This window comes from Xenopus laevis, chromosome 3S (genome assembly GCF_017654675.1).
Source record: "Xenopus laevis strain J_2021 chromosome 3S, Xenopus_laevis_v10.1, whole genome shotgun sequence".
Lineage (NCBI taxonomy): Eukaryota > Metazoa > Chordata > Amphibia > Anura > Pipidae > Xenopus > Xenopus laevis.
Window position 1 is genome coordinate 114,942,905 of NC_054376.1, and position 288,358 is coordinate 115,231,262.

A 288,358-nucleotide genomic window follows, 5' to 3' on the forward strand; every position below is an offset into this window, starting at 1 on the left:
AAAACCAATGAAAATGAAAGAAACTTCTGCATAATAAAAGAAGTTGTCATTTTAAACGTCTTACCAACATGAAAATAAAAGAAACTTCTGCATAATAAAGAAATTGTAAGGGCAGAGGCAGATAAGAAGATTCGGGGAGATTTAGTCGCCGGGCGACAAATCGCCTCTTCTTTGGGCGACTCATCTCCCCAAACTGCCTCCCTGCCGGCTAGAATCTAAATCGCTGGCAGGATGGCCCTTCGTTTTTGTGTCGCCCGAAATTGCCTCACGAGGAAACTTCTGGCGACTTCGAAAAACAAAGCGCTCTGAGTGCCATCCCGCAAGCGATTTAGATTCTAGCCGACGGGAGGCAGTTCGGGCGATTAGTTGCACCACAGAAGAGGCAATTTATCACTGGCCGAGTAAATCTCCCTCGAATCTGAAGGTGTGTCTTTGCCCTTACTAAGCATTAATTTATGCTTGTTTTAAATGTATTTGTGAATGCATGTGCTATCAGCAGCAGTATCTGTCTGTCTGTTCATTTTCTTGGCACTGCTGGTTCTGACCACTAAAAGTAGCAGAAGTCGACTGATTACCTGGACTGACTTCTGATGCATATTGTAGCTTCTAGAGTTAAAACTTATGTTTTCAAACACAATGATATTTACTAAGAATAACTGAACTTTGGCCGAATTTTAATGACATTAAAAGGTGCTTAGAATTAGATTTTCTTTTATTATGCATAAAAATGTTGGGTAGGTAGGTTATGTTTTGGGGTAATGTTTTGTGCTCATTTATAAAATAATATTGATCAGTGCTTTAGCTGCAATGAGCTGCCTGTTTTTTTGCTGCCTTTATAATCAATAATCAGGCCTTACTTAGAGCTTATGTACGGTAAAATATTTCATCCCTCGCTATGCTTGGTAAAAAGGGATTCATGCTGTTTTTCTGTATTCACACCCATTTTGCACAAAGAATGGATTGATGTGAATCCATTGCTCTGTTTGGCAAAAAAAAAAAAAATGCCCCCCATAACTTTGGAAAAGATCGGGTATATGGGGCCAATTCACCAAGCTCGAGTGAAGGATTCGAAGTAAAAAAACTTCGAATTTCGAAGTGTTTTTTGGGCTACTTCGACCATCGAATGGGCTACTTCGACCTTCGACTACGACTTTGACTTCGAATTGAAGGATTCGAACTAAAAATCGTTCGACTATTCGATAGTCGAAGTACTGTCTCTTTAAGAAAAAACTTCGACCCCCTAGGTCGCCACTTAAAAGCTTCTGAACCCAATGTTAGCCTATGGGGAAGGTCCCCATAGACTTGGCTAAGTTTTTTTGGTCGAAGGATAATCCTTCGATCGTTGGATAAAATCCTTCGAACGTTTATTCCTTCGATCGTTCGAAGTATTTTGCACAAAATCCTTCGACTTCGATATTCGAAGTCGAAGGATTTTAATACCCAGTCGAATATCGAGGGTTAATTAACCCTCGATATTCGACCCTTGGTGAATTTGCCCCCAAGTGTTGCTTTGGTTTAGTATTGTTTAAAGTATTAAAATTATTTTTCATGCACAATAACTGTCAATATTTCTTTCCCCAGCTACATCTGTCTAATCGTAGTTCATATAAACCGTTCCAGTAATCTGGATCCATCAGTCTTTTTTTAGGTCCCTGGTGTTTTAGTTTGTCTTGTTTCCATTTCTGAATTTCTGCCTTCTCTTTTTCTCTTAATTGTTTCCTTTTAATCCAATCTCTATTCTGCTGATCATTGTTCTGTCAATCTGTTTCCCAGCACAGAATTCTCTTCTGCTTTGTTCTACTGCCAATATATTACAACCCGGCTTGTCTTTGGCTGCAATCAGAACTTTCCCCCCATTTTATATTTAGTCTTGTGTATCCTTGTCTGCATGAATGTCACTTTATCATTGTACTATTCCTAAGCAATTACACTTCAGTTGCGACTGCTAGCAATCCAATGGGTGCCAATAATTCAGTATCATTTCAATTTTACAGTTGTAGTCTAAGTTTATAAATAAAACTGACATTTTATTGGTAGAATGTTAATTTGCCCTTTAGGCAGTAAAAGTTGTTAGAATATGGGGTAAAAAGGAGACTAGAAGAATTGGATCTGTTATCCAAAAACCCCTTATCAAGAAAGCCATTTTAATGAAATAATTAAAATTTTTAGAAATGATTTGCTGCTTCTCTGTAACAATAAAACAGTACTTTCTATTGAACCCAACTAAGATATAGTTGATCTTTTTCGGAGGTAAAAAGATCTCATTGGGTTTCATTAATGTTTACATGATTTTTTTTAGTAGACTTAACATAGGAAATGCTCCTTATTTGTAAAAACCCAAGTCCTGAACATTCTGGATAACAGGTCTTGTGACGAGTGAAACATTTTGCCATATAGAGATTCACTGCGATGTAATGGGTTTCACAGCTGGCAAACATTTTGGTTAAACTGGGTCTAAAAATGCGACAAACGCAGATGTAATTTTATCCTTCCCTTCTCCTTTCACATCAACCAAAGGCATCTGAGCCGTCCCACTGTCTCTATAGGGACATACACATAACTATATGGTTCATTTATTTTAATTTTCTAGTAGACTTAGGGGCCGATTCACTAACTTCGAGTGAAGGATTCAAAGTAAAAAAACTTTGAATTTCAACGTTTTTTTGGGCTACTTCGACCATCGAACGGGCTACTTCGACCTTCGACTACAACTTCGAATCGAAGGATTCGAAGTAGAAATCGTTCGACTATTCGATAGTCGAAGTACTGTCTCTTTAAAAAAAAACTTCGACCCCCTAGTTCGGCATCTAAAAGCTACCGAAGTCAATGTTAGCCTATGGGGAAGGTCCCCGTAGGCTTGGCTATCTTTTTTTGATCGAAGGATATTCCTTCGATCGTTGGATTTAAATCCTTCGAATCGTTCGATTCGAAGGATTTAATCGTTCGATCGAAGGAATAATCCTTCCATCGTTCGATCGTACTATCTGCGCTAAATCCTTCGACTTCGATATTCGAAGTCGAAGGATTTTAGTTCCTAGTCGAATATCAAGGGTTAATTAACCCTCGATATTCGACCCTTAGTGAATCAGCCCCTTAAGGTACAAAGATCCAAATTACAGAAAGATTCGTTATCTGGAAGACCCCAGGTCCCAAGCATTCTGGATAATAGGTCCCGTACCTGTATACTAATATTTATGACTATATTTATAATTTGTGTAATTCCTTATACTAGCATGCATACCATTAGCAGTTTGTGTCAAATTAACATTATACGGTAATGCTTAGAATTCTTTCAGCTGTATTCTTTCACTTATATGGTACCTTCTGAAGAGTATTTTGAATAGTCACATTTAAATATTGTAACCAATATCAATTATAAATAAGAACCCTGGGTAGAAAAAACACACCATTACATTCACCTTAATATACAAATCTTACGTGGAAATAACCCAGATATAACATGCTGAGAAGTTGATTTCCCTGTTGAATTTTCCATGTATTATTAAGGTTTTGCGTTCGCTTATGTTTGTATCTGTAATTGTGCAACATTTTGTTAACCATGGCGTGCAAATGTATTTCATTTCACAAATTAATTACACAAATTCGCTGCTGAATAAGCATTTTACTGAACTACTGTATTATTAAATAAAATGCTGAGCCAAGGAAGCAAGTGTCCAGATATGCTGTGCTGCTTGGATAAGGGCTACCTAGCAGATAGAATTCAGGTGAGGTTTAAAACCCTGAAGTTGCCCCAATGCATTTGGATTACGTGTTAAGGTTCTCCATTAAAATCAGTTTTAGCACAGCTGCATTACACTGTGTTTCTTTATTTACAAGATTTTTAGCCAGTCAATGTGTATTCAAAATACTGTATATACTCAAGTATAAGCCGTCCCGAGTATAAGCCGAGGTACCTAATTTTACCTCCAAAAACTGGGAAAGCTTATTGACTCAAGTATAAGCCTAGGGTGAGAAATGCAGCAGCTTCTGGTAAGTTTCAATCAAAAAATTGAGGGTTTCTGCTCCCATTGGAGGTGCCGGCGTCTCGTTTTTGGATGCCGGTGTCCATTCTTGGACGGTGGCGAATATTCTTGGAGACTACTCTTGGCGACCGTTTTTGCGCTTGAGCCGAGTATAAACCGAGGTAGAGTTTTTCAGCATATTTTGGGGGCTGAAAAACTCGGCTTATACTCGAGTATATACGGTATGCATTTTGACGCATTACCAATACAAAAAGCATATACAAAAAGCAGAACACACCTTCAAAGAATAAAAGGAATTAAGATAAGGAACCTAAAAAATTTTCACAGCCTGGCAGGGAATAGTATTCACAAATCGCAACACCACAATTGGCCCACAGCTCAATATTCCGAATCCAGAGTAATTGGCAATAAAGATTTCACCTGCTGCTGTGTCACTCGCTATGTGAAACAAACAACGAATAAATCAAACGCAACAGTGCAGTATTGTTATATAGGCAGATTTTGACAAGCAGAAGGATTGATAGACAGAAAAATGTCTTTAACCCTCTAGGTCAAATATGTTTTTTATACAAGTATGTAAATATATATGACTGTAGTACAGGTATAGGATATGTTATCTGGAAAACCATTATCCAGAAAGCTCCGAATTACAGAAATGCCTTCTCCAATAGACTCCATTTTATCCAAATAATCCAAATATTTAAAAACAATTTCCTTTTTCTCTGTAATAATAAAACAGTACCTTGTACCTGATTCCATCTAAGATACAAAACCAGCCTATTGGGTCTATTTCTGATCATACAGAGTCAAAATTATCTTAAAATAAATCTGCTCTATAATGCTTTAGTGTATGGGCTTGATGACCTTCACGTGTTCCTGTTTCTCCTGTCTATGTTGCAGCAACTCCTCTTGTTAAATGAGACATATTTCTTCCAGACACTTGCTTTCCCTGATTTTTATAGGCCTTCTGCCAAGACTATCCATCTTTTTAAAGTGGGTAACGTTGCTATTATTTCTCTCTGTAACATGTTGGGATAACAAAAAGTCTATTTGTTTAACATGTAGAACCTGTCTTGTTAATATGGATTTGAAGACGTCTCTGCACTTCCATTGTGTGCATAGGTTCTCAATATCCTATCTCTGAGTCTGAAGTGCAAAGAATAAAAAATATATTTAGCAGTATAGATACATATGGGTATAGAAACAGTTGCCATTTATGGGGAAAGAGCAGTTAAGGAGGTTATTAAAACAGGATAAAATGTAAAGTAGGACAATGAGAATCAATGAGCAAGAAACTGTTTCATCTGGGCAAAAAGTGTGAACTATTATATACAGGTATGGGACCGGTTATCCAGAATGCTCTGGACCTGGGGTTTTCTGGATAATAGATCTTTCCATAATTTGCGTCTTCATGCCTTAAGTCTACTAGAAATTCATGTAAACATTAAATAAACCCAATAGGCTGGTTTTGCTTCCAATAAGGATTAATTATATCTTAGTTGGGATCAAGTACAAGGTACTGTTTTATTATTACAGAGAAAAAGGAAATCATTTTTAAACATTTGGATTATTTGGATAAAATGGAGTCTATGGGAGACAGCCATTCCGTAATTCGGAGCATTCTGGATAGCGGGTTTCCGGGTAAGGGATCCTATACCTGTACTATATATATATTATATACTGTGTACAAATAATAGGAAACAAAGAGGAGCTCAAATTAGTACAAAATAAAAGTGAGCGTAGACCAATACAAAATGAGCAATTGTAGCACTCCTGGGGTTACCACAAGCAGGATGCAAAGTGCAGAATATGGTTTGCAGAACAATTACAGCCTATTCAACCCATTCCGTTTCCTTCTCTATTATTAGTATTATTATTATTAACATGTATTTATATAGCACCAGCATATTTCACAGCGCTGCGGCCTCCATCTTGGCAAGATTCTTCAATACTACTTCATAAATTCCTTCTGGCATTTTCATTGCTGCAATTGGAGCAGCAGATCACTTAAATGGGTCTTGGAGGGTCAGCGTTAACATTCGGGCACGCCATGTGACCTGTACAAGCTGGTGGCGATGTGCATGATCTTGCCCAGGATAGGTAGATGGGTGCAATAAAAGGAAGTATACAGATATCATCCAGCAACAAAGGAGCTGAGGCAGTGAGCTGAGATTCCCTACAAAGAGACCATAGTAAAGCATGGCAGACCTTGTAGAGGAAATATAATGATTTTCTACCTTTTCTTGTCCTTTAAAGGAGAAGCAATACCATTTTACACTTGGTGGTACCAACAGTTAGGCACACCCAAGTGATTACTTTTACTGTCCTGACACCCCAGGCCTTTGCTCCTATCAGCAGAAAACCGCAGTGGGCTGGAGTTCTTCTAGCGAGCACCACAGAGTGATCCTCTTGTTTGGTTCTCAAATAAATTTTCCGGAGCAGACGCATGCACACTTTGTATGTGCAGCCGCAAGAAGAAGATCACTCCATGGTTGGAGAACTGGCCCGAGGTGTCAGGTAAGTAAAAGTAATCACTCGGGGGTGCCTAACTTTTGGCACCCGCAAGTGTAAAATGATATTCCTTCTCCTTTAAATAAAAATGATTTGGTTGCTTCATTCAGCCTATGAGTACATGCAAGATACAATTATAGACCAGCGCCACCAGCTATGGAAAAAAGAAATAACAAAACCTAGTGCAATATTGTTAATATTCAGTGCAGTCACTAAAGTGTTACAACATTAATCTGTGTGTGTCTTGAACCATAGAAAGTCTATGCACAGATTTTTCGTGTGTGTTTTAAAGTGCTATAGTGATTTCTACAAGGTGCTATCTCCAAAATAAAAATATAATTAAGTCAAACAAAGTGCTTTGAGTGTTTGCTTCAGAAGGTAAAATAAATTAAGGTGCAATGGTGTTTTTTTCAATCAGTAAAAATCAGCATGTGGCTTCTCCACTCTCTGGTGGGATTGGCAATTTACAAGATTCCTGATTTCAAAACAGCATACTGTAGCAATGTCAACTCCAGGGTATTCCCTTTTCTGTAAAGACATTAAAAAGCAGGGACAGCACCCATAATATAATTTGCCTTTATTTTTTAAAAGGTTTTAAAACTCATTGCACTTACATAAGGCCCACTTCTGAGCACATATCAGACAATCCAGTCTTATAGTGCAGATCATGGAGGTGAACTTTTACAATACAAAGAGATGGGTTCTGCCAGCGTCTCCCTCTCCCGTATGTTCCACCTGTACATCCACTCACTGCTGAGACCAGAAGTGATGTCACACCTGATGCGTTTCCTTTCCCTGCTATTTTCCATATATTGCCTGCGTTGCCATGGTTACACTTCACATTTCTTTTGCAAGTCCATTCGGTGATCTGGTAAACCCCTCCCCCATAAAGTCCATATAGGCACCAGGTTAAAAAATCTGTTTATACTACAAAAGTACTAGATTTGCCTTTAGAGCACAGGTTCAATTTCAATCAACGAGTAAATAAATACAATACATAAATACCTTATACAAATATAACAGTATAGCAATATAAAATATCCTATAAAAAATCTCTATGAGTAAGTGCCCCTGTAGGCAAGAATCTTACATTTGAGTTTTTGGCGCCTAACTTTTGGCACCCCCGAAATGTAAAATGGTATTCCTTCTCCTTTAGAAAAAAATATTTGGTTGCTTCATTCAGTGCCAGGACATACAGTTCAACAGCAATTTTTTGGGAAATAAACATTTATTCAGTGGAGTTACTGACATTGCTGAAGGGTGCAAGTAGTCTTAAATTAAGTTAGTTACGTTAGTAAAGGCCTTGCAATCTTATACTCATTATTAGCAAGAACAGATGAAAGCACTGATCCTCTTATATTAACTTACATAATATGTGATCCTTAAGGGACACCTAATTCCTATAATAGGAAAACAAAAAAAACCATTACATAAGCACTTACAAAGATCACACCTGCCAATATCAGCTCCCGTAGTAAGGACCTGCATACATTCTTTTCTCCTTGTTGTTTTTCTAATAATAGTTATTTATGGAAAAACGATGACGTGACAATGGGAAGCTTATCTCTTTGACAAGTTGCAATATCTTTACAAGAAATTAGAGCACAAAGCTATTTTAAATGAATAATTTAATTAATTTAATTTAATAATGATTTTTCTGACTTGACCAGAATTTAAATTACTGTATTGACTTTCAAGGGAGACAAACAAAAAAAAAAACAATGTTTTCAGCTTGCTATCAATAAATGATTGGGGGGGGGGGAATTGATGTTAAAAGTATAAGCCATCCACACTAAAGACTTGAACACAAAGTCATTTTTATATGAACACATGACTTCAAAACATAATCAGGTTGATAGGTCAATGGAACACAAAGGAAAATAACAAAATGTCTGGAAAGCTGGAAGCCCAAAAGCTGTTCTTCAGTGTGAAGTAAAAGGAAGAGCTAAGGAATGAGCACAGAAGGCATCAGGTGCAAAAACATAGGAGGAAAAAAAACCTAAAGAATGAGAAGCTGAACCAATTTCATTATTTTTAGAACAAAATTATTTCAATTGAAGAAAAAAATATGAATGTTGATGAATAACCCCTTGAGTGTAGAATAATAACCACTTGAAGAGAATGGCAAGAATTGCACTAAAAGATAAGCCTATAAAAATATTACAGCATATAAATTCCAGTTAGTAAAAGATGGGGGCTGACCCATTACTATAGTTACAGATTGGGTGTACAGTACATACCTTACTGAATATACTATCTGCACATAGGAACAACCACTACTCTAAACTGTTCATTAGTTTTTTCAAATTGCTTCTATATATCACAATATCATATCTTTACATTTGGGGGGGGTTCACTATTTTTTTCACTATTTTATATTTTTTCACATGTGTGATTGGTAGCAGTGAGCAGTTCCTATTAATGATTTTGTGTCTAAAAAGTTGACACTTCTTTTAATTTTTAATGTGCCTGGTATTTCTTCTTTTTTATTGGTTATGAATAATATGAATATGTATTGTCTGCTGATTCACAGCACATGCTTTTTGCTATGTGTTGCTTAGGGACTGACTCACAATAAACTGTATATGTATATATATATATATATATATATATATATATATATATATATATATATATATATATATATATATATATATATCTACCGTATATCTTATATATATATATATATATATATATAGATATATATCTATATCTTATATATAATAAGTCACATTACAAGGAAGATTAATAAAGAATTCAGAACCTTATTACTTGGCAGCTCAGAAACCAGTGCAATGTGCATTATAATTCACTTATCAGTCCTGTGGCATCAGCTTCTATGATAACGAAACCTCATGATGATCTGTGACAAGCCCTAAGCTTAGCTTCTCAACATCTACCCAGAACGCGCAGAGCATGTGCATTGTCACCGACACTCCTAACTAGAAAAATGATGAACTCTTGTGCTCATCTTTAAGGCCTTACTCATTAATGGAATAGATTTGTGAGGACCTTTAAGTGGTTAAAACTGGCCATACAGGATTAAGATCTGTTTTGTTGGAAAGGCAAAAGAAACAGATATTTTACTGATGTGCTCCTTTTAGGTAGGGATATCAGGCTGCTGATCCAACTGATCCAACTTTCTGGTGCAAAAGCCAAAATATCATAACACAATACAGTACAAGCCAGCCACCAGGGTGAGGGGGCGCATCAACAAGGCAATTCGTTCCTTGCCCTGATGGGGGTTTCAGTGATATATTGTTGGGGGGGGCACAGAAGGTCCAAATCACAGGCCAATAAGCTGCCAAAATGGATTGAACAGGTTTCATTTTCCCATTGGATTGAATACTCAGATCATCCTGATATTGCCCACCTCATGGTGGGCATATTAGTTAAAGTGGACCTGTCACCCAGACACAAAAATCTGTATAATAAAAGTCCTTTTCAAATTAAACATGAAATCCAATTTCTATTTTTTATTAAAGCATTCATAGCTGTTGTAAGCTCATTTAAAAATCTCGAATGTCAATCAAATATTGTCTGCCCCAACTCTATGCCAATGGCATAGAGGCGGGGCAGACAATTACTTTCACTTTCCATTCAGCACTTCTTAGATGTCACTGCTCTCCATATATTCCCCCCGTTCTTTTTACCATTTAATTGTGTAGCCAGTACATGGAGATGGACATCGAGTCCCCCATTCTGGTGCACAAACTAGATTCTGAGATGATGGAAGGCTTGTCTTAATAACAGTGTCCACAAAATGGCTCCTGCCTGCTTGCTATAATTTTGAAATCCCAGACTGAAGGAAGCAAGATTCAAATAATTGATATAGTGTAATTAAAGTTCATTTTGCTTGACTAATGTGATAAAATAGGATTATGAATAAATTTTTTTGGGTGACGGGTCTCCTTTAAACATTCTTTCATGACCTCTTCACATGTATGGCCAAAGTGATACTGATACAAAAAAACTGCTTTTTAAAATATGAATGTACATTAAAAGTTACCTATAGTAAAATTGTTTTTTGCTGTTTTTGTAAGTTATTGTTAGTTGAAGTTTTAACCTGACTGTTTTGCCAACTTGACTGTCACATCTCAGCCTGTCAGTTAGAGTTTCCATTGCTCTAAAAGTAGACAGCTATAAGATAGGCTAATTATATTATCCCTTTAACACTAGCAATTCACATACAGTAAACAGGTTCTGCAATGACCCATTAAAATACTTGTTTTATTTTAACAGTAGTGAGTTTTCTTTTATGGTGATAGTAACAGCGGTGCAGAGGGGTAAATACATAATGCGTTATGGAATAAACATATATACATATGTAGGGGACCAAAGAAATCTTTACCATGTTTTTCTGTCTGTGACATCATCAAGTCCAGTTACAGGCTGGAAAGCCATCCAATTGGCTGGACACCCCAGTGCATCCTTGGGAGAGAGGGTGTGCCTGACTTTGGAGACAAATGTATGGAGTCTCCAACAGAGCTTAACAGATGTTGTGTGGTGAAAGATCCAGCCAGAACCAAGTCTTGTGAAACTGTCCAAGCTGTTGAATCTGTGGAAATACAGAAAGAGCCCATGCTGTTCCCTGCCAAGCTGCTAGAGACTCAGAAGGACAACGGTGCTACCGGTGAGATTGATCCTGCTGCCGAGCTGCCTGTGATCTCTAGTGTGACTGCCTCTAAGTGCACCCCGGTGAATGAGCCACCCAAGGGAGGATACTGGCAAGAATACAAGCGTGGGGCCCCAACTTCAAGACAGGTCTTGTGCATTTACCTGCTACGTGGGAGCGGCTGCTAAGTTCCAAAGGAAGAGGTACTTTTGGGAAAGGTAGTGCTACCTGGGATATAAGAGCTCTGGGGAAGGGACATTCTATTTGAACTGAATTGTGTGGTTATTAACCCCTTCCAGATTATTGGGACTTTGATAATAAAAAGGACTGTGTTGAAGAAAAAGTAAGGTACCTAATAGCGAGTTAGGTAGTGTCCCACGTGTCCCCAGTGCAGGAGTGCATTGTGTATTAGATTGCCCAGGTTCACTGTTGTGTTTATATATAACGTTTATATCTGTTTCATTTACAAACTGTGTGTTTTATTTGTCCTAGTGGAAGGTGTGCTCCTCAGTGTTCCCTAGGTGGAGGCATTGCACTGTAAATCTCAGTTCCCAAGTACTTTTCATACGCAAAAGGGACTCAGGGCCCCTGATTGCCAAGGGTTAATTGCGATTTAAAGAGACAGTAAACAAATCAGGGTTACACATATTTTGCACAGTTTATGTGTTGCACTCCTTTTGCATGACATAAAAAGTTGCTTGACTGAAAAGAAAGGTCCATGGACAGATGCAATAGCAGTAGTTTTGCTAAAATTTTGCTGATGTTTATGGAACACCATATTAAATTGAAAGCAAACTTAAAAGGGAACAAATGCAGTATGTATGTATATGTTGGCTTTAGATTTAGTCCTGTTTCTTAGAGATAAGTTAATCGTTTTATAAGTAATGATAAGAGAATTTATTTGCCAGGCATGGATTTGCAGCAAAGTTCCGCACTTGCAAAACTGTAGCCAAAAAAAATTTGCTGCGGAAAATTTTGCCACCACAAAAAAGTCTCCGCAACAAAATTGTTGCAGAGACTAAAAAGTCGCCATAACAAAAAATGCCCATTGACTTTCATACATTTGGATTGATAAAAAAAATGTTGAGAGTGTAAAAAATTGCAAGAGCGTAAAAAATTAATGAACGCGTAAAAAATTGTGAGCGTAAAAAATTGTTGAGCGTAAAAAAATGTTGACTTCAATGCATTTCATGAATTTTTTGCTGTTTTACTAATTTTATCGGAGTTTCACATATTTTTTTTCACATATTTTTTGGCGAAGCAAAACTGGACAGATTGCTCATCACTATTAACAAGTCATGAGGTAATAGCAAGGGAGTTTTTTGTATTTTTAGAAAGTTAAGGCTGTTTCCTATTTTTAATACACTGAGAGAATATATTCTAGTTTTGTGTATTTGTCATTATTTTAAGAATTTAACCAAGGGGCGCATATTTTCCCAAACTATTGAGGCATCACTTTCATATGTAGGTGAGTTTGTATGGGGGGAGGATTTATCTGGGTTTGCCAGATACTGTATCTAAGCAAGGTGGATGCTGGGCCTTCCAGTGCAAAATGATATACTTAGCTACATATTATATAGGAATTGCAATTAAAATTTTTGTTGCTCAGGTTGGGGGTAGATTCACAAATTGATTAAGAACCATCGTTACAGGGACTATCTATAACAGTATATTTGTTATATTGGTAAGGTGATTAGAGATAGAAGCCCACCATTTCTGAATCATATGGCATGGCCAAGCCATATTCATGTAGTCTACAGGAGCTTGGTGGCATCTAGGACCAGGGCTGCCATCAGGGGGGCACAGGGCTGTGCTGCACTCTTCGAAATAGCCGGGCCCCCCTTGGCAGCACCGAAGCTGTGCCGCCTCTTCAGAAGTCCTGAACCACCAAAGTCCCGAACTGGCGAAGTCTCGAAGTCACGAAAAGAGCCGAACTGCTGAAGTCCCAAACCCACGAAAAGAGCCGAAGTCAAGAAAAGAGCCAGACTTCAAGCCCCAAAGCAGCGAAAAGACCAGAAGTCACAAAAAGAGCCGAAAAAATGCTGTGTTGTTGTTTAATAATGAGATCAGACTTGCTTTAAACTATATGACCATGTCTTCGGCAGCTCTGGGCTCAAATCCATTTAATTCTCCACATTTTTACATATTAAAAATACAAATGAAGAAATATCACATTACAATGTATTGCATCATTATTTAAAGTTGTATAGGAATGTTGCAATGTAGATATAATCTACCAACAATAAAAAGGGTAATGACCCATGTTATTGGAAATCATCATTTCACACGTCATTTAAAAGTAACTGATAGGCAGTATTAACTCTTTAATCTTATGGCAATGTTTCAGTTCTATTGTATAATACTATTTGTGAAGGCATGAGGCAGGATATTTATTATTAAGGAAGCTAGCGAGGTTATAGTCTCATTCAGCCCTTAGACCCGAGAGTTTATAGTATGCAGAGCCAGTAGCATTTTTACTCTCAGTAATAAAAACTTTGTCTGCAAAACACTTTTAAGGATCACCCATCCTAATGGCATTACCCTGTGGCCCTCCTTAAATTGCTTTTTTACTCATTTTATCTATTGGTGTTGCCTGCTCAGGAGTTTGTTTGTTGGCTGAAACAATGACAACAAATCAGTGTACTGAATAACTATAACAACAGAATTAACTGTATTTTAAAAAATTTTTGGAGAGGGTGGCAGTTTCAAGTCAAATTTCTTTCAGGGCTAAAAATGCCAAACTAATCATCGTGAGGCAACTTCGGGCGATTTCGGAAAACGAATCGCCGCGTGTGATTAGCGCAGGTGATTTTTCATTTTAGCCAGGCGCAGAGCGAGGGGAGGCATTCGGGGAGAAAAGTCGCGGCGATTAGTCGCCAGGCGACTAAAACTCCCCAAATCGCCCAGTGTGTCCCTACCCTAAGACTGGAGCTGAGCATAGTAAAATTCCCCCGCTCTCTATTCATTCCTAAGCGATATTTAAAGGCTTATTTATCAGTGGGTGAAAGTTAGAGCTCACCATTTGAGAAAAACGCCCAAACAAATCCCATAGGAATGAATAGAGAGTGGAGGAAATTTACTGAGCTCAGATCTAATCTTACACTTTGTAAAATCTGCCCATGAGTGGGAGGAGCATTTTGTTGCAGCTTCAATTGACTAAAGGGGTATTGAGTTGACCTAAATTGTGTCGTGATTTATAGATTATTGACTAAACTGCCTGTCTGGAAAAAATATTGATATACTAATTCAACATTTGAACATAGGGACTTGTTAACAACAGTTTAACCCATTAAGCTCTCTCTCTCTCTCTCTCTCTCTCTCTCTCTCTCTCTCTCTCTCTCTCTATGCACATACACACAGGTATGGGACCTGGGGTTTTCCAGATAATGGATATTTCCATAATTTGGATCTTAAAGTCTTAAGTCTACTATAAAACCACATAAACATTAAAGGGAATTTCGGGCTTCCAAGTCATAATTTGATAAAGAGGCCCACATGACACAGAAACCCCTAATATACCCATCACAGTTACCTGTTTCTTCAAAAAGTATGAATAAATACCATTTTCTATGCTGAAGTCCAGCTTTTTATCAGTTCTTCTCTTTCTTCATCATTTGAAATCTTGGCAGGGAAGGAGGGACTAAACACTGATGTTACTAATTGTAACAACTTCTCCACAGCTTACAGACCGCGTGCAGGAACTACATTACCCACAATGCATTGCACTGGGATGTTCCTTTCCTTATTGAAATCCCGTTTGCAGGGAATTGTGGGATTTGGAGGATGCAGGCTGAGGACAGATGGCTGTTGATACAAAGTAACAGTAGTCAGCCAGCTCAGCAAAATAGTCAGTCAGATCAGCAGGAGAGCAGGGGGCCTGGCATCCCAATCCGACACTGAAGATGATAGATAGATGATAGAGGTTGACTTGGATGGACTGATGTTTTTTTATCAACACAAATTAAGTATGTAATAGGGACGGACAAATTTTTTCGATGCAGAAATGACGCCCATAGACTTGTATGGTGTTGCACGTCAAAAAAAAATAATAAAATGTTGATGCCCGTAGACTTTAATGGGCATCGGCGACATTTGCAACGGGTCAATGAAACGGGTCAAATTCGCCCAAGCCTAGTATGTAATTATGCAGATAGTTACTTTTATATCTTTTATATTGTTTTATTATAATAGTCTTGCCCAGATCAGATTATTATTTTGGACTCAAACATGAAAGCATCTCACATAACAATATATTTAAGTTATTTAAGATAACTTAACATTATAGTTATATGAAGATTCTATACAACTAAATATAATAAAGATGAAAATAGTATTATTGAATAATGTGGCAGCATATAGAGGGATATTGGCAAAAAGACAGCAATCAGGAGCATAACTACAGAGGAAGCAGACCCAGTGGCTGCAGGGGGGCCCAGGAGGTATAGGAACCCCATTGAGGCACTAAAACAAACAAATAAACAGCTAGAAATTTTGGGGGTCTGAAAAATAATTGGCTGTGGGACGCAGTAATATCTAGTTACGCCACTGGACATCATTCTCAAATATTAGTGATTTGAAGACATTCTTCCCATAGAGCTAAGCAGAGCACAATGGTTCAAGCTCATCTCGATCCCAATACAGTGCAGAAGGAGTTGATTCTGTTGATGACTTACTTTGAAGATTTATGAGTAAATGTAAAGATTTATGAGTAAACTTAAAGATTTATGAGTAAATAGTAATAACAATGGACAAGGGTCAACAAAGGTCCCAGGAAGAGAATAGAAATATTTAACAACCAAAGGTAACCTTTCCAGTAATATCTGTAGTGGGAAATAGCTAATATTTAGTCCTATGGATTTTATATTCACAGAGGATTCAGGTTTGACAGGCAGTTTTGTCATATTTATTCCAACTGGTATCAAGTGGAAGGAGACCAATAAAGATGCCTCTGCTCTACTGCTGGGATAAGATAATTACTAGCCTGAACACTTATGGCTGAAGGCAGCAAGAGGCGATTGCTTTCATTGAGGGCTCCCCGTTATAATACAGCTTTGTGGTACCACTCGAGGATCAAGCAGCTCTATATACTCTGGATCTCAGATCTAGTTGCAACTCCTGTTCCTGCGTATCTAATCTAAGGTTGAATGGTGGGATATAAGAAGGCAGCCCAAGATTGGAGGCAAACAAAAATCAATACTTAGCCCATTTTATCAAAGTGATTGTAGAAGGCAGAACACATTTTATTAAACGGAGTGGATTCCCTTGGTGAGATTTTCTTAAAGTGTGAGGTCAGCTGAATGGACTTATTCCCTCCAGGCAGCTGAAGCCAACACAGAGCCTGATGTGTCAAAACACTGCATTTCATCTGGATATAGAAGTAAATACAAATTGTATACAAAAAGTATTTGTAGTTATATGCAATATTATAGTTATTTGTTACAGTAAAGGCAGGGGACGCATGTTGGCTACACAAAGCTTGTAAAGCATAGGGAAAAGCAGTCTAGATTAGAGAATCAAGCCCACTCTTATTCCAAGCTCCCACGCCCACCTCCAGGGCCCAGGAATGAAGGCATTTCAGCAATCTCTTATGTGTACCTATGTCACAATGTTTTCTGCAGTACAGAGGAGAGATACAGAAGAAACATGTCCCTTGAGATTTGAAGAGAGGAGGTTTCATTATTCATTGGAATTTATTTATTTATACTTAACAGATAGAACAATAAAGCTGTGGAATTTTCCCCCTAATGTAATTGTACTGACAGGTGCAATAGTTTAAACACTTATGTAGCCTCTGGCAAAGTTACCGGTATTAGTACAATGTCAGCCACACGTTGTTTCCACTTTAAAAGGGTCTTTGCGGGGGTAGGTGTTTATTTCAGTGAAGGGTCGAGCTTGAGGGACATGAGTATGTGTGTTATTACATTTTTATAATACAGGGCTATAACCTGAGAGAACCGAGGGCAAGACAGTATATAGGGTTATAGTACCAGGACCTGATGAAAAAGACTCACAGAAGAAAACTTTACATGGCAGCGATATAACACAGGCCACATTTAATTGAAACGTAAGTGCTCCTTACTGTGGCTGGATGCCCTTTGCAAAACAAGCATAGCATACAAAACAGCAAACTAAGTTAATATGAGGAGACAGATAATAGACAATATTACTGTTACAGTATATGCAGGAAGCGGGTGTAATTGTATCTATGACATTTCATTTATATCACAATACATCCAGAAAGGAATTCTTCATCCTGAGCTGCGTCCCTTCAGATGATGGATAGACAGATATATAGATGATAGATAGATAATAGACAGATAGACAGACAGACATATTGATGATAGATAGATAATAGACAGATAGACAGATAGATGATAGATAATAGACAGATAGACAGACAGACAGACAGATAGATAGATAGATAGATAGATAGATAGATAGATAGATAGATAGATAGATAGATAGATAGATAGATAGATACGATAGATAGATACTGTAGATAGATACTGTAGATAGATAATAGACAGATAGACAGACAGACATATTGATGATAGATAGATAATAGACAGATAGACAGACAGACATATTGATGATAGATAGATAATAGACAGATAGACAGACAGACATATTGATGATAGATAGATAATAGACAGATAGACAGACAGACATATTGATGATAGATAGATAATAGACAGATAGACATATGGATGATAGATAGATAGATAGATAGATAGATAGATAGATAGATAGATAGATAGATAGATAGATAGATAGATGCTGTAGATAGATAATAGACAGATAGACAGACAGACATATTGATGATAGATAGATAGATAGATAGATAGATAATAGATAAATGAGAGACAGACATATAGATGATAGATAATAGATAGATAGATAGATAGATAGATAGATAGATAGATAGATAGATAGATAGATAGATAGATAGATAGACATATTGATGATAGATAATAGACAGACAGACAGATCTATAGATGATAGATAATAGACAGACAGATAGATGATAGATAATAGACAGATAGATGATGGATAGACAATCATATAGATGATAGATAGATAATAGACAGATAGATAGATAAAGGTTTGGACTGAGATTCAAAATAGGCCCTGGCATTTCAGCAACACAGTAGCCCAAACAGGCCACACAGCAGCGCAAACAACACCCCACCAGCTGAATAAATAGTGCCGGTCTATGGCAACTTACAGCAGCCCCTCTGGCATTTGCCAGAACCCACAGATTGCCAGTCCGGGCCTGGATAGATAGATGACAAAAGTGCATAAATCCTTCATCTGCAGACTAGAATACCATACAGGGAATAAATAAATTGTAGGTAAGGAATAAATAATAATAATTATCATAATAATACTGTCCTAATAGCCTCCAAGAGACAGGGAATAATAAGGAGTTAATAGAGAGTGCAGTCATCCCCCCAGGCCATAGAAGAGGTTATCAAACGATTCACTGAGAGTTTCCTTGTGCCAGGGAGAGTGTTGCAGCTCAGTGCTGAATAGAGCGAGTATCAGGCGAGCAGAATAGTACCAGCAACGCACTGTCGCACAGAGTAGCAGCTAGTAGCACAGGCAGCACTCAGCCTATCACCGCAGCTTTTGCAGTCATAAAACTCGTGTCAGATAAATCCACTCCGTGCCCTGCAGTGAGCGCCACACTTGCACTGAAAGGTAATTAAAGCGCAGGGGACGCTCAGTGGTTCTGCTTCACACACGCTCACTTCTGCAGTCGTTAGCAACAGCCCCATGGACTCTGCGTCTATTGCACAATTCCTACAGCTCCCGCGCCTCCTCCTTCCTAACAGCTCCTGCCCGCTCTCTGCTGCTTCTCCCGGGGACCCAGCGTCTTTCAACCACTTCTCCTGCAATTCGCCAGCGCTTCTGCTGTTAGGAGCTGTTCTCCAGCGCTTTTCCCGGGGAGCCGGCAGCTTCTAACAAGTTTAGCAAAGCAAAGCTGCAACTCACTGAGCCTTCAGGGACAAAGAGGCTCAGAGGGGACCCCCTAATTAAAGAAAGACCATCACTCCCCTGGCTGCAGCTTCTCTCTCTGTCTCTGCGCTGTGACTTCTTCATTTGCGTCTGACGCACCTCACTCATTCCATAAACTTCATCGACTTTGTGGGATTTTGTCTGTGGACTTTAGAGGCGATGAGCGGCTGCTCCAGGAGATGTAAGCGCGGGATATTCCGCTGTTTCCAGACGTTGTTCAAGCTGCTGACAGGTTCCCTGCACAAAGGTAAGCGCAGCGTTTGGGCGACTTGTAGCTGGCTGGGACCTGGGAGCGCTTCTTCGCAGGTATGGGACAGGCTCTGTGCAAAGGCATCGCTACCGGACTCTTTTGTCTTGTCCAGGACTGTTGTATCATGATGCAAACCAAAATGTTTAGTATCAATAAAATGTAGGGGAGACCCGCTTGTGAAAGAAGTGTATTGCGATTGTCGCGCTTTGCTGCATCTGGTGCAGTGCTTCTTCATGTGTTGGAGAAATTATTGTCAGGAAGGGACTGTGGGCTGTTTCTTTTATATATATATAAATGTATATGTAGCTTTATTATTCTGCTCACATGATGCAATGCGCTGTGTCGCTGGGTTTAGTCGCATGAGTAAACCATATAAATTGTCTGAGCATATGTGCAGCAATCAGTGGCACTTGTTTTATACTTTACTCTGCTTCTCAGTTATCTCCTGTCTTTGGGGGATGTGTGTGGGTCCATTTAATAACCAACATTAAGCTGATCCTCTATTATGGTTAAAGTTGTACATATAGGCTTTATTATAAATAATATGCCTGAACCTTATGTGTGAGTATAAGAGAAATGGCAGCAGAATATGCATTTATTCAGCTACAATGCTGTGAACTTCCATTAATGTCAATGGAGAAACCCTGGCAGCTCCTGGAAGTAACCTGTGCAGCTGCCCATATACCATTGACTAAAGGTTTGACCTTCTGATTTCCTCTGATCGCTGCTATGTACTGTACTGTATGTGATACCTGCACCAAATGTTTTGTGTCTCTGTCTATGTGCAGTTACATAATGGTTTGATGATTGGGTGGAGGAAGTCTATGGGTATGGATTTGGGATATTAATTGTATATAAAGGGATGCATGTGAAATATGCAGAGGTGTTCTTCTATAATATTTCTGAATACCATATATAAATACAAATATATATATATATATATATATATATATATATATATATATATATATATACTGCATATACATATTTTTGCATATATATATTTCTATATATATATATATATATATATATATATATATATATATATATATATATATATATATATATATATATAGCATCATCTAAAACTGCACTCACTGGTCTTTCAAAGTGAAAAAAATGGTACAGGTATGGGACCTGTTATCCAGAATGCTCGGGACCTGGGGCTTTCTGGATGATGGATCTTTCTGTAATTTGGATCTCAATACCTTAAATCTACTAGAAGATTATATAAACATGAAATAAATCCAATAGGCTGATTTTGCTTCCAATAAGGATTAATTATATCTTAGTTGGGATCAAGTACAAGGTGCTGTTTTATTATCAACGAGAAAAAGGGAATCGTTTTTAAAAATTTGGATAAAATGGAGCATATGCACTTTGGCAAAAATAATATAAATGCAAGTTATACACTTAATGGCAGTGTTTTGGGAGTTTCCTTAAATGAGAAGGATCTAGGGGTCTTTGTAGATAACAAGTTGTCTAATTCTGGGCAGTGTCATTCTGTGGCTACTAAAGCAAATAAAGTTCTGTCTTGCATAAAAAAGGGCATTAACTCAAGGGATGAAAACATAATTATGCCTCTTTATAGGTCCCTGGTGAGGCTGGAGAGAGTGCAGAGACTAAGTGCAACTAAACTGGTTAGAGGGATGGAAGACTTAAATCATGAGGGTAGACTGTCAAGGTTGGGGTTGTTTTCTCTGGAAAAAAGGCTCTTGCGAGGGGACATGATTACACTTTACAAGTACATTAAAGGACATTATAGACAAATATCAGGGGACCTTTTTACCCATAAAGTGGATCACCGTACCAGAGGCCTCCCCTTTAGACTAGAAGAAAAGAACTTTCATTGTAAGCAACGTAGGGGGTTCTTCACAGTCAGGACAGTGAGGTTGTGGAATGCACTGCCGGGTGATGTTGTGATGCTGATTCAGTTAATGCCTTTAAGAATGGCTTGGATGATTTTTTGGACAGACATAATATCAAAGGCTATTGTGATACTAAGCTCTATAGTTAGTGTAGGTATGGGTATATAGAATTTAATTAAAAGTAGGGAGGGGTGTGTGTATGGATGCTGGGTTTTCATTTGGAGGGGTTGAACTTGATGGACTTTATCTTTTTTCAACCCAATTTAACTATGTAACTATGTAACTATGTAACTATATGGGAGACAGCCTTTCTTTAATTCTAAGCTTTCTGGATAGCAAATTTCCGGATAACATATCCCATACCTGTAATATATTTATCTGACATTTCGGTCTCAGCAGAGACATTTCTCAGGAGGTGCTCTGTAAAGAGTCCAGGTATGTTTAGGAGCAACAGTTCTTATTACAACAGTTCATTAATCAGTAGAGCAGGGTGTCCTGCATGTAGTAATTGACCTTCATGATGTTGCCTCAAGCATACATTTCAAGCATATTATATATGTCTTCATACTTCAATATGTCTCGTTGGGCTTGTATGATCACCTTTCCTACAGTATTGTTTCCGCTGCATTTAGGAATCCACAGACAAAAGGGATTTAGCCTACCTTACACTGGTGTAGAACAGTTACCTGAAGCTGCTGTCAGCTGACAATTAGTGTGAATCTGCTAAGTGTATGACTCACTGAAACAAGGGTTGTCTGCCAAATGCTGAAGCATGGGATGCAGTTGTTGGTGATTATTGGTTCTTTGATTAGTGTCAGTTTAGCACTTCTGATCAAAAACACCTTGTGTGACATTTCTTAAAGATATCAATACATGTCAGTATTGTACTAGTCCAACAAGTGTTGGAAATATTCAATATAAACTAAATGATTATGTTTTGCACATGAGGAGTCATTTATGAAAGGTCGTAAGCAAAGGTCAGTTTCAAGCAACAATCTGCATTTTTTCCCACAATGCAACTGTTCCAGGGTCTTGTTCTCACAGGGGGAGTTGTGCCTGATGCAATTGTGGCCAATTCATCAAAATGCGTTGCACTCAGTCTTCTGTGTAAATCAGACGCAATTGATGAAGGAGGAACTGAGTGGCGCCAGGTGCAAAGAGCACTGCAAAGATCAGCCACCCTTTCATGCAATTACCTGCTTGGGGTTTTACAGACAATTTACTGGAGGGAAATTAGCACAAATGCAACTGTGCCTGTCGTCATACTGACTTTAAGGCCACCAAAATATAAGACAGGCTTTTTGTGTTAAAGGGATACAGTCATGGGAAAAAAAATTTTTCTCAAAATGAATCAGTTAATAGTGCTGCTCCAGCAGAATTCTGCACTGAAATCCATTTCTCAAAAGAGCAAAAAGATTTTTTTATATTCAATTTTGAAATCTGACATGGGGCTAGACATATTGTCAATTTCCCAGCTGCCCCAAGTCATGTGACTTGTGCTCTGATAAACTTCAATCACTCTTTACTGCTGTACTGCAAGTTGGAGTGATATCAACCCCCTCCATTTTCCCCCCAGTAGCCTAACAACAGAACAATGGGAAGGTAACCAGATAACAGCTCCCTAACACAAGATAACAGCTGCCTGGTAGATCTAAGAACAACACTCAATAGTAAAAACCCATGTCCCACTGAGACACATTCAGTTACATTGAGAAGGAAAAACAGCAGCCTGCCAGAAAGCATTTCTCTCCTAAAGTGCAGGCATAAGTCACATGACCAGGGTCAGCTGGGAAATTGACAAAATGTCTAGCCCCATGTCAGATTTCAAAATTGAATATAAAAAAATCTGTTTTCTCTTTTGAGAAATGGATTTCAGTGCAGAATTCTGCTGGAGCAGCACTATTAACTGATGCGTTTTTAAAAATACATGTTTTCCGATGACAGGATCCCTTTAAGGAAATAAAATTAAAATACCTAATATGTGGCAAAAAAAAACCCAGTACTCATTCAACAGAGGTTTAAAGTAAAAATATATTAAAAAGAGGGAGTCAGTTATTGCCCATTGGTTAGCCTAGTTCGCTGCCTCTAAACAAAGTGGTTGTTGTATAATACCAAAGGAAACTTAGAGAAAAGTGAGTTTATAGGTGGCTGTAAAATAGCGTTATGCTCTAAATCTGGGGTCCCCAATCTTTTTAAACCGTGAGCCACATTAAAATGTAAAAAGAGTTGGGGAGCAACACAAGCATGGACCTTGGCAACCCCAAACCATATGTTGCAGGAACGATTACTCTCAACCCTGAAAAACTTTAATTTTTATTCAATATTAGAATTAGGTGTTTAGTTTTTTTTTAAAAAAAGCTATGGTTGTCAGATCATTCCTTTAATAATGGATGACTATGAAATATACCTGCGGCATTGCTGTTTCATCAACTAAATCTTAGATGACATTATAACTCTAATACTAACTAATACAGGCTTTATGACAGGAACTATGACTAAGGGATTTACTCCCGAAACGCGAATCAGCAACCCCAATAAACCTATTCCAGAAGTGCCGTCTGTCTGTTGAGTCTTGTAACTTTTTGGGTTATAAGCAACAAAGTTGCAGAACTAATTACTAATCATCTAGCATGTGTTTTACAATGGTACAACTTTAAGGCACCTAACAATGGTTTAAAATGTAGAGCTATTTGAACTAGCTAGCAATCAACACATTTGTTTAGATTTCTGTATAAAAGACAATAGCTTCATAAGAGCTGTAATCATCATGGGTAGTAGTCAGGAGGTAGGTAGGCATCCCTACTTCAAATCCCTATATGAGTTATTCAGTGTGCAAGTTAGGGAGCAGCAATGGACACAGACTGAAATGGGGCCATGTACTAACCTCCAACTATATGACACAATGGTAAAATTAGGGTTGACCTTCACCCACCAACACTCTGGCTCTGCACCTCATGCTTGATTTTATATCTGCCACAAGATGCAGAGCACAGCGAGACCTGGGGAAGAAGTGCTCTCTCTAAGAGGTGCATTCCTGTAGGTTTTTGTCTCTTAATCCTCCCTGAAGTAATGTTTTTTTTGTTTTTTTAGACTAATGTCTAGACCAGTGATCCCCAATCAGTAGCTCAGGAGCAATATGTTGCTCACCAACCCCTTGGATGTTACTCCTGGTGGCCTCAAAGCAGGTGATTATTTTTGAATTCCAGGCTTGGAGACATGTTTTAGTTGCATAAAAACCAGGTGTCCTGCCAAATAGAGGCTCCTATAGGCTACCAGCCGTTATTTTTCACCCCCAGGTATTTTTTCATGCTTGTGTTGCTCCCCAGCTTTTGTTGTATGGCTCACAGGTAAAAAAAAAGTTGGGGACCTCTGATCTAGACTAATTCATTCTCTGCCAACAGAAAAAATATCATTCTGTCTTGGTCCACCCCAAAATACATCCCTATAATTTAAGACAATGTATTTGTCTGATCTGGATATTGTGTGAGGTTTCCAAAGTCTACAGCAGTTTTCTGATGTTTTCAGGTCGGTTCCACTTTTAGGCCATGGGTTCCTTTAAGTGATATTAACATTACAAATATATAAAAATACTACATTATCAACCATTAGGTGTTCTCCCTATAACTTCAGTTTGGGACCCCTGGAGACATTGCGTTGGGGCTCTACAGGTCTAGATGTAGCAGAATGGAGGACTAGATGATGCTTTTACTTTTTTCTTTAATTCATGCAGAACTACTCATATTTTAACTCACTCATGAGTTGCTATTACTCGTTCTTAAGCATCTTACTGCAAAACAACTGTTTTATGTTTAGAACCATTATTCTGATCCAGTTGTAGAAGAGTTCTAATTAAAGGTGCTGAGATGGGTTAGCTGAGAGCTCTACATGGGCCACTAACTGACCATCTCTGTTCCCAACAACCATTAGATATAGTGTTTTTTGAGATCACTAAACCAAGGCTGTTATAAGTATGTCAGCAGCAGGCAGAGAGGGGCACTTTCATTCCCAATGACACTATTGTGTTAGCTAATAGAGAAACCCCGCTGCTGCTTTCCAAAGAGCTGTCTATTTCTTATCACAACATAACCCATGGCTACTTAAATAAACCAATAATAGGACTCTAAAGATGCATTATATAGGTTTCATCCGGGAATACATATCCTTAACATCCAGCAGAGAAGAGAATATGGCATACATTATCATACATTAGGAAATGGCAATTTAATGGCAATGAGTTAATGCAATGAGTTAATGTAATTGGTTAAGGAGTAATTTCTTTGCTGGTTGCGCTGTATCAAGTTAATTTTATAGAACATAGTAATGTTCACAAATGACACAGACATGTACCCAGCATGCATGTATGGTTCCATACGATGTATAAAAGTAATGAATTGTAGAATCATGTTGAGGAGACATGGCCTGGAATTGTGAGTACCAGAAATGCCTTAGCTATGGGCCAGCTTTCATCAGCTTCAGCTTTACCTCTGATGTATGGAAACACTGCAGTAAGCTGTTCCTGCAGATATTTTTGCAATGATCTGTGTTGGTTGGCAAGGACTCACACATGTGGGGACTAAGAGTGAGAGGGTGTAGTTACCTATAGGTTTTCCACCTTGAATTAACATAGCTGGTGACCAAACCCACAAGGCTGCTTCCTCTATAGCTGGAAATCAGTGATCCCCAACCAGTGGCCCACAACCCCTTGTATATTGTTATCAGTGGCCTGACTTACGTATGACTCAATGTCGGCCCCAACACCCACCTACTCCCAAAAATTACTCAGACAACCGTTATGGGTGAAAAGGCCGCAGCTTATTTTATTGCTTAACCTTATTTAAGATTATGTAAAATATCTCCCAAACAAAACGTCATTATTATTATCCAAATAATCGCTGCATATATCAAAATAAATAACATGTTGATGCGTGTAACTATTAGCCACTGAAGGCTGCATATAACATTTCACAATAACTTGTAATAACTTACAGTATTCCTGTTAACAACCCTTTTTCTCTAGCCCAAGGCTAAGCCTCGATCACTTCCTCCAAGCCTGCTGTGCCTAAGCCTAGCCCCAGGTCAATCTCACTTTAGCACTACAACGCCCTTTCGGCTGCCCATTAGGGGAGCCCCACTACGCCTGAACTGCGACTGATCTCCAAACCCTCCTTGTCGGGCGGGCGGGAGGGAAACACTCTTCTTCCTGCTGTTCCCCAGGTAAGACTGGTTTCCCGCTTCTTGTTCCTCTCTTTATAGCCTAAGTCCAACCCCTTTTCCAGCCCTGTCTCTATTCCACAATCCCCATAGTACTTAGCGTTAAGACCCCATTCTTTTTGGCCTCTCGTCCCTCAGTCGTGCCCCACTCCGCTTCACCTGTCCCAGGGGCGCTTTATGGGCTTCTTTAAAGCAGGTGCTTATTATCCTGGTATGGAGGTAAATTTTGGTTGCATAAAACCAGGTGTACTGCCAAACAGAATCTTCTATAGGCTGCCAGTCAATATAGGGACAACCAAATAACCAAACGCAGCCCTTATTTAGCACCGCCTAGGAACATTATTCATGCTTGTGTTGCTCCCCAACTTTTTTTTATATATGTGGCTCATGGGTAAAAAATTTGGGGGACTCTGCCTGGTAAATATACCCCCCCCAGCCTGCAAGCAGGGAACGGTAGATGTAGATGGGGATGCTGAGTGGGCGGCTGAGGGTCAGGGTCAGAGTCTGTGTGTTGGGGCCCTAGGTAGTGATGTCAATGTCTCAACGCGCTGCTTCCTACAAAACATGCGCCACAGTGTTTTAAGAAGAAGCACTGGTGACTCCGATGCCAGCAAGTAATAGGGATTGCTGCTGGAGCCAGACCACTTGCGCGAACCCATAGTGCATGCAGGCCTGGATTTGTGGAGAGGCCACCAAGGCCTGAGCCTAGGGCAGCAGGAATTTATGCTGCCCAACCACAACCACATTGGTTCAGAAACACTGGGGATGCACAGGAGATATGATAGTTTTTAAAATTTCCAGTGCGTCAATCCCCATTGCTCCTGTCCCGATGATGAAATTTGAGTGAATAAAAGGGAGGGGGCAAATGACAGCGGGCCTAGAGGCGCCCTTCTATGCCCTGAGTGCATGGTGCAGTCACTTACAAATCACACACTTGGGTCAGGCAACATAAACCAAGATTTATAAAGAAAAAAAAGCAACAAAAAAATAGATCCCATTAAAAGTGCGCCCCCCTCTGATTGTCCCCTAGGCAGGCGCCTACTCTTCCTACCCTTAGTTCCGGCCCTGGGCAGAGCACACCGCCTGTAATTGCTAGTGAATTTATACCCTCTCCCCCACTTGTTACATTTACAGCCCACCTAGTTATGACCCCAATCTGCCCATTCCCCCTGCTCCTGGTTAATCCCCCATTAAACCCAATCCTGGCTACTTTTACAGCAGTATTCCCTGACTTGCCCTCAATCCTCCAATGTCACTGCCCATGACCTAATGCTGTCACCTTTACATTTTATAGAATAGTTGTCAACTCTAGTTAACTAGTGGGGTTTGTGAATTGCTATCCTTATTCTTAGCATCTTTCCAATTGGCCTCATTTTTGTACCCCAGTAGCCAAAAAAAAAATTGCTCTGCAAGATTTCAGTTTTATTGTTAGTGTTACTTTGTATTCCTTATCTTTCTGGTTGCGATGGTAATCTGTACCCTAGCAACCAGATAGCTGCTGAAATTCCAAACTGGATATCTTCTGCACAAAAAGTTAAATAATTCAAAGGACACCAAAAAGAGCAATTGCACATTGACTCAGAACATCTACCATAATAAAAGTTAATTCAAGGGTGTACTGCCCCTTGGGAATATTCTGGCAGAAGCAATGGTATTTTACAAATATTTCAACAAAAGGAAATAAAACATGCTGTGGGTAGTTGTTTTATGTAATGATAATTTATGTACCTGTGCCTAGAGAGCATTCAATAATCCCAAACATAGTGTATCAGTCATCATGATCTACACATACAAATGACTCCCAGTATTGGAACAATACATTTGGGACCTACTCTGAAATGCTTTTTTGTTATTTTGGTTGTTTTTCACAAAGCTTTACAGTGCAATTTTGGCTTTGCATTGAAGAGTAAAGATGGATCTGCCGTATTGACCAAGACACTAATTAACCCGACAGATCCCCAAACCCTAAAATCCTGCCTAGCTGACTTGGAAAGACGTAAACACATTGCTAGGTACAAATAATGATGTGCTACACTAGAGACAGTTTGCGCATAAGAAACTAAATGTATTTATATATATATTTATATATATATATATATATTATATATATATATTTATATATATATATATATATATATATATATATATATATATATATATATATATATATATATATATATATGAAGCGCTATAGTAAATGGACACTACTGTGGTCAGTTTTAGCTACTTTCATGTGGTGTGGAATCACAAATGAGACTCTCTTTACACAGGGGAAAGCCCTCACTGTGGGGTGGAGGCAGGGTGTAGTGTAACTGTAACGGTGTGCCAAGGCACAAGAATTGGGTGCCAGAGGTTCTTTTATGCTTAACCAAGAACTGTATTTATTTACAACAACACAGATCCACAAAGGAGCTTAGAACACAGATAGCATAAAGGAAGCATATACTCACAGTACCAGTATAATCTGAATCCCTGTAGACCAGGGACACATCAGCAGAGAGAGTTGCAGCTTGTGAGGGGTATTGCCCAGTTTTCAGGATCTCTTTAAGTGGCAGCTAGGGGAATTCCTATCATCCCTAGTCTCAACACTTTGTCCCTACTCTGGGTCAGTGGCTTGTGATCTGTTTCAACAATAAATTTTGTCCCATACACAAAGTTGTGAAATGCTTCACATCCAAAAGCAATTCATGTTTAAGTCTTTCTCTCAGTGCCACACACACGCAAAAGCTGGGCATGGGTGTTGCCACAATTATTGCAGACTTTGTATTTGGTGAATCTTGCATCAATTTTCCCTTTGCCTTTCTTAAAGTCCGATTTACTTATGTGAGCCATTGGTGTAACTGAGGATGTGGCCACTCTACTCACTTGTCAAACCTTCTCTTCACTTCTTATCCCTGTTAACACTTTGAGCTGCTGTTTTGTGAGTTCAGCTGCTTGACAGATTCGTATAGCTTTTTCCAATGTAAGATCCTGTTCCTTTAACAATCTTTCTTGCACTTTTTGATCATTACATCCAATTACAAGTCTGTCTCTGATTAATGAATCTCTCAGCTGACAAAAGTTACATGTTCTGCTTTTCAGCTTGAGGTCTGTTATGTATTCCTCTTTGCTTTCTATTGGAGACTGCACTTTCATATGTCTCATTCACCTTAGGGGTGCAGTAATCTTCAAAATTTTCCATAACCACTTCAAAATTATCACTGTATGTTCATCAAGTTGAAATGAATTGAATATCTGCAAGGCTTCTTCCCCTGCTATTGTTAGGAAAAGGGCCTCTTTCGGAGCCCTGGCCATTGTTATAGTGTTAGTAGCTTTCATGTATAGTAACAGTCTCTGCTTAAAGATTTTCCATGCTTCCCCAACATTTCCCACAAACTTAACTGGAGTAGGTGGATGTAGACTGCCTGTCCTTATCTGCACAGGGACTGCTACAGTCACAGGCTGGGATGGGTCTGCTGCATCCTCTGTACCTCTTGCAGGTTCTGACATTGTTCAAGCTTTGTCTGCTGAGTGGATCCACTTCTGGTACCATGTGTTGTATGCTTTAATAGCCAGATTCTGAGTTTGCAACAGCAACTTATTTATTCAAATACAGTGCATGAAGGAAACATGCTGGCCCCACATCTCTGCTTCCTTGTTATGACAAACTTTATTAACATCAACAATTATCAACACAGTAACCTCTTTTGCCGCAATGCATTTTGGAAACCATGTGCATAAAAAATTGGTATAATGAGAATTATAACAGACAAGGGAAAGTTGTGCTCACTACTAATTTAAAACCATTAGGCAGTGGTGCAATCAGGCTGTGACCACAAAATAGTCTAAACTAGACCATCATCCTTATGTTTACCTAATGGTTGTCCTCTAATGCACACATGTTATATTTTTCTCATTTTCAAGAAGTATCAGCTGTCTGGTATTAACAAGGAAATTGGATTAACTATTGGTATAAGCCGTCCTGAGTATAAGCCGAGGTACCTAATTTTACCTCCAAAAACTGGGAAAGCTTATTGACTCGAGTATAAGCCTAGGGTGAGAAATGCAGCAGCTTCTGATAAGTTTCAATCAAAAAATTGAGGGTTTCTGCTCCCATTGGAGGTGCCAGTGTCTCGTTTTTGGATGCCGACGACCATTCTTGGACGCCAGAGAATATTCTTGAAGACTATTCTTGGACGCCGGCGACTATTCTTGGGCGCCGGCGACTATTCTTGGGCGCCGGTGACTATTCTTGGGCGCAGGCGACTATTCATGGGCGCCGGCGACCGTTTTTGCGCTTGACCCGAGTATAAGCCGAGGTAGAGTTTTTCAGCATATTTTGGGGGCTGAAAAACTCGGTTTATACTCCAGTATGTATTCCCAGGAAACTAAGGGGTAGATTTACTAAAGAGCGAAGTGGCTTACGCTAGTGATTTTTTGCCAGCATTGCCACCCGGCAGGACATCGTCAATTTACTAACAGGCGCAGGTGACAATTCGCTAGAGAAACAGACCGTCGCTAGTGGTGATTCGCACTCTAAAGCCAGGCGACTTTTCACCCTGGCGAACGGACGTTACTCTGCAAATTCACTAAAATGCGGATTTTACTGAACTCTTTCGCAAGTCTTGCCTTAGCCAGCTCAGACCAGACAAAGTGCAATGGAGTAAACAGATCTCCCTCAATCTTCTGTTACTTACATCATATTCTGTGAGTGGAAAATGCATCAACGTTCAAAAAATGCTGGCGACTTTTCCTTTTTTCAGAGTGATAGGCTGCAAAAGTGCTTAAAATTTAATTCTTTTTAACCAGTTTTCCCCATACATTTTCTAACATATGGAACATTAATTTTACAGTGGGCTCATGTGTAGTGCATTATAACAACTCTATACCACTATAAGGTACTAGATTACGTTTTACATCCACCACGCCTTGCTTATAAGTTGGGTACTTACAAACGTTTTAAGGCTTCATTCAAATATTACCAGGATGAAGTACTCTGTGGCCATTCCGTGCTGTCAGAAAATGTAGATAGTGTAAAACCTTTTTATTATGTGTATATAAAAAACAAATATTCCACTTACATTTGAGAAGTTTTTTAGGGCCCATCAAATCTCCACTCTGTTGTAAAAGTTACTGTGCATGTTGTTATGCCGCTTTCAGCTCCGACCCGCGTTGCTTCCACCTGCCGTAACACCACTGGGCGCCTGGAGATGATGTCACCGCCCTTGCCAAATTTTCACTAGGCAGAAATTAAAGCTAGCGTGTCTTTGCTTTGAAATGCTCGCATTATCGAAGTATCAATATCAAAAAGTCGCCAGCGTTTGGCACCCAGTACAAAACTCTGCATGTTAGTGAATTGGCATTGTCTGAGCGAATTTTCACCTGGTGAGGTGTTGCGCTGGGTGTGAAGTGGTTTACCACCCGCATTTGGGATGTTCTGCTTTGTAGGTTACAGTATATATGAAAAATGATTAGGCAGTGGTGTAACTATAGAGAAAGCAGACCCTGGGTTTGTGGAGGGACTCAGGAAACAGGGGGGCCTGGACCATGGGATTTGCTTCATCTTAAGGTAGAAATCTCCCCTCCCCAGCTGCTCATCAATATGGGCACATGTATGCATTTATTCTACATAGACTATTATTGACAGTGATCATGTTAAAGAATATCAAAACAAACAAGAAAAGTTTGATTGAAATTCAAATTGTGTGGAATTTGGTAAATATTAATTATATTTACAGTGCATGCAACTCACACACAGTATCTAACTTAATTATCCCCCTGCTCTCTTAATTATAAACCCATTATTTCTTCTAACCGTAATGAAGTATTGATTCTAACAAGGCTATTCCCAATCACATTATCACTTGGCTGATAGACAGTGTGTTACCTTGTTTGAGAAATATTATAACTTTGTTTTTTCACTATGTATATTTTTCTATAAATTACCTAAAACTCTTTTTACAGTGCTAGAATCCTTGTTCTAAATGTGGCTGCAAAAGGTAATCATGACTTGTCATTGGGTCATGGTACACATAATGACTAATGATACAGCTGCACCCGACCCTAACCTGCCCGCTCCCTACCCGCATCCGACCTGGCCCGCTGCTCCCCTTTATTTATAGACCTGCGACCGCCCCGCAGTGACATCACAAAAGGGGCGGGGCAGGCGGAAGTCTATAAATTCCGGCACCGGAAACCGGCAGTACTAGGTCGCACCCGCCCGCGACCCACGCATTTTGTCCCGAACCCGTTCGACCCACGGGTAGAACCGTGGGCTCCTGCGGGTAGAACCGCGGGTAGAACCGCGGGTCCTGTGGGTAGAACCATGGGTCCCGCGGGCCTCAGGGTCGGCCCGCACATCACTAACACCCGGTGTTGTTTGGGTAGAGTCAGCAGCCATTGACTTTATCATGTCTTATCACGTCACCCATAACCTTGTTCTAGCTCTGCATCTGTGTAATAAAGAACCTGCCTTCAAATATCTCTCTGCTTGTCATGGAATCGTGTGATGGTTTCCAATTCAGATGGTGGTAATTAAATCATTATTGTCCTTTATATTGGGCAAGATTATGCCTCAGAACTTTATAGAGATTATTCTTCATCATGTGTCTTAGAGGCCCATTTATCAAAGATCAAATTTCGAATTCATGTGAATTCTTTTTAATTCGAATATACAGTACTCACAATTTAAGAAATATCATCTTTGATTCGTATTCAATTCATACGAATTGAGTTTTTCTCCTGAAAAAAAAACTCGAATGTCAGGAAGGCTATTAACATCTCCAAATTCTCTGCCGTAGACTTGTACAGAAACTTGTCAGGTTTTAGGCGGTGAATATTCGAATTAGGACTGTTTCCATTGACGAGGTATGATAAATCTCACAGTTTACATTCGAATTCGAAAAAATAAAATCTAATTTTTACTTTCTTTAATGAAAAAGAAATCTATCTATACTTTATTTAAAAAATGTGTACCATTTTTATAAGAAACCTGACTGTATACAGTGAAATTCTCCCTTCATTAACTGCTGTTAATAGGAATTGTCAGATGGTCCCTAACTGCTGAGCAGGGAAACAATCATACTTATGAACAGCAGGGGGAGCCCCCGCCTTACTTCCCAGCCTTTCAGAACTCAGAGCAGTTTTGTTTCCCTGTAGAGCAGTCGGTGATTGTGTAGAGCAATGATCCCCAACCAGTAGCATGCCAGCAACATGTTGCTCACCAGCCACTTGGATGTTGCCAGTGGCCTCAAAACAGGTGCTTATTTTTGAATTCCAGGCTTGGAGACAAGTTTTGGTTGTATAAAAAAGTGTACTGCTAAATAGAGCCTCCTGAGAGCATCCTGTAGGCTGACAGTCTACAAAGGGACTACCAAATAGCCAATCACAGCCCTTATTTGGCATCCCCAGGAACATTTTGCATGCCTGTGTTGCTCCCCAACTCTTTTGATTTTCGATTGTGGCTAACGGGTAAAAAAGGTTGGGGACCCCTGGTGTAAAGATTTGTATTGGATTTAATTTTTGCCTTTACATCCCCTTTAATGTTTTCAATGCCAGCAGCAGGACAAAGATCACGGAGCCAGATTTAAACAAATAAACTGGGATTCTATTTGGAGGATTATTTTGCTGCAGCCACTGGTTATTCAGAGTTGCAGAAAGTTTGTATTAAACAATACAAAAACTATAAAATCCACATTAGGACCAAGTGCAGTCTGTATATTCTGATTATTAATCAGTCTTGCTGTATCGGCTTCTGGCAGATATTATTTGACTTGTGCTGTTGTGATGATTCATGACGATCCCTAAGCAGCCCAGACACCACTGAGCATGTGCACAGTCTTGTTCTTGTAAAGATGCTTAACAAAGTTACAAGATGACAGCCCCCTGTGGCCAACTTTGAAACATAAATCATTCATTTGATTAGGCTTGTGGCGCAGTGAGTGAGAGAGAGAGCGCCCTGGCTGAAAAGGAACCTTCCTCTAGAATCCTGCACTGGGTCAGGTATCTGCATAATACCAGCAAAGTGGTCGGGCAAAAAGTCCCTGTCTGTGGGCAATCCAACTGGGTACCCAGCAATGGTGTGGACTTGATCCCTCCCACCCTCCCCTGTGGTTCCAGCAGCTTTCTTCCCTTTTCATGCATCTGCCTAACTTCTAGTTGATCCAGAGGAGGGTAAAAACCCCACCTGAAATCTCTCTGGGGGGCAATAACATTTCTTCCTCCTTTTAAGATGGCAGCTGGACCAATCACTGGATCAATCACTCATTTCAGTAACTGTCTATTTTCTCAATTTCTAGAAAGTCCAACCCTCTTTCAAAATGAATGATTCTGCCAGTACAACTTCTTTCAGGTAATAATTCAAAAATTTCACAGCTCTGGCTGTAAAAAGAAACCTTAAAGGGATACTTTTTTCTAAAACGCATCAGATAATAGTACCTCTCCAGCAGACTTCTGCACCGAAATCCATTTCTCAAAAGAGGAAACCATTTTTTTATATTTAATTTTGAAATCTGACATATTGTCAGTTTCCCAGCTGCCCCTGGTCGTGTGACTTGTTCTCTGATAAACTTCAGTTACTCTTTAATGCTGTACTGCAAGTTGGAGTGATATCCCCCCCCCACCTTTCCCCCAGTAGCCTAACAACAAAACAATTGCAAGGTAACGAGATAGCTGCTCCTATCACAAGATAACAGCTGCCTGGTAGATCTCAGAACAGCACTCAATAGTAAAATCCAGATCCCACTGCGACTCATTCAGTTACATTGAGTAGGAGAAACAACAGCCTGCCAGAAAGTAGTTCCATCCTAAAGTGCTGGCTCTTTCTGAAAGCACATGGCCAGGCAAAATGACCTGAGATGCACCTACACACCAATATTACAACTAAAAAAATATACTTGCTGGTTCAGGAATGACATTTTATATTGTAGAGTGAATTGTTTGCAGTGTAAACAGTGTAATTTAGAAATAAAAACTACATCATAAAAATCAGGACAGAATTCCCTTAAAGGGGTAGTACACATTTTAGTTAACTTTCAATATGTTATAGATTAGCCAATTCTTAGCAACTTGGTCAATTGGTCTTCATTTTATTTCTTATAGTTTTTGAATAATTTGCCTTTTTCTTCTATGTCATTCCAGCTTTCAGTTGAGAGGTCACTAACCCCAGAAGTCAAAAAAACTATTGTTTTTCAAGGATACAATCTTATTGTTATTATTACGTTTTATTGCTTTCCTTTCTATTTAGTCCTCCTACTTTTCATATTCCAATCTCATATTCAAACCACTGCCTGACTGCTAGGGTAAATTGGTCCCTAGGAATCAGATGCCTGCTGAAGATTCAAACTGTAAAGTTGATGAACAAAAAGCTAAATAATTCAAAAATCACAAATAAAAATGAAGATTAATTATGACACTAAAGCTCTCTACATAAATCATACAAAGGGCAATGGCAGACAGGGAGATTTGTCGGCCGAGAGTATTTATAAGCGACAGGTGCTACAGTACATCACTAAGTCGGCCAGAATTGCCTCTGGAGGATACTTTGGGTGACTTAGTGATATGTTGGTTATAGCGCCAGCAATTTCAATTATTTCAAATGGAGAGGCATTTTCAGGATACTGTATTTGCCAACTGTAGTCACTGGCGACAAATCTCCCCTAATGTCACTGCTCTAAAAGTTAATTTAAAGGTGAACAACTGCTTTAGATGGAACCTACTTTCTTCTGATGTAACGGCATGCCTTCATGTCCATTGGAATGATCAGTGAATAAAGCGTCAAATACCTTATTTATGGTCCCTTTGTATATTTATACATAATTATCTTATCCCCCTTAAGCAATCTCAACTTGGACACCCTTTTTAATCTTAACTCAGGTCCTCCATGTTCTCTTTCAACTTCATCGTTCTTCTTAAGCCTTTCTATATTTTATATCCTATATCGTTTTATATTCTTTTCCCTTTCCATATTTTCCATATTCAAAATCCATTTTACACACTGAAGACCTAAACTGTAAAGCATATTGTATGTGAGGCCTTACCAGTGCTTAAAAGGGGAATAATAATCCTCTCCTCCCATGAATGTACAGTTATAGTGCTTTTAAACACAGGACAATACCTGCTCTTTCCTCCTGGTAACTGACATTGCTGACTAGTATCTTCATGCCCTTGTCCATCAAGGATTTGCCTCAATTAGTCCCATTATGAGTTTAAATGACCTGCTGCCTAGCTGAAGTCCTATTGGCAATTTAAAGGACCAGTAACATCTTTTTTTTTTTAATTAAAAAAATAAAAATTACAGCCTGAATATAATACCCATAACCTAATAGATATTCCATATTCACCCTCCTTTTACCTGAAAAGTCCCCAGTAAAAACTCCCCTTCATGGTCTGAACTGACTTTAGAAAAAGGGCGATGTAGCGACCAATATTTACTCATTGCAGTACGTGCGCGCCCCAGACAGTGCTCCTCGTCCCAGGACTTCCGGCAGGAACCAGGAAGTAAGAAGAGCTTCAGAGCAGAGCAGCCGGCAACCGGCGCAGAAGTTCTCCCTCTTCTTGCTGTGATTTTTTTTTTTTGTATGATGAGTTGGTGCAGGGAGTGAACACCAGAGTGAGAGCAGCGAAGGTGAGAGGAGCATGCTAAGGAAAGGAGACAGCAGTGAGAGGCACACAGAGGGGGGAGAAGGCTGCATTGACAGGGGATGCTAAGGAAAGGAGACGGCAGTAAGAGGAAAATGGAGGGGAGGAAACAAGAAGGCAGCAGTGAGAGGAACACAGAGGAGGAGGAGGAAAGTTGAAAGCTGGGTGAGGGAACAGAGGGAGAGGAACACAGAGGAGGGAGAAGGCTGCATTGAAAGGGGACTCTAAGGAAAGGAGAAGGCAGTGTGAGAGGAACATGGAGAGGGAGGAAACGAGAAGGCTGGATGAGGGAACGGCAGTGAGAGGAACACTGGGGAGAATGCTGCGTTGAAAGTGGACGCTCAGGAATAGAAAAGCTGGGTGAGGGAATGGCAGTGAGAGGAACACGGAGGGGTAAGGCTACATGAAAGGAGGCAACGGTTGTGTGACAGGAACACGGGGAAAGCTGCATGGACAGATGCTGAGGGAACAGCAGTGAGAGAGGACATGACATCATGAAGACCCGGAAGAGGCACACAGCTGTGCGCACGTAGAGTAGAAGAAGGAAGATGAAGCTAGAAGATGGCGGAGACCCTTTGGATGCCGTGGGACAGCGCCAGTTTGATTTTTTCCGGATGTCTTTCTGAAACAGCAGGAAAGAGCATCATATTGGGAGTAAGTAATGTATATTAATTATTTTTTTTTGTGAATAAAAAATGATGTTACTGGTCCTTTAAGCCTCATTACCAAAACTGTTATGGCACATAAAACATGGCCCTAAAACTCTGAGGGCTGAACCACACTGTGCAGCTTTTAGTGATCCGACGCACTGAAAGGAAGTGCATATGATGAGATGGATGTGCCGAATATAATGTATGTAATAGAAATGTTGCACCTACAAACTGCGTGCATCCGACACATCACGACTGTCGGATGCGAATGCCGCACGTATCGTCTTCAAACTTTCATAACCTGCCAAATTTTGTAAAATGGACATGGTAATTAATGGGTGGAGCCATAAAATGGATGTGGTCAAAATTATTTTGACGCCCATTGACTTCAATGTGTTTCGAAATTTTTTGCCGTTTTGCAAATTTTTTCGTATATTTTTGGGGACAGATTCGCAAATCACTAGTCACCTCCCTATTGTTCCTTGAGTTAGATGGCTGGCAAGACTTGAATTGCAAGAATTAAAAATGAGCTGCAGCTTCTCTTCAATTCATTTGCCAATACAGTGGCTTGGACCTGGGTAGATGACATTTTTAAAAATATCTGATGATCTGTGATCTGATAAGATTGCATGATGATTGGTGGCACTGAATTGGCCTGCATAGTTTTGTATTATCAGTCACTATGTGCGGGTTGGGTTTTTCCCTCCCACCACCCGTGCCCGCCCGAGCCCGACATCCAAGTTTTTTTATAGACCTGCGCCGCCCCACCAATGACGTCACAAAAGGGGCTGGGCAAGCAGACGTGTGGCTATAAAACCGGAACCCGAAAGTCTGAAGCCGGCTTTGTAAGGTGATGGGCAGGGAAAGCAGGAAGAAGAGCTCGACCCGCCAGCCACCCGCAAATGGGGGTTGCGAGGTCGGCCCAACCGACGGGTATCGAGGCAGCAGGCACATCACTATCAGCCGCATCAGGCTGGGGTGTTCATGACCACTCGGGACCTACACGTCAGTCACAAGCTCCAGATCCAGTCTTTCAAACATCCCCCTCCTGCCCCCTTGGCCATATATTGTGCTACTTACTTCATCATTACTACAGACACAATCGGGGGAGGGGGGGCGGACACTGGTGGGGATCTGCGGGGGGGGGGGAGCAGGCCTGGGTCAGCAGGACAGAGAGAGAGAGGCCCAAGAGGTTTTTTCCTGGTGTTCCTGCACTGCTTAGCATACCCTCCCCAACTCAGTTATTAATGAATTAAAAAGTATTTTATCCACTCATTTTTGCTGCCATATACTGTTGCCGTTTTTATCGACTTCTTCTACAGCCCCATTCCCATCCATTCCAGGCATAGATAAGCACTTAACAATGCGGCTACTAAAATATTTTGATGAGATAATAAAACAGTTTAATTTTCCTTACAAAGTACACAATTTTGTAATATCTCATTGAACACGATCTCAGGCTGAAAATAGATTTAATTAACCTTTTTAAGGCCTTCCATTGAATTCTGCAGACAGTAGAAGTACATGGTCTAATAATAATAATCCTTGCCTTTGTTCAGATCGGCTTCTAATTATCTAAACATTCTTACTAGTTATCTACTTTCACCTTACTTGGCCTCGCCGTTCCTCATCTGTGTGACTTAAATAGAAGTTTGAAGTCTCCAGATTACTCAGTCAATTGCAGAAAGCCAGTGGGCTGTAGAAGAAACAGACAAAATATACATCACAGGCAAATGAAACCATTGGAGTGTTCAATTGTTCCGCATAAATCTAGACCATGCGGCTTGATATTTGCAATTCAGTACAACATTAACATATCATTGGGGTTTATCCCTTTAACTATTGCAGTAGCAAAAAGATGTAAAACATACAGGTATTTCTAATACAAGTTTTCTTGGTATTGTCACAGGTTAGCAACTAGTTACAATAACTTGTTATGGGCCATAACCACTAGACCAAAGGGAATTTAGTTTCTAAATAATTTAAAGTGGACCTGTCACCCAGTCATAAAAAGCTGTATAATAAAAGTCCTTTTCAAATTAAACATGAAATCCAAATTATTTTTTTTACTAAAGTGTTCATAGCTGTTGTAAACGCATTTAAAAATCTCAGATGTCTCAGATACTGCCTGCCCCTCCTGGCAGGCTGGGCAAGCCATTACTTTCCATTCAGCACTCCCTAGATGTCAATGCTAGTGTTGAACGAATTTATTCGCCAGGCGCAAATCCGAGGTGAATTTCGAGGCGAATTTGTGTGTTTCGCCGCTGGCGATTAAATACGTGAATTTGCCGCGAAAATTCGCAGGCGACGGTTCTGACGCTGGCACCAATTATAACTCCATCGACGATTAACGGACACTCGTTGAGTTTAATTGGCACCGGCATCAACTTTGATGCCGGCCTCCATATTGACACAGGCGAATCGTCGCCGGCGTCATGAATTATTCCCCAGTTTCGTGAATTTTTCATCAGTTTTGCAAATTTTTTGCCAAAATTAGCGAAATTCGTGGCAAATAGAAACGAGAAAAAATCGCCTATCACTAGTCATTGCTCTCCCCACATTCCCCCAGTTGTGTAGCCAGGACATGGGGATGGACATCAGGTCCCCCATTCTGGTGCACAAACAAGATTCTGAGATGATACAAGGCTTGCCTTAATAACAGTGTCCACAAAATGGCTCCTGCCTACTTGTTATAATTATGAATTCCCAGACTGATGGAAACAAGATTCAAATAATTTATATAGTGTAATTAAAGTTCATTTTGCTTGACTAACATTATAAAATAGGATTTGGAATACTTTTTTTGGGTGACGGGTCCCCTTTAAGGTAACCATACCCTGGCCAATACTCACCAGTGTCTGGCCAATTGGCGCCTGGGCCACACAAGTGTTAGGTCATACCTCCCAACTGTCCCCTTTTCTGTGGGACAATCCCGATTCTAACAACTCAGCCTGCAGTCCCAGGTTTGTTAAGGAAATGTCATGAGTTTCTCTTTGATCTCCTGCACTGATGCCCAAAAAAATGCAATGTTTCTGAAATAGACTTTTTGTCAGAGAGCCAAGAACACTGAGCAGCTGCACTTTAATACATTTGTAACAATTTAAGATAAGCAACAAAATAATGGTAACTATTTAAGGTAAGCAGGTCTCTTGTGGAACCTAACTCACAGCTTGATGGGCAATTTAAGCTTCATTTGCAAAACTGTTATAACACATAAAACATGGCCTTAAAACTCTTAGAAATGTGTTTAAACTTTCATTACCTGCCACATTTTGTAAAATGGACAAAGTAATTAGTGCCTCTGATGTTTTTGTCCCTCTACATTTTTCACATGTTGGGAGGTATGTGTTAGGTCACCGTCCTATTGTTCCTTGAGATAGATGCCTCACTAAAAATGAGCTGCAGCTTCTCTTCACTTCATTTGCCAATACAGTGGCCTGGACCTGAGCAGATGACATTTTTAAAAGCATCTGATGATCTGTAATCTGATAAGATTGCAGGATGAGTGGCCCCAACCTGGAATAAGTATTCAGACAGCATGGTTGAACTTTGATAAATATTCTGATTAAATCTTGTCATGTATGCCCGAATTTTGTATAGAAGATCCTGTCACAGGAATACATCTTTTTTTTTTCAGGACACATCAATTAGTAGTGTTGCTCAGATTCAAATCAATGGAGCAGGGGCAATGAGCAGATCTACTTCTCTCAGCCTGTAAAAATATAACAGCCTGTGTGCCCATAGCTGTACCGCTGCACTGCAATTGAGAGCGATATCCCTCCCCTCCCTTCCCCAGCAACCTATTAGCAGAACAATGGGAATGTAATCAAATAACAGCTCCCCGTCATAAGATAGCTCCCTGGTAGAACCACACTTATTAATATCCATGTCCCACTGTGACTCCTCCAGTTATATTGAGTAGGAGAAACAACAGCTTATCTGAAAGCAGTTCCATTGTGTAGTATTGGCTCTTTCTGAAAGCACACGACCAGGCCCAATGACCTGAGATGGCTGCCTACACAGCGATATTACAACTTTAAAAATACACTTCTTGGTTCAGGAATAAAAATTTATATGGAACAGTGCCATTTAGAAATAAACACTACACTATATAAATCATGAAAGTATCCCTTTAAGGGAGCCCTTTGTTGGAAGATTGGCCCCTAGTTGGCCAGTGCTAAATTGGCAGCAATGTGCTTTTTAGAAAAAAAAATTATATTTAAAGGAGAACTTAAGCCAAACCAGCAAATTGAAAATCTAAAAACTGGAGACTGTTAACAGTCCCTCAAACTGAACCACACATTTTATTTTGTTTAAAATACTTCTGCTGATTGCAAAATAAACACCCAAAATTCATCTCGACCCTTAATCTCCCTAGCCACCATTTTCTACCCACTGCACAATTAGGCACAATTAGAGAGGAGTAGCGGTGAGCACAGACAAGACCCATGAGCTAGAACACAGATCGACTTGAGATAGGAACACAGGCAGTGAATTGCAAGGTACTAACTGTGCCACTTGAAATGTTTTAAAGGACCCCTCAAAAAATACCTTTTGCTATTAATTTATTTTCCCTTTAATGTTTCAAACATGTGATGTATGGTCTGCTGTAAGAGAAGCCTTTGAAGGTTCGATAGTATCTTAGGAGCAACAGTTACAAATGTATAAAAGTGATTTAGCTTTAAATACATTCTGCTGACATATCTTTCAGTTGGAGTTTATTAGCATTTTAATGAAACGCCTCTGGTAAGTGAAAAACACTAAATAAAATATATAAATGCATGAGATTTCCTTCTACTGCCTGAAAGTTAAAATTTCTACATCTTTATTTTCTGTTGTCAAACAAAACACATTGCAAACATTTTTTTAAATGTGATTCCTTTGTGTAAATTAGCTTTTAGTTGGTTATGAGAAGCACCAAACAAACTGAGCAGCGTAACTGCAGACGATTTTTATTCTGTATATGACCTCTAGTTCATTCCTAGTTTTATTTCTTACAATAAGCTGAAGGGGATACAGCTGCACTGTCACTGCAAGATAGTCTCTCTTTTTTTTGCACATTTCATTTGTTCTGAGCAGGTTTATTTCCCATGAAAAGTCTCCTAAAAACACTCCAAAAACCTGTACAATTGACTGTGCCTGTGTTTGTAATACAGGTATAGGACCTGTTATCCAGAATGCTCAGGACCTGGGGTTTTCCAGATAATGGATCTTTCTGTAATTTGGATCTTCATACCTTAAGTCTACCAGAAAATCATGTAAACATTAAGGGGTAGAATTTTGAATAAAAAACCTTCGAAATTTGAAAAAAAAGACCAACCGAAATTTATTTAAAAAAAGTTTTTTTTCCAGGTGAATAGGCCATTTTTGTTCGAATTTGAATCAAAGTAACATTGTATTCGATCGAACTTGATTCAAAGTTTTTCTAAAACAACCTTCGATTTCCACCAATTGAATTCAAATAGGTTCTAGGAGGTCCCCCATAGGCTAAAACAGCAATTCAGGTTTTAGATGGCGAATGGTCGAAGTCGAAGTTTTAAAGAGATAGTACATGAAAAATTTCGATATTCAAATTTTAAAAGATTTTCAAATTATTTTCAAAACTCAAAAAATAGCTCGAAATTCGAATTTTTTTAATTAAGTGACTAATGCTGGCCGGTTTATCCTATTTATTTTCTAACATATGGAACGTTATTTTATAGTGGGCTCATGTGTCGGGCATTATAACAACTCTATTGACTTAATTAAGGTTCCCTGGATATGTCTAGTTATCAGTCTCAATGTAATGTATTAAATGCAACATGTAACAGAAAGAGGTCCATTCGACTTTAAATTTCCCCCCATATGCAAATTAGCCTGGGCGAAGACCTCTAACGAATGTGCGTTAGGTAGAATTGAACGCTAGCACATCTTCACTTTAATTCACTCACATTGCCAAAGTAACGCTAGCGAAAATTCGCCAGCGTCCGTCGGCCAGGACGAAAATGAGCATTTCAGTAAATTAGTGTTGTCCCAGCGAATTTTCGGCAGGCGAAGTGTTGCGATGGGTGCGAAGCTGTCGCTGCTCAGTAAATTTACCTCATAGACTCCATTATAATTAAAGGGATCCTGTCATCGGAAAAAATTTATTTCAGTTAATAGTGCTACTCCAGCAGAATTCTGCACTGAAATCCATTTCTCAAAAGAGCAAACAGATTTTTTTATATTCAATTTTGAAATCTGACATGGTGCTAGACATTTTGTCAATTTCCCAGCTGCACCTGGTCATGTGACTTGTGCCTGCACTTTAGGAGAGAAATGCTTTCTGGCAGGCTGCTGTTTTTCCTTCTCAATGTAACTGAATGTGTCTCAGTGGGACATGGGTTTTTACTATTGAGTGTTGTTCTTAGATCTACCAGGCAGCTGTTATCTTGTGTTAGGGAGCGGTTATCTGGTTACCTTCCCATTGTTCTTTTGTTTGGCTGCTGGGGGGGAAAAGGAGGGGGTGATATCACTCCAACTTGCAGTACAGCAGTAAAGAGTGATTGAAGTTTATCAGAGCACAAGTCACATGACTTGGGGCAGCTGGGAAATTGACAAAATGTCTAGCCCCATGTCAGATTTCAAAATTGAATATAAAAAAAATCTGTTTGCTCTTTTGAGAAATGGATTTCAGTGCAGAATTCTGCTGGAGCAGCACTATTAACTGATTCAGTATCCTTTTAAATATTCCACATTTTCGAAAATGATTCCCTTTGTCTCTGTAATAATAAAACAGTACCTTGTACGTGACCTAAACTAAGATACTGTATACTGTTATTAATCCTTATTGGAGACAGAACCAGCTTATTGGGTTTATTTAATGTTTACATGATTTTAGGCTTAGGGACTTGAGGGTATATTTATCAAAGAGTGAAGTTAGAGGTCACCACAGTATGGAGAGTGGCAGAATTTCACTCTAGTGGACCGTGGTGATCTTTAACTTCACTCTTTGATAAATATACCCCTTGGAGACTTAAGGTATGAATATCCAAATTACAGAAAGATCTATTATCTGGAAAACCCCAAGTCCCAAGCCTTCTTCCCAACAGATCCCATACCTGTAGTCGTTTTTTTTGTTGTAGTTGCTCTAGGAGTGAGAGGCAGTGGCAGAATATTTAGTGAGCAGCCATATGCTGCAACAACGAGGTTAGTTGAGGGTTAGCATCTTTGCTCAGCAGCAGGGAAAGTTGCCAAGGAGATTGATATCCAGTGGGATTTCCAGTGCTGGGGAAAGGTTTACTAGAACTGGTTGTACTACCCCCCTAACAGGGAACTATCTGAAATATCTCAATGTGTAAAGGTTCTCCACCGATTGAAACAAATGTGTTTAGAGACCTCACTGTCTGTATACACTGTACTGTGATACTGATTGATTGCCTGTAATTCAATACCAGTAGTCCAAAAGTGCCCCGGGACACTGCAGCAACATACCCCTGTATCAGACCATTACTATCATTCTATAGTAGACCCATGGGTGGGCTACACCAGCATGTTGGCAAGCATGTTAAAGGACCAGTAACATCAATTATTTTTAAAAAAAAGTTTGTTAGTATACAACGAAAAAAACCCACAAAGACTATGGACAGGGAGGAGAAAATCGAGCGCAGCACAATGGATCGTCGCCCTGTCGCCTTTTCTGAAGAGGAGGGCAAGCGGAGTTTCAGTAGGTTATTTCTTAATAAAGACTTAGCGATTTCAAAGTTTAATTTGTCTTTGTGGGGTTTTTTTTGTTGTATACTAATGAATTTTTTTAAAAAGAATTTCATGTTACTGGTCCTTTAAAATGCTTTAGTTATCTGTTGCACCAACTATGCAAGCAGTAGTGTAACTAGAGTGCGCTGGGCAGAGCCGGGCCAACCCTGCCAGGCGCTGCTGGCTGGCTGACAGCTCGTTCCGTTACGCATGCGCAAAACTGCACCTGAGCGCGCATGCACGAAACTGCGCTCGTGGGTGCATGCGCAGAAGCGCATTTACTCACAGGAATTAAAGCAGCAGGAGAGACGGACACTGTGCTCATGCGGACATGCGCAGCGGCGCATTTATGCACTAAAATTACAGCAGCTGCCGGGGAGAGACAGGACCGGACATGGGGTAGGCGACAGAGCAGGTACGTGCCTGGCGCCCCCCCAGCTTTGCGCCCTAGGCATGTGCCTACTCTGCCTTCCCTAGTTCCGGCCCTGGCGTCGGGCCCCCCTGCAAAAAACTCTTCACAGGGGCCGGCGCACTCTGATCCCCATCCTCCTCCCACTTCCCTGCCTCAACTCTGCCCACTCAGTGCAGACTTGAGTCCCCCTTCCTGGCCGAAAGGTAAGAGAGCGCCTGGAGAGGAGGGGATTTTCTTATTAGCTATAGAGGAAGCAGATCCCGCAGTCCAGGCCCCCTGTTCCCCGGGCCCCCCCTGTGGAGTTTGCTTCCTTAAGGGAGGAACTCCACAATGTGTTTGGTGCTGTCACGTTGCCATGCGACGAAGTGCAAATCACATGTAAGAACTACTTTCATTACATCTGTTGGATGAAAACGCAGCACTGTGTTTTCATCCGACAGTTGGATAAATTTAGTTCTTACATGCGATTCTCTTTCACTCTCTGTTTCTTCACACATGCGTTTCGTTGCATGGCGACGTGTCAGCACCAAACGCTTAGAGTTACACCACTGCATGCAGGTATAGAGATGGACATGGCAATTCAGCATATTTTTCAGGACTCATCCTGATTCTATCCCCATCACCAAGTCAGTAAATTGCTGTCAATAATTCGCACCTGAAACCTAACTTACCTGCTCCAATGAAATGTATAGGAATCCGGCCTGGACTGGCAATCTGTGGGTTCTGGCAAATGCCAGAGGGGCTGCTATAAGGTGCCATAGAAAGTCAGTATTTAGTGGGCTGATGGGGGCTGTTTGGGCCTCTTTTAGGGCTGATTGGGCCTCTGTGTATCTGAAATGCCAGGGCCTATTTTAATTCTCAGTCTGGACCTGTCTTGGATGATCACCTGATGTTCTTGAATATAATGCGTAAAGAAGGGAGGAAGGGAGATTGGACAGGTGTATGCGGGTAGTGATGGGCGAATTGCTCCCATTTTGCTTCACTGGAAAATCCACTAATTTCCTGCGAAACTGCAAAAAATTCACGGAACGCAATTTTGACGTTAGTGTCAAAATAATTTTGCCGCCAGGGACAATTCTGATGCCCATTACAGTCAATGGGCGCCTAGAATTGTCGCCGGCATCAGAATTTTTGAGGCAATTTCATGAATATATTCGCCAGTGGCAATATAAGGAAAATTGCAGAGAATTCGCGCCTGGCAAAAAATCCGCCAGTTAGTAAAATGACGATGTCCATGCAGGCGGTAACGCTAGCGAATTGAGGCTAGCGTTAGCCACTTCGCCCTTAAGTAAATCTGCCCCAAATCTCATTGGCATTGAAGCTGGTCTGGGAGGGCCCCACTCTCTGCCCCAGAAAAGTCAAATTTATATTTTACAAAAACAGAAAATTGCCTTTAAAATTACCATTTGCCATCTGATTCAAGGTTGTCAATTGCCCAAAGTGCCAATTTTATAATGGGGGCATTAGTAGTTAATGGCACCACATTTTCCTTGGGTTTTCAGCAGACGCAATTATATAGCATATAGTAGTATAGAAAAACAATACACAAGCCGCACACAATATTGCCATCAGCAGTTAGCAGTTCCCTCAATGTGATATCGATAGACACTGAGTACTGCATTACAGGCTAACAGTGGGAATGCAATGGAAATTAGCAAAAAACCTAGGAAAATAGATTTGTTTCTTGAGACAGGTTTGGATCTGTTATCCAGAATGTGTAAGGCTATAGGTTTTCTTAATGAGGGGTCGCTGTAGGAAATAACTCTGTTATATTTCTGAACTGGACTGACAATAAAAGTACTACACAGTTATTATACACTATTCATCTGGTACATAGTGGCATCTACTGGCCACATATATTAAAACCTTCTGTTTGTGTCACCAGCAGTTGGAATAGATACTGAATTAAGTTGTTAATAAGATATTCTAGGTGTTCTGCCAGTACTTTCCTTTTGCTGCTAAGATTTCCCAGCACAGGGATTATCCTTTCAGCTTGCCCTAAAGAGATGTTCCCATAGGTGTCATTTTCTAGAAACCAAAGTAAAAGGCTATCACTGTGCACCAGAAATCATCTTTTAATATTTTATCAATGTGATTTTCATCTATATATATATATATATATACAGCAAGTCTGTGATGATGTACTTTTTCTGTTTTCCTGGTATCACACAAAGCTCACTGTACATGCTGACAGTATAGAGCTTTAGAATGTGGCTTTGCTTGACCCAATAACAGATGAAGAGTCAGCAGCAGGAGTGTCACTGTCACCCAATAAGACTTGGAAGCCCAGGTTTTCTACATCTGCCTTGGCTATTGTGCTGCATAGTCTCTCCAGGCATTCAGAAGAGGGATAGACATAGGACAGCCTGGATAGCTACTAAGACTGAGAGGTTGCTCTCAGGCCCGGATTTGTGGAAAGGCCACCAAGGCCCGGGCCTAGGGCGGCAGGATTTTAGGGGGGCGGCATGCTGTCCAACAACACTCACATTGGTTCAAAAACACTGGGGATGCACTGGAGATACAATCATTTTTTAAATTTCCCATGCTCCAGTCCAGATGATGAAAATTTGTACAAATAAAGGGGAGGGGACAGGGGGAACGAACAGCAGTGGGCCTAGGGGCGCCCACTGTGTAAATCCGGCCCTAGTTGCTCTTATATCAGGAAAGCTTAAGCACATATACAGCTTCACTGGCTGACAGGAGTGCTGATAGTTCTCCAAGTAACCCCCACATAGATATGATATATGTAAGTACCTTTTACAATTTATCTTTCTCCTGTTGCACCATCAGCTCTACTCTTCTTTCCTATGTTTTTTCTACCCTATTAGTTTTCCTCTCTGTCGTTGCATCTTTCTCCTCTGCTATTCCAATACTCTCTTTTTTCCAACCTTCCACCTCTTTTTGTTTTTTATTATCCCTTTCCCCTAGGCCAGATGGCCCCTGTCACTACTTGTCGCCTCCAAATTTTACTAAATGTCAATATATGCATCATATATATGATTTAATAGTACAGGTATGGGATCCGTTATCCGGCAACCTGTTATCCGGAATGCTCCGAATTACGGAAAGGTCAGCTCCCATAGACCACATTTTATCCAAATAATGCAAATTTTTAAAAATTATTTCCTTTTTCTCTGTAATAATAAAACAGTAGATTGTACTTGATCCCAACTAAGATATAAATAATCCTTATTGGAAGCAAAACCAGACTAATGGGTTTATTTAATATTTACAATTAATAATGAAATAATTTACATGATTTTCTAGTAGACGTAAGGTATGAAGATCCAAATTACGGAGAGATCCGTTACCGGAAAACCCGAGGTCCCGAGCATTCTGGATAACAGGTCCAATACCTGTATAGCAATGAGCCACTCTGTCCCGTTTCGCATTGCCGGAAAACTGTGTAGAAATTGCGAAACGCGCACAACAATCTTTTCTCGCTCCAAATGCATTAGTCAAGTCAATGGGCGTTTTTTCTTAAGGGCGACTTTTTTGTCTCTATGGCAATTTTGTCTTGTCAAAGTTTTTGTTGCAGCAAAACGTTTTGCCGCAGTTTTGCGAAAAGATTGACGGATGGTGAAATGCAGAAATTCTCTCTCAAAAAATTCTATAATCACTATTTAATATATTATTAGAAAAAAAGTGCCAACGGTACTGGCAAACAAGCTTCCCATAGCTCTGCAAAACCCCTAACAATCTGGGGACTATCAGGAGGTATACTTTTGTGCTCATAAATTGGTGACCAGAATTCAACAGGGCCTCTGTGAAGGTAAGGATGTAGAGTTGGTACCATCTAACACCTACCTGAATAGTTCAATTGAACCATTGTGATTGGATGCTGGTGACAGATTCCTTAAAGGAGAACTAAACCCCCTGCTATTAAAAATCACTACACCCTACTCTACATAGACCTGCCTCCCTGCTCCCCCCCAAGCCTAGGTGTTAACTCCTGTAATTGCCCCCAGTACTTTACTTAACTCTCCTTGCAAAGTCAGTGCAGCGGAGCACACGGGCGACATTTTCGGATCTTCGTTCTTCATCGTGAAGTGAGCTCGTATCGACGCATGCACGGTTTGAGCAGTCTTCCGGTTTGTGACAACTGCGCATGCGCCGAAAGTGACGGAAATTGCCGAAGGGAAGGAATAAGACCCGAAGATTACTGAATCGCAGGAAGATGGAGCCGTGAGCTCCACTGTGCTGACTCTGCAAGGTGAGTTAAGTCAAGTATTGGGGGCAATTACAGGAATTAACACCCAGGGTAGGGGGAGCAGGGAGGGGGGTGTTAGGTAGGGTAGGGGTAGCAATTTTTAATAGAAGGGGGTTTGTTTTCACTTTAAGGGGTTAATGGTCTTGTGTTGCTCATTGCCTAGCAAATAAATATGCAATTCCTTCTAACTGGAGTGCTGCCTTCATATCACAGCTTAGACTGCAGCATATTTGCCTTTAATGTATTCCACCTTCCTCTGTGTCAGATAGCAGTTCGGCTACTTTCCCTTAGGTTTTCTTCAATCTCATCTTCTATTATACTGTATTACTTTGAAACTGCAGTAAAAAAAACAGCTACTGTTTTTTGCAAGGGGACCAAATATATCTGCATTATACTTTCTGCATGTAAGATCTCCCATAAATGACACAGTTAGCATATTGTTTGTGTTTTATGTGAAATTATACCAATACACATGATTTAATGTTAAACAAGCCAATCATTAGCCACGATTTCCAGTAATGTGGAAGAACTAAACTTTTTTTATCAATTTTGATAAGAAGAGAGTGGTCTGAATATTATTTTTAAAATAGTCTGGGCTTTGTCCATTACAAGTGGAAAATTACTTTGTACTTAACCATGCTCAGCACATGTATGGGATAGATTTCAGATTGTAGTGCATTTTTGACAAAAAAAATCAACCTGTGGGAATTACAACTTTTGGCAGTGCTTATAATGTGGGACTGAATCAGCGGTTTCTCCGCCAGTGGAAAATGGCTGGTGAAGAAACTGTTGAAGTAACATTAGACTTAGGGGCTGATTCACTAAGCTCGAGTGAAGGATTCGAATGAAAAATACTTCGAATTTCGAAGTATTTTTTTGGTACTTCGACCATCGAATTGGTTAAATTCGTTCGAATTCGAACGAAATCGAACGAATCGAACGGAAAATCGTTCGACTATTCGACCATTCGATAGTCGAAGTACTTGCCCTTTGAAAAAAACTTCGACCCCCTACTTCGGCAGCTAAAAGCTACCGAAGTCAATGTTAGCCTATGGGGAAGGTCCCCATAGGCTTGCTAACCTTTTTTTGATCGAAGGATTTTCCTTCGATCGTTGGATTAAAATCGTTCGAATCGTTCGATTCGAACGATTTAATCGTTCGATCGAACGAAAAATCCTTCGATCGATCGAACGTAGGATTAGCGCTAAATCGTTCGACTTCGATATTCGAAGTCGAACGATTTTAGTTCCCAGTCGAATATCGAGGGTTAATTAACCCTCGATATTCGACTATTGATGAATCGGCCCCTAAGTGTACCCAAAAAAATCACCCTCTGCCTATGCCTCCTAGTCAATCACAATCTGACTACATCCCCTACAACCCCTTGCAATCTATTCCTTCCTACTGTAGGTCTACTTCCTTGCACTTGCTTGGCCCTGTCCCTTCACATCCCTGGGGCTCCTCTCTAGACTGTGTGCCTAAGGTTTGCAGAGCTTGTTATGTTTGTCCCACCGACACACAGTTAAGGGGGTTATGTAATAAAAGGTCAACGTTTGCTGCATGTGCAGGTTCCTATAGCAAAGTTCATAAATCATTTTTATAAATCATTTTCGGCAACAGTATAATTTAAGAAAAGTAGGCTCCAAACAGCTGCAATGTGCTATACATTACTTGTACTGGATACACAGGTAAACTTTAACATTGTTTCTAGTAATAATCATATATAGACTGTTTTAATCAAGTTTAATTGCATTTCTTGAATTATATTACCCTGCTGGAATTGGTGGTGGCCAGATGCTCAGCTATGGGAGAATTCTCTTTGATCTTTGGATGCAGAATTGTATAGAAAGCCTATGGGATTTTTCTGAGAGCTGCAGCACGAGTTCCATCTCATTGTACGGTGATCATAAATTCAGTGACGTGAGACGGGAAATGTTATTCTGCTTTTTAATGCTCTGTAAATATGGAGCAAGCTGTGTAATAACTCATCAGTTCCAATTGATAAGCCATAGTATAAAGAAATGTAGCCTCCAGGGATCTTACAATGATATCAGCTACAAATTAGATCAAATCATAATATATATGCTGCTGGCTTTTAGTTTTTTTGTATTCATGCTCCTATTCCCCAGCTGTTTAAGTTTAGCAACAAATACATTGTCAGAACTCCTGTTTCACATGCGACGTGGTACAGAAATTATAAGGCCTAAGGCAGACTATTGGAATTTGACTTGAGCTGAGCTGGAAAACTGTATTGGTAAAAATGTTCTTAGATGTCATTAATCATTTCCATCTTCAAGGAGAACTAAACCCCCTTTCTAAAGAGAGTCCCCATCTAATAACCCCCATTCAACCTCTCCCCACTTGCTACCTGCATAGTCCATGATTTAAAAAATTGTCACAGAAAGTCACACAAACCTTCCCATGCAGAGTAGCACAGCGGAGCTCGCGGGTGCTATCTTTAGTATCTTTGGATACTCTTCTTCCTCTCTGTTGCATGCGCAATGACTTGTATAGGAAACAGCTCTCACCAGTGTTGGACTGGCCCACCGGGATACCAGGAAAACTCCCGGTGGGCCCAGGTGTCATTGGCCCTCTTGCTTCTAAAGATTTGGCATATTTAATGTTCATTCCCTATTTCTATGAGAATAAAGAGGCTAAATAGATGGAATAATAGGTTATAGTATGTAAAGAAAAGAGAACAGGAGAATAGAGGTTGAGTAAGGAGAGGAAGAAAATAATACTTAGAGTCGGCCCCTGGTCTAAAGGTTTTTGGGTGGGCCCCTGGTCTAAGTGTTTTAGGTGGGCCCCTGGTGTCCCAGTCCGACACTGGCTCTAACTGCTCATGTGTGAAAACGGCAGTCCTTTTGAAAACAAATCGGATGTTACTGAAGATGGCGTCCGCATTGTGGACTATGCAAGAAAGAAGCAGGAGGGGGTGAATGGCGGCTTTTAGATAGGGACTCTCTTTAGGAGGGGGTTTAGTTCTCCTTTAAAAGAATGGGGGACACTCTGGTTATGGCAACTGCTGGAGCAAAAGACAGGAATCACTTGGCAGCACTTGCTTGAGCACAATATTTAGCTCATCTATATTTTGGAATGGGAAGCAAAGCAGACACAGGGTTGGACTGGGCCAGCGAGATACTGGGAAAAAAACCTGAGGGTCCTGCCCTTTATGGGCCCCGTCAGCCCAGATTGTCCGGGTTCTTCCAGACAGCAACGTAGTGGTCTAATTGGCCGTGTGCCATAGTCAGAAAAGGCAGGACAGACACAATAGCCCCTGACACACCTGAAGTACAAGTGGTATGTTTGGTTGCAAATCCAACCATTGAATCCATTTAAGCTGCACATGCGGCTGCCTTCATAGATGGCATCAATAATGTGGATATTCCAGGTACTTTTTTAGCAGTTATGTTTGAGCAGAATATTGACGTGGTGATGGAATCAAATGAGCTGCATAGTTCACATGGTTAACAAAGTGTCCAACCCTCTTCTCTTATGGACTGAAGTTCAAAAGTTTTGTAGGGTAATCCTGTGATTTTAAAGGCAGAGTTTGTGCTACTGCCACATTAACAAAAAAATGTAAATAGTACCACTCAAAAAATAATTCCTAGATGAAAAAAATCACATTATTAAGTTAGTGACGGAGGATTCACTCACAGTTCACCTCAGTCCCAAGGTGCAAAGTCCAAAACACTGTATCCAAAAAGAATGTGAGGACCTCCAATAATAAGGAAACAAATGTCTAAAAAGTAGAAAAATGTATTAGGACATAAGACCTAACGCGTTTCGTGCCTATTGGGGCACTTACTTACTCATCACACTTAATCCTGTGATTTTATAGATGCTGTAAAACTGGTAAGATGGTATCTGTATTCATCCAGCACTGTATGACAAATATTTAAGCTTTAGTTGCCCTTTTGTTGCATAAGATTCTACTGCAGGCCTGTGATGTCTGTAAAGCCAAGAAGTAGGGTTTGATGACATATAACACAATCATAGTCTAAACTTCCAACTTTTATTCTTTCCATGAAAGAAATATACAAAATCAAAGTGTACAAAATGTGTAGTCAGCACAGGCAATATTGTCTTGCAATTGACTAGATAGTTTGCCCTTTAATATTTCTGAAATACTGTGGTGTTGGAAAATAGAGATTTGAAAGTAGTTTTGTGTGAGTCAAAATTCTGCAGAAGTAGAGAAGAAACAATAAAATATAATGAACCAGGGAGACACTGTAAGAGATGGACTATGTCCCTACTACTTCCTCCTTGTGCTCCACCTCTCTTCTCCCTTCCAACATTCCATAAGACCATCACACACATATTGCTGGTAGCACTAACTAACTAAGATTGCAGCCAGTACTAGTATAGTAGCTGGTTAGTCTTAGTGACTGCAACCAGGGTCCCAGAAAGACTTCTTCAGCATGTTGGGACAGATCAAGCCTGGAGGGCATAGTGGTGAAGGCAGTGGTGTGGCACAGCGAGAAGGTAATATGCCCACAGCCAATTTCTGTTTTGAATTGGATAATATGACTTAAATGGGGTCATATGCACACACTTTCACTTGTTTATCTTTCATTTTTTGGGGGTATATTTATGCATTTTAATGAATGTTGGCCAGTCATCCTGTGGACCATTAATTTCACCTTGGAACATTTCCTGCAGAGACCCATGAGGAACAATGCTGATGTAACCATCCAAACAATAATATGATAAATATTATGCAGTTATATATTTGGTGAAGAGCATTGTTACTTATAGGTAGTTGTAGCTGATCAGAGAGGAACCCCACCAGGTACAGAGAGATGTTAATGCATGAAGAGGCATCCCACTGAAAAGAGCAACACAACTGGTCTCCAAGCAAGGTGGCTGGTCACAGACCAAAAATATAATAGGAATAGCAATAAATCAAAAATACAGACCCAACATCCATTCATCTTAATGCTTTCATTTTTTTTACATTAAGGGGCCCATTCACTAAGTTCGAGTGAAGGAATAGAAGAAAAAATACTTACGAATTTCAAGGTGTTTTTTTGGCTACTTCGATCATCGAATGGGCTACTTCGACCTTCGACTACGACTTCGAATCGAATGATTCGAACTAAAAACGTTTGACTATTCGACCATTCGATAGTCGAAGTACTGTCTCTTTAAGAAAAAAATTAGACCCCCTAGTTCGCCACCTAAAAGCTACCAAAGTCCTTGTTAGCCTATGGGGAAGGTCCCCATAGGCTTGGCTATCTTTTTTTGGGCGAAGGATAATCCTTCGATCGATGGATTAAAATCCTTCGAATCGTTCGATTAGAAGGATTTAATCGTTATTCCTTCGATCGAACGAATTGCGCAAAATCCTTCGACGTCGAATATAGAGGGTATTCGACCCTTAATACATCTGCCCCTTAGTCTATATCATGACTTTTTGTTTTCACCACCCAGACAACAGTAGCTTGATATTATTTGTTTACTGTATTTTGCACTTAACATAAAAAGTGTTATGTTTATTGAGTAAACGTAAGTGCCCCTGAAATGTTCAGAAAGAAAGAAAAAATGTGCAACTATCTAATAATGAGTTTTTTGGACAGCATAGACACCATGGCCAGATATTGACTTATTTTCACCATAATTACAATACATATTCCAACGATGAACATGGAAGCGGGCCAGAAAAAATATGACAGTAGCAGTTGCAAGCCAAATTTTCGTGACAAAATGATACTCTTCTCTCTTCCTTTGGGGTCGTAGAAACAAGTGAAAGGCTGGTTTTTCCTGAAGTTTTCTTGGATGATATCGACGTGCATTTTTACTTCTGTGAAATTTTTCTCACATTTGGGTATATATGAGCACTGCAATGATAGAACAGCGACAAATGAAAAAAAATATTAAGATTAATAATATAAATTTCCCTTTTCTCTGTAATAACAAAATACTACCATGTACCTGATCCAAACTAAGATGTCATGAATCCTTATTAGTAGTAAAACAATCCTATTGGGTTTACTTAATGAAGCCTTCAAAGATGAAGCCTATGGATGAGGTGGAATAAGCATTTTTTCTCAGCAGTTACTTGTGTTTTTAAAGATCTAATAAACAGTGTTTTTCATTTTTGAGAAGGTGTACTCTATAGATTTTTTAAATTTTTTTTTAAATTTTTGAATAAAGAAGATAAATAACTTCCTTTTTTTATTGACTACCCTGAACGCAGATATTTAGGAGTAATTATTCTGCCTTAAGTAGTACCGCAATAACAAGAAAGTGGACTATAATGTCTTTCTTAATGTAGATTATGGCTTAGACTGGTATAAATACACGCCAACTCAAATGACTAATTGAAAAAGAACAAAAAAGTGCTCAGGAATGCACTTTTGCATGGTTATTTTAACTCTTACCAATTTTAGTTAAGCTTTGAAGTAACATAACCATTTTTTACCAAATATATTATTGCTCTTACAGCCCTTAGGCCCTCCAGTCCATTTGGATGCTGGGCTTGCTAGACTTCATTCCCTGCTTAAAGCACAGCACCTTCAATAAGCAGTTAGGCAGAAACCAAAGAGAAAAATGTAAAGCAAAACTTACAGAAATAGCATAAAAAAAAACCAACAAATTTGCGACTTGTAAAGAGTTAAATATTAGTTCAAAATATTTGGTTAATTTACCATCTTCATTGTAGTGTTCCAAGTGCAGCTTCAGACACAAAGGGGGTTATTTATTACAGTCCAAATGCCAAAAAATAGAAAAATTCAAGATTTTACTATAAAATCGGAATTTTTAGTGGAAATGTTATTAATTTATTACATACAAAAAAACGGAAAAACTCAGAATCCGAAAATCCGGCATTTCAGACCTACCGAGGTTGTATTTAAGTCAATTGCAGAGGTCCCTATCCTGTTTGGAAGCTTCTGTGGTCTGCGCTGGAATTAGCTCAATTATCCAACTATTTCCTACTTTTTGGATAAAAATAAAAAAATTCGGGCTTTTCGTGAAAAAGCCAGAAAAAAATTAGCGATTCGAGAAAAAAGTCATAAAAAAAACGTACGCTCCATTTTTTTTTGTTTGCTACCCGATTCAATTAAATCTAGCTTTTTTTAATAATAAATAGGGTCTAATCATGAATTCTAGTTTGAACTGACTTAGTTAAATAATCAGAAAAATTCAGATTTTGATTAATATTGATTAATAATTTTGATTAATAATCCCCAAGATGTCATGTTTTTTTACCCATTATATATCTTTTTTTCTCATAATTCCAGTATAATTGTGACTCCTGTATAATTGTGACCATTTTGCTTTCGTGTCCACATGCAAGTTTTGGCGACAGACACAGACTGTAGTTCAAATTGTCAGAGTTGGGATTGCGTCTAGTGATGGGCGAATTTATTTGCCAGGCACAAATTTGCGGTGAATTTGCCCATTTTGCCACCGGAGAATAAATTCACTGGCCTATTTGGACACCGGCGTCAAAATCGCTGTTTCACTAATTTTTCGCCAGTTTCGTGGGAAATTTGCGAAATTCATGGTGAAGCGAAACGGGACAAATTCGCCCATCACTAATTGCGTCATTTCTGTTTCTCATTTCCGTATGATTCTAGCAGCAAGTTTGTGGACATAGCCCTCAGTGGGAACCCTGGAATTACTACCACATTCAGGGTTGTGTGATGCTGGTTCCACTGCATTCACAGCCACACTTGCACACAAGTCGGGAGAAAGGATTGGGTTGGCACAATAGCGCTTGGCACAAACACGCAGAAGGACTAGGAGTGTGTTTGCGAGTGTGAAGTGCACTTCCTGCTGTGATCGTAAAGGTGTTACGAGGTATCAATGACATTTGGGGGCACATTTACTAAGGGTTGAAGTGAATTTTCGAATTTAAAAACTTCTAATTTAGAAGTAATTTTTGGGTACTTCGACCATCGAATAGACCAAGTTCGACTTTGATTCGAATTGAAAATACTTTGAATATTTAAAAAACTTTGACTTCGACACTTTGCCACTTTAAACCTGCGAATTGCTATGTTAGCCTATGGGGACCTCCTAGAACCTATAGCCAACATTTGGCTAAGTTTTTAGAAGTTTAAAGTTTTTTTTTGAAAATCGTTCGATCGTTCGATTAAATCGTTCGAATCATTCAATTCGAACGATTTATACGATCGATCTAACAATTTTAATTCGATCGAAAACAGCTAAATTTAAGCAAAAAAAAACTTTGACTATCGAATTTTTAAATTCAATGGTCGAATTTTGAAGTTTTAGCACTTCGAAATTCGACCCTTAGTAAATGTGCCCCTTACTGCAAAAATGGAAACTAAATAAACGTACCTGATCATTCACCTCTGGAGTTTCCTCTGTGTGATATAACATGTATATATCCTGTGAGAAATTCACATTTACAAGCACTTCAAGGCAGGGGTAATATGAGCTCTTATCACATTCTCCATTCGTATTGTAAGTGCAGCTGACTTTATCTTTGAAGGACGTATTGGCCACTGTGCAAACTGATTTTTGAGTCCAGACACTGTTAAAATAGTATTATATTATACATAGGCTTTTAATATGAGGCTACAAGAATTATGCTAAATGTTTACACTTTTTGGGTTTCAGTTGCCCAAAACCTACAGAGGATTCCTCTCCCCTTAAAATACTATTATATTTTTCGGCAGAGCTATTTCCTGGCTAGTCATGCTTGGGAACACACAAAGTTAAACAATTTACCAGACTGGTAGCAGCTAATACTCTTTTAAAAATTATTGTAGAGGATCAGAGAAATCCTTCTCCTGTTTTTGTGTTTGTGACATCATCCAGCCCAGTTACAGGCTGGAGAGCCATCCGATTGGCTGGTGATTGCAACAATCATTGTACAGATTAGAGCCAGGCCAAGAGCCAGTCTCCCTAGGCACCACCTTGCACCCTCCTGCATGCTCGTGCACACACAGTGACCTCACGTGAGTGGGTGTCAGGGGTGTCAGAGCCTGCAATTACAATTTTCAGTGGGGTGGGGATGACAAGGGCCTGGAACAAGGGTAGGCAGACGGAAGAGGTATATGTCCAAAACCCTGCTAACCTTTGCACCCTAGTCACATGCCTCTTCTGCCTACCCCTAGTTCTGGCCCTGATACAGATAGTAGAGTCCTGCATAGGTCCTTTCCTTACCTTACCTGTCCCGCACCCATGACCTAATATCTCCCTATACCCAGACCTACTCCCCTACTCGGACTGTGAATAGTGGGATGGAAGTGATTTCACTCTAGCGACAAATCAGAAATCCTTTTTTCGTGTTTTAGCACCAGTGGATAAAAATGGCGCTATCAGGAGAAGTATTTCTTGTTCTTTTCTAGCATTTCTATTAGTATAATGAGTAAAAAGATGTGGAATACTTTTTTTTTGAGTTGCCAGAGTTTCTTATAGATTTGCACTTCTTGTGGCTTTAAAAACTTTTTGACCTCAATGGAATTCGGCTCAGATTTGCAATATTTTGAAAATGGTATTGCCCAATAGCAGCTTTGTATTAGTGACAGAACAATTGGGGAAGCAGGGAAATGTTTTGAGAACTGAGCCAGATTGTTATATATTTTTTCCTACTTAAAGGAAGACTTTACCCCCAAAATGAATATTTAAAGGGCATGTAAAGTCTAAAATAGAATAAGGCTAGCAATGCTGTATTTTGTATACTAAATATAAACATGAACTTACTGCACCACAAGCCTAATCAAACAAATAATTTATGCTTTCAAAGTTGGCTACAGGGGGTCACCATCTTGTAACTTTGTTAAACATCTTTGCAAGACTAAGACTGTGCACATGCTCAGTGTGGTCTGGGCTGCTTAGGGATCGTCATAAACAAAGCTGCTTGAGTTCTGCATGGCTGGGAAGTAAGGCGGGGGCTCCCCCTGCTGTTCATAAGTATGATTGTTTCACTGCTCAGCAGTTAGGGACCATCTGACAATTCCTATCCACAGCAGTAAATGAAGGGGGAATTTCACTGCATACAGTCAGGTTTCTTATAAAAACAGTACACATTTCTTAATTAAAGTATATGGGAGATAGGTTTCTTTATCATTAAAGAAAGTAAAAATGGGTTTTTATTTTTTTACCTTTACATGCCCTTTAAGCAATAGATAGCTTATATCATAGTTAATGACATATTAATGAATCTTACCAAACTGGAATATATATTTAAGTAAATATTTCCCTTTTACATCTCTTGCCTTGAACCACCATTTTGTGTTGGTCTGTGTGAGACCTCAGAGATCACCTGACCAGAAACACTAAAACTCTAACTGCAACAGGAAGAAGTGTGGAAGCAAAAGACAGAACTCTGTTTTTAAATTGGCTCATGTGACCTTACATTTAGGGTTTGTTTGGCTTGTTTGTGTGCACCGTGAATCTTATGATCCCAGAGGGCGGCCCTAATTTTTTAAAATGGCAATTTTCTATTTATGATCACCCAATGGCACATACTACTAAAAAAGTGTATTATTATGAAAATGGTTTATTTACATGAAGCAGGGTTTTACATATGAGGTGTTTTATGCAATATTTTTTTATAGAGACCTACATTGTTTGGGGGGGGATTGGTTTTCCTTTAAGCAATTGGTCATAACATTTTTTAAATGTTTTATAAAATTAGTAAAAAAAGTCTTACACATATACTGTTGCACAAAACCGGAAAAATTAGAGTAGATAGCTTGGAAAATCTGATAAACCTTGACATTGCTCAGATTTTAGGTTCCTACGTAGACTACTAAGTCCTACCTATGCCTAAAGACTTACCAGGGCGAATTCACTAAAGGGCGAATTATTCGCATGTGAATGCTTCACCACACTCCGAGCCACTTCGCCAGGCACAAATTCGCTACCACCAGTTTAATTCACTAAAATGCAAAGTTGCGTCTCTGCAGCCGAATGCTGGGATGTTTCACTAGCGTTAACTAGTCAGCGCAAGCATTTCTTGATGAACTTTCGCTAACGAAACTTTGTTAGTACTCTTACGCTTAGGTCAATTTGAATAGAGCGGGTAAATATATGTTGGTGCAAATGCTTGAAAGGAGAAGGAAAGGTGAAAACGCAGTAAGCCTTATCAGAAAGGTCAATCTAAATATACCAGTAAACCCCCAAAGTAATGTTGCTCTGAGTCCCCTATCAAAAGAAACACAGCATTTCTTTCCTTCTATTGTGTACTCATGGGCTTCTGTATCAGACTTCCTGCCTTCAGCTTAAACCTCATTGCCCTGGGCAAGAGCATGCTCAGTTTGCTCCTCTTCCTCCCCCCTCCCTTCTCTGCTGTAATCTGAGCCCAGAGCAGGGAGAGACTCAGGCAGGAAGTGATGTCACACCACATTAATACTGCAGCTCCTATTCTAAACAAACAGAGAGTTTCTAGAGCTTTTACTCGGGTATGGTAAAACATTCTACAGAATAAATATAGCATTCTAGCTTGCACTATTGCAGCTAATCTACTGGCAATAAAATGCCTCTGTAGCTTCCCTTCTCCTTTAAAATATGATAAAACAACAAAGAACTGTTGTTTTTAGAACTTTTATGACACTTCGGCATACAGGATATGATGTCACTGACATAAGATTGAGGAGGATGTAGCTTCATCTTCTCAGTTCACCAGGTCTAAGGTGAGGAATGAAACACTGGCGAAAGAGGTAACGTTCAAACATAATTTGCAGTTTAGTGAATTTGTAGAGTAATGATCATTCGCCTGAGCGAAAATTCGCCTGGCTATAAGGCTTGAAACTGCAATAGCGACAGTCTCTTTCACTAGCAAATTGTCATCCAAGCCTGTTAGTAAATTGGCGATGTCCCTGCAGATGGGGTTTTTGCCGAATTTTCACTAGCGAAGGCCACTTTGCCCTTTAGTAAATCTGCCCAATGGAACCTGCAAAAAGTAATAAGGATGACCTGATAAACTGGAGAGTAGGGTTTCCACCAGCACAAACAGCAACACAGTATGCCCAGGTGCCACCTGATTTCTGGTGTGATGAGTTAAAAAGCCTTGTACAGTACAGTGGAAATTCTAAACACAGTGGGGGTCATTTATCAACACTGGGCAAATTTCCCATGGGCAGTAACCCATGCCAACCAATCAAATTGCTGCATTCATTGTTCTACTTGCAGCTGGGTTTAAAAAACGAATCACTAGGTAACTGCCCATGGGCAAATTTGCCCAGTGTTGATAAATGAGCCCCAATCTGTTAACTTTTGCATTGCTATGGGTTCATACATGTTATACTGATCCCAATGATGGCTCTGTAGATGGACTACAGAATACTGCTGAGCACCTTGCACTTTCTTAATATAGGCAAGAGGATACACAACATGTATTTTAAACAGGAGTTTCCTACAGATGAAGCAGACCTTGCAGTTGCAGGGGTGCCAATGAGTATAGAGGGCCCAAATGGCACTAATTAATCAACAACTTATGTTTTAGGGCCCTAAATTGAATTTGTTGTGGGGCTCAGTAACATCTAGTTACACCACTGATTTAAAATGTCTAATGAAGACCTTGACGTGACACAAATGTGGAGAAAAACAGCTGTGCACCATCAACGGGAAATTCTTATATAATGAGTGGTGTCAGAATATGTTGCCACTGCATAATCGCAATAACACATTTCCAAGGGAAGCTGGGTTTTACTAAATTAATATGACAACATTACCAAGAATTTTAACTCGTGATGAGAGCAGGAAGGAAAGTTTTGATATAACATTTTTCAAATTCATACCTATGCTCCCTGCTTCTTGCTCAAGTACAGTGGTAATTCGCTCTGGGGTAACACCCCCCATTACTAACATTTAACCCTTTACAGCCTTTTCTATTGGTACCTAATAGTGAGTTAGGTAGGTCCCACATGTCCCCAGTGCAGGAGTGCATTGTGTACTAGACTGCTCAAGTTCACAATTGTTTTAATATAAAGTTTATATCTGTTTCATTTGCAAACTGTGTGTTTTATTTGTCCTAGTGGAAGTTCCCTGAGGTTTGCTCCTTAGTGTTCCCTAGGTGGAGGCCCAGTGCTGTAAATCCCAGTTCCCAGTACTTTTCATATGCAAAAGGGACTCAGGGCCCCTGGATTGCCAAGGGTTAATTGTGATTTAAATAGACAGTAACCAAATTAGGGTTACAATTATGTTTTGGGCTTCTGTACCAGCCCAAGGCAACCACAGCCCTTTAGCAGTAAAGATCTGTGTCTCCAAAGATGCCCCAGTAGCTCCCCATCTTCTTTTCTGCTGATTCACTGCACATGCTCTGTGCTGCTGTCACTTACTGAGCTTAGGGACCCACTCACAATATACAGTACACATAGAATAGAAATGTCACAATATAAGACTGATTAGTAATTAATACAGATAATTACTACATGGCAGCACAGAAACCAGTGCAATTAGCATCAGAATTTAATAATCAGCAAACCTGTAGCATCAGCTTATATTACAGACCAACCTCATTTTCTGCTGGATAATTAGTGACGAGCCCTAAGCTTAGCTTCTCAACAACTGCTCAGAGCCCACTGAGCATGTGAGTGTCACAGACACTTTCCAAGATGGTGACCCCCTGTGACAAGTTTGAAGTCCTGGATCATTGCTGCTATTGACAAGCTGAAACTTTAGGCTGGTGCAATAAGTTCAGTTTAAAAATGGCATTTATATTTATTTTTGGGTTTAGTTCTCCTTTAAGCTATAAGACAGTGTATAGAGTCTACATATAATATAATAATATTGTATAGTAAGTATAAAAAATTATAAGTACCTTTTTAAATATTTTGGCACCACTGTGAATCCAAAAACAGAGGACATCATAACAGAGAAAACCATCATTCCAATTCCCCAACAAAGGGCACGTATTTCTCCTCGTTTCTGTACTGTAAACAGTTTCTTTTCCATCCTCGCTACATTTGGGATCCTTACGCCATGATTAATTTACTTAATTTAAAAAAAAGGTGAAGTTTTCCTTGAACCTGTAAAGTTGTTAAACATTAAGAGTAAGTAAAGAGTAAGAATATGAAAATGCAACCGATATGCTTAAATATACACCATGAATCACCAAAAAATCATGATTTTTTAAAATAAAATCTGACTTTTAAAAAAAATCACAAATTTTTCGTGATTTATTAAACCCTGAGGATGGAAAAGTCCAAATCAGAAAACCCGGCATCTCAGACCTTTTCGAGGTTGCATAAAAGTCAATGGGAGAAGTCCCAATGATTTTTTGATGTGCACCGGGTTTCGTGCATTAACAAAAAGGTTTTGGAGTTTTCTGGCCAATCCGGAAAAATCCGAAAAAATCGTCAAAATCAGATGAAAAATCAAAAAAAATCGGATCTTTTCTCGCAAAGTAAATTTGGGAAAACATGTAATAATAAATAAGCGCAAAAAAACAGAACGCATTTGATTGGAGTTTGTAGCAGAAAATATTGAGATAAATTCGGACTTTGATAAATAACCCCCTATGTGTTATTCTAACTCAGACTTACAAATATTTTGAACCATTTTATGGAGATATACATTGAGTTGACTTACCAGTCAAGGCAAACTTACAATCGGGCATTGAACCTGGGTCTCTAGCGACTCCTTACTTTAAGGGGATATTAATTAAGTTGTTTTTTTCATATTTTTATTAAAAAAAATGTGATCAAAACAACCACAAATGGCCTTTATTTACTAAAAAATCTCAATGAAAAAAACAGGAAAAGTCACTACTAACCGTGCGACAATTCATGTGAATCTTTTTAACCACTACTTTTTAGGATTGTTGCACAAAAACCAGCATCAAAATGCCTGAAACCCTCGAAGATCATAAAGGCAAGAAACATGTTCCAGTTGTAAAAGGACTTCTGCCATTAACTTCTACATGACTTCAATAGGTGGAGTATTTTTCCGATTTGTCGCAGTATTGCCACATAATAAATCTCGGAAAAGTCATGCTTTTTTTCTGCAACGTTTTGTATTTTTTGCAACAAAAAGCTTGAACCAGAAAAATTTGAGTTTTAATAAATGTGCCTCTAAATGTGGCGATAAATTCTTATGATGTCACATGTGGCATGTCATTGTTCTGCGTATTTTCATGAATTAACCAATTCCCAACTGCAGAAACAAAACAGAAGCTTATTCAAACGGACAGTTAAGAATTAGGTTGTGCTCTAAGTGGAGTCTAAATTATACCTTCCAAAATAGCAATTTAGACCGCTCCCTAATCCTCTCCAGCTCCACCATATTACATCACACAGGCAACCCCGATCTGCCCCAGCTTTTTCTATTTTCTCTAAGACTTTAGACTTTTCACTAGTGATGAGCGAAACTCATTGAAGTCAATAGGTGCCAACATTTTTTCTCACTCTAAATGCATTAAAGTCAATGGGTGTTTTTCTTGTTGCAACTTTTATGTCTCAGTGAATTTTTTTGACCAAATGCATTAACGTCAATGGGCGTATTTTCTTATGGTGACTTTTTTGTCTTGGTGACACTTTTGTCTTGGCGACTTTTTTGTTGTGACAAAATTTTTCACTGTGGATTTTTGCCGCTGTTTCACGGAAAAATTTGCAAAGTGCAGAATTTTGCTGTGAATCCATGTCTGCTGAAAAAAATCGCTTATCACTACTTTTAACTACTTGAGGTTGTCACAGGTTAATCTAGACCAGTTGTCCCCAACCAGTGGCTCATGAACAACATGTTGGTCACCAACCCCTTGGATGTTGCTCCCAGTGGCTTCAAAGCAGGTGCTAATTTTTGAATTCCAGTCTTGGAGGCAAGTTTGGTTGTATAAAAACCAGGTACCATCAAACAGAGCCTCTTGTAGGCTGCCAGTCTACATAGGAACCAATCATAATATATGCTCTCAGCTACAGTATAACAAGTGATGGGCGAATCTGACCCATTTAGCTTTGCCGAAAATACATGAAATGGCAAAAAAATTGCCAAAAGTCTATGGGCGACAATTTTTTTTGACGCACAACAATTTTTTGACGTGCCAATAGAGTTTATGGGCATCAGTGAAGCAGCTCATCGCTACTTATAACATATATTATTTCCGAGTCTACTGTACATACCTTTATCTGTTTAGTGGAGGATCTCTAGTACAATTAGATCCATCTGTGCTGTTATTATTTCATCAGGGAACATTAAATGTTTTCCTCTTTTCAACACTATAAAAACAAAAAACTAAATAATCTAAACAACATTTTTGAAAAAATAATGGTGATATGAAATCCAGTTTGCACAGGTCAAAAAACCCCAACACAGTTACAAACCCCTCAAGTACATCCTCATTTTAAAAATCTATCCTGTAATGCAAGTGGTTTGCGGTATTTTTATTATTTATATTTAGTTGCTGAATGTGCTCAAATAATCTTGTACAACCAAAACAGTTTGCCTGCACCAGTGGTTAAAAAAGGTGCCCAGGACTGTAGGGAGGTATATGACATGGAAGGGAATTCTTAAAATGTGGGCTAATAGAGGCTATAGTAGGGGAGGAGGGTAATACATAAGAATAAGGAGCACCTTACCCTGCCCACTTTTTCACTGTCTGGGCACCTGGAAATCTGTTGTGATCCCTCACTCTTCTTCTGTTTGTTGTAGACATCGCATGCCGTCCAGCCAATTATCATTCCTTGTACTTTTCTTTGTATTGTAGTCAGAGCCCGGCAGAGCCAGCTAGGCACCCTAGGTAACCTAGCCCGAGAAGGGATTGGGGCCAGAGAAGGGACCTGACATGGGGTAGGTGACAGAGAAGGTACGTGCCTGGCGCCCCCCCTCTCACCTTTGCGCCCTAGGTATGTGCCTACTCTGCCTATCCCTAGTTTTGGCCCTGATTGTAGTTCATAGTTGGCAATAAAAATCTTAAAACACTTTTGGTTTATGAATACATTTTGTATCTATAGAAAGAAGTCAAATACTGTAGTTTCGCTTTACTACTGGCTTTCAAGTCCTGAAACGTCTTAACAAAACAAATCACAGCAAGTCCAGTTGATTTGACTTATTGATACAGATATACCATGACCTGGATGAATGAGAACCTTCTCAGACATTTTGTATTTTGATAATCCCTATGTTGTTAACTGGGTTTGAGTTATGTCACAGCAGTTGACAGGCAACTAAGTAAGGCCCACTGTGGTTAAGGTAGCTGGTATTTGGGCATTTTATGGTTGGTTATGGCATGGCAAAGATGAGGTATCTCGTTTAACAAATATTTTAAATAAAGCTGTAATTTACCTTCACCCATCAAAAGAAAACTCTGGCCCATGGCCACCATTAGGGGGGCACAGGGAGAACAGTCGTCCCGGGCATGGCATAAATTATGTTTAAGGGAGGGCCAAGCTTTGCTGCATTTACCTGATTAGCCACGCCCCCTTAAGAGAGTGCTAGACATTGACGAATACACAAATTGCCGAAGCCACAAACTAAGCCAAAGCTGTGATGGAGCTGAAGCCGAGGACAAGGAAGAAGAACCTATGGTATCACTGGATACCAATGTTTTTGTTTGTTATTTCTTAAATTAAACCCCTGCCCACCAATGTTTAATATTTTTTTAACCTTTATGGGGGGGGCCCTGACCACCAATGTTTTTTTTTTTTTTACTTATAGGTGGGACCCTGGTGACCAGTGGATTTTTTTAATTTGTAGGGGAGGGGGGGTTAGCTACCAATTCATTTTTTTTAACTTTCATGAGAGGCCCCTGAGCACCATTTTTTTAACTTGTAGGAGTGACCCTGGCCACCAATTTAGATTTTTCAACTTTTATGGGGGGCCCCTGGGTTTTTTAACTTGTAGGGGAGCAGCCCTGGTCAACAGAGCAGTTTTTTTTAACATTTATGGAGGGCCCTGACCAGCAATTGCTATTTTTTTTAACTTGTAGGGGGAACCCTGCCCACCAATGGAATTTTAGCGTTCTTATTGTAGCGCCCATGTTTATGTGGCTTTTTTTTTTTACTGGTGTGGGGGTTCATGGGGTCTGAGGCAATTTATAAGTGGTAATCATAAAACAGCTTCTTAATTGGAAAAAAAAGCTTACCTAACTTGCAAAGATGAAAGGACCGAAGTTTCAAAAACGCAGTGGCTTGTTAGTTATATAGTGTTTTCATCAGGTTTTTACATACAGTAAGGTATTTATAATGTATTTAAGGGGGAAACGCGGTCCAGTATCTCTGTCTGAGTATTCTTACTATAAAGACCAAGGTCCAGTGGAAGAAACACAAATCCTGAAAAATAAATGAAAAATTCTGAATTTATTTGATCTAATAATTTTTTGGCAAATCTGACCTGTTTCACTCCGTCACTGAAAATTTGTCAAAATGCATTGAAGTCTATGGGCGTCAAAATATATTTTTGTCGCGCGATGTGACCACATCTCTGGGCATCATTTGTGCGGCAAAACTCAGCAAAACAATTTTGTTAATAACTATTATTTATTTTCTGTCCCTGCATTATTATCCAGTGGAAATCTTTGTTTTTTTTTGCAGCACACTTGTTATGAGCTCTGCTGTGTTCAGTTATCTTTAATCTGTCATCTAAAAAAGCAAATCTCCTCTTCTTCGTGGGCGACTGATCTCCCCGAACTGCCTTCCCGCCGGCTAGAATGTAAATCGCTGGCGGGATGGCACTCGGATTGCTTCGTTTTCAGAAGTTCTCCAAGTACAGAAAATAAAGTGCTAGAATCCTCAAAAATTCATTGAGGAGGGGGATTTAACAGAAAGAATAAAATATAGTATAGTATTTTTTTTAAAAAATTTTTTTGTTTTTTGTTTTTTTTAAAAAATTGTTAAGACCCACCGTGATTATTAACAGTGATAATAGTGTTCTTTTATTTAACTTAGAAGAAGAGAGCCCAAAAAAGTGAAAGTTGTGAATTTTAGATGAAAGATAACAAAAAAAGAATAAAAAATAAAAATAAAAAATAAAAAAAATTTCATTTTTATTTTTTATTTTTATTTTTTATTCTTTTTTGTTATCTTTCATCTAAAATTCACAACTTTCACTTTTTTGGGCTCTCTTCTTCTAAGTTAAATAAAAGAACACTATTATCACTGTTAATAATCACGGTGGGTCTTAACAATTTTTTAAAAAAACAAAAAACAAAAAAATTTTTTAAAAAAAATACTATACTATATTTTATTCTTTCTGTTAAATCCCCCTCCTCAATGAATTTTTGAGGATTCTAGCACTTTATTTTCTGTACTTGGAGATCGTCTCAAACAGGTGGAGGAGGACCTGCAAGTGCTGAACTGTGGGGAAACCAAAGTTTGTCCTTGGATACAACCTGATATATTTCGTTTTCAGAAGTTGCCTGAAATTTCTTCGTGAGGCAAGTCTGGGCGACTTTGGAAAACGAAGCACTCCGAGTGCCATCCCACCGACGATTTACATTCTAGCCGACGGGAAGGCAAATTGTGGAGATTAGTTGCCTGAAGAAGAGGCGATTTGTCGCCGGGACTAATATCCCCAACTGACCATGAGTCTCTGCCCTAAGTCTAATTTATTGAATGAGCCTTAGTACATATTTATAAACTTGCCCAAAACCTGCAGAAAACTGCAGGTATTTGCCACTTCTAGAAATGGCACTAACTGAATATTTTATGTAAAAGCTACCAGGGAGGTATGGGATTCCTCATCCAGAAAAACTCAGATTACCTGGAATCTTCCATAGACTCCATTTTAAGCAAATAATTCTAATTTTTAGAAATGATTTTCATTTTCTCTGTAATAATAATACGGCACCTGTTACTTGTTGGTAACTAAACTGCATGAATCCATTTTGGTGGCAAAAAATTCTAACGAGTTTATTTCATTTCTAAATGTGTGCATTTAAAAGCTACAGATGAAGCCACTTTGGTTTGTGTGTTTGAAACAGAATAACTAAACCCAGATATCCCACTTATCCCATTTAACACAGAAAATTGCATCACAGCATCCCATCTAATTAAAGCATTCACTATTGTAAACAATGGTGCTTTGGTATGCTAATGAAAAGGTTAAATGCATTAAGATGACTTTAGATAACAAAGTTTCTTCAGTTAATCCCGAGTCATGACGCATTTAACTACAAACCCAAGTGGCTTCATGTATTCACATAGGGACTTGCGACTATACACGCACATTTTCCTTGTGGGAAAAACACTTCATCATGGGTGCTGTTTGCAAAAATTTTTTAAAACCTTTTACACTGCACTTAAAGGAATAGTAAAATAGTAGCTAAAAATAAAAGCATTTTAAAGTAATTCAATTATGCTGCACAGTTGCCCTGCGTTGGTAGAAAGTTATGTGTTTGCTTTAAAAAGGCTACTATAGTTTATGTAAATAGGCTGCTGTGTAACTATGGGGGCAGCCATTCAATCTGAAAAAGGAGAAAGGGCACAGGCTACTTAACAGTTTTTTTTCAAAGTTTTTTTTAATTCGAAATTCGACCTTTGATAAATCTGCCCCTAAGCTCTTTTCCATTATTGGCAAGCAAAGAACTTTGCAAAGGTAATCCTTACAGACACAAATGTGGGAATGCGACTTGCTTTCTGGATGGATGGCTTATGAAAAAAAAAACCTTGCTAAATGCCAAGAAAACAAATATACAGGATGTGTATGCAAGAAACAAACTAGACCGGCAAAGGGAACAAGCTGGTTTAGCTTATTGGACAAAAATGTTAATTTAAACTTTAGAAAAAAAGGAATCTCTAAAGCTCAAGCTGGTAATTGGGCACTAAAAGCATAATCTTACTTGGAAATGAACTACAATATTTGACAGAGAATCCATTACGCCTGACTACTCAGCAAATACAAACTGCTTTATGGGGAGGTAAAAAGTTTCACTTATATAACATTTCTAGCACAACCTGGAAGGAGGCATATAATATTGAGATACATGTCCTACTTTGCGAGCCTGAAATCCAAACGTTACCTGTAGAGTGTATAGACAGTGGCGTAACTATAGAGGAAGCAGAGCAACAGTTGTGGGGGGTGGCTGGGGGACAGGGGTTCAGGGCCGTGCTTACTATTTAGGCACCCCAAGGCCAGCTCCGCAACCCTGTCTCCTTCTCCTCCCCGTCTCATTCCGCTCCTTGTACCCTCTCCTTAACTGTACCCTCCCCGTACCCTCCCCTACTTCCTTTAGGTGCGAGTGTGTGCAGTACTCGTCTCGTTTTCAAATCTCCCGCACCCAGTCTCCAGTGCTCGTATTTGAATGTGGTTGGGAGGCCTGCCGCCCCTGAAATTCTGCCGCCCTAGGCCGGGCCCATTGTGGCTTTTGCCACAAATATGGGCCTTCAGGGGTCTGCTTCCTCTGTCGATCTAACCTACCCAGCGTGAGCGGCTGGTGGGTGGAGTGGAGAGGCCTCTACTGTGTATAGATATATTTCCATTTATACTCTAGTTTACAGCCCTGCCCCAAGTCTAACATGACTGACAGATCCATCACTACTGCATGGTATATGGTTTGTGCCAATACTCGAAGGAGCCGATAACCCCAGGCTAGATGAGAGGATATTAAAAAACAAAAATCAGTGTCTCTGTTAGGGTTGCCACCTGTCCGGTTTTAAACCGGACAGCCAGGTTTTTTACTCCTGCTGTCCGGTTCGAAAATATCTGCCTGGTTTTCAGAAGTCTAAAAACCGGGCAAGCCTGTTACCTGCTTCTCGGGAGCTGTGGCCAATCACAGGCTGCCACATCACAGGCCCACCCCTTTACATCACATGACAGCCCCTTAACGTCACAGACCCACCCATTCACATCACTGGCCCCGCCTCTGACATAATGGGTACCGCCCCCCTACCTTGATTCCGAGTATGGTAAAACTGGCAACCCTAGCCTCTGTAGATTTGTATTAGTGATATTGGTAGCAGATATTGATATTGGGTGGAATGGATGATTGAGGCAGTGGACCTGGGTTCGCGGGGCCTATGCTGACCAGGCCCCCCGGGTTTTCTCCTGGTAACCTGGTAACCTGCCGGCCCAACCAATCCTGGATATTGATTAACTTTAAGGTCAAGTTAGAGAATGACCCATTCTTAGCAATTTCTTTTTTATCATTTTCAGTTTAATATGGGGGATGTAATATACATTGTTAATGGACAAAATACGCTCAATGTAAGAAATTATTATGCAAATAATTTTATCACTGCAAATTAATCAAGCATTTTCAAACACAGAAAGCAATTAGCAAGTCTATGCTTGCTAATTTTTGCACTTATGCACAGTGAATAGTAAAGTTTGTTTAAAGTTGGTTTAATCTAAGTAAGTAATGGTTAATAGATATATTTAGGTTGGCCACTAGGGGGAGCTAGAGGATAACCGTTGTAAAGGAATGTCTCCAGTGTTTGGGAAATAGTAAGTTATATAAGAAAAGGTTTCAGGAAGTGATATTTGAGATGCATCATGGGAAAAGAGATGAACAGAGGGCACAGCGGCAGAAGAGTCATCTCCTGGGAGAGGTACTGGGCCTAGGTAGTGTGAGGCCTAGTGGTGTAATAATACGCTCTAGGAATTGTAAGTGAGAGAGGTAATAGAGAGGTAATTAGCATGAGCAGCTATTGTCCCAACTAGGAGTGAGTGGGCAACGTGTTCCCAGCGGGAATCCCACCAGCCGGGGTTTAAGATCCGGATTGAGCCGGCCAGGGCCCAAGAGGGGTGCCTGCGAGCGTGTGTCCCCCTTACAGTGTGCTGTTATGGGCATTGTTCTGCAAAAGGCTGGGAGATTGAGCTATATGATTGTGCTGCTGTTCTGTTGAAGGCCATGACAAATAAAGAGAAAGTGATTGAACTAAAACTCTCTGCCTGGTGTGCTTCACTCAAGGGTTCCCCCACACAAAAGGTTGTGGTACATCAAGGGTTAACAATGGGTAAGGCATAGGAGATATTTGCCCCCGTTACAACCTGGCACCCTAAGAAATAACTCCAAGTTAGTTTTATTTGGTTAGTAAAGCAAACTAATACACAATACATACCCATATACTGGCTACACAATTAGCGAGGAGGGAGGGGGAAATGCGAGGAGGCCAGTGACATATAGTAAGTGCAAAATGGAAAGTGATTTCTTTGCCACAGGCATTGAGGCAGGGCAGGCAACTATTGATTGACAACTGAGATTTAAAATAAATAGCCTTATAAGATGTATGGAATGGATGTTTTAATAAATAAATAATATCTCGTATTATTATTTTTTTTACTTTTTATGTCTGGGTAACAGGTTCTCTTTAAGCAGATCTTATAAATGCACGCTGTATTTATACCATTTTGTGTTTTTCCAAATTGGTGTAATGGAGGTAGGGAAGGTCCAAGGTCGAAGTGAGGACCGTTATTGCAACCTCCCCTAGTTATGGCATAACCTATTCAAGGCAATAAGAAAGATTTAGGAGGCAAGCAAATACTGTTTTATACTGTTTTATACACAGCATTGTTAAGCAGCTGCTACTTTTTACACTGTTTTACTTTTACGTCAAAAATGTATAGTAAGCTCCAGAAATATGCAGTTTTTACATAGTGATGACTGTTGATCAGATAGTGATGTGTCATGTATTTGGACATTGTTTTTTAAACAGCACCATCAATAGGCCCCAAAGTGCACTGTATACTCTAACCCCAAATGCAGAGAATACTCACAACCAGTTGCCACCCTTTATCTCTTTTCTTTCCTCTCACATTCTCTTTTTCTTTCCCTCCCAGCAGTGTTTTCGCCCTACCACCAAAGCTGTGTATCAATCCATTGTGCTCCCAGTTCATCATCTTTTTCTGATTCCGCAAACTTTATCTACCCCAACAGGGGACACCAACTCCATATAGTGCCTAAGCTGGCCATGAATTATTAGATCTTTCAACACAGCGGAAAAAAGTTTAAAGGGGCCATTCGCAATGCATCATGCTGTCACTAAGCCATATGAATGGATAGAGGGGATATAATCTTGTAGTCATTGGGTCACTGGCACAAGGTTTGCACAGAAGGAGAGCTTTAGCACCGGCATGGGCTGGCAAATGTCAGAGGAGCTGCTGTTAGATGCCATAGACAGTCACTATTTAGTGGGCTAGTAGAGGGCTGTTTAGGCCTCTGTTTAGTCCTATTTTGAAGCTCAGTCCAAAAAAGCAACAGCTTTACTATGTCCTTTCCATCCCCACTATGTTTACTGGTCAACAGTGAAATATAGTAGATCGATTTACAGCTGTTATTACCAAAGCAATGGCACCTGAAAATATTGGCCATTTACAGGAAGACATTGGTACTCTCTATAAACATAAATAACGACCTTTTATATACACTAAAGAGGCTGCTCTGAAACCATGGGGCAGCCATTTAAAGGAGAAGTAAAGGCCTATTTAATTGGGGTGCCAAAAGGCAAAAAGTGATGGTATATACTTGCCTCACACCCCGGGCCAAAAGCTCCTATCAGGAGAAAACTGCATCGGTCTGGTGGTTCCTCCAGCGAGCACTACGGATCGATTGGCTTGCGGCTTATTCTTTCTTCAAATTTCTCGGGGCAGTTACATGCGCAGTAGAATGAAATAGATGACTTCTTCGTTAAAGTTTGGCTTTTCGCAATACTGTGAATGTGCGCCCGCGCAAAGAAAGAAGAAGCCGGAAGCCAATTGCTCCGTGGTGCTCACTGGTTTGAGTTAAGTATATACAATCACTTGGGGGTGCCTAATAGTGACGTGCGGGCCGACCCGATACCCGTGGAACCAGGCCGACCGTGCACCCCCATTTGCGGGTCTGGGTTGAGCTCTTCTTCCTGCTCTCCCTGTCCGCCACCTTACACTGCCGGCTTCTGACGTCCGGGTTCCGGTTTTATAGCTGTGGGCCTGCTCGCCCGCACCTTTTGTGACCTTATTGACGGGGTGGGTCGGCATGGGTCTATAAAAGGAACTCGGAAGTCGGGCTCGAGTGAGTGGTGGGAGGTCAGATATCAGGCGGATGAGGGTTGGGAAAAACCCCACCCACACATCACTAGTGCCTAACGTTTGGCACCCCCAAGTAAACAGAGCCTTTAAGATGAGATTGGGCTATTTGGCACATAAATTATAGCACATAACAAATAGGCAGCATGAAATAACACATGAATCTAAATACGAGATCCAGGAGTCACATGTCATGCTCATGGATCTCTACATAAATATTCAGAACCCCCCGTTCATATAATCTAAGATAGTTGTTGCCAAGAGAAGTTATGAGCCGATATAAACTTTAAATGTAAAATATATTCAAATTATTTGAGGCATTAGTAATCCTTTAACATGAAAAATTCACGTAAGTCACAGCATTATCTAGAGTGATTTACTCCTCAACTTGACATTGCTCAGCCAGAGTAATGATATACGGTAAGCAGTTGTTTATACACATGCCCTGACATTAATATAATATATAGGAAGAATAAAGACTACTGTACTTGTTTAATAGAAAATGACAATGTGTGCAGCAATCTTAACCCCTACTACAGATAACGTTTTATACAGATAAATAAATGATCTTATTTGGAAAGTAATTCTTTAGGTGCTGAAGAGCAGTAATATTTTTCTTTTATTACTGAATATGTCTATTATACTCTATACAGAGAGTTCAGGGATAGCGAAGGAAAAATCTGTTATATATTTTCACATAAGATACAAACGAATCTAAAACCACTCCAGTATCATCACTCAAAGTAGGAAACATTATTAATAAGCATGCAGTGAATAGGTAACACATACTTTGCACATTACATAAAAAAGGCTGAAATAACAAATTAACACTTTTTAAAAACATATGAAGCCTGCCAATGTTTTTTTTTTTTTTTTCATTTAAAATAAAATAAAGAGAGGGAACCATACTTACAGAGAGCACAATGGATGATCGTATGTCGTCTTTAAATATCCCTTTCACCTTTGATTCAAATGAACTTCGCTTCTTGTCCAGCAATGGAGCACAGCAAAATCTTAAGTATAGTGTTATGGGCTTTCTTTGTGTGGTTCAGCTGATCGCACGGTTTTTAATCATCCTTTAGCCTTAAATGGTAAGGTATGAACTTAGCGAAGGCCCTTAAACTGCCGTGTAGATAAATGAACTGAAACTGGCAATAAAAAAAGACTCTGTCTAAATATTTACCGAACTTACGCCGACTCTCTAATGGAACTCCCATCACTAATATGTTTTTTTTTACATATTAGTGCAAATCTGGTGATTTATAAGAGATAAGACAAACAGCTTCCTGAAATCAAAGGAGTAGTTAATTGCATATGTTGCAATGCTGTGCCTTTGCCTTATCCCAATAGGATGGAAATAATAATATATTTTTTTTCTATCAATTTTACTTCTTAAGGTGCATGTCAGCTGTTTCAGTAAGGTGTTTAAAATTGTCATTTTGCTTTACAAGTATTGAAATGTTACTAAAAGCAGCCAGGTATTTTAAATAAAGTTGCACCAATACGTTTCTACATTATGCCTAAGTTTGCAGGAAAAGCAGGAGCCCTCGAGCACAAATGGAGAGGAGAGAGGTTCTGACTCCTGCTTTTATAAGCTCAGGTGTTGACATCAGATTTAAGATTAGTAGCTTTTTAACAGGCTGTGTTGATGGCAGTGAAAACAGATAGACAACACGGATCATTTAAAAGTAGAACGTAGTAGATAACTGGCCAAGGCGATCTGGATTCCTCTGGTTGCCTATTAATCATGCATGCCCTTGGTGTGATTTTACTTCTCCGATGACCGAGAATATTTTAAATTAGCCACATTCGTAGGAATAGCTGGAGTGTACGGTGTAAGATTCTACATTGTTTAAAGATCTCTCCCACTGAAACGATTACTGCTGAGTCATATGCAGCAGTGACGGCAGAATCTGCCCCGTTTCAAATGAGTGAAATGCATTGAAGTCAATGGGCATCAAAATAATTACGACTCGTGACAATTTCAACGCGAGCGTCATTTTTTATACGCGCAACTTTTTTGTCCAATTGCATTAAAGTCAGTGGGCGTCCGCATAATTTTTGACGATCAATTTTTATGCGTGCGGCAATTTTGCAGGCCGAAACGCGTAAATCCGCCGTGAATCCATGCCGGGTGAATAAATTGGCCCATCACTAATATGCAGGCATGCTGGGGACACTGACAGTCCCCATGCAACCTTTGTTTTCATAATTCTACCTGCAGCTGGCGGAAAAGAGCCACTGATTGGATGCCCAGTGTTTATAAATGAGCCCCTACCCAGCCATGTACAGTATTTAAAATTAGTTTTTTTTATGCACAGAGCAACAATTAAAAAAAATAGTTTTTTTACTGACCTATGTCATTTGTGACCTCCTTAACAGTTTCCCATCCTGCAATTGTACCAATTATTCTTCTAGACCTGGGGAGCTCCATCTCTACTTTTAGTTCAAAGAATAGTTAGAGTTATTCATACATTTTTTTTAGTTCACCCTGTTGAAATTGTGTGGGCTGCTTTGATTTATTGCATCCCGTGCGTCCCGTTCCAAGTTTCCATTGTTTTGAGCTTTCCTAAGGTTTTGCTGTGAAAAAACACCCATAGATTTCCATGTACTGTGCTCAGAAAATGTTGTGCAGACAAAAAGTTCACAGTCACCGCAAAATAAATCTCGCATTGACTTGCTGTGTTCATGAGGAGCAAAAGGCATATAGGTGCCCTCCCCTATGTATGACGTACAAGTTCGGAAGCGGCAGATGACGTAGGCTGATAACAGGCCCTACTCTTATCACTGCAAGTTTCACGGTTCTCTCTTGCACCCCTGGGTGCTCTTGCACTATCCCTGGTCTTGGTAAATGACCTTTACAGAGTTAAAGGGGAACTAAAGTCTAAAATAGAATGAGGCTAGAAATGCTTTTTTTGTATACTAAACATAAACATGAACTTACTGCACCAGAAGCCTAATAAAACAAATGATTTATGCTTTCAAAGTTGGCCACAGGGGGGTCACCATCTTGTAACTTTATTAAACATCTTTGCAAGACTAAGACTGTGCACATGCTCAGTGTAGTCTGGGCTGCTTAGGGATCATCATAAATGATCAAAACAGCACAAGTCAAATAATATCTGCCAGAAGCCGATACAGCAAGACTGATTAATAATCAGAATAGGCATATTGCACTGGATCCTGTGTTGATATATAATCTAATGTGTATTTATAGTTTTGTATTGTTTAATACAAACTTTCTCCAACTCTGCAGAACCAGTGGCTGCAGCAAAATAATCCTCCAAATAGAATCCCAGTTTATCTGCTTAAATCTGGCACCATGATCTTTGTCCCTGCAGCTGGAGTTGGAAACAGTAAAAGCGATGTAAAGGCAAAAATAAAATCCAATACAAATCTCTAGACAGTCGCTGACTGCTCTACAGGGAAACAAACAAAGCTGCTTGAGTTCTGCATGGCTGGGAAGAAAGGTGGGACCTCCACTTGCTGTTCATAAGTATGATTGTTTCCCTGCAAAGCAGTTAGGGACCGTCTGACAATTCCTATCCACAGCAGTAAATGAAGTGAGAATTTCACTGCATACAGTCAGGTTTGTCATAAAAATGGTACACCTTTTTTAATTAAAGTCTGTTGGAGATAGGTTTCTTTTTCATTAAAGAAAATAAAAATGGGATTTTATTGTTTTGCCTTTACATGCCCTTTAAGCCTCCTGCTGCTGACTGCCTTTAGAAGGAAAACAACCTGTAGTCATAACTTGTGTTTTCTTCATATTTACCCATAGCCCCATTATTTTAGTTTCTATGGGTCTCCAGGTATTCAGCTATGTTTGTAATCTCAGATATGTATCAAAATTTTATCTCAAATCATGGATCTGATTCCTCCATTCTTGCTTCTCTCATGATATGTTCCACATTCAAGCTGAATAAGCATAGTGAAGTATTCAGCCGTGTCTAATTGTTTAGCCTAGATTAATAGTTATTAATTAATAATTCATGCTTGTTATTGACTCCCTGTTGGTTAACAAATGGAAACAACCATCAAGTAAGCATAATATTAAGGCTATACTAAGTAATGTGGTCATAATATGCTGTCTTGCTAATCAATTTCCTATGGCAGCCTGCCATATAATGGCCTTATGCATTTTTATGTGACTATACAAATATATTACTCACTGCTGTTTGATGCTGTTGCAGCGAATATCCAAAGAATAGAAAATGTGCTCACTTATGCATAGATTAATATGAATACTGCAGATATATTGATGTAACCCTTTTGCTGCCAGTGAGGCAACCCTGGGAACCCAATGTCCACACAGGTATAAGTGAAGAAGTCCCTAAAAGGCATGTAAAGGCAAAAAAATAAAATCCAATTTTTACTTTCTTTAATGAAAAAGAAACCTATCTCCAATATACTTTAATTAAAAAATGTGTACCGTTTTTATAAGAAACCTGGCTGTATGCAGTGAAATTCTCCCTACATTTACTGCTGTGGATAGGAATTGTCAGACGGTCCCTAACTGCTGGGCAGGGAAACAATCAAACTTATGAACAGCAGGGGGAGCCCCCGCCTTACTTCCCAGCCATGCAGAACTCAAGCAGCTTTGTTTGTTTCCCTGTAGAGCAGTCGTCAACTTTGTAGAGATTTATATTGGATTTTTTTAGGGGCTTTACATCCCTTTTACTGTTTCCAACTCCAGCTGCAGGGACAACGATCACAGAGCCAGATTTAAACAGATAAACTGGGATTCTATTTGGAGGATTATTTTGCTGCAGCCGCTGGTTCTGCAGAGTTAGAGAAAGTTTGTATTAAACAATACAAAACTATAAAATCTGTCTGACAATTCCTATCCACAGCAGTAAATGAAGGGAGAATTTCAACACAGGATCCAGTGCAGTCTGTATATTCTGAATATTAATCAGCCTTGCTGTATCGGCTTCTGACAGATATTATTTGACTTGTGCTGTTTTGATAATTTATGATGATCCCTAAGCAGCCCAGACCACACTGAGCATGTGCACAGTCTTGGTCTTGCAAAGATGTTTAACAAAGTTACAAGATGGTGACCCCCTGTGGCCAACTTTGAAAGCATAAATAAATAAATATTATAGGATGGAATTCAACATCCTGCCTTCTCAAAATATTCCTTTCCTTTAACACATACTGATTATGCACAGAGACAAAAACAAGAAGTGCCTCCCTTGCAATCCTCATGGTAGGATAATAAGCCTGCCAGTACTCTCACTATAGTTGCTCACTCACGATCTCAGCACTTGAGGACCTGTGCCTAGTGTGACATTTATAAAGGACCTGCCCTCGGATGCCTATATGGTAAAATAAATATTTTGAAAAAAACCTCCTCCACTCCACTGCCAATTGATACTTTCCTACAAAATCCGCTGGCAGAGGTGAAGGTAGGGGGTGCCTTGTGCAACACTGAAATAAATGTCAATTGCTGCTGCCGGCGTGAATGCTTATGTGTCTATGGGTGAGCGGAGGTCCAGTGCCTTGGACTGCACTGGACCAAAATACAGCTCTGGTCTTACTCAGGTGCTCTCAAGGGCAGTTTCAGTAACAATATTCATAATAGTGACTTTGATCCCATTCTAGGTGTCTGGTACCTTGGGTGGAGACTGATCCATCCCCCTGGTCAGACAAGTCTATAAGGGTCACTTTTCTTTCTGCCACAGTAAGTAGACTTTTACATAAATAGTGGCAAGGGGCTTTTTATTGTTTATTGTTTCCATATCTAAGCAGGACTTCTACTAATATAACATTGATGGTTTTTCTTTTTTGGCCAGAAAGATACTTTAATATCGCTCCCAGTGACATGTTATTATGCAGGCCCATTATGCAAGGCCGCAAAGACCAGGGCCTAGGAAATGGGGAAGGGGAGGAGAAGGAGAAGAGGGGAGGAGAAGCAGACAGGGGGCAAGTAGAGGCGGTCTAGGGGTGCCTGGATAGTAAATTTGTTCCTGCCATGATGCCATTTTCAGCCAGGGAATCAGAGGGGTACCCTGGATTATCTGGGTGGCCACGAGAATACCACACCATATGGCACGTTATGTAAGCACCAGCTTCCAACATGCACACTCCCTTATGAAAATCAGTAACATTGCTTGCCATTCTCACTAACATCTATGAACCGCAAAGCAGTCACTAGTGCCCAGGAGTTTCACATTAGAACATGCTAAAAAAAGCCATCTCAAGTTAATTTAATTATCTGCTCTTCTGGTGCAGAGATCACTCTCTGCACCCACAATGCACCTTACAGAGATAAGCTTGGAGTGGCATAGGGTCTATCAACTCAGATGGCATTTTGGTCAGGACTACTACGGTAGATTGAAGGATGGAAACTACGAGTGCTCTTACTACAGGGCCATAATCACGTCCATACCAGAACTTCAGTTGGCTCCTCTGAAGTGCCATCTGGGTAACCAGCTAGTTACATTTCACAAGGACTTTAACTGGATTCAAGGATACCGACATTGAGTGCAGTGTCTGGTCTGATCGGTTTCTGATTTTTCCCCTTCTAGATCAACTGAAAGATTGAGAAAGAAGATTTGTTGACTAGATGAGAAGAAATGTCCTTACCATCGAGTTTGTTCTCTTTATAGAAAACCATATGCTAATGCTTCACAAGTGTATACAGGTTGAGGGCAATTTTGAAATATACTGCTTGTCACCCCAAGTCAATATACTGTATGTAGTAGAAATAAGTCTAAATCAATTGGACTGCGGGATTCAGGTGCTTCTCAACCAGCTGAAAAGTAACGAATGCTTTGAGAAAAAAAGGTTAAAACATTATTACATTTTATATGTTAGGTTATTATATTTAATTAATATATTATCTTTCTATCTTCTGTTCCAACATTTTCATGCAGTGTGATTTGACCGTCCATGTCTATAAACCATGGGCAGCACTGACAGTGCTATTATAGGAAATGTGTGCCCTTATGGAGACTTATGTGAGTTGAAATATATTTGCTATAAAACACTACCAAGACCAGAAACCAAAAAAAAAAAAAAAAAAAATCTTTTAAACAGAAAGTAGTGCATTGCAGGCTGCTTTAATTCACCATTTCACTGCAGTCATCTTCAGAAATATGCAAAGGGTTTGCCTGTTTAAATATTTAAATTGATATTTAAGACAAAAAACAAGTGCTGCATAGACTGTGCAATAGAATGTTACTTAAATAAGGTAGATAATCTTGTACTTATCCTTTAGACCTTCAGTGCTTTTGATTTAGGCAATTGTGTTAAATTCCAGACTTTTGTGAACATTTTTTGCTTTTTCACTTTTGGAGATTATTGGTTTAACTTGAAAACTGTATATGTTTTACCCTATGTCCCCCTGTGACTCCAAATGCCAAATATTTATGGTTTTTATTATAGAGTAATGCACTCTGTAAATACACTACCACCACCACAGCAGAACTAAGCATAATACAGATTACAGACAGAGAGTAAGGCAACCACAGAAAAAACATACATGCTGTATGAGTAGAGTACACTTTCTCTAGTTTAAGGGCTCTTACTCACTGGCGTTCTGACCTGCGCTCCCCTGCGTTCCGTTTTTTGGTGTTCAGCCGCAGGGGAGCGCAGGAATAGACGCATGTCATTATTTCAAATGGGGCTGTACTCACTCAGGCACGTGTAGGCGCCGAACGCAGGAAAAATGCAGCATGTTGCGTCTCAACCTGCGTTCGGCGCCTACACGCGCCTGAGTGAGTACAGCCCCATTTGAAATAATGACATGCGTCTATTCCTGCGCTCCCCTGCGGCTGAACACCAAAAAACGGAACGCAGGGGAGCGCAGGTCAGAACGCCAGTGAGTAAGAGCCCTAAAAGAGGTAATTATGTCTTTCTATTCCAAACTAGCAAACTGCAAGGCTTAGTTTAGAATTTTCTTAATTCAATTTCTGAAAATGGGCTGTTGTCCTGGACCCCTGGGGCCCTCTGCTTATTGCCTAGGGGCTAGGGCTAGAGAGGGGAGCAAAAGAATGTCTTTAAAGGACAACTGAAGCCTAACTAAATACGTATCTAGAAATGTTGTACATTATGTTTTGTGCTTCTGTACCAGCCCAAGGCAACCACAGCCCTTTAGCAGTAAAGATCTGTGTCTCCAAAGATGCCCCAGTAGCTCCCCATATTCTTTAATGCTGATTCACTGCACATGCTCTGTGCTGCTGTCACTTACTGAGCTTAGGGACCCACTCATAATATACAGGACCCATGTAAGGTGGGTAAAAAATGATGCCATGTGTGAAGTGCAGTGTCTGTTTCGTGTAAACGTGTAATTGTCTGATATTTGTATACGTGAGTTTTTAATGCTAAAAAATATTAATGTTTTGAAAGTGTATTTAAAGGGTCTGGACACAAGAGGGCTGTAGGTTCTTAGTTATGTAAGGATATAATAGTTATGTAGGAATGTAATAGTTTCCTTGGCCACTAGGGGGAGATAGAGGGACAGGTGGTAAAGGGTATAAAAGAAAGGGTTCTGCCCAGGGTGTGGTTATCAGTTCTGGAAGGTGTAGCCAGGTAGATGCTCAAGTGTGGGCACTATGTGCCGTAGCCAGGCAGGCTAGTAAGAATGGGTAGCTGGCACCCCAACTAGGAGAGAGTGGCTTTGCAGCCGTGGCTCAGTCACAGTCAGAGAATAAGTGGACAGATAGGATCAAGTGGACAACCCAGGCCAAAGTGACAGGGAAAAGTGCCTATCCGGAAAAGTCAAGGGGGACACTGGCGTGGTGTTCAATTGGCTGAAGCAGGAAGGTGGCACAGGTAAAAATCCTAGCCGGGCAAGTCGGAGGGTTGCAGGACGTGTGACTATCTGACCGGTAGGTGGTGCATGAAAAGGCCTTCACTGGGTTCGTAGATTCTGTCAGATGTGGGGTACTTTGAATCACCTGTGAATCTGAACAAAGACCAGTGTCGTGAGTAAAATCCGTGTCAAGTGTTTAATAAATATTCTTCCTGTTTTTACAACTAGTGTACGGTGCCTTTAAATCACCAATGGGGCCCTTACACATATAGAATAGAAATGCCACAATATAAGGCTGATTAGTAATTAATACAGATAATTACTACATGGCAGCACAGAAACCAGTGCAATTAGCATTAGAATTTAATAATCTGCCCTGTAGCATCATCTTATATTACAGATGAAGCTCATTTTCTGCTGGATAATTAGTGACGAGCCCTAAGCTTAGCTTCTCAACAGCCAATCAGAGCCCACTGAGCATGTGAGTGTCACAGACACTTTCCAAGATGGTGACCCCCTGTGACAAGTTTGAAGTCCTGGATCATTGCTGCTATTGACAAGCTGAAACTTTAGCCTCGTGCAATAAGTTCACTATATAAAATATGCCATTTATTTTTAAGGGTTTAGTTCTCCTTTAAAGACAGTCCTATTTTCCCCAGAAAAACTACAGATTATAGAATATATAATTCTAAATTTGCCTTATTCACAGATCATAGCTTCTCAAATCTGCGACACTCAGAAGGGTTTCAATGTGATACACAGTAAGCAAATATTTGTACATTCAGGCCTTGTGTAAACAATCATTTGAATGAAGCGTGTGCTTAAATAGTTTGGGTGTTAATGAACTGCTTTCTCAGACATGCTTTAATACATAATAACAGCTGCATGATTGCTTTGAAGATTTTGTTTTGATTTAATGTCCCGAAAATTACTGTAAAATTAGCAGCTGAAATCTTTTGGTTAATGCTGCCACCCTGTGGACAAAAAAAAGCACGTTCTGGTTTTTATGGAATGACATTTTCCAGCAAAATATAAAATCTGAAACATTGAAAAATTGAGGAACGGTATTAAGAAGAGTAATATGTGGGTGTATGTAACCTGATTTCAGGAACGTTCTCTTACTCACTGGAGATTTAACTATTTGTTGACTTCAAGGGAAAGCTTCTGAACCAGCATTTAATTACCAGTATTTCTTCTGGGCATTAATGATGGGCGAATAATTTGCCTGACACGAATTTGCGAATCTCCTGCGAAAATTTGCGGTGAAAATTCGCTGGCGTTAATTTCCAATTTTTACGTTTTTTTGTGAAAACGTTCGAATTGCTTGATTTTTTCGTGAAAACGCTCGAATTGCTAGATTTTTTCGTGAAACCGTCCGAATTGCTAGATTTTTTTGTGAAAACGTTCGAATTGTTCGATTTTTTATGAAAATGTTCAGATTGCTAGATTTTTTGGGGAAAACGTTCGAATTGCTTAATTTTTTTGTGAAAACGTTCGAATTGCACGATTTTTTTGTGAAAACGTCTGAATTGTACAATTTTTTGTGAAAACGGTCGAATTTCACAATTTTTTTGTGAACTTTCCGATTTCACGATTTTTCACAAACTTTTCGCAGTTTTGCCGATTTTTCGGTGAATCGAAATGGGAGAAATTCGCCCATCACTACTGGGCATGTGTTTTCTTGTAATGACAGACAATGCAGACCTTATATGCTACTTGCTCTTCATTGACAGGCCAGAATATCAATGATAAAATGTAAAGGGACAGCTTGCTACAAGACCTGAAGATGATAAATTGCTCACTAAGTAGCACTGGCTGGGTACTGAAGTATTAAAGGGGACATTCACCTTGCCTTAGGCGGCAGCTCCCCAGGAGTTACCAGGGGCGGCAGTTACCGCTCCTGGTAACTTTAAGAGACGAATTTCCGGTTATGAAATAGGAAATTTGGCTTTTCTGGAGCACAGAGCGCAATTTTGCTCCCTGCGCTAGCAATGGCACCCCTCGGACCCCTGTCGGCGATCTTTAGATTAGCACGATGGGCGGAGGGGCGGCATTTCGAACGCCGCCTCAGTCGGTGTTCCAGCTTGAAACGCGCCTGGCACCACATACCACTCTAGGTAGGCTGCAGGAACTTGGGCGTCTGTGAGGAATTGCTGTCAGAAGCAGCAGTTTTGGCAGGGGTATTGTTGATTGGTTGGAAAACAATATTCTAAATTACACATGTAGAGTGGGAATGAGCAGGGTGAAATACAGTGGAAGATAGATGTGATAGGGGCCTGGGGAAAATAATGGTTAGAGGTGCATAGATGATAGGGAGAAACAAAAGCCAGAGTATACAATCAATTACAAATTCTGTACCGTTTCTGAAATAATCAAGTTTATCTTCACTATCCCTCTCTCAGCATCTGTTTCTATTCATTCTCTCTTCATGCAGCAGTTGGGTGTCAGATAGTTATTGACAGTTAGATCCAATATATCTTATAGGGGGGGCTCCTTTTGCCTAGAAGATGTATTAGAGCTCACTCTATTAATATCACCAGAAATCCTGTCTCTCTACTTGCAGAATTTCTGCAAAAGGCAGTTATTTTTGTTACATTTTGTTTGTATTGGAAACAGTTATTTGCGTAAGCTCTAATACATCTGCTAGGAAAGGAAGCCCCCCTATAACATACAATTGATTGTATTTAGAAAGTTTCCTGTTTCAGTAGGATGAAGCTTCTATTAAATTTTCATTTTCCCGATAGTTCCCCTTTAATTAGAGATGCAAGAAATTATCCAATCAGAATCATTGTTACCAGAGCTCATCTGCCAACTTACTGTCCATAGAGTACATGAATAAAGTTTTATGCAAAAAAAAAGGTTTTGGGTGAACATCCTTGATAAGACTTGTTTGACACTTTTCCTTTTATAACAGGATCTGAGTAGTGATGGGCGAATTTGCACCGTTTCGCCGAAAAATTTGTGAATTTCGCGCAAAATTCGCGAAACTGCGCCGGCGTCTCGTTTTTGACGAATTTTTGCCGTGAATTTTCGCGGGCGTTTCGCAAATTTATTCGCTGGCGACGAAACGCGCAAATTTGCCGCAAATTCGCGCCTGGCGAATAAATTCGCCCATCACTAGATCTGAGCCTCTTTCTTTTCATTTAAAGGGGCAGAGTAGCATATTGGTACAAATAACATGTCTCTTGCCTGAGACTCAAATATTTTTATTTACCCTGTCCCTTTACTGTAATGATGATGATGATTGATTATTACATATGTAAAAAGTGCCTAAATGTTCTGCAGCCTTTTTTATTTTTACTTATTCAACCATGTTTTAGCAATACTATTGGAATCATATTGATGATTAGCCAAGAACTGCAATCAACTGTCACTTTTCAGGCAATGTCATCCAAATAAGCGTAGTTTAAAGGGACACTGAGCTATAGAATGGACTTAAAAGTTGTTCCTAGTCATTGAATTATCCTTTAAACCAGTATGAAGCAGATCAGGCTGTTATAATGAATCCCCAGCAACATTAGTATTAAACACACTCCAGTGGAGACTTTTTGAGTGCAATCGATGCAGTTGCCATGACGAAGCATCTTTACTGAAGACAGCGTGAAGCAGATTAGACTTAGTTACTGATTCCCCTGAAACATATGTATTAAATATACTCCAGCAGAGACTTTTTGACTGCAATGGATGTTGTATCCTAGTTTTCTGATTATTTTATTTGCCGCCCTGGGAATGCTGGATTATTTGTGCAACACACAGTGACAACAGTTTATTGCTATGTACGCAATTTATATCATATATAAATATATGTTTATCATATATGTATTTGTTTTTATGATCATCACATTTTCAAAAAGTATTCTGTATGTATATATACTCTATGGGGCAGATTTATCAAAGGTCAAGGTGAATTTTTGAAGTTAAAAACGTTGAATTTCGAGCTATTTTTGTGTACTTCGACTAGGGAATAGTCCAAATTCGATTCCAATTTGAAAAAACTTTGAAATTCGAATATCGAAATTTATCACGTACTGTCTCTTTAAAACTTCGACTTCGACCATTCGCCATCTAAAACCTGCCGAAGTGCTGTTTTAGCCTATGGGGGACCTCCTAGTACCTATTTGGAGTCAATTGGTGGACTTTTTTTTGGGGAAAAACTTCAAATCGTATTTGATCCAATGCGTTATTCCTGCGATTGTACGATTTCGGCTGTATATGGACCTCTTGGACCCCAAAAAAACTTCAACTTCACTTCGGTTGGTCTTTTTGAAATCGAATTTCAATGTTTATATTCAATTCGAAATTCGACCCTTGATAAATATGCCCCTATATGATGATTACAGAACAATGCACAACCTTGATGATCTCTAATAAGAGCAAAATCAGTCTGTAGTTGGGATCTGATTAGCGACTATGCCTACTGTGCTTTAAAACAGTAATCACTGACCTGCAGGGCATCACAAGACAATATATATATATATATATATATATATATATATATATATATATATATACAGTATATATATACATTAGTCCTATGCACTCAACCCATTATCAATATATTTAAGACAGAGACATTTTGTGCATACTGCTACTGAAAAATGCCTTACCCTTTAAACAAAACAGGGATTGTTTTTCCATATATTGCAATACATTTAAGTTGGCCAACTATGTCAAAATATATGGACAGACAATCCCTGTTTTGTTTAAAGGGTAAGGCATTTTTCAGTAGCAGTATGCACAAAATGTCTCTGTCTTAAATATATTGATAATGGGTTGAGTGCAGAGGACTCTTGTATTTGTCTATATGTATTTTGTGGTCACAGCCTCATTGCACCCACCGCCTAATGGTTTTAAAAACACAGCCTCATTGCACCCACCGCCTAATGGTTTTAAAAACTAGTGGTGAGCACAACTTTCCCTTGTTTGTTATATATATATACATTATTAGAAATTAAACTTGGGGGCATATTTATCAACGGTCGAATTTCGAAACTTCGAAATTCAAATTCAAAAAGACCATCTGAAATTAAGTTGAAGGTTTTTTTTGGTCGAATAGGTCCGTTTTCGATCAAATAGGTCCGTATTTGCCCGAATTTGAATTGGACGAATCTAAAGAATATTGCATTCGATCGAATTTGATTCAAAGTTTTTCCCAAAGAAAACTTTGATTTTTCATAGTCCACCAATTGACTCCAAATAGGTTCTAGGAGGTCCCCCATAGGTTAAAAATTCGGCTGGTTTTAGATGGCGAACGGTCGAAGTCGAATTTTTATAGAGACAGTGCATGATATATTTCGATATTCGAATTTTCAATTTTTTTTCAAATTCGAATCAAATTTGGACTATCCCCTAGTCAAAGTACACAAAAAAGCTTGAAATTTGAATTTTTTTCATTTGAAAATTCACCTCGACCATTGATAAATCTACCCCTTGGTGTTCTTACTAGTAGTCTTACAAATATTGTATATATGAAACAACCCTGAAAATATGTATATACGAAACAACCCTTATGTAAAACACTGTCTCATATAAATGAAGCCTTTTCTTTAAAAAAAAAATCTATATTTTAGGGGGCTGATTCATGAAGCTCGAGTGAAGGATTCGAAGTAAAAAAACTTCGAATTTCGAAGTGTTTTTTGGGCTACTTCGACCATCGAATGGGCTACTTCGACCTTCGACTACGACTACGAATCGAAGGATTCGAACTAAAAATCGTTCGACTATTCGACCATTCGATAGTCGAAGTACTGCCTCTTTAAAAAAAACTTCGACCCCCTACTTCGGCAGCTAAAAGCTACCGAAGTCAATGTTAGCCTATGGGGAAGGTCCCCATAGGCTTGATTAAGTTTTTTTGATCGAAGGATATTCCTTCGATCGTTGTATTAAAATCCTTCGACTCGTTCGATTCGAAGGATTTAATCGTTCGATCGAAGGAATAATCCTTCGATCGTTCGATCGCAGCATTTTCGCTAAATCCTTCGACTTCGATATTCGAAGTCGAAGGATTTTAGTTCCTAGTCGAATATCGAGGGTTAATTAACCCTCGATATTCGACTCTTGATGAATCGGCCCCTAGATATCATGTGCGGTTAGATAATCCCATATGGAAACACTGACATTTTAGGTCTTAATTGCACATAAACCAAGGGCATGAAGACATACAGGGTTACATCTCCCAATTTACATCAACCCATGAATGGACAGCTGCCACATTTCTTCCTGTTAAATTGGACTTTTATTTTTTTTCATGTCAGGTGTTCAAGCCAGCACAGCACCCACTATTTCAGCTGAGACCACAGGGTGCTACATGACTAGTCCCCACACTCTTGTGCCCCAGTATGGTACAGCGGGAATACTTGGCCCCAGCCAAGAGGCAGAATAAGCTAAAGAACAGACAAAGGAGCAGGCACATACAGGTCATGGAACCCTGAGGTGACTTCTAATACCCTCAATTTTGCAAAATTGGGTACTTTGTTTATTATAATACACAAGTTTTAATGAGTTTTAATGTGACTAAAATGACATCACTACTCACTGTTTATAGCTGATGACATCACTACTCACCATTTATAAGGATATAATTTACAAGGTATTTTTTGTGTATTAAATAGTGATTAAAATACCCCCTCTTGTAAATTATAAGTGTAGGGATGTGTAAAATAGCCACCCCTAGTATTATTGTAAGGCAGTCCCTCCATGTTATGGACACCTAACTGGGTCCTAAAATACAGTTGGGAGGGGTACTGTTTGCTCTTTCTGCTCTAAGCTAGGCCCCTTGCTGTTTCTCACAGTGACCAGCAGATGGCACTGTGCTGGGATATAAAAGGCTCTGAAGCCATGCTTTCAGTGTCCATTTTGTGGTAGCTCTGACCTGAAGAGGCAGGCAGGGCTCTGTGGAACCTAGACAGGTCAGGTCTAGTAAGAATAGGCTACTCACCATTATAGGTCACTCTAGGAGTGACAGACAGACAGGTTATTTAGCTGAGCAGCTCAAGGCTCCGACGAGGAGTCAGAGGGATTAGGATCCCGGGTACTAATAGCCCAGAAGTAGGGACCAAGGGGCCGATTCACTAACTTCGAGTGAAGGATTCAAAGTAAAAAAACTTCGAATTTCGAAGTGTTTTTTGGGCTACTTTGACCATCGAAGGGGCTACTTCGACCTTAGACTTCGAATCGAAGGATTTGAACTAAAAAATCTTTCGACTATTCGACCATTCGATAGTCGAAGTACTGTCTCTTTAAGAAAAAACTTCAAACCCCTAGTTCGCCATCTAAAAGCTACCGAACTCAATGTTAGCCTATGGGGAAGGTCCCCATAGGCTTTCCTAAGTTTTTTTGATCGAAGGATATTCCTTCGATCGTTGGATTTAAATCCTTCGAATTGTTCGATTCAAAGGATTTAATCGTTCGATCGAAGGAATAATCCTTCGATCGTACGATCGTAGTATTTGCGCTAAATCCTTCGACTTCGATATTCGAAGTCAAAGGATTTTAATTCCCAGTCGAATATCGAGGGTTAATTAACCCTCAATATTCGACCCTTTGTGAATCGGCCCCCAAGTGTATAGGAACAGGGTAGATAGATTCCTCTCAGGTTCCACTTAGGGAAAAGGCTGAAAGCTGGGTGTACCTTTATTGCTGCTGAGCTTGTCCTCTTGCCTGTGGGGACTATTACTGACCATATGGTGCTGTGAGTATTGCCTATTCAATGTGATGCTAAATCCTGTCATGCTCTATTGTATACTCCACTGAGGATTGTGTATGTTCAATAAACCAGTTCATGTTTAAGTTATAAGAACCACTGGCGCCCAATTATTATACCCTGAATCCAGTTACAGTTGCACTACACCCTGCCTCCACACCGTTGCGAGGGCTCACTCCCTAAGATTACAGGTCTCATCCGGAGCATATTAAATGGGAGTGGAGCTCAATAGTGGAGTAAATAACACACAATTAACTATAGCGCTACATAAGGATATTATAAGTTACCGCAGAGTTTCATGACCATATAAAAACACGAGGCCGAAGGCCGAGTGTTTTCATACAGGTCATGGAACTCCGAGGTAACTTCTAATATCCTCATATTTTGCAACTGGGGGTACTTTATTTATTATAATACACAAGTTTTAGTGATTCATGTGACAGAAATGACATCAGAACTCACCGCTTATAACTGATGACATCAGAACTCACCGTTTATAAGGATATCATTTACAAGATATTCATGGCTTTTGTGTATTATATATACAGTATATATATATATATATACAGCTCCTTTTTCTTCACCACCTCCATCATCAACCCCATCTTGGAAATGCTCTGCCACCTTTTTCCCCTTTCCTGAACATCAGTTCACATTGTTGAGCCATTCCTATAGAGCAGTGCATGAATGTGTGTATATATAAGCCTCTGGCAGGGAGTAATGCTCATTCTCTGTGCTGAAGGTGAGGGGACTCATTGGCTGCCATAAGCCCGTATGCTGGTAAATCAGATAGTGGTCTTTCTGATGGATCTGGATGCTTAAACACTTTGTTCTAATCATATGTGTACTCAACAGCAAGATAACCATCCAAGATCTAGCAAAACCCTAAGTATGATTTTGCTCTCCTTGAATCTCTAGCACTGGTTCCAGGGGTCATTGTTAGTTTTGGCAATGCGTATTAAGGGGTCAGTGATTCCCCCAAAACATCTTCTATGAATGCCGTCAAACAGAGACCACTATTGATCCGCATCTGCTCTATCACTGCACAGTATGTACTTTCAGTGGATATTTATGTTTAGGAAATCTGTTGCAGCTAGATATGATTTGAAAGCAAATCCCATTGAGAAGTGACATTCAGAAACTCTCGAGGGAGGAGTGCAAGTTAAAAACACAGGGTTTGTGCACAGCTGCAGCAACAAAACTCAGCAGGGAATTTTTGCCTTTATTTCTTGTACAGCAGCTTTTACTTGTCAGGATTAGTTTGTCTGACAGTAAATGGGTAGATTACTACTGTATGTCATTCTAACATTCTTTCTACCTATTTCAGCCCATTACAATATTTTCCAACGGCATTTTAGTCTTGACTAGTACATTTTCCATTTGTTTTTTTTTTGCATTAAAAAAAAGGTAATACATTACAGTTAACATTTACTCAAAGAGAAAGACTGAATATCTTTGACAGTCAAGTTGTTACCCGCCCCTGAAAAACACTGTAATTTGTTAGTCCAAATCAGCCTGTGCTAGATCAGCTTTCTACACAGCAATGATGTGCCGGACTATCTGCTGAATTATCTGCTCCGGCACTCCCCGATGACTCCCGGATGACTCCCGGATGACTCAAGGCACAAATTGGTCCCATGTTACATATTTTGCTTCTGTTCCTTTTCTGAGTTCCCGTGTGCATGACCAGATGAGAACATTGTTGTCCTTACAGTAGTTTGCACCTCTACAACTAGATAATCTCTTTACATTAGACCTGAGAAGCTGAACTTTCATTTGAAGCAGCATAGGTGGTTCTTCATGGTGAGGGCAGAGAGGTAGAATGTTCTAGCAGGTGATGTTGTGTTGGGAGATTCTATGAATGCCTTTAATGTAGAAGAAAGGTATCATCACTAGGGTATTGCTATGTGTTAGGCACACCCAAGTACTTTTCTGAGACCCAGTGCTGGTGCTCAGTCATGTTCCCTAAGAAGTGCTTCAGCCCTGGGTACTTCTGCAAGAGAATTATCTTGTGATCTGCTTTCACTTTTTCCATCTTCTCTGTGGCCCCAGGCTGCATTTACTTCTTCCATCTTCGCTGTGGCCCCAGGCTGGGTGCACACAGTAGAGTTTAAGATTTTTGCTTTAAAATTTGGATACTGGGTAAAGTTTACACTCTACTGGGCATCTGCACCCAGACCAGAATGTAGAGAATATTCAGAGAGAAAAATATGTGTGACATCCTACCTGGGATTGAACCAGTGATCGGCTGTTGTCAGTGCTGTCTGCATTGCCACTTCTCTATGAGAGCAGACAGCTAAGGTGTTTGTTCACTGCTATCCCTGTATTTCCAAGTAAACATGGTTTGTTTCACCTGTTGTTAATCTACTCACAGGTGTCCTGAGTTAGTCATTATTGTGGCTATATAACCCCCTGACTCACTGCCCGTTATAGGTCAAGTGTGCTTGGTCCTCTTAGCCTTGTGATTGTTGTTCCTTTGACTCCTGTTTCCTGTGTGACTTCTGGTTCCTGACCTTGAGTTCGCTCATGATTCTGCTCTTGTTATCTGGTTCTGACCACGCCTGGCGCCTGTCTGACTGCATTCAGATCCTTCCTTACCATCTCCTTCCCCAGACTATACACTTGGCACCCTTGCAGGCCCGGACTGGCAATCTGTCAGTTTTGGTAAATGCCAGAGGGGCTGCTGTAAGATGCCATAGACAGTCACTGTGGAGTGGGCTGGTGGGGGACTGGTTGGGCCTCTGTGTACTTGAAAAGCCAGGGCCTATTATGAGTCCCAGTCCAGACCTGCACCCTTGCCTGCTCCTGGGGGAGTACTGGATTCTCGTGCATAGGGTCAGACTGTTCTGGTGGGACACCGGTCCCAGACCTGCTCCCCCGAACGGCCGCCTTCCCCTTAAAAAACAGCTTAAGTGCCGCAATATGCGGCCAATGTTTGCACATGCAATCGGGGTGCCAGGTTTGGCGCATGTGCGCAGGGTGCTGGGTTTCGTGCATACATGTGGAGGGCGTTTACAAATTTGTGCAGAATTTTTCTAGTTGTGAGGGGGCCCTGGGGATTGCTAGGAGGACCCTTAGTGTTGCAGCCCTGGTGGGCCCCCAGTGCTCAAGTCTGACCCTGCTCGTGCAGTAGGTCCTGGCGGCACCTGAGTAGCTCAGGGCCAGGCCCAAAGCCAAAGATGGCTGTTATAGGCAGAAGATCACATCTAGACAGGGATCCAGTCACTCCCTTGGGGGTTGGGTTTGCCATTCATAACAATATGGAGGCGTGTGGCCACATCTTCTGGGCTGGTGTGTTTTTCAGCAATTAGGAGCACCTGCTCCGGAGCCTATGGAAGCAATTTAACTCACCAGTGGCATCCCCCAGTGATTATACATTTCTTATTTTTTAAGATCGTGTTCTTAAGATCTACCATTAGTTAATATAGATATCGGTACAGGTATGGGATCCATTATCCGGAAACCCATTATCCAGAAACCTCTGGAAGGGCTGTTTTCCATAGACTCCATTTTATCCAAATAATCCAACTTTTTAAAAATTATTTTCTTTTTTCTGTAATAATAAAACAGTACCTCCTACTTGATCCAAACTAAGATATAATTAATACTTATTGGAAGCAGAACCAGACTTTTGAGTTTATTTAATGTTTACATGGTTTTCTAGTAGACTTAAGGTCCAAATTACAGAAAGATCTGTTATCCGGAAAGCGCCAGGTCCTGAGCATTCTGGATAACAGGTACCATACCTTTATACAGTTTATGTATGTGAGTGTATAGATAGGTCTGTATACGTGTATCTACAGTGTGTGCACTGGGGTTCAATTTGATTGACTTAATTAACTTTATTGTCTTTTTTTAACCAACAACATGCGGCTTTAAAGAGGACATTGAAAGTAATTTGTCTGTTTTTTGCAGATTACACAAAACTATACAGAACATTTAGGAAGGGTCATTACTGCCAAAGAATGAGCAGATTCAGAGCAGATTCAGAGCTGACAAACATAAGGGTATACATCTGGGCTTTAAAAATATCACCAGTTACAACCATAACCTAATTTTTTTTTATAAGGACAATTAGTCCACAATCAGTTAAGCAACAAAACCATTGTTTTCTACAAATTATCTGCTATGTACACCTGGGCCTATGGCTTTATATGTCACTGCCATTTTTTTAGCTGTTAACAAGGTTCCTACATCAGCAACTGCTGCATTGTTTTTTGGACACTGCTGGAACTGGTGCTTATGGCACATATAGCAGTGCCAAACTCTTTCTGCTTCAACATTTTTTAAATTATTTTTAGGTAGGGATGTACCAAATCCAGGATTCGGTTCGCTATTCGGCCAGGATTCGGCCTTTTTAAGCAGGATTTGGATTCGGCCGAATCCTTGTGCCTAGCCGAACCGAATCCAAATCCTAATTTGCATATGTAAATTAGGGGCGGGTAGGGAAATCACGTGACTTTTCATCACAAAAGAAGACTTTTTTCCACTTTTTCCTTTCTTGCCCCTTATTTGCATATGCAAATTAGGATTCAGATTTGGTTCTGTATTCGGCCGAATCTTTCACCAAGGATTCAGGGATTCGGCCGAATCCCAAATAGTGGATTCAGTGCATCCCTATTTTTAGGTTTCCAGTTTCCAGATAACGTAGCCCATACCTGTACAACTATTTCAAGCTAATTGGAAGCTTTGCAACTCATGAAGTTCTCCAACTCTTTTAGGATAGCTTTTCTCCTTTCAAAAATCCATTGGATTTACTACAGACGTATGTAATTGATTTAAAGTGATCATTTTAAATTTTATTTTAGTTTTAAATCATACTTTGTAGGACTTTTGAAATAAACTGCTCTCTAAAGTAGATGGCAAAGCATTTTATAATAATTGCTGGATGGCAGAAATTCCCAGCAGAACAGCTTGATGTGCATGTGGTGCCTCACACTGTCAGTTTGCCAGTTTATTTTCCTTAATATCAGAGAAGGAAAGTTGTATCATTTAGCTGGTGAAAATAACTAGCCCAGGTTATTTAATAAATGCCAAAAAAAATCACGAATTTATTATACCCCAAGGATAGAATTTATTTTACCCCAAGGATAGAATTTATTATACCCCAAGGATAGAAAAAGTCTGCATCTAAAAATCCGGCATCTCAGACCTGCTGAGGTTGCATAAAAGTCAATGGGAGAAGTCCCAAAGATTTTTTGATCTGCGCTGGGTTTTGTGCAATAATCCGGAGTTTTCTGGCAAAAATCCGAAAGTTTTCATGTGGAAATTCCGAAAAATTCGTAAAATTCTTTTCTTTTCTTTTCATGTGGATTTGGTCTGAGTTTTTTCAGAAAATATTCCCTTAGTATATTTGAATTCTAAGATGCGTTTTAAAATCAAACCCAATTTTTTCAGCTTTTATCCGAGACTGGTTAATATACAAGTGAACATAAAATATTATATATATATATATATATATATATATATACATACAATAGTAATGGATCAGCACACTCGTAGAAATGAATAAAGTGTTTTATTGGTAACACAGCATTGTTATCCGACATTTCGGTCCCACCACGTCGGATAACAATGCTGTGTTACCAATAAAACACTTTATTCATTTCTACAACGAGTGTGCTGATCCATTACTACTGCATATTATGAATATTGATTGTGCACCTCTACTCTATCTGAGATCGAGTGTGGACACCCAAAGCATATATGTAATTCATTTAAACAATCACAAAGCAGTTGCGGGGCGAATTCATTTACAATTCAATGGCAGACGGTCCATTGACCCATTTGAATATTTTGATAGCCTTCTTGAAATTCAAGTTTTTTTCCAAGGGAAATTCGATTTGAGTTTCGTTCATATTCTATTCAAATCGAATTTTTGGATCGTTCCCAATCAAATTTTTGGATTGTTCCCATTCAATTTCATTTTAAGGGGCCAATTCATTAACTTCGAGTGAAGGATTAAAAGTAAAAAAACTTCGAATTTCTAAGTGTTTTTTTGGCTACTTCGACCATCGAATGGGCTACTTCGACTACGACTTCGACTTCGAATTGAATGATTCAAACTAAAAATCGTTCGACTATTTGACCATTCGATAGTTGAAGTACTGTCTCTTTAAGAAAAAACTTCGACCCCCTAGTTCGCCACCTAAAAGCTACCGAACCCAAAGTTAGCCTATGGGGAAGGTCCCCATAGGCTTGGCTAAGTTTTTTTGGTCGAAGGATAATCCTTCGATCGTTGGATTGAAATCCTTTCGAATCGTTCGATTCGAAGGATTTAATAGTTCGATCGAACGATTATTCCTTCAATCGTTCGATCGTAGTATTTGCGCAAAATCCTTTGACTTCGATATTCGAAGTCGAAGGATTTTCATTCCCAGTCGAATATCGAGGGTTAATTAACCCTCGATATTCGACCCTTGATGAATTTGCCCCTAAATGTTCGAATTTTTTCATAAATAACTTTGCATTCGAGATGTGAGCACGTTTGAATTTGTTAGAGTAAAAAATTCAACCTTTGATAAATAACCCCCCAAAATTAGAATTTTTCCACAGTTCAGGACAATCTCGGAAAAAAACAAGTCTTGAATCTTAAGTTTTCTTTCTGCTATAGATGGAAGGTGTAGTTTCAACATTCAAGCTATTCATGAGGTTTATTTAAGCAGTTGAATTTGTATTTTCATTGTAATGTGAATTTTTATTGTGATTGGAATTTTATTACCAGGGGTGCTAGAGGTGGGTAATGCATATAAAGACGCTATGTCAAGGTGAGTAGAGAGGGAGGAAGATGTCATGATAGAAAAAGACACATCAGAAATCTAAGTAATATTCGCTGGCCATACATGAGAAGAGCCACTCATTTGACAAGTGGATCTTTCACCATTATGCCAATCTTGAGGTGGGCAATATCGGGTTCATTAAATTTTTTTGGCCCTTGGGCCATCCATTGCATCAGAATTGTAACTGGGCAGCCCGTTGGAAGGAGGACCACATCAAGACACAGATGAGATTCGATGCAAACCTGCCCAATTGGTATCTGCCTGATTTTCGGCCAGATATCCATTGGGCAGTACTGTTGGGTGGCTACATGTGGAGGCTTTTTATTTATCAACATTCTTGTTTTAGCGGTTTTTGAGGTCTTTGAAACCACTTTTAAATCCACATTCTCTAAAATCACGATTGTCGTTGAATTAATTAAAAGATCCAATTATAAAAAGTGTGAACAAAAAAAAACACTGAACAATGTGCTAAAAAATATAAATACCTCAAAAAACTCAAAAAATTCAAGTTATTCGGACTAATTCGAAAACCCCTAAAAGACTCCGAATTGATTTAAAATGGTCCAATAGGATCAGCTTCCATTGACTTCTACAGGACCTCGGCAACTTTTACTTGTTTTGCATTAGAGGTTTTCGTGTTTTTTTACACTTAAAAAATTTTGAATTTTTAGAGCTTTTTAGAAATATAGGAAAAATACATATTTCACAATTCGATTGTTATTAAACAGTCTGTTTTTGTTATGTGATTTATCAAGGGTCAAAGTGAAAATTTGAAGTAAAAGAATTTAAATTTTTAGCTATTTTTGTGTAATTTGACTATCGAATAAGCCAAAATTAGATTTGAATTTGAAAAAAATTAGCCTATTTGAATATCGAAATTTATCATGTACTGTCTCTTTAAAACTTCAACTTTGATCATTCGCCATCTAAAACCTGCCGAATTGCTGTTTTAGCCTACGGGGGGAACTCCTAGAACCTATTTGGAGTCATTTGGTGGACTTTGTAAAATAGAAGTTTTATGGGACAAATACTTTTTTCGAATTCGATCGAATGCGCTAAAACTTTCATTCAAACGATTAGAATACAGCCTATTCACCCGAAATTAAAAACTTTGATTTTTTTAATAAATTTCAATTTATTCGAATTTCGAAGTTATGGGAGTTCAAAGAAACTCCCATTACTTCAAAATCTGACACTTGATAAATCTGCCCCTAAATGTAAATATTCTAGGCAATGTATTACTCCCTGTTATATAAGAAAATATAAGAATAATAGCAATTATTGGAACATAATGATTCAGGTGTCAGGCTTATCACCACTAAATACAGAATAATAATTATTATATCAATGATGTCTGAACTATTCTGTAAAATAATAGTTGAGAAGTGTCTCTTTTTAAGCCAAGACAGGCTGTCACTAAGGGGGTTATTTACTAAACACCGAATGCAAAAATCATGAAAAATGTTAGATTTTTTTTTATAAAATCGGACTTTTAAAAAATCACAAATTTTTTGGAATTTATTAAACCCGGGATGAAAAAGTCCGAATCTAAAAATCTGGCATCTCAGACCTGTTGAGATTGCATATAAGGCAATGGGAGAAGTCCCAATGATTTTTTGATGTGCGCAGGGTTTCATGCAATACCCTGAAGTTTTCTGGCAAAAATCTGAGTTTTCTGATGAAAAGTCCAAAAAAATCAATAGAATCGGATGAAAAATCAGAAAAAATCGGATTTTTTACCGCAAAGCAAATTTTCGGGAAATTGTAATATTAAATAAGCGTAAAAAAACTGAGCGGATTTGTAGCAGAAGATATTGAGATAAATTCAGACTTTGATAAATAACCCCCTAAGGCAGTGTCAGCCTTATTTTCTGTTGAATTGCTTTTAGCTAAAACAGTGAGTACAGTGTTCAGCGGGGCTCAGCACTATGTTCTAATACTCATCTGAATCTTTACTCCCCAACGTGTATTTGCATTGGAGTGGGAAAATAGGTTCAGATAATTATTTTCTAGAAGAAAAGAAGTTTTTAAATACTAACGTGTTGGTCAAGTTTTATTGAGAAGTATGTAGTGCCAGTGATCACAAAGATGATGGGAGTACTGGTGCCACATTAAGAAGAGGAAAGTGATGCACCCTGAACAGCACAAGTATAATAGTTAGTGATGGGCGAATTTGCGCCGTTTCGCTTCAATGAAAAATTAGCGAAATTCGCAAAACTGCGAAAAATTTGTGAATTTCCTGCATAATTCACCAATTTCCCCCCGAAACAGTCTAGAATTTTTTTTGATGCCGGCAACAATTTTTTTTGACGCGGTGAATCGCGCAAATTCACCTTGATTTCGCGACTGGCGAATAAATTCGCTTATCACTTATAATAGTTGTCCTGGCCCCTAACGTTGTACTTCCAGCCCCCATGCTGCTCAGGAACATTGCATATTATCACTGCTTGGCATAGTATAATGATTCCTTCTATGCAAAAGATATCTACACTTAAAGATACTGAAAACCTTTTATGTACTGTATTTGAAGGATGTAATCTAAAATATTATATCAAATAACTACAGAACCACTTCCTTCTATGCATAAAGTGCAAATGTTTTGTGACATAACATGAAGGGCCTTATTTATCAAAATTCGAATTTTTCTGATAGTTTTATTAAAAAAGTCTGAACAAACTAAAAGCACAATCAGAGAAAAACTCAATAATATTGAGTGAAAATCCAAATCGTAAGGTTTTTTGAAGATTTTTTTTCTTTTTCCCAAAAAAAGGCCGAATTTTTCGGGTTTTAGTCCGAGAGGTCAGAAATTGGTGGATTTTCAGGCTAGTTCAAGCGCAGACCACAGAAACTATCCAAAAAGGATAGGGATCTCTCCCACTGATTTATATACAACCTTGGCAGGTCTGAGATGCCGAGTTTTCAGATTTGGACTTTTTTCATCCTCAGGGTAAAATAAGTCAAGTTTTTTTCCACTAAAAATTTGGATTTCATAGTGAATTTTTTTGAGTTTATAACATTCAGACTTTAATAAATAACCCTGAAGTGTCATTCTTTTATTCTGCTATAAAAACTAGAATATAAAGCATCCCAATCAGCAAAGAATAAAGCACTGATATATTCTTAAAACATGGCATTTCGCATTTCATTCTGTCTAAAAAAATATTGTGGTTTTATCATTTAATTATAGATACCAAGAAGCATTGTTAATACCAGAGTGTTTGTGGGATAGAATTATCATAGCAAATACAATATTCCTGATAAAAAGGAAGTTCTCCAGCCCAGGAGACAGGAACTTGTAGCACCATTAATAAATCATATGTTTAGTGGTAACTTCTAAGAAAAAAAAAAAGAAGGGGTATATTAAGTCAAACAAGTCTATCAAATGTAATAACTTTAGGACATTGCACTCCATTCTCACTAAAACTAAGTGAGGTGACTTGCACATGAGCATTTTTAGTCTGAGAGCAGTGAAATAAAAGACTGTGATCCATGGAGCTTGTGTCAAATAAAGTTTGTCTTTAACCTCAAACATTTGTTTGGGGGATGTATGAGTGCTTGCCATATTTTGGGAGGGAATATGGATATCTTCCTGGAGCCCACTTCCTACTGAGCACTTTTGGGTATTATGGGTTTTATATATTATGTAAGACTCTGCGCATTTAAATTTCACTGGATCTTGAAAGGGTAAAAAAGTGTGTATCTTTAAAGTGATACTGACACTAAAAAACTATTTTTTAATATTTGAATGTGCATTAAAAGTTACCTATAGGTCATGTTGATCATTTTTGCGGAGAGGTTTGTTTTTGTAAGTAATTGTTAGTTGAAGTTTCTAAACCTGACTGTTTTGCCAACCTGACTGTCCCTTCTCAGTCTGTCAGTTAGAGATTCTAATGCTAACGGACTCCTGCTGCTCAAATATGGCAGCCCCCTCATTCAGGAACATGGGGCATCGGGCAGGTACTGTAAAAGCATTGTGCAAATACTTTATGTCAAAGTTATAAGTAGCTTTCAAAGGCAATATTATGACAGATGTAAAAAAGAGTTTAATTTCTGGTTTCAGTATCTCTTTAAGGAGAAGGAAAGGCTAAAATTAAGTAAGCTTTATCAGAAAGGTCTATATAAATACACCAGTAAACCCTCAAAGTAATTCTGAGTCCTCTGTCAAAAGAAACACCACATTTCTTTCGTTCTATTGTGTACTCATGGGCTTCTGTATCCGACTTCCTGTTTTCAGCTGAAACCTTCAGGTCAGGGCTTGAGCATGCTCAGTTTGTTCCTCTCCCCCTCCCTCCTCCCCTCCCTGCTGTAATCTGAGCTCAGAGCTGTATGTGAGCAGGGAGAGACTCAGGCAGGAAGTGATTTCACACCAAGCTAATATGGCAGCTTCTATCCTAAACAAAAAGAGACAGTGTCTAGAGCTGTTTACTCAGGTATGGTAAAGCATTCTGCAGAATAAATTTTGCATTTTAGCTTGCACTATTGTGGCTAATATGTTGGCAATAAACTGTCTTGGAGCTTTCCTTCTCCTTTAAGGTGGCCATAGACATAACAATTACGATCTTTCTTTCTACCTGTATCTGACAATTCAGCGCTAACAATGGCCGATGTTCTGGTGCCTTTAAAGGCACCCGATCCAAATTTTCAATCCAGCCCGATCGATATCCAAGTCTTCTGCCAATATCGGTCGGCTCTTTTCGCACCATACACGCACCGAATATTGTACGAAAATTTGTTTTGTGCGATATTGTCTGTGCTTCTATGGCCACCTTTAAAGCTTCTGTCAGGGATCTGGCTGAACTCTGCAGCTCTCAGTCGAATAAAAATCTAGAGTGAGGAGCAGGAGCCGGTTGTTGTTGGACGCAAAGAAGCTCTGTCTTTAGGTCTACCGTAGGTTGTTGGGAAGTACAGGCCCCTGTTGCAGCCTGAATCCATGTCCGTTTCCTATCTTGACTTACCTAAAGGCATGCAAGTTTGGAAATGGGTAGGGAGCAGGTGGCCTACTTTATTTTATTTTGAGGGAAAGATGCAAAGTGCAAAACGTGTGGTGGATTGTGCCATGCTTTATACTGTGCACCCTACCTTGCACATTGTTAAAGACCTTGCACATTGTTAAAGACCTTGCACATTGGTAAAGACCTTGCACATTGTTAAAGACCTTGCACATTGTTAAAGACACCTTATACAGAATCTTCATTCATGCGCAGACTGTGTATCTGACATCAGACTTTATGGAGCATTAGATTAGAAAGCCACTTATACCACCACTTTCAAGAGATTGGTAAAAAAAAAGAATCTATAAAGTCTGGCTTACCTTTGAAACCACAAGGAGTGATTTAATTGTTATTGATTGTCTTAAAATGAATAAACTGAATAGTAAAGTTCCACAATAGTTATTACCGTTAAAAGCATCTCCGAAAGTACTTTTGTGATCATTTTTCCAAAACAAAAATTGCACAAATTAGACAGTGAGAATACATATTTAAGTGCTAGAGAGAGAGATAGTAAGCTCTCCAGGGTAGGATTTCAATAGATAATTTGCCCTTCAGGGCAGGGTATCAATAAATTGTAATCTGTTCAGGACAGGGACCTCATTCTAATTGTGTTTTGAAACTCCCTTCCTTTCTACTTCTGGGTTTTTTTCCAACATGCTGTCATTTTTATTTCACTCGGAACAGGTTGAGAGATTCGATATCTCTTGTGCTATCTTTGCTGGGGGTTTTCTGGACAAAGTGTCAATCTTAGTTTCCAAAAGGATTAAATTTGAATTTATAAAGGTTACTTATCCCTTTGGTGTGCAGTCAGCAACAGCAAACAAACTACTGTACTGTTTCAAAAAAGGCATAAAAACATGCAAGTGTAATATATATATATATATGTAGCGCTAGAGTAAACTGACTTTACTGTGGTCAGTTTTAGCTACTTCCAGTGTGGGGTAATACCACAAATGAGGCCCTCTCTCTCTCAGGGATAAGCCCTCGCAAGCGGGGTGGAGGCAGGGTGTAGTGCAACTGTAACCAGGTGCAATCGCACAATAAATGGGCGCCAGTAGTTCTTTAATGCTTAACCAGAACAGTATATTTATCCATGATCAATGTAAGAGTATGCATACTATTCAAAGCTGAGAAAACAGCAATATGGGATGAAACAATGGCGTTTAATTTTATGGTATAGGATCTACTTTACTGTTGTGCGACTTCTGACTGATTTTTGCCTCGAGCTTTTATTGTATGTACGGAACATCAAATAGTTTTGTGATGGCAATGTTTCATAGAAAAAAAATAAAATAAAATGTCTCTATGATTTGGGGACGAGACGTCGTTCCTAATGGTGGCTAAGCACCGGAATTTCTTCAGATTGTGCTGAGGATTTTCTCTATTAATCTATATAGAAAAATCTATAGCATTAAATGCTCAGATATGGATGCCTCCCAGCTAGCAGATTGTTAAGTAACCATTGTAATGGAAGCCTTGTTTCTAGTAAATGTTTCTAGAGATCGTCCTGATTAATACTGAATCCGTGCCAGGTCCCTGGCCTAAGGAAAACCTTCTCCTTACTATTATGGACATGTGTCATACACATCAGCAACAGCACTGCAAATAATATAATGATACAATTTGATGACCAGTCAAATATTTAGTCCAACTACAGAATCCCTGGCAAAAGATTTGACTAAATATAAAATCTGATGCAAACTCTAATTTGCATATTCACATTTGATCACATTTACCCAAGAGATTGTGCTAAATAAAATGTGTCCAATTCAGCTCAGATTTGGTTTGTCTGAGGACTAAGGACTCGACTGAATTTAATTCTTTTATGGTGGCATTTTTCATTTATGGTGTTTGAAAAGCAAACTGGGGTGAAATAAATACTAAAGTAATAAATAATGATGCTATGTACACTTAAATCTGTATTATACTACAGGAAACAACATAAATTTATAATTTATGTCTGTTACATTTTAATAAATAATAGAAATAGTTATGTTAAGGACACAAGGCATCAACAGGAATATTTACTGTATGCATTTAGGATAAGGGACAGTAATGTGAGATTGTGGATTGAGGTTGGATCGCTGGGTGATCACCTTTATATATATCAGAGCATAGTTCTAAAATTGTATTTTTCTACCTTCTTGAATTTATCAAGACCATTTTAATAAGAATATAAAATCTATGTTGCATTTCTTGAGGTCCTGAATGACAGTCACATGATGGCAGAGTCCTGCGCGGAACCAATTTGTTAAACCTGAACGTGACCCGCAACTGGACCCGCATACGTACCCACTTGGACCCGCTACCCGACCCGCAAGTACCTTATCCGCAACCCGATCCGCGACCCGCTGACCATCAAGAAACAGCAAGTGCTGTCATTGTAAACTGGAAGTGGCATCATTAGAATTAGGCGTGATCAGAAAAAAAGGAGTAAAACAGGAAGCGCTGTCATTGTAAACCGGAAGTGACATCATTAGAAATAAGCATGATCAGAAAAAAACACAGGGTGTAAAAGGTGACGGTTTGCTCCCCTTTCCCATTTCATACCCTCAACTTTGTAAATGAGGCCTTTTATGTCTTAAAGAGAAGGGGCTTTGTCAAGACTATGAATGGTCAGGGGGGGGAATTAAGTGAGAGTTTGTAATATCATTCTAAGCAATTTTTCGATATACATTTAGTAAATATTTTAAAAATATTTTGAGTAAATATTTTAAATGGGTTTAAAGTTGCCAATGCAACTGTTAATGGATATAAACAAACAGTGCTTATTTACTCCTTCCTGTTCTTTGGGAATAGCACTAAAAAAATGTAACAAGAGTCACGTATTGTCCAGGGGACAGATTTTTTAAAGGACAAAGTGGCCAACGCTAGGGAAAATTCGCCAGAAATTTCATCCGCAGGGACATCGGCAATTTACTAACAGACGTAGATGAAATTCGAAGAGAGTTCCGCGCCCTATCGCCAGGAGCATTTTAGCTCAGGAGAACGATCGTCACTTAAGTGTAAATTTTACAGATCGTTACCTCTTTCCTTAGCCACCTTAGACCACGCAAACTGATAAAATGAAGCCCCATCCTCCTCAATCTTATATCAGTGACATCATATCCTGTATGCCAAAAATACATAAAAGTTGTAAAAAAATGCTGGGGTCTTTTCATTTTTTAAAGCGGGATTGCCTTCAAAAGTCCTAACTATTTTTGCGTTCATTTTTTTTTAACCAATTTGAGGGACATGCCACGTTTGTTTTGGGATGAGCTCATGTCTAGGGCATTAGAGGATCTCTTTATTTTTTATTTTGCTTCCTTGGAGATCTGTAATAATAGGTGTACACTTCAAGCATTTGCACCAACATCTAATAAAGACTAGTGATGGGCGAATTTCTCCTCGTTGCGAAATGCGAATTCTGACGCTGGAGACAATTCGCCCGCGGGAAAATTCGGAAATTCGCCATGAATTTGTGCCTGGCGAATAAATTCGCCCATCACTAATAAAGACGTCTATATGACCTATATGTACCCACCCTATTCAAATTGACTTTAGCCTAAGAGTAATAACAAAGTTTCGTAAGGCAGAATTTAAAGTTTCGTAAGGCAGAATTTAATGCTAGCGAAAGATCGCGAAATGCTCGCGCTGATGGATTAACGCTCGTGAAACTTCACCAGCATTCGGCTGCTGAGACGCAACTTTGCATTTTAGTGAATTAGCATAGTGATAACTAAATTACGCCTGGCGAAATGGTGCAAAGAGCATTCGCAGGCGAGCATTCGCCCTTTCGTGAATTTGCCCCCATGTCTTTAAACCACCCATAACATTGTTTAAAGGACCAGTAACATCAAAAATTTTTGTAAAAAAATTCGTTAGTATACAACGAAAAATAAACACCTAGACAAATGAAACTTTTAAAGGAGAAGGAAAGGTTAAAACTAAGTAAGCCTTATCAGAAAGATCCATCTAAATATACCAGTAAACCCCCAAAGTAATGTTGCTCTGAGTCCCCTGTCAAAAGAAACACTGCATTTCTTTCCTTCTATTGTGTACTCATGGGCTTCTGTATCAGACTTCCTGTTTTCATCTTAAACCTCATTGCCCTGGGCAAGAGCATGCTCAGTTTGCTCCTCTTCCCCCTCCCCTCCCTTCTCTACTGTAATCTGAGCCCAGAGCAAGGAGAGACTCAGGCAGGAAGTGATGTCACACCATGTTAATACTGCAGCTCCTATTCTAAACAAACAGAGAGTTTCTAGAGCTTTTTACTCAGGTATGGTAAAGCATTCTACAGAATAAATATAGCATTCTAGCTTGTACTATTGCAGCTAATCTATTGGCAATAAAATGCCTCCGTAGCTTTCCTTCTCCTTTAAAATGCAAAGCCTTTATTAAGAAATAACTTACCGAAACTTCACTTCCTGTCCTCTACAAAACAGGCGATACGGCGACCATCCATCCTGCAGAGCTCGATTTCTCCCCCTGGCTATTCTAGTGACAGCTGTGAAGGAGGCTGAGGCTCCGCTCTCGTGTTGGCTGGTGGAGCAGGGTTTGTAGTGGGGTTCACGGGCAAAGTTTTCCTGACGTGCCCCGAGCCTGCCAGTGCCTGAGTGCACCGCACCTTCACGCTGCCTCCAACTCTGCTCTGCTGCTGCTAACGCTGTCACGCTGATGATGCGGGCCCTACATCTGCTCCCCACTCAGTGAGCTCAACTAAAGTACAGTATATTAGCGCCTTGGATAGGGAAAACTAAATGTTTACTTGCAGCACTGAGTTAATCATTGGACTCGGGGAATGTCGGGGGCAATGGGCTGTTAGAGCAATTACAGTGAATCGCTGTTGGGTTCTGTTGTTTTGCGCTGATCTACTGCGCTGGCTGTTACGTGTTACTGAAATCTCTGCAAGGAGTAGACAGAATGCGGTTCCCTCACTCATACCCCCTAGCAGCAGGGCTGAACAATATAAAAAAAGGGACTAGGGGAGGTGAATCGCTGTTGGGTTCTGTTGTTTCTGATGTACTGCGCTGGCTGTTATGCGTGGCAAAGTTTTCCCGATGTGCCCCAAGCCTCTGCTGCTAACGCGGTCACGCTGATGATGCGGGCCCTACATCTGCTCCTCACTCAGTGAGCTCAACTAAAGTATATTAGCGCCTTGATCCTTGCAGATATTTCAGGTAAGAGAAGCAGACCGGGAGGTGTAGGCGCTTACTCTGCCTTGGGCGAATCATTCGTGGTTTTCCATTGACCTGCCAATCGAGATGCTCTGCATACATTGCACCACGCATAACAGCCAGCGCAGTTGAGCTCACTGAGTGAGGAGCAGATGTAGGGCCCGCATCATCAGCGTGACCGCGTTAGCAGCAGAGGCTTGGGGCACATCGGGAAAACTTTGCCACGCATAACAGCCAGCGCAGTACATCAGAAACAACAGAACCCAACAGCGATTCACCTCCCCTAGTCCTTTTTTTTATATTGTTCAGCCCTGCTGCTAGGGGGTATGAGTGAGGGAACCGCATTCTGTCTACTCCTTGCAGAGATTTCAGTAACACGTAACAGCCAGCGCAGTAGATCAGCGCAAAACAACAGAACCCAACAGCGATTCACTGTAATTGCTTTAACAGCCCATTGCCCCCGACATTCCCCGAATCCAATGATTAACTCAGTGCTGCAAGTAAACATTTAGTTTTCCCTATCCAAGGCGCTAATTTACTTTAGTTGAGCTCACTGAGTGGGGAGCAGATGTAGGGCCCGCATCATCAGCGTGACAGCGTTAGCAGCAGCAGAGCAGAGTTGGAGGCAGCGTGAAGGTGCGGTGCACTCAGGCACTGGCAGGCTCGGGGCACGTCAGGAAAACTTTGCCCATGAACCCCACTACAAACCCTGCTCCACCAGCCAACACGAGAGCGGAGCCTCAGCCTCCTTCACAGCTGTCACTAGAATAGCCAGGGGGAGAAATCGAGCCGTATCGCCTGTTTTGAAGAGGACAGGAAGTGAAGTTTCGGTAAGTTATTTCTTAATAAAGGCTTTGCATTTTAAAAGTTTCATTTGTCTAGGTGTTTATTTTTCGTTGTATACTAACGAATTTTTTTACAAAAATTTTTGATGTTACTGGTCCTTTAAAGGGGAAGGAAACCTAGGTTGCGCAAAAACCCTCCCCCCCCTCCCGTGTGTTGCCCACCCTCCCTCCTCCCCCCTGGCCTACCCCTCCCGCTGGGCAAATGCCCCTAACTTGTAACTTACCCTTCTGTGCAGGTTCAGTCCAGGGAGTTCACAGGCGACATCTTCTTCCACGCGATCTTCTTCCTGCTGTGAACGGCATTTTGGCGCATGCGCAGTAGGATCATTTCGCCGGTACGCATGCGCCAAAAGTCACGCGCATGCGCAGTAGGTCGTACCGACGAAATGATCCTACTGCGCATGTGCCGTTCAAAGCAGAAAGAAGATCGCGTGGAAGAAGATGTCGTCTGTGAAATCCCTGGACTGGACCTGCGCAGAAGGGTAAGTAACAAGTTAGGGGCATTTGCCCAGCGGGACGGGTAGGCCAGGGGGGAGGAGGGAGGGTGGGCAACAAATGGGAGGGGGGGTGGGGGGTTTGCGCCTACAAGGTTTCCTTCCCCTTTAAGGAGTCAGAGCTAGGAGTGCAGAGAATATCAACAGCCAGACAGACATTGCTTTCAATAGCAATTACATTTAAAAAACCAAACAAATAAAACATAAACTTTAGAACCACTGAAAACTTTTAATGAATGTATAGTGGAAAGTTTATTAGAATTACAATTTCTTTAGCTGTGCAATGAAGACAACAACAAAAAAAAACTGTTGAGATTTCAGTGGAGGCCTTGAAGTTTTCCTAGTAACACAGTAAGCCAATGTTATCATTTTATTTATTTGATGACACATTTCTCTCATGCTAACTAATCAACGAATGTATAAAATTTAAGAAGGTCGGCGACTTTCGGTGATGTAAATGCAAGTACAAATTTTCATGGCTTCACCATACAGACAACACACAGCATACATATTAGGTTGAGGTGAATTTTCAAATTGAAAAAATTCGAATTTCAAGCTGTTTATGTGTACTTCGACCAAATTTGATTAGAATTTGCAAAAAATTTTAAAATTGTACTGTCTCTTTAAAAATTCAACTTCTACCATTCGCCATCTAAAACCTACTTAATTGCTGTTTTAGCCTATGGGGGACCTCCTAGAACCTATTTCGAGTCAATTGGTGGACTTTGAAAAAATCTAAGGTTTTTTTGGGAAAAACATCGAATTCGATCGAATGCGGACCTATTCGATTGAAAACGAACTTATTTGACCCAAAAAAAATTTTGACTTGATTTTGGTTGGTCTTTTTGAATTCGAATTTCGAAGTTTTTTCAATTCGAAATTTGATCCCTGATAAATATATAATAATAACATATAAACCACGTACATAACTAGGAATATATGTTTCCAGTAAAACTAATATTTGCTAAATTTAGACCTTTTTACAAAATCTTGGAAATCGGAGTTGCATTTTACAGGATTAAATTCTGGGCTACAAAACAATATCAATATGAATTTCATGGGTCTTGTGAATACTTGGATGCTACTTGGCATATGTTTACACAAACACTGTGAAATGTAGAGATCCCAAAATAGTCCATAGAATCTTTTATGGTCACTTAGATCCCTGCAAAAAAAATACACCGCCTGTATAGCAGGTCATAAATGTTTCCAACAGTAACATATTTTTTATAATCATTCATTTTACACAAATATTCCACTAAATTATCACTCAGTTACTCAAATAATGTGGTACACAGAGACCACAAGTCTATTGCAGTAAATACTTTGCTGCTGGGCCGTTGAATAATATCAGAATGGTGTTAAAAGGGGATATTCTGTTCTTTGTCGACCATACAGTATATAAATGGTCATAGTTAAAACAATGCTATTTCTATTATTTATCGCAAAGAGAGAGAGAGAACAGATGTGAGAACTGATTTATGGCTAAATAATCTCTGAAATACTGTACTTCTGGGGCATGGTGACTCAGTGTTTACTACTGCTGTCTTGCAGTGTAGGGGCCCTGAGCTCCGTTCTCATCTGGGAGCTTGAAAGGATTTTTCCCTGTGTCTTCTGAATTCTCCAGTTTCTTCCCATACACCAAAAACCTACAGGCAGGTTAAAGGGGTTGTTCATCTTCCAAACACTTTTCAGTTGAGTTTTTTTCAGATTGTTCACCAGAAATAAAGACTTTTTTTCAGTTGCTGTCCATCTTTTACTTTTTACGGTTTTTCCAAAATGTAAGTTTCAAGTTCCTGTCTCTGGTGTCTCAGTCTGGCCGCTCAGCAATCCAGGTGCAGATTCTGAACTGTTACAGTTTGCTCCATTAGTTGATACATTTCTCAGCATATTAGCAACTACTGTATCAATTGTAACAGCTGTCTTTAAAGGGGAAGGAAAGTTGTCTTGCACTTGGGGGCAGCGGTGATCCTTGCCTCTTCGCCTCCTTCCTTTGCCGCCCCCACCCCTCCTCACGGCACTCACCTTTTCAGCACTGGAGGGGGTCGGGCGGTGCACGTCGCTAGTGCAGAGATTGCAATTGTGCTCTCTGCACTAGAAATTTCAAGGTTGAAAACCGGAAATTCGCCTCTTAGTTACCAGGAGCGGAATTTTTGCCGCCCCGGGCAACAGGAGTTTGTCCCTCTTGGCGCCCCGTTCTATTGTTGGCTTCCTCGTTCATAGCTGTTAGGCGTTCCCTCTTCGGCTTCTGTAGCGCTAAATGCTGGGGACACGTCAGATAGTAAAATAGGGAGCGCACATCCAGTATTACTGTGTTAATATTAGTACTTTCATATATATATATATATATATATATATATATATGCAAAAACGAATAAATCCTTCTGTGTCTGTCTCGGAGATCATCCAGTTCTACACAGTCAATGCATCATGGCACTTGCCTACGAAAATCTGAAATTCAAAATCGGTGGAACCAGCGGAGGCTGGAGTCGGCATTTTTTGATCATTGATCTTTCAAGCTCACGTCTGGTGAGTTGTTAGTGCTACTGGCACGATCGGTCTCTGAATTGTGGTTAGAGTGTTCACACTCAGCACTTAAAAGTTACGTAATTATCGTGTGCACACAGGGTGAAAAACTAACAGCAAGGGCTGCACGTACTGGCTACAGGTTACACTTTAACGTAATAATTCACAAAACAATTTTTTCCCCTCATATTTTTTATTTTTTATTTTTTCCTTACAATTTTTTTGAGTTTAAGTTTGGCACGAAATATTGGATGACACAATTATAGTGTGAATTGTGATGCACGGTTGTTTTAAATAGACACCAAAGGGGGTCAGCAAGAAAGTGTTTAAAAATACTACACTATATGAAATTTATTCCTGTTATTCTCCCCCCCCCAAATTCATTTGGAGGAACACAGCGACTTTACATTTGGAAGGGGGGGGCGCTGCCACCTGAGGCGAGTGGCTCAACTCGCCTCATTGGTGGAGCACTCCTGCTTGGGGGTGCCAAATGTTGGCACTTGGGGGCACGCCCAAGTGATTGTATTTACTTACCTGAAACCCTGGGTCGGTGCTCCTATCAGCAGAAAACTGCACCGGCCCGGGGTTATACCAGTGAGCACCATGGAGGGATCCTCTTCTGGCTTCTTCTTTCTTCAAATTTCCCGGGGCAGACGCATGCGCAGTAGAACGAAATAGGCGACTTTTTAATTAAAGTTAAGCTTTTCATTCTACTGCGAATACGCAGCCGCGCGAAGAAAGAGGATGACGGAATAGGATCGAACCATGGTGCTCGCTGGAAGAACCTCAGGCTGATGCAGTTTCCTGCTGATTTTTTTCACGCGCGTCTTTTTATTTTGACGCATAACGCCATATAAGTCTATGGGCGTAATTTTTTCGGCGAAACAAGGCGAAAATATTCGCCCATCCCTAGTCATCGGAAACCAAAGATTGATGATCTCCATTGAGCAGGGCTGATGCGAGTCAGGAACAATCTATGTAAAGCACAGTGTTAACCAATTGAAACTATATGAATAAACTGTAAGAAGTGAATAAAACATGCTAAAGATATTTTTTAAGATAGAGAGTCAAAGCCAGAGATAACATAAAGCCAATGTCTTATGCAGTGGTTTCTCCACTGGGTGAAAAAAATTATGATTTGGCCCAGTGTGTGTGTGCAGTGACAATTTTGGCAAAAATACTTATTTGCATTTTCAGACCAAAATTGACTTGTAACACATGTATTGTATTGTTATCAATATACACCCATTACACAGTATGGTAGAAGGCGGAAATCTGTTTGGTGTGACACACACAAATACTTAGTTATACCAATATAGCACCTACCAACTATTCCTTAATGCTGTTAACACTTGGGGATGCAGATTTATCAAGGGTCGAATTGAGAAATCAAATTTTTAAATTCAAGTTTAGACCTAATTAAAATGTACTTTTCATAGGGAATAGTCCAAATTTGATTCGAATTCGAAAAAAAATTGAATATCGAAATTTATCATGTTCTGTCTCTTTGACTTCGACTATTCGCCATCTAAAACCTGCCGAATTGCTGTTTTAGCCTATAGGGGACTTCCTAAAACCCATTTGGAGTCATTTGGTGAACTTTGGAAAATACTTTGCATCGAATTCGATTGAATACAATCTGAATTCGATTTTGAACGATCAAATACAGCCAATTTACATAAATTTAAAACATTTGATTTTTTTTATAAATTTTGTTGTTTTTTTTTAATTCAAATTTCAAGCTGATGGGAGTTGAAAAAAACTCCCATCATCTCTAAATTTGAGCCTTGATAAATCTGCCCCTTAAAGGCAGATTTACTACGTTTTGAATGGTAAATTAGAATTTTCTAATTTTTTTTTGGTGAAAACTCACAATTTCAAATTTAAAAACTCAAATTTGAATGCGAGATTTATCACGCCTCACCTGCCGAGTTCATGTAGAAGTCAATGGCAGAGGTCTCTTGAACTATTTGAAGATGTAAAAAGTAAGTTTTGCAGCAAAAATGATGCCCTATAGACTCCAATGAAATGTTGCATAAAAGTCAAGGTTTTGGGTCGGGACTATTAAAAATTTAGACTTTCAAATTTTTTCATTAATAACATACTATTCAAATTGTGAATAAAAATTGAATTTATTACAGTTTAAAAAAAATTACATTATTTCAAAATTCGACCTTTGATAAATAACCCCCTTACAGAGTATCATATATATCATTCTGCATACAATGAGGGCACTTCTGTCTAGATCTAGATTTCCTTCCATTCCGTCCATTCGCTGAGGATGAATGTATTTTTTATAAGGAAATTTACACTAGACAGTTTGCACTAACAAGCCTTTTCATAACTACTATAGCATGGTACCTCATTAATCACTATATTCTCCTTCTTATTAGAGTGCCCTACTGGCATACGCCAAGGAGTTTCCAGCTCCCTGCAGCACTTTGGGGGCAGGTTTCTGCAACTCAAGCTCCTTGCTTATACAGGGTGTTGCAGGTATCTTCCCAATGCTGCATAATAAATCGCAACTCCTAATTAGCCACCCAGATACACAACAATATTGAGAATTACTTTATTTTTAGGATTCTCCAACCCCTTCCCCCAATTTCATGGGGTTTAAGTCCGAATTTATCTCAATATTTTCTAAAAAAAAAACAAAACTCAGACCAACCTGCACAGGTTTTTTCAGCTTATTTATTGATACACTTTCCTGAAAAAAAAATTTGCTGGGAAAAATCTGAAAAAAATCATGAAAAATACGAATTTTACGTTTTTTTCTGAATTTTTTGGAAAAAAATCATGAAAAATACGAATTTTAAGTTTTTTTTCGGAATTTTTTTGAATTTTCACGTTTCTGACTTTTTGCCTACAAACTTCGGATTATTGCACGAAACCCAGCGCAGATCAAAATATCTTTTGGACTTTTCCTATTGACTTATATGCAACCTCGACAGGTCTGAGATGCCGATTTTCAGATTCAGACTTTTTCCATCCTCGGGCTATAATAAGTTCCCAAAAATGTGTGATTTTTTTTTCACAAAAAATTTGGATTTTATACTTAAAAAAACATGAATTTTTCATTATTCAGAGTTTAGTAAATAACCCCCCTAAGTGTGTGTGGGATTCTAGGTTTTTTGTTTATGTTTTTAACTGCTGCCTATATAAGGGATTATCATAATCCAAGTAGCAATCCGCTGTGAAATGAGCTATCAAGTCTTGCCTTGCCTGAAACTATAACTTAAAATTCTGATCACAGCTGTTTCCATGTTCAAATGGCCATTACAATTATGCAATTGTGCTAGTGCTTCTTTAGCATCAGGAAAGAGATGTGCCCAAGGCTGCGACAACAATGACAAGAAGTCAGTTTCAATCAGGAGGAACCCTATGTTTGCCAGATATACGCGGTGTGCAAAAATTTATAAAGGCAATATAATTACATGTATGTGCATGGGCATGAAATTTTTTTCGCTGCAATTAAAATGCATGCGTCTGTTGAGACAAATAAGCTTATATGTTGCCTGACGCAATCAATATGTAAATGAATCTGTGCAAATGGACTGCACATTCCTGTGATTTACTCTGCTTCCATTTCCTAAGACCGTTTTTCTATTCCTTTTCGTTATTGGTACCCAATGCAGGTTCCCCTTTTATCCCATGGGACCCACGCTGTGCCTACAGATGTGCAGTTTAGTGCATTCACACCAGCACCAATGCATTCATGTGCTTCTTTTATTCTCCACACTCTTGTATTTTTTTTATATATATATATAGTCATCAATGAACAGAAGAAAAGAAACCCAATCCTGTGTGTTTATGTGGATGTGCTCCAGGAGATGTTCTGATGCAATCTGCTGCCAGCCCTCGTCTAAGGGAATCTGCCTAGCATTTCAATTTTGATGGGGAGCCTCTTTGAATAATAACTGTGAAGGTTGTGAGTCAGTACATGTGTGTGTGTGTGTGTGTGTGTGTGTGTGTTGATTGAGGAAGAGCGAGAGAGAGAGAGAGAGAGGGGGAGAGGGTAAAAGAAAATCTCAGTGCATAACGCTGGCGGAAATCAGAGCTGCAGTCTTCCTTGTGCTTTTTCTCCTGGAGTTGTTATTTCAACCCCTGAATTGTATTTGAGGGAGATTATTTTTTTTTAAAAAAGAAGTGACACAAGTATCCTTTCGACATGGGTGCAGTGATGGGCACACTCTCCTCCTTGCAGACTAAACAAAGAAGACCCTCAAAAGGTAAGAACATTTCCTTCTTCTCAAAAGAAAAGAAACGTCTGACATGAAAGCCACTGAATCTCTGTGTAACCATGTGCAGTCTCTAGCCAGCCTAGTATTAACCCCTGCTGCTGCTCCCACTTGCTGCACAGGTTTCTGCTAAGGAACACAGAAATGCAGCAGGTTTTAGAGAAAGGCTGTGTTGTACTGCAATGCTCCCTTCTATGCACAGTGCAGGCTTTAATTTGCAAGGATGAAAGGGGAGGGCTGGTACATGTTGCACAAATCTGCAAGAACACAATCCAACAAACCCTGAGCACAACAGCCGCACAACTCCATAACAATAAGCTCTCATAAACAACACAGAACATTATTACATTAAAAACAAACATGGCATAGGGAACGGATACGTAGCCTTGACTGAATGGTTCTTTGCAAGGTGTATGTGTTTTTCTTATTTTGTTTTGCTTTTTTTATTCATAAATCAAACATTGCCACAGCGTGAAATTAAAATCATGAAAATAATAATAATGGGTTTTTTTTTCAGGAAAAGGGTAATGGCTGAGAGAAAAGGGTAATCTGAAGTGTATTAAACCCAAGAGGAATTATTTAGTAGCTTTTATAGAATCCTAATCCGCTGAATTCACAGCCACTTCCTTTTCCAAATCCTCATTATAAGGTGTTAAAATATGTATTTATGGCCTGTGCCCTCCCACAAAAAACAGGACATTTAATGCAGATGTTTAAATATAAAGGGGATAGTCAAGATTAAGATTTTTTTTTCTTTTTTTTTTTTGCTAGCATCATTTGACAAACAAAAATAATGTTTTGTTCTGGAAACTGTTGCTTCCATCACTGTAGTGCCTGATGTGAAGTCAGCGGCATGTAAGGAATACAATTCTGTCAGGCAAAGGTGCCTGTTGCGCATAATGTTTTGATATGGTTTGGTAGAGCCACTGTCTACTACAACTAAAGCACAATATTTTTATTATTTCTTTTTTCACTGTGTGTTTGGTTTTCTGCTAAATATATATACGGTATATATAATATACAGAAAAATCTAACACCACTTAATCACTTGTTAAAATAATAAAATATGCCCAGTGTGGTTAATACAGGTATGGGACCTGTTATCCGGAATGCTCGGGACCTGGGGGTCTTCCTGATAACGGATCTTTTCCATAATTTGGATCTTTATACCTTAACTCTACTAGAAAATCCTTTAAACATTAAATAAACCCAATAGGCTGCTTTTGGTTCCAATAAGGATTAATTATATCTGAGTTGGGATCAAGTACCAGGTACTGTTTTATTATTACAGATAAAAAGGAACTACATTTTTAAAATTTGGATTATTTGGATAAAATGGAGTCTATGGGAGATTCCGTAATTCTGGATAATGGGTTTCCAGATAACGGATACCAAGATTATTATTATATAGTAAATAAAGTACCCCTTATTGTAAAATATATAGTGAATAAAGTACCCCCTCTTGTAAAATATAAGGATATTATAAGTTACCGAGGAGTTTCATGAGCATATAAAAGCACAAGGCCGAAGGCCGAGTGTTTTTATACAGGTCATGGAACTCCGAGGTAACTTATAATATCCTCATATTTTGCAACTGGGGGTACTTTATTTATTATAAGTTTCAGTGCGTCATGTGACAGAAATGACATCAGAACTCACCGTTTATAACTGATGACATCAGAACTCACCGTTTATAAGGATATAATTTACAGGATATTCATGGCTTTTGTGTATTCTAAGGATATTATAAGTCACCGAGGAGTTCCATGACCAAATAAAAGAATGAGGCCCAAGGCCGAGTGCTTTTATACAGGTCATGAAACTCTGAAGTTACTTTTTATATCCTCATATTTTCCAACAAGAGGTACTTTATTTATTATAATACAACATTTTTAGGGAGTCAAGTGACAAAAATGGCATCACTACTCACCAGTACACGTTGTATGAAGGAGGTTACAAACATCCACAGTACTGTGCTGCAACTTTTTATTCCAAAATACATGACATGTTTTGAGTCAAGAAGGACCCTCTTTCAATTGTGACATCACTACTAACCGTTTATAACTGATGGCATCACTACTCATATAATACTATATAATACTATATAATACTATATATAGTGTATATACTACTCACTACTTTATAAGGATATCATTTAAAAGATATGCATTGCTTTTGTGTATTATATGATGATCATAGTTTATTTATAAAGGACCAAAATCTTCCTCAATGCTGTATAGTGGGATGTGGGATAACAAGCAGAAAGAAACAATGGAAGAGCCATAAACAATCCAGGTTGCAGGCCCTGTCCCCCTATCCCAATCAATCTATGGTTGGGAGTGAATGTGATGCATGTAGCATAGGCTTGCCAGCGTTACACAAAATGTAATGGTTTAGCAGCAAACTCTATACTGAATTGAGCTAGAAGAGACGTGAAGGGCATTTTTTATTATCCTATATTTATACAGCAGTGACATTTATGCAGCTCTTTACAAAGATTGTTCATCATTCACATCAGGAGCTTACAGTCTAAGGTGCACACACACATTAGGGACAATTGGATCTGGAGCCAGTTAACCTGCCACTAGCTAGAGGAAACCCATGCAGACATAGGGAGAGCATATAAACATATACATACTTTAAAAAAAAACCCTTGCACATAGTGCCCGTATTGGAAATGAACTCAGCACCAGCACTGCAAGGCAGCAGAACTAACTACTTACCCATGGTTCTGCATTATAGGGCTTATCGGAAAAGCTGGTGAAGTTGAAAGTTGTTATGAAGCAAGGGATTGGACATTTCTTAAATGGTCAGTTTGAAAGCATTAAAAGAGGAGCAGATTCTTAGGGAGCAAGTATAGGAGATTTGGTGCTGTTCTGGCAATGTATTGAACATGAGCGTTACAGGAGGTATTGAGTAAGGGCCATAGGAGTCATAGATGGAACCAAAGGGTTGGTTTGGAGAGCATTTTGATAGAAGATCAGAAATGTAGAGAGTAGCAAGGCTGTGTATAATTTTGAACGTAAATAGAATAGTTATTAGTTGAGGAATTGGTGTGGAGACCAGGGAAGTAGAAAATAAACGGCTGGTAAGGTGAGTCTGGCAAAAGCATTTATTATTAAGGGGCAGATTTATCAAAGGTCGAAGTCAAAATTCAAATTAAAAAATTCCAATTTCAAGCTAGTTAGTTGAAGTGTACTTCAACTAATAGTCCAAATTCGATTCAAATTTGAAAAAAATTTGAATTTTGAAATTTATCATGTACTGTCTCTTTAAAAATTCGACTTCACCATATAAAAGTCGACTATTCACCATATAAAACCCGCCGAATCACTGTTTTAGCCTGTGGGGGACCTCCTAGAACCTATCCGGAGTCAATTGGTGGACTTTGAAAAATCTAAGTTTTTTTGGGGGGAAAACTTTGAATCGTGCGATTCGAATTCGCTATTACTTGGATTCATACGATTCGAATCCGATCGAAAATGGACCTATTCGTCCAAAAAAAACCTTTGATTTAATTTCGGTTGGTCTTTTTGAATTCGAATTTCAAAGTTTTTCAAATTAGAAATTCGACCCTTGATAAATCTGGCGCTTAGGGGCACATTTACTAAAGGTGGCCATAGACACACAGATCCGATCGTACGAATCCTCGATTCGTACGATTTTCGGATCGTGTGTGGCGTGTCCCGACTTCTTTCGTCCGGCGGAGATCGGTCGTTTGGTCGATCGGTCAGGTTTGATTTTGACCCGACCGATCCCGCTGGAACCCAGGGCACATCGTAATCGGATCGTTCGGCCATGCGGCCGAACAATCAGATTACACCCGATATAGCCATGTTTGTTAATGGCATATCGGGGAAAGATCCGCTCGTTTGGCGATGTTGCCAAACGAGCAGATCTTTGCATCTATGGCCACCTTAAGGGTCGAATTTCAAAGTGCTAAAACTTCTAAATTTGACCATCGAATTGAAAAATGTTTAAATGTAGCTGTTTTCGATTAAAACCATTTGATCGATCGTAGAAATCGCTCGAATCAAACAATTCTAACGATTCAATCGATTGATCGAACGATTTTCAAAAAAAAAACTTTGACTTCTAAAAACTTAGCCAAATGTTGGCTATGGGTTCTAGGAGGTCCCCATTGGCTAACATAGCAATTCGGCAAGTTTAAGGTGGCGCAGTGTCGAAGTCGAAGTTTTTTAAAGAGACAATACTTAGTATTTTCAATTTGATTTGAAGTCAAAGTCGAATTTGGCCTATTCGATGGTCTAATTACCCAGAAATTACTTCGAAATTCGAAGTTTTTCAATTCGAAAATTCACTTTGAATTCACTTCGACCCTTAGTAAATGTGCCCCTATGTGTAGTAAAGTAGAGAGCAAGATAACAGGAGCTTATATTTGTCTAGATTAGATACTATAAGGGCAAGAGCTAGATTTTTGGTGGCACCTGCTCTGAATTAAGATCAAGTTTTTTTAATGCATGTAAAAGGGACAGGACTTGATGATAAAGAGAAAGTGGCAAATTAAAGAGAGGGATGAGTAAAAAAAATTGTTCCGTTCTGTTCTGTTTTGCAAATGCTGAGTAAAAAAAAAGACAGTTGTGACATCCAGAGAGAATATAGATCCCATACCTACAATATATGTCAATTCAAAGTGTCCTAAATTAATTTGATTTTGACCTATAAACATAGAGGCTACAATCTCAATCCCCTCATATTTATCAAGGGTCAAGGTCGGTTTTCGATCTAATATGTCCGTATTCAACCAAATTTAAATCATACGAATCGAAGTAATAGCGCATTTGATCTAATTCAATTCGAAGTTCAAAAAAAATTAGATTTTTCACCAATTGACTCCAAATAGTTTTGTAGGAGGTCCCCCATAGGCTAAAACAGCAATTTGGCAGGTTTTAGATGGCGAATGGACGAAGTCGAATTTTTAAAGAGACAATACATGATAAATTTTGATATTTGAGTTTTAGAATTTTTTTCAAATTTGAATCAAATTTGGACTATTCCCTAGTCGAAGTACACAAAAAATAGCTCAAAATTTTAATTTTTTAATTCGAAAATTCACCCCGACCTTTGATAAATCTGCCTCATACATACAACTAATATATATATATATATATATATATATATATATATATATATATATATATATATATATATATATATATATATATATATATATATATATATATATGTGTAAAGGCTTGAGCACACACTTCAAAAAAGCTTTCACCTGGGTGCAAGACAGGACGGCTTATATAACAATAGAATGCTGATGCACACCAGGGTTTTTCTTTCAAAATTTACTTCTTTATTTGATCGACGTTTCGGTCCACGTCTGGGACCTTTATCAAGACCTTGCTAAAGGTCCCAGACGTGGACCGAAACGTCGATCAAATAAAGAAGTAAATTTTGAAAGAAAAACCCTGGTGTGCATCAGCATTCTATTGTTATATATATATATATATATATATATATATATATATATATATATATATATATATATATATATATATATATATATATATACTTTATGTGTGTGTGTGTCTTAAGCTGGCCATAGACGCAAAGATCTGATCTACGAATCGAGAATTCATACGATTTTCGGACCGTGTGTGGAGAGTCCCTACATCAGTCGTTTTGTCGATCGGACAGGTTAAAAGATTTCTGTCGGCGGCCGATAATATCTCTGCATATATTGCCGATCGTACGATTTTCAGAGGGAGACTGTCACTAGTTTTGGTCGGACATAACTTTCGTACGATTGGATTTGGATTTGATCTGAGTTTGTAGCAGAAAATATTGATATAAATTCGGACTTTGATAAATTGGATACATTTGGAAGTTTATCTGTTGAACTAGAAGACTGAAAATGTCAGAACAAAGCAAATAACAGTTATATACGCCAGATAATAATGGGTTTGAGTTCATGAACATCTGCAGGAATGACTTAATTGTAGCTTTAAGGGAATGTACCAATAATTTATGGTAGAAGTTGTGCATTGTTATATCAGAACAGAAACCTTGGACTTGTCTACAAAATTAACTTTAAAACGCATACATAACGTCTTCTAGAATTTAGAAAAATATATAATCCACATGAAAAACAGTTTAACACTATGAAAACCCCACAGACAGAATGCTGGGACTCTTTTGCCAGTAACCATAAATGAGAACAAGTCATGACATACGAGTGTGATCTGGAAAAGGGATATAGTGATAACCAATTTATATTTATGTTAAATGACAAATACCAGAGGCATTCACACTGTTGTACAAAAATACACATAATTAGCACCATTCTCATTGTTCTGCATAGAAAAGAACATTGTGCACAAGGTGCTGTAATAACATAAGCAAAGATTTGCAACCCATAGGAATGAATCAGGTGTTTGCTTTCAAACAGACCAGTAAATGCCTTTTTATTACTTTACTCCAGTGAAAAATACGATGTTGAATATTTCTTTAGATTGATCGGAGTTTGGCATTCTGTCCCTGGATTTATGTTAATGGGGATCTGTCGCCCAGACATGAAAAGTTGTGTAACAAAAGTCCTTTTCAAATTACACATGAAACCCAAATTATTAAAACATTAAAACATTCATGTTAGAACTTTTAGAGGCCAATTCATTAACTTCGAGTGAAGGAATAGAAGAAAAAATACTTCGAATTTCGAATGGGCTACTTCGACTTCGAATTGAAGGATTCGAACTAAAAATCGTTCGACCATTCGACCATTCGATAGTCGAAGTACTGTCTCTTTAAGAAAAAACTTCGACCTCCTAGTTCGCCACCTAAAAGCTACCGAACCCAATGTTAGCCTATGGGGAAGGTCCTACGAAGGATAATCCTTCGATCGTTGGATTAAAATCCTTCGAAACTTTTGATTCGAAGGATTTAATTGTTCGATCGAACGATTATTCCTTCGATCGTTCGATCAAAGTATTTGTGCAAAATCCTTCGACTTCGATATTCGATATAGACATATTGTCAGTTTCACATGTGCCCCCAGTCATGTGACTTGTGCTCTGATAAACTTCAGTTACTGCTGAACTGCAAGTTGGAGTGTTATCACCCCCTTCCTTCTCCCCCCAGAAGCCCATCCGCAGAACAATGGAAAGGTAACCAGATAACCGCTCCCTGTTAGATATAAGAACAGCACTCAATAGTAAAAATCCATGTCCCACTGCAACACCTTCAGTTACATTGAGTAGGAGAAACAATAGCCTGCCTGAAAGCAGTTTTCCTGGATCTTTCTGAAAGCACATGACCAGGCAAAATGACCTGAGATGGCCCTACACACCAATATTACAACTAAAAAAATACACTTGTTTGATTAGTAGTGAAATTTTGAATGGTAGAGCACAGTGTCATTTAGAAATAAAAACTACACCATAATAATCATTACATAATCCCTTTGATCGTTTTCTTTATACCCTTAAGGAACCAATTACATTAAATTATAAAATGTTTTATTGGAAGTAGAATATTTATTGCAGCCTGTTAGCTTCCATCTCTCCAATTTTCTGCCACCATTTATCTGTATCTTAGATAAAACCCTACCTGGTCTATTGTGTTCAGTGAAAATCAGACATAGCCATTATCTTCCCCAAAAAGATTAACCAAAGCTATTTTAAGTATTTTTTAATGCAAAATGTCCGAAAAAAGTCTTCAAAGTGAGATTTTTTTTTGCAGATAATTATTTTGCAGACCAAGATATTATTATTTCATTAATAAAAAAATATGTATTTAAAAAATAATCGGGTGACTCCATTATTAGCTGGCAAATAATTAAAAAATAATAGGGAGGCTCCATTATTAACTGGCAGGGATAAAACCTTTGTTACAATTTAGATGATCTGACTGCATATTCTTTCATTCAATATTTTATCAAAATAAGCATAATAAATGTAGATTATGTAGACAATTTTATGACTATTTCAGAAAATAAAGTAAAATAAATTTGTATTCATTTCACACTGTGTAATATTTCTCTGATGGTACTGCAAACGCACCACAAACAAATTATTCCGTTGCCAGTGTATATTCTGAAACATCCTGCAGTTAAATGTAATTGAACATTCTGTGCCTGCAATCCTTTCAGAAATGTCTTTCAATGACAAAAAAATAAATAAAAAAACAAGTCATACTTACATAGCATGCGAAAAATGGAAAATAACTTTTAGAATGCTGGACATTTCTGTACTTTAAAAACGGTAGTTGTCTTTGTTTTTTTATTCTTTTTATATTAATAAAATGTTTAAACTCTCAGCTATAGAATATCAACTGCTGTATAGTCTATAGGGCTTGATTACCCTAGCAACAAGGCTGCAGTTTGCAAGTCAGAATGGAACAATCAGTAGGTAAGGACCTGGAAAGAAACATAAGCAACAACAAATAAAATAATAATAGAATTAAATCCTCATGAATAATCAGTTTGTTTGGCTACCAGGGGCTGTGACCCAACTAAAATAGGTAGAATAAGAAAGCTAATCATTAAAAATAAATAATAAAGACCAACTTATTATTATTATTATTATTATAAGTTGCTTAGAATAGGTTCATCTATTCCATACTGAAATGATATATATATACAGGTATGGGACCTGTTATCCAGAATGCTCAGGACCTGGGGCTTTCTGGATAATGGACTTTTCTGTAATTTGAATCTTTATACTATACCTTAAGTCTGGTAGAAACCATGTAAACATTAAATAAACCCGCTAGGTTCGTTCTGCTTCCAAAAAGGTTTAACAATATCCTAGTTTGTATCATGTACAAGGTACTAGTTTATTATTACAAAGAAAAGGGAAATCAATATTAAAAATTTGGATAAAATGAAGTCTATGGGAGACAGCATTTCTGTAATTGGGAGTTTCCGGATAATCGATCCCACACCTGTATGTAGATATGTGAACATGTCCTTTAAAATTCAATTTTTATTTAAAAATACTAATTATTTATAGAAATTTAGTGATTTCTATGAATAATTTAATAATATTTTAACCACTTGTGGCTTAGTCTTTAGGGACTGGCCTTGCCCTCTTGAATGCAGAAAGGAATTTTCCCTTCTTAAGACAATAGGAGAGGCTTCAAATGGGTGATTTATTTGCCTGTCTCTGGATCAACTAGCAGTTAGGCAGGCTAATTGAACTTGATGGACATGTGTCTTTTTTTTAAACACTGGGCCAGATTCAATTCAGTGAGACAAAGTTATCTCATGGTTTATCATGTGAAAAGTCATGAACAATTTATGGAGAAAAAAAACTTTTTTCCAAATTCATAAAAGTGATGTGTTAAAAAAAAAAGGCTTTAGTTCCTCACATTTTTATGCAATCATTTTGTTCAACCCACTGGATTAAAGCTGAAAGCCTGCAGTTCAACTGTATCTGAGTTGTTTCATTTGAAATTTATTGTGGTAATATAAGGAACCAAAATTAGAAAAAAGTTGTCTCGGTCCACAGTTTTATGGGCCCAACTCTACATTTTTCTGAATTGAATTGCATCTCAAATTGAATCTCATCCATGCCATTTCACGTGATGAACCTTTTTCTCACTGAATTGAATCTGGCCCATTATCTGCTATTTTATAATGTATGTGGATTTGTCAAATACTCTTTAGCTAAATACTGCTATAGCTAAATATTTATTTTGTTAGCTTGTGCTTATTCTTAAAGTGAAATCTTCTTTTATTTATTTAAATTTGAAAGTCTAAAATTCGAATCGAATTCATACTCTGAAAAAAACCCTTGAATTTGACGCCTGACATTTTTTTCTCCCATTGGAGTCTATGGGAGTCATTTTTGCATCGAATTCAAACTGGTGAATTTAGAACTCGAAATTGTAAATTTTTAAGAAAAATCTCAACTCCAAAATTCGAATTCAAACCTTAGTAAATCTGTTTCATTTGAAATTTATTGTGGTAATATAAGGAACCAAAATTAGAAAAAAGTTGTCTCGGTCCACAGATTTATGGGCCCAACTCTACATTTTTCTGAATTGAATTGCATCTCAAATTGAATCTCATCCATGCCATTTCACGTGGAACCTTTTTCTCACTGAATTGAATCTGGCCCATTATCTGCTATTTTATAATATATGTGGATTTGTCAAATACTCTTTAGCTAAATACTGCTATAGCTAAATATTTATTTTGTTAGCTTGTGCTTATTCTTAAAGTGAAATCTTCTTTTATTGGCTACATTTATAAAACGCTATAAAAATTTGCTATGCAGAAAGAATCCCTTGGTATATTTATATTTCAGATTACCAAATAAATTGGAAGGTTAGATGTAGGCTAGTCCCCTTACAACGTTTTAAAGGAGTTAAATTCGGCAAAATGACAGCATGGAAAACCTTTATCTTTCTGTGATTTTTTTTCAGCTCAGAAATACAGTATAACCAGTAGCCCACTTTGTCACACAACAACAAAAGGATAAGTGGTGCTGCAAAGTCCTAAACTACTAGGTTACATGCCAGACATACAGTATAAACACATTTGTATTTTTTCACATGCTTTGTCATGTATAGTAACATTTCCCATATTTTCCCTCTAGATCTAGCTCTGATTACTAGACCAAATAATTGAACTTGATGCTTGACTTCCTTTTTGATGTTCATTGATTTTTGGCATCGTTTGCAAGCCAGCAGACACAAAAATGGAAATTGCTACAGCTATACTTGTACCATTTGATTGATTTGACATTATTCTTTATGGACATCATTTTTTTTTGTCTTCCAGCAGGACTTTTAGATCATTTAGGTCTTTATTAACAAACGGTGTGGCCTAAATCATTTATACTTTAAATGAGTCTATATTTTAAAAGAAGAAGAAGAAAGAAGTAAATGTTAGAGACTGATGTCAGATAAATGGGCAGACCATGGCATGATAAAACAATATGTCAAAATGTCTAGATGAATCCTTGATTTGCATTGACATATCCACATAGGAATTATACATGCATTATAATTCCTCTGACAAAATATTGTTGACAGTAAAAATCTGAATTTAAAATCCAAGAAATGTGAACTACACTATATGGGGGTTATTTATCAAAGGTTGAATTTTATTACAATGTGATTTTTTTCAAACAAATTAGATTTTATTCACAAACTAATATTTCAAATGGTATATTATTTATGAAAAATTTGAACGTCTAAAATTCGAATCGATTTCACACTCTGAAAAAGAAGTGCAGAATGGCCCCGCCTCTGTGCCTAAAGCTTAGAGGAGGGGCAGACAATATTTGATTGACAACTGAGATTTTTAAATGAGCTTACAACCGCTATGAATGCTTTAATAAAAAATAGAAATTGGATTTCATGTTTAATTTGAAAAGAACTTTTATTATACAGATTTTTGTGTCTGGGTGGCAGCTCCACTTTAAATGGTGTGATAATTCTTAGAATTGTGAATGTTAAGAAACCTGATTTTTTTTTTTTGAAAGATTAGTAAAATATATAAATATATTTTTACATTTTAAAGTTTTTATCCATACAAACAGGCTCTACAAATACTGTAAACGGTTCATTTTCAACATATCTCTTAGTTCAGTGATCCCCAACCAGCTCACAATCAACATGTTCCCAATCAGTGTCCCCAATATGTCCCCTACCAGTCAATCACAACCAACATGTCACTCATCTTGCTCAACAACCCTTTGGAAGTTGCTCCCAGTGGCCTCAAAGCAGCTGCTTATTTTTGAATCCCTGGCTTGAAGGAATGTTTTGGTTGCATGAAAAGTGCACTGCCAAAAAGCATCTCCTTTTGTGTTACGAGTCCTTAAAGACACATTAATATATGTTAGACTACAGTAAAACATCAGTGACATACTTTAAAGAGAAGCTGTTAAATTGAATTTATAGATACTTCTGTTTGATTTAAATGGAGCAGTAACCCATTTTAAAGCTTTTGACATAGATACAATGCTGACTGATGACACCAGCAAATTCTGCAGATATGTGAATTATGTTGCATAAAACAGAAAAGCAAAGCCAACTCGACTTTAGTAAATGTCACTTCATTTTAGATCTATTGGCAGCAGAAAGGGTTTCTGGATTAAGAGTTGCTTAAAAAAATCCATAGAGGTGACCTTAGCTTGGTAACTCACACTTTACACGGCATGCTATGTAAGACAAAGTTTCAGCATCAACATAATTGATAATCCTTTGAAGACTTATAGCAGTGATTTGGCAGCAATGTACACTTTATAGTGTGATCAGCACTGTTAATCAAAGAACCAATTACTTGTCACTCAAGTTTTAATTAAAAAAAAATAAGTAACCTTATGAGACCTTTATATATGCTCTCTATTCAAAACCTGTATGCACAGATGTAATAAAACCAGCAAGACAGCTATTTGTCTTAGGGGAAATAGCTAGAATAATAGATATAAGCCTCCTTCGATTTTGGTTCTTTATTGTAATGTTTGGAGCTCCTCATATAATATAAATATAACATATTCCACAGCATAACACATCATACACATCAGTCCCTGCTCCAGGTGCTATATGCTATAGTACATTTTATCAGAAGCCAGTTGACCTTCCTGTATGTTTTTGGATCACTGCAGCCATAGGGGCAGATTTACCTATAGGGCAAAGTGGATGTGGCTAGCAAAATTCTCCAGAAATCCAATCCGCAGGAAATTTGCCAATTTACTAACAGGCGTAGAGGACAATTCGTTCGTCAGGGACATCATATCCTGTTTTCCTGAAGTGTCATAAAAATTATAAAAAAAACACTGTCATTTTTTCATATTTTTAAGTGGGATTGTCTAAAAAAGTTGTAACTTATGTTTTAACATTTTTTTTACCACTTGAGGGACACGCCACATTTGTTTTAGGGTGGGCTCATGTCTAGGACAAAAGAGGATCTCTTTTGCCTTTATTTTGCTTCCTTGAACATTTTTAATAATAAGTGGCCACTTTAAGCATTTGCACTAACATCTCTAATAAAGACGTCCATGCAACCTACAGTATTTGTACCCACCCTATTCAAATTGACCTAAGCGTAAGAGTACTAACGATAACGAAGTTTCTCTAGGCAGAAATGAACATTAGTGAAAGTTCACTTTGACTTAATGCACAATTACAATATTAATTTGGTAATCTAAGAGGTCGAATTTTAGTTGTTTTGGAAACCACAACTAAACCCACAATGACCACGAATGTCATTGAATTTATTTAAAGATTCTAATATAAAAAGCGCAAACGAAAAAAGTGCTCAATGTGGCAGCAAAAAAGACAAATACATTGAAACCTCGAGAATTTCACGCTTCTCAGAAACTTACTAGCAAAAAAAATAAAAAAAACCTGTAAAGGTCTCATTTGATTAGAAGTGGTCCAATAAGATCAGCGTATCTCTCATTGACTTCAATAGAACCTCAACAACTTTTACCTGGTGAAGTTTAGTATTAATAATTTTGCATTTTACAGCTTTTTTAAAAACCAAGTTCAAACCTATTATCCGAAGGTTTGCAGTTTGCTAACTAACCTCAATTCTGGAGTTGGATACACAAAAAGTTTAAATTAGTAGGCATTTATTTCCACATGATGTAAGTTCTACTTCTTCAAGTGTCCTTGAAAAATAGGGACAGTTGGGACAGGGTTGGTAGGTAGAAGCCAATAGTTGACCTGTTTCATTTATTAACTATTACACTATATTCGTTTTCATCCAGGTTTGGGATCCAGAAACCCATTATCCAGAAAACTCAGAATTACAAGAAGGCCATCAATCGTAGACTCCATATTAATCTAATAATTCAACATTTTCAAAATTATTTCCCTTTTCTCTTTAATAATGAAACAGTACATTGTACTTGACTGTAATTAAGTTATAATTAATCCGTGTTGGAGAAAAACAAACCCATTACTTTATTTGATATTTAAATTATATTTTAATAAAGTAGAAGTATGGAAATCCAAATTACAGTGAGATGCCTTATCTAGAAAACCCCTGGTCCCAAACATTCTGGATAATAGATCCCATACCTGTATTAACACCGGGCACCTGAGTAATCACTCAGATTTTACTTTTATTTTCTAACTTACCATAAACAGTTCAAGCTACTTGCTGATTAATTGCGCCCAACTGTGTTTTCACCTTTGTATCACATATGCAACGGCTTCAGAGACCCTGGCTATGACTTATTAAAAATGTTTAATAGATGAATATTAAAGTATAACATTACTGGAAAAAATATGAGTAAAAAACAGCTGATATCTTTTTCCTGGGGAGCTTTTAGTATAAATGAATTAAAATAAATGAATAATGAAGTTAAATATTATATGCATTTTTGTAAAAAAAAAAAAGTGTTGTGGCATGCAAAGGCCTTGAATGGATGCCTATGTATTGGGTGCCAGGACAAACAAAACAACAGTTTTGACTTGGAAGCATATAGCTTCCTTTTTCTACAAAAATAAACAGCAGAACAGGGTCTTTTGCAAGATAGCATGTAGCTCCCTGGAGAAAGGCACAATGTCAAAGCCTGCGATTCAGACTCTGACCGCGAAGAACCATTGACTTAACATTCAATCTTAACTCAATCGCAAGAGATTAAAAGAATTGATGGTTTAGGAAGTAATGTCTTGAAACCAAGGGACATCTATCCCGCTGTGACCAGGTTTGAAGGCCTAGAAACAGACAGGGTAATTAATACAACTAAAAAAAGGAAAGAACCATTAATACAACAAAGAGATATCAAAGACGAACTCAACGGAATAACGGAAGACCTAGAAATCTGAAACAGAAGGCAAAATCAAAGTCGAAGTACAGTAGATTACATGAGACACAACACCATAAAAAATGCACTTTGGAAAACCGCAACATATATTCTTGTCTATTATGCCATCTATACTACGTAAGCTGTTTTGCTAGGCACACCACCAGCATTAACACCTAGTCATGGCAAAATTGATGCCAGTTTTATCACTGCCTGGAGCAGTATTAAAACCACTAAAATTCGGCCTTCACTAAATGGTCTTTATCACGTATTTTCAACAGTGTATTGAAAAGGGCAGCAAACAGACAGAGCTCATCATGTAAACAAAATAAAGGGAGCTCAAATTCTTTTTCAAGAGAAACCATTTTCTGTTGCCAAGATTATCCGACATGCTATGCAAATTTGTTTTCCATGGTGTGTCAACATAAAGTGCCTACAACCCTAATAGACCTCATTGGAATTTATTATTCAGTCTTACAGCATGGGAAGAACAGAATTTGAAGAAATGTACTTCATTTTCTAAAGTGTAGCTGACCCACAGAAAGCCAAGCATGGAAAACAACAATAAAACAGATCTGAGAACATGATTAGAATCAGTAGACAAATTTAATGCCAAAGTACTGTAGATCACACACCTGGTCAACCACTCACATATAATAACAACTACATCTACATCAGAAGGGGTATTGTACAGATTTTATACCAGACATTGGTCCAGAAAAAGTTATCTTGTGGTTTATCACATGAAAACTCATGGATGAGATTCAACTCAAGGAGAAAAAACTTTTCCCTGCCACGTCTTCCTACCGGAGACGTGGCAGGGAACCCCACTGCCCACTAGACCACCAGGGTGAGTCCTTACAATATCAATGCAAAGCAGTTAGTACATATTGCATTTGCTTATTGCAATTAAAGGGATCCTGTCATCGGAAAACATGTTTTTTTCAAAACGCATCAGTTAATAGTGCTGCTCCAGCATATTCAATTTTGAAATCTGGCATGGCGCTAGACATTTTGTCAATTTCCCAGCTGCCCCTGGTCATGTGACTTGTGTCTGCACTTAAGGAGAGAAATGCTTTCTGGCAGGCTGCTGTTTTTCCTTCTCAATATAACTGAATGTGTCACAGTGAGACATGGGTTTTTACTATTGACTGTTGTTCTTAGATCTATCAGGTAGCTGTTATCTTGTGTTAGGGAGCTGTTATCTGGTTACCTTCCCATTGTTCTTTTGTTTGACTGCTGGGGGGGAAAAGGGAGGGGGTGATATCACTCCGACTTGCAGTACAGCAGTAAAGAGTGATTGAAGTTTATCAGAGCACAAATCACATGACTTGGGACAGCTGGGAAATTGACAATATGTCTAGCCCCATGTCAGATTTCAAAATTGAATAAAAAAAAATCTTTTTACTCTTTTGCGAAATGGATTGCAGCGCAAAAGGCTGCTGGAGTAGCACTATTAACTGATTCATTTTGAAAGAATGTTTTTTCCCATGACAGTATCCCTTTAAGGCACTGCACTCAGAAAGGGCAATGCTTAGCTATAATTAATTAAAGCATCCAATAAAGTTCTTAACAGTATTATAAACATGGATCATGTAAATGCCAGCTTATACTTGACTAGTTTAAAAATACACAATGTGATATTGAAGCTGGCATTACATACAGTACATATACTCATTTACAAAAGAGTACACACAAACACATATTTTCACATTAAAAATTTTGAAAATATAATGATCTCTCTCTCTCTAGAGTAAGCAGAGAACCAGCTCAGCAAGTATTTTGATAAATGAGATGTATAGGATGTGTCCAACCTCAAGTTCAAAGTATTCATAACTCGAGGAAAAAATTGGTAATCCCAAAACCAAAATCTTAATGAAATCACAACAATCACAGTAGAATCACAGCTGTTTTCAATAAGTCTATAAGTCTGCACTTGGAGCTCTTCGTTTTCCAAAGTTGCCCGAAGTTTCCTCATAAGGCAACTTCGGGCAACTTCAGAAAACGAAGCATTCAGAATGCCATCCCGTCGGTGATTTACATTCTAGCCGATGGGATGGCAGTTTGGGGGGATAAGTCGCCCGAAGAAGAGGAGATTTGTCGCTGGTCGACTTATCTCCATATATCTTAGGGTAAGGCCACACAAGGAGATTTTTTCGCCTGGCGACTAATCGCCTCATCTTTTGAGCGACTATCTCCCTGAACTGCCTCAGCGTTTTTCCCCAATGGCTACAATGTAAAGTCGCCTGCGCTAATGCACATGCGGCGATGCGTTTTCTATAGTCGCCCGAAGTTGCCTCACTGTCGCTCAAAAGACGAGGCGATTAGTCGCCAGGCAACAAAATATCCCCGAATCTCCTCGTGTGGACTCGTCACTATGGAAATAGCAGGAAAGGTTCCAAGAAAAAGCGTTGCTGAGAAAAAAACACAGAAAAAATCATATCTATACTCCCAGCTCAAGATATGAGAGCTTCCTGCTTTGAAAAACATAAGCATTTGTCAGTGGTTTATCAAATAAATTAAGTTTAAAGCTCTTTAAGTCAGTCTGCAGTGAAGTAACCTAATTAGCAATCTGACTGGTGCCTTGCTAATTAACTGGTAATCATCAGAAGGCTTTCTTTTAAGACACATACTTTAAATATTTAACATGCAGAAACAAGATAGAAAATTGGTTAAATTTCAACATCCATTTCAAATTGAAGTGACAACGGTCCTGAGCTTTGTAGCAAAACTATTATAAGAGGTCAGTGTTGAATGATTTATAGAAGCTGTGTTTGGTAAAAGTGAAAATAGAAAAACAATTATTCAGCATATTTTCAGTTGACTTCACAAGGCTGTTAAAAGGCGTATTTTTACATTTTATAAGATGCTTTCGGTTTGTAAAAGAAGTGCTCAAGTGCAAGGCAGACTTTTGTTTGTTTTATAGAGCAGAAAAGGGCTGCATAGCTATAGCTTCAACTTCCATTACAAAGGGATTAATATCTTTGCATTCGAAAGGCCGATCTTTATTAAATTGCTATGCAGAGTAGGGATGCACCGAATCCAGGATTCAGTTCGGGATTCTGCCTTTTTCAGCAGAATTCGGATTCGCCACAGCCGAACCGAATCCGAATTTACATATACAGTACAAATTAGGGGCGGGGAGAAAATTGGGTGACTTTTTGTCAGAAACCAAGGAACTAAAAAATATTTTCCCCTTCCCATCCCTAATTTGCATGTGCAAAGGGATGAATCGTGAAGGATTCGGGGTTCGGCCAAATCCAAAATAGTGGATTCGGTTCATCCCTAATGAAGAGTGATATTTCCAGAAGAATACTCTTGAAAAAGATCAAAGAACTCCAACTGGCCAGAGCCTAGATCCACTATCAACATTTTTTACATCAAGTTTTGACTTTAATTGGACATGCCCTAGAGTAGTCACTTCTGCATGAATGCTGTTGATACAATTAGGGGCAGATTAATGGGCCTTCGCCAGTCCGGGTTTGGGCAAATGACTGTAAAAAAGAGTGAGCCTGTGCTTAATTACCTTGTAACACTAGCAAGTTTTTGACAAAAATTAAAAGCTTATTTTTGTCAAAAATCTGCTCCTGGGAAAAACAAACACTCTGTTGGGGGTATATAATAAAAGTCGCAAAGACAATAACAATTTGCACCAATAAGAATAAACATTTCACACCCACAATGTAAATTTCTTCCTTATTGCATTGCAAATTTTTCGGAGCAAACAACTTTTTCAGTTTTTCAAGTTTTATTACATGTACTCTGCATTGGCGCAAACTATAACATTTTCAAACTTTCTTCCACTGCCGGAAGTGGTTGCTGAACAGTTTCAGGGTTCACAAAAGCTTTATTAAATTTGTGCAAAGCCAACTTTGTTTGTGCAAAGGCATAACTTTTCACATTAGGAATGGTTTTTCCAATACCAACTTTTATTATATTCCCCCATTTACCGTCTATTCCCTTCTATACCATTTGACAGCAGAATGGCTAATTCTAAGCAACTTTTCAATTGGCCTTTACCTTCTTTTTTATACTTTGAATTATTTGCCTTCTTCTTCTGACTCTTTCCAGTTTTCAAATGGGGGAGGGGGGTCACTGACCCATCTAAAACGAAAGTTTTGTGAGGCTACACATTTTATTACTTGTCTGTCTGTTCAGGCTCTGTCCTATTCATAGTCCAGACCAGGGCTGGAACTAGGAGTAGGCCGAGTAGGCACATGCCTAGGGTGCAAAGCTGGGGGGGTTGCTTGGCCCGCCTCTGGTCGAGACTCCTATTCTAATCAATGTATGGTTGCTGGGATAATTTGAAACCTAGCAACAAGACTGCTAAAAAGTTAAATAACTCAAAGACCACAAATTTTAATTGCTCATGCTCTTCGCAATGATTTGCTTAAAGCCATGGGGCAGATTTGAAATTAGAGCTAATCACAGTGATATTCCACCACTCTCTAGTCATTCCTATGTGATTTCTAATGGCATATTTATCTGTTAAAAAAAGCCCCAAATAGAGCTATTTGGATATTGGTTAGAATACCCATATGCACTCCTATGCAGCAGAACAGCAGCACACAATTATCAAATCAAATTACATAATTTATTGATTTCATATTAAAACATCCTATTAAATATAATGAGGACCATGATGGCTACCTCCCGCAAATGCATATCACCAAACTACAGTGTAGAATTCATGCTTGAGTCAAGACAAGTCAAATAGGAATTTATTGGCAATTGTACCATTTACATAGGAATTTCTTGTAAAGTTTACCTGGGTCAGTTCGATTATCATTTACAGGTAATATAAAACTGACTATGCTGGCCCTTGTCAGTGCTAAATGAGTGTACAGGCATCGCAAGAGCCAAATTAAACCTATAATCTCCCTAAATTGTAGATGCACCAGTTCTCATCTATATTACTGGAAATATCTGAGGGGCACATTTACTTAGCTCGAGGGAAGGAATAGAATAAAAAAAACGTCGAATTTCGAAGTGTTTTTTTGGCTACTTCGACCATCAAATTGGCTACTTCGACCTTCGACTAAGACTTCGAACGATTCAAACTAAAAATCGTTTGACTATTCGACCATTCGATAGTCGAAGTACTGTCTCTTTAAAAAAAAACTTTGACTACCTACTTCGCCACCTAAAACCTACCGAGCATCAATGTTAGCCTATGGGGAAGGTCCCCATAGGCTTTCCAAGGTTTTTTTGATTGAAGGAAATTCGTCCGATCGATGGATTAAAATCGATCGAACAAATTGCGGTAAATCCTTCGACTTCGATATTATAAGTCGAAGGATTTAATTTCGACAGTCGAATATCGAGGGTTAATTAACCCTCGATATTCGACCCTAAGTAAATGTGCCCCTAGATATCTACACTGAAAAAAATTGCCTGATACATGCCATATTAAGGAAAGGCAAAGAAACAAGAGATAATATGGCTGACACATTATAGATCATCAAAAAAAGCTATAAAGAACTAAAAGTAAGTTAAGACGTGCATCATTGACTACAGTACAGCCTTCCATTGTGTTCAGTTGTGTTTACTCTTCCTGGAATGCCCTCAGGAAAACTGATATTCTTGAGCATGTCATTGTTTTCATGAGGAACTACTACACTGGACAAGAAGCCACAGGCCTGAAAAAAACTGACTGAATTCAGACTGGCAAATGAATTAGACAAGGCTGTATAATATTTACCATACTTTTTGAACGGTATGCTTAGACATATTATAAAAGAAGCAACATTTATAGGAACATGAGCCTACAAAGGCTGAAGCTGTCATGTTATGAGAACATCTACTAAGTTGGAAAAGACAATAATGATTGGAAGTTGAAGAGACCAACCAATTTGGATAGACTGGCTCACAACAATCAGTACCATGTCACTGAAGAGCCAGAAAACCTAAATAGAAGAGAGGACATTCTGGAGACATACCATATGGTCACTATTTATATGGTCACTAGCAGTAGAACAGACTTGAATGCACTTAATAAGAATAAACCAACCTTGCAAATGCCTACGGAGGCCCAGAGATCATGGTGTTTTTGGAAAACATTTTAGTTATCATTTAAGCAAACAGTCTAGGTCACTTCCAATTGGTGTTTGCAGGTTACAGACCCACTTAAGGATTTGTTTATTGACATTCATTCTGTCTGTATTAAAGGATAACTAAACCCCCCCTACAGCAAAAAGCCCCCATTCACCTTCTCCACTGGCCCTTCTTCCTGCTTCCTTCCCACATCGTGTTCTACAAGAATAAGGGGGTTATTTATCAAAGTCCGTTTTTTTCTCGTTGGACTTTTAAAGGGGAACCCACCATTTTTTCATAGAAAAAATGAGTCCATGCAGATTTCGTCAGTGTGGTTTTACTAAAATAGTGAGATAAATTCGGATTTTGATAAATAATCCCCTAAGTGTCCCATCTAGCAACACTGACCTAAATGTGTAGAGTAGCGCAGGGGAGCTCAAGGACCCCATCTTTGGTCGCTTCGGTAACTCCTCGAAGTGAACAACGACAATTCAGCTTTTGGCCCATTCGTAGTTGGAGCCGAATAGCTCCATAAATTAACGCAAAGAAAGAAGAAGATTCTGAAGATGCCAGAGTGACCAAATATGCCCCTGAGCTCTGCTGAACTACTTTGCACATTTAGGTCAATGTTGCTGGATGGGACACTTATTATTTTGGAACACCAGAAAGAAAGGAAGAGGAAGCGGGCAGGGGGCCAGTGGAGAAGGTGATTGGGTGGCTTTAGTTATCCTTTAAAGGGGCCTTTAAATCAAGCAGCGTTAAAAAAAAGACACAAATTCAACACACAGTATGGCAATAAGTCTGCCATATATTGGTTTACTAACCACAATGCTCCACATAAAATTCAAGTATAAAAGACAGCATTTGCATGAAAAATGCAAAAATAACATTAATTTGTTATTGCCAGGCATGACATGGCTTAAGTTAAAGGCTTAAAAATAGGTACCTTTATATTGTAACTAGTTCTTTTAAATGCATTATTTCTGGATTATAAGGGGGACATAAACAGCTTCTGAATATGACATTTCTTTGCATAACTTTTTACAAAATTTTGCGGATTAAATAATTTTACAAAGATTTAGAAATTGCATGTATTTTATTTGTACAGAACTTTAAGGAGTCTATTTATTAAGGGGCACATTTACTTAGCTCGAGTGAAGGATAAGAATGAAAAATACTTCGAATTTCGAAGGTTTTTTTGGCTACTTCGACCATCGAATTGGCTACTTCGACCTTCGACTATGACTTCGAATCGAACGATTCAAACTAAAAATCGTTCGACTATTCGACCATTCGATAGTCGAAGTACTGTCTCTTTAAAAAAAACTTCGGCTACCTACTTCGCCACCTACCGAGCACCAATGTTAGCCTATCGGGACCTTCCTTTCTAAGTAATTTCTGATCGAAGGAAATTCGTTCAATCAATGGATTAAAATCCTTTGAATCGTTCAATTCAAAGGATTTAATTGTTAATTAAATTAATTAAGTGTTCCTTCAATCGAACGAAATGCGGTAAATCCTTCGACTTTATATTCGAAGTCGAAGGATTTTACTTAGATGATCGAATATCGAGGGTTGATTAACCCTCGATATTCGAACCATAATAAATGTGCCCCTAAATGTCGAGTTTGTTTAGAGAAAAAACATGAATTTTTAGAGCAAAAAAAACCTTGACATTTTACAGATTTATTATACCCCAAAGCAGCAAAAATCTAAATCTGAAAATACTCCAACTAAAACCTGTCCAATTTGTGTTAAAGTCAATGCCAGAGGTCCCTTTAACCATTTGAAGATGTTTTTTGACTTCATGATTTTCGTGTTTTCTGGTGTTTGATGCTTGTTTTTACTCTAAAATATGAATAATTCCAGTTTGTTGCTCATCAGTTCACAAAAGTTGCATGAATTGATGTGATACAATTTTAGCTGAATTATTAGCAAATTAATAAATTGGTGGATGGGAGTTTGTTTTATGAAAAGAATGGGAAAATGTCAAGTTTTGGTAAATACCACTCTAAATATACTATATTAAAAATATGCACTTGCATACTGAAAATAATTCTAGCCCCCTTCAGTATGACTTCAGCAAAGACTGGATGGAAAATGTAGTGTTTGTTTTTAACATACTGTTTCCCCTTCAGTTTCTATCAATCTGACTCTTTTAGTATTATGCTAATATATAGTAAACATGTCTTGAAAATGCTGAGGGCATCAAAATCAGTGGTTCGTGAACAGTTATATTTGGGCACAATAATAATAAGGGATTTAAAAAGGATATTCACGTACAACTTACTGTCTTTTTACTTTTTTCAGATAGCAACAAGAAATAAAGTCCCAATAAGAAAAAAAAAACGAAATCACAAAATTCTATTTTTAGAATATTATGAAATTACAATTAAGTTTACAATTACATTTCATTTGCACGTGATGTTTATTTTGGATACATAGCATGCTTAAAATGGTGTTTTAAACTTGCATTTGGTTTACCTCTTCATTATTATCTGATTTTTGCCATTCATTTGCATCAAATTCTAGACATTGTTGAACATGTTATGTTTAGGAACATTGGCTCCTACATTAGATTTGTTAGATGTGTTTAGGAGCTTAACTCCTACATTAGATTTCTGAAAATGTCTCAATTGCTGTGAAATTTTAATTCAATTGGGATATACAGTAGGGCTCTAAGTAGCAAAACTCTTATACAGAAACTCTGAATTATAGGAAGGCCCATAGAGTATATAGAGTCTAAATTCTAATTATTTTTTTTTTTAAAACAAAAAAACAAACAATCCTATCAGGTTGATTTAATGTTTAAATGATCTTTAGTACAATTATGGTATGGCGAACCACTTATCCAGGAAACTCCAGGTCCCAACATTCCAGATAATACAGAGACTAATATATTATAATTACATAATACACAAAAGCCATGAATATCTTGTAAATTATATCCTTATAAACGGTGAGTTCTGATGTCATCAGTTATAAACGGTGAGTTCTGATGTCATTTCTGTCACATGACTCACTGAAACTTGTATATTATAATAAATAAAGGACCCCCAGTTGCAAAATATGAGGATATTAGAAGTTACCTTGGAGTTCAATGACCTGTATAAAAGCACTCGGCCTTCGGCCTTCCGCACAAAACTTAGGACTTAATCAAAATTCACAGCAGATCTTTATTGTGGAGACACACATTCGCTGAGAATTCGCACCTTCCGAATAAATTCGCCCATCACTATGTATGATAGTAAGGTATACTAAAAAAATATATATGTCAAATATAAAATTACAGATATATGCAGGAGGCAAAGAGGCGCCTGGTCACTACAGCGTACATTCTAAAAGAAATCTGGAGTCTAACTTTTCATTGTACAACATGTTGTGATACAAAAGGCACAGACAAAGTAACAACAGCTCTCAAAATAATGCTATGTAATGCCAAGAAAGACACAGAAGGAAATGGAGACTTGACTATATCAGTTGACAGCTGACAAACGCATACAAATGAAATTTCAACTTAAACAAAAAAAAAAGTTCTGTCTAATGGTGACTAATGGATTGCTGGCAAAGTATAGAGAACAATTATGGAAATATTGTTCAATTTGCAATAAAAAATGCAATTTAATTTGTAGCAAAAACATACAAAAGTCACCTCCAAATCATAATAAAATGGTATAATGGTATAATCCAGTTAAAATTAGAATATCTTGGTGATTCATAAAGCCATTTTGTGAAAAGTAGCTCCATAGCTGAGAAGGGTAGTATTCCAATGTGCAAGTTTGGACACTAATAAATGTAGCTCCATAGACATGCTGCAATTGAAAGCTGCAGAACAGCATACTCCATAGATCATGTTATTCCACATGGGGGGTTATTTATCCCAGTCCGAATTTATCTCAATATTTTCTGCTCCAAACTCTGCTACTGCTAGGGTTTTGTTTTTTTTTTTGCGCTTATTTATTATTAAATTTTCCCAAAAATTTGCTTTGCTGGAAAAAAAAATCAGATTTTCACATTTTTTTTCAGATTTTTCATCAGATTTTCACGATTTTTCCAGATTTTTCACCCGAAAACTCTGAAAACGTCGGGGTATTGCGCGAAGTCCTGCGCACATCAAATATATCATTGGGACTTCTCCCATTGACTTATATTCAACCTGGACAGGTCTGAGATGCCGGATTTTCTGATTCAGACTTTTCCATCCTCTGGGTTTAATAAATTCTGATAAATTCGTGATTTTTTTAAAAGTCTGATTTCATTAAAAAAAAATCACACATTTTTTAGTGATTTTTACACTCGGAGTTTAGTAAATAACCCCTGTGTTTTACAATAGCACAGGCTATACGGATTCAGACAGATATTTAGAGGAGTAATGTTTTGTGTACAAAACACATGTGAACTGTCTTATTTTTATAGGCAGAATCACAAATTAACAGTTCTTTTTTTTCCATTATATTCATTTTAGATGTATCACGGATGGTGGCCTCGCTCATTTTAAATCTTATCACATATATTTCATTTTGTTAATAGCCAGTGGTATCACGGATATATTGTCCTGTAGTAAAACCATTTGTGCTTTTATATCCTACCTAGCGCTAGATATGAGAAAGTCTTTGCAGTTTCACAGATTTACACAGAGATGTGTTTCTGTGGGGATAAAGAGGATTGTGCTCTAGAGATAAAGAAGATTGTTTACACAATGACCTCTGTGCCTCTGCTCTGATTATGTTATTTTTTTAGTGGGATTCTTTTATTTCATTTGAAACAACATAAAAACGGATTACCTCCTGCAGAACAGAAACAAACAAGTGATGACAAGGAGCCATTCACAAATAGAGCACAAAATATAAAAATAGGAAATTACTAGCTTTACATAGATTTTTTTTGTTGGCTGTTTGTCCTGAGTTTTGTCAATATGTGCCAATAATAAAAATAAAGTACACTTAGGTGGGTGCCATAAAATATTTTTCATCTTTGTGGTGTGAGTAAAAGAATTATTTAAAAATTATAAAATATATAGTATGAGGCATACAATATAGGCTTCATCAGTAAAATATCCCTTTAAAACCAAAAATAAGAGCTCAGAGCTCAATCACTATCACTTCAAACAATATATACCAGTATGGGCATATTACACAAAGGGGGTTATTTACTAAAATCTGAAAATTTCTCCTTATTTTATTAAAACCACTTCTACCAAGCTCCCATGTACATGTTTACAGTATTTATCAATAAATTAACTGGAAAAAATCTGGTGCGGGGAAAAGACTCCAAAAAATCGTGAAAAAAAATCATAATCGTATGATTTTTTCGGATTATTATTTGAAAACCACAAATTAATCAGATTATTGTATGAAACCCAACGCAGATCATGATATCTTGCAATTGTAAATGTGACATCTGCCATTGAATTCTACATGATCACGGCAGGTTTGAGATGGAGTACTTTTTTATTCAGAGTTTTAGCAGCCTCATGGTTTAATAAATCAAGAAAAATTTGAGTTTTCCTCTTTAAAACTCCGAACACAAAAAAATCGGACTTTAATAAATAACCCCCAAAGGTTTTGCTGCTACAAATGTCTAATATTGCTATACTCTCTCATGAAATAAAATGGATGATAGGCTGTCTAAAAAGTTATCAAAACGAATGAAATACAATAAAAACAAAACTAACTCCATGTATGTGACCTATAGAGAAAAAATGTTCTTCTAAACAGAAAAATATATGGAATGGCCTATCTAGTACTAGTATCATAAGGCAGCATTCAAAGTCAAGTTATAAGCAAAATTTAAATTGTTTTTTATTTTTCCTTCAAAAATAGAGAATTCTAAAACATACATTTTTGAGATGTATTAAGTGCAAAAACCGTAAGTATAAAAATTTGCCATCTAAAAGCTGGCAAGTTAATGTAGAAGTCAGTGGGAGTTGTAATAGCAAAATGCAAGCTTTATTTAATTAGAGATTTTAATTTTCCAATTTTTAAAAATAGAAAATAAATTAATGACATTGTTTATAAACCTGCTTCCCTGTGTACTGTACATATTGCATTACCAAATCTCTATGGAAATCTCTATGAATGCATGCTCCAAATTTATCAACAAATACCTTTCAATACGCGTGCAATGCAATCATAACTAACTATATACATACAGCAAACAACAGTTAAGCATTAAATAAACCAAAGTAAACGATAATAAATAATGAAAAATGCATTTATTGAAGGGCATTTATTGATAAATTCATGTATGCATTAATATAGATTTCCAGTTAATTAAGATGCTTTTTAGGATTTGGTAATTAAGATATGTATTCATTCATTCACTTTGTATAGAACAGAGAGGCAGATTTATCAAAAATCTAATTTTGGAGTATTTTTCCAATTTGAATTAAAAAACATCCAGGGGCAGATTTATCAAGGGTCCAATTTCGAGGGTTAAAAAACCCTCTAAGTAAAATTTAGCGCAAATTGTTCAATCGAACGATCAAATAAAATCCTATTAATTGAACAATTCAAATGATTTTAAGCGATCGATTGAATGATTTTTATTCGATCATAAAAAGTGGAACGTCTACAATAGGTTAACATTCAATTCCGTAGCTTTTATTTGGCGAAGTATTGAGTCAAAGGATTTTTTAAAGAGACAGTACTTTGATTATCGAATGGTCGAATGGTCGAACGATTTTTACTTCGAAATTTGACCAATTAGATGGTCGAAGTACCCAAAAAATTACTCGAAATTCAAATATTTTTGGATTCGAACTATTCACTCGAGCTTAGTAAATCAGCCCCCAGTGTGTGCTTTTTTATTTGAAAAAAACTCAACTTTCAAGAACTGTTAGGGGCAGATTTATCAAAGGTCGAGGTGAATTTTCGAATTAAAAAAATTCGAATTTCGAGCTATTTTTTGTTCCTCAACTAGGGAATAGTACAAATCCGATCGAATTTGAAAAAAATGCGAAAATTCGAATATCGAAATTTATATTATGTACTGTCTCTTCAAAAATTCGACTTCAACCATTCGCCATCTAAAACCTGACGAATTGCTGTTTTAGCCTATGGGGGACCTCTTAGAACCTATTTGGAGTCAATTGGTGGACTTTGAAAAATTTTGGGGAAAAACTTGAATTGGATCGAATGCGCCATTTTGATTCGTACGATTCAAATTCGGCTGAATACGGACCTTTCCGATTGAAAACTGACCTATTCGGCCAAAAAAAATATATATATATATTTCGGTTGGTCTTTTTGAATTTTCAAATTCGAAATTCAACCTTTGATAAATATGCTCCTTATTGTTCAAAGACGTGAGAAAATAAATCAAACACAGTGAAATCACATTCTACCCATCTTTTTCAATGAGTTTGGGAAATTGAATTCATTCCCTTTTTTATTATGTATAAAGCACATTATAGTACAGGTATGGGACCTGTTATCCAGAATGCTCGGGACCTGGGGTTTTCCAGATAACAGATCTTTCTGTAATTTGGATCTTCATACCTTAATTCTACTATAAAAATCATGTAAACATTAAATAAACCCTTCCAAAAAGGATTTTGCTTTTGATCATGTACAGGCTACTGTTTTATTATTAAAGAGAAAAAGGGAATCCTTTTTTAACATTTGGATTATTTGATTATAATGGAGTCTATGGGAGGTGTTCATTCCACATTTCAGAACTTTCTGGATAACAGGTTTCCAGATAATGGATCCCATACCTGTAAATTTACTAGATTAGCCATTTCATATATTATCCTATTTAGGGGTATCACTTCTCTAGAGGTCCCATACAGGGAGTATCTTTATTGAATTTAATTTGTTTTATTAAAGTATAACTTTTAAGAATGCTTTCTCCATCTTAAAAACATTTTTTTTGTATGGAAATTTCATGGACAACAAAAACATTTGTGACAATAAGAATTCTTTTGCACTTTGCACCTTGCTCCCCCCTAAATTTCTTCCTCAACCCCACAGACATAACCTTCTGCACACCAATATTTTCAGTCCAACACAGGGTTCGAGGTGAAGTAGCTCTATGGGGTTCAAATTAGGCCTCCAGAATGAGTTCCTGCTCAACAAAAAAGTTCTCAGTAAAATATAGTTATATTCAATATATATATAGTCAAGAACCAATGTAATTCATTTTGCAAGAGCATATACTGCCAGTAATCTAGTGGGCCTATTACTAACAATTCAATTTTGTTTTTTTTCCACAAATCTCAAAAAATTTGGTTTTTTATACTTCTAAATAGTTCTAAAAATTTTAGATTTAGATTTTAGTCTATAGTCAATAGTCTTATTCAAATTCTTAACGGGACAGTACATAATAAATTTCGAATTTAACATTTTTTTAAACTCGAATCGAATTTACTCTCTAGTTGAATTACACTAAAATAAACTCAAATTCGAATTTTCAATTCGACTCTTGATAAATCTACCTCTAAAACGTATTAAATGACTCAAATGCTCCAAATGCAACATTTTTTGTTGAATTTGGAAATCTAATGTTGAAGCATACAATATAACCCTTAGCTTTTCTGTTAATATGGTAGCCCTAAAAAGTGTCAGGAATTGAGCATGACTTTGATGGAATATGACCTCTTAAAGCTCTTATGCTGCGAAGGAAAGTAATTTCTCAGTTTCTTAGTTTCTGCTAAAGAGTAGCAAAGTTGTTGTAGCAGCAACCAGCTAAAATCCCAGATTCCATGTCCTACTTGTCACCGCTTTCTTTCAAGGCTGTAGAATGAAAAAAATATTCATTGAGCAAGTAAGAAAAGGGTTTGGGATGGCCAAGCAAGACTCTAGTACAATGATTTTACATGGTTCATATTTCATGCAAGTCTCTAATATTCAATTTACGGTGTCCCCTTGACAGCTTTGATGTTAACAAAGAGCCTAGTCTTTGTATTCCTGGTGAGGGGTAATAACTTGTTCTTATCCCACACACTAATGGGAAATGGGACTTCTGAGAATAGAGCTACTAATTACTAGCAAATAAATTAGTAATAACAAACTAAAATATTAATAGCACAGCTTCAAGGAAGCTGTGATTCAGCAGTCAGTTATACAGATTGAGGAAGAAAAGCAAACAATAAGGTCACTGAACACTAGTGGCTAAAAGCCTTAGACTGGCACATGATAAAGTGCCTTTAAGCAATGATAGTTACTTTGATTTCTCAATCTGTTAATGCAATTTTAACTTTATTTGTATAGTTAAAGAAGGGCTGCACTTTTACATATTGTGCAGCTCCTCTGTGTAATGGAGGTTATTCCTGAGATATATTGTTAGAACAGCAAACTCTACTAAGTTACATTATCTATGTTTTTATTATTCACCCGGATGATTACCAATATGGCAAATAAACCAGTATGAAATTTAAAATATTTCATTTTGAAGGAAAAGAAAGAAGAGTTGCCTCATTACACCATAGGCTCACAGTAAAATGCAGCCCCTCACTCACCTTGTTCCATTGTGAAGTGATGGATTCAGGGACCTGTTTTCTGGAAATTCAGTACAGGACCCATTATGGAAAGCAGAGGAATTTCAAGTCCCAAAATCCATTCCTTCTCAACAGTGGCGTAACTAGATGATACTGGGCCCCACAGTGAATTAATTTTAGGGCCCCCCACATATTCAGAGGTTGACCTGTTTATATGTTAAAATTGCTCAGTAATTAGGGCCTCTTTGGGCCCTCTATACCTCCCGGGCCCCCCTGCAGCCGCTGGGTCTGCTTCCTCTGTAGTTATGCCTCTGCTTCTCAATGTAACATGGTGTGGGAGGTGTTGCATTACACTGTGATCCTAAGCTTTGTATGTACTTCTGTTCAGTGTATAAACACATTTGTTGTACAGAGCTGTGGAATATGCTGGTACTATACAATTATATCTTACTATTATTATTATTAATAATAATAATTATAATAATAATGAAATGGGTTTGGGCTTCCACCTGTGGATTCCGGTATGTCTATTTAAAAAAAAACACATTTATATTTCTTTTTGGAAGTTTAGATAGTATTTATGCACTGTTTCTACATAATCCTAACTGAATAAACTCATATAAAAAAGGAGGGGGTATTGTCCTTTAAATTATTCCCAAATCTTCACTAAGAACAACCCTCAAGCCTCTCAGCTCTCTGGGCCCACCGGCAGCTCTCTTGCTTCCTTCTCTGTTCACCATGCGGTTCTCTATGCCAGGCTCTCTTCTTTTGCCAGTCTCTGTGACTTCCTCTTCCTGCCAGCCACTCACTAGCTGCTGTGTCACTTCCTGTTGCACTGAGATCACTGAACAGCTGGTTGCTAGGTAACCACTTACAGCACACAGACACAGGCTCTCTGCTTCTGCCCTTACAAGGGGTTTGCACTAATTCCCTACAGATGATAGATAGACAGACAGATAGATAGATAGATAGATAGATAGATAGATAGATAGATAGATAGATAGATAGATAGATAGATAGATAGATAGATAGATAGATAGATAGATAGATGATAGATAGAGACAGACAGACAGACAGACAGACAGACAGACAGACAGACAGACAGACAGACAGACAGACAGACAGATAGATAGATAGATAGATAGATAGATAGATAGATAGATGATAGACAGATATATAGATCGATAGACAGACAGACAGATAGACAGACAGACAGACAGACAGACAGACAGACAGACAGACAGATAGATAGATAGATAGATTAGATATACACATGGTTTATGCTGTTTATGTGATGGTGGAAGAAACTTGGCGACAGACAGAGAGATAGATAGATAGATAGATAGATAGATAGATAGATAGATAGATAGATAGATAGATAGATAGATAGATAGATAATAGATAGATAGATAGATAGATAGATTAGATATACACATGGTTTATGCTGTTTATGTCATGGTGGAAGAAACTTTTCCCCTCGCCAAGTTTTTTTTATATAGTGACTCATCCTAATTTAAAATTCTCAGTATGCATAAACAAGTTTTAAATTAACAGCTGGAAAAAATGTGGTTAATTGTTAAAAAAAAAAAGAATACAGAAAATGTAACACTGCAAGATAATTAGAAATGCTTTGCAGAGCTGGTATAAATGTAAGAAGAAGCAAAGAGGATAAGAAGATATTGCAAGGATGATAAAAGGATTGAATCTAGTGAGATCAACTCAGGCAGCTGTACAAGTTTCTAAACTGGAAAGACATGCTATGAAAACACAGGTACATATCTGCTTGAAATGACACTGGGAGTTTTTTCCTTTGAACTTCTGCCATTTGAAGAAAACTCACCATAGTTATTTATAATTATTATTATTATTATCATGCCTGGGGAACTGGGAGAAACAACACAATGGCCAAAGATAAAGATGGTGGGGATTATAATTGCCCAGTACTGGTCAAGCCTCTTCTGCATTTCTAAGCTCTGGTTTTGAAACCCGGAAACAAAGGGTAAAATACATTTTGTTTTGTATTTTTGTATTGAGGAAAAATTTCGGTATGGGATATGTAATCAGAACTTAGGGACCTTTCCATAATGCCTTAATTGTATGAGCCCAGGCAAACAAAAGTATGGCAGTAAAAATACATGCCTTCAAAGCTGTCCCAAGCAGCCTCCATATTGAGGATCTTGTTAGTCCAGATTTAAATTGATGATAAATTTTTATGCGAGTGACAATTTTTTCTCACTCCAAATGCATTAAAGTCAATAGGCATTTTTCTTTTGGCTACTTTTTTGTCTTGGCGATTTTTTTGTCTCTGTGACTTTTTTTGTTCAAATGCATTAAAGGGGACCCGTCACCCCAAAAAATTATTCAAAATCCTATTTTATCACATTAGTTAAGCAAAATGAACTTTAGTTAAACTATATAAATTATTTTAATCTTGCTTCCTTCAGTCTGGGATTTCAAAATTATAGCAAGCAGGCAGCAGCCATTTTGTGCACACTGTTATTAAGACAAGCCTTGTATCATCTCAGAATCTTGTTTGTGCACCAGAATGGGGGACCTGATGTCCATCCCCATGCCCTGGCTACACAATTAAATGGTAAAGAGAACTGGGGGAATGTGGGGAGAGCATCTAAGAAGTGCTGATTGGAAAGTGAAAGTAATTGTCTGCCCCGGGCATAGAGGAGTGGCAGACAATATTTGATTGACAGCTGAGATTTTTAAATGAGCTTATAACAGCTATGAATGCTTTAATAAAAAATAGAAATTGGATTTCATGTTTAATTTGAAAAGGACTTTTATAATACAGATTTTTGTGTGTGGGTGACAGGTCCACTTTAAAGTCAATGGTTTTTTTTGCTTATGGTGACTTTTTTGTCTTGGCGACAATTTTGTCTCGGCGACTTTTTTGTTGCAGAGAAATATTTTTTGCAAAAAAATCAGCTTATGGCATAATTTGCCTTATTTCCATGCCTGAATTGGTCATCACTAGTTATTTCTAAGTAAACCGATTTACCAATTTAGTGTGTCCAAATGAACTTGGCACAGGTGAAAAATGTTTAGTGTACTTACAATCCTGTCTTAATAATACTTATCGGCACTGACAGAAACAAATGTTTTGTAAACTAAAATGATAACTAACTTGAAATGGAAAAAGAATAGCTATCCAAACTTTTACCTTACTGTTACAATTTTCTACCATCATGTAAGAATAGTATAGGCTGTATTAAAATATCTTATTAAATAAATGAAAAAAAACAAACACTGAAATGATCAATCATAATTGTTTATGGTATGAAGAATGTGCGACACTTAATATTTTACAGCTGAGAGCAAGATTAAGCAACCTTAACCACTAATTTTCTTTGCCATTGAATGTATTTATATATTTATGTTGTATGTTTGGTCTAGGATATAACATGGCATACTACATGATATTAGCATGTTGAGTATACCATCATCAGGAGACCAACATTTGCAAATAAATAGCAAATTAATATTACACTTCAACTTCTGGTGCCAAAGAGTTGACAAAGCAAATCACTATTAATGCATACTTATTCTAAATTTGTCAACACTTACATAAGTATGCAAATAAGATGCCTTCATTTGTGTTTCTAATAAAGACTTTTTTTTTCTAATTAAATGTCATTATTTTGATCTCATGCAAATGGTTATCACACACATTAAATGGTTGATTACAGGTTTCCATAGTAACTATCTCTTACCTCTATTTATCCTCTTTATATACCATGTTTGCTTCATATTTTATAACCAGAATACAAAATAAATTATGTAAAATTGTTTTTTTAAGTGATTGATGCAGCAATTAAGGTATAATGGAAAAAAATAAGAAAATAATGGCATCTGACAAAAAGAACAATTTTGCATAGCACATAATTTCAAATTTGGTTAAATTGGGAGTATTTTTTGGGCACAAAAACACTGAGGGGCAGATTTACTAAGCTTGAGTGAATAGTTATAAAATATTCGAATTTCGAAGTAATCTTTTGGGTACTTCAACCATCGAATTGGTCAAATTCAATTCGATCGAATCGAATGAACTTCATACTTCGAACCAAAATTAAAGTCCAATGCTATGGGGACCTTCCCCATCACTTTTCTAAGGTTTTTTTTGTCAAATAAAAATCCTTCAATCAATTGCTTTAAATTTTTTTATAATAAAAATATTTATGTTGATTAAGACTTGGCATCATAAAGGACAAACAAAATATAAATGAAATGGGAAGGTATCTTGTACTGAAGTGCAATCTAAGTTGATGAATACTATAGGGGTTATTTATTAATGTCCGAATACCAAAAACTTTAAAACTTTTTTTTTTGACTATAAAATCCAAATTTTCAGTGAAAAAAAACCTTGCATTTTTCAAGATTCATTATAGCCCAAGGATGGAAAAAGTCAGAATCCGAAAATCCGGCATTTCAGACCTGTCAAGGTTGTATATAAGTCAATGGGAGAAGTCCCGAAGGTATCCTGATCTGCGCTGGCATTCGTGCAATAATCCAAAGATTTTGTGATTTTCAGACGAAAATCCAAAAAAATCAGATTTTTCAGACAGAAAATGCGATAAACTTGTAACATTTGTATTTTCATACGAGTTTTTTTCCTGAACTGGAATTTTAAGGGATAATGTATTGCTAAATTAGGGGGAAATAACCAGTTCAAATTTGGTCTGAGTATATTTCAGAACATAATGAGATACATTTGGATTTTGATAAATAACCCCCTATATGTTATAAAGTCTTCTCTCCTGAAAAAAATTCAGCAAATTGGATTGCAAGAGTGTGAGCTACTAGATACCACCCATAATATTTACACTTTCTTGTCCTTTAACAGTGTGATGAGGATGATCTTGCAAATTTAAGTTAAATAAAACACTAAAATCTTTCTGAAACCTAGGTATAAATACTTATATTAAACTCCCAGTTTCTGCTATTGTGCACTGATTCCAAAATTGATATACAATCCAGACAAACTGTACAGTGGAAATGTAAGAAAACTTTGAAAATAAAAATTTGCCTGTTGCAATGTAATATTCTTCGTTAGGCTTTTATTGCATTGCGAAACTTAATTGTGCTTTGAGAACCATTAACACCTGGTCTGCAGTTTTGTTAAATATTTTGTTGCCAAAAAAAATTTTGGATTGTGAAATTTTATTACAATCACTGTGAACATTTGCAAAAGCAATTTGGTTGCAAACGTTGCCAGCAAGTTGTTGAGGCCTTTAATCAGTCAAAAATTGCGCAGACATAGTCGATAATGTTCGCAAGTGTCTTTGCGAACATGTTTTTGTGCTTATGTGTCTTGTGCCTCAGTAGAAACAAAAACATACTCCTATAGGTCTGTGGCTGGTAGAGGAAAAAAAGATAAGGAACACTATATTAATTTAAATCTGTTGGGTACAAGCACTCTTTGTATACATACAAACAAAGAAGGGATCAGTGGATAAGAACATTCATCAACAACACTAAGGGGCAGATTTATTAGGGGTCAAATAGTAAACTTGAATTCGAATTTTTGATTTTTTTTTGGTGTCAAAATTCACACATTCGAATTTTAATCCCTCAATTCGAATGTAAATTTGATTGTGAGATTTATCACAGCTCGACCATGGAAACGATTCTAATTCGAATATTCGCCACCTAAAACCTGCCGAGTTCATTTACAAGTCAATGGCAGTAGAGATGTCGCGAACTGTTCGCCGGCGAACTTGTTCGCGCGAACATCGGGTGTTCGCGCTCGCCGGAAGTTCGCGAACGTCGCGCGACGTTCGCCATTTTGGGTTCGCCATTGTTGGCGCTTTTTTTTGCCCTCTCACCCCAGACCAGCAGGTACATGGCAGCCAATCAGGAAGCTCTCCCCTGGACCACTCCCCTTCCCTATAAAAACCGAAGCCCTGCAGCGTTTTTTCACTCTGCCTGTGTGTGCTGAAGAGATAGTGTAGGGAGAGAGCTGCTGCCTGTTAGTGATTTCAGGGACAGTTGAAAGTTTGCTGGCTAGTAATCGTTTTGATACTGCTCTGTTATTGGAGGGACAGAAGTCTGCAGGGGTTTGAGGGACATTTAAGCTTAGGTAGCTTTGCTGGCTAGTAATCTACCTTCTACTGCAGTGCTCTGTATGTAGCTGCAGTGGGCAGCTGTCCTGCTTCTGATCTCATCTGCTGACTGCTGCAATAACAGTAGTCCTTGTAAGGACTGCTTTTATTTATTTTTTTGTTGTTTTACTACTACTACTACTACTACTATAAGAGCCCAGTGCTATTAGTCTAGCAGTGTTGGGGAGTGGGACTGGTGTGCTAATCTGCTGCTCCTAGTAGTTCAGCAGCACCAACTTTAATTTTTTTTTTTTAATATTCATTTTTTTTTATTTTACTTTTTTTATTTTACTACCGCTGTAGTAGTGTATAAGTTGACCTTTTAGGCATTATTTGCCCTGTAGGCATTATTTGCACACTGTTTTCTTCAACCCGCCATTGACTCAACGTATATGGCAAAAAATTACTATTTTCAGCATTTATATGGCATATTTTTTCTGGCAACTGTGCTTCAGTGGCTGCGACCAAAAAAACTGGGCAAACAATGCCTACAAGGTCAACGTATGGCAAAAAATGACTATTTTCAGCATTTATATGGCATATTTTTTCTGGCAACTGTGCTTCAGTGGCTGCAACCAAAAAAACTGGGCAAACAATGTCTACAAGGTCAACGTATGGCGAAAAATTACTATTTTCAGCATTTATATGGCATATTTTTTATGGCAACTGTGCTTCAGTGGCTGCGTCCAAAAAAACTGGGCAAACAATGCCTACAAGGTCAACGTATGGCAGTTGTTTAAAGAGAACAGTAGATTACTAGCCAGCAAAGCTACCTAAGCTAAAATGTCCCTCAAATCCCTGCAGACTTCTGTCCCTCCAATACAGAGCAGTATCAAGCAGATTACTAGCCAGCAAACTTACTATCATCTGTCCCTGAAATCACTAACAGCTCTCCCCCTACACTATCTCTTCCAAGCACACACAGGCAGATTTTTCAGATACATTTTTGCCCTTGATCCCCCTCTGGCATGCCACTGTCCAGGTCGTTGCACCCTTTAAACAACTTTAAAATCATTTTTCTGGCTAGAAATGTCTTTTCTAGATGTTAAAGTTCGCCTTCCCATTGAAGTCTATGGGGTTCGCGAACCGTTCGCGAACCGCTCGCATTTTTGCGCAAGTTCGCGAATATGTTCGCGAACTTTTTTTCCGACGTTCGCTACATCCCTAAATGGCAGAGGTTCGTTGAACCATTTGAATATGTTAATTGCCTTCCTGACATTCAAGTTTTTTTCAGAGGGAAAACAATTCAAATTAATTTTGCATTCGATTCGAATTTTCGGGTCAGGACTATTAGATCGAATATTAGACTTTCAAATTTTTTCTTAAATAACCTCCCATTCGAGTTGAGAGTATATTCGTATTTATTAGAGTAAAAAAAAATTCACCTACATTTGAAATTTGACCTTTGATAAATCTGCCCATAAATGGTAAAAAACTGCATTAAATACTTCAAATTATATATATTTGTGTGTGTAATGCATTACCATAGTGGGACCCAAGTCAAAGATTTCCTCAACTGTAGTCTAACACCTTCAAAAAACAGAGCTATTTAGATGTCCTGTTTACCAATGTACTTTTGGTGTCTTGTGGGATATTTTGGCACCACCTATGTAGATATGACTGACTTTGAGTTCCAGACAGATGGAACAGTGGGTGATCATCATAAAACCAAGGGTTTAGGCACAGAGATGGAACAAAGTAGACGGAACAATTCTGACAAGCCTTAGTCATTCATAGCAATTGATCAGCAGGCAAAATGTATTGTCTGCTGCCTAAAAGTGATAGTGTAATATGCCCTTTACAACTAGATGCTATTTCTCATTTCCTATTTGCATAAAGTGATGCCTTTCAAATATTATTAAAGTTGCATATTACTATGACCCTAAGGGGCACATTCACTAAGCTCGGGTGAATGAAAAAAAACTTGAATTTCGAGGAGTTTTTTGTGCTCCTCGACTATCGAATTGGCGTAAATTCGCCTGAGTAGAATGATTCAAATAGATTGTGCGAAAAAACGCTGCGACTATTCGCCCATTCGATAGTCAAAGTACTGTCTCTTTTAAAAATCATTGGACTGCCTACTTCGCCAGATTAAACCTACCGAATTGCTTTAAAAGCCTATGGGAAAGTCCCATAGGCTTTTTTTCTAAGTTTTTGATCGAATAAAAAGGCATTCGATCAATCATTCGATTTAATGAAAATACTTCGATCGAATATTCGATTGCCTTGACTATTCGCCGGGCGAATATTTGCCCATTTGACAATTCGCCAGCGAGTAAATTCACCTGAATTCCCTATTCGATTCTATTCTCCAGTCGAATTTTGCGGGATTTAACCCCTCGAAATTTGACCCTTGATACATCTGCCCCTAAGAGGTGGATGTTTTATTTAAATTGTGAGTTTAGAACAAAAACTCTAAACTTACAAACATTTAGATTTAATGGCCTCCCAGTGTCAGATACAAGTAACAAATGCTCAGTAACAAATCTGCAATATAAAATTTCCCTTAACAAAATGAACCCAAAATAATTAATTTACAGATAAAGGAGTATTGTATGCATTAATATAACTAGGTAACTAGGTTTTTTGATGTTTTCCTGACTGATTCTTTGTCCAATAGCCAATTTAAGGCTACCCCTTTAATCACTTAGAACCAGAAACTATTATCTCATAAAAAGTAGCATAGAGTGTATTATTCAATGCTCTTTTATTGCAAACAATGCATTGACCCTATGGCTGGCCAATGTTTCTATATATATTAAAATACAATTAACACCTAAAAAAACCAACAGTGCTTCTAAAAAATACATATTCAAAATTGTCCAATAAAATCAGCCATTAATGGTCATAATTTCACCAAAATACTAAAGAGGTCATTTAGTTCTATAAAAAAAATCCAGTGAAATGAATAAGCAGATGTCAATAGGCAGTGATCAATATTAAAAGCAGCTGTATAGAGCAGTTAAGGGAATTCAGCAGTCAATAAAGTCAATAATGGTTAGTGAAGGATTTGCAACAACAAACCACATATTTTTGCAGTGCAAAGTTTTAAAAATATCAAGGCATGCTGATGTTTGTGTGCTTTTCTCAAGAACAACAGAAGGGAGCACTATCTACAAAGCGTATGACTAACATCACCTACATATTGCCACTCACACTGAAGATACTATGATACAGTCTTACATCTAGAGTTCCCTTCTAGGCCAGATTTCCACTAACTGTAAGCGTGTGTTTTCAAAACAAGGTAAGGCTATCCTCTTCCACCCTCCAAGCGCGTCACTTTAACCTTTCATAGTATGTTCCACTCCAATAAACTGCTTTTTGTAGCACATCTATTTTATATCGTTCAATACCATCAGACCCTCAAAAATAAAATGTACAGTGCTGCGTCTTCTGATCAAGGAGCTTAAACAGGCACTTCAAGAAAACCCTCTAAAAATATCCCACAATGCCTACATTTATATCTTCCCCTATTTTCATGTTGATGCAGGTTCTAACACACCAAATGTAAACAGCCCATAATTTAACCCTTGAGAAATGGCATCAGTTCTTAGGACATGTTTCAGGGAATGTAATATTTGTCGCTAAGGGAAACATGTTTGCAATTTGTTCTCAATGCGAATAGGGCTTCAAAACAAAATCTAGGAAAATGAAGACACTTCAATTCAATTAAAACAGGTGCTCCCTATTTTGTGTGTGATTTAGAAGGGTACACCATGTACCAATGTCAAGCCATCTCATGATGAATACAGCACTGCTGCATGCACTGTATTCATGAGGAATGCACTGGTCTTAAGGCTCCATGCTGAAGCACAAAAAAACAGTGTCTATGCGCAAAAACATTGCACTTTGCACCTGTTTTTAGCACTTCACACCATACCACATTCTTCATAAATAAAACATACAATCAGTTTAATTGGCTCTTGTAAAATTGTTCATAGTATTTGTGGAAGTGTCTATGGATTTAGACTACAAACTCGACTGGGACAGGGACTAATGTGAATGGTGCGAAATCTCTGTAAAGCACTGTGGAGTATGTCAGAGTCATATAAACATAAGTTAATATTAAAAACCCTTTTTCCAACCACCTTCTTCTGAAAGACGATAAACTGACCTGCAGAGAAACTACTGCATTGGTAGAAATGGGCAATTCTGATCTGTTGGTCAGGCCAATGTTCTCTCAAAGCCATGAACTCATGTGATGGAGCAAAAATTTTGATCAACACCCGCAGTGCGCGCATAGAGTATTCTCTTCTAAAAGTGAGAATAAGATATACATTTTGTGCACATGGCCAAAAATTAATTATAGGCAACAACAGGTCATGCATGTATAATCCTCACCACTCTTTACCTATAGTATAATAATATATTCCAGTTCATATATTTCAGTTTATAGTGTGGGTAACTTGGAATGCCAGAAGTGAAGTTATACTGACAGATACAGAAATTACCTTAAATAAAACCTTTGGTGTATTTATAATTGGGGGGGTGCTCCAATTATTATAATAATCTGATTATGACAGGTGATACTGTACTCTCAGTGGTGCTCAGCACTCAACACAATGGCATCAGCCTGCTCAGAGCATTTTCATGAACTGACACAGTTATGAGCTTTGATGAATGTGCCAAATTTTTAAAAAATATTGTTTAAACCAACAGGAGTAAAATATAGATGGAACATATGTGCTGCAACAATGAGCTGCAGAAGAAACAACTTAAAGTATCCCAAGTCCATGTATCCATTATCATCAGTCAAACAACTAAAGATTTTACAATATATATACAAAGTAATACACACAAGGCACACCAAGCCTCCAGAATTGGCCCAAAAAAATACACTTGTCTAAGCCCGTATGCATGATTCATTACAGGGAGACTAGACTTGCCCAATATTCTGACATAAAAAGTCAGGGACAAATGTTCTCTTTTTGTGACTTTAGCCATCTGATTTGAATAGCACAGAGTGAATATAAATCTAGTAGCCTTCTAAGAGAATGTGCTCACAAATCTAGACCTTGCATTTTCAATAGATGTGATTTACTTGCTAAAGCATTTGATAAAGTACCAAACAGAAGGTTGACGATTAAATTAAGGAACATTGGCCTTCAACATACTATTTGTAGCAGTGCCCCAGGGGACTGTTTTTGGTTCAGTGCTTTTTGACATGTCCACAAATGGCCTTGAGTTTGCAATAGTAAGTCCTGTTTCTCTGTTAGCTAATGCTTCAAAACTGTGAAAAACAAAGGCTCCATGCAAGATATTTTGGGAATCAATTCCTACAGTTAGGGGGCCTAGAAGCTAAATGGCAAATTAGACTGAAGGTTGATAAATTCAAAATATCTGCATTATGGATATGGGCAGAACATTATGAATGATAGTCATACAGAAATGTATGAAAATGTACAGCCTATTTTAAAGTGGAAGACATTAAAACTTTGGAAGACACTGAGGGGTTCCATGGCCATATCAAGGCAAGAGGCTGCAATTTGAGTGCTTTTATACAGGTCATAGAATTGATAGTTGACTTCTAAAATCCCTAGAGTGTATATATTACTTACTGTATGTGACAGAAACTACAAAATTAAGCACCAATTATTACTGATCACCTCACTAAGCACCATTTATTAAAATACATTTTAAACAATATATATGTATTATACAATCATGAGCTTCTTAAATTAAGTAGTTGGGGATGTGGATAATAGACAGCTCTAGACATTGTTTGCCACCAACATTCTGTCTAATCTTTTGTAGGCTACAAAAAAAACCCAAAATAAAACTGTAGTCTAGGGCTTGTAAGTAGAAATTGATAACTCACCACACTGTGAAAGAGGCCCAGTTGCAATCCTCCTCCAGGCAGATAAATTCAAAGTGAAAAGTTTATTGTGTCCACAGCCTTGATGAACACTTAGGGGCAAATTCACGAAGTGCCTAACGCTAGCGTCAATTCGCTAGCATTGGGCATTTTCGTTACTTTGCAAATTCACTAACGAACGCTGGCGTAACTTCGCTAGTGTTACTTCGCACCCTTACCCCTGGCAAATTTTCGCTACGGACATAACTACACAAATTCACTAACGCGCGCAGTGTGCTGAACGCTACCTTTTACGCTAGACTTCCTTCGCCACCTCAGACCAGGCGAAGTGCAATAGAGTAGATAGGGATTGCTTCAAAAAAAGTTCAAATTTTTTCTAAGTCCCAAAAAACGCTGGCGTTTTTTCTATATTATGGGTGATAGGCTGAAAAAGATCAAAATTTTTTTTGGGGCTCCCCTCCTTCCCCCCTACATTTCCTAACTTATGGCAACTTAACTATACAGTGGGCACATGTGTAGGGCAAAATAAAAATTTTATTTGATGTTTTGAAGGTTTCCCAGGTATTTGTAGTAATTCTACGTATTCCTCCATTGAAATTTGAATTTGGCGCCGTATGCAAATTAACCATCGATAGTGTAACTTCGCTTCGCTTAGCGAATCAACGCTAGTGCAACTTCGCAACCTTACGCTAGCCCTGTGCGCAAGTTTGGATTTTAGTGAATTTGCGGAGCGCTGGCGAAACTACGCCTGGCGAAGTGCAGTGAAGTGCGGCGAAGTTGCGCCTGGCGCAACTACGAATCTTAGTGAATTTCCCCCTTAATCATTCAAAATATGTATTACAATTTATACTCCACTGCCCAGACTGACACCATATGTAAACCTGGTTTGAGCTGCTGTAAGTCTCCAGTAATACAATTTCAGAACAAAAATCCCACAATAGAAAAAAAATCATTCAGTATTTTTGGAACTGTAGGTACATAGTTTTATTGCTTTTACTGATCTGGTATAACTTTAGTCATACTACCAAAAGGGATTTAATGCAATTACTCTGAACTGGCACATAGGTAAAAGGGTTTATAGGCATAATCAGCATTAACAGTTATCAGCAGAAAACAGGCTCCATTTCTTTTACCATTACCAACAATATTATTGTTCTCATAGGTCCAGTTCCACCAAAGGTCCATTGCCTTTTCCTACAACCCTTCTTCCTATGCCCTGGCTAAGGACAATTAATGACACACGTATTAAGAAATCCCACCAAATATATAAAATAAGAAATACTTTATGTAAACTTTTAGAATTTCATATAGGCAATATATATATATATATATATATATATATATATATATATATATATATATATATATATATCTCAAACCATATGGTAGTCCAAAAACCTTACAAGTATCAGATCAACTTTAGTGAGTTGTTAAACATGCAGAGATGTGCCACCAGTAAAAAACAATGGATACATTACATTATGAGAAATCACAGTGACATAGTTATTTGAGTTGAAAATAGACAACTGTGAATCAAGATGTATCTCCCAGCATTACTGACCAACATTTGACAAACAAAAACACATACATGCACAGATATACCTTCACATTCATATATTGTAAGGAATCAGGTCTGGCCTTGGTTGGGTGTGGTCTACAGCATGTTTCCAGTCCCTCCTCTACTGTCAGCAATCCAGTCCAGCTTTGATATGTTTCATTCCAGAGTCTATTTCCAAACCTTCCTTTCTTTCTGGACTGATCACTTCTCAAGTACCTTGCTTGGTCATTGACTTCAGCTCCACTGACCTCAAGGGTCCAGTGTTTCCTGACTGTGTTCTGACCATTGTTCTTGGCTTTAAGTATCTGCCCCTTCTTTGATGTGCTTCTGGACTATTTCTTGAGCATTACCTGGTCTGCTCTTGACACATTGATAACTGATTCAATCAGTCTCCATGCTGCCTCTGTGTCTGTAAATAACATCCAGTCTGCTGTTAACCTTCACTGGTCTGCAAGTGTTGTTTACTGGAAGACAAAGTAAGAGACAGTAATTTAATACCTACTAACTGTATGTGCTTAAACTAAAACTATCTATGTCTCACCTGCTACTGCAGCTCCGTTTCTCCTCTGCTGTGTTTTTTACAGTCTACAGACAGTTGTTTAAAGCAAAGACTGTTGATGACTTACCTTCAAGTTCCCCCCATTCTCTATAGCACCTATGTGAAATAGACTCACTAATAATAATTCCTTTTTGTGTTATTACACAGATTACAATTCGAGTTACTGCTACTTACTTCAACCAAATATACTCTATGCAATCAATTGTCTTCTGTCAGTATCATAGAAGAAAAATATTCATATAAACCCTGCACAGCCTCTGATTGACCTAATCATTGGAAAATTATAGGAAAAAATATGTAATATTCTGAAAGAGGAAATCAAGCCACACAGAATCTGCAAATGTATTACTCCATGGATAACCACAATATCTGATAAAAGTAAACAACCAAAATTCAGAGATAGACTAGTGCTTGGAAACAGAACGTGGACAACACAGATAAAGAGGAGAGTCAACTGTACCAGCATGTGAAAATGCAAAGTAGAAGATAAAACCCACCCCTGGAGGAGCTCATGTTCTAAGACTCCAACACAAATCCCACATTTCACCTTGAATGAGCAAAGGCAATTTAAAAAAGGACTCACCTGGATGAAAAAAACACATACTAAAACGAATTTGCATAAAATTAAATGAGCCATAAAAAAAAAAAAATAGTAACTCATATAATCCAAAACACTCCCTAATATCCCAAATCCTCTTGGGAAATATACACCCTACCAAATACATATCAATACTTACATGCTTAAAATATTCATGAATGGGCTCTACCCTGTAAAGAACATGCTTTGGCAATATCATTCTGTCCAGTAAATGAAGCCTATTTTAATTTAATTTTATAGTAATGCACAGTTGTGCTGGTGAGATAGAAGAAATAGCCTTTAAATTAACATTGTAAGATAAATGAAAGTTTGGATTTTGTGTGCAAACTCTTAAAAATATATCATTCACAAGCAGTATATATGGGATAGAAAAGTACAAGAGGAATGGGAAATAATACATGAACAGCAAGTAATACATAAATAAAGGTTTGATGCACCTGAGGAAGGGGTTGATCCCTGAAAGCTTGTGCCACATTCTGTTGAATAAATAATGTAAAGGCATTGCAGAAGGCATTGGTGTGCTTCCTCCCTTTGGGATATCTCTTTAATAAGTGTACATTCCAAATAGTAATGTTTTTAAACATGGGGTTATATTTAGCTGAAGAAATATTCAGTGCGTATGACAGCATGTTTTAAAAGACTTGACAACATGAAAAAAAAATATGAATAAGCTTCAGTTTCACTTCTTATTATTGTCTCAAGCCCTTGGCAATGGCTCAAATTAAAACATAAGGTGTCAGATCCAAAAACTGTCAGTGAATTCTGTGATCGTTTCTTTAGAAACAGATGAAGAAATCATAGCTGGTGTCTTAAATTTAAATGAAGCACTTAAAATGCAAGTAAGCTTTAACTATATGCTGTATACTGTTTATATATATTTTATTCTTCTTTTATAAAAAAACTAAAATGACTAATTTCAGCTTCATCCTAAATACTTAAATATATGGTTCTGCGGTATATGCCATCATTTTACACTCTAAAAGGGAACGTAAAACACATATGAGGTTTATTTAACTGCTTGTTACTGTTGTATTGGAATTCTTGGCTTTTTTTTCACATTTACATTTTTATTAATGGTAGGAGAACATCTCAATAAAAAGTTGTGCCAAATATAGTGGTCCATTTCAGCATGCCATGAAACAAAGCCTAATAATAAAATGTAAGGGATGAATGAAAAAAAAGATGGCTGAAGGGAAACAGCAGAAGCGTAACTAGAGGGGGGCGGGCCCTGGCGCAGGACGTGCATCCGGGCCCCCGTCCCCCTCCGTACACCCGGAAACTGTCCGGGATATGCGCAGCGCAGCGGAGCGCGGACTTCGCGTACTGCCGGGGGGGCCCTGAGGGGGTGCGGGCCCTGGCCTGCTCGCACCCCCTGCTCCCCCGGTAGTTCCGCCACTGGGAAACAGAGAAATAACAAAAGAGAAGGGATCATAGCTTTAAATAGGGATGGTTTGAAGCAGGGAAAGGGATTTAAACATGCAAGTACAAAGGAGACTGTTTATGGATTAGTTAGAAATGCTTACATTTTGTGATGTGCGTGTAAGGAAAAACTCAACCCATACCCAACCCTAACCCACAAAATGTTTCTATTGTAGGACCCACACCTGCAGATCAGTGGTGTGAGTCACAGAAAGCTATATGACGAGGAAAGGCACTGCAAGCAATGAAATTTACAATGAGATACTGTAGTACTCCAATGTGACTCCACCCACCATGGACACCCAAAATCCAACCTGAACCCACCTGAGCCCATGCATCACTACTTACATCACTACTTAAATTGCAATTCAGAGAAAGTAGCACAGCATCTTTTATAGAAAGTTAAAATGCCCTTTATTGAAATATTAATAAAACAACTTAGTACAAAATGCTGTCGAGCAGATGAATACAGCTTGACCACTTCACTTCAACCATTTACGGTAGGTAATATCCAGTCAAAAACGGGCCTTTGTTTCTTTCTTAAAGGAGGGAAGTGGATAGGTTTTTATTTTTATTCAGCTAAATGGGAGAACCTCACTTATAACTACACAAACTGTCTACTGTAACTGCCAGCTTACATAAAAGCCTAAAATTTCAAAATATTAACAGCTTACAAAATTAAAAAAGTGTTCAAATATTTTTCATTCTCTTCAACTTATTTCTACTGAACAAGCCATATCACCTTTACCCTTCTTTCATGCTTAACATGATGACTATTTGTGCTGCACCAATACTAGGGGATAGTTCTAATACAAGTGGACACAAGCAGGCCATCTGGTTACTAGAGATAATACCACATCTCAAAATCCTTTGGGGTATCTTCGAAACATATCCTGTGTTGTTTTTCACCAATTCTATAGGCCACCTAAAACAGCTTTTCACTGTTATAGATATATTTATTGATATTGACTGCACATGGCCATGGAAACCAGAGAGCAATGGATGAAACTTGGCTCTCGTTCCAAATTAAAATTATCTTCCATTATACATTATTTCTTTTACAGGTCAACTGTATGTTATGGATTACATCACCCACCAAAATAAGTCAGGTATTGAATTTCTGTACTTCTGGCTGGCTTTTTGCATTGGCATCAGAATCACCCCATGAAATGAAGATACCATTTGCATTTGTTCATAGCAGTGAGTCTGCTTCTCATGTTTGGCCTTGTTACATAGCTGTCAAAAAACAGTGTGTTTTTCCTCTTATGTACTGATAGGTTTTTGTGCATGAAGAATTTGTAATATGTTCAGTAATCCTCTAAATACTGAAAAATAAATGTGTACCATGCAAACGTATAATAAATTACTGATGGAAATTATAAATTAGGTTCTGTAATGTGCTAGTCTTTTTTCCCAGTGACTTTAAATGCGAAATTCTATATATTGCATGGGATCATGGCTTAGTGGATACATGTCATGTTCTATATATATATACAGCAAATAAATGGCTTGCTATGTTTTCATTGCTTCTCTTCATGTTTTAATGCATGGAAGCATATGCATATATGCTATAAGAACAGTGTTTTGCATAAAATTATTTGAAATTTAATTGGATTATTGATTGCTGCTAATATAATTTTTCACCAGGAAGAAGTCAAATCCACGAAAAGTTTAGATTATGATTTTGTAAGTGTAAAGTCTGATTTTATTTTACTTTCCTTGGTCTTTACTATATTTTTTTTTTTCAAACATAAAGAGGGTTAAACCATTCTGCAGAATTCTTAGGGTGCATCAAGAACATGTTGAGTAATTAGACCTTACTCTGTTTCCTGCTACTACCAATATTACTGATGACTATCATCCATCTCTACAGTATTAGGAAGCAGAAGGAAGGTAAGAAAGGCATTATAGAGGCTTGGAAGGCGCTGTTTATGTTATGAAAAATAAAGAAAAACAATAGCAGAAACTCTACTCTGGTGGCTCTGACAAAATATTATTAGAAATCCAATGCAAGAAGGGGTAATATATATAATTTAATCCATGTAAACTACTGTACCTTTTCCCAAGACTATCAAGAGAGACTAATATATAAAGTTGCATTTCGTTTTATTAAGAACCACGAAAATTATTTGATATTTTGAGTTTGTGAATATATAAATTAAGAAAAAAAAGTTACTGTCCCAGAACAAACAGAAGGTTTATGAAAATGGTCAACAAACCTTATTTCTGTTCTACATGGCTGCACACTTAGGTCTCTTGCCATAAAGTCAGCAGTGGTCTACAGTAATCAGCAAGCTCTAAGAACATGAACAACATTTCCAGGAAAGGCTGCTGACAAACAAATGTTAACAAAATCAAATATATTTTGAGTACCGTATATACTCGAGTATAAGCTGTCCCGAGTATAAGCCGAGGTACCTAATTTTACCTCCAAAAACTGGGAAAGCTTATTGATTCGAGTATAAGCCTAGGGTGAGAAATGCAGCAGTTTCTGGTAAGTTTCTATCAAAAAATTGAGGGATTCTGCTCCCATTGGAGGTGCAAGCGTCTCGTTTTTGGATGGCGGCGACCATTCTTGGACGCCGGCGAATATTCTTGGAGACTATTCTTGGACGCCGGCGACTATTCTTAGACGCTTGACCCAAATATAAGCTGAGGTAGAGTTTTTTCAGCATATTTTGGGGGCTGAAAAACTCGGCTTATACTCGAATATATACGGTATATTGTTTATTACAATTAATGCTGCTGCATTTCCTCTACAGAGCTTATCTCTGTGAACTGGTCATTGTTTAAGTGTGTATATTCTTGAAATAATCTTTGTAAATGCAAGTAATAATCATCAGTATCAGCTGGTTGTCAAGAATCCTTTTAAAATACAAGGCATTTTGAATGAGACTTGTAGCTGTGCTTATCATACAAAGGATCTGGTTTGTGCCCCTTCTGGTTTTTAAACCCTGGCTCTCACTAAAAAGATAGACAATTTGGTGTTATGACAATTTGGTCAGAATATGCTTTCCTTTTGAATTTAGCACTGGAGTCTTTTCCCAATGAATCCTTATTCTGAGTTTAGGTACTTGCTGTCACTTTTCTTAGGCATTTTAATCCTAAATTGGCAATTGAATAACAGCTCCACATGTTATCTGTGAAGATGGTATATAGTGTTTGAGAAAAAAAGATTATGTGATTTAATTTAAATGAAAGCAAAGTTCTTAAACTGGTCTGCATTGAAAGGTGACCATATTCTGTTTAACAGCCAGTGGGATGCACAGCAGGAAGAAAACTTTGTTCAAAAAGAAGACGTTGCTGTAACAATTTCAACCACTGGGGCATCTAGAATAGCTATCAATAATAACCAGCAAGTATACTGCAACATAAAATACATTATTGTTCAAAATCTGAATTTTTCAGATTTTTTAAATTAAAGTCTGATCACAATAGAATCCATTATTTGAGTGTATTCATTATTTAAAAAAGCACAAATTTTTTGGGAAACCACCCCCAAAAAATCGTAATAAAAATCATATTGTACGAATTTTTTGAAATTTTCTTTTTCCAAATTGTGAGATTTTTCTGGGAAAACTTGTGTGAGACTTTTTCCTGAAAAGCCAGATTTTTAATCGGATTTTTTCCCGAAAAGTCCAAAATAGTTGGATTTTCAGGCTAATTCCAGAGCAGACCACAGAAACTTCCAAATAGGATAGGGACCTCTACCATTGATTTATATACAACCTTGGCAGGTCTGAGATTTTTTGATTCTGACTTTTTGTAGCCTTGACATTTAAAGGACATGTAAACCCATCACACAAAAATTTAATCAGTGAACAGCCTCTTTGAAATCTTTAGATAACTGCCGCTCTGGTTGTTCAAGGATTAATAGTAAGGTTGCAGCATCCCCTTAATCACGTAGGATTCCTTCTGCTTCTCAAACCCACTCTGCCCCCTCCCTCAGGAATTTGCTTTGGCTGTTGGTTCATGAGCATGCTCAGTTCATCTCAACTCAGATTATTAAACACACCCTCCAGTCTAGCAGCCAATGAAGAGAAGGCATTGCTGCTTCCCATAGAAACTCTGCTCTAGCTGTCTGCTACTATTTTTAAATCCTCTCCAGAGCTCAGCTTAACCATTACAGTGCTCAATCCAAGCAGGACTTGACATCATAGTAAATTCTGCCTGTTTAAACCCTGCATTCTTCAATTGCGTGAACTTTACATCACAGATATAAATGCACTGATGATGTGTCAATGGTAAATGGCCCCTGGGTGAAAGCTGCAATTTATTTTAGTGAAACATAATGATGCTGGCAAATGGAGGGGATGTATGCAATATAAATAATGCCATTTGGGTGAGGGAGATGTGCCTAACTTATATACATGGTAGGAAAATGTAGGCTTTACATGTCCTTTAATAAATCCCAAAAATGTTTAAATTTTAAAAGATTTTGGCATTTGGACTTTGATAAATAACCCCCCCTAGTGTTATTGCCTGATATAAAATGCAGGTTGGCACCACCTTTTCTTCTTGCTGGCCTATCCATGGAAATCAAAGCTTTTCTTACCATTGTCACAATTCCTTTATGTCTTTTGCCCTCTGCGTAAGAATACATTTTTTATACACTCAGCGAGCAGCTGCCATATCCAATGACATACTGTTTATCCTTGGGTTTCTGTATTAGAATAACATGAAGACCAACTGGACGTGTGTCTACAATAAGTTTAATTTCTTTTTATGGATCAAAGTGTGAAATTGTCTTCCTGTAAAAAAAAAATATTATGAAATTGTTGTTAGGCTTTAGCTTAATGTCTCAAGTGCACTTTTTCCCCAGTGCCATATTTATTTAGTGCTCAATGGAGCAGCAATTGGAAAAAGATTAGGAAATAAAGAGAAATAGTTGCTGTCGACCACTGGTAAGCACTTGGCTCACAAATAACTGCAATGTTTCTAGGGTCTGCAGATGCTCTTTCTCCAAATAAAAGAAAGCCATGTAATTTAAGATAATCTTTATTAAATTCACACTTGTCCAATGTTATCCTTCTTTAATGCAGACTCTTCAATACAATCACAGAAGTTGTCATACCTGTAAGTCTAAACATTTGTTGTATTGCATTTTGTTGTTTCTACATTAAGTAACAGAAGATACTCCATTTGTTTCTCCTTAGTCCGGTATGTGTGGAAAATAGTTATTTATCTGCTGTCTGAAAGCAGTTCAAGTTGATGATAACCAGCATTGAAGTCCAATTTCAAAGAAAAAAAAAATTGCGTGGTTGAAGTCATGGAAAATATCATTTGTAGATGTAGTGACATAACTATGTCTCTCTCTTTAATGATAGCAGTTTTTGTTTTTCAGATATCTAGGCAGCTTTGAATATGTCAGGGTTTGTGCTGTTTGTGCTGTTATTATTTGAAGGAGCCAAGAATTTGGGTCCTGTAAGTCAAGCTTTTCTATGTTTTGCCTCAAATAAAATAGAATTGTCCTACAGAGCTGTGTTTTACAGCAATTGTTTTCCACATTGAGTCCACATTGAATTCTGAAAGTCAAGCTTTTCTATGTTTTGCTTCAAATTAAATAGAATTGTCCTACAGAGCTGTGTTTTACAACAATTGTGCCTGAAATCCATTTTGCTTATTCAATGAAACAAATTACAATATTGCAACATTATTTGATCTTCTACAGAGTTTGAGGTAGCGGCATTTTTGAACATAATGAGAACCAGACTATTGGGGGCAGAGTTATAGAGTTTTTTTACTTTGAATGACCTTGAAACTCGAAGAGTATCTTATTTAAGAAAAAACTTTGATAATTCGAACCTTTATAAAACTTGATATTTCAGAGCTCAAAGTTAAATTAGGATTTTCCTGGACCACACAGAACCATGTTTTTATTTTTCTGTCTATGAATGTGCATGTGGTCATGAATTTAACATATACTGCATATTAATTGACTTTTCCTCTTGGTAATACTGTGATTTAAGCAACAGAAATGTGGATTCTCCTATGAAATACACAACAAACCAGACCCTATCAATTTCCAATTAAATATACACATTCATCACTGGTAGTCGTATGCACTTGCTGTTGGTTTATGAGATATATCTAAACACCTGCCATAGTCAAATTATATTTTTAAGAACATCTTAGATTGCATGAGGATGTTCAGATATGCAGATTTGAATTATCCCAGTATTATGAAAATCATGGTGTTAACAGTAACAGTAATCTGGTGTGATATGCATCAGATCATTGTGCTAAATGTGTAGATTTCACACTGTGTATTAATGCTCATTTATAAACACGGACCACATTTGTTAACTCAATAAATCATTGAATGGCTTTTTTTAGGCAGCTGCTGGTTGAACAATTAAAACAAACATTTGATTGGTTGCCATGGGTTACTGCCCAGTGTTTATAAATAAGCCCAACTATATATATAGTTATTTTCAGTGACTTTTGACAGTGTGTCATACAGTAGATATCATAGACTTTTTTTGTCAGCTAAATGCAGTAATACGGCTTTCTTTCTGCCACCATGAGTGGTCAGTACATTAATCAGATAGTTCTCATGTCATCAGTTGCAATGTCATGACCCCCACACAAACAGAATAGTTGCACAGTTTATTAACTGGATAAGCAAAAACCTCTGCCCTACACGGCTGCCTTTTGCCGATTATTAATTACAGTCCATCATTAACCATTTCTTTTTTTAAAGAATTCTAAGAAGCCTTTTCGTGTACAGAATGTGAAATTATACATTAATATACACAAGGACAATGTAGTAAATTATGATTTTAGCACTTATGTAACATATTACATGTACAAATATGGATACAGAATTAGATAGTGACAAGTAAATCTCTCATGTACTGACAACTGAGTAGGTTAATGGCTCATTTAATGTGTAGGTGTGAAAAAAATTACCATTTGATTGAGATCTTGAGAGTTTTCTGAAATATGAAATTACCAGAATTGCCAATGATGAAACAGTAGTAGGTTTTTATAAAAATGACAGTTGAACATGTAGCTGTTGTCACTGTCACCCTGTTTCTTTTACTTAAAGAACTGGGGCTTTTCACACATACTGTATTACAAGTACATCAAATTGGATAATTTGTTTAATGTTTAGACGTACACGAAAATGGAAGACAAAATGTGACCAGAAGATCGATGTAAGTTTTAGAGGGTAAATTCTATAACAGTGTTTTATTTGTATATACAGCAAAATGGTGGTTAATAACAAAATAAACTTCACAATTAACAAGGCACTGGACAATGCAAAAAGCAGATAAAATATAGTGCAAGTCTTGTAAGTTTACAAGCATTATAAACATTTCAGGAAAGTGGTTGTGGCTTATTTATTTATTATTATACGAAAAATACGGAAGCCTTTAAAAATTTGAGTTTTTCAGTTTTCTAGTGGAGAAAAAAATACAAAAAAATGTCTGAATTCATTTAAAGTGGTCCAATAGGTTCAGCTCAGTTTCCTATGATTTATATAGCATCTGAAGCAACTTTTACTTGGTGATGTTTTGCCTTAGAGGTTTTCGTGTTTTTTCCACTTAATATATCTCTATTTTTAGAGCTTTTCAGAAATATAGGAAAACCACAAATTTAAAAAAAAAACAAAAGTAATTCAATTGATAGTAAATGGACCCCGAAATGTGCTTTTATAAACAAGTTTATGCTACATGATGCTAACTAGAGCAGATTTACTATATATATATATATATATAGATTTACTATATATATATATATATATATATATATATATATATATATATATATATATATATATATATATATATGCTCCACTTAAAATGTTACTTATTTGTAAATTAAGTATAACTTTAAAATATGTTCATGGGAACTTTTTACATTTTGTTCAGTTAAAGGAGAAGGAACGGAATGTAAGCTTTATCAGAAAGGTCTATATAAATATACCAGTAAACCCTCAAAGTAATGCTGCGCTGAGTCCTCTGTCAAAAGAAACACCACATTTCTTTCCTTCTATTGTGTACTCATGGGCTTCTGTATCAGACTTCCTGTTTTCAGCATAAACCTCCAGGGCTAGGGCTTGAGCATGCTCAGTTTGCTCCTCTCTTTCCCTCCCTCCTCCCCTCCCTGCTGTAATCTGAGCCCAGAGCTATAAGTGAGCAGGGAAACTCAGGCAGGAAGTGATGTCACACCAAGAAAATATGGCAGCTGCTATCCTAAACAAACAAACAGCTTTTAGAGCTATTTAATCAGTTATGGTTAAGCATTCTACAGAATAAATAGTGTTATAGCTTACACTATTGTGGATTATCTATTGGCAATAAACTGCTTTGCTAGCTTTCCTTCTCCTTTAACATTGCTGCACATAGGATAAAATTAAATTCTGCACTGCTCAAAGGATTAATGAGTTAGTATGGTATCTTCACTCATGTTAATGAAGAGAGAATTTAGAGAGATGTATTCTTTTATAGTATGGAAAATGTACAGGATATTATTTTGCCATAATAACGTTTCAAATGCTGAAATGTTCATTTTTCATAAATAATAAAATGAACATGTTGAAAAACAAAGTGGAAATTGAGGCAACACGTGGTTATTTGGGAAAATAGGGAGAATGTTTTAAAATTCTAATTATTCTTTTGATTGTCTTATTATATTATAGAAGCGCCATCTTTAAAATGAAATATGTTTCTACAAAACATATACTGTGGATGGAATGTCTGAATTCTTTGTTGATGGAATTTTGACAATAAAAGAAAACTATTCTATAAATTAGCTCTACCTGTAATATATAACTGTACTTTTACTGATTGAAAGGAGTCTGACTTGTGTCAGTATGATATTTAGGTTCTAAAATACAAAGAGAAAGAATCCCTTATTAACCAGGTTTTTACCCAATAATGATAAACTTTTACTCTATGTCCAATTCATTCCAATTTTAGTACTAAAATAATTGATAAAACATATTAAAATGTGATTGTAGCCAATACTTCATAAATTAATTATCCAAAAAATAAAATAACATTTGTTTGTTGTTTGCAAAACAACATCTAATCATGAGCCAAATCCCATACCTCTTTAACATCAATTTAGGTTTTCATTCTATGTCACCACAAGTAGAAGTTATTGAATATGAACATCATCAAAGGAAATACACCAGACTTCATAGAAGGTTCTTGAGCTATTTATATCTACAGTGTATATTAAGTTCCCAGAAGGATTTAACATAAGGCAATATTTGCTGTTGGTGGAAAAGTTTAACTGGCAGGAATATGTGTGTGTCTTTATGGGAAATAAATGAAGATAAAGGCGTATGATGTTTGAAGTATCCCTGAAGTATCAAGGATAAGGTAATCTTATCCTTGAAGGTAAATGCTTATAAGGTTTGGGTGTTAACAAGTAGATGCTTCCAGTGGATGCAGTAGGATCCATTGGATTTAAAAGTAAGGAGATTTCAATTTAAATTGCAAAAATGTTTTTACAGTGTGAGCTTCAATGTTGTGGAATAAATGCTAAAATGTCTGAGATTGCTGAGCCCACTTTTAACTTTTGCCAAAGGTCTAGGATCAATATTTAAAAGTGATAACATGAACTATTTGGATGTAGTGTTTGGGAGAAATAAGCAGTTGAAGTGCTTAAAATTATACTGTAATATATTTAAAACCAGGGCTGGATTTATCTTTCTTGCCCTCCCCCCCTTGTCCGGCCAGGCACAGAGTGAGGTCACAATGTTGTGTGCGCCAGAGCATTCATGTGATTAAGTTATGTCAGTAAGAAGCTGACAAATACACTATATTTCTGGCTGTGACGGATCAGATAAGGAGATTTTTTATGCAGGGCTCAAATATGAAATTAGTATCCTATACACAGTCACATAGTACTTGTCTCTCCGGCCTGGGCCTTTGTGGCCTTTCCACAAATCCGGGCCTGTTTAAAACCAAGATATCAGGCAAACCATTGCAACAATTAATCAGGATTCAGATATAATCAAATGAGATGAGACATGGAGCGGATCTGCATCTCTCAAAAATTCTCAGGCTGAGGGCAACTAATTCTACAGCTCTCTGTACACCTGGTCTATGTCCTCTGAATTGTGCTGTTGATAAGCAAAGTTCAAGGCAGACAGTGATTAGCAGTCAAAATCCAGGCAGGGGGTCTGGAACCGGTTAATTAAGCAAGATAGAAATTTAGAAGCACCCAGGAACCTATCGACAAAAGATCTATATTCGGACATTGAACCCAGGTTACTTGTGTTCTTTTAACTTTGAATTTCAAAAGTGAAATGTTCTGTGGCATAACGCTTGCATGAATGTTTAGACTGCAAAGGTCAACCTGTTACTGCTTTATGTGTGTCAGTCGCTGTGTTTTCTTTTTAATATCATCAGGTGTAGGTATGGCTGAATTTGTCCCGTTTCCCTAAAAATTCATAAATGTACAGCGAAATTCACAAAATGATGACAAATTCACGCAATGATTGGTCTATTTTGACGCCCGCAACAATTTTTTACGTGCTTCTATTTTTCCCAAATGCATTAAAGTCAATGGACGTCCAAATAATTTTGACGTGTGAAAATTTTTATGCGTACGACTATTCTCATGTGCGCCCAAATTTTTTTGACGTGGCAGATTTTAACCACAGTTTCGCAACTTTATTAGATGGCTGTAAAAACATGAAAATTCGCCACGCCTGGCGACTTTATTCTACCATCAGTAATCAGGTGTAGTGACAGAGGTATTTTAGTTGCAAATGAAGCCTGGCATACAAAATGCCCTACCCTAGTCCCATTGGGAACACTGGTAGTACCAGTGGTTATTAAAATGTATCAGTTTCAGTTTGCTTTAATAGAAACAACATGGGTGGTTTCAGGAGTTGTCAAAAACACCATGTATGCTTTAGCTTCTGAATCAGCTTGTACAGTAAAGGCTACATATATATACTTTGTACTGGTAAATAATGGTATAGTGACTTTCAAGAACAATATCCTACACGATAAATACATAATTTAGTAAAAAGCAGAGGATACTGACACCCAAATACATTATACTGTATATAGGGAGGGACTGTGGGAAATTTAGCACCAATTACATACAGTAAGAGCTAATGGGTCCTGACACCCCTGACAGCCATTCATCCCTTCAGAAAACCAGGTTACCTGAAGGATGGCATAGGTTTTGACATCCTACAGGTAATAAGCAGCCCAGAAATTGACTGCTCCACTCATTATGCATTAATGTATCAGTGACAGATGTCAGGATAGCACCCAGCAGTATAACAGAAGAAAATACTCGTCATATACAACAGAAAATTACAAAAAAGAATAACTAAGGCAGTAGCTGCATGAATGCACAGCTGTTTCTGCAAGCAAAGGATTATGCATAATGAACTGAAATGGCTGCCCACACACCATTATTAAAAAAAAAAAAAAAAATGTTAGAATGAATTATTTAAAAGGCATACAGAGTAATTTAGTATTGAAAGCTACACCAGTACCTATTTAAAGATATTCCAACATTTTAACAAGTTGAAAGTGGCAGTCACAGTTTAGTAGGTATCCATAATAACTGTGATATGGAGAAAGCTTTGTCCCTAGCATTTTTGTTGGACACATGTAGGCTAAGTGATATCTGGGTTTGCTCTGAGTCGGGGGTTTGATAATATTTTTAAGTTCTTGTAGAACTAGAATTCCAAAGAATTAGGTTTATTTGGATTTTCATGGGAGTGTGATTTTCAAATATATATTTTGCTAGTAACCTCTAATGTTTTAAAGAAACTAATGAGAATGGGTGTCATCCTGTATATAATTATTTGCCAAAAAGATTTAATTATGGCAATATGTTTCAGCCATTAGGTTTTTAAATACCCATCCTTAAGTAATTATGATTAAGTTAATTCAATTTTATTTGTATTGGGGTAAAGTTAAAGTAATACCATTTTTTAAAGAAATGAAATTAATTTATAACCTTATTATCTTAAATCTTTATCTTAAATAGGCATGCACACAGCATTAATTACCTGGAAAAAATGCTCACCTGGCACTTTCTAATTTCAATATACAATAAGTAAATTTCATAGGAAAATCCGGGGCACCCAAATTATTGTAAGGCTTACTGTACATTTTGGTGGAAGAGTTTCCCAGGCTTAGAGCTCCTTTTATTATTATTTTATAAAATCCAGGGTGCTCTGGCTTTTTTTTGTATGTGACGAATATGTGAAGAACATTATATAGGAGTTGTTTTATTGATTGGGGGAGCCATATTCGGGGAGCATCTGATTTTGTAGCATTAGACTTAGTTTATAAGATTATTTAGTGAGAGGCTTGCCATCTGCAGCTGACCCAATGTTAGTGCAGAAAGACTATGTTTGAAGGAGGCGTAAACCTCCTGCCATTAGTCAGTAGAATACAAAAAGGTAATAGCAATCAAAGTATTTGTTATAAAGTATTTGTTTTAGCTATAAATCTGGAGAGAGTGTTGTTCTTTGCTTGAGCTTATATTTCCTAGTCAAGACATCCATCACTTAATATGTTAGAACCCAAAGCAAGCTAGTACAGTCATTTAGGGATTATATTGGTATATTTTAGTCTGTGAAGTTTTTTATGGACCAGGAAACATCACTAATAGGATTTTTGTAGCTGTAGAAAAATCTAGGTCATTATATTGTTCAGAAAGGGAGGGAGTGTAAGACCAGCAGTTATAAAAATGGTACAAATTAATCCTCACTATTACAACTTTTAGGATGTACAGTTGAAGGTGTTTCATTGTGGCTATTCTTTATCCAACTGCATGGAAGGTAATAGAGATCCGACTTGCATATCAAACATTTTACATTTTATCTTCCTCGACGCTATTCTTAATTTTGGGCAGCCTGCGGAGAGTATTTGTTTGTTGAAGGACATATTTTTTAAATTCAAGTGGATCCACTCTTACCCTGGCATATTCATCTCTATGTACAGTATATTGTATGTATACTTATCTAACTGTAATGATTTTGTGAGGTCAATACATATGGAAGAGATTTCGGAGGGGGAGACCCCAATACACTGATAGGAGTGTAAGTCCCTTAGGCAAGAAGCAGGGGACTAGACAAGAGTTAAGGGCAAAGATCTGGAACAGGACAGAGAGAGTGAAGTATCAGAACAGACTGGCACGGGACAGATCATGCATAGAAATAGAAAAGACTGGAGTGCCAAGTAAGATAAGGCAGGGCAAGAGCCAGGGGCAAGCCTCAGAGCTCAAGCAACAACAATGCTTAAGCCAGGATATAGCCATGAAAGCCTCCATATCTGAACATACAAGACAAGGCAGGGAGTTTTTGGTGGAAATCCCTGATACATTGATAGGAGGTTGTGTCCTTCAGAAAAGAAGCAGTCTGGGATCAATAAGAGATTGGACAAGGGAGGGGTGAGAAGATCTGGAATAGAGCAGAATGGAGCAGGCAAATAACAGAAATCTCTAACTATACTTGGGCAAAGTCTTGCTGTGAAGTGTCATCAACATTTGAGCAGTCTCTTTTCTATTTCAATTCAATCAGCAACTGGCACCAACTTTAGTTACATAGTTACAAAATGAATTTGATTTGAAACACTTCCAAATTATCTTCAGCAAATATATACAGTTGTGTTCAGAATAATAGCAGTTCAACATCACTAACCTGGTCAATCACTCTTTTTGGTAGAAATTATATTTCTATATAACAAACAATTTACTAGTAAGGGTACTAGAGTAATAGAAAACCAACAGACCCAACAATTTAATTATTAATTAAGGCTTGTTCCAAATAATAGCAATGTGGAGTTCAATTAGTGAGGTCATTCATTCTGTTAAAAAAACAGGTGTCAAGTACGGCCCTTATTTAAGCAAGGAAGGCAGCAAATGTTGTGCATGCTGGTTATAGTGCATTTCACTCTGAAAATTATTCCATACATGGTTCAGAAGAACAGCATTCTGTTGATGTTGATTGGAGAGGGGAAAACATATAATGAAATGCAGACAATGGTAGACTGCTCAGCTAAAATGATCTAAATGAGCTAAATGCTTTAAAATGGCAACCAAAACCTGAAAGACATGTAAGAAAACTACCATTCAGATGGATATAAGAATAGCCAAAATAGCAAAGACTCAGCCAAGCTGTCAGCAAGAAGCCCCCACAAAGTCCCATTGTTGAAAAAAACACGCAAGATTGTTCTTTTTGGGTCTAAGGGCTGCAAACAGTTTGTCAAATAACCCCAAACACTGAATTCAAGCCACAATACAGTGTGAAAACAGTGAAGCATGGTGGCACAAGCATCATGATATGGGGATGTTTCTCATACTATGGTGTTGGGCCTATTTATCGCATACCAGGGATCATGGATCAGTTTCAATACATCCAAATACTTGAAGAGGAAGTTGCCTTTTGCCAAAGAGGAAATGATCTTGAAATGGGTATTTCAACAAGACAATGACCCCAAACACACCAATGAGCCACATCTTGGTTCCAGACCAACATGACTGACATTGTGGAGTGGCCAGCCCAATCCCTGGACCTTAATCCAATAGAAAATTTGTGGGGTAACATAAAAAATGCTGTTTCTGAGGCAAAACAAAGAAATGTGGAATATATATAGATGTTAGAAGTTGGTGGACTCCATGCAACACAGATGTGCAACAGTTCTCAAAAAACACTGCTTATACAACTAAATATTAGTTCAGTGATACAAAGGAAAGCAAAACACATTTACACATTACACATTTTTCAGTTTATACAGTGAATGTTTGAGTTTGTAAAGAAGACATTGCTAGTTGCAAGTTCTTGAAGCAGCCAAATATTTCCTTTTCTTTATTTTCTGTAAAGAAATAACACAAATTTGATACATTTTTCTTCATGTTTTGATTTGGAATAGAATGTGCAGTGTCCCCAATGCATTTGGGTGTATGGAAATAAAAGCTATTATGAGGAGTTTGAGCTTTATTCACTTTTTTTAACACACTGCTAGAGGGAGAGAGAGAGAGAGAGAGAGAGAGAGAGAGAGAGAGAGAGAGAGAGAGAGAGAGAGAGAGGGGAGGGGGAGAGAGAGAGAGATGGGGGCTGGCACAACTTTGCATTTAGAATTTTAAAAAGACCATCATTCATTGCATAACATGGTTGTGAAATGAATTAGAATACGTAAAATAAATATTATGGCTATTCCAGTGTGTCATATATTAAATGCAATAGAAAATGCTGTGCTATAATGATAAACTAGAAAACAATAGGATATAAAACATTTGCATGTCCTTAATAAAAATTTTAAGAGATTCATAATTATTTTCTTATTTTCCATTTTTCCCAGCTTTCATCAACTAATTTGCCTCCCTCTGAAACAAAAGCCCACACCCTCTTGCATATTTATCTTCACGTTTAAAAACATATTTGGGATTTGTTGTATTGTTCACAGTAATGCCCACCATAATTTCTCTTTTAGCTTTCCTGAGGTTTTTTGCCTACTCTGTTGGTCTCTTATTAAAGTTTAAGTTGACCCAGCTCACTTGAATGCCTTAGATGCACATTTCTTCTTACCAGCCTCAACAGTTACCTTTTGATCCATAAAGCAATGTTTTTCTTTGCTTACAATGGGAATAGACTGACAAGTGTATTTGTTAAGGTGCATTTTAAAGGCATTCCATTTCCCTGCTGTGTTTAACCTTGTGAAAAGTCTTTTCCAGTTAATGTACTATATTGCAGAGATGTCCTTGAAAGTTTATTTATAACAACATAGTCACTGCCTTATGCAGCTGTTTCTGCTGGAGATAAATCCAGCATTATTATTAAGTAGGAGTACAACAGAATAAAAAAAAATCTAGATGTTTCATATCTTGTTTTGGAAGTATTCTTGAGTACTTGAGATACTGTCCCTTTCGTTTAGTGCTGCAGAGCTGCTTTTTATCTGGGTTTCAGCAATCCTCTTGGGGAAGTTCAGATTCACAACTCTTTTCTCATGGGTGGTCTGTTCAGCCAATATTACACAAGCAAAAGCTATTTTCATGACAATATTGCTTCTGTTTTTAATGAAATATTGCTCTAGTAGAGGGTTGCATTCACTGCAAATAGTTTGCCCAGCAGATCTGAATGTAAATAGCAACTGTACATTCAACACTGTGTGAAGGCTACAAATCTAAATACCAGGTCACTCTTGAAAAATCTTAATTACAATATAATACAATATATATTTATATATATAAACTTTCACTTTATTGTTGCAGAGCTCAAACAAGTAGCAAAAATATACATACGTACATGCCAAATGAGCGGTGCTTGACCTCTTAATGGTGTTTGGTTGTCATATTGATATGCAGTGTAAATTACCAGCATCAACACACAAAATAATCAAGTAGTAATTAGGCAAGTTTTATTTAGAAAAAAATGCCTAAACTTGATAGATGTACAAAATACAAAGCAAATTAATGTGACCTTGCAAAAATTTGGCACTACCATCTAATTAATTAAAGATGCCGTCTAGGTAATGTGAATATGAGGCTTTTTCTACACATATCTACACATATCCATAGCTACCCCATGTGTAACTGCAATGACAAGGCATGTCAGGTATATGGAGTGGATTCAACATGAAAATGCATTCTTGTGTATTTCTGCACTGACATTTGCTACGTGTCTGCACACAGGCCAACGGTGTAACAGTTACATTAGAGAGTGGATGGGAGTAGATCTGCTGTTTCTCTATCTGCATTTATACACAGACATAGAAATAGCCTTGTGTGGCATTCGCCTTAAAAAATAAGGTTTCAACTGATACTCTAGCAACATCTTTTTTCCTGGGTTTCAGTCAGGCTAGTGACAGAAGAAAGCAATCATTACTGGGGAATTTAGTCAGTTGTCCATCTAAATGTACCTACTGTAGATCCTATAGGAATAATATTATATCAGATGACACTTTTTAATTAATGTAGAATCTATGGCAGTGTATATATATAGTGAATAAAGTACCCCATCTTGTAAAATATAAGGATATTATAAGTTTCCTTTTATATACTGTATAGACAGCGCCGATCCGCGCCTTTATGCCGCCTGAGGCGGCCTTCCATTGCCGCCCCGACCCCTCCTCACGGCGCTCACATTTTCTGAGCAGGAGGGGGTCGGGGCGCTGCACGACGCTAGTGCAGAGAGCGCAATTGCGCTCTCTGCACTAGAAGAGCTGAATTTCCGGGTTGAAAACCGGAAATTCGGCTCTTAGTTACCAGGAGCGGCATTTTTGCCGCCCCTGGTAACCAGGGGGGCGCTGCCGCCTGAGGCGAGTGTCTCAACTCGCCTCATTGGTGGAGCGCCCCTGTGTATAGAGAGAGAGTAATGAAGAAGCTCGCACTCACGGGACTTATCAAATCAAAAAAGGTGTTTATTTGGATCATTACTTCATTACTTCATTTCTCTACCTAATTTTTGGGCTTTTTGCACCCAGGCAACTATTACCTTTTGACGAGTTGTGCCGGCTTCCAGACTACTTTATATATATATATATATATATATATATATATATATATATATATATATATATATATATATATATATATATATATATATATATATATATATATATATATAGTGAATAAAGTACCCCATCTTGTAAAATATAAGGATATTATAAGTTACCAAGGAGTTTCATGACCATATAAAAACACGAGGCCAAAGGTAATACAGGTCATGGAACTCCGAGGTAACTTCTAATATCCTCATATTTTGCAACTGGGGGTACTTTATTTATTATAATACACAAGTTTCAGTGAGTCATGTGACAGAAATGACATCAGAACTCACCATTTATAAGAATATAATTTACAGGATATTCATGGCTCTTGTGTACTATATATATATATATACAGTCCAAAAGTCCTTAACGCACACCTTAATATATATCTAACTGAGTCGATACCTGGGTGCTATCTTTATTGGCAAAATTTACTGGGCCTATTTTTTAATGTAAACCAATAAATATGGAATTTTAACTTTTTGTATACAAATCCTGGTGTGCATCTTTGTTCTTTTGCTATATATATATATATATATATCACTGAAAAAGGTCCCAGTGAGGACCGAAACGTTGGAAAATGAACCTGTGAATAAAGACACTTTTATTTCACTGAATTTGAACGAGTGCGGGTCCTGCTTACTGAATTGTATTACACTTTGACCAACGCACCAACATCGATTGAAACAGATCCGGAAGGAGTGCGTCCACTGAACCGACAGTATATATATATATATATATATATATATATATATATATATATATATATATATATATATATATATATATATATATATATATATATAGCAGTCGGGCGTAACTTCTAGGTAACTTCTAATATCCTCATATTTTGCAACTGGGGGTACTTTATTTATTATAATACACAAATTTAAGTGAGTCATGTGACAGAAATGACATCAGAACTCACCGTTTATAACTGATGACATCAGAACTCAGCGTTTATAAGGATATAATTTACAAGATATTCATGGCTTTTGTGTATTATATATGGAATATATGCAGTTGAATGTTCCATTGGACCCCTGTTGCTGGGATTGTAGTGTATTCTGTGGTGTCTCTGATGTTCATTTTGGAGACCAGTGCCAGCTTGCTGAGCATTTGCAGGTTGAAGTGCTGAGCTAAACAAGTATTTTTAGTAAACCTGGCAGTCATGACTTGTCAAGTATATAGTCCTGTCTTATTTCTCTTTAGTGTCCTTAGGATGCATAACCTTATGCTGAGCTTCCTTCCCCATTTCTTCCACATATGCCCTTTCAAGAAATCTTTTCCCATCTCTTCCAGAGGGGTTTATGGGATTCCTCCTCAGAGGTGATTCTCTGTACACTGATCATTTGAGAAAAAGGAAGTGCTTTCAGAAGGATTGAAGCTGATTGCATGCAGTATTGTATTACGGTCAGTACTTTTCCTATAGATCCTTGTAACAAATTGTAACAAATTGATCTGATTTTTTTTGTAACATATATATTTTTTTTTTCAAAAGAAAATTCACAAACAAAAATACAATAACATGTCATTTGACAAATTCTAACGATAAAACATAGTAAACAAATTTTTTGCAATACCTTCTGTTCTGTAGCCTTCAATTATTTTCAGTATAAAGTTACAAGCTTTGCCTGAAAAATAAGTAACTTATCAGAAAGCACTTTTGTCGTTATGATAGTTGACCATAAACATTGACCATAAACATTAACAAAGGAGTTGTAACCATGCAGTCGGCTTGCCTTAATACCTCATTATAGTAAATTCCACTAAAGCTAATATTACAATAGTGCAACTCCCTGCAATTCCCTGCAACTCCCTTTACCTGGTGTGGTTCAATGCTGCAGGATAATCAGCCAGACACGTTTCTTTGCAGTAAAACATCAACTTGTTTATTGAAAAGGGCAACAGAAGTCCAGTCAGGCATAGACCCTCCAGAGAGATAAGTCCATGTGCAAAGTTCTCATACACAGGTAAATATCAAGCAGTCACAGATTACAACTTCACAGGATCCTTCCCTGATAATTACCCTCTCTCACTGGGTAACTTCTCACTGTATCTCGGGTGGTCAGCACTAACTCCTGGGATTCTTTAAGGGGTCTTGTATCTTGGTCCTTGATGTGGTCCTCACCTCACCCTTTACTGGGGTCTTGGGACTTGGCACCCTATCTAGGCCTCAACTCACATTTCTGGTTTCCCTGAGCTAGTGGTTCACACACCACGGGGTACTAACTACCCACTAATCCTCCTCGTTGGAGCTATGGCTGCTCGCTAGCTACCCTGACTCTCTCTTCACTCCTGGAGTGACTATGACCGGCTTAACTGCTATCTCTATCTAGACCTGATCTTTGAGGAACCAGAGCCCTGGCCCTATAGTACCTCCCTGGGAGGCGCCCCAGGGGAAAAGACCCAGAACACATGTTCTCTTCCCTATTTATTAGGTCACTCACTGCCCTCTAGTGGTGGCTTAACTCACAGGCCCAATACTAAACTGTGGGGTCTCTACACATGAGTGAAAGAAGTTACGAGCAGTCCAAATCATTAAAGGGATACTGTCATGGGAAAAAAAATGTTTTCAAAATGAATCAGTTAATAGTGCTGATCCAGCAGAATTCTGCACTGAAATCCATTTCTCAAAAGAGCAAACAGATTTTTTTATATTCAATTTTGAAATCTGACATGGGGCTAGACATATTGTCAATTTCCCAGCTGCCCCAAGTCATGTGACTTGTGCTCTGATAAACCTCAATCACTCTTTACTGCTGTACTGCAAGGTGGAGTGATATCACCCCCTCCCTTTTCCCCCCAGCAGCCAAACAAAAGAACAATGGGAATGTAACCAGATAGCAGCTCCCTAACACAAGATAACAGCTGCCTGGTAGATCTAAGAACAACACTCAATAGTAAAAACCCATGTCTCACTGAGACACATTCAGTTACATTGAGAAGGAAAAACAGCAGCCTGCCAGAAAGCATTTCTCTCCTAAAGTGCAGACACAAGTCACATGACCAGGGGCAGCTGGGAAATGTCTAGCCCCATGTCAGATTTCAAAATTGAATATAAAAAAATCTGTTTGCTTTTTTGAGAAATGGATTTCAGTGCAGAATTCTGCTGGAGTAGCACTATTAACTGGCTCATTTTGAAAAAAAAAATTTCCCACGACAGTATCCCTTTAAGAATTTTGGGACCATATCATTAAAAAGAGCAATTCTGCATTCAAAGTTCCTATCCATTTTGCCACAATGGAGATTTGGGTAATTATTAAAACATGATTGATTTAGCAGTCTTTGTTGTGCATTGGTGACCCCAGAAATAGGCTTACAAAGCAAAAATGTCCTTCTGTATGTCCTCATGCATAAGGCATGATATTAGGCTTTGTATTTTATCCCAAAGGGGTTGAATGCAGGGGCAATAACAAAAGACATGAGGTATGTCCCCAGCGGTTTCTCCACACTTCCAACATACTTGTGAAACTTCAGGAAATGTCTTATGTAGTCTCTCCAGGGTGAGATACCAGTGCATTAAAAAATGTATAAATGTTCTCCTTTTGCTAAGTACATGTGACACAGCCTATAGCAGGAGTCCCCAACCTTTTTAACCCATGAGCCACATTTAAATGTAAACAGAGTTGGGGAGCAACACAAGCATGAAAAAGTCTCTTGGGGTGCCAAATAAGGGCTGTGATTGGCTTTTTGGTAGCCCCTATGTGGACTGGCAACCTATAAGGAGACTCTACTTGGCACTATACTTAATTTTTATGCAATTAAAACTTGCTTTCAAGCTTGGAATATCAAAAATAAGCACCTGCTTTGAGAACCCCGAGAGCAACATCCAAGGGGTTGGAGAGCAACACGTTGCTCACAAGCTACTGGTTGGGGATCACTGGCCTATAGCATTTATCCAGATTAATTCCCAATTCTCACTTGGAACCTTTGAGCCTAGCACACTCTCCCATTTTGACATATAGGAGTATTTGCAGTCTTGTTTAATAAAAGGATCATTGATCAGTGTGTATACAAATTGATCTGATTTAATCTGAACTAATGATGGGTGAATTCGCCGCCGGCAAAATTTACACTGTCAACAATTTCGACGCTGTCAACAATTGACACACATTAGTCAATAGTTCCTGAAAAATTCTACAGGTGGATTATGTGAACAGGGCCGGAACTAGAGGTAGTCCGAAGAGGAACACACGTATATGTGTGATTTTGGCCTTGAATAGAGTAGATTTCCCCAAGGTAGAGTGTAGAATGTTCATGTAAAAACGTTATTATTTATTTTATTTTTATTTAATTCATGGTTACAATGATGTAGTCAGTGTGCTCATCAATTTATATCACAGATTTTTAAATCAAAACATTATTTAATAAGGAAGCAATAATGATTAATCTACTCCCTTAAAAGAGAACTAGAGCTTGACAAACAATGGGGCTAGAAATTACGCACAGTGAAGATCTGTGCCTCAGTAGATGTCATCTTGTTTTCTGACAGTTTACATCTCAGCACATGCTCCAGACAGCTAGGAGGTACCTGAGTTCAGGAACAGATTCACACTTTGCAATACATATGTAATATAACATTCATGGCATACATGGCAGCCAAGTACTCTGCATTCTGCATTAGAAATGTTCAACCATCTCTGTAGCATCAGTGTCAATGGCAGATGTAACCTTACTTATCGTTAGGTCCCATACCTATACAGTAAGTGCAGTGAATAGTAGTTAGCCAGCCTATTAAATTATCGTTACACCAATCCACATATGCTACACATAAATAATTCACTTAAGTGTAGCCCACCCTTCAGTGTGCTTTAGCTTTATGTTGTTGCAGTGTGTGACCAGTCTAAGGCTGCTAGTACTATGCCTGAACTGCTGTTAGCTTTAGTCACTCCCAGCAACTCCTGGTACCTTGGGTTGCTCCATCACAGAGAAGGTTTTCTTGCAGCAAATTAACTGATTTATTAACAGGAACAAAACAGTAGAAATATTATCAGTCGCTTCAGGTACAGTCAAGTCAAATGCAGAAATTCCAATCTCTCTCTCACAAGCAAATAGACAGCATACGAATTACCAAAGTCCGGGGTAATTCCCTCCTCAGATTTAAGTACTGCTCATTAGGATCTTCAGCCTGGGGTCTTGTGTCTTGGCACCCAACCTGGTCCTCAACTCACCCACTGATGTCCCTGAGCTAGTGGTTCACATACCACGGGGTATTAAAGGAGAACTAAACCCTAAAAATGAATAGGGCTAAAAATGTCATGTTTTATATAGTGAACTTATTGCACGAGGCTAAAGTTTCAGCTTGTCAATAGCAGCAATGATCCAGGACTTCAAACTTGTCACCGGGGGTCACCATCTTGGAAAGTGTCTGTGACATTCACATGCTCAGTGGGCTCAGAGCAGCTGTTGAGAAGCTAAGCTTAGGGCTCGTCACTAATTATCCAGCAGAAAATGAGGTTTGTCTGTAATATAAGCTGATGCTACAGGTTTGCTGATTATTAAATTCTGATGTGAATTGCACTGGTTTCTGTGCTGCTATGTAGTAATTATCTGTATTAATTACTAATCAGCCTTATATTGTGACATTTCTATTCTATGTGTACTGTATATTGTGAGTGGGTCCCTAAGCTCAGTAAGTGACAGCAGCACAGAGCATGTGCAGTGAATCAGAAGAAAAGAAGATGGGGAGCTACTGGGGCATCTTTGGAGACACAGATCTTTACTGTCTAAAGGTCTGTGGTTAAATTGGGCTGGTACAGAAGCACAAAACATAATGTACATTTCTAGCTACTTCTTTAGTTTAACTTTCCTTGTCCTTTAACCCCACTATTTCTCCTTGTTGGAGTAACAACTGCTCATTAAATTTCTTGAGCTGCTCTCTAGCTCCTAAAGTGACTTTAATAAAGCTTACTACCACTACCTGGCCTAATCTAACTTAAACAACTGAACCCTGGACCTGTTTCAACCTCACAGAGAGGTGAGGTCCCAAGAAAGACCCTGAGCACATGGTGCTCATTTTAGCATTTCATATACTACCCCCTGGTGGACAAACGAGGGCTTAAAGTAAATCCCAGTGGACCCAGGAAAAGGAGACATATATTAGCTGCCTAGGTACACCTAGGTGTCCAAAAACAAAGGGGAACTGCCTGTAGAAAACATTCCTAAACCAAGTCTGGGTCTCTACATAGGTAACAATCAGTTTATAACATAGTAATTATTAAAGCAGTTCCTTTATAAAGCTCTTCAAACAAATTTATAGATAAGGATATTTTATCAGGATAAATCAAGAGCTGGCTCTGCACTGCTTTCACATGAAGGTCTAATGATATCAAAGTCGCCAGAGAGGGAAGGAACAAAGTAGCATAAATTTACAGATAGGAATGCGAGCAATAGGGGTCATGTAGAAATTAAAATAGCAAGAAATGGACTGGAAGCTTTTTATTTTAAAGTCACAGTCTAGCTCGTGGGGTATAGACCACGTGAAAACTATTCTGGTATTCTACATATGTAATATATAATGAATGGCATAATCTCACGACCAACACAATGTGGTTGGCAGCAGATTCTTGCCACTAATATTAGCAGCAAAAAAAATAAATCACAGCTAATATTAACCTAAGCCAACATTACAAGGTGACATCATTGGCAAGCATAGCGCAAGGGAACGACACATTGTGGGCAGCTGAGGTAGCATATGGCCAATATCAGTGGCAATGTTACTTTACCCAATATTATAAGCCAGATTTAAATAAATTATTTTATGGTTTATTATATGAAAACTTATAGGCATTATTTAAATGGAATACAAAAAGAAGATAGGTCTTTCTCTTCTAATTGAATCTGGGCCAATACTGTATATGTATCCTGATGAATTTAATAGTAACATATACAGGTATTGGACCTATTATCCGTAATCATCGGGACCTGGGTCTTTCCGGATAACGGGTCTTTCCGTAATTTGGACCTTCACACTTTAAGACTACTAGAGAATCATGTAAACATTAAATAAACCCAATAGGCTGGTTTTACTTCCAATAAGGATTAATTATATCTTAGTTGGGATCAAGTACAAGCAACGGTTTTCTTACTACAGAGAAAAAGGAAATCATTTTTAAAATGTTGGCCTTTCGATAATTCGGAACTTTCTGGATAACGGGTTTCCGGATAATGGATCCCATACCTGTACAAGGCTGTAACATGAAGCAACTGTAGATGTAAAAAAGGCCAATAAAGTAAACTAGATTTGGCAAAGGATTGTTCTTTGTACATTTTAGCCAAGAAAGCTGTATGTATATATATATACAGGTATGGGACCTATTATCCAGAATGCTTGGGACCTGGGGTTTTCCGGATAATGGATCTTTCCGTAATTTGGGTCTTCATGCCTTAAATTTACTAGGAATTCATTTTAACATTAAATAAACCCAATAGGCTGTTTTTGCTTCCAATAAGGATTAATTATCTCTTAGTTGGGATCAAGTACAAGCTACTGTTTTATTACTACAGAGAAAAAGGAAATCATTTTTAAAAATTGGGATTATTTGGATAAAATGGAGTCTATGGGAGACAGCCATTCCATAATTCGGAGCTTTCTGGATATCGGGTTTCCGGATAAGGGATCCTATACCTGTATATATATATCAAGTCCAACCTGGACAAAAGCCTCAGCGGCCTGTGTGCTGGTAACATAATCATGTAAACAAACCAAAATTGTGTTTATTTCAACATTTCGGCTCTATCACTCGGGCTGTCTTCAGGAAGGTGAAATAAACACAATTTTTTGGTATATATATATATATATATATATATATATATATATATATATAGATATAGATATAGATATAGATATAGATATATATATATATATATAGATATATAGATATGGATATATATAATTTACTTTGTTTGTGCTATGCCAGGTGAGACCTTTCATTACAGAAGAACAATTGAAGAACACATTTCAGTAACTTTGTATTTGCTCACATTCTAAAAAGGAGGGATGCAACCCACTCTTGATCAATCGATTCGGGGAGCAAATTCCAAAATTTCACAGCTCTTGCTATTAAAGAACTTTTTCCATTCTTAAATTTTGGAGAGCACGCTCCATTTATTTATCAATATGAAGTAATTAATCCTTGTTTAACAGTTAAAGATTTTAAAGGTTTTAATTGCTTGGTGCATTTGTCAGGGAAGGGCAACCATCTGAGATAGTGAAACTCATTTGCTAATAATTTCAGCTATACTAGTTGCAATAAGGGTGCAATTAGCATGCACATCTGGTGGGGGCAGGGTCGGACTGGGCTGGCATACCCCGGTTACGTTGACGCGCCATAAAAAGTATGCATGTGGATGGGGGGTCGGCAGAGTCAGAAAGGACTTTATGGCTGTCCTACATTGGGTTGGTCAAACATTTTTTGGGTGATAGGTGTTCAGTCCAGGATTCCCTTTGTGCGCTATGATTGGGCACAGTAATGGTAATTTAGGTTGAAAAGAAAGACACACATCCATCAAGTGTGTCCCCAACTAAAGCCTCTCCAATTTTACTTAGAGGGGGAAAATTCCTTTCTGACTCCAAATAGACAATCAGCCCAATCCTGGTTCAGTCCGATCCCAGTTTGTGTCCAAGGCTCTGCCAATTGTTCCCAGTTGCTTTATATTATTTAGCATATGCAGCTCATCCCCAATAACACCATCCCTTACTTGCACTCTGTATTGGAGCAGCATTAGTTTGATCTATGTTGTTTATGAGCAGGGAAGGGGTGGAGCTCCTATCTCTGTGAGCTAACAGGAAGGAAGGCCTGCAGCTAGGAACAGGAAGTACTGGAAAGAGAAGCAGGCTCAGAGGAATGACTCTGCAATGTGCTTCAAAACATGTGTAAAGTAAAAAAGAGAACCCCAGGGGCAGCAAAGCACATTTATTTCTGGACACAGAGACCTAAAGGAAGTGTTAAGAATTTCCCCAGGAGATTAGCGATCAAATAAGTTGTATTTCTGTGTAAAGTCACTCCTTGCTGGCAGACTGTATCACAAGTTTCCAATGCTCCTTATCACCCTTCCTTAAAGGAACAGTTCAGTGTGAAAATAAAAACTTGGTAAATAGATAGGCTGTGAAAAATAAAAAATGTTTCTAATACAGTTTGTAAGAGAGTGAAGTGTGTTGTGAGAGGGTGAAATGGTTAAAATGTTGTTTGTGAATTATGTGATGTTAAAGAGAATTTGTATGTAACACTGTGTACATGGTTATCTCAAAAATCCACTAGGTGGCAGTAGAGTGTTATTTGGGTGAGTGGCCAGCAGGTGGAGCTCAAGGGTAAGAAAAGTGTAATTTATTCCCCATTAGCAGATGGGAGGCACATGAACAGACTGAGGACCAGCACATGCAGAGGAAGTGATACAGCAGTGACTGGGAAGCTGGGCAGGTATAAAAGAAGGCCACACCCTAGAGTTAGAGTCTGAATGGGAGGATGCTGTCAAAGGAGGAGCAGTCCTGAAGAAGAGCTACAGCAGAAAGGAAAGTAAGATAGAACTTAGCATAGTAGTTAATAGTTAGCAGGCACTAGGTGTCTGAAATAGGGAAGTTAGTATGGGTAGTCTTTTGCCCCGACAAGGAGCGTAGTCGGATTAGGATCCGGGGAATAATTCCCAAGATAGGGTAATAGTGGTGAGGTTGTTAGGCAAGAGAGGGTGGAAGTAGAAGACTTCAAGTCCAGGTAGCTGGTACCCGCTGGAGTGGTCAAGGGGCACTGGTCGAGTGCCGGATGATCGAAGCAGGGGACTGGTGGAATGGTGAAGGGGTGTAGTGGTGCACCGGATCACCGAGCCAGACCAAGGAGGACCAGCAGATTGTGAGTAAAGAGTAACCCTATTGTAAACGCTGGGTAGTAACGCACATACTACCAGGTCGGAAAGCAATTGAAAGGTTAAAGTGGAAACGGCAATTGAAAAGTCTGTTGGAATTTGTATATGACTGCCAGTAATGTATCCGAAAAATAAAGAAGTTTCATTTTTTTTAAGAATTGGTGTTCCGACCTTTTTATGTTTGGGGTCTGTGTCAAGAAATTCCCCTTACAAGTTAGTTAGCCAAAAATGTAATGTATAAAGGCAGGAGTGAACAGATGTCTAATAAAACAGCCAGAATCCAACTTCCTGCTTTTCAGCTCTATAACTCTGAGTTAATCAGCGACTTGAAGGGGGGGCCACATGGTACATTTCTGTTCAGTGAGTTTGCAATTGATCCTCAGCATTCAGCTCAGATTGAAAAGCAACAGATATGACCCATGTGGCCCCCCCTCAATTCTCTGATTGGTTACTGCCTGGTAACCAGGGTAACCAGTCACTGTAAACAAAGAGAGCTGAAAAGCAGGAAGTAGTTTTCTGACTGGGCCGGCGGGAAACCGGGAAAAAACCCGGTGGGACCCGGCCCTCTTGGTCCCCCACCAGCCCAGTCCCGGTCCTAGATTAGCCCCCGAATGGCAGTAAAAGTTTTTCGTTGCTGTTGCGCACTAGTTTTTGCGCATGCGCACGGGGCCCCCAAGGTTCACAACCCGGTGGGCCCCGACTGCGCCAGTCCGACATGTTATACATCAAATCACTCCAGCCTTTATACATTAAATTTTTGGCTAACTAACTATATTAGAAATGGTTTTTTATTTTGCACAGTTTTTATTTTTACACTGAACAATGCCTTTAAAGTTCCTAGGGAGGAGTATTTAGAGCGTAGATACATTAACAGTGCATATGGCAAAAAAGCAGCCAGTATTCAGTTAGCCGGCTTTCTTCCATTTTGCAGCGTAGTTTCAAATGGAGGTGACCTGGTGATGTCACAGCCTGGTGCATTTTATGTTCCAACTTTCCAAGGCTTGTGGCCTCCATGTGACACTATACTGCAGAGTGGAACAATGTCTGCTACAAGACCACTGACCTCAAAATCACATTGAGGTGGACTGATTTTTGCTTAATCAGTCTGTAAGTATCTACTATCAGTAGATGGTAAAAAAATATATTTAGCCCCTGGTGATAAGCTACAATAACCTTGGCCTTTAGGTTTTTTAAATCTTGCTACAGCTAGGTGAAGGATTGCGCTAATGCTTGCATATTTTTAAATCCCAAATTCATAACCTTACAACACTAAGGGGCACATTTACTTAGCTCGAGTGAAGGATTAGAATGAAAAATACTTTGAATTTCGATGTTTTTTTTGGCTACTTCGACCATGGAATTAGCTACTTCAACCTTCGACGACGACTTCGAATCGAACGATTCGAACTAAAAATCGTTCGACTATTCAACCATTTGATAGTCGAAGTACTGCCTCTTTAAAAAAAACTCCGACCACCTACTTTGCCACCTAAAACCTACCGAGCACCAATGTTAGCCTATGGGGAAGTTCCCCATAGGCTTTCTAGGCAATTTGGGATCGAAGGAAAATCGTTCGATCGATGGATTAAAATTCGATATTCAAAGTCGAAGGATTTAACTTCGAGGGTCGAATATTGAGGGTTAATTAACCCTCGATATTCGACCCTTAGTAAATGTGCCCCTAAGGGTTTTATTTGCTAAAATCTAATGTTTCTCATTATTTTAGTAAAACCACTCGACCAAACTCCCATCCACATTCTTACCTTATTTATCATTGAATTAACTCGAAAAAATCTTGTACAGGAAAAGACAATAAAGTCTTTACAAAATTTGAATCGTAACTTTTTTAGATTTGACGACAAACACAGACTTTTTTGTGTTATCGCCCGTAAACTATGAATCATGGATTTTTGTATGAAACCCAGCACAGATCATCATATCTTCCAATTGTAAAAGGGACTTCTACATGACCTCGGCAGGTTTGAGATTATGAGAGTTTTGAGAGTATTTTTTTATCCTGACTTTTAGCAGCCTCCGGATTTCATAAATCTAGAACAATTTTAGTTTTTTTTTCTGTGAAAAATGTGTTTTCCCCCTTTAAAACTCCAACCATAAATAAAAATTGATCTTTAGTAAATAACCCCCAAAATCTCATCTGCCATTTAGCTCCCCAGATTGTTAATTTATCCAGATGTACAGATGACCTATAGACCCTCGATATCTCTTCTCTGAAATGCATATCATTATTATTACAAGACGTATAAACATCTAACTGTTATTTGTTGATAGGCACAAAATCCTGGATGGCTTTACTTACCCATAAAATACCAATTTATAAAATATTATTATTGCCTGATTGATATTATATTAGCAAAATAATGCTAATATAAGTTTTAAATATGTGTTTTATCATCTATTTTAAGTTAATAATAAGATAATTATTAAATATGAGATAGTGTGAAATTGTGTCGTTGTCTAACCAGTTGGTTTCCGTTTATTCAGTGTTCACTTATTTATAAAAATGCCAGTGAAGCTTTTAATTCCAATTTTTCTAGGAGTAGAAAAAAACTGGGGCTTGTACCTTGAGAATTGGCTATGTGTCATTAATACTGATACTGAAATGAAGATTGAGTGAAACTGAGCTGAGAACTGAAGACACAAGAGGGAATAAATTACAGCGAGCTTTACACTATTTTGAAATTGTTGGAAAGTTTTGTTTTAAAAAAAGATAAAAATCTAATTTTTCAAACTCAAGTGAATAGGATCGACTCGCAAATTCGAATAAAATTCAAGTTTTTTAAAATTCGATTTGTTTTTTTCTTTGAAAAAAAAGAATGTCAGGAAGGCTGCAAACAACTCCAAATTGATCCCAGGATGTCTTCCATAGGCTAAAACAGCAATTAGGCAGGTTTAAGTTGGCAAATAGTCAAATTCAAATTCTTAAAGGGCCAGTGCATGATAAATTTTGAAAATTGAATTCGAGTTTTAAAAAAAACTCAAATCGAATTTAAACAATTCCTTAGTTGAATTTGACAGTTTTGGACATAGGACATAAAAAAACTCAAAAATTCAATTAAATTCTACCCTTGATAAATCTGCCCCTTAGGGTCAGATTTATTATGTGGTATATTTTTAAATTGCTGTGTAAAAAACAGAGTAAAAATTGAGTAATTTTTTTATGTGCTTTTTCTTTGAGCAACTTCTGCTAGAACTTACTTACAAAATTCGGAAGCATAGTAACACAATAGAAGCACCATTTTTACTAACCTCCTTTAGTACATATCCCCTTTGCAGCTCCATACATTCAAATTTTCAGATCCAAAGCTCCAGGCTCCATAGTTTTTCAAGACAGAAAACTCTGAGATGCCTGACTTTGCATGATCCATTGATCATCCTATAAAAAAAATTCTATGACACAGAGACGTGGCCATCACTGCAAAGGAAGAATTTGATTACTTTTAAAATGATTAGGTTATGAGTTGTGTAAACATGTTGCTCAGATAAGAATGCCCATGTTTGTAATGTAATACAGTTAGGAAAGTCTCTAGAGCATTCATATGGCAGCAGCTGTCATGGCTTGAATTCAGTGGAATATGTACTTTTACATTATAGTTTTAGGAACAGTTTGGAAAGTACCATGTGTTTTAGTTCTTGCACTTCTGGTGGGGAAATCTTCTCTTTGTAGTTCTCTAGGGTCACTATATATCTCATATATGTCAGGAATCCGTTGATCATCCTATATAAAAACACTCCATGGCATAGAGATTTACTTTAAAAAGCAACAATGAAAAACTTGGCCATCTCTACAAAGGAAGAATTTGATTTCTTTTAAAATGGTTAGGTTATGAGTTGTGTAAACATGTTGCACAGATAAAAACAAGTCCATGTTTGTAATGCAATACATTTAGTAAAGTCTCTAGAGCAGTGATCCCCAACCAGTAGCTTGTGAGCAACATGTTGCTCGCCAACCTCTTGGATGTTGCTCTCAGTGGCCTCAAAGCAGGTGCTTATTTTTGAATTTCAGGCTTGGAGGCTAGTTTTGGCTGTATAAAAACCAGATGTACTTCCAAACAGAGCCTCCTGTAGGTTACCAGTCCACAATAGCCAATCACAACCCTTATTTGGCACCACCTAGGAACTTGTTTAATGTTTGTGTCGCTCCCCAACTTTTTTTTACATCTGAATGTTGCTCACCGGTGAAAAAGGTTGGGACCCCTGCTCTAGAGCATACATATGGCAGCAGGGGAGGCAGGTAGGTGACCCCCACTCTCATCTACCACCCCTATTTAGTGTAGTATTCAGATTTCCATTCCAAAGCTAGGTGCAGAGTCGAAATATGGACGCCAGTGAGCAGGATACTCCAAAATTGAGTACAGGTACCTGCAGCATTTTGCTCCTGTTTTTTTACACTTTGCACTGCACTCAATAAATGACTCCCTACGTCTCATCAAAGCGGAGCAGCTCTACCTATTTACTGACTTTTTTAGCCATTAATAGAGGCACCTCGAATTACACTCTTGGAACTTGTGCTGGTGTAATAAAGACTGCAGGAGGAATTATGGTTCCATGGTACTCAGAAGTTGCAGATGTCGAGTTTAGTTGAACGTTAAAGTCTATCTAACAGGGTGAAATTCGCTGCTCCTGAAGGTGACGCACATAGCTGACCAGATACCCACAATTTATAGGGATGAATATTTTGAATTCTAATCTTACTGTATTATCATTTATTACAATTTTTAGATCACAGTAATGTAAATTGTTTCCTTATAGCAATTTGTTGTATTGTTAGAGTGCTGTACCAGATTCAAGTATATTACAATTTGATTGTACTGAGCTAATGCATGTTTTATGAATTCAAGTATAGTCTTGTATTTCACAAAAAAAATCTGAACCATTTTCAATTTTCCAAGTTATACCTTTTTCAAATTTGACTATATATTTAGGCTACCTTATTGTTAGGGGTATTGGGGATGTATAAAACAGGGACCACAGTCATGTAAAATGCAATACTGTTTTTCTAGTGTAGAAAGCACAGTTGCACTCAGCTGCACTAAATGAGCAGAATTTCTAATGCTTGCCTCGGGGCAGAAGCACCAATATTTTTTTCAGTTGTTTAAGTACTTCTATTTATATGTGGTATCAAACCATTCAGAAACCTTCAAATATGTTTTTTAATGAAGAATTAAAGTTAACTGAGGGGGGGGGGGGGGTCTATTGAAATATACAGAATACTTTTACCTTGCTATTTAATATGTTTTTTTAGTTATAACATTTGTCAAATTTTAGTTTGTCTGTCTGTCTGTCAGTCAGTACGCACTGGTGACCCAGCAGTGGACATTTATTTGCTTGTATGAAATATAAAAGTTGTGATGACATTATGTCTAGATCAGTTTGGTATGCTGCACCTTAATATAGGGAACGTTGCAAGATGCTTCACCTTTTCACTGCTTTTGCTGATGTTTCTGTAAAGTTAGAGGGGTGTACAACTTGTATTCCGAAGAACCCCATTTTTATTTGTGCATAATACTGTTGTTGTCTTTATAGAAGGCTTAATTAACTATTATCCATAACTACTCAAATATTGGAGTGGCATACAAACAAGGATATGTATGAGCATTGCACCCATTTTTTGCACTTTGCACACTACATTGATGGTCTACATATCCCTTATATTTTTAACCATTATGCAGGTGTTTCTCAAACTCAAAGTTTGAGTTTTGTTTGCAGGAGCTAAACTGGCATCCATGAACAATTTTATGCTCTATTTATAATTTGGGATCAATCATATGCAGATATGCAAGCAGAAAATGTTGTTTGTACTCTAGCCCGAGTTCCTTGCACTGCAGAATGGATTAAGAAGACCTGCGTTTCCCCATGAATACATTGCTGACTGCATTTAAAGTGATACTGTAATTACAGATTTATTAAGTGTCGAAGTGAAAATTTGAATTCAAATTTTTGCGTTATTTTGTGGCCAAAACGTTCAAATTTGACTAGTTAATTGTTAAAATTCGATTCCAGTTTTTTAAAAATTCTAATTTGATTTTTGAGATTTATCATACCCTGGCTCTTTAAGAACTCAGATTCTACTATTCGCGACCTAAAACCTGCAGAATTGGTGTTTTAGTCAATGGAAGACATCAATTTGGAGTTGTTTGCAGCCTTCCTGACATTCGAGTCTAAAATGCTGCTTGATAAATATACATCAGTATATTCCCTTTGTAAGCAAGGACTATTGTTGCAAAACAAAACCATTGTGGTTTAATCGTAATGTTGGTGTTGAGGTTGGTAATAAAAAATGTGCTTTTAAGGCTTTCAAGTTAGCCAGGACAGCTGAAATATTTATAAGGTACAAGAAGACCAATAAATTGTGCGAAAAAGCTATCAGACAAGCTAATATTGAAATGGAAATGGGTATTGCGGCAAGCAGTAAAAGGAATCCAAAATATATATATTTTTAATATATGTAAATAGTAAAAAAATTAAGCAGAAAGGGGTGGGACCCTTAACATCAGCAGGGGTCAGCTGGTTGAAGAGAACAGAAAAAAAGCAGAGACTCTGAACTGTTGCTTTTTGTCAGTCTACACAAATGAGGAACCAGTTAATGAAGGTTTCCTTCTTTTAAATCCTAGTAATACAACTAATGTTGCATGGTTCATGCATGAGGAAATTCAAAAGAGACTAGAACATGTTGATATAAACAAAGGTCCAGGACCAGATGGTATTCATTTCAGGTTGCTTAGAGAGCTTAGCTCTGTGATTGCCAAACTGCTTTACTCAATTTTTTAGGAATCATTGAGGGCTGGCATAGTGCAGAGACTGGCGAATTGCTAATGTGGTGATGCTATTCAAAAAGGAATCCCGTTTTTAGCCTCAAAATTATAGGCCAGTTAATCCAAAGGCACACCCACATGTTTGGTCACATAAACCAATTAATGGACAGAGTTCTCCCATTTGCATCCACACTTCTTCCTGTTACAGTTAGAGCTGCAGTATTTCTGCCAAGGTGATCTCTGAGGCAGCACAGAGACCATCAGAAACTGGTGGCTCAAGGGAAAATATTTAAAAGAGCAATATTTACTTAATTATATTTTCCAGTTTGGTAAGATTCTTTAATATGCCACTTAATATGATGTAAACTATCTGTCGCTTTCTTTTGAGAGTATAGTTTTCCTGTATACATTCTACAAGCAGAGGTGGTTTGAATACATCCCAGCAATATTTCTTTCTATGTTCTTTCAAAGGTAAAAAGAGAAGAGTGACAGTATTTAAAAAGAGAGAGAATCAAATGAAGTATGAAAACAACAGTCAATTGAACTTACTCTGCCTTGTGGGTCAACACTCACTAGAGTGGATGCAAATCCTGAATACTGTGCATACAAAGTACTTTCTATAATGCTAGAGTTGAAGTTCCTGTTGAAGTTTAATGGCTGCTTTGTTGTACCCTACTCATCCTTTGTTACCAAAACATAACAAATAGCAGGCTGACATCACTAACCTGATCAATCACTGTCTTAAGTAGAAATTATATTTCTACATGGCAAATAATTTACTAGTGGTTGTAATAGAGTAACAGAAAAGCAACAGACCCAACAGTCATGACATGCATGCTGCTCATTCTGTGCAATTTAATTATTAATTGAGGCTTGTTCAAAATAATAGCAGTGTGGAGTTCAATTAGTGAGGGCATTCATTCTGTGACAAAAACAGGTGCCAGTTACAGCCCTTATTTAAGGAAGGAAGGAGCAAATATTGTGCTGCTGGTTATTGTACATTTCTCTCTGAAAATCTGAGTAAAATGAGTCGTTCCAGACATTGTTCAGAAGAAAAGCGTACTTTGATAAAGTAGATAAGAAGACTCCTATGTGAAGCCAAGCTATCGGCAAGAAGCCCACGCAAGGTCCCACTGTTGAATAATAAAGATGTTTCCTGAATAGGTTACAATTTTCCTAAAAACACATTGACTGGCCTCAAGAGAAATGGTGCAACATTTTGTGGACTGATGAAAGCAAAATTATTCTTTTTGGGTCTAGGGGCCACAGACAGTTTGTCAGACAACCCCCAAACACTGAATTCAAGCCACAGTACACAACATGATTGACATTATGGAGTGGTCAGCCCACTCCCCAGATCTTAATCCAATAGAAAACTTGTGGGGTGACATCAAAAATGCTGTTTCAGAGGCAAAACCAAGAAATGCAGAAGAATTATGGAATGTAACAGGTGCCAGAAGTAGGTGGACTCCATGCAACACAGATGTGCAGCAGTTCTCAGAAACACTGATTATACAACTAAATATCAGTTCAGTGATTCAAAGGAAAGCAAAATCTTGATACAGTCATTCATTTTATACAGTGAATCATTGAGTTAGTAAAGAAGAATGCAGACACTGCTATTTTTTTGGAACAGCCTAATATTCCCTTTTCTTCACTTGTGTCTGTAAAGGAATAACAAATATTTGATACATGTTTCTTCCTGTTTTTATTTGGAATAGAATGTGCAGTGTCCATAATGCATTTGAGTGTATGAAAACAAAAGTTATTAGGATTTTGAGCTTTATTCACTTTTTTAAACACACTGCTATTATTCTGAACACAACGGTAGCTTCCTACTGTTTTATATATAGATTACAAGTTATTTGTTTAGCATTGGATAGTCGTTGTTATTGTGCTTTGTAATATATTTTTTTCTCCTAATTGTGGATTTTCTCCTAATTGCACTCTGGTTAGCCATGCTTTGATTACTCATTTGAACAAAAGAGCCGCAACTGAGACAACTAGCCAATAATAGGATTTGGTTGCTCCAACATACAAAGATTTGCAAGATGAAAGAAGATGCTCACATAAGAAATCACAGTTAACAGGGGAGTTAACCTTTAAATTAACCTTTAGAATGATGTAGACTGTTATATTCTCAGACAATTTTTAATTTAACCCTAGCAAGCAGGCAGTGGTGTAAATAACAGACTGGAATATGACTAAGAAAGAACCTGAATGGAATTATAAGTAATAAACATTATCAGTAATGTTAAAGTTGTAGCTTCACAAGACAAGGTTTTTTGACTGCCGGAATCAGCAAAAAAAGTTAAAAACTCTGAAGAACAAAATAATGAAGACCAACTGAAAAAAGGCTAAGAATAAATTATTCTAAAACACATTGAGTGGGTTATATATTAATGTCCGAATGCCCAAAACTCGGGAAAAAATTAGAGTTTTTTTACTATGAAATCCGAATTTGTAGTGAAAAAAAACACCTCACATTTTTCATGATTTATTGTACCCTGAGGATCGATCCTGATCTGCACTGGGTTTCATGCAAAAATCCGAAGATTTCGTGTTTTTTTGGCAAAAATCAGAAAAAAAAACCTAAACTAAAAACTAATTTGAATTTTCGGGTGATTTTCATGATTTTTTTTCTATTTTTTTCCCCCACTCAAATTTTTCAGGAAAATGTATTGATAAATAAGGGGACAAAACCTGTGCAGATTTGGTTTGAGTATATTTCAGAAAAAATTTGGATTTTGATAAATTATTAGTTACAGTTAACTAATAGATGAACTATCCCTTTAGCAAAATATTGCATGATCTGAGAAAAAAAGGTTTCCTTTCAGTTGTTTATAAACCAGTTCAGCTAATGAGTCAGTTTAATCCAAATCCTGAAAAAACACTGAAAAACTGAAAAATGTGTTAAGCGTTAAAATGCTGCACAAAGTTTATTTTTAACGACTTCAATAAGACGTTTGAGAAAACAGAAAGTTATTCTCACTAACATTACAAATAACAGATTTTTACCTATAGGTAAATGAAATATGGTTTATATGGATTTAAAAAATGTATGTATATGTACAGTATATAGAGAAAAATATGTACATACATGAAATATATTTTGAAATATATTTTAACATTTCTTATATTATATTCTGAATATGAGTAAATTGTGCTTAGCATCTTTTAATAGTGTGAAAGGATTAAGATGAAGGGTTAAAATGTGAAATGCTTTCTGTTTTTAGACAAAATAGAAGATGAGTTGGAGATGGCAACAGTTTGTTATCGACCAGAAGGACTTGAACAGCTTGAATCACAAACGAACTTTAACAAAAGTGAATTACAAGTTCTATACAGAGGATTCAAAAATGTAAGAATGCATATTATTTAAATATTACATATGAATTTTAATGTAACAAAGTCTTTCTCCCCATTCCACTTTTCTCTTCTCTTCTCTTGTCCCTTTCTCTCCCTATTTCATTTTCCTATACGTTCTCCATCTTTTCTCTGCTTTCCACTTCTTTCACATTTGGAATTGTTGTTAGCATACTGTTATATTTATTATCTTTTAATATTTGGTGATAAACATTTGTGACATTTGTTGGTTGCAGGGTAAACGATGAGGTGTTTGTTTTTATTTGTCACAAAACAAAAAAGCTGAACTCAAATTGAAGAGGGGTTTCCCTGAATTATTACAAGACCTGCCTAAATGTTTTTAGACCCATATGTAATAAAGTACCTACTGTGGAGTAATGGCAATCAACAACAACAAAAAAACTGATCAGTCCCTGAATCAACCTAGTGCTAGAAGCTTTTTCAATAGCCCTCTATTTTCTCACTTGCTTAAAGAGATACTGTCATGAGAAAAATTTTTTTTTTTCCAAAACGCATCAGTTAATAGTGCTGTTCCAGCAGAATTCTGCACTGAAATTCATTTCTCAAAAGAGCAAACAGATGTTTTTATATTTAATTTTGAAATCTGACATGCGGTTAGACATATTGTCAGTTTCCCAGCTGCCCTCAGTCATGTGACTTGTGCTCTGATAAACTTCAGTCACTCTTTACTGCTGTACTGCAAGTTGGAGTAATATCATCCCCCTTCCTTTCCCCCCTCAAGCAGCCTAACAAAAGAACAATGGGAAGGTAACCAGATAGCAGCTCCCTAACACAAGATGACAGCTCCCTGGTAGATCTAAGAACAGCACTCAATAGTAAAATCTAGGTCCCACTCCAACACATTCAGTTACATTGAGTAGGAGAAACAACAGCCTGCCAGAAAGTAGTTCCATCCTAAAGTGCTGGCTCTTTCTGAAAGCACATGACCAGGCAAATGACCTGAGATGCACCTACACACCAATATAACAACTTGAAAAAAATACACTTGCTGGTTCAGGAATTACATTTTATATTGTAGAGTGAATTATTTGCAGTGTAGACAGTATAATTTAAAAAAAAAAAAAAAGACATCATAAATATCATAACAGAATCCCTTTAAAAGCCACCCAACCCTTTCTTAAAGCTATCTACTGCATCTGCTGATACAACCACTTAACACAGAGAATTCCACAACTTCACTGCTCTCAGCTTTATCAAATATTGTATTTTTCTAACATGAATGAATACTGCTGCATCTGCTGAAAAGACCTACAGGTATATTAGTCATTAGAAAGTGGTTTGTATGGCACACATATTTTTTTACATAGTTCTATGCCCCTTGAAGTGCCTTTTTCCATTGAATAAAGGCTTAACTAGGTCAGAAAATGCTCCTACTCAGCCTCAGAACCATTGGTAAAAACCCCAACAATCTTCCTTAATAACTGCACTGATGGAAAGCCCTGTTATTTGGATTGGTTGTAATACAAAAGCATTTGAGCATTGAAATTGCACTGCACAAAGTTTTGGTCTTCAAAAAGAATGATCTGTTGGCACACAGGAGATCCTGGGAACAGTAGTTTATAGTGCAAGTATAGAACAGGTAAAACAAAGCAGGTATATAAGTACAGTAAGGGCCTCTAGTGGAAAGTGCAAGGGTGTGAAACACATATTTCCTGGATGGGAAAGGGGATTTAAGCAAGCTTTAATTTTTGATTATTTTGATCTAAAAATATCTGGTAAATGGTTACTCGCCTTGTTATAGTGAAATAATACAGCTAAAATTACTATATGTATACCATCAGATAATCAGTGTTTGGAATCTAAGTAAAGGGAAGTTGTGTTCTAAGTAACGATTAGTTTTGTTTAAAATTAATTTTGGTATATGACCTTATTTTATGGATATGAAAAGAAACTAATCTATTCTGAGAAGTAATTTCAGAATACCAATTTTGTGAAGCTAGACATTTTTAAACTGCAAAACTTTTATAGCAATTATTAAACACTAAGGATGTTAATTTTAATAAAGTGCCTTGAGTGTTTTGTGGACAAGCCCTAACCTAATTAGTAATTAATTATCCAAGGATTCCAAATTCATTGGGGAAAGCTGCTATCTAGAAACTTGTGAAAAGCGATAAGAAACAAATAGAGGTTGTTAGATTCTGATTTTGCAGGCTGCTTAGATTGAATACACTCTTCCCCCTGTAACAAATACTACAGGAGTGCTGCAGACTAGAGAATGATGCAGATAGTAGCAGTTACTCTGTAATAGGTAAAAACCTACTTGGAGGTAAGGGTGGTCAGTAGGGGGAAGCATCAATCAGGATACATCAGAACAGTTTGGGAGGTCAAGGGATGAGACGAAGCAGATGGTCAGGAAACAAGCCAATATTAAACACAGGATTCAACAACAACACCGTACAAAAGGGTTAGTAACCAAAGCAGAAATGCTCAACTCTGCAAGAACCTGTTTGCAAGGAGCAAAGGAAGGCTGGTCTTTTAAAGGAAAACTATACCCCCAAAATGAATACTTGAGCAACAGATAGTTTATATTAAATGAAGTGGCATATTAAAGAATCTTATCAAACTGGAATATATATTTAAGTAAATCTTACCCTTTTACATCTCTTGCCTTGAACCACCATTTCGTGATAGTCGGTGTGCTGCCTCAGAGATCACCTGTCCAGAAATACTGCAACTCTAACTATAACAGGAAGAAGTGTGGAAGCAAAAGACAGAACTCTCTCTTTTAATTGGCTCATGTGACCTTACATGTATGGTTTGTTTGTGCGCACTGTGAATCATAGGATCCCAGGGCCGGCCATTATTTTTTAAAATGGCAATTTTCTATTTATGATTACCCAAACGCACATACTACTAAAAAGTATATTATTATGAAAATGGTTTATTTACATGAAGGGTTTTACATATGAGGTGTTTTATACAATATCTTTTTATAGAGACCTACATTGTTTGAGGAGTATATTTTTCCTTTAAAAGGTTTCTCCTATTGTTGACTGGAAGAAAGGTGCGGGTAAAGTCAACCCCTACCACTGCTGGAACTACATCTGGCACCTTCACCTGAATGGCATGCCTTCAGTGGTCAAACACCGTGATATATATATGTATAGTAGCAAAGAGTTGTAGGTGATAGCTTTCATTGGCTGACTTAGTAGAATAAAAAAAACACTCTTTTGGGGCTACTCATGACCCTGCTTAAGGCATGTTATGTTATATCACACATATCATGCATATAGCAGGCCTATGTAGTCCTAAAAGCTCAAGTTTTTAATTTACTAAGTCAGCCAGTAACAGGTATCACCTACTCTATATTTTCTGGTGCAAAAGTAGTTCAAGTGACATCGCATAGTCATATCCTGACTGTAAGTTGACATTACCTGTAAGGAATGATGTGTGATCCACTGAAGTACCATGTGGCCAAGATAATTGTCAAGAACTGATTATTTTGATGCCGCCAATATTACTCAGCAACTAATTATGGTATGCTCCCATGTGACATGATTGCAGGGTTTTGACTGTAGAGGTAATGTGCAAATCTCTATACATTTTGAAAAATAAACTATAAGAGAATGGCTGCAACACATATTTTAAATACAGGCTCTGTCAGGGTTGCACTGGGCCAGCGGAACACCGGGTAAATTGCAGCTGGGACAGAGGGCCCAGACAGGAGGTTGTGGCTGGGGGCAGGGGGACCTGGAGAGGAGGTTGTGGCTGGAGTAGGGTGGCCCAGAGAGGAAGTTGCAGCTGGGGTGGGAGGCCCGGATGAGAGGTTGCGACTGGGGCAGAGGAGCCTTGTGGGGGTTGGAGGTCCCTGGGTTATTGGAGTCTCTACATTTACAAGAATAAATGTGTGGACCTCTTAATATTGGCGAATAACTTCTGGTGTTGTCATTGCAAGTGGCTAATCTGCTTGGGGTGCCCACCTATGCCAAAATCTTATGCCCCAGTCTCTCCTGCTATATTCACTCCAATCATAGTAGATCTCACTTATTTATGCACACTTCTCTACACCAACAACCTCTGCAGCCTCTACTCTAGTTTACGGGCCCTCTCTGTTCCATCCTCTTGATTCTTTTCCTCTGGCCACTGTTAACCACATATTTTCAGAGCCAAATTGGCCATGATATCCTAGCAATCAAATGGACTTTGCTTAAATTCAACAGGTCTACAGTATTACTGGTACATGTTTCACTGATAATTCAGCATGACCAGACAGCCATTTTTGTCTTTTTTTTGTGAGCAAGGACCAAAACATAATTTATGAAAAGTATATATTTAAAGTATATTGTTTTCTGAGGCTAACGTCATATGTAGGGGGTTTTCTTGACACATTAAAAGCATCTGCAGTTCTTCAAAGACTTCTGGTGTTAACTCACTGTTAAGGGGCAGTGATAACATGCAAACAATGCTGTAAATGTGATTTTTGGACAGAAATGTGGGTCTGGAATAAAAATTGTTATATTTGTGAATAACCTGGAGGACATATTTTGTAATGTATCTGTCACGGCCGGCACCCAATACCAGAACAGGTGCCAAGTACCCTGGTCTCGGCTCGGCTTCACCAGTAGTGTGACCACTGTTGGGCTTGGGGAGGAGCCCTCAGCTTACTTGGGTGCCACCTGGACTTAACGAGGGGTACAAGGCAAGATGTTCTGGCTGGCAAAGGGGCACGGCAGGTAGCAGAGTCTTTTGGGCCGAGGGTCACGGTACAAAACAGGAAACAGAATCGTAATCAGTACAGGCTGGGTTGGGGCACGCGGAAGTCAATCGTAAACAGGCAGGCCAAGGTTAAAACCGGGTAATCAATCAGACAGAAGGGTTCAGCAGAAGGATAGTCGGTATTCAGGCAAGGGTCAGGTATAGAAGTCAGGATAATCGTAAAGCCAGGCAGGGGTCAAATCCAGAATCAGAAATCAGAATCAGAATCGCAACAAAGCACCAGGAACAAGATCCTATCACGGGCAATTACAAGCAGCAACCCTGGGCTTTAAATACTATTTGAGTTTCGCGCCTTTGCGCGCTGACGTATGACGTCAGCACGCCTGCGCCTTTAAATCCCCAGGAGGCACGTCGTGCGCGCCCTAGAGAGAAGCCGGCGCCAGCGAAGACACGCTGGCGCGGCTAGAGAGGAGAGCGGTGTGGTGGGTGTCCCCGGCCATGGCGTGGCGGACGACCCCTCCGCACAGGTACTCTATCATGGACAGTATCATGTGTTTTGCAAATAAATGATGCTTATTTATAGGGAAGTCCTGTGAAACTTCATATTGTATTGCACATATTTTTTCTGGCATGCTTGGAAGATATGATTTTTTCAGAAATATTTACATGATATTTCTTAGCAGTATTAAAAATATCTACATTTCCAGTTGCTGGATATTTGTAGCTATACATATGCTGTTACATGCAGATTCAGACATATTTTAAAAGCCGATGTCTTAAAAAAAAAAAAAGATACATTTAAAATGTCACCCCATGATCTCCTCCAAAAATAAAAGAGCACAAAATGCTAAAATAATTGCTTGGCAGTCGGTACAAAATTGGCAGGCAGTCAAAAAAGGTTGAAGGCATTAAGAGAATTAAAACATCTCCAGGCAGAGAATGCCGCAATGCCGTTGTTGTAAAGAACCTTTTTTATTGCTTTAGATGAAAATTCCTTTTCTAAATGACTGGCGTGTTCTTTGTTCATGTATGTGTAAAAAAACCCTCATTATTTTTCTATATTGCCCTCAGACTTAACTGTAAAGAGTCATCATGCCTCCTCGCAAGACCCATGTCTTCGAATTATACAAAGCCAGTCACACTTTTACAGTCTTTCTTTGTAACATAATTGTTCATTCTACCAGTTTAGTTGCACCTCTCTGCACATCTTGAGCTTGAGCTAGGAGTTTCATTACCCAGTAGAAATAAGGTCAGTGCCCCAAAGAGGAAAAATCTATAACAAGGCAAAAAAATTAACTTGTATCCTTTGAGTCAGTGCCTAATTGTATACAGGTGTTGAAGAACTTTAAGAACCGGAGACCATTTGAACATGGATGCTGGACTCACAAAGAGTCAGAACTCTGAACAAAGAAACTGCAGAGTTTTTATAAACTCGGGAACCTATGTCATAAGAACTGATGGACGTAAAAGGGCATTACCATTGTGAAAGCATAGAGATATCTCTTCACAGCACAGAAAAAAAACAAAGAACTGCTCAAATAAACAATGGGATGTTCTTCCTCAAGGTCAAGGTGATATGGCCAAGCTAGCTTGAGAACAGAATTCATCCAAGTCAGAGGGGCTCCCGGGGGAATTTGCAAACACATAATTTTATTTTCTCTCACAGGTATGGGACTTTTTATTCGAATAAGGGATCTTTCTATAATTTGGATCTCCATACCTTAAGACAGTGATCCCCAACCATTAGCTCGTGAGCAACATGTTGCTCTCCAACCCCTTGAATATTGCTCTCGGTGGCCTAAATGCAGGTTATAATTTTTAAATTCCAGGCTTGGAGGTAAGTTTTGGTTGCATAAAAACCATGTGCACTGCCCAACAGACCCACCTGTAGGCTGCCATTCAGCATAGGGGCTACTAATAGCCAATCACAGCCCTTATTTGGCACCACCCAGGAACATTTTCATGCTTGTGTTGCTCCCCAACACTTTTTACATCTGAATGTTGCTCACGGGTGAAAAAGGTTGGGCACCGCTGCCTTAAGACAACTAAAAAAATAACAAACATTAATTAAATCCAGTAGGATTGTTTTGCTTCCAATAAGGATGTATTATATCTTAGTTGGGATCAAATACAAGGTACCATTTTATTACTACAGAGAAAATTTAAATCATTTATAAAAATGTAAATTATTTGATTATAATGATGACTTTAGCATTTAGCTTTAATAAACCACCTGCCCCAATCCTCTCTGGTGTGTGTTGTCTACTGCAGAACATAGAAAGGTAAAAATAAATACTATATTAAGACAAACATCTGTCTTGTTGCATTTTAGGGATGCACCAAATCCACTATTTTGGGTTTGGGCCGAACCCCTGAATCCTTTGTAGGGATGTAGCGAACCGCCGAGTATGTGTTCGCGAACGCCGTTCGCGAACACCGGCAAAAAATGCGAACAGTTCGCGAACTGTTCGCGAACTTCGAACATCCGAAAATCGTTCGATTCGAACGATCGTAGGATTTTTAATCGTTCGATCGAACGATTTTCGTTCGAATCGAACGAAAATCGTTCGATTTTAGCGATCGAATGGTCGAATGGTCGAACGATTTTGACGCGAACGCCTATTGGCGAACGTCGCGCGACGTTCGCGAACTTGCGGCGGACGCGAACAGCCGATGTTCGCGCGAACAAGTTCGCCGCAGAACAGTTCGCTACATCCCTAATCCTTTGCGACAGATTCAACCGAACACCAAACGGAATCCGAATTCTAATTTGCATATGTAAATTAGGGATGGGAAGGGGAAAACATTTTTTACTTCCTTGTTTTGTGACAAAAAGTCACACAATTTCACTTCCTGTCCCTAATTTGCATATTCCTGCTAGAAAAGGTCGAATCCCGAACCAAATCCTGGACTTGGTGCATCCCTATTGCATTGCTGTGTTCTTCCGGCCAGTGGTGGCAGTGCAGGAGCGTAAGGGGCGAATCTGGCCCGGCGGTGCCTACCGTTTTTTTCCCCGTGTCCCGCCGGCCCAGTCCAACCCTGAATAGTATATATGTATATGTTTCAACTTACATAGAAATTCAACTTAAGAACAAACATACAGACCCTATCTCCTACATAACCAGGGACTGCCTGTACCAAAAAAGATAAGAGAGTAGTGATGAGTGAATCACATTGAAGTCAATTGGGGTCAAAAAAAAATGTTTTACGCGCAACTATTTTTTCTCACTCCAAATGCATTGAAGTCATTGGATGTTTTTCTTGTGGCGCAGAAGGAGAAGTGCGGAATTTTTCCACGAATCCATGCCTGGTGAAAAAATTCACTCATCACTAGAAGAGAGAACTGATTAGAATACATGATGAACTGTCATTAATCTAAAAATGTACTGTATGTATACATATCCCCAAGCTCATTACCGATGCAGTGACCCCCATCTCTTGGCATAGCCTATAACGGTGCAGTGAATCCCAGCAGCAACCCATACAAGTACAGTAACCAGCACTTCATGCTTGTGCAATAATTCCAGTCTTGTTCGCATAATGTTACTTTTTCAGTCAATAATGTAACACTAGGGGGCAGAATTATCAAGGGTCGAATTTCGAAGTGATAAATACTTTGAAATTCAACCCTCGAATTGAAATGCTTCGAATATCGAAGTTTTTTTCACCGAATTAGGCCATCGAACGATCAAAGTTTTAATTTGGTGAAGTATTGAAGTCAAAGTCGATTATCGAATGGTCGAATATTCAAACGATTTTACTTTGAATCAAATTCGAAGTCAAAGTCGTAGTAGCCTATTCGATGGTCAAAGTATCCAAAAAATTACTTTGAAATTCAAAACTTTTTTAACTTCGAAAATTCACTCGAACCTAAGTAAATCTGCCCCTTAAATTACTCAGAATCATTAAAGGGATCCTGTCATCAGTTAATAGTGCAGAATTCTGCACTGAAATCCATCTTTCTCAAAAGAGCAAACAGATTTTTTTATATTCAATTTTGAAATTTGACATGGGGCTAGACATTTTGTCAATTTCCCAGCTGCCCCTGGTCATGTGACTTGTGCCTGCACTTTAGGAGAGAAATGCTTTCTGACAGGCTGCTGTTTTTCCTTCTCAATGTAACTGAATGTGTCTCAGTGGGACATGGGTTTTTACTATTGAGTGCTGTTCTTAGATCTACCAGGGAGCTGTTATCTTGTGTTAGGGAGCTGTTATCTGGTTACCTTCCTATTGTTCTTTTGTTTGGCTGCTGGGGGGGAAAAGGGAGGGGATGATATCACTCCAACTTGCAGTACAGCAGTAAAGAGTGATTGAAGTTTATCAGAGCACAAGTCACATGACTTGGGGCAGCAGGGAAATTGACAATATGTATAGCCCCATGTCAGATTTCAAAATTGAATATAACAAAATCTGTTTGCTCTTTTGAGAAATGGATTTCAGCGCAGAATTCTTCTGGCGCAGCACTATTAACCGATTCAATGTTTTTTCCCATGACAGTATCCCTTTAAATTGTTTTATGGTGGATATCAACACAGTAGTGACATGTGCTCCAAAGCTCTGGTATACACAAAACTACACACACACAAAGTAACACAGACACTGTGGTGTACACACAGGAAAAGCGAGTCACACAGATCATACAAGGTAGATGAGGCTGAAAAAACAGATCGAGGGCATTCACAAAAACAGACATAAAAAATGTTTTGGTGTAAAAGTGGTGTTAAAAGTGGTGTAAATACAATCTCCATATTCACAATTAAAAATCCGCCATAATACGAACTCAACCATCACTTGGTAAAAGAATATGTTATTAAAACTCCAAAAGAAGAAAAACAACATTTTTAACATATACTAAAGCCCAGTGTAACTCTCCCCCCAGTGTCAGCTCTGCATTATTTCCTCCAATCACCATTCACCCCACTTTTAGGTGCAGAATGGGTAATTTATTAGTACAGTATATTCATGGGGATTAGCCGCCTATTGTCAGGGTACAAGCCCTGCTTTCTGTATAACCAGAGCTGAATAACAATAACTTTACCTACCTCCCGACATTTGAAAAATGGAAGGAGGGACAAAAAGATTTTGTATGTATGTATCTCAGCAAAAGAATTGACCACGCCCATTTTATGATCACACCCCCTAATTACCATGTCTGTTTTACAAAATTTGGCAGGTTATGAAACTTTTGAACACATTTCTGGTAGTTTTAGAACCATGTTTTATGTGTTTTAACAGTTTTGCTAATGAATAGTGATGGGCGAATAAATTCGCAGGCAAAAATGCGCCGGCATCAAAAACGAGATGCCGGCGCCGTTTCGCTAATTTTTCGGCGAAGCGAAACAGCGCAAATTCGCCCATCACTACTAATGAACCTGAAATTGCTTCTAGTCTCAGTTCTCCCAAGAGACTTGCTTATCTTAGTTATAATTGTATCTTTGCTTATCTTAAATTGTTACAAATGTATCTAAGTGCAGCTGCTTAGTGTTCTGGGCTCTCTGCCAAAAATCTCTTATTTTAAGGGGTTGTTCACCTCTGAATTAACTTTTAGTGTGACGTAGAGAATGATATTCTGAGATAATTTGCAGTTGGTTTTCATTTTTTATTATTTGTGGTTTATTATTTGTCCGTTGGCACTCCCGTCTCCGGCGGCGTCATCTCCAAGACGGCGGGGCCCATGTTTCACGTGGACCGTCGGCGGCGTCTTGACACCAGCGTGATAATGTCATGTGCCCGTTGCGAACTTTGAGAATAAAAGTACTTCCAGGTCACGAGTTCGATGCAGATTATAGGAACTCCTGTCTTGTGCTCCTGGGTTCCCTAAATTCCTATTCTACGTTTTCCTGGATTCCTGACCTCTGCCTTGACCCTGATTCTGATTCTTGCTGCCTGCCTTTTGAACCTTTGCCTGAATTCGACAACGATTTCTTCTGATCCCTTATTGATACCGCAAAGCTTCCTCCTTGGTCTAGACTTCTCCCGCTGGGAGCCGATAGGCCCCCTGACACTCTCATGTTTGCAATTTCAGCAATCTGGTTGCTAGAATCATCATTACCCTAGCAACCATGCACTGATTTGAATAATGGTCTGGAATATGAATAGGAGAGGGTCTGAAGTGAAAGAAGAATAATAAAAAATAGCAATAACAATACATTTGTAGCCTTGCAGAACATGCGTTTTTTGAAAAAAACTGGAAAGCTGGAGAGTCAGAAGAAAATTATTTAAAAAACTATAAAAAAATAATAATAATGAAGACCAATTGAAAAGTTGCTTAGAATTGCCCATTTTATAACATACTAACTTAAAGGTGAACCACCCCTTTAAGTTTCAGAAACTTTGTATTTTTTTTTCTGGCGTCAGTGCAGTAGATCAAAGAGAAACTCTGGACTTTTTAATACAAATCGGTGACTGCAGGCTGAGCTGTCAAAATCAGGACTGTCCCGCAGAAAATCGGACACTTGGGTGGTATGGGTTGATAAAATGACATTTATAACACTATGGGGCACATTTACTATTCGTCGCATATCGAGGGTTAATTAACCGTCGAAGTCCTTACCGCATTTCCTTCGTTCGAACGATCGAAAGGAAAAATCGTTCGTTTCGAAGGATTTTAATCCATCGATCGAATGATTTTTCTTCGATCAAAAAAAGCTAGGAAAGCCTATGGGGACCTTCCCCATAGGCTAACATTGGTGCTCGATAGGTTTTAGGTGGCAAAGTATGAAGTCTACGTTTTTTTTAAAGAGACAGTACTTCGACTATCGAATGGTCGAATAGTGTAACGATTTTTAGTTTGAATTGTTCGATTTGAAGTCGTAGTCGTAGTCGAAGGTCGAAGTAGCCAATTCGATGGTCGAAGTAGCCAAAAAAATACTTCGAAATTCTAAGTATTTTTTATTCTATTCCTTCACTCGAGCTAAGTAAATGTGCCCCTATCTATCTGTCGGTCTGTTTATCTAACTGATTGAGGCATGAAGCATATTCATACAGCTTCTAAAAATATTAATCCTGGCCAAAGGTGTGTAAAGAATACAGTATATTCTCCATTGCTGTTTATCACTGTAGTTTCTGTGTATTCACAATGTACTGTTGCCATCTAGTGGTGAATGGAAGAAATATACTTTATCATTGTATACTTTTTTTATACTTTTTTTTGTTGGCAAAATATTTTCTTGCACGTAATATATGTTTAGTTAATGAAGGTGCAATGTTTCTTTAACTAGTGATTGTAACTGTTTAGCTGCACTTGCTATTCTGGTATGATTGTGTGTTTAAACTCAGCATTTATGTAGAGTTTACACGGACTGGCATGAAAAAATTAACTTTAACTATTTGCGTTGCAAATCTATGTGTACGGGGTCTGTTATCCAGAAACCCATCATCCAGAAATATCTGCTTAAAGGGGAACTATTGCAAAAATTTAAATTTATTATAAGCTTCACACTGAAATGAGAAACTTTCTAATTAAAATCAATTACAAATACTAAACTGTTTTTGAAATAATCAAGTTTATCTTCACTATTCCACTCTCAGCATCTGTTTCTCTTTATTCAGGAGTTGGGTGTCGGTTATTCAATGACAGTTAGATCCCATATAACTTTTGCCTAGAACATGTATTAGAAATCAGAAATCCTGTCTCTCTACATGCAGAATTTCTGCAAAAGGCAGTTATTTGGTGAGGTTTTGTTTGTACTGGAATCAGTTATTTGAGTGAGCTCTAATTCATCTGCTAGGAAAGGAAGCCCCCCCTATAAGATATATTGGATCTAACTGTCAATAAATATCTGACACCCAACTGCTGCATGAAGAGAGAATGAAGAGAAACAGATGCTGGGAGACAAGAGTGCAGATTCTTGGAAATGGATATATATATATATATATATATATATATATATATATATATATATATATATATATATATATATATATATATATATATATATATAATTGTTTGAATATAGGAATGCACACTGGGATTTGATTAAAATCTTCTTTATTTATTCCAACATTAAAAGAAACAGGTCTGTTGGATTTGGTTCGGGATTCTGCCTTTTTCAGCAGGATTCGGATTCAGACGAACAGAATCCTAATTTGCATATGCAAATTAGGGGCAGGGAGGGAAATCATGTCACCTTTTGTCACAAAACAAGGAAGTAAAAAGTGTAAGGGTTTTATATGGTTTTCAGGTGTTTGCTAATATTTTTTTTAGCAATAATCCAGTTAACCTGAACACTATGGGGGGAATTCACAAAAGTGTCGGTAAAAAAAGTAACCCAGAAGTGGCGGTCAACAAATTTGTAAAATGTCGTATGAACGGCAAATTCACAAAGGCAGATGTTACCATCTCTGAATCTCTCGTAAGTCTGACAATTTTCTAAAATGTCGTATATCTTTTCATCGTACAAACGACATTTACCAAGACTTTTTAAACGACAATTTGTCTGACATTTTCATTTTGGAGAGCCTAAAGTGTCTGAAAAATTGTCGGTAAAAAAAATGAGTTTACGAGTAATTCATAAAAATGGCGGGAAAAGTGGCGCCGAAAAAACCACGCCCACTTTTAACGACACTAATTCAAAAGTGTCGCACATGTCGGAAAATTGGCGGAGAAATGCTCTGTGAATTTGTCGGCTGTTGCTACGACACTTTCTACGACATTTTAAAGACATTTTTTCGTTCCCGACACTTTTGTGAATTCCCCCCTATGTATTAGGGCCGGAACTAGCACCTACCTAGGGCGCAACAATGGGAAGGGGGGTGCTGGGCAGGTTCCTATTAAAGGGTTTTCTGCCTACCCCCTAGTTGGTGTTTGCTCTGCCCTCTGCCACTCTTCCCTCCCCTTTACCACTCTCTCCCCTCCCTCCTGTCTGTTGCTCTCCCCTCCTACCCGTCTGTCTCTCCCCTCCCTCCACTGTTATAACGCATGCGTGTCCGGATTGGGCGGGGGGTTGCGTCGGACACCCGATGGGCTGCAGTTTTCTTTGCAAATGACTCTTTGCTAATTATTGGTGTGACCATTGTTTCTTTTAAAAATATTTGTACTTATCACTTTCCACTTTCAATCCTTGATGATGGAAGCCTATGGTCTACACTAAAGCATAGCACAGCAAAAAACTGCTACCCAAAAAGTAGGGTCAATTTTCTAGAGAGTCAACTGAAAAATGTTTGTGTATATTCCAGGGACAGAACCTGGCCACATCTAAATTGTTCAACCTTAGTTAAAAAAAATAAAATGTATCTCTTGTATTATAATGTTAATATTGTTCACATGATACAGTATATTAAATAAATTGCAAACCCTCAAACCAAATTCATGAACAGTTGCTTAGAGTTCTTTACTAAACACTATTGCAATATACGCAATATACATCAATTTGTTTTTCTAGTTTCTAGTGTGAACTTTAAACAACAGCGTCACCTGCTGGTCATTTTAGTTAGAGTCCCTCAGCTTGGAAAGTGAGCAGAGAGTAGTCTTTAGTAGTGATGGGCGAATTTGCGAAAACCGCTGCAAAAATTCGCGCCAGTGTCCAAAAGCCAGACGCCGGCGTAAAAACCGAGACACTGGTGCCGTTTCTCTAATTTTTTGCAGTTTCACAAATTTCACGGGAAATTCGCAAATTTTTCGGCGAATCGTAACGCCCCAAATTCACCCATCCTTAGTGTTTAGACATTCGATGGGTCAGTTCTAAGCAGAGCAACAACACAAGATGTTTCTTTTCTCAGGAAATTCATTTTCAGCAGACTGTAGTCAATAGCTCGAAATGCCTGGCAGGTCATATGTTAAAACTAGAACGAAATATAATTACATTTAATTGCAAACATGCTTAGAAGAGGGCGCTGAGCAATTTTATATTAATAAATGTTGATGCTTTACGTTTCTTTTAACAGACCCATATACAGTAACATATACAGTACCTACATTTTATGTTTTCAGGGGACCTGGAAAAAAATGGTGTAAAAATCAGTGTAAATGCAATATCAGGGAAATGTATTAAGCATTATATATTGGTGGGACCACATTAAAACAGTGTGGGAGAACTTAAAATCTGGGGATGTAAAATTGAGAGTTCATTGTACTACAATGTTTAATCCCTACAATAAAAACATTAAATTACATTTTATCCAGCTATTCTACACTCTGAGTACATTTTATCTCTTTTCTATTGTTTACGTCAAGGAATGTCCAAGTGGAGTTGTTAATGAAGATACCTTTAAACAGATATACTCACAGTTCTTCCCTCATGGGGGTAAGTATAACTACTTTATAGAGAGATATGAATTTATTGACTGAAATCACCAAAAAAAAAACACACATTCATAAATTTCATTTCTTCACTTATATGACTGATTTCAGCTTCCAGATAATACCCAAATTCACGTATGTCCCCATCATTTAAAGAGCATGTAAAGGCAAAACAATAAAATCCCATTTTTACTTTCTTTATTGAAAAAGAAACCTATCTCCAATATACTTTAATTAAAAAATGTGCACCGTTTTTATAAGAAACCTGACTGTATGCAGTGAAATCCTCCCTTCATTTACTGCTGTGGATAGGAATTGTCAGATGGTCCCTAACTGCTGAGCAGGGAAACAATCATACTTATGAACAGCAGGGGGAGCCCCCACCTTACTTATCAGCCATGCAGAACTCAAGCAGCTTTGTTTATGATGATCCCTAAGCAGCCCAGAACGCACTGAGCATGTGCACAGTCTTAGTCTTGCAAAGATGTTTAACAAAGTTACAAGATGGTGACCCCCTGTGGCCAACTTTGAAAGCTTAACTTATTTGTTTGATTAGGCTTGTGGTGCAGTAAGTTCATGTTTATATTTAGTATACAAAATACAGCATTTCTATCCTTATTCTATTTTACACTTTACATGCCCTTTAAGGGGTTGTTCACCTTTAAAGGAGAAGGAAAGTCATCCTGCACTTGTGGGTGCCAAATGTTAGACACCCCTAAGTGATTGTATTGACTTACCTGAAACCCCGGGCCGGTGCTCCTATCAGCAGAAAACTGCACGGGCCCAGGATTCTTCCAGTGAGCACCACGGAGCTATCCTTTTCCGGCTTCTTCTTTCTGCAAATTTACCAGGGCAAACCTTAGAATTAGTGGCAGTCTGGACCTGGTGATAGTTCCAGGAACCCGTAGCAGCTTTTGTTTATAGCACAACTGATTTCTGCCATAAGAATTAGATGATAATGTCATCATTGATGCCACACACTGGGGATGCTGTTTGCATAAAATTTCAATGCATGCTTAGCGACTTGTAAGGAGTAGGATTAGTTATGTTGTATAAGAACTGTTGATTTTATTTGGTCACCAGGTAATGTTCTTGGGTAAGGGAAATCCCCAGGGAGAAGTTATAGGGGAGAGATTGGGGCGTCACTCTATCTTTGGCTGAAGGAAATAACAAGTGAATGACACCAGAGAGCCTGAGGCTCCTCACCTCAGAAAGGGACCAAGCAGAGTAGTTAGATAGTTGCAGGTGGGAATTGTGGAGCTCCTTATAGGCTGCGAGAGTTAGTTGTAGGATAGTGATAAAAGCAGTTTAGGTTCAACTGAGAAGGAAGAGTCCAGTGTCTCCTCAGTACCTTGTCTTGATAGGGACCCAGTGAAAGAGGCACAAGGTTCAGTAGTACCTAGTGTGCGTCATACACAAAACTGACCCCTGTGCCTAAAGTCTGTAAGAAAGTACAGTGTCCTTTACTTGTAAATAGGTTTATACGTATGGGCCATTTGAAGGTTCCTGCTCAATTCTTCATATATAAATTATGTTTTAACTATTACAAATATATACTGTGTGTTCTCTGTGTTGTAATTGCTGTGAAAAAGTATGCTGCTGCCAGATCTGTATATTTTTGGAAAGTACACATTGTTTTGAGTCCAAAATGAGTCAGCACTGTATTAATGAAAGGAGCTACAGGTGACTGTGCAGCTATTTGCAAAAAGCCAAGCGCAGTATGCAAAGTGCCAATTGTGGCTTTTTTTTCTTTTTTTGTCCACTGTGTGGGCCATTGTAAATGAAGCCTAATACATTGAGGATTTTAATTACCGGTTTACCTTATTTCCCTACAGATGCCAGTATGTATGCACACTATCTCTTCAATGCATTTGATGCTGCACAGTCAGGATCCGTAAAATTTGAGGTACCTTTGTAAAACTAAAATACTTATTTGTGACTGTTTTTCGAATTTTTGAACCTTAAAATTTTGTTTTTCACCTTCACTTTTTACATTGTTTCTTTCTAAAGCAGCTCTGGGGGGTGTCCCTGATTCTGTAAGGTGTTATAAATACATTAAAATACATTTGATTTCATATGAAACATGTTCTCCCCTTTTTATCTTAAATGCTCCACCCCCCCACTAAAAAGCACCTGGCAAGGCTGTGGTTTGGGTTAAGCCTTGTAAGGGTCAGGGCATACAGGCAGATTCGGAGAGATTAGTCACCCGGCAACAAATCTCCTCTTCTTTGGGGCGACTGATCTCCCCGAACTGCCTCCCCTGCCTACTCGGAGCGACTAGTTTTCGCCCAAAGATGCCTCACAAGGAAACTTCGGGCAACTTCGGAAAACTAATCAATCCGATGATTACATTTTAGCTTGCGGGAAAGCAGGGGAGGCAGTTTGGGGAGATTAGTTGACCCGAAGAGGAGATTTCTCGCCGGGGACTAATCTCTCCAAATCTGCCTGTGTGTTCTGACCCTTAAGGGGAGGAGTGCTGACTGGACCCCTAGGAAGGCACTGGAGGCTGATGGTGAGAGTGGGAACGGACACTGGAGGGACCGGAAAATGTACTTAGTAAATCTGGATATTATCCAACCTGTGGAATTATTCTGGATATTGTGAACCGTGAATATGTGCCCTATTGGAAGTAAAGAGTGTGCTTCTCTGTGTGAATTGTGTCAAGAAGTAAACGAACGTTTTTTGTTTCTTACAACTCTTTGTGTCTTCTAGTCTGGGTAATGGTAATTAATGGGAAGTACTGCCTACACATATATACGTAGAGATACTTTGTGGGTAAGAAGGCTACAGTGTATTTTATATGTTTTATTTTTCATAACTGTAGCATCTCCACGTTGGCTTGGTTAATATATTAATAAACTGCACTTTTTTATGGTGTGTTTTTTTTTTGGGGTGTCATTTGGATAATGTATGGAGCTGTTGCGGTTTTGGTTTTCTCTGAAACCCCACCCTGTTATCAGTGGTGTAACTACCATACAGCTGCCGCCACAACCAGCGGGGTCCTGGGGGAACGGGACAGGATCTTCTCTATGGTCTTCTCTATGGTCAGTTAGTTACAGCAGCTTCTGCAAATGCACCACAGCCGGGAAGGTTGTAGTTGTTATGCCAGTTTTAATTTTATTGTGTAGTTATAATTAAGTTTAGTATCATTGACTCTTTATGTCTTTTAAAGTGCCTATTTGGTGGTACAAGAGACTTGCAAAGGCCTCTCCTGGGAATCTGATGTGGTCCACAAGCATCCAGCTATGATTTAGAAAAAGAAGGATATTTATATAGTTTTAGGTTGACCTGTGAATTCAGTATGATTGCTATCAGTGAGATAATAATGTTCACTTTTATTTAATCAATAACAATGTGGTTTACTGCGTGATTCTTCTTCTTGTTACAATTTGGGGTACCAACCAAATTTCCTGACTTTTAGAGCTTTAAGCAAAAGTTCTTTCTTGATTTTCTCCCTCTGCTTATCTCTTTCTTTCCTTCACTCTCTCTTTCTCTCTATATATATTACTGTATATAGTACCGTACATGTCATATAGGGGAAGACTGAAGGATTTAGGAAGTTCATTGAAGATGTTGCTTTTTTTTTTTAACAGGATTTTGTTGCTGCATTGTCAGTATTGTTAAGAGGAACCATTCATGAAAAACTGAGATGGGCATTTAACCTCTATGACATAAACAAAGATGGAAATATAAACAAAGAGGTAATCATCTATTTTACTGAAATGTACTGGATTGGAAATATATTTTAGTATGATGTAGAGAGTGAAATTCTGAGACAATTTGCAATTGGTTTTAATTTTTTATTAAGTGTTATATATATATATATATATATATATATATATATATATATATATATATATATATATACTTGTCAAGGAGATCCGCACATTAGTTTCTCTTTTTAGTGTATATTTATTGATGGATCACTTGCACAGAATCCTTGATAAAGATCCCAATGTGGATCAAAACGTTGGAACGCACATTGGAATAAATATACACTAAAAAGTGAAACCGGTGTGCGGATCTCCTTTACAAGAATGTACGTATTTTAGGTCCAGCAATACAGCACCCAGCAGATATGATTTGGATCTGAGAGCGGATACACACCTGAACTGTGTATATATATATATATATATATATATATATTTATATATATATATATATATATATATATATATATATATGCTTTTTTGGTTTTGATCTAATGCATACCTTGTCTACATATTCTACAGCATTCTAAAGACATGTTAATCCATCTACTGATAACTGTGAACATGGATTACTCTGTTGTCCATTGTAGAAATATTCAACATTCTCCAACAATCTCTCCCTGACACAACACACCTCACCCCACCCCACTCCATGTCATAGACCCATCCCTTTGCCCAGGAGACAAAAGGTAGCAACCCTAGCATTTGGCAATTAAAAAACTGTGGGTTATAGAGGCAGCCTGATGCTTAGGGGCCGATTCACTAAATTCGAGTGAAGGATTCGAAGTAAAAAAACTTCGAATTACGAAGTATTTTTTGGGCTACTTCGACCATCGAATGGGCTACTTCGACCTTCGACTACGACTTCGAATCGAAGGATTCGTAGTAAAAATCGTTCGACTATTCGATAGTCGAAGTACTGTCTCTTTAAAAAAAACTTTGACCCCCTAGTTCGCCATCTAAAACCTACCGAAGTCAATGTTAGCCTATGGGGAAGGTCCCCATAGGCTTGCCTTACTTTTTTTGATCGAAGGATATTCCTTCGATTGTTGGATTTAAATCCTTCGAAACGTTCGATTCGAAGGATTTAATTGTTCGATCAAAGGAATAATCCTTCAATCGTACGATCGCAGTATTTGCGCTAAATCCTTCGACTTCGATATTCGAAGTCGAAGGATTTTAATTCCTAGTCGAATATCGAGGGTTAATTAACCCCCGATATTCGACCCTTAGTGAATCAGCCCCTTAATGTAGATCAGCTTTTATTTGATAGACTCTGTGATAAAGTCTGGCATTAGATGCAGGAGCCTACAGTTCTGTAGTCTACAAACAAGGTCACTCCAGGAGCTCACATATCCACAAAAAGTCAGACTGGACATTAGTAAAAATTGCTGTTAACATATGTAATGCTCCACCTATAGAATTTATAGGGGATAACAAGGCACCTCAGACTCCTGGCCCATGTATAAAAACCCCTTAGTTTAAGTCATAAATCTATCACCCTGACATAATTGTTTTACTTTTTACCTTCTCTTTTAGGAAATGATGAATATAGTAAAAGCCATATACGATATGATGGGGAAGTACACCTACCCAGTTGTTAAAGAGGATGCTCCAAAGCAACACGTAGAAGTATTTTTTCAGGTACAGTATATTTAAAGAAATATTATACAGGCATGAGATCAGTTATCTGTAATGCTGATCCTGGTGTAAGAAAAAGTTGTAGCAGTAAATACTGTATCTGGTGATTAGCAACAAAGCTTCATTTGGAGATCTTTTTATATTTGAGGAGCTTGGGGGAGCAATGATGTACAGATTTAATGGACAATTTGGCGTGGGTGAGTTCCGCTGGAAGGATCTACAGGTGAATTAAGTATCACTGAGTTTATTGTATGATCTCCTTATATATTTATACATAGTTATATCACGCCTCTTCTCCAGCATAAAACAACCACCAACTTGTCTAACCTTTCCAGTATTATTGAGATATTTATACCCCAAACTTTTCTTTGGACTTCGTCTCTTTTAATAATGTGAAAAAAAAAAACTGGTGGGCAAGATAATCCAATTACCAATTCAGAAATATATTAACATTGTAACACAGAAACATAGTAACTTGGGTTACTCTCGCATCTCCCTTGCTGATTAGGTTACACATCCATCAAGTTCAATCTTTTAGGTCTATATATAACCTGCCTAACTGCCAGTTGATCCAGAGGAAGGCAAAAAACCCATCTGAAGCCTCTCCAATTTGCCTCAGAGGGGGAAAAATTCCTTCCTGACTTCAAAATGGCAATGGGACCAGTCCCTGGATCAACTTGTACTATGAGCTATCTCCCATAACCCTGTATTCCCTCGCTTGCCGTCCAACCCCTTCTTAAAGCTATCTAATGTATCAGCAGGCCTGGATTTGTGGAGAGGCCACCAGGGCCCAGGCCTAGGGCGGCAGGATTTTAGGGGGCAGCATGCTCCCCAACCACACCCACATTGGTTCATAAACACTGGGGATGCACAGGAGATACGATACAAGATGAGCTCAATCACTGCAGGCGCTCAGCCGGACAAAATAGGGAACGTTAGCTCTTCATCAAATATGGCTTTTGCAGTGATTGAGCTCATCTTGTATTGTATGAGTTGGGATTGTTTGCGCCTGTGGAGTTCTCGCGGGATGCCGCTGGAGGGGAGACGTGCCTCTTAGACGCCGAGTTGGTGAGCTCCGCATGTTTTTCCTCATAAACCTACTTTGTATACATGCACAGGAGATACAATAGTTTTTTAAAATTCCCATTGCTCCAGTCCTGATGATGAAAATTTAAGTGAATAAAAGGGAGGGGACAGGGGAGTTTAATGACTGCAGCCCAGGGGCGCCCACTATGTAAATCCGGCCCTGTGTATCAGCCAGCAGGACTGATTTAGGGAGAGAATTCTACATCTTCACGCTCTCACTGTAAACTTTAGAGGAAGCAGACCCTGCTATCTATTCCCCGCCCCAGGGTCTGCTTTCTCTATAGTTACATATGCTACGGTTCAGAATGTTTTATTTATAAAATCGTTCCTCATTACAATACTGTATATGGGTGAGTACTTTTAACAGTACATTCCTAATATTCAATCACGAGTGACATTTTATATTTCAGAAAATGGACAAAAACAAAGATGGTGTTGTAACATTAGACGAGTTCATTGAATCCTGCCAAGAGGTAAATTTAAAATTGTGGAATTGTCTGCATCACAATTAAGTGCATAGCACTGTTCTGGCACAGTCTTTAGCTTTTACTGTGTCCATATTATCTGTGGTGATGGGCGAATTTGTCCCGTTTCGCTTTACTGAAAAAATTCGCTAATTTACCGCAAAATTCATGAAACACCAAAAAATTATCCAAGCTCATTGAAGTCAATGGGCATCAAAATAATGTGGATCAATTTCGATGCCCGCGACAATTTTTATACTATTTTGTCCAAATGCATTAAAGTCAATAAGCGTTCGAATAATTTTGACGCTGAACAATTTTTATACGCGCGACTATTCTGACATTTTTTTTGATGTGGCGGATTTTTGCCGAGAATTTTCGCCGCAGTTTCGCTGGTGAATTCCAAAAGTGGAAATTCACCGCCTGGCGAATTTATTCGCCCATCACTAATTATCTGCACTATGAAAGAATCAACCTCTGTACATAGGCAGATAGGAATGTAACATTTTGTATAATTATCTGTTACTCTTAGATTGGAAATTTCCTTAGATTTAAAATGACCATTGCTTTTAAAGGGTCATTGTCACTACTATTTGTCGGACATAACTTCTACACAATTGTTGGAACACACAAACAATGGTTACAATAGTAATACAAATACAAATAACTTAAAAACCATAGAATATTTGTAATGAATGTATCTTGCAAAGTTTCTTAGGTTTTTTTTTTATTATGCAAAATTATATTCCCTTTAAAGGCAATAAAAAAAAGTGCAGAATTCTGCACTAAGCCAAAAGCAACCACTTCCAAAGAAATTTTTAGTCCAAAAAGTCGCTCGCGTCAAAATCGCCAGGCGTCAACACTATTCGGATGCCCATTGACTTTAACGCCGGCATCAAAATTGTTGCAAGTGTCTTTTCAGACGAGTGTCCAAGATTGACGCGGGTTTCAATTTTCAAGTTTTCAGAATTTCACGGGAAATTCATGAATTTTTCATTGAAGCGAAATGGGAGGAATTCGCCCATCACTAGTGGAAACCCATACCTTCTGAATTTATTTGCCCATCGCTATTGGGGACCCCTGTTCTTGACTAAGCCTGTATAGGAAATTATATATTGTGTGGTGAGGTCACTACTAGGATACCTGGGAAAGTCCAGGACGGAGCTTATTTATGCCCCAGGTTCCTAACAGAGTGGTTCCGGGACTGCTAGTCCAGCCCGGGTGTTTTGAGTTGTACTGATGTATTTCAGGTGGTTAATTAAAGAGGCAGCTCAAGCCAGAGTGGAGAGTTCCTGGCTGGGGAAAAGACACAGGAAAGCTGCCTGTGTGAGAGGGATTGAAATCACCAAAAGGTTTGGGATTTTATATCTTCCTGTATGTTCTTTGTTTTGGGGAGACAGGCGGTAGGCCTTCTCCTGGTTAGTTAGGAAAACTGACCTGTATTAGTTAGAAGCCCATAAAGTGGCAAGGATTTTGTTTGTTTTGTTTTTTTCTGCAAGAGACAATAAACTGCCAAAAAGAGACTATACTCTCATGAGTTGTGCTTGTGCCGTGGGCTGTGTTACCCCAGGAAAACTGATCCCAGCTACCCAAACTCTTACAATTGGCAAAGCTATAAAGTAGCACATAGCTTCCATAACAGGGGTCCTGGTATAGCAGAACATACTGTATGATATAAATCATTAAAACGCGTTGCACTGTACATAATACAGGAAAAAACATGCTTGAAAAAAAGGCTCCTAAATAAATAGAACCAATCAGCGTGAAATGAATCAAGAAATAAACAAAATACAACTTGACAACTACAGTCCAAAAATAAAAAATATTTGGGAAAAAAGGAAAAGAAGCAATGAAAGTTTAACTTCAGTGTGGTGGTAGGCATGGGTCCCTAAACAGTCTGTCAGTACCATATTGTATTGCAGAGCACATTTATGAAATATGAACATCAGTGTCCCATTTGGTCTAACATACGTCATCCCTGATCCCACTACTGTCAGTCCCCATAGTGACAGCAGTCTGACCTCCTCAATGGAATAATTAATGGTATTAGCTAATTGGCTGATTAACCAGCTTTTATTCCCAGTAACATAAGAGGGTTTTTTAAGAGTTATTTTTCTTTAAAACTGCCACCCTTGGCACTGGTTGGCCCTCGAGTGCCTATATTAAAAAATATGGCGCTGGATACAATTCAATGTCATATCCATAGATTTTGTTTTCAAAGATTTATGGGGGGTTTTTTTGTTTTTAAATCTTGCAATGTAATTTACAAATAAAAAAACAAACAAATACAAAAAGTATTGTAGAAGTGATACCTATATTGGTTAACAATAAAAAAAAATACATTGCAAGCTTTCGGAGCACCAAGGCCCCTTCGTCAGGCAAAATACAAATGAAAGCTAGAAAGGCACAGCATATATACTGTTAGATCAGTGACAGGTATTCATGGGCAATACATTAGGAAGTTACAGATAGACAGAGATCAAATGTAGAGATAATACAATGAATTAGGGTGGGTTGTAAACAGTCCAGGAGTCTGGATTCAGTCAGGTACACATTTTTTAATTAAAATATATTGGAGATAGGTTTTTCATTAAAGAAAGTAAAAATGGGATTTTATTTTTTTGCCTCTACATGCCCTTTAAGCTTTTTAAGGATATATGAACTGTTCTGCTACACTGTGGGGAAGATTCGAAGATAAAAATACTTAGAAATTCGACCATCGAATTGAAATATTTCGACTTCGAATATCGAAGTCAAAGGTTTTTTTCATCGAATTTGGGAATCCTGCGGTCGAAGTAAAATCGTTCGTAGAATCGAACGATTTTACTTTGACTTCCAAAAACTTAAGGTGGCCATAGACGCACAGATCCTATCGTACGAATCTTCGATTTTCGGATCGTGTGTGGTGAGTGCTGACATCTTTGTCCGGCGGAGATCGGTTGTTTGGTCGATCGGACAGGTTTGATTTTGACCCGACTGATCCCGCCGGAGCCCATTGTGCTTTGTAATCGGATCATACGGCTGTACGGCCGAACCTTCAGATTACCCCCGATATAGCTCGTTAATGGCATATCGGGAAAGATCCTCTCGTTTGGCAATGTCGCCAAACAAGTGGTTGTTTGCGTCTATGGCCACCTTAAGAAAAATGCTGTAGAAGGTCCCCATAGGCTAACATAGCACTTCGGCAGGTTTAATTTGGCAAAGTATTGAAGTCAAAGTTTTTTTAAAGAGACAGTACTTTGATTACGATTTTACTTTGAATCGAATTTGAAGTCAAAGTCAAAGGGGTAAATTTATCAAAGAGTGAAGTTCCACCACTAGAGTGAAATTCCGCAGCTCTCAATTCATTTCTATGGGATTTTGAAAGGCGGATTTATCAATGGGTGAAAGTGAAATTTCACCCTTTGATGAATACGCCTTTAAAAATCCCATAGAAATGAATGGGGAGTGGCGGCATTTCACTCTAGTGGCGGAACTTCACTATTAACTTCACTTTTTGATAAATATACCCCAAAGTCATAATATCCTATTCGATGGTCGAAGTATCCAAAAAATTACTTCGAATTTCTAATTTTTTACTTCGAAAATTCCCTCGAATTCACTTCGACCCTTGATAAATCTGCCCCTGTGTTTTAGTACCATAATGTCTATTATTTGTTTTCAACATCAAAATTAGGGTTCTTTTTAAAAATGCTTATTTAAGTTCATATCACTTATATGTTAATTCATATTATTATCTTTATATTACTTATAGAATAGTTCATATTATTGTTTCCTTTATTGCAGGATGACAACATTATGAGATCCTTACAACTTTTTGAAAATGTGATGTAGCACCATGGAGACACCTGTTATTTATTGTGAATATTATAAAACTGAAGCCGCAATATGGAAGAACAAAAAAAAAAAAGTCCAGTTCTCTTGAACACAAGGGGATTTTGGAGCTCTGCCATTATTAAAGTATTTAAGAGTTTTGTATGTATCCTAGTGGAGAAAAATCTCAAAAATCCCCCTGGTAAAAAAAGTCAATAAAACCATTTAAATTTTATATCCTTTTTCATGCATGCCTTTAAAGATAAAACAAAAAGTTGCTTTTATTTTAAAAAGACATTAAAGTGGACCTGTCATCCAGACACAAAAATCTGTATAATAAAAGTACTTTTCAAATTAAACATGAAATCCAATTTCTATTTTTTATTAAAGCATTCATAGCTGTTGTAAGCTCATTTAAAAATCTCAGCTGTCAATCAAATATTGTCTGCCCCTCTATGGCAGTGGCATAGAGGCGGGGCAGACAATTACTTTCACTTTCAATTTAGCACTTCCTACTTGTCACTGCTCTCCCCACATTCCCTCGTTCTCTTCACCATTTAATTGTATAGTCAGTGCATGGGGATGGACATCAGGTCCCCCATTTTGGTGCACAAACAAGATTCTAAGATGATACAAGACTTGCCTTAATAAAACTGTCCACAAAATGGCTGCTGCCTGCTTGCTGTAATTATGAATTCCCAGACTGAAGGAAACAAGATTCAAATAATTAATATAGTGTAATTAAAGTTCATTTTGCTTGACTAATGTGATAAAATAGGATTTGGAATGTTTTTATTTGGGTGACGGGTCCCCTTTAATAAATATTTTGCTGGTCAGCTGTAAATGCTTCTGCCATTGGAATCTAATAAATTTGGTTACAATTACAAAAGCAAAAAAACTGATAAAAGTCATTGCTTGTTTTATTGCAATCAGGGGACACAAGTTTCCGTAATAATTTTAAAAACAAATTTAAGACTTCATTAATAAAAAAAACAATTATTTTACATTTTATTGTAAAATCTTCCCATGATATGTACAGTCATTGTTGTCATTAAAAAGTGTTTTGTTTCATTGCCCTTTGTACTGTATGATGAACAGATACTTTATTTTCCAATAAAGCACAACATAAAGCTTAATTTAAATTGTTTTTGAATGGCGTGAATAGTAAAATAACTGAAGTCCTACACACCTGTAAGATAATTTCTAGAAGGAGTAAACCCAGCAAGGGAGGAAATTTATTTTTCACAAAAATTGTAAAGCATTCTATTGACCCGGCATTCTCAGTTCTACAGTAAGGGAACTCCTACAGAGCAACAGGATCATTGGTTGTCAAGCTTCGAGAGTTCTAGAGTTGATAACATCGGCAATAGATGCATCACCAACGGTCTATAGGCATCTTTAGCAGGGGGAAGATGATTTTAAGCTCCATATTATTTGTTGAGACCAAAGAAGCCTGCCTGGGGTTGGGAGGCAAATCTTACAGATCATGTGCTAAAAGGCAAGTGGTCCAGGAAGGAGAGGTCAATCCTCAAACTTTCAGTAGCTCAGAGCAGCTCATTTGGTCTGATTGAAATCAAGACATCAGAGTGATTTATGATTTGTTCACTCAATTTAGTGAACCAAGGAACCAGAGTCTAGTACAAATAACTGGGAAAAAAACTCTAGCAGACGCACTGATCAGGAAATCCTTGTCTTAAGGTTAATGGAAGTTGCATCCCCAAGTATCAGTCTGCTGGTGGATAATCAGCGTTACCCACAGATAGATCTTAGGGTTTCTCACCAAAACAAGAAACTTCCAAGTTTCTGCTCTTTGGGGAACCTTTTTTTATCTGCTCATCTTTGCAAAACATGAGTACAATGAATAGTACTTGAAAATGTATTCTTTGTTTGTTTTTTAATTTATTTAAAAAATCTACATTTTCCTAATTATGTTTGCCACTATAAAGCAGTAATGAAAGAATTGTTTTGTTTTTCTCTGAAACCACTCTTCCTCTCCCTGTGTGAGCATGATAATAAGCTCTGTATAAACAAAACCTAGTCTGCAGATTTTGAGATTAGCCCTCTGTATTATAAACTGCACCCACTTCAGCACAAGCCCTTTCCCAACTCATGGGGAAGAAACAAAGTCAGCAAAGTAAATAAATAGGCATGCTGGCAAAGCAGTCTATTGTCAAATAATGTATTGGCTAAATCAGAATGTTTTGTGATGCCTTAATTCTTCAGTACTACACAGGAACAAAATAGAAATAGATATCCTAACGTAGTATGGGAGGCTTCTCACTATCCAAGTCTTATCTTACTAACACACATTATGGAAGCACCGTGTTGCATTCAAAAGATATATCTGATGGCTTCCAATAAACAATCATCAGACACACAACTATTTCTAAAGAGTTTGGACTCCACCAATCCACTGTCTAGATTATGTAAAAATGGAGGCAATTTAACACTTTGTTATCTTCCCCAGGAGTGGTCAATTAACAAAGATCAAAACAAGATCAAGGCATCTAATACTCTGGGAGGTCTCAAAGAAACACCGGAGAACATCTAAGGAATTAAATGTGTGTGAGTGAGGATAGAGAGATAACAGAAATGTTAAAAGCGAATTGTTTGACCCCACATGGCTTTAGAACTATACCTGCTTGTGGTGACTGTAAGATTGTTTTATTTAAGCATGCAACTAGCAATGTGTCCAAGGTAATTTGATGTAAACAAAGAAATAGAGATGGGCGAATTTCTCCCGTTTCACTTTGATGAAAAATTCACGGATTTTGTGAAACTGGCAAAAATTTGCGTAATACGAATCACGCCTGTTGAATAAATTCACCCATCACTACAAAGGAATACTGTAGCACTGCATATCAGTCATATTAAAAATAATATATTAAAATAATATTTTATTTCACAGCCAGTGTACTACTGGTACATCTGCTACTGACACACCTACACACTGATTGAAGGAGGACAAAACTCTTTTAATCAGAACAGGATTTTCAAGTAATCATTACATTAGGATACTTTCCTGTTTACACAAGAGACACAAAGTCAACCCTAGTAAGAACAAGAACAGTTTAATAATGAAATCCCCTCCTTGAGTCGTCCTACTCTATTATTGAAGAAATCAGGATCCTATAGTCATCTTAGTGAGTTTAAGCTCAGATATGAGAAATTGTTTGCTCTAAGGCAAGCATTAGTGTTTTCCCTTTCGTTGCATTAGCTTGAAAATGTTCTTTTAAATGAACTAGAGACTTATTTAGGTATTTTTCTGATGAAACATTATCAAGGCTGGGCAAACTGAACTTTTATTCAGCCCTACTGGATGTCACTTTGCATTTCATTGAATTGACTCCAAAGTACTGGTAATTTCTGTCCCAATATCTTTACAGTATTTATCCCCTAAACATTTAAGAACAAATGGACATGTAGCTTTGTCAACTGATGTGTTTCTTCCAAGTCCCATAAGTTCAGCCACTCACCCACGGCTGCAGCTCAAGAAATAGCTACTAGTTATTCATGGAGCTTTCCATTGCTCACAATAAGAGGTATTGCTTGTTAGACCAATGCAAGAATAGCTTGGTTCATGGTGCTGTTCAGTATAGACGGTCAAGTTGAAGTGAACTGCTGCTACCATTAACATATCGTGATCCTGTTGACTTTGCAAAAACCAATAGACACCATGGGGCAGGTTCACTAAAGGACTAAGTAGCTAACGCTAGTGACAATTCGCCAGCGTTACCATCCACAGCAACATTGCCAATTCACTAACAGGCGCAGGCACCAATTCGCTAGCAAAAGAGACCGTCGCTAGCATTCGTTGGCACTCTGAACGTTACCTCTTTCACCAGAGTTGACTTTGCCACCTCAGACCAAGCAAAGTGCTAAAAAGAAGCTTCATCTTCCTCAATCTTCTGTCACTTACATTATATCCTGTCTGCCGAAAATCCATTAAAGTTCAAAAAACGCTGGCGCCTTTTTCTTTTTTGAAGCGGAATTGGCTGCAAAAGTCCTAACAAATTTTTTTTGGGTAACCGGTTTTCTCCAGACTTTTCCCAGCATATGGACCATTCATTTTACATGTGTATGGCATTATATTAACTCTCTTGTCTTTATTAAGGTTCCCTGGACATTTGTAATAAAAAGTGGTAACTTTTTGCACCAACATCTGCACCAACATTTATTATAAAGACGTCCATACAACTTTAAATTACCCGCCATATGTAAATTGACCTAAGTGCAAGATCACTAGCGAATTTTAGTTAGGCACAAACAAACACTAGAGAAACGGTCGAACTGAAGAAGTAACACTATAGAAAAGTCACCAGCATTCGACATGCATATAAGTGAATTGGCGTAGTCGTAATGCATTTGCGCCAGGCGAACTGGAGCGAGTTGTGCGATGCTAACGCTGGCAAAAGCTCGCCCAACTTTCATAGGACGTCATCAATAACTGCATTAACATGATTGTATCTAAAGGATTGTGAGAGCATCATCATGTCACTCTGCACAACAAGCTAGAGAAACAAGCCTTTCTAAAATAGATGTCCTATAATCTCATTATAACACACTGGTTTATTTATTAACTGTAACTAAAAACAGAGTTTAGACTTTTGAACATATTTATCAATCATTTTAAGAATGAATACAATCAAGTCAAATACATGATTTATTATGCAATGTCTACCCTTTTTTAGACTTTATGTTAATGAACATTCAGATCTAGTGATGGGCGAATTTGCGAAATGGCGAAAAATTCGTGAAACGGCGCCAGCGACTGGTTTTTGACGTCGGCGTCGGTTTTTTGACGCCAATGCCCGTTTTTGACGCCGACGAACTTTCGACAGCGAATTTTCGCGCCCGTTTCGCAAATTTATTCACGGTGGCGAATCGCACAAATTCGCCGCAAATTCGCCCATCACTAGTCAGATCATTTATTCCTATTTTCTCCAGGAATGAAAGGAACCACTTGTGCAACATGGGTGTGGACACAATGAAAGCTATTTTAAGTATTTGATAAATGTTACAGTGCCTTGAATTATGCTCTCCAAAAATGTTCACTCATCATTCGTTTAACTAATTAAAAAACATTCTTGCTTTGCCTGGGCCATAGTTATTTCCAAAACATTGCTGATGTGTACATGTCAGATTTGTCCATTTCCTCTAGATAATTCAATAAAAGAAATTGTAAAAATGTTGCAAGTATACTTTTTTTTTACTCTGCATACAAATTCTGATTTTTAAATTCTGAGTTTATGTAAAATGTAGATTTGGAGGGGGGCACAAGAGGATTTAGAATGTTTTTTATTTTGTAAGTTTTGATTGAATTTTGAATAAAAATGTGGAACAAACAATGAGAAAAAGCATGGAAAAGATGAGTGAAAAAAGGGAGTGCATCCATTTACTAAGTCATGATTTATATCTTGTACATGTATATGGTACTTGCATAAATAATATGAGCATAGGTAGGAGATCCATTATCTGAAAACCTCTTATCCAGTAAGCTCCGAATTACTGGATGACCATCTCCCACTAGAAGATAATTAATTTTTTTTTTTTTTTTCGAATATTTCCTTTTTCTCTGTAAATACCACATACTTAATCGCAGCTAATTCCAAATCCCAAGCATTCTGGATAAGAGGTCCCATACCTCCACAGACAGTGATACAGAGCTGTAGAACAAGGTTTGTGCATCTTATCATTATGTAAAACCATAAAAATCTCATACTGGATTACCTAAGCAATGTTGTTTTCTTTGTGTTTTTAACCATGAACACCGCATTTCCTAACGTTTCTGAGAGATGATCCATAATGAGAATTTTTTTTGTATTTGCAATTAGATAAGTAGCTTGCTTTTTTTTTTTTACAAAAAATGTATGGGTTGCAGATTCTGTAATGGAGTGATGATGGTTGAGGTTTATAGCGATCAGTGGGGGTTTGTTTATACAGCTCTCAAAGTTAATTTAAATGGACCCTCTACCCAAAAACATAATGAAAGAAAATGTAATTCCAATTAATTTTCAGAAATAATTGTCGTAATTAGCGATAAATTCGGCAGGTGCAAATTTTAGGTGAAAATTCGCCAGCAAATTGGACGCATGACGGAAAAGTCGCTTGCGTCAAAACCGTTGTGCGTCAACATAATTCAGGCGCCCATTGACTTTAACGCCGGTGTTTTTTTATCCTTTTCGTGAATTTTTTGCCTTTTTGCACTCCTGGCCCTGTCTCCAGTCATCAGATTAATCTAGAGACTCCTATTAGCAGGATCAGAACTCAGGGTAGGCATGTGCCTAGGGCATAACGATGGTGGGACTCTAGGCACATACGTCTTCTGTCTACCTACCCTGCATTTGAGCCCTGGGTGAGGCAATCGGAGGTCCTTTGTACAGGCACATTTTGTCACTCTCCTGCTTCCCGACCATCATACATGGACATGTGTAGTTGGGGGCAATCAGAATTACTCCTTGCCTTGGTTAACAGAACCAGCACTGCCTGTTACATTGGGTTAAGAATCAGAACAGAACAGGAAAAACAAACACTACTTTTCCTTTATATTTTTACATTTGTAAAGTCGGATCAGATAAAGTCAGATGGAGTCTCCTGTTCATTTGTTTACATTCAAAGTCAATGTATTACAATGAGGAAAAAAAGTCTTTCTGACGCCATCTGTTTTTATCTTGTTGGATGAAGATGAAGCATTTACATAGAACAGTCATGTCCAGGACCAACCCAGATGCACTGTCCTGATCGGCTGCCCCTAAAGTAAACAGGAAAGGTTCAAGGTAAGGCAGGACAAGACAGGACAGGACAAGGCAAGGAGGCTAGAGCTGGAATCCTTAGCTAGGGACAATGCCGCGCTGCTAGTTTAGGAGGGCTGGCCTTAAATAGGGCAGAGTCAGCCCAGATTGGCCGACTGCAAACCAATCAGGCTGCTGCTGGGCTAGGGCTGCAAAGGCCAGGTAATAGACAGTGAGCAACCCTGCAGGCTGCTCACCTGGCCAATGGTTAAGGCGCAGAGCCAGTAAAAGGTCCCTGGCTCGAATCCCAGCAGAGCCTGACATTATGATAGAATACAAGTATCTGAGGCCGCAGTTTAATGCTATTGACTTATTTAAATGTTTTTTTATTAATTGTATAATAATCAATACCAAAAGTAAAAAATAGATATCTCATATTTCACTAGTAAATTGCTTAGCACCCCCTACTGGCATGTTGTTGGACACATAAAAGAGAAAACAAAGAAAAATGTCAAAGTTGATCAGGTTGTCCAAGAAACAACCACCTGGGGGGGAAATACATTCCTTGTTATAAACCAGTCCAGTACCTTTTATTTGGTGCTTTAGGTCTGGCACTCATGTAATGATAAAATAATGCCTATTTAATAACTTTAACACACAGGTGAAGTGTATCAAGTTTCTAGACCCATCAGTTCTTCTGTCCTCGCATGATTTATGCATATTTTTTATGTTTTATTTTATGAACCTGTTAGAGACCGAACAATAAAATAACTGGGATTCTGAACACCTCGATCATTATTTAAAGATCCTTCCCAATTAATCAAAATAGGACTAGACTGGATTACTGGTTTAATGTCTCCATCTAGTGGTCATTACTGGAAGGAACACTTTTGAAGCATCTAATCTGACGGCGGTTGTGTTGATTGAAGAAGCGTTACCAACATATTACCTTGACTGTTTGCAGCATTTTTCATTTGGTTTGTTTTATGTGCTTAACCATCTCCTTGATATTAAATTTAGTTTGTGCTGCAACATTCCCCGGGAAGTTTTGTATAGAAGTATATATTGTATGTCCTTTGTGCGTATACTCAAGTCATCAGTGAATTTTCTGCCAGCACTTGTTTCTTTTTTATACAAGATCTCTCTCCTGCTGTTTCTCTTTTATCACTGTATAGTGCTCCTACTGTTTGTTTTATTTGGGATGATTGCCCCTCCTGCTGTCTCCTTTTTTAATGAGCCAATTTATCTTGCTCTGTGTGATGCTTTTTTCATACATTGAGCTGCTCCTGATTTTGTTTTGTTTGTTTTGTTCTTGCTGATCTCTCTTCTTTCCAGGCCCTGATTTGTGGCAAGGCCGCATAGGCCCAGGCCTAGGGCGGCAAAAAAATAGGGGCGGCATGCCGCCCAGCCGCATTATGTGGACGTGTGCGTCCCCATTCAATTACAGCAGATGCGCCTGCATTTTTTCGCCGGCGCGCTGGGAAGGGGAGGTGAGATGGGCGCTAGGACCGCGCGGCCGCCTGGGCGGACCGCGCGGCCTAGGGGCAGCCGTCAATGAAATCCGGCGCTGCTTCATTCTGTATATTGTTATCTCATTGGGTTGATAGGGCTCATTGATAAAGTCCCACAAATAGAAGCCAATTTGTACTCACTTTTAATGCAATTCACTTGCACCTATACACAATCATTAACACGTTTTATGAGCACCAATAACCCCATTCTGATGAATTTTGTGCAACTGCACACAAGCCACAAGGTATAGGGTGCATGATTCAAGGGCACTCTTTAATTATGGTGCAAAATATATATGTGTCATTGCCATATTGCAAAATAGAACAAAAAAATCTACCGTATGCACTGCTCTTTTTTATTAAATGTCTCTATGGTGAAATCAAATTAAGTGGCAGATGTACTAAAGGGCGAATTGTCGCTAGCGATACCTTTGCAAACTTCTCACAACTTCGCCAGGCGAAGCTGTTAACACTACGCTAATTCACTAAAATGCGAAGTTGCATCCTGGGCGCCGAACGCTGGCTACTTTTCCCTAGCGAGCATTTGCTAGTGTTTGTTTATGCCTAGCGAAAAGTTGCTAGTGATCTTACGCTTAGGTCAATTTGAATAGGACGGGTACATTAAAGTTGTATGGACTTCTTTATTAGAGATGTTGGTGCAAATGCTTGAAGTGGCCACTTTTTATTACAAATGTCCAAGGAACCTTAATAAAGAAAAAAGAGATCATATAGGGCCTCAAAGCAGGTGCTTATTTTTCAATTCCAGGCTTGGAGGCAAGTTTTGGTTGTATAAAAACCAGGTGCTCTGCCAAACAGAGCCTCAATGTAGTTTGATCATTTACATAGCGGCTACCAAATGGCCAATCACAGCACTTATTTGGCAGCTCAAGAACATTTTTCATGCTAGTGTTGCTCCCTAACTCCTTTTTCTTCTGAATGTTGCTCACAGGTTCAAAATGTTGGGGATCCCTGATATAGGGGGTTATTTATCAAGGACCGAATATCTGAACCTCGAATAATTCGTGGTTTTCGTAGGAATTTTTTTTTTCTAGATTTATTAAATTCCAATGGTCTAAAAACTCTGAATTCGAAACCCTGGCATCTAAAAGCTCTTGAGGTCCTGTAAAAGTCAATGGGGAAGGTCCCAGTGTCTGCGCTGATGTCCGTACTGATAACCGGAGATATATTTTATTCTAGTAAATCTAGTCTAAATAATTATATGTATGTTTGTATGTATGTACATTATATATATATGTCCCCAAAAACACACTTTCCTTATGTCCATATTTGTCTTAAACTAACTCTTGCTTTATTTATATATGTGTAGCACACCAGTAGCTGGACCTGAAATAAATGGGAGATTATAGTTTGCCTGCTGCTAGTGTTTCCCAGATACCCTTATGCGGTGGGCAACTCCCTGCAACTCCCTGCGGTGAGTGTGCCTCTTTAAACTCCATTATCCTTCGGTGAATCCTGTTAATCTCCTGGTGCGCAGATGAACCAGGAGTAAAGTAGCCGCAGTCCAGAGAGTTGCTTCAAACAAATAACTTATTTATTGAACAATGTCATTGGAGATCTCTCACTGCAGTCAGGCAGTATAGATCTTCAATAGTGATGAGCAAATTTCTCCTGTTTCACTTTGCCAAAAAATGTTGCCGCAAAATGACAAAAAATCGGAGGAAAAATTATGAAAGCTGACATTTTCAAGGAAAAAAAGCATGAAAATCGGACATTTTCACAAAAAAACGTGAAAATCGGAAAGTGACTCCCACGTCAAGCTGACGCTGGCGTTAAAGCCAATGGGTGCCCGAATAGTGCTGAGTGATTTCTACGGGCATGCTTCCAAAAAATTTTCCCGGGAGATTTGCAGATTTATTTGACAGCGGCGAAACGTGGAAATTCACCGTAAATTCGTGCCAGCCGAATTTATTTGCCCATCATTTCAAGTACATTCACAGCAATCAGTGGAAAACCTTCATATTTTGATATTTACAGTAGATCCCTCTAAGGGGTAATGCAACCTGTCTTGGTGACAGCACTAGGGATCCTGTTTTCATTTTTATGTCTCTATATGCCAAATACTTTTTGCCATGTACTTTTTTATTCTTATTAGACATCTACTGTTCACAAGACCCCTGGCACTTGGTTTAATGGGTAAACTTAATTTTAGTGGCATTTTTTTTTCTAACATAAAGTATGCTGATTTCTGGAGCAGAGATTTGAAAATTTGGATGGGTGTTTATACATATTTGATATTGACACATTCGGGGAATGTGGGGCTTTCCATTTCATTCACGATCTTAAAGAAACAGTAACACCAACAAGCAAATGTGTTTTAAAGTAAGATAATGTAAATAGAAGTATAATGGATATATATAATGTGTTGCTTTGCACTGGTAAAACTGGTGAGTTTGCTTCAGAAACTCTACAATAGTTTATTTAAACAAGCTGTTGTGTAGCCGTGGGGCAGCCATTGTATTCTGTTACAGAGCTTATCTGGTATCTGCCAAGTAACCTGAGCCTTTTCTCCTTTTTTTAGTTTGAATGGCTGCACCCATGACTACGTAGCAGCTTGTTTATATAAACAATGGTAGTCTTTCTAAAGCAAACACATAACTTTTAAGGGTCCGGCCACACTGGGCGTTTTGGGGAGATTTGGTCGCCTGGTGACTAATCACCTCGTTTTTGCGGCGACCAATCTCCCCAAACACCTTGCCTCACTATCAGATTCGTTTTCCGAAGTGGCCCAAAGTTTCCTTGTGAGGCAACTTCGGAAAACGAACCTCCGCGTGTGATTAGCGCCGTCATTTTTTCATTTTAAGCTGGCGCAGAGCCAGGGAAGGCTTTTGGGGAGATTGGAAAAGACAAGGCAATTAGTCGCCAGGCGACCAAATCTCCCCAAAACGCCCAGTGTGGACTCACCCTAATAGTGCAGGGCAATTACTTTAAGGGCTTTAGCACACAGGCAGATTCGGGGAGATTTATTGCCTGGCGACTAATGGCCTCTTCTTTGGGGCGAAAATCTCCCCAAACTGCCTTCCCCCTGCCTTCCGCCTGCTAAAATGAAAAATCGCCTGCAGCAATGCACTCGTGGCGATTCGATTTACAAAGTCGCCCGAAGTTGCTTCATGAGGAAACTTCAGGCGACTTCGGAAATCAAAGCGCCGCAAGTGCATTGGCGCAGGCGATTTCTTATTTTAGCAGGCGGAAGGCAGTTGGGGGAAGATTGTTGCCCCAAAGAAGAGGCGATTAGTCGGCAGGCGACTAAATCTCCCCGAATCTGCCGAGTGCTAAAGCCCTAAAACCCTTAAACATTTTTTTGGTTACTGTTGGACACTTATAGGTCATTCTTTTTAAATTGTATGTATTCCAGTGAAACAACACAATATTTTTTTAAACAAACTTTATAGCAAATGCAAACTTCTTTTGACAATGACAGGTTTAAATGCCCCTGGTCGGCCGTAAACAATCAAATTGAAATAAAGGGAAATGCACTTGCTTATTCAGTAGTATGTCATATCCGTGTACTACAAATATCACTGTATTACATACTCTAGTCTTGGCCTTGCCAGTACTTGTAAATGGAAGAATTTCATTTCTTTCCATAAATTGGGCATATTGCATTTCTAAATGATTCCCTACATCTTTCATGAGTGCCTGCGTGCTCAATGGCCGTTACCTTCACAAAGGAAATTTCTGGGCAAATCTAAATTAAGACAAGTTTTCCCTTTTTTGATGTTCCTTTGTCTTTGTTGCATTTGCTTTGGGGGTGGGGTTATTTCTTAAATTATACCACCCTTTTATTTGGTACAACATTAGTATTCAGGTTGTTTGCAGTCACTTTCATTAACAGCTTACAGAAGCAGTAAATACAAATTCAGATAATAAATGGCGGCTTTGTAAGATGTTCCTCTCATTCATACATTTTTAACTGAATTAGAACACCAAGGCTGTCAATAATGCAATGAGCTTAGAAATAAAATACAGATCAGTTATAGACGCATTTAATTAGCGCTAGCCTACTTACCAACAGACTTTCGAATGAAAGAATAAGATGGATTTCCTTTTCCCCTAGATAAGCCGATTGAAATAGCCGTAACTCTTGAAGTGGCAAGCATCGATGCGGTTTCAGAAGAAAATATGGTGAGTGATTAAAAGAAAGTAGTTTTTTAATTAATATAAGACTAGTGAAAATATTAAGATTGAAATTCTATGCATGCAAACGGATGAATGTGTTTTAATGCAGGGGCAATAATAATTTCTGGCTGAAAGAACAATCCTGTTGTCTTCTAGTCAATTGCCTATTGGTCCAGATGCATATATATATTTCATCTTGTTCCTGCATCCCTTCCAATTAATTTGATGAGTTTTCAGCAGACATTTGGCTCATGGAGTACAGTAAGAATTAATTGTTGTGGGTAAACAGGATGAACATATTACCTGCTACAGACTAGGCTTTGTATATTACTAGTATTGTCTGAACTCTGAAGGGGAGCTTTAGCAAATAATAAAACTTCAATAAGAGCGTCATCTCACCGAAATAATACACTGTTTTTATATAATCAATTACAAACTCTAAAATACAGTTCTAAAATAATCAAGTTATGTTTCAGTATTCTTTTCTTCGCAACCTGATTCTCTTCATGCAGGCATTCGATTTTGATTACACGTTAGGACAAAAATATTACTGTCTGCCCCCCTTGCCTAGACAATGAAATAGAACTAACTGTCTTTTAAAATAACCAACTCCGACACAAAGCTGCATGTGGAAATACAGATTGCTGAGAGGGGGATAGGGAAGAGCAATTGAATTATTTTAGAAACATATTCAGTTGTATCAAATTTTCAATATAGTGAGAATTAAGTGGCAATTATAATGACATACTAGTCATAAGGTGCAGGACAAGACAATGCTCCTTCAGGAGGACATTAAGGGGCAGATTTATCAAAGGTTGAGGTGAATTTTCAAATAAAAAAAATAGAATTTCAAGCTATTTTTCGTGTACTTTGACTAGGGAATGGTTCAAATTCAATTCGAATTTGAAAAAAAATTAAAATATCGAAATTTATCATGTACTGTCTCTTTAAAAATTCTACTGCGACCATTCACCATCTAAAACCTGCCGAATTGCTGTTTTAACCTATGGGGACCTCCTAGAACCTATATGGAGTCAATTGGTGAACTTCAAAGTCAAAGTTTTTTGGGGGGGAAACTTTGAATCGAATTCGATATTCCTTAGATTCGTACGATTCAAATTTGGCCAAATACGGACCTATTCGATCGAAAACTGACCTATTAGACCAAAAAAAACTACGACTTAATTTCGGTTGGTCTTTTTGAATTCGAATTTCGACGTTTTTTCAATACGAAATTCGAACCTTGATAAATATGCCCCTAAGAAATGCTAGTAAGAAGGATTACTATTGCTTCTGTTCATAAATGTCCCGAGGTTGCCTTTTTTTGGTGTCTTGAACATGGCTTTTTACTGCTATCCATCCACAGGTTAATTTCCTTTCTTGGATGACCACCAAGTAACATAATTGTTGCCCAAGAACAGTTAGAGAATGAGCTCATGTTCTAGGCAACAGAAGCAGCTTGGCTACCTTATGGAAGTGTTGAAACTGATTTACTGTAAAATCAACACACAGTATCTATCAGTTATTTCTTCAGTGAAATAAGAAAGAACTTTTTTTTTAAACCTACAGCCCTTGAGCAGGAGAGGGTGACAAGATGGTTAGAAAACCAGTTAGGGGTAAAGCATTGTGTGGACTGAAGAAACTGGAACATTAAGGGTCAGGCAACACGAGCAGATTCGGAGAGATTAATCGTCCCAGCGACAAATCTCCTCTTCTTCGGAGCAACAATCTCCCCGAACTGCCTTCCTCCTGCCCTCTGCCGGCTGAAATGAAAATCACCCGGGGGGAGGCACACGCGGTGCTTCATTTTCCGAAGTTGCCCGAAGTTTCCTCGTAAGGCAACTTCAGGCGACTTCGGAAAACGAAAACTAATTTTTTCAGTCTGGGTCTGAGGTATGAACAGTACAGGGCTTTAGGGGTGGGAATAATAGAGGTGCCAGTTGGGCAGCACTGCCCTAAAAGAACAGGAGTTAATTTTAAAACTGATTCTGTAATAACTTAACTCCTTTCATTATATTTATAACTCAGGTGTGTGTGTATATATATATATATATATATATATATATATATGTATAAATATATATATATGTATAAATATATATATATGTATAAATATATATATATATATATATATATATATATATATATATATATATATATATATATATATATATATAAAACAAAAAGAGAGATCAGCACTCGCAGGTCTTAGAAAAATAAAAAATGATTTATTGAAGAGCTATGGACTGACGTTTCGGCTCCACCAGAGCCTTTCTCAAAGTAGCATAACAAACAGTGAAGCTGTTGCTGTGTTTTTCCCGCCAGTAAGTGTATTTAAACAACTTTCACAAAGCGAAACGCCCCAAATTCGCCCATTACTAAGGAGTAGTTTAGACCTGTCTCCTCCCCTTCTCATCAGTGGAATATGGTCAATAGCCAAATATATAAATGTAGGCAACCTGTGACCCATTTCTAAAAAGTGCTTAGCAACCGGTTTGTTGGTTTTACCGTCTCTGAATGCTGCGCTAATTGCAGACCGATGGCTGTCCATTCTTAGCTGCAATGTCAATGCCGTTTTGCCTACATAAAATAATCCACATGGGCAAGTATGGGTTTGAACGAATACTGTTTACTAAATTGTTTTTTAAATCAACGTTAAATATTGTCTATTTGATCTATTATACAATCATTTCTCCTGTACTATTTATGACATTGTATCTACATTTATTCCTGTGGTTGTTTTTTGTAACTTTGTTTCACTTTTGAGTTATATACACACTTGTGACAACGTGGTGCAGGGTTCTGTCCCAGTCACATGATCTTGTGGGTGTGCACTTTTGGTGAGTATCTTGCATTTTATCTATTTAAGCAATGCTTTTTTTTACTGTGAACAGGGTCTTGACAAAGGTCTTAGGCAGTTCTTTTTAATGTAACCAATAAAATATGGACTTTTAATATTTCTACAAATCCCAGTGTGCACCTATTCCTTTGATTTGGTAGCACCTGGGTGTAATTTTTCTGTACATGGAGTGCGTTAGAACTTTGGACTGTGTATATCAGTACATATTGCCATTTTACATCTTTAATCTTGAGCAACCATTTTGTGATGGTCTATGTGCTGCCTCAGAGATCACCTGACCAGAAATACTGCAGCTCTAAGGGCTGAACTCAATGGCATCCCTCTCCAAATAGCCGACCGTTGGATGAAAACCCGTCTTCATCCGATAGTCGGGTATATGTAGTTTTTACCTGCGATTTTTTATTCACTTCCTTTCTCCTCTGGACATCCGACACGTCGCATAGAAAATGGCCGCCAGGTTGAAGCAGATCTTGCGTTCAGGAAAACGCTATGGTACAGGCTAACGAAGGGGAAAAATACAAAGACAATGATGCATTTTGTGTGGGGAATATGTGTCCAACCTAAAGACATGGTAAGGGTTTATAGGGTTTATATGTCCTTTAAGTCTGCTAAAAAAAAACATTTAATGAATCTGAAATTATATAAACATGTTCAAATGTACCTATACAAAAATAAGTATTGAATACAATTGAATTTTTTATACATTCTTTTTTTTTTTTTTTTAGGGGGTTATAGTGATAAAGATCTCACACATGCCCGGATGAGGGCTAATGACTCTGTATGTGACATGGACACTTTTCAGCTTGCTCAGTAGACAGTTGAACTCTACTACACTAAAACTTCTCTAGAAAAAGATGAAACTGGGAAGACTTTCTATTAAATTTCTCCAGCTAGTGTCAGGCATGGTGTTTGTCAGCTGAGAAAATGCTTATTCCGTTAAACATTTAATAAGTGATGGGCGAATTTTTTCCGCGGGCGTTTTGCGAATTTATTCGCTGGAGGCGAATCGCTCAAATTCGCCGCAAATTCGCGCCTGGCGAATAAATTCTCCCATCACTACATTTAATAAACTCAATAGGATTGTTTTGCCGCCAATATGGATTCATGCAGCTTAGTACAAGGTAAAAAGGAAAATATTTTATGAATTACATTGTCTTAAAGCGCACTCTCCCAAAATTTGGAGCTTTCTTGATAATACATTTAAGGATAACAGATCCTATACCTGTATGTATAATTAGTTTATTCATTATGGATCTCATTTAGTAAGATTCAAGATGCCCAAACCAAACATTAGGGGGCAGATTTATCAAGAGTCTAAGTGAATTTGAGGGAATTTTCGAAAGTAATAAAATTCGAAATTCGAAGTAATTTTTTGGATACTTCGACCATTGAATAGGATACTACGACTTTGAATTTACTTTGAATTCGATTCGAAGTAAAATAGTTTGAATATTCGAATATTCGATAATCGAAGTATTGTCTGTTTAAAAAAACTTCGACTTCAATACTTCGCCAAATTAAACCTGCCCAAGTGCTGTGTTAGCCCATGGGGACCTTCTACAGCATTTTTCTAAGTTTTTTTAAGTCAAAGTAAAATCGTTCGATCGTACGATAAAATTGAATCGTTCGATTCGAAGGATTTAATTGTTTGATCGAACGATTTTACTTTGATTGCAGAATACCCAAATTTGATGAAAAAAGTTCGAATTCGATATTCAAATTCAAAGTATTGAAATTCGATGGTCGAATTTCGAAGTATTTTTTACTTCGAAATTCGACCCTTGATAAATCTGCCCCTAGGACAATCGGACTTATTGTTTCTTCGCAATGCAGAGTTTTTACCTAATATTTCAAGCACATTCCTGCTGCCACACATTTTTACTCCTCCTGCGCTGGAATGCTCAGGACCTGGGGTTTTCAGGATAACGGATCTTTCCATAATTTGGATCTTTATACCTTAAGTCTACTAGCAAATCATGTAAACATTAAATAAACCCAATAGGTTTTACTTCCAATAAGGATTAATTATATCTTAGTTTGGATCACATACAATGTACTGTTTTATTATTACAGAGAAAAAGGAAATACTTTTTTTAAAAAAAAATTGGATTATTTCACTATAATGGAGTCTATTTCCAATGCTTGATATCTTTAGTGATCACACGAAATCATGTGTCTCAAAGTGGGTTATCGGTCCAACCAATTGTGAATGGTCTTGTGAATGTAATAAGGACTTTTTATTATAAGCTCCATTGATGAACAGTATCTGTAGAATGCTGCATAACATGGCATTAAATGCATTAATGGATATTAACATTAGCATATTAAAGAAACAACCAGAATGTAGTTTATTTAATATTTGGTTTTCAGAATTCTGTTTTGATTAATAGAACAGTTCTGTTCAGGGTGGGTTCCTTTTAATATGGAGGAGACAGAAAATGTAAACATTTGTAAATTACTTCTCATAATGAATTAGCAGTAGTGATGGGCGAATTTGCGCCGTTTCGCTTCCCCCGAAAAATTCGCGAATCGGCGAAAAATTCGCGAAACGGCGCCGACGTCTCGAATTTTTTCGCTGGCGGCGAAACGCGCAAATTCGCCGCGAATTCGCGCCTGGCGAATAAATTCGCCCATCACTAATTAGCAGCAAGATCTGCAATGTAATTAATTGCTAATTGGGTTCCTGTTTTTTTTTATAATTGTTTTATATAAAACCTCCTTTTTAATGTTTCTCTTTTCTTCAAAAGTCAGATGTTATTTACCTGCTCATAACAGTATGTGATGCCTATTATAATGTCCTTCCTTAAATATTTTGATGTATTTAATTACCATATTTTACCTTTAACAATCAGATTCCATAAGAGCTTCCCAGATAACTGCACATACTTTCAAGAAACCTGTTAAATTGCTATTGTCTTTATTACCCCGATTACTATACGAGAGCTAAGCAATAAAGGTCCCCAATGTGCTGAAAATATAAACTAACAATTAAATGTTATGTAATGAGCAAATTTTAACTCAAACAATTTCAGTTTTATATTCCGTTCTTTGTCATGCTGACTTTATTATTTGCACTTGTAATGTATTTTTAACTGCAGAACCCAAGGGTCAGATTTTCTCTTCCAGCTTCTAATAAAAGATCAGGGAATGTGTTTCTTTCTCATGTTCCATTACTAGCCAGTAGGCATGCTATGAAAGACAAAGAGAAGCACGGTGTAGTTACCATGGGGATGTTAATGATAAGTTTAGTCACTACAGGCAGTAAGATTACTTGTTGAACCTCCAGTTTATTCATGTCAACAAACCAGTTTAGGCAACAGAAAGTTACAGATGGGTTAGGCAACGATTAAAATTAACTTTTCACAGCAGAATATTTTTAAAAGCTTCATTAAGGTTTTGCATCACAACAACAATTCAGCTCAATATAAATAGGAAGTTAAAAGAGAGTTTGTAATGAAGAATTCCGAATTCATTCAGCCCCAATTATCATTATCACAGATTGCGTCTAATGTTTCTAAGCTATTTGTTATACCATCCATGTTTCATGTTAAATGAATAATGTATCTTCATAAATACAAATTAAGCATAAATGCTATAAATCAATGCTCAAGCGATTAAACATTGGCTTTAAAAACGTTTTAACATGCCCAGCGAGACGGGGGTTCCTTCTCTTTAAACTTCACAAACTACGATGGTTAATTTCTGGCTTCCAGGGGTGATACAATAAAGGCAACACAACCTGTAGCTGCTGAGAGGTCCGAAATAATGCAAATTTTCAGTGCAAATATGTAGCAAAGATCAGGGGTCACTGACCAATAGAGCTGAAGGTGCAAAGTGCAAAGAACAGGAGCAAAGCACCATGTAAATCATTTTACTATGCTGGTAGTTCTCATTTTAGAAGTTTTCCCAAAATATATTATTACAACATTTTTTTTTACCAATTTTGAAGATATTTAGGAGCACATTTAGCAAAAAAATCAAAGGATGAATCCTCCAGGTTTCCTGCATATTGTCTATCTGTAGAAATTTGTAATCACATGACCAACTTATCTTTATATCTTTATACATTTGATTAAAAATGCCAACACTGTCTAAACATTCGGTCCCTCAGACCATCAAATGGTGTCGCTATTGCATCCCTTAGTAGCCTTTTTTTTTTTTTATAACTTAAAATTTTATTGGATAAAGGTGCATACATATCGTAGTTATACAAACAATACGCATTGAAAATGAACACTGTATAACAGTTTAGTATATTTCAAGGAGATAAATTACATTCAGGAACAAAAGGAGAAGTTATCCATTTTTCTTTTAGAACAGGGAAAGTAGCCTTAGTAGCCTTAGTAGCCTTTGACCTACGTTAAACTTTTTAACTTGCTTTCCTGGTGATTATATTAATAATACTCAACAAATATTGGTACAGCTATGGGATACTTTATCTGGAAACCTGCTATCCACAAGCTCCAAATTATGGAAAGGCCTTCTCCCATAGATTCCATTTTAATTAAAAAAAAAATCAAAATTTTTAAAAAATGATTACCTTTTTACTTGTAATAATAAAACAGTACCTTGTACTTGATCTAAACTAAGATATAAGTGAGACTCATGGGAAGCAAAAGCATATTGGGTTTATTTAATGTTTACATGATTTTCTAGTAGACTTTAGGCATGAAGATCTAAATTACAGAAAGATCCATCATCCAGAAAACCCCAGATCCAGAGCATTCTGGATAACAGGTCCCATACCTGTATGATCCAATCTCTTTTCCAGGAAGTGCAACGGTTTACTGGAAGATTTGATGCTAAGCATTCAAATTTGATAGTTAATTATTAAATAGTTGATTCCTTATGGATCAATTGATGGAGCAAAAAGTACTACTGATTGTTATTGATGACTTGCAATCAATCATTCATTAACAATCAATGGTAAATCTGCCTTATCCCACTTATCTGCACTCCTCTTACGTGCTCTCCTGGGGTTGCAGTTACCTATGAAGACAAGTGTCCTGCTTATTATTTTCTTTTATTAATTATTAAATAAGGATTGCTGCATGCAAGACGACAATGGCATTATGGGAAAATGTGGTGATTGCATCCCAAAGTGCACATTGCACAATGCATCTGGGGTAAGAAAATGACCCCCATTATCTTAAAAACCTCCCTTAACTGCAATTACACGATCTTTGTGGATTCCTTGTTTCCTAAAGGACTTCTGCTTCTCTGTCTGAGGCTCTGGGGCTGGTGGCTCATCCATTTAACTTGGTGATTTTATACTTTGAACATGTTGTTGTGTCCTAATTAATCAACAATTTGACATAAAATATTAATGGCATGTAAGGCCTACCCACAGGGGCAAAATTATAATCTGGAGGTTGATCATTATGAGAGGGCTACATTGTGCTTTAAACACATTTTGATATAAAAAATGAAAAATGTTAGCATGGTAATGGCAACCTACAAAATGAAACATCAATTGATTAAAGAAGAACTATTATGCAGAACATGGGGGGGGAGTCAGATGAATACTCTCAGGTGGTTACCAATTTTTATAGGAGATCCCACCAGATTCCAAACATCCACTTATGCGGAAATGAGAATGAGACCTACAAATTGACCTTACATCTGAGCAATGGAATGACATATCAACAACTCTTTTGGGGGCCACCAGGAGTACTAACCACCTGGAATCATACAATAGAATTGCTTCATAGATGGCAGCTAACACTTGAGAAGATACACAAATTACTTGGGACATTCTCCCCTCCATTCCCCTCGGCCATTTTGCCTTAACAGCCTGCCCACCTGCCCGGTTTTATGTGGGGAGGTAAGGGTGCAATGGTGAATGAGTCACAGTTGCTTAGGAAGGTAAGTGGTGTTGGAGTCAGGGAACAGGGTTACGGTGAAAGATTGGTAGGTCTGAGGTTAGGGGTTGTGAATATTTGGCCACGGTTAAGAGGGGATGGTCAAAACAAGGGGACTAGCCTCAGGATGTGGATACAGTATGTCCTTTTTAATCCACTAAAAGAAGTGTCCAGTTGATTGTCTAATAAAGGGGTGAGGTGTATTTGGGAAGAGGGTCCAAGACTTGACGCTGCCCAGGTCATGCCTACATGTTTCTCATTCACTTGAATGGCTTACAACATTAATCTAATGGTGTAAAATAACAGCATAAAATACAGCGATTGGGTGGTAAAAAATAAAATAAACAATGATTTTTATACCATTTTCCAGTGTTAATCATTTTACACAGAATGACAACTAGGTCCTATAGGATTGCCTTAAAACAAAAAAGTGTTACGTTCTAAAGATGAAATTAATGTCCCATCTTCCAATGACAAAACTGTGGTCTCCTGAAGCAACCTGGAGTCAATAAAGTGCCAACATGCTGCAAAACAGTTTCTTTTATCTTATATGTAGTTACTGTACATAGAATTGAATGGGTATGCCTGTGGAGCCAACATGAACTAGAAGGTTAGCAATTCAGCAGCCATACCATGACTCATTATACTCTAACATATAATCCACCTGAACAAGCTGAGACTAAGCACTGATCCCTTCCATTTGTGGGAACAATATATTATATGGTACTTTCTGGCAGACAACATAAGAGGGGTGGGATCCATTATACAGAAAGCTGCAAATTACCGGAAGGCTATAAGCTCCATTTTAATAAAACAATTCAAAATATAAACAAAAATATTTCCTTTCCTCTGTAATAATAAACCAGTCCTAACTAAAATATATTTTATCATTATTGGAGGCAAAACAATCCTATTGGATGTATTTACTGTTTAATTTTTTTTTTTAGTAGACTTAAGTATGGTGATTAAACTTATGGAATGATCTGGACAACCCAGATCCTGAGTAGTCTAGATAAATGGTCCCATACCTGTAGTAGTCATATTGATTGTTTCCAGTCCACTACATCACAAAGGTTTCATGTTCATACTTTTGGCTATGGTAGGGTTCCTCTTTATTCTGGTTACACCTTGTTGGAGTTCATTTGTGCTATATGGTTACAGCTAAGCGTGTGGGCAACTCTCCCCACCTCAAGTAGTTATATAGTCATCTTTAGGAAAGTTATTTTTCTAAACACTCTCTGCTGTGAAAAAAAATCTGTAGTTTACTCATTATCATAACATTATTCAAGAATTAGTGTTCAGCGTCCAGATTCCTTAACAGATGTTCTCCGAGCTGCAACGGCTTCTGCCAGCAACTCTCACAGGAGTTTTAATTCAAGTCAGTTCCTTCTCTTCTAGCAAGAAACAGGCCTGCAGATCTTTAAAAGTCATTCTGGTTTTCGTTGTTATTCAGTGTCGGACTGGGACACCAGGGGCCGACCAAAAACCTTAGACCAGGGGCCCACCATGAAACCTTAGACCAATTGCCCACTCTCAGTACTAATATTCTTCATCTCCTCAATCAACCCTTTATTATCCTAGTTTGTTTTCTTTACATACTATAATCTATTATTCCATCTATTTAGCCTCTTTGTTCTCATAGAATAGGCCGGGAATGGCCATGAAATAGGCCAAAAGTTTAGCAGCATGAGGGTCCACTGACACCTTGGCCCACTGGGAGTTTTCCTGGTATCCCGGTGGGCCAGTCCGACACTGTTTTTATTATTGCATCATAGTTAGCAGCGTAGCAGAAATGTATATTGAAAAAATACTACAGAAAGTACATATTTCATTGTATTAATTATTTTTCAAAAAAATAGAATTGTATTAATACATTGGATATACATGCACTTAAAGGAGAACTAAAGTTTAACTAAAGAAGTAGGTTAGAAATGTTAGGTACATTATGTTTTGGGCTACTGTATCAGCCCAAGGCAACCACAGCCCTTTAGTAGTGAAGATCTGCGTCTCCAAAGATGCCCCAGTAGCTCCCCATCTTCTTTTCTGCTGATTCACTGCACATGCTCTGTGCTGCTGTCACTTACTGAGCTTAAGGACCCGCTCATAATATACAGTACACATAGAATAGAAATGTCACAATATAAGGCTGATTAGTAATTAATACAGATAATTATTACATGGCAGCACAGAAACCAGTGCAATTAGCATCAGAATTTAATAATCAGCCCTGTAGCATCAGCTTATATTACAGGGGAAGCTCATTTTCTGCTGGATAATTAGTGACGAGCCCTAAGCTTAGCTTCTCAACAGCTGCTCAGAGCCCACTGAGCATGTGAGTGTCACAGACACTTTCCAAGATGGTGACCCCCTGTGACAAGTTTAAAGTCCTGGATCATTGCTGCTATTGACAAGCTGAAACTTGTGCAATAAATTAGGTTTATAAAATATGGCATTTTTAGCCATATCCATTTTTAGGGTTTAGTTCTCCTTTAAACAAAAGGACCCAAGCCAACATAATTTTTGCATGATGAATCTTTAGCATGGGTCCCGTTAATATTTCAATGTCCCATTTCCCATTTGAAGCAATAGGGTTTATTCTTTTTCTTATACTATTAAGAAAAAAATCCATCTTGAGCATTATATTTATTTTTGTTTACTTCTGATTGCCAGAGCAGTGAAATATGGGACTATATGAGCAATACGAATAAGATATTTTTTATTGGAAGCCTCAGTGATTAATGATATCTTCGTACTTTTGACACTGCCTCTTTTTTCAAACCGGACACATTTGCTGCTTTATTCTATTAAGAAAACAGAACTGGAAGGTGGGCTACATAAGCATTGAAGCTAGAATTTTAGCTGCCCTTTAAAAGCCGAGTTAATTCGACCCTGCATTTCTTGACAAATAGAAAGCGATATATTTATCTTATGTAATATGTATTAATGATCACTAATAGGATTGTATTATTGAAAATACATCATTAGCACAGATTTGCTCATACAATGCAAAAACAAAAAAAAACAAACACCTTTGCTCGAATTGTTATATCCCCGAAAACTGTTATTATAGCATACAGAATTGCTTTTTCCCTCATACCACAAATGGATAGTTTTATCAACAATAAATAAGTTGCTTTAATAACTTTCTTTTACCTCTGGGGAAACTGAACTCAAATTTTAATATGCAATAAAACTTCTCTCTTGCCTCCAGGAGATGAAAATTATTAAATAGTGTTTTTGATGATCTTACATCAGGAATGAGAATTATATTACTTTGCATCTGTTACTTTTAATTGGCATGAGGTTTTTTTTTTTTATTTGAATATTGTCTCTCATTTAAATTAACATCTAGGGTTAAGTATGAATAGCATATTAACAACTTTACTTTGTTTTCCTAATGTAGCGGTTAGTCAAAAATAACATTTATTAAGAATTAACAGGAATATACGTTTTAAAATAGTGAAATGAGCACATTCCGATAATAATCTGAGAGGACGAATATATTGTTAACAAATGTGCAAGGCCAGCTCAACAAATTCTAGGCCCGAAGCAAATATGAAGCATGAGGCTTCTAGTGCCTTGCAGACTCTTGCTATTTTCCTGACAATTATAGCAATATAGTGTGAAAATTGATATGTAAAATTATAGTAGATTTGCAGTCATTATCTCCATATTATAGGCATTCTATCAAGTCTGTCTGTGCAGGTTTAAACCCATGGGCATTCTCCTTATATTGAAAAACATACATAACATATACAGTATTATAAGGATGTAAACAAGCATTATTTTAAAGGGATGCTGTCATGATTTTTGTAATATCGTTTTTATTTCTAAAATACACTGTTTACACTGCAAATAATTTAATCATGCCATATAAAATTAAATTCCTGAACCAGCAAGTGTATTTTTTTTTGTTGCAATATTGGTGTGTAGGCGGCCATCCTGGTCATGTGCTTTTAGAAAGAGCCAGCACTTTAGGATGGAACCAGACTGTTTTTTTTTCCTACTCAATGTAACACAGTGGGATCTGGATTTTACTATTGAGTGCTGTTCTTAGATCTACCAGGCAGCTGTTATCAGGGGCGTAACTACGGAGGGGGGCCCAGGAGGTACAGGGGGCCCCATGAGGCTCTTATTGATGAGCAATTTCAACATATATTGGTAAAACAGGACAAACGCTGGATATGTTGGGGGCCCTAAAATTAATTTGCTGTAGGGCCCAGCAACATCTAGTTATGCCACTGGCTGTTATCTTGTGTTAGGGAGCTGTTATCTGGTTACCTTCCCATTCTTCTGTTGTTAGGCTGTTGGGGGGGTGATATTACTCCAACTTGCAGTACAGAGGTAAAGAGTGACTGATGTTTATCAGAGCACAAGGCATATGACTGGGGACAGCTGGGAAACTGACAATATGTCTAGCCCCATGTCAGATTTCAAAACTAAATATAAAAAAATCTGTTTACTCTTTTGAGAAACGGATTTCAATGCAGAATTCAACTGGAGCAGCACAATCAAAAGATGTGTGTTGAAAAAAACATCTTTCTCATGACAGCATCCCTTTAAGGAAGTTAAGTTTTTTCCTTTGAGTGTATTAAATATCAAGAAATAATGTATTAATATAAGAAACCTCTCTCCGTTATTGTGCAACAAAATCATCACTTTTTTTGCATTTTTTGAGGAGGGCTTTTGGCAGGGGTTATCATGGCCATGAAGTAGCAGGAAGGGCTGTTGCTAGAGGCCTAGTTTATTAGGCAGAGGTGTTATAAGTTGGCCTCTGGCACGGGGTAGGATGGTGTTAAGAGAGTTGTTATTGGGCTCAGGGCTTTTAGAGGAGCTGAACAGTAGGAAGAATTAGAGTAATATGTTCTCAATAATTTTGGATGGTCTAGTGAGGAGGAAAGAAGACCTATTGTGGAGGTGGAGGAAGAGGAGGACCATTGTGATGGTTATCACTCTTGGTAAAAAAACAGCCACCCAATTTTCAAAACAAATATTGCTCTGATTCGCCATGTTATAAAACATTGCCAGTGAATGGGTGAAACAAACACTTTTCCACAGCAGATTATTTGGTACTACCAATTCACAAAGCAATGAGAAAAGATGCAGTTTGCTCACTGAGCGTTTGATATTAAAATGAGTCCAAGAAGAAAAAGGAGCACGAACAAGTACAGCAGAGTACCTGGTGGAGGTGCTCCAAAGGATTAACAGCTGTAGGAATATGAGGAGGAATCACTGTGATTTATCGGCAATGGGTGATTTTATCTGTTTACCATTCTTGTTCGAGTGCAATAGAGGTTTCTTCTGTTTTAAAGTACCTGTCTACCTATGGCTTAGGCTTCCTCCTTGGTCTTTGTGCTCCATAGTGGCCAATGATTCCACATTTTCTGACTCTAAGGGGGGAATTCACAAAAGTGTCGGTAAAATAAGTAACCCAGAAGTGGCGGTGGACAAATTTGTAAAATTTCTTACGAACGGCAAATTCACAAAGGCAGATGTTACCATCTCTGAATGTCTCGTAAGTCCGACAATTTTCTAAAATGTCGTATATCTTTTCATCGTACAAACGACATTTACCAAGACTTTTCAAAAGACAATTTGACAGACATTTTCGTTTTGGAGAGCCTAAAGTGTCTGAAAAATTGACGGTAAGAAAAATGAGTTTACGAGTAATTCATAAAAATGTCGGGAAAAGTGGCGCCGAAAAACCACGCCCACTTTTAACGACACTAATTCAAAAGTGTCGTACATGTCGGAAAATTGGCGGAGAAATGCTCTGTGAATTGGTCGGCTGTTGCTATGACACTTTCTACGACATTTTAAAGACATTTTTTCATTCCCGACACTTTTGTGAATTCCCCCCTAGGTGGTTCTAAATCAAGTTTATCTTACATGTCATGTACTTTCCAAACAGCCTACCATGTTACTATCTCACTCAAGCCTCTCTTCAGTTAATATCAAGGGTTCAATTCTCCTTCTCTGCCGTCACTCTTGGCTCAACCTTCTGTCTCTCAAGACAATCCTTTCAAAGAAGATTTTTAAATTCAGATGTAATCCTAGGTTGTAGTTTTAAAAAAATTAATCCACAACAAAAAAAATTAGTGCATGTTAGAAATAATTTAAAAATACAGTATATGATTTTAAAGTAAATATATTAGAAATAGACACAAATGGTATGAATGCAAATTCTATTATCAACTGAAAGGATGCCATTTTCCTTGTTCCTGATGCCAAGTGTCAGGGCCAGATGGCTGTAGAAGATAGGAGTCAGGACCAAGGAGGAAGCTGTAAGCAAAAAGTCCAGTTTGCAGTAACAAATGGTTTGAGAAGATTCGTATTTGTATTCAGACAAAAAGGACAGGACAGGCAGGAAGAATTGTAGTCAGGAACCGAAGTAATTAGGAGCACCCAGGAACTTTGTGAAGAAAGACCTAAATTTGGGCATTGAACCCAGAGACGCCAGTGTCTTTTATTTTGAATTTGGCACCAAAAGCACAATCAATGATGATACACTCTGACGCGGCGCACGTGGCCATCTTGGATTTGGCACCGAAAGAGAAACGCCATCAGGTGTCCTTACACCAATTAAGATGTTTACAAGAGTAGTCCTGTTATTCGCCCCTGAATCACATAGAAATCAATTCTAAGGGGCAGATTTATCAAAGGTCGAAGTGAAGGTTCGAAGTTAAAAACTTAGAATTTCGAAGTAATTTTTGGGTACTTCGACCATCGAATAGTCCAACTTCGATTCGAAGTTGAAAAAAACGTCGAATTTTTTTGAAGTACTGTCTCTTTAAAACTTCGAATTCGACCATTCGCCACCTAAAAGCTGCAGAAGTGCTGTTTTAGCCTATGGGGGACCTCCTACAACCTGTATGGAGGCAATTGGGGGGGGTTTGGGAGATCGAAGGTCGAAGTTACAAAAAACTTCGAATCGAAGTTGATCGAAGTAGCGCTCCTTAGAATCGTACGATTCAAAGTAGGCCCAAATCGACCCCAAAAAACTTCGACCACCATTCGGTTGGTCTTTTTGAATTCGAAGTTCGAAGTTTTTTTAACTTCGAACTTCGACCTTTGATAAATCTGCCCCTAAGTGTTGTTTTGGTAGATGCAGTTAGGTTTAATTTACAGGGGTGATTCTCACCCTCCTGCCGCTCTCACCTTTTCACAGGTCCAGAGCGGGTCCAGGACACTAGTGCAGAGAGCATAAATGCAGTTTTTTGCCACCCCTGATAACTCATGGGGCACTGACTCCTAAGGAGAGTTTCTCAACTCACCTCATTGGTGCAGCTTTTGATCAAACAGATGAAAAAAAAATGGATGGAACAATGCTCTCAATTAGCACCATCAAAGCTAAGCGACAATCCTACTTTTTGGATCACTGACAATATATATATTGAATTTTGGAACTTATGACCCAGCACTGCAGCCACTGGTTCATAAATGGAACAAACAGAAGAAAATACCTGTTGCAAAACCTCTCCCTGTTTCATTCAACACAACATTACATTACAATTTACATATTTAACAAATAATTAAAGTTTTATTACTTTCCTCTGCAATGCCTAATTTTCTATTTTTGCTTGCATTGATTAGCTTGGTTATTCTTAATTACCCATATAAATAGGGGCAAATTTACTTAACGTTGAATATCGAGGGTTAATTAACCCTCGATATTCGACTGTCGAAGTTAAATCCTTCGACTTCGAATATCGAAGTCGAAGGATTTAGCGCTATCCATTCGATCGAACGATTAAATCCTTCGGATCATTCGTTTCGAAGGATTTTAATCCATCGATCAAACGATTTTTGTTTGACCAAAAAATACTTAGAAAGTCTATGAGGAACTTCCCCATAGGCTAACATTGACTTTGGTAGCTTTTAGGTGGCGAACTAGGGGGTCGAAGTTTTTTCTTAAAGAGACAGTACTTCGACTATGGAATGATCGAATAGTCGAATGATTTTTTGTTCGAATCGTTTGATTCGAAGTCGTAGTCGAAGGTCGAAGTAGCCCATTCGATGGTCGAAGTAGCCAAAAAAAACATTCGAAATTCGAAGTTTTTTTTCTTCTATTCCTTCACTCGAGCTAAGTAAATGGGCCCCTAAATGCTCTTTTTTTCATACCAATCATTTCTTACAAAGTTTCAACGCTATCAGCAGTGTGGGATTTCATGAGTAATGAGTAATGGTAATGGGGTTGCTAAGACAGAAAAAGCTAGTAGGTTTTTAAATATGCTGAATGACAACTTTTTATTCTAGCTCGTTTAAGAACCTACTAGGAATAACTCTCTTTTGGATTTTATAATAACTAATAATACTGAACTCATCTCTAACATTTGTGTGGGTGAGCATTTAGGGGAAAAAAACCCCAAAAACTTGTATTGTGTTAAAAATTCAAATTAAAACATTAATAAATCAGCACAAAACAAATTTGTGGAAGTTTTAGTCTTAATATGGCATACACTAAGGGGCCGATTTATCAAGGGTCGAATTTCGAGGGTTAATAAACCCTCAAATTCGACTCTCGAAGTTAAATCCTTCGAGTTCGAATATCGAATTTGAAGGATTTAGTGCAAATCCTTCTAAGTAAAAATCGTTCGATAAAATCAAACGATAAAATCCTTCTAATCGAATGATTCAAACGATTTTAAGTGATCGATCGAAGGATTTTTCTTCGATCAAAAAAATGTAAGAAAAGTGCTGGCGAAGGTCCCCATAGGCTAACATTGTACCTCGGTAGGTTTAAACTGCCGAAGTATGTAGTCAAAGTATTTATTAAAGAGACAGTACTTCGACTATCGAATGGTCAAATAGTCGAACGATTGTTAGTTCAAATTGTTCGAATCGTTCGAGTCAAAGTCGAAGGTCGTAGTAGCCTATTCGATGGTCGAAGTACCCAAAAAATACTTCGAAATTCAACATTTTTTCATTCGAATCCTTCACTCGGGCTTAGTAAATGTGCCCCTAATAGTAAATGGGACAAATGGCCATCAACCCATGGACTACAGACAGATATTTTGCATGTTATTTCCCCCCTGGCATTTGTTTGCCACTCTATAGTCTACATTTTTGCTATGCATTTGTGATTTTACAGTAGTCACTTCTATTGAATATCTGCTATTAAAGGAGAAGGAAAGCTACAGAGGCATTTTATTGCCAATAGATAAGCTGCAATAGTGCAAGCTAGGATGCTATATTTATTCTGTAGAATGTTTTACAATACCTGAGTAAACAGCTCTAGAAACTCTCTGTTTGTTTAGGATAGGAGCTGCAGTATTAACATGGTGTGACATCACTTCCTGCCTGAGTCTTTCCCTGCTCTGGGCTCAGATTACAGTAGAGAAGGGAGGGGGCGGGGGAAGAGGAGCAAACTGAGCATGCTCTTGCCCAGGGCAATGAGGTTTAAGCTGAAGGGAGGAAGTCTGATACAGAAGCCCATGTGTACACAATAGAAGGAAAGAAATGCAGTATTTCTTTTGACAGGGGACTCAGAGCAGCATTACTTTGGGGTTTTACTGGTATATTTAGATGGACCTTTCTGATAAGGCTTACTTAGTTTTAACCTTTCCTTATCCTTTAAAAAGCTTCTACTGTACTTCATTTAAAGGGAATAAGGCAACGTACCAAATATAAATTTCTTCTCTAGATTAGCCAAAAGAACACAGGGATGAGAATTGAGACGGTTTATTTAAACACCTAAAATAATAATTGCGGGATAATATTAAAGCACTGTACTATTTATAAAAAGGGAGCTCAATTTCATTCTGAAAGTGCTATAAAGAATTTATTTCTTTCAGTTTTCTATGCAAACTCTAGAGGGGGATCAACACGGTATATCACTTTAATAATAGTACGCTATTAATGGAAAGCATAAAGCAGTCTGCAGCCCATAAGTGCTGCCAACAGCTCTTGCTTTAATGAATTCCCTTTTAGATGTCCATTAAATGCTCGTGGCAAATGTACTCATAATGGAAATGGCAAATCTAAATGGGTAGATATGAATAATCCATGGCATTTAAATTCTGGTTTATGATCATCTTCACATTTAGTTTTCAAGACGATGCAGTTTAGTTTTCATTACAGTTTGGAATAATGAGGACAGGGAGTAATTGATTGCTTCAAGCAGATTAAAATCAATGACTTTCTTCTCAGAGTACTAGCTCAATGCAGTAATTTGAACTTTTAGCATTGATTTGGGCATCTAAACACAATGTTTTGTGTCATTTAAACTTTTTATCTTGATGGCTGCAAAGGCATGTATATTTATATGATTGTTAAAAGCAAATATACTGTCTGGTAACAGAAGCCTTTCGGTTTGTTTCGGTTACTTGGCAGAGAGTCGGAACATTATTCTCCCCATAAACAATACTGTTGCAAACAGTACAAAAGTTATAAAGCACTTTATGCCTTTTATCTGATTTACAGGCGGCTGTCATGTAGTGAATTTAGTAAGACTCCATTAAAATAAATATATTTAGGGGGTAATACATGCGCGCTATGAATTGCTTGCAGTCGTATGAGGAAAGTTCGTTTGCTATTCTCGAACAAATCCCAACACAAATAAACAGGAGTAATCATTTAGAGCTACACATTCATTACGGGCAGTTTCATTTACCTTTGTTAACCGGGCACGTTTTTTACAGCGTAATATACTCACGGCAGTGAATTGCATTGCATGACAGGGCATATTTATTTGTGTCTGTCTCTCCCTGTATTAATTTATTTACATCTGTTTGCATTTGTCTCGGTACCTCTACCTCTAATTATTTTGTGTAGCTGTGTTTGTACTTGTTTTATCCCATAATGCATTTATTTGTGAATTAATGCGTGCCTTTATAGCAGCACATTCTACAGGATTTCCACTTTAATGGATATCCTGTTGAAGAATATAACAGGGATCCTGTCATCGGAAAAAATGTTTTTTTCAAAATGAATCAGTTAATAGTGCTACTCCAGCAGAATTCTGCACTGAAATCCATTTCTCAAAAGAGCAAACAGATTTTTTTATATTCAATTTTGAAATCTGACATGGGGCTAGACATTTTGTCAATTTCCCAGCTGCCTCTGGTCATGTGACTTGTGCCAGCACTTTAGGAGAGAAATGCTTTCTGGCAGGCTGCTGTTTTTCCTTCTCAATGTAACTGAATGTGTCTCAGTGGGACATGGGTTTTTACTATTGAGTGTTGTTCTTGGATCTACCAGGCAGCTGTTATCTTGTGTTGGGGAGCTGTTATCTGGTTACCTTCCCATTGTTTTTTTGTTTGGCTGCTGGGGGGGAAAAGGGAGGGGGTTGATATCACTCCAACTTGCAGTACAGCAGTAAAGAGTGATTGAAGTTTATCAGAGCACAAGTTACATGACATGGGGCAGCTGGGAAATTGACAATATGTCTAGCCCCATGTCAGATTTCAAAATTGAATATAAAATGGATTTCAGTGGAGAATTCTGCCGGAGCAGCACTATTAACTGATTCATTTTGAAAAAAAAAAAATTCCCATGACAGTATCCCTTTAATATGTCCTAGAGTACATATTCTGCATATTAGCATAGTGGGATGGGACTGTAGCGCTCATTTCATTCTCTGTACACCAGAATTAGGCAGGTGTATCTGTGTAACAGTGTATATCAGTAGGGCCAGAACTAGGGGTAGACAGAAGAGGCACCTGCCTAGGGTGTAACAATGTTGGGGTGCTGGGCAGGTATCTGTTCAAAAACCTTCTGCCTGCCCCTAGTCCGGGTGGTTCATTCCCCTGCTGCTCTGGACTCCCTCCTCTCTCCTCTCCCCTCCTCCCCTCCCCTCTATCACTCTCCCTCCCTTCGTCACTCCCCCTTCCTCCCCTTCGTTACGCTCCCCTCCATGATCCATCCCTTCTCTTCTTATGACGCTTGCGAGTGAACATATGGGGGTTGGCGCGTGTAGCCGGCGGGTGCCTAGGGAGCCCTGTCATCTTGGCCCAGTCCTGCATATCAGTAGTGATGAGCAGATGTATTCACCAGGCATGGGTTTGCGCACTTAGCCACCTGCAAATTTTTTCGCAAAACTGCGGCAAACATTTGTGGTGCAAAATTTTGCCATAAGAAAAAACGCCCGTTGACTTCAATGCATTTGAACATAAAGGTTACCAAGGCAAAATTGCCTCAGAGACAAAAAGAAAGTTGCCATAAAAAAGAATGGCCACTGACTTTAATGCATTTGGAGTGATAAAAAATTGTTGTGCGCCTAAAAAATTTACGCGCATTGACTTCAATGCATTTCGCAAATTTTTTGGTGAAGCGAAACAGGGCAGGTTCACTCATCACTACATCAGCATTCCTGTGGGACTCTGTTTAACATAAGCGGTATCAATTTTAACAGCATATTGGTCACATGGTATTCCAGTATAGCGTGTATAGCGAGTAACAGTACACTTAACTTTGCTACTCCCTGTATACCAATACATTATACACAATTCCTATAAACTATAAAAAGAAATCACATACAGTACTCTGCATATTAAGTCATGGTATGGGAGGGATCAGAGTCATACCCCCTTTAACCCCTACCACGTTTATTTGCATTATTTTCCTGCAATCTCTACTGAGCTTTACTACTCGTAACAACCATGTGGTGTCACTGCTGAGCTTTTATATCACTGCTCTTTTTTAAAATCATTGGCAGCATGGGGAAGTAATTGCCTTAGAGGTGGAGCACTGAAGTAATAACTGCAGATGAATGCCTCTGCTATGGTAAATAGTTCCTGGGTATTGTCCAGATTAAGGGTATATGGTGTATTTTGTTTAGTATATATATATATATATATATATATATATATATATATATATATATATACTCATTCTCGAAGACAAAATTTTGCATTTTGATGAATACGCGTAATCGTCTCAAAATAACGTCTGATGTAGTGGTGTGCAGTATGGCGGAGCTTTTCGAAGAGAAAATTTGGACCTAAGTAAACGGCTCCCATGTCTGAACTCCAAGGGGCATTTTTATTATGCGGTGTAAAAAAACAGCGGGATGATACACCACACATCGCCATGCTTCGCAGTGTAAAAAAAGGTGTAAATGTTTTACAAATAAAAAAGTTTTTTTGTCAAATCTGTACAATAACACCTTGATAAATACACCATTTTTTTACACAACGTTTTATGTCATTTTTCAGTGAATTTAGTTTTACACAGCATAATAAGTATGCCCCTAAGTGTTCAATAAAGAAATGCCAATCACATTCGTCTAACAATCTGCTCTTAATAGCTCACCTTATTACCACTTCACATGCATAAAACCACACCCCTTCTCTGGGATATTCTTCTACATGCTATCAGACTTTCTCCCAGTCTTAAACCCATTTTCTTACTTTGGGCCCCCAAATGTTTAGGTTAAACAGGCTTACAGTAACGGACTGGCCCACCGAAATACCAGGAAAAGTCCCGGTGGGCCCAGGTGTCAGTGGACCCTCATGCTACGAAACTTTTGGTTTATTTCATGGCCATTCCCTATTTCTATGAGAACAAAGTGGCTAAATAGATGGAGTAATAGATTATAGTATGTAAAGAATAGAGACTAGGAGAATAGAGGTTGATTGAGGAGATGAAGAATATTAGTACTGAGAGTGGGCCCTAGTCTAAGATTAATTGGTGGGCCCCGGGTGTTCAAGACCGACACTGCAAGCTTATAAAATATTCTGCTACCTACATGTAGCATTATGATACAATAATAATGGCATGGCTTGCTGCTAAGTATAATACTTAAGGTTCTCAAACCCTCTTCTCTTTAGATTACAACAGGTCCCTCTATATGCAATTACACACAGCTTGTGGTACACATACTTTCATTTTGGCAGTTGGACGAATGCAAAAATCACGAAAAATTATTTTTACAGTTTTTTTAACATAACTATTTGATTTTTACTCACAAGGTCCCTCAAGTTAAGCTAGTACTGCTAATATAAATAAAGTATAATACATTTGCATATATAATCACACCTAATATATATCACGCCTAATATTATGTGGCATAAAAATGACATTCAAATTTGCTAAACGAAATGCAGATGCACACCTGTTCCCTCTTTTCACGTTCACGGTGCACCTGACGAAGGGGTACGCCCCCGAAACGTTGTAACCTGTTTGGCTTGGCATTAAACACGGGTTATAACCCTTGAGCAGATTTCGTGTGCTGGATTCATTCTACTTATTCAAATTTGCTACACATTGCCGTGTAAAAAAATGGTATACTTAGCAGGTAATTTACTAAACTCGGAATGCAAAATTCATGAAAAATTCTTGATTTTTTCTTATAAAATCTGACTTTAAAATAATGACGTTTTTGGAATTTATTAAACCCCGAGGACAGAAAAGTCAGAATCTGAGACCTGTCGAGGTTGCATATAAGTCTATGGGAGAAGTCCCAATGATTTTTTTGATGTGCGCTGGGTTTTGTGCAATACCCTGAAGTTTTTGGAGTTTTTGGGGTGAAAACCCCCCCCCCAAAATTTGTGAAAATCGAATAAAAAATTCAAAAAATTCTTGAAAATCAAATAAAATATCTGAAAAAATTATGAAAATCTAATTTTTTTTCCCGCCAAGCAAATTTTCGGGAAAATATAATAATAAATATGGGTAAAAAACCAGAGTGGAATTGATCGGAGTTTGTAGCAGAAAATATTCAGATAAATTTGGACTTTGATAAATAACACCCTTAGTGAACTAGACATACTGTAGGAGACACATATGGAATAAAATATAAAAGAATCCTGCATATTAACTTTAAAATATTCTTCTTGGGGGGGGCTTGTAAGGCAAACACTTTGCTCCCAAGTAATATGCAACATGTGAAGGGTAGATCCCAATACGTAATGGCACAGTGATGAGACCATAATGAAACAGTAATCCCATTCCCAGCATATATCACTTTACTGTAAGTATCAAGAAGAGGAAGGTATGCAATGGAAGTTGACTTGGGCCAACCTTGAAAGTGACAACACTGGCAGACTTAGGTAGAAGATATAGTAATATATATGGGTTAAGTGAGTTACTGGGGCCCCTAAGAGAGGAAATGGGATGGTCTGTGATTAGAAGGCAATTACTCTGAAGGAAGACCTTTAAACTAGAAGGACTTTAATGCATTATTAGTAGTAAAGGATTTTTCTTTTCACCCATGTATGGTTTCACATGAAATTTAGAGGTTCGCTGTTGGCGAAAGGTTGGGTGGAACAGCACCAAATATTTGCCATCCTGTAAGTTTTGAGTGCGACAAAAATGTTCTGCGGTAGACAAAAAGGTTGGCCATAGGCTCTAATGTATTTTGCTAGAAAAAAGTTGCCATGACACCCATAGACTTTAATGTCTTTTACAATGTTTTTGCAGTTTTGCAAATTTTACCGCAGTCTTGCAAATTTTTCAGTGAAGGAAATGGGACAGATTTGCTCATTAAAAAAAGAGTCATTAAAAAAGTTAAAACGCTGGCGTTTTTTTTTGGGATTATGTTTAAACGTTGTAACTGTTAAATATATATATATTTTAACCACATTTGTTTTAGGGTGGGCTCATGTCTAGGACAATAGAGGATCTCTTTGGCTTCATTTTGATTCTTAATAAGTGGCCACTTCAAGCAATTTCACCAACATCTCTAATAAAACATATACAAGACCTATATGTACCTGCCCTATTTAAATTGACCTAAGCGTAAGTTTGTTAACGAAGTTTCGTAGGCAGAAATTAATAGTAGCTAAAGTACCCTATGAAATAATCACACTGGCGAAACTTTGCCATCGTTCGTCAACCGAAACTTTGGCAACATTTGTTAGACATAATTTCACATTTTGATGAACTAGGGGAACATTTACCCTCGAATTCGACCCTCTAAGTTAAATTCTTAGAATTCGAATATCAAATTTGAAGGATTTTGCGCAAATACTTCGATCGATCGAAATAAAAATCGTTCGATCATGAGATTAAATCCTTCGAATAGAACGATTAGAAGGATTTTAATCGATCAAATGATTTTTCTTCGATCAGAAAAAGCTTAGAAAACTTATGGGGAAGGTCCCCATAGGCTAACATTGTAGCTTGGTAGGTTTAAAGTGGCGAAGTATGTAGTCAAAGTTTTTTTTAAAGACACAGTACTTCGACTATCGAATGGTGGAATAGTCGAACGATTTTTAGTTTGAATCGTTTGAATCGAAGTCGTAATCGAAGGTCGAAGTAGCCTATTCGATGATCGAACTACCCAAAAAAAAACTTTGAAATTTGAAGTTTTTTTACTTCGAATCCTTCACTCGAGCTTAGTAAATGTGCCCCCTAGTGTACGCACTGCGATTTAACGTCTGACAAAGTGGCGTGAAGCCTTCCAAGGCAAAAATTCGCCCATTAGGGAATTTCCCCCTAGGACTCTTTATAGATTATACAAAGATGTCTATAGGCAACATTACGGAATGTAGCTCTTGCATTGAAAAAAATTGTGTTTAGCATTCTTTTCCATTAAGTTGTTTTTTTTGTAGTGGGCAGTTCTTAATGGACAGTCTTTTCAATCAAAGTTACAGTAGGTTACTTTTGATGATGCTCCATAGTTTATAGGTACTAGATTATAGTAGGATCAGACAAATGGGTCAGACTTTATTAATCAGGGCTACTAATCAGCATCTGACACTTTACCAGAAAAGCTTCAAAAGTCGGAAGCCTCTCTAGCTTTTGACTTCATGTGCAACTCAAGTAGTCAAGATGGTTTTTGAAAGCCAAGCTTCACAAATATATTTATTCCCTAATGTTTGACGGGAAAACGATTTCTGAATTATTCCCAGAAAGTGAGGTCTTAAACCTAGTAAGTTTCATATTTACAGTATCTTTGGTAGTAGCTAACAAAGATGGGTATCTTTTAAATCTGTATGCCAGATATTCAATTTCTACCAGAGCTTGAATTTCTCCAACACAATTTTGGGTGTTGGGTAAACATTGCCAATTAAAGGTCTTGCTTTCAGTTTAGCAACTTCACTGAGGGCTTTGCCAAAAGATACCAGTGTTTGGGACAGAATAAAGTAGACTAGTAGAATAGCTCAGAATTAAGGGCATGCAAAGGTATGGTTATCTTGACAATTTGTTGTTTTAACTGTCAAGCAAGAACTGCTTTGACAAGGCATGAGTATCAGAGAAGGGTTTTACTGAAAACATTCAGAAATCTGACAATGGTTGTTTCTCCCAGCAGACAAATCACAAGACAAGGTTATGCCAACATCAGCGCTCGGCATCAAATAGACTATATGTCAGCAGCTAATCAACCTAAGCCTCTGGGAAGTGAGAAAAGATTTAGAGACGTCAACAGTTTGAGTTCCTTCAAGAAAGGAATTTTAAGCAAAAGATCAAACATGTTATTTTGCATTAAAAGGGTTTAGTGGACAGTACTCTCCAAGTTAATTGATGTAACATCTCTAGAGATGCTTGCTTGAGATATATACTGTAGGTATACATACTGGATATATAGTGAACAGCATATCATCCATTTACAACAAACTGAAAGGAGTCCAGGTGCCATTGAAACAGTAGATAGAAAGTTGTTTCCCTGGCAAAAGTGCTCTCTATCCCCAAGGGATAGCATTTTGCTCCCACTAGTGCTCTTCCACAGCATCCAAGGATATAGCATATGTCCTCTATCATTACTTTTCCTACATGGATATATGTTTAGATAGAGGCTCTAATACTAGTGTTTATATTAACCCATATATGCAACTTAATCTAATTTCTTAAAAGGCTTCCAAATTAAAGGAACAATGCAACAACTACAGCATTTTTGAGCGCATATGATTTTTACTAACATTGGAGATAAATCTGGAGAGATTTCTGGAGATGTTGCCCATGGCAACCAATCAGCAATTTGATTTAAACAGCCACCTATAAGTTAGAAAACAAAAGCAAAGTTCTGATTGGTTGCTATGGGCAGCATCTACAGAAATCTCTCCAGATCTTTATCCCCAGTGTTAGTAAACATGCTCCAGTAGTTCAAGTAGATATACCATCAAGAAGTAAAGACATTTCCTGGATACAGCTACATTTATTAATATAATTAGCTCTGTTAGTCAGCATTGTATTGGTGAGGAGCAGACAAGGAGCGGCACGTGGCAACCCCCCTACTGCCCCTTATTTGTCCCCTGTGTTGCACGTCATTCAATCTCTTGATACTGCTCTCAGCACCAAGCGCCTGTTAAAATGAATGATATTTTATGGGCCCGTTGGAAGACGGGGAGGCAGATTTATTCAAATTCATGGGTTTTTTTCTCCTAAATTGACTTTTTGCTTTTGTGGTTATTTCTATTCACTATTTTTAAAGAGCCTGGAAAATGAATGCCAGAATCAATGGTATAAGTAATTATACTTGCTTAAATAATTTATTGTATTTAATAATTATAATAATAATTTAATTTAATTATAATAATTTATTGATAATGTATTGCCACAAAATTTGGCACAACTATCAGCTTTACCATTCCTGGCAATAACATGGTTCTGAGCTGTCTTCTTATGTTACGATTATTGCATCACTGGTTTAGCCTGGAAAATATGAAGGGATTTCTGCAAGAGAATTCTCTTACTCATGCAGTACCTAGTCCAATAAAGGCTGCATTATCTCATCCACTTAGAGGCCCATTATCAAAGTCTGAATTTATCTCAATATTTTCTACAAAAAACTCAGCACGGATTTTTTTCACCTTATTGATTAATACACTTTCCTGAAAATTTTGTTTGCGGGGAAAAAATCCAAAAAAACTATGAAAAATACGAATTTTATGAATTTTTCGAATTGCCACTTGAAAACTCCAGATTATTGCAGGAAACCTAGCGCAGATCAAAAAATCTTTGGGACTTCTCCCATTGACTTATATGAAACCGCGGCAGGTTCAGACTTTTTCCATATAATAAATTCCGAAATATTAGAATTCCGATTATATACTTAAAAAACAGAAAATTTTTGTATTTTCTGCATTCGGAGTTTAGTAAATAACCCCCTTAGGCAGGGAGGGGGATGGGTCCATCGGGGAAAGGACGGTGTAAATTGGAGTGACATCATATGTTGGAGGTGTGACATCAAAAGTTGTAGGGCCAGGTCATCAAACACTGAATCAAAATGGAATTAGGTGAGTGTGGGAGCAGAAAGGGGTCGATTGATTAGCCATCACTAATTTAATGGCAAGTAAATTACCAGTAAATTTAACACAGGCCTGGACTTGTTTCTAAAATCAAATACCCAGTATATTGTTGAACACAGCACACCAATCTCTTTGCCAAAAGCTTTCCTTATGTATTTTCCACACACCACCAAGGCGTCCTTTTTGTATTTTTTTTAAAAAACAACATTGCTATGTTGTTCTTTCTAAGAATAATTTAAATTAAAGTTGGGTGACATGAACAATATTTGTGCATTAGCTTTCTAACCAGCCAAACCTGAAAATCAGAAATGAGTCACAATTCATGCAGTTTGAAGCTTTATAAAACGAATCCTCTATGTGATATTTATAACTCAGTGCATTTTGCACTCCTGACATGCAGAAAATTCCAGTTTTGCTAATCATAAAAATATTAAAGAAGCTGTCAATAAATTTACCTTCTAATTGAATCACATGATATCTAAATTGTTTATAATAGAATCAGCCTGCTAAAGAAGTATCCTGAGAAAATGATGGATTAATTGACTGATGACTAAAGTTTCTCTCAGAAATAATGGTTTACCCATTCTGATTTGATTTGTATGATATAACTTTCTCTAATAAACAATTTGCTCAGAGGCAATAGAAGCAATGAATGCATATCAAAACTAATATAATTAGTCTCTTCCAGATTGATATTACTTGGGGAGTCTTCGTCTTAATTGAGGAGGCAAGTGTTCAAAGGGTTTCTTTCATTATTATTATTTTTCTTTTTTTTAGTTGTTGTTTCTTTAACACCATTGTGCAACTACCTATGGAATAATAAAATGTGAATTCATTTTAATAAATGTTTGTAAAACAAATTAGCTAATTGTACAAGACTAAAAATGATTCCTTTAATTATTGTGGATATTTAACTGGTACTTCAGTTTTATTGCTTTTAGTCGGTAAATGTGATTTGCATTTGCTTTGCTAAACTAATTAAAATGTACTGTATAAGCTAACAAACAATATCCATTTTAAGAGTTCCAATGGTTTTTTTCTTTCTTTATTACAGGGGACATTTATGAAAGAGGAACAATAGCAATGAAGAAGGAGAAACAATAGGAAAGAAGAAAGAATAACTGTAAAGGCAACTCCATTTAAAGACATTTAAGTCAGGCAGAATTGCGTAAAACAAGACATTTTTAAAGAGTCACTGTCATGTTCGTTGAGGCAGAAACCGTGGGGATGTTTAGGAGATTGCACATTTTGGGGAGCAGTGATAGGTCTTCACAGATGTCCTTTTGGGGCCTCAGAAGTTTCTGTTGCAGACCAACAAAGAGAACCTGAACCTGCCAAAGTTTGATCCAAAGCACAGTACAAACAAGGGTTAAACTGAATCATGTTTCAAAGGAAAATGTGAGTATCCCCCGAAATAATGAATCAATCCATTAAAAAATTGAAAAATGTATTAGGACATCAGAGCAAGACCTAACGCGTTTCGTGCCTGCTGGGGCACTTACTCATAGGAAAGTCTTGCTCTGATGTCCTAATAAATTTTCCACTTTTTTAATTGATTGATTCATTATTTCGGGGGATACTCACATTTTCCTTTTTTGAAATGTTGACTTGGACTTACACCCTAGGACTGGGGTGAATTGTGAGTATATTCTCCATGATTAACTTTAATAATACTGGATTTTGAATTATGAATTAGTTTTGTAGTAGTACCTATACATATACATATTTTTTGGCACCAACATAAACTATATTATTTTAAACTGAATCATGGTCAAGGAAGTCATGGCAGGGTCAGCATAAGACAAGAGTCAAAAACCAGGAGATCAAACCAAGAACAAGTGCTTAGGCAGGAACTGTAGTACAGAGTCAACTTGGGCAATGAAAAAAGCAGAAAGGGCCTTTGAATTTTGGCACCAACATGACATCACGGTGAAACACTGTGAATTGGGGCACACAATAATCTCCTGGAGGCAATATACCCTCAAAGTTCCTGAAGAATTACTCTTAAAGAGTTCCGTCTCCCAAAAAAATTATTCATAATCCTATTTTATCACATCAGTCAAGCAAAATGAACTTTAATTACACTATATAAAATTATGTCTATTATTATCTCTACAATGGCGTCATTTCCTTCACCAGGAGTTAGATTCTTATTAAGATAAGCCACAGGGTGCTCTTCCCCAATAATCACTTGGGACAGAACAGTGCCTAGGCCTGCAATTTAGGGATCTGAATTACAAACTCCAAAATGTAAATCCAAAAACAAGCATATTCATAGAGTGGCATTGACATCTTGAAAAACGTTCTCAGCTTCTGGGGTCCCTGTAACAATGGTGCTAATTCATTTTTTTTATGAGGGGCAGCAATAACGGCAACATTTGTAACAAATCTCCTGAAATAGTTAACTGTTCATATGAAAGCCCAAATCTTCTTTTTTAGAGGATTCAGGGCTAGTTTTGTATACCCCAAGTGGTAGGTCTTTCTTGGGGTTCTCTTATATACCACAAACTATCTCCATCCCTTTAGTGAAGCCTGTTTAATGCAAACACGAGAAAAGATAGCAAGACCCAGTATTGTCCAAAGTCTGTAAGCAGTATTCCACCATGTAAATGCAGAGTCCTATTCACTTGATCTTAACCCTCCCATTGGCTTGTATTTGACCTTGCCCGGCAAATATATAGTGAATAAAGTACCCCCTCTTGTAAAATATAAGGATATTATAAGTTACCGAGGAGTTTCATGACCATATAAAAACACGAGGCCGAAGGCCGAGTGTTTTTATACAGGTCATGGAACTCCGAAGTAACTTATAATATCCTCATATTTTACAACTGGGGGTACTTTATTAATTATAATACACAAATTTTAGTGAGTCTTGTGACAGAAATTACATCACTATTCACCGTTTATAACTGATGACATCACTACTCACCGTTTATAAGGATATAATTTACAAGATATTCATGGCTTTTGTGTATTATAAATAAATAAAAATAAAGGATCACAAATTGTTTTCAACATCCTAATGTATCAACTGTTCCCCTAACTCTTTAGGTTGCAAGCTCTTGTGATCAGGGCCCTATCATCCTATTTTTATTTTTTATTATTGTAGAGCATGGTTTAACTTGCAGGAGCTATATAAATAAATTTTCAGATAGAGTATCAGATAAGATCACCAAAGAAAGTGTGTCAGGATTCTGCACAATAAAATGTAAAAAAAAAAGTATATAAACCTGCATCTGTCCCATGAATTTATTACTGTCAGGAGGGGTGGGCAGTGGCACTTTGAAGAATTTCACGCCCTTTAGTGTTTCTGCACTTGCAGATGTGGCTCACAACTAAAAAAAAAGACTTTATAAATGTAGAATGCACAGCAGAGTAATTCTTATGTTTTTCTTATACAGTAATTGTCCTTTTTATAATATGTGAATTTGATATACAGTAATTTTATGGCATAAATCATGTATGTGAGTTCATGTATTTTTATGTAATTTCATGCTTGAGATATTGATTTCAGGGCATAGGTAAAGACCTATGAACTGGCAAGGAGGGAAACCAGTTCATGGTTTAAATAAGGGTCCTTTGCTGAGAGCTAATTAGGGATAGGCTCCATCTGCCAGTTAATGCAGAGCAGTCGAGTATAATTAACAGTGCCAGGGCTAACCATAAGAACCTCAGATCAGGGTAAGCCTATACCTCTAATCTGCCTGAATAGTAAAGCGGTAAGGCAACACAAGGTCCCTGGTTCAAATCCAGCAGAGGGTTGATTCCTTATGTTACCCCCCACTCCTCAAGAGTGGCCCTAGGATGCTCCAAACAATGCTTCCCTGAAAAAAGAATGGAGTTTTAGAAAAAGATAAAAAGTATTTTCTTCAATTCACAATTCAGATGCAAATATAAAAGTCCACTTGATTCAGCCAAGAAAAAAACCTTGAAGGGATAAATCTCTCCTTGAGGGTACAGGACACGGCAGAAGCCCCTCTCCTGGGGGGCACAGGGCACAATAGTTTAACAGACAAAGGTAGCAGATCCACCATAGTACATGCCTAGTCTTTGGGCAAGGCCATGGGCAGAGCCACCTCTGTGGTTGCCTGGGTTGCAGGCAAGGCCGGGGGCAAAGCCACCTTTGTGGGTGTCTGGGGCTCTGGCAGCGATACAGGGAAATCCACCCTCGCAGGTACCCAAATAAGAGGTAACGCAACAGACAGAACTCCCTTCATAAGTGTCCCAGGTTCTGTCAGCGGTACAGGCAAATCCACCCTCGCTGGTGCCCAACCCAACTAAGAGATAACACAACAGGCTGCAATACACAGGGTCCCTGGTTCAAACCCAGCAGAGGGATGATTCCTTACAGTTAGGTACCAGCCAGGGAAAAGCTACTCTATGTTTGTTCCTTGCAAGGCAATTAATTAGATTCCAAGTGCAGAATTATTCTTCTTATAATCGCAAAACATGTACGAAAATTTTGATACTGGAGTCTTGGCTGGAGGAGATACGCCTAGCAATATAATGCTTCACTGATAGAAGTATTCAGAAGGGGCAACAGCAAAGGACATTCAGACACTACCTACAATAGAAACTGCATTTAAAAATCTGATACACATTTGATTTACGCAATGATTTACATTTGATATCACTGGAAAATATTCACAATTTAGAAATCCCACAAAGCCTTGACTATCTTGTATTCTCTGCCTGTTATAAATCTGCTTTCCCTAAGCCAGCAGTGCCAAAATGGCCTCGGCTCTATACAGACATACCCAGTATACATTTTATTAACCAACAGTGGCATACAAGTAACAGTTACAGTGCAGTAACAGTATTATTTAGAAATATCAGTACAGAATTACCCCCTTCACAAATGTATATTAGCATGTTGCTGAAAATAACATTTTATTTCATTATGAAAACAAGATTCTTTACAGTTTTTGGGAGGGAAATCCCTTAATGCTAATAAATTATATCGTTTTATTATCCTCTACCCTATCCTCCATTATGTTTATAACACCATATAATGGCAATTTAAACATCAGAATGAATTAAACATCGTTAACTCCGGCAAACGAATATGCAAAGGAATACCAGTGAAAAAGTAATCAGAATTTAGGGTACACTGCACTGTTCTCGGTGTAACGACAATACACTGAAAACGTTGCATTCTTCAAGGGTGGTAATCTTCTGCAAAGCAGGGTGCCAGAATAATATTTTATTTCTGCTTCTAAAAGTTTGAATTACTGTAAACATAAAAAATATAACTCATTTCTCAGAATACATTTTAACATAGGGAAATGACTTAATTAGAATAATACAATTATGCTTGTTTGTTTTTGTTCTTTGGTTTGCTTGAATGCTGGGTGTAATTAGACTGGGATCCGAGAGCGATACCTGCAGAGGCCGTTATTGGTATTTCACAATTTGTTCTTTTTCATGAAATAGCAATTTCCATATAATGTTATTACGGAAACCGTTTGCATTTACCCAGTAATTAAAAGTTTCAGTCATAAGCGATGTACTTTTATTCATGGGCATTATATTGTTGTTTCAGTGAGTAGAGTACAGATATTTGTAGTTGTGGTATAAAGGAGGCACTGAATAAGCAAACAAAATATATAACATTTTATCAAACTTATAAAGTAAACCTAAAATCAGTAAAAACATAACAGGCATAGTAACATAGATGAGACTGAAAAAAGACAAGCGTCCGTCAAGTTAAACCTGTCCAAGTCACCCAGTCCTATTTTGAAGCCATGTAGGAGGCACATTTGTTAAGCTCGAGTGAATGATTAGAAAAAAAAATACTTTGAATTTCTAAGGTTTTTTTTGGCCACTTCGGCCATCGAATTGGCTACTTCGACCTTCGACTACGACTTCGAATCGAAGGATTCGAACTAAAAATCGTTCGACTATTCGACCATTCGATAGTCGAAGTACTGTCTCTTTAAAAAAAACTTCGACCACCTACTTCCCCACCTAAAATCTACCGAGGTACAATGTTAGCCTACGGGGAAGGTCCCCATAGGCTTTCCTAGCAATTTGGGATCGAAGGATTTAATCTTTCGATCGAACGATTTTTCCTTCGAGCGAACGAATTGCGGTAAATCCTTCGACTTCGATATTGGAAGTCGAAGGATTTAACTTCAAGATTCGAATATTGAGGGTTAATTAACCCTCAATATTCGACCAATAGTAAATGTGCCCCCCTCATTTATGTGCCAGTACTACTGCTTAAAGGAGAGAATCATCAGAGCGCTGTAAAATACCTATTTTGCATCTTAAAATGAAACCTACTTTATTTTAATCTCAGTGGATGGCCCTGCATTTGCAAGAAGGATCTACTGTTGAATAAAGTATTTAAGAGGTTATTAGACAGTCCCCTTAAATATTTTGAAATAGTTATTGTATCTACCTTAAGTGCCTCTTCTCCAGTGTAAACAACCCCAACTTGGCCAATCTTATCTCATAACTGAGACCTTCCATACTATTTATCATCGTAGTAGTTTTTCCTTGGACTTTGTTTCATAAATATGCCACTTGAGCACTGGGTTATCAAAACTGCACTGCATATTCTATATGGGGCCATACCAGTGCTTTGTAAAAGGCAGTACAGGGCCTAAGGTTGAGCGTGCCAAAGAAGCCCATGTCCTGATCAGTTGATTGACGTAAGAAACATTTTTTAGAATGAGTTAACACAGTAATAATCCATTTATTTCTCAAAAGCTTTAAGGAAAATCTCAAGAAACTTTTTGAGAAAAACATTGTTGTAGTATCATTGTTGTAGTATCAATAGTTTCTAATTAAAAGTAGTTGTACCTGAATTGTTGGAGCATCTGTTTCAGAAATGGCAAGGGCGTTAATTTATCAAAATCCAAAAATGCCTCACTATTTTCTGAAAACCCCTCCGATCAAATCACAGACTTTCCCCCCTTTTTATCAATATTTTTTTACGAAAACATCTTGTGCAGGAAAAGACTTGATAAAATCATGAAAATATCTGAATCGTATGGTTTTTTCAGATGTCGCCAAAACCTGCAAGTTTTTTGGATTTGACGCCCGAAACCACAAAATTTTCAGATCATTGAACAGAACCCAGCACAGATCAGGATATCTTCAATATGTCAACAGGACATCTGCCATTGACTTCTACATGAATTCGGCATGTCTGAGTTGGAGTACTGTTTTATTTGGACTTATCTGCATTTAATAAATCTCAAAAAATATGTTTTTTTTCCTCCAAAAAACTCGTGTTTTCCCCTTTAAAATTCAGACCAGTAAAAAAAAAAAAAATCAGACTTTAAGAACCTCCTAAGCTTAAAGACAAGCAGTCTTGAAAAAAATGAAACCATTTCACAATGCACATCAGAATAGAGAAACAGGGTATGACAGAAATATAGGGAATAGTTGCCAAACATCACAGAACTACAGCTTCAGAAATTACCCAGAACTGAACCAACCCTCTGTGACACAAAACAAATGCTACACATTGTGAGCTTCACAAAGATAGAAATTGTATAAATTCTGCTGTTTGTCGTATACAAGGCGGCGCATTATCATTTGTATAAAGAACATAACCTCTGAACAATAGATAAAGTAATACAATCCATTGTTGACAATTATTCCTAAATCCAGAGGCATCTACTGTACATTTAAAGAACATTTGCCAACTATTAAAAACAGGGGTGGATCCATAATAATATGAGCATCTGACTTGCAGGAGTTGCTAGCACCAACAATCGCTCAAGAAATAAGAGACCATTGTACAGAACTAGGTAAGACACTAGGAGTTGATGCTACTGATAAAGATATTGCACCATGAGCACCAGGTGTTACGTTCCTTTTATGTCTTTCCCAATCATCAGATCTAAATATCATTGGATCCTTATCAGAAGTACTGGAGTGCAAGTTGCACAGAAAATGAATACCCTTTCATCCCCCAAAGAATTCCTATCCTTTAAGAATACTTAACAATAGTGATGGGCGAATTTCGGCCGTTTCACTTCGCCGAAAAATTCACTAATTTCCCCGCAAAATTCGGGAAACGGTGAAAAATTTGCAAAACCTCGTGAAATTGGAACGTTCACGAAAAAATCGTGAAATTCGACCGTTTTCACGAAAAATCGTGAAAGTCTAAAGTTTTCATGGAAAAATCATGCACTGCGAATGTTTTCACAAAAAATCAAGCAATTCGAACGTTTTCACAAAAAATTCGACCAATTCGAACTTTTTCACGGAAAATCGAGCAATTCAAACGTTTTTTACTGAAATCGAGCAATTCGAATGTTTTCACTAAAAATTTAGCAATTTTAAAGTTTTCACAAAAAAAATCGAGCAATTCAAACGTTTTCACAAAAAAAAACGTGAAAATCGGTGAAATGTGGAAATTTGTCGCAAATTCGTGCCAGGCAAATTTATTCGCCCATCACTACTCAACAATCCTACTGCAATAGGGTGGCTACTAGTGATTGGTGAATTTATTTGCCCCAAAACTAATTTGTTGTAAATTTAGCCACAAGCAAATTAATTCAATGTTGGCGTGTACATAAAAATGGACGTGCATCAAAATTATTTTGGCGTCCATTGACTTCAATGCGTTTCAGGACACAGATGTCTTTTTCTTTGACAGTCTGGACACCGATGTTAGAGGGTGGGGCAGATTATGGCAGGGAGTGATGATGTTTGGGGCCAATTAATTAATATAATGAATCCACTGCACTCCTGCAATTCACTTTTACTGCACTGGTGGTACTGGCCCGACTAGGTCCCTTAGTTACAGCAAGATTTTCACTGATCCACACACACAATTTTCTGCAGTTGGGGAGCTTACCCCTTTTATTCTATCACCAACAATATCAATGTTTTGGGGGGTACACCCTCATAATGAAGGGATGGTGTACCCCCCGTAATGTTTATTTATGTTTACTGGACAGTCCTTGTAAAAACTGAATTGTACACAGTCACAGGAATGAGGATACAAATGGACAACTGCCTGCAGTTGATTATATGAGTCAAATGTTAAACTCTTAAATTAATATTATAACCTTAATCAAATAAACTCCAAAATACAAACTCTAAGGGGCCGATTCACTAAGGGTCGAATATCGAGGGTTAATTAACCCTCGATATTCGACTAGGAATTAAAATCCTTCGACTTCGATATTCGGACTTAGCGCAGATAGTTCGATCAAACGATCGAAGGATAATTCCTTCGATCGAACGATAAAATCCTTGGAATCAAACGATTCGAAGGATTTTAATCCAACGATCGAAGGAATATCCTTCGATCAAAAAAAGTTAGGCAAGCCTATGGGGACCTTCCCCATAGGCTAACATTGAGTTCGGTAGCTTTTAGATGGCGAACTAGGGGGTCAAAGTTTTTTTTAAAGAGACAGTACTTCGACTATCGAATGGTCGAATAGTCGAACGATTTTTACTACGAATCCTTTGATTCGAAGTCGTAGTCGAAGGTCGAAGTAGCCCATTCGATGGTCGAAGTAGCCCAAAAAACCTTCAAAATTCGAAGTTTTTTACCTTCGAATCCTTCACTCGAAGTTAGTGAATCGGCCCCTTACTGTAATACCCCAAGAATTCATTTTGGATAGACAACGCTGCATTTGTACTTCTAGAAATTCCAGCTGAAAGGGCTCCATTGATTATTGCCATTAATTCTGCAGCCATCTGCCCAGCAAACTCCATTTATTCGAAATATCCTTGATTTTTGAAATAATCTGTTAACCTTAATGTAAACACACACATCTATCATTTTTATTGTTTCTTGTGTCATAAGCCATTGATTACTCAAACTAAAAGTTTTAATCTGTCTTCGGACTAAATATCTCCACATTATTAAGGCAAGTGATATGCATCAACTTCACAGTAATAATGATGTCGAGAGGTCTATCTGCTGCAGTGTTTTTGCACGTGAAATAAATGCTGACACTTGGAGAAGATATTCCCGTAAAAGGTTGAACTCCTTAAGCAGCAAAAACACCAGCGTCCGTCATCTTTAAACCTTATTGATTTCTGGTGAAGATTTAAAAGGCTGTTTACTTATTTCCCATCATTTCTGTCATTCAGTAACAGTTTTCTTCCCACTGCATAAACCTCTCATGATCCTCTTGGTGATTAAGGTCAGACTAAATGTCAAACTCCTAATGCTAAGTGCTTTTACATTAAAAATTAATAAGAAATCACCGAATAAAATCCAAACAAGAAGTCAGACATGTAAACAGTACACACAAAAAAAAATGACCATTATGGAAAATAGCTATAATATATACAAAAAAATGTCAACAAGCTTTGAAAGTGCATATTCTAAAGTATAAATTTATTCTGCTTTTTGTAGTTGGAGATTTATTGTCGCATATCATTGTGATATTGCTGAAATGTGTTTTTTGCACTAAAGGTAGAATGTGAATGTCCTGTTTATACAGGGTTATATTCATTGACCAAATTGTAAATAGCCTGCTCTTTATCTTTTACACATCACTTTGTAGAAGGAAAAACAATACATACTTACACAAGGGATATTTAAAATAAACATAACAGCAGGCTGTAGAAAGACTGATCATTTATAAAAAAAAAAAAAAGAGCCAGTGAATAGCCAGAAATCTTAACCCTCCATAGGTTCAAAGGGTGATTGTTATAGCACATATCTGTATGTTCACTACATTTGTTATCAGGATGCCCAAGAGTAAACAATGATGGAATTTGGAATCAGAATTTAGGAAGTGATTCATGTACTTCAGCGCCCAACCAAATATTCCATTTAAAGCTGGCCACACATGAAGAGATCCACTCGTCTGGCAGATCTTTCACCAATATGCTCATCTGGTGGATTTTTCACCAATATGCTCGTCTGGCGGATCTTTCACCAATATGCCCACCAATGGCAGGGCGATATCGGGGTAATCCAAACATTCCTCCCTAGGGCTGAACGTTCAGATTACAACGAAGAGCAATGGACTCCCACGGGCCGATCAGCGGAAAAATTTAACTTTCCCCATCAAGCCCTCATACACTGGCAGATAAATTGCCGAATTGGTCTAAAGGACCGATATTGGCAGCTTTATCTGCCCGTGTATGGCCATCTTTAGTTAATCTAAAATTCATCTGAGTGACGCGTTCCTAGCTGTAGTTAGATGAGCAGTTTTGCTAAAAAGATGTAATTAATACATTTATTAAGAATGCACCATCATTTTCCACAGAAATGCACGTATGGGTATATACAGGCCCGGATTTGCTGCGAGGTCGCAAAAGCTCAGGTCTAGGGTGGCAAAAATTAAGGGCCAGTGTGCCACCCAGACGTATTTGCCTCGATCCTGGAGCATCAAACGCAATAGACGCTGCACTAAGAAAATATGTGCATGTGCGCAGTCTTTCGCATTCTTGCGGGAGGGAGGGGGCATCGGAGGACACTGGCCTCCGGGCGCCCTCATCAGAAATCCGAGCCTGGGTACATCATTTATGAACTAGTTGATCAATTAGGTTAGAAGTGCCCACAATCTATAGGGTGGGATAGCGGATAAACAAGTTATAACAAATTTATAAATATTTAGGGCCTCACACACGGGTCGGCAGCTTTTATCGGCCCATGTATGGCAACCCTAAAAGATGCAATTGTACCATTAATATTAATTGACAAGAGACTGGGTGACTACAGTCTATAATGGGCAGATATCAAAGATAGCAGAACTGGAAGCTACTGTAGATTTGGAAAAGAGGTTCCGCCTAAATATTGGGAAGGGGTTTTTTACAGTGAGAGATGTGAAGATGTGGAATTGTCTCCCTGAATCAGTGGTACAGGCTGATACATTAGATAGCTTTAAGAAGGGGTTAGATGGTGTTTAGCAAGTGAGGGAATACAGGGTTATGGGAGATAGCTCATAGTACAAGTTGATCCAGGGACTAGTCCGATTGCCATTTTGGAGTCAGGAAGGAATTTTTCCCCCTCTGAGGCAAATTGGAGAGGCTTCAGATGGGTTTGTTTTTTTTGCCTTCCTCTGGATCAACTGGCAGTTAGGTAGTTAATAAAACCTTACTTACTATGTTACTATATGCTGAAACAAAGCCAGAACCAAGCTTGGCAGATGAGACTAACAAAACCAAAGCGGAACAGGGATCAGAAAAAGAAAGATTCATTAAAATGACTTGGATTTTTCCAAGGTAGTTAATACCAAACACCTGGTTTGCTTAGAAAATAACCTTCTAGGATCAAGTCTGATGAAATTCTGTTGCAAGACAAGCACTCCCACAACATGACATTGAAAATTTTGTTAAATGATGCAGGAAATTGTTTGAAGGAGGAGTGGGAGGAAAGAAATGGCTGCCCCTTGAAACTTTGTGTATGCTATGCTCTTTCTGCACCAGATAATAATTTGCATCTTACTTGATTGAGTGCTTCCCTCATATCTTGCATAGGGGATAGACTGTGAACGGTTTGGAGTCACCAACTGCCAGTTGAATCCCTTTGACTTTCTTTTGGTCTTTCATTATATTCTGTGTGTGCTCTATGCTAAAGCACAAGACCAGCAAGAGGAGGATAGTTATTTATAATTTGACAGCAAAGTAAAGGAGTAATCAAGGCAAGCTGGTGTCCACTATCCCACGGGCTGACTACAGAGCTGGTCATATTCCAGGATTCACATCTGACACTGAAGGCGCTCTTACCATTAGTCATAGTAATGGGGATAGAAAGATTCATGCACTCCTACCTCAAATGATAGCGAAGTCAAATGAAGAAGAAAGTGTAGGACTTGTACTGTTCCTGCCCACAAACCGGCTAAGGGGCAATAGTCCTTAGGGCTGGAGGGTAATGGAGAGTCATAGAAGTAAGTCCTCTACTTACTTTACTAATGTGGGGTCTACTTTTAGTGATGTTGACCCATTATGATCTACATCCATAATATCACTGTTAGCATTTTGTATTGCTTAAATATTACATAGATTTATGGGTAAAGTTGTATTGCTATATTTAAGAATGTTATTATTTATTATGTATTATTATTATGATATTATTATTATGATATTGTATTCTTATTTTAATAATCATTTATTATTAACTATTTCTTATGTAACCGTAACAGAATAAATATCTGAATGAAACAGAAGGGTGATTTGGACAAGCTGTAGATCTCAAGACGAGACAGTGTCTTGAGATCTACTGATCATTAGCTAAAGGTCTACTGGTAGATGCCGATCTACCTTTTGGGCACCCCTGGTCTACATGGTACAAAGTATTGTGTGAGCACCTTGTCAGTATTGTCAAGTACTGCAACAATCGACAATCTAAATGTGCAGCTGGGACCTAGAGAGAGAAAGGACATCTAATGAGACTGTAGTACAGGAGGTTTCAATCAATACAGAAAGTCTTTCTTACTTCTGGCACAGTTGCTGAATTCCATATCTAAAGCACTTGTTCATTTTAATTCATTGGTGGGATCAAAATGGTTAACATTAGAAAATGTCACTAATAAATAATTCTATTTTACAAAAACAAGAAAAAAATAACTAAAAACAGGTTATCAAGCATCTAATACAGTTTGGGTACATTAATATATATCAATGACAGACCACCTTTAGAAACGTAGCTAACTTGCTTCCACCATCCAACCATCTATATAAGAAAATGTCCCTTAAATCTGAAAAGCACAGATCTTAGTATAAAGTGGATTAAAATTTGAATATAGCTGTAGTAATAATGAGCAGAAGTGTTGAGCAGAATGACATATGATGGTGGTTGACAGGTGTGGAAATTCTCAGACTTTTGCTAGTAATGGAGGCACCTGTGGTTGGTGTTCCTTCATTGTTGGAACAATGGTTGTTGCTTTAGGCATTTAAAGGGTACAAAATGAAAATTTAATATACAAATATAAATTTTAATTTTCGCGATACTTCCCCTTTAAGTTGTATAAAATAAACTGAAAGCATTTTGCAATTACCAAACTATATTTTTTTTTGCACCACTCAGGGACAGATTAATGAATAGTCTACCCTAGGCTATAGCCTAGTTGCCCATGATCTAGAATTTTTCAATTATTATTGTTATTTTAATGTGTATTTTAACCTGTGCTGTTGGGTTTGGGTCAGGTCAGGATGGGTGTGCAGTATCTATTGGGGGAAGATTAGGCGGTCAGAAAAGGCAAGTTGTGGTGTGTGCCTGAGCTCTCAAAGATCAGGTTCAGCATGCGTCAAACTCAAGATGTCTTGGAGAGCTTGGACGCACGTGCCTTGCCTTGTCTGGCTGCCTAATCTTCACCCATCAGGTACCCACTGTGCACCTATCCTGACCAAACTCAGGCCCAGCCGTGCAGATAACAATAAATATAAAAGAAAATACAAGTAATAATTGGGAAAAAAAAGCTTGATCATGGGCCCCTTGTGTATATTTCTAAGATTTTAGGGAGTGAGAGCCTGTGGAAAGTGTAGCCTAGGGGCCTTACATCTCATCAATCTGCGCCTGGCAGCACTGTTTTACATGAATGTAATACTGTTACAGCTACACACCAATACACTTGACATCTATCCACTGACTGTCACACTCATCTCCCAGCAGAGCCACATCAGGTCCAGCATGGCCAACTCAGAGTAGGAACAGACTCATGGCAGAGTAGCTTGTAGCAAAGGTGGTTTGTCTATGTGTCTAATTACAGATCCCCTTGCTTTCTGTCATGTGCTAGCTGTCTAAACTGCCACACTGCACTCAGTACCTCAGGTTCTCAACACAAACCTTACTGCTACACACTATATATGTGGCTCCTTCATGGGGCTTTTATCTCCACCACATTTCTCATTGGGGCCTGGATTGCCCAACTCGGTAGTCTGAGTAACTTTAGACTTGCTAATTAACATGTAGCAGTAATTGGGCAATAGACTTTTCCTTTGAGCCATGCCCCATATAAAGGCTCTGCTCTTTCCCTCCTCTGTCTAGAGGTTTTTTGGGAGCACAACTTAACCAAGGCCTATCTTTAATAGTTGCAGCCACCTACTGTCATTATAAACTACAATTATAATATATTCTACCCCTTAACACCGTTACTGAACGCTCATGTTTTCAGCTCAGGATTAAGGACATTATGGTAATTTATTGGGCATGTATTTATTGCATAGATCTGTATCATGTAAGTAGTACAAAGTAGTATAATTTATTAAGATTAGATGCGACTCTCTGTTACAAATCACTACTAGAGAAGGTAATGCTTTATAGTTAAAAAAAAGAGAATTTATGATGAAAATACTTTCTGACTAATCATGCAATTAATATTTTAAAACGGGTGTCTCTTCACCCATTTAAAGCGGCAAAAAATACAAACGACGAGACATCCAAGAAGTTCAAAGGAACTATGACATAAAACACAACATACACGCTTCTTCTAATCTACTACAGACCACTTATGTAGATGTTTTATGTTTTAAAACGCCGGCGTCAAATCGCATGCGACGCAAATAAGGTAAGTGAATGCATTGTCGTATGGTGTTGCAGCGTTGATCCGACGACTTCTGGATCTGACAGTCGCGTCGGATCAATGCTGCAATTTCATCCGACATTTCCATTACTTACCTTATTTCCGTTGCATGCGATTTGACAGTGTCATTTTGTTGCAGCGCGTCGGATCGTGCCGAAAACATCCATGTAGTCCTACCCTTAGATATAGAAGGAATGTACTTAAAAAATTTGTGTTTCTGGTTACTTTATTGTAAATTTCTGCAAAATCCCTACTAGTCCCGCCCATCTGTTCCACTTCCTGCTCCCTGAACTCTCTGTCTGTGCAGGGGAGGTGGAGGCTCTCAGCTCACTGCACTGTAGGACAAGAACCAATCAGCAGCTAGCAGGACCTGATAGGAAACTGAAGCCTGTCTTTGCTTGTGTGACTGCAGGGCTGTGATTGGCTGTCCCCATCCTACTGTGCTTCTGGCAGGGACCTTTAGGACACACCCACCCCTCATTTGAAACACAGACAGGGAGCTCCAATAAAGGGGCCATTTTTAAAGAGAATATAAATTTTTAGCACCATGTAAAAGCAACACCACATATTACTTATAATTGCCTACAAAATGAGAGTTTTTTAATTTATCCTATATGTCTCCTTTAAATTAACAAACACTAACCACATTGTCACAGGATCATATGACTACATTTTAAAAGCACAACCCTACAAGAAGGGGAATATTTATCAGAAACTAAACTGGGCAATCCGGAAGGATTCCCAACAATTCAATGATTCTCTCATTCATCAAAAATTTCTTGACAGTCAGGAAAGAGTTTTAACAAACTGACACATTTATCAAGGAAGATATATGTCTCAATATGTCATAATGTGTGTGACTGCTTTGAGCCTGAAAATCTTCAGAAAAAAAAAAATATATATATGTGTGTGTGTGTGTGTGTTTATATATGCTATTTTTAAATTCATTTTTATGATAGCAAATGTTTATGTGTGTGTACATACTGTATATATATTCACATATTAGATGAAACCGTAATTCTGTAATTCGGGTTTCCGAATAAGGGATCTATAAGGGATCTTTATTATATATATATATATATATATATATATATATATATATATATATATATATATATATATATATATATATATATATATATATATAATAAAGGTGGGTAATGGTTAAATATTCACAATGCAAAAAGTTATGCCTTTGTGCAAACAAATTTTCCTTTGCACAAATTTAATATAGCTTTTGTTTAGCGACAGCGGAAGAAGTGAATTTTATAGTTTGTACCAGTGAGCAGTGAATGTAATGTAAAGTTCTTACTGAAAAAGTTATGTTTTCTCCAAAAGATTATGACACCTTAAAGCACTTCTTAAAAGTGCGCAATTAAAATTCGCAATTCAATAACAATTTAAGGAATAATATTACATAGTGAGATGCAAATTTTGATTCTTATGTGTGAAAATTGTTTTTCTCTTTGCGACTTTTATTACATTCCCCCATTAGTATGTTTTAGAACAGCCAATTCTTTTGCAACTTTTCAATTGGACTTCATTTTTAAGGGGCAGATTTACTAAGGTTCAAGTGAATTTTCGAAAAGTACAAAAAGTTCGAAATTCGAAGTAATTTTTTGGATACTTCGACCATCGAATAGGATACTACGACTTCGAATTGAGTTTGATTCGAAGTAAAAATCGTTCGAATATTCGACCATTCAATACTGTCTCTTTGAAAAAACTTCAACTTCAATACTTCGCCGAATTAAACCTTGCCGAATTGTTATGTTAGCCTATGGGGACCTTCTACAAACTTTTTCTAAGTCTTTACACATTGAATAAAAATCCTTCAATCGTACGCTAAAATCGTTCGAATCATTCAAGCGGTTTTTATTCGATACCACGACTTCGAATTGACTTCGATTCGAAGTAAAAATCGTTCGAATATTCGACCATTCGATAATCGAAGTACTGTCTCTTTGAAAAAACTTGAACTTCAATACTTCGCCAAATTAAACCTGCCGAATTGTTATGTTAGCCTATGGGGACCTTCTACAAACTTTTTCTAAGTCTTTACACATCGAATAAAAATCCTTCAATCGTATGCTAAAATCGTTCGAATCCTTCAAATGATTTTTATTCGATCGTAGGATTGCCAGATTCGGTGAAAAAACTTTGAATTCGATATTCGAAGTTTTTCAATTCAATGGTCGAATTTCAAAGTTTTTTGTACTTCGAAATTCGACCCTTGATAAATCTGCCCCTTATCGTTTATTTGTATGCCTTTCTCGCCTGATTATTTTCAGCTTTGAAATGTGGATAACTGGCCCCAGCAGCCAAAACATTTTTGCTCCATGTGGTTATACCGTATATACTCGAGCCGAGTTTTTCAGCATCCAAAATGTGCTGAAAAAGTCTACCTCGGCTTATACTCGGGTCAGCGGGCAGTAACTGAGATTGCAGTCACTTTTAATCATTCCTATACCAACAGTTCACTTAGGGAGAGACTGCAATATCCCACAATGCCCTCTGTTGGTTATATGAAAGAATAACAGTGCGCCCTCTGTTGGTTATATGAAAGAATAACAGTGACTGCAATATCACACAGCGCCATCTGTTGGTTATATGAAAGAATAACAGTGACTGCAATATTACACAGTACCCTCTGTTGGTTATATGAAAGAATAACAGTGCGCCCTCTGTTGGTTATATGAAAGAATAACAGTGACTGCAATATCACACAGCACCATCTGTTGGTTATATGAAAGAATAACAGTGACTGCAATATCACACAGTGCCCTCTGTTGGTTATATGAAAGATTAACAGTGACTGCAATATCACACAGCGCCCTCTGTTGGTTATATGAAAGAATAACAGTGCGCCCTCTGTTGGTTATATGAAAGAATAACAGTGACTGCAATATCACACAGCGCCCTCTGTTGGTTATATTAAAGAATAACAGTGACTGCAATATCACACAGCACCCTCTGTTGGTTATATGAAAGAATAACAGTGCGCCCTCTGTTGGTTATATGAAAGAATAACAGTGACTGCAATATCACACAGCGCCCTCTGTTGGTTATATGAAAGAATAACAGTGACTGCAATATCACACATCGCCTTCTGTTGGTTATATGAAGGATTAACAGTGACTGCAATATCCCACAGTGCCCTCTGTTGGTTATATGAAGGATTAACAGTGATGGCAATATCACACAGCACCCTCTGCACATGGTAGTGGGACAGTGGGACAATGTACACAGTAATCCATTTGGCAATTCTCTGTCACCATCAACTTTGCAAAGAAGTCCGGTTGATCGCTGGGGGGGGGGTCGCTTTGGCAGAATGTGCGCTGCTGGGAGACAGGACTGTAGTTGTGTCTAGGCTTATACTAGAGTCAATAAGTTTTCCCAGTTTTCATAGGTAAAATTAGGTACCTCGGCTTATACTCGGGTCGGCTTATACTCGAGTATATACGGTAATTGTATTGCTACTTTTTATTACTTGTATTTTTATTGAGGCAGTCTCAATACCAGATTTTATAGCAGCAAAGGGGTGAAGGTGGGTTTTCATTTGCAAATAATTTTGATACATATTTAAATTGATCAGCATTTTGGGCCATTTTGTGTAGATCCTAATCGAATCTACATTATTTCCAGGTTACTGTTACTGTCCAAGGGGGTGAATACTTTTGAGAGCCACTTTACGGCATATAATATACCACGTTGGAGCAGGGGTATTTTTTGTTTTACCTTTCAGTTGTAATACAATAAAATCTCCTTTTGTTACGGATTCCCATTGCTGAAGAAGAATTGATTGTGATGTCGTTTCCTAGTTTTGTATAAACAAGACAAATATTTTAACAGATACAGAATTTATAAGCTGTGCATCGGGCCCCTCTGCATCACTAAAATAAATATCAGTAAGTCAACAGAATTTTACAATGGCCCACAGGTTGCACATTTCAAAGAAAAATGCCTGTTTACAGACAACAGTTTCCTCCAATATGTTGAATATGTGAACAAAAAAAAAAAAATACACGTTTTTCTTTCTGAAAGCTATCTCCCCTCACTCATATTGTGCACTACCCCCACATCAATTCCCCCCCTCAGGGGTGTTTTTCCCACTATGATTAACAAGGAATTTGGAAAGCAATAAAGTGTGGGACTATTGCTCGACTAGAAAGTCATTAAAACCTAGGTTTTAATTTCAGTGAAGTAATAAGATTTGGACCGTTCTCAAATTAGTCCTGTTTAAAGCATTTAGGCACTGAATTCTACAGAACATTCAACGGTCCCCTTAGGAATTGATTTTCTAATTAATAGCCACTGAAATATACCTTGGTGCGTCAGAGATATACACATATATCAACAAAGAAATTTATTGTATAAAGTTTCCATAAGGGATTGTTTTCTTTACAATTCGCAGTTTGCCATTAGTAACCCAACACAATCAGCATACTTTTTACCCACAATGCGCATTTTTATTCTCTAGAATTCCAGCGTCATTGTATCAGCGAGTGGGACACCTGACACAACTGCAGAAAATGTACGATTTTTTTATGTTCGGAGGGTGTCCTTCCTGGCGCTCGGTATCAAAATGATGTGTCCCATAGTTTTAAAGGGGATTTTATCCCCCTTTTTAACGTAATTAATGTGGAACAATGCACATGAGTTTTCTATTTTAAGTGGCTTTTGAGAGCAGCCTTAGACAGTTTTAGTTTTAGACTATTACATACTTCCTGGATTCAAGTTGTTGAGCCACATGCATGCACTCTATAAAAGCAAATATCTCGGAAACTGCAAAAAATAGAGAATGATTGTAAATTGCAAAAGTGCTCAAAAAAGCACCCTAAGTAAGTTTAGATCAATTGATTTTTTGAGTTTACAGTCCCTTTAAGGCACAATTTTGCTGCTTCAGTTGATGCAGGCCACTGTAGAAACTGGGGAACTATCACCACCACCTTCCGAAGGTATTAGTAGATCCAGGGTTCCCCTGCTTGGATGCACTTGCTTCTATAGCATGAGGCGGGATAAAGGCTTGAGTACAACTATACATAAGTGCAATGAGTGTCTTTGGACGCAAGCACCTTTTTAATTGATAGAACTCACACAAAAGGTGCAAATAAACAGGATTTATTTTCAGTGTTACATACTGAGGCCTTTGTCATGAAGCACTGGAAATGTATGTATGGGATCTCTCATCCAGAAACCCGTTATCCAGAAAGTTCCTACATGCGGGAAGGCCGTTTCCCATAGAGACTTTTTGTAATGAATTTTTTTCTATAAACCTAAAACAGTAGCTTGTACGTGATGGTAACTAAGCTGCATGGATCTATATTAGTGACAAAACAATCCTATTGGGTTTATTTAATAGGCAATAGGCAATACCAATTAAAGAAAGATCCCTTATCTGGAAAACCCCAGGTCCTGAGTATATATATTTCGATATATGCAGCTGTTGGTATATACACCCATAGCTCAGAGGGAATGCTACAGTCAGATATAGTCGCAGATTATGCGATTATGTAAACCACAGAACAAATGTTTCACCTCTTGTGTCTTGATCTCCATTTTTGTGCCTTGGAGCATTTTTGTTTGTACATTGCATATTGATGGGAGGGTTACTACAGTATTGCTGGCTATGACAGATGTCTATAATTACAGATAACACTGGCAATCCTTTAGAACAATGTCCACACATTCCTATTTATTTTAACTCCTCAAGTGCTGCTTAAATTGCAGATAGAAGAGGTCTAGAAATTTCTGCCTAGATCTTAATACACACTTGTTAATGCTTAGAATCAAAAATGCACTTTTAATGCAAGTGATGTGTTCCCTTTTTAAAGGTCAAGGAAAACACTCCCAGCTAAATTATTATTATGATTATTAACGTTAACAATACATGGTAATAAAGAGTAAATTGCAGTTCAGTCGCATTTATATGAATCAAGTACAGAAACACACACCATAGTGGGACTGCTCTCCACATATCTAGTTTCATTAGAACTAGTCAGACATCCATTTGTTAGTAGTGCCATGCCAGACTCGATGTACGCTAAGCAAATAGTTGAACCCACAAGCACCTCGCTAATATCATTACCCTACGATTGGGGGGTGCAGTAGAAGACTATCCACTGATCCTGGCTTATTGGTGGTACCAATGGGAAAGGAAAACAGGTAGTGAGATGGAATCCAGAGTTGGGGCTGGCAGCAGAGGTAAAATAGACACCAATAGTAGAAACAAAGGCTAGATTCACTGGAGAGGTCCAGAGCAGCCTAGTTCATAGACAGGCATCTGGACTGACCAAAAAAAACACATTGAAATGATACAAGCGACAAAACAAAGTAATGGTGTAAGCAGCTCAAACATCTGTCAACCATAGACATATTGGGGCTTCTTATGCTCATGGTTTTGATGTTGAGGTTCTATCTTGGGTTGCTATTGAATCTCAATGTGGGCTACTTAGAAGACAAAATCCTATTCACTGTATATCACCAACACAGTCCCTCATAGAGTCTTTTTTGAATCCTTCACTTGTCTCCCCAAAGGATAGTCCACAGCAGATGGACCTGGTAGCATAAGACCCCCAATAGTAAAGTACTGATATCCTGGTAAAAGATCTTCTGAATAGTCCAATGAGTTTTGTGACTGTTCAGAAGTGAAAAGTCACAATGCATTAGGCTTATTAAGAAGCACTTTTTATGTAAGGGTTGCAGCTCTAACAAAGTCTTAAATACAAGTATAGTAAGTTATATATGGTGTATTGGAAGTGGTCAATGGTAATGCATGTATGGGAAGTGGTAATGTGTGAGATGCTGAGGATGGTAAGTAGTAATGAGTGAGGTGTTGATGAGTAAATTGCTAGAAGAGCAGAAAAAGAAGGTTGGGGAGT

General features: G+C 38.0%; 2 protein-coding genes across 7 annotated transcripts; one reads left to right on the top strand and one right to left on the bottom strand.

Moving 5' to 3' along the window:
• Nucleotides 1-55,503: 55,503 nt before the first annotated feature.
• kcnmb1.S (potassium channel subfamily M regulatory beta subunit 1 S homeolog) lies at nt 55,504-76,434 on the bottom strand. Of its 3 annotated transcripts, none has more exons than XM_041588758.1 (5): nt 75,831-76,434; nt 66,100-66,195; nt 63,804-64,011; nt 58,370-58,565; nt 55,504-55,899 (listed from the first exon to the last, which is right to left on the bottom strand). In XM_041588758.1, the coding sequence occupies exons 3-5, from the start codon at nt 63,935-63,937 to the stop codon at nt 55,612-55,614; spliced, it is 618 nt and encodes a 205-aa protein (XP_041444692.1). In that variant the 5' UTR covers nt 63,938-64,011; nt 66,100-66,195; nt 75,831-76,434; the 3' UTR covers nt 55,504-55,611. The 3 variants fall into 3 exon arrangements, with proteins under 3 accessions (XP_041444692.1, XP_041444693.1, XP_018111696.1); XM_041588759.1 differs by lacking the exon at nt 75,831-76,434 and adding an exon at nt 68,061-68,210; XM_018256207.2 differs by lacking the exon at nt 66,100-66,195.
• A 39,533-nt stretch (nt 76,435-115,967) lies between these two features.
• Nucleotides 115,968-226,042, top strand: kcnip2.S (Kv channel interacting protein 2 S homeolog). 4 transcript variants are annotated; one of them, XM_041588755.1, is made up of 9 exons: nt 115,968-116,400; nt 163,740-163,784; nt 200,029-200,153; nt 215,010-215,079; nt 216,911-216,981; nt 218,669-218,776; nt 220,325-220,424; nt 221,918-221,985; nt 225,763-226,042. In XM_041588755.1, exons 1-9 carry the CDS (start codon nt 116,340-116,342, stop codon nt 225,808-225,810), a joined length of 696 nt encoding a protein of 231 aa, XP_041444689.1. In that variant the 5' UTR covers nt 115,968-116,339; the 3' UTR covers nt 225,811-226,042. The 4 variants fall into 4 exon arrangements, with proteins under 4 accessions (XP_041444689.1, XP_041444688.1, XP_041444690.1 ...); XM_041588754.1 differs by having other exon boundaries at nt 115,979-116,400; nt 220,325-220,429; nt 221,923-221,985; XM_041588756.1 differs by lacking the exon at nt 163,740-163,784 and having other exon boundaries at nt 115,984-116,400; nt 220,325-220,429; nt 221,923-221,985.
• Nucleotides 226,043-288,358: the final 62,316 nt, after the last annotated feature.

What these genes read in the sequence shown, in the direction of transcription:
- kcnmb1.S (XM_018256207.2), bottom strand. Translation starts at nt 63,937, where the DNA reads ATGGAAAAGAAACTGTTTACAGTACAGAAACGAGGAGAAATACGTGCC. An exon ending in GTGCCAAAATATTTAAAAAG is followed by an intron (nt 58,566 to 63,803) that starts GTACTTATAATT and finishes CTATTTTAACAG; the next exon opens with TGTCTGGACTCAAAAATCAG. An exon ending in CTCCAGAGGTGAATGATCAG is followed by an intron (nt 55,900 to 58,369) that starts GTACGTTTATTT and finishes CTATCATTGCAG; the next exon opens with TGCTCATATATACCCAAATG.
- kcnip2.S (XM_041588755.1), top strand. Translation starts at nt 116,340, where the DNA reads ATGGGTGCAGTGATGGGCACACTCTCCTCCTTGCAGACTAAACAAAGA. An exon ending in ACAGTTCTTCCCTCATGGGG is followed by an intron (nt 215,080 to 216,910) that starts GTAAGTATAACT and finishes ATTTCCCTACAG; the next exon opens with ATGCCAGTATGTATGCACAC. An exon ending in TCATTGAATCCTGCCAAGAG is followed by an intron (nt 221,986 to 225,762) that starts GTAAATTTAAAA and finishes CCTTTATTGCAG; the next exon opens with GATGACAACATTATGAGATC.